General features: G+C 53.2%; 12 protein-coding genes, 1 long non-coding RNA gene and 4 other non-coding genes across 103 annotated transcripts in view; 9 read left to right on the top strand and 8 right to left on the bottom strand.

Annotated features, from left to right (window-relative positions):
- Nucleotides 1-682, bottom strand: part of PTGES2 (prostaglandin E synthase 2) — a 7055-nt gene extending 6373 nt beyond the window's left edge. Inside the window, exon 1 of one of the 2 annotated variants that reach the window (XM_063787158.1) lies at nucleotides 376-682. Coding sequence is in view for 1 of the 2 variants with exons in the window: in NM_001246527.1 (NP_001233456.1) it covers nucleotides 376-654 (279 nt within the window). In the remaining variant the exon portion in view is untranslated. The remainder of the gene's footprint in view (nucleotides 1-375) is intronic. The other variant, NM_001246527.1, reaches the window with a different exon arrangement.
- A 22225-nt stretch (nucleotides 683-22907) lies between these two features.
- LCN2 (lipocalin 2) lies at nucleotides 22908-26895 on the top strand. Its single transcript, XM_520287.7, has 7 exons — nucleotides 22908-23119; nucleotides 23675-23811; nucleotides 25073-25152; nucleotides 25341-25460; nucleotides 25618-25719; nucleotides 26535-26561; nucleotides 26746-26895. Exons 1-6 carry the CDS (start codon nucleotides 22982-22984, stop codon nucleotides 26552-26554), a joined length of 597 nt encoding a protein of 198 aa, XP_520287.1. The 5' UTR covers nucleotides 22908-22981; the 3' UTR covers nucleotides 26555-26561; nucleotides 26746-26895.
- A 6691-nt stretch (nucleotides 26896-33586) lies between these two features.
- BBLN (bublin coiled coil protein) lies at nucleotides 33587-37317 on the top strand. Its single transcript, XM_016946361.4, has 2 exons — nucleotides 33587-33867; nucleotides 36836-37317. Exons 1-2 carry the CDS (start codon nucleotides 33789-33791, stop codon nucleotides 37006-37008), a joined length of 252 nt encoding a protein of 83 aa, XP_016801850.1. The 5' UTR covers nucleotides 33587-33788; the 3' UTR covers nucleotides 37009-37317.
- Nucleotides 34590-77659, bottom strand: CIZ1 (CDKN1A interacting zinc finger protein 1). Of its 49 annotated transcripts, none has more exons than XM_054659142.1 (19): nucleotides 66273-66350; nucleotides 65246-65752; nucleotides 64078-64252; nucleotides 63719-63834; nucleotides 61243-61314; nucleotides 58898-59142; nucleotides 54093-54186; nucleotides 53787-53895; nucleotides 52449-52791; nucleotides 52085-52280; nucleotides 51745-51866; nucleotides 50942-51139; nucleotides 49721-49845; nucleotides 43407-43494; nucleotides 42793-42906; nucleotides 42439-42588; nucleotides 40488-40557; nucleotides 40152-40273; nucleotides 39458-39799 (listed from the first exon to the last, which is right to left on the bottom strand). In XM_054659142.1, exons 2-19 carry the CDS (start codon nucleotides 65328-65330, stop codon nucleotides 39590-39592), a joined length of 2634 nt encoding a protein of 877 aa, XP_054515117.1. In that variant the 5' UTR covers nucleotides 65331-65752; nucleotides 66273-66350; the 3' UTR covers nucleotides 39458-39589. The 49 variants fall into 49 exon arrangements, with proteins under 49 accessions (XP_016801849.4, XP_054515117.1, XP_054515119.1 ...); XM_054659144.1 differs by having other exon boundaries at nucleotides 65123-65752; nucleotides 66273-66338; XM_054659141.1 differs by having other exon boundaries at nucleotides 65246-65721; nucleotides 66010-66334.
- On the top strand, nucleotides 76814-128618 carry DNM1 (dynamin 1). 24 transcript variants are annotated; one of them, XM_003312286.6, is made up of 23 exons: nucleotides 76814-77067; nucleotides 91652-91725; nucleotides 92003-92152; nucleotides 92470-92673; nucleotides 93409-93507; nucleotides 93602-93762; nucleotides 95526-95668; nucleotides 95796-95931; nucleotides 96128-96195; nucleotides 99370-99508; nucleotides 107339-107425; nucleotides 112759-112829; nucleotides 113044-113095; nucleotides 113301-113312; nucleotides 115548-115661; nucleotides 119703-119812; nucleotides 120727-120838; nucleotides 121276-121287; nucleotides 121935-122105; nucleotides 123489-123730; nucleotides 124099-124314; nucleotides 126473-126509; nucleotides 128028-128618. In XM_003312286.6, exons 1-22 carry the CDS (start codon nucleotides 76907-76909, stop codon nucleotides 126492-126494), a joined length of 2556 nt encoding a protein of 851 aa, XP_003312334.1. In that variant the 5' UTR covers nucleotides 76814-76906; the 3' UTR covers nucleotides 126495-126509; nucleotides 128028-128618. The 24 variants fall into 24 exon arrangements, 19 of the variants coding, with proteins under 19 accessions (XP_003312334.1, XP_003312335.1, XP_003312333.1 ...); XM_003312287.5 differs by having other exon boundaries at nucleotides 127379-128618; XM_003312285.5 differs by lacking the exon at nucleotides 99370-99508 and adding an exon at nucleotides 97585-97723.
- Nucleotides 118031-118139, bottom strand: MIR199B (microRNA mir-199b). Its single transcript, NR_035705.1, has one exon. It is a non-coding gene; the product is annotated as a microRNA mir-199b (primary transcript).
- On the bottom strand, nucleotides 118248-118356 carry MIR3154 (microRNA mir-3154). The gene has a single exon (NR_106666.1). It is a non-coding gene; the product is annotated as a microRNA mir-3154 (primary transcript).
- A 584-nt stretch (nucleotides 128619-129202) lies between the features above and the next one.
- Nucleotides 129203-149522, bottom strand: GOLGA2 (golgin A2). 6 transcript variants are annotated; one of them, XM_009457376.2, is made up of 27 exons: nucleotides 149305-149522; nucleotides 147265-147387; nucleotides 146206-146286; nucleotides 141825-141929; nucleotides 141524-141567; nucleotides 141341-141404; nucleotides 140861-140920; nucleotides 140597-140677; nucleotides 139690-139728; nucleotides 139373-139423; nucleotides 139191-139284; nucleotides 138988-139094; nucleotides 136441-136499; nucleotides 135970-136111; nucleotides 135074-135163; nucleotides 134860-134967; nucleotides 134578-134665; nucleotides 133871-134208; nucleotides 133482-133595; nucleotides 132551-132796; nucleotides 132392-132467; nucleotides 131846-131955; nucleotides 131371-131589; nucleotides 131181-131283; nucleotides 130992-131098; nucleotides 130760-130916; nucleotides 129203-130672 (listed from the first exon to the last, which is right to left on the bottom strand). In XM_009457376.2, exons 1-27 carry the CDS (start codon nucleotides 149386-149388, stop codon nucleotides 130458-130460), a joined length of 3105 nt encoding a protein of 1034 aa, XP_009455651.1. In that variant the 5' UTR covers nucleotides 149389-149522; the 3' UTR covers nucleotides 129203-130457. The 6 variants fall into 6 exon arrangements, with proteins under 6 accessions (XP_009455651.1, XP_009455652.1, XP_001156160.2 ...); XM_009457377.2 differs by lacking the exon at nucleotides 140597-140677; XM_001156160.6 differs by lacking the exon at nucleotides 146206-146286.
- Nucleotides 148768-162390, top strand: SWI5 (SWI5 homologous recombination repair protein). 3 transcript variants are annotated; one of them, XM_016946368.3, is made up of 5 exons: nucleotides 148768-148908; nucleotides 150119-150167; nucleotides 157934-158055; nucleotides 159335-159429; nucleotides 162061-162390. In XM_016946368.3, exons 1-5 carry the CDS (start codon nucleotides 148820-148822, stop codon nucleotides 162123-162125), a joined length of 420 nt encoding a protein of 139 aa, XP_016801857.1. In that variant the 5' UTR covers nucleotides 148768-148819; the 3' UTR covers nucleotides 162126-162390. The 3 variants fall into 3 exon arrangements, with proteins under 3 accessions (XP_016801857.1, XP_016801856.1, XP_054515139.1); XM_016946367.3 differs by having other exon boundaries at nucleotides 149999-150167; XM_054659164.2 differs by lacking the exon at nucleotides 162061-162390 and adding an exon at nucleotides 161575-162046 and having other exon boundaries at nucleotides 148783-148908.
- A 15792-nt stretch (nucleotides 162391-178182) lies between these two features.
- TRUB2 (TruB pseudouridine synthase family member 2) lies at nucleotides 178183-194951 on the bottom strand. Its single transcript, XM_016946364.4, has 8 exons — nucleotides 194816-194951; nucleotides 194115-194246; nucleotides 189672-189746; nucleotides 188086-188147; nucleotides 186325-186406; nucleotides 184066-184138; nucleotides 183424-183560; nucleotides 178183-182412 (listed from the first exon to the last, which is right to left on the bottom strand). Exons 1-8 carry the CDS (start codon nucleotides 194922-194924, stop codon nucleotides 182087-182089), a joined length of 996 nt encoding a protein of 331 aa, XP_016801853.1. The 5' UTR covers nucleotides 194925-194951; the 3' UTR covers nucleotides 178183-182086.
- Nucleotides 186336-189446, top strand: LOC107972084 (uncharacterized). 2 transcript variants are annotated; one of them, XR_001714883.3, is made up of 3 exons: nucleotides 186336-186422; nucleotides 186615-186764; nucleotides 187943-189446. It is a non-coding gene; the product is annotated as an uncharacterized LOC107972084 (long non-coding RNA). The 2 variants fall into 2 exon arrangements; XR_001714882.3 differs by lacking the exon at nucleotides 186615-186764 and having other exon boundaries at nucleotides 186337-186422.
- Nucleotides 194952-195319: 368 nt separating the features above from the next.
- Nucleotides 195320-206619, top strand: COQ4 (coenzyme Q4). Of its 3 annotated transcripts, XM_520291.9 has the most exons (7): nucleotides 195320-195444; nucleotides 195532-195663; nucleotides 197668-197764; nucleotides 198306-198408; nucleotides 204698-204827; nucleotides 205396-205489; nucleotides 206021-206619. In XM_520291.9, the coding sequence occupies exons 1-7, from the start codon at nucleotides 195375-195377 to the stop codon at nucleotides 206190-206192; spliced, it is 798 nt and encodes a 265-aa protein (XP_520291.2). In that variant the 5' UTR covers nucleotides 195320-195374; the 3' UTR covers nucleotides 206193-206619. The 3 variants fall into 3 exon arrangements, 2 of the variants coding, with proteins under 2 accessions (XP_520291.2, XP_054515138.1); XR_010148567.1 differs by lacking the exons at nucleotides 197668-197764; nucleotides 204698-204827; XM_054659163.2 differs by lacking the exons at nucleotides 197668-197764; nucleotides 205396-205489; nucleotides 206021-206619 and having other exon boundaries at nucleotides 204698-204832.
- Nucleotides 206620-211993: 5374 nt separating this feature from the next.
- Nucleotides 211994-212084, bottom strand: TRNAR-UCU (transfer RNA arginine (anticodon UCU)). The gene is given in 2 exon segments: nucleotides 211994-212029; nucleotides 212048-212084. It is a non-coding gene; the product is annotated as a tRNA-Arg (tRNA).
- A 305-nt stretch (nucleotides 212085-212389) lies between these two features.
- SLC27A4 (solute carrier family 27 member 4) lies at nucleotides 212390-232814 on the top strand. Of its 4 annotated transcripts, none has more exons than XM_063787522.1 (14): nucleotides 212390-212535; nucleotides 212672-212756; nucleotides 215049-215215; nucleotides 217078-217472; nucleotides 220460-220618; nucleotides 222230-222299; nucleotides 222402-222493; nucleotides 224555-224664; nucleotides 224942-225151; nucleotides 225332-225458; nucleotides 226771-226908; nucleotides 227116-227280; nucleotides 227368-227514; nucleotides 231925-232814. In XM_063787522.1, the coding sequence occupies exons 3-14, from the start codon at nucleotides 215055-215057 to the stop codon at nucleotides 232080-232082; spliced, it is 1932 nt and encodes a 643-aa protein (XP_063643592.1). In that variant the 5' UTR covers nucleotides 212390-212535; nucleotides 212672-212756; nucleotides 215049-215054; the 3' UTR covers nucleotides 232083-232814. The 4 variants fall into 4 exon arrangements, with proteins under 4 accessions (XP_063643592.1, XP_063643594.1, XP_063643593.1 ...); XM_063787524.1 differs by having other exon boundaries at nucleotides 212434-212501; XM_063787523.1 differs by having other exon boundaries at nucleotides 212445-212542.
- Nucleotides 212786-214418, top strand: LOC134807627 (thymosin beta-4-like). The gene has a single exon (XM_063787525.1). The coding sequence runs from the start codon at nucleotides 214153-214155 to the stop codon at nucleotides 214285-214287; it is 135 nt and encodes a 44-aa protein (XP_063643595.1). The 5' UTR covers nucleotides 212786-214152; the 3' UTR covers nucleotides 214288-214418.
- An 8779-nt stretch (nucleotides 232815-241593) lies between the features above and the next one.
- On the top strand, nucleotides 241594-262235 carry URM1 (ubiquitin related modifier 1). Of its 2 annotated transcripts, XM_520407.6 has the most exons (5): nucleotides 241594-242906; nucleotides 249519-249589; nucleotides 259311-259392; nucleotides 260759-260807; nucleotides 261164-262235. In XM_520407.6, the coding sequence occupies exons 1-5, from the start codon at nucleotides 242872-242874 to the stop codon at nucleotides 261230-261232; spliced, it is 306 nt and encodes a 101-aa protein (XP_520407.2). In that variant the 5' UTR covers nucleotides 241594-242871; the 3' UTR covers nucleotides 261233-262235. The 2 variants fall into 2 exon arrangements, with proteins under 2 accessions (XP_520407.2, XP_009455657.1); XM_009457382.3 differs by lacking the exon at nucleotides 261164-262235 and having other exon boundaries at nucleotides 242802-242906; nucleotides 260759-261133.
- Nucleotides 262236-264118: 1883 nt separating this feature from the next.
- MIR219-2 (microRNA mir-219-2) lies at nucleotides 264119-264214 on the bottom strand. Its single transcript, NR_035718.1, has one exon. It is a non-coding gene; the product is annotated as a microRNA mir-219-2 (primary transcript).
- Nucleotides 264215-275022: the final 10808 nt, after the last annotated feature.

The raw sequence follows: 275022 nt of genomic DNA, 5'->3' as shown, positions 1-275022 counted from the left end.
GTCCCAGCTACTCGGGAGGCTGAGGCAGGAGGATCCCTTCAACCTGGGAGGCAGAGGCTGCAGTGAGCCGCGATCGCACTCCAGCCTGGGCGATAATGCGAGACCCTGTCGCGAAAACATAAACAAACCAAAAAAAAAAAAAAAAAAAAACCACGGTAGAAGAACGATTTTATGAGAACTCGAACAATTCCAGGTAGTAGGCATCAGGAGTGCCCCTATTTTACACAAGAGAATACAGAGGGTTCGGAGACTTCAGACCAAGTCACTCGCCCAAGGTCACAAGCGGGCAGAGGCAACTCCTGACCCTGCGGGTTCCCAGGAGTCCCGAGTTCGGCGCTGATCAGCATCCCCATCCCCGGCCGGGCCAGGCCTTACCTGCGCGGCTGAGCGCTCTGCGTGGAGGTCCTGGGCGCGCAGGTGCCACCGCGCCGTGTGGTACAGCCCCAGGGCTCCCCCCAGGGCCAGCGCCGCTGCTCCCAGCAGCCGCGGGCTCCCCTTACGAGCTGCAGCCACGGGGCTCGGGCCGCCCGCCGCCCCCGCGAAGCCAGCCCGGCTCTGCGTGGGTAGCAGCGGCTGGGGGCGGCCTCCCAGCCTCCAGGCCAAGGCGCACCCACCAGGCCACAGCGCCCGCACCACCCGCGCAGCCGGGTCCATGTTCGCTCCGCCGGCGCCGCGGGCGGGCGCGCGAAACGAAGACGCCGAGGCACGCGCGGCGTTTAAAGGGCCAGGACTCTGGCGCCCCGCGGGTTGGCCGGGGTGACGGCGACGTTAAGGGAACCCTCAGCGCTCTCGGGACTGGGTGTGTGCCCGGCGCCCAAGTTCGAAACGCCCGCCAGAGCCGCAGAGGCCCGCTCGGGAACGTTTGCAGACCGTTCCATGCTTCCGCCTCCAAAGGCTCCTGGGTAGTGACCCGGCCGACTGCAGGGGGGCGAACGTCTGCTCGCCCCACCTTGACCGCCTAAAGGGCGGCGTGGCCGTCTGTAACACGTACTTGCCCACCTCTCTTACGAGCGCCCATTCAAAACAACTCCAGCCCTTCCTAGCGTCAGTACAGGCGCCGCGACTTCCGGCCACTGAAAGCCCCGGAAACGACCCGACCCGGCACCAGGTGCGCGGCGGTGTTGAGGTTCTCTCTGCCCTCCCGCCTCGTTGTCCGCTTCCTACTGTGACCCGAACCATAAAATTTTCCCGAACCCGAAGGGGCCTTGGAAACCACGTGTCTCTGATTTCGCCCACGCGAAGCGGCCGGCCCGCCGACCCCGAGATTTCCAGGGAGAGGATGGCAAAGTGGGTTGCCAGGCTGCTCGGTCCTTCTGCTGGGCTCCCCCGCCCTAGCTGAAGCCCGGAGCCTCCACCGCATAGGCGTCTCCGCGGACAGCCCCGGGATGGCCCCGCCCGGCGCCCGAGAGCGGGCGGGACTCGTGGAGTGGGCGGGGCCCTGGGCGGGACTCGCAGAGTGGGCGGGGAGAGGGGCGGGGCGGGGGAGGAGCTCCGAGTCCCGGCTCTGCTGCTCCGCCGTGTCCCACTCTTCTCGCTCCGCTTTCGCCCCGCATCTTCCACCTTCCTTCCAGTCCTTGCGGCGACCGAACCCCCAGTGTCAGTCCCCAGCGGGGACCTGAGTATGCCGGTGAGGACGAGAGCGGAAGGCGAGGACGACGGCTTCGGGGAAGCGGGTGACCCGAGGAGACTGCTGGAGCGACCTTTGCGTTTCCGGGGGTGCCTTCCTGGGAAGGGGAATCGGGATGTTGGCTTCGAAGGGACCGAAGGGCCCACCTCGACCCGCCCCGAGTGGGTTTGGAGTTGTAGGTGCTGTCTCGGATGCAGGGCGAGCACCCGCGAGCGGGTAGCCAGTCCCGTGAGAGCTGCAGGTCCCCAGCCCCGTTTTACAGATAGGGAAACTGAGGCAGCTGCTGGGACACTCACCCATATGGGTTTTGCTCCACCCACTTCCTTCAGCCACTTTACAGACCAGGAGTTGAGGGACTGCTCGAGCTTAGAGTGTTTAGGGGTGGTTGAGGGTGACCCCCATGTTCTGTGCTCTACTCTATCCATATCCAGGCCTTCTCCCAGCGCCACTCTCACGCTCCTGCTTGCTAGACGGGACCCAGCTTCATCCTCCTCCTGTTTACATTAATTGCTCCTGATCTTCCACACTCTTGATTTTCCGGATTCTAACTCCATCAAAATGTAACTTGATGTGTTCAGGCCCCGGGGACACCTAGGCACTTGAGGGGGGCGGGTCCGTGTTTGGCCTGCTGGGCTTAGCAGGAGGGGCTGGCCCGGGGTGGGGAGCGCGATGCTCTGCTGGGTCAGCATCTCCAGCCACCTGGCTTTGCTGGTGTGGCCTCACAGCCTTGCCAAATGTGAGCAGCTTACAGAGCAACCAGTTGCACGTGCTGAAGCTGCCGAGGTGACACAGGGCGCTGTAGGGTCCAGCCCCACAGGGTCGGTAGGTCTCTCCCTGTGTGCGGCGACGAGAGAGTGTAGAAATAAAGACACAAGACAAAGAGACAAGAGAAAAGGCAGCTGGGCCCGGGGGACCACTACCACCAATGCGCGGAGACCGGTAGTGGCCCCGAATGTCTGGCTGCACTGTTATTTATTGGATACAAGGCAGAAGGGGCAGGGTAAAGAATGTGAGTCACCTCCAATGATAGGTAAGGTCACGTGGGTCACGTGTCCACTGGACAGGGGGCCCTTCCCTGCCTGGCAGCCAAGGCAGAGAGGGAGAGGAGACAAAGAGAAAGACAGCTTACGCCATTATTTCTGCATATCAGGGACTATTAGTATTTTCACTAATTGACTACTGCTATCTGGAAGGCAGAGCCAGGTGTACAGGACGGAACATGAAGGCAGACTAGGAGGTGACCACTGAAGCACAGCATCACAGGGAGACAGTTAGGCCTCCAGATAACTGCGGGCGAGCCTGACTGATGTCAGGCCCTCCACAAGAGGTGGAGGAGCAGAGTCTTCTCTAAACTCCCCCGGGGAAAGGGAGACCCCCCCCACCCTCCCTTTCCCGGTCTGCTAAGTAGTGGGTGTTGTTCCTTGACACCTTTTGCTACCGCTGGACCATGATCCGCCTGGTAACGGGCGTCTTCCCAGATGCTGGCGTCACCGCTAGACCAAGGAGCCCTCTGGTGGCCCTGTGTGGGCATAACAGAAGGCTCGCACTCTTGTCTTCTGGTCACACCTCACTATGTCCCCTCAGCTCCTATCTCTGTATGGCCTGGTTTTTCCTAGGCTATGATTATAGAGCGAGGATTATCATAATATTGGAATAAAAAGTAATTGCTACAAACTAATGATTAATGATAGTCATATATAATCATATCTAAGATCTATATCTGGTATAACTATTCTTGTTTTATATTTTATTATACTGGAAGAGCTCGTGTCCTCTGTCTCTTGCCTCGGTGCCTGGGTGGCTTGCCGCCCACACACAAAAAAGATAAATGTTTGAGGTGATGAAGATCTTAATTTCCTTGATTTGATCATTACATGTTTCATACAGGTATCAAAGTATCACATGTACCCCCAAAGTATGTACAACTATGATATATCATAAATAAATGAATAAATAAATAATAAAAGACAGAAGCCTGACCATGCTATGTTCAATCCACAGCCACGCCCCTCACTGTGCACCTGATCTCCCCATCTCACACCAGTTCCTGAGAGACAGGACAGAGAACAGGGGCAGGGCTGCCCTGCCCTAACCACTGGTCTTCAGTTAGTTATCCTGGCAATACTTCCCAGGTGCCCTGCCCTGGTGCCCCCCACACTTGAGATAGCCCCGTCCTATCCCCCCACCCTGCAGGTGGGTCTGTGCAGAGGTGAGGTCACTGCTCCAAACCTCAATGGAGGGCACTGGGGCAGGTGTGCGCCATCCGTCACTACATCCAAGGCCGTACACCATGCAAGCAGTCCTTCTCCCTTTTCCACGTGGAGGCTTGTGCATCTGGGGACAGATTTCAAAATTTAGGATACCCTAGTCCCCTCTTCAGGGCTTTGTCACCCACCTTTCATGTCCATAAAGCAGCAGAGCTTCTGTGGCCATGTCTCAGTACGTTTGATCCAGCATCAGCAAAGAAAGCCCAGTCTTTGGAAAGCCAGTGGTTGCAGTAGGCACATCCTCTCCAAGCCTATGCTCCCCAAGGTAGAGGTTAGCTATTTCTTGCCAAGTATGAATGCTGATTTCCAATGGCCATTAGGGAAGAGAACCCCCCACCCCAGGGAAGCAAAGCCACCCTCTTCCTCCTCCCCCTCACTCAGCTCCCATTACTGGCCTGCCTAAGGAGCACCTCTGGGCTCTCGTAAAAGAAGAAAAGCCACTGTGTCCTTGCAAGTCGCACTTTTGTCCCTTAGTTCCACGAAAAGCTGCTACATGCCTACAGTGTGCCAAGCACTGGGGCTCTCCCTGTGGCACCTCGTTACACGCTAGAAGGCAGGTGCTGTTCAGAAATTTCTGATGCTGTTGGTGTTCCTGCACTCAAGATGCTTCCCAAAGCCAGATTCCACTCACCGGCAGCCTCGCTGGGAGCACAGAGGTTTTCCTGATGCTCACACTCCACAGAGAAACAGGTGGAGACGTGTCCATCAGGGCGAGAAGGTGGCCATTGGGAATAGGAAGGACATTCCCCCTGAGCCATGGCACAAGGGGAGGCAGCCATGGGGAGAGGACAGAGCAGGGAGAGCAAGAAGGAACCTGGGAAGGAAGGTCTCTTGGGTCCCTGGAAGCTCCAGGCTGGGCCACAGGGATCAAGGGGCACTCACTGGCCAGAGCTGAGAAACATCTGCTCCCGTCTCTGGATGCCTGCCTGTCCACCACCAGCTGCTGGTGAGATGTTCTTGTTTGAGGGTGGATTTTATCTGCATAAGCTCCCCAGTGGTGAGGGTCCCAGGAAATGAGTGCTACACAGACATTCATAAGGCAAAAAGCCTATCCCCACCCCCACCCCACGTTATAGATGCTCAGAGGAGACTGGTGTGACCAAGTTACCAGGTCCCAGGTGGGGTGGGACTGGCCCTAACAACCCCGGCATTCCAATATCCTGTCCAGTGTGTGCTCCGAGGTTGGAAGACCCCAGAGCATGGTCTGCTATCTTCTCAGCAGCTGCAGAGGTCATTGGAATCGTAACATTTCTCCAGGATGGGAAAGGAGGAAGCAGCAGTCGCCTACATCTCCCGGAAACCCTGCCAGGGACCAGATGTCGCACAGGCTTCCCGGCACGCTTTGTGGAATCATCCAATCGGAAATCAGGCCTCCCCAGGATGCAAATCCTGGCTTCTGCCTTGGAGAATTATTAACTCTGGGTTTTTAAAGGCAGCCGCTTACATTCAGCTCTCAAAAGCATCAAAGGCATGAAGCACATAGGGTGCAGACTGCTATCATGCCAGGTCACATGATAGACGAGAAAGCAATCCCTGAGGTCAGAGTTGCTCCCACCAGGCCCACAAAAGAGGTTAATAAAGCATAAGGAAGCCTCTCAGAGAGGCCAGGTGGTGGAAGTTCTGCTGAACCTGGGGTGTCCGGGAAATGGATCGTTTGGGGTTGTTTATGGATTGATGTCGCTCTGGTGAGTGGGCAGTAAGTAAATCCACCTCATATGGCTTTTTGTCAACCTTGAAGCTCACTAGTATAAACAGACCAGGCCAGATGTCCAGGTCCCCGGGAATAGTCAGGGGCATGACCCTTCTGCCCCTGGGCTGGCTGCCCTATTTGCTTCCAGCACCTCTTGATAACCCACTTCCTTTCCCTAGACCAATAGTTCCCAAACTGGGGTGCCTAGACCAGCAGCATCAGCATCGCCTGGGAGCTTGTCAGAATCGTGCATTCCCAGGTCCTCCCTACAACCACTGAATGCAAGTCCCTGGGGCACCTATACCTGCGTCTAACAAGCTCCCCAGCCATCCTGGTGCATCTGAATGTTTGAGAACCACTGACCTCTAGGCTAACTCCTGACTGGGCTCCCTGCTCCCACGGGTTTCTTCCTCCAAGTAATGTTTTCTACACACGCAGAATTGCCATTTCAAATCCCCTACTGCCATGTCACACTCTCCCTTATGTCTGGAGACCCCTCCATTGCCTTTTGAATAAATTCTCACCATTTTCAAGGCTCTTCACTTTTTAAAAATTGTGGTAAAATACACATAACATGAAATTTACCATTTTATTTATTCTCAATATAGAGGTCAGTGGCATAAGCACACTCACGTTGTGGCACAACCATAACTACTTTCCATCTCCAGAACTCTTTTTATCTTGTAAAACTGAAACTCTGTCCCCTTTACACACTAACTCCCCATTTCCCTTTTCCCCAGCCCCTAGCAACCACCATCCTGAGCTCTGTTTCTGTGAATTTGACTACTGAAGAGATCTTATGTAAGTGGAATCACAAAAAGCTATTCGTCCTTTTGTGACTGGCGTATTTCACTTAACAGAATACCTTTAAGGTTCACCTACGTTGTAGCATCTCAGAATTTCCTTCCTTTCTAAAGCTGAATAATATTTCGTAAAATGTATATGCCACCTTCTGTTCATTCATTTATCAGTGGGCACTTGGGTAACTTTTTAAAATTGTGGTAAAATATACATAACACTAAATTCATCATCTTACCCATTCTCAATATAGAGTTCATTGGCCTCAGTACATTCACATTGTTGTGCAACCATAACTATCTTCCATCTCCAGAATTCTTTTTATGTTGTAAAACTGAAACTCTGTCCGCATTACACACTAACTCCCCATTTCCACCACCTAACTGGTGGAAATAGCCTTTTGGCTATTTATTGTAAAAAAAAAAAAAAAATGCTGCTGCGAACTTAGGTGTACAAATATCTCTTCTCAATGCCCTGCTTTCAATTCTCTCATGGAATTCTCATCCAGGAGTGAAACTGCTGGATCACATGCTAATTTTATTTTTAATTGTTGAGGAACTACCATACCGTTTTCCAAAAGGAGTGCCATAGAAACTATCCTTGCATTCCAGGAACAAATCCTACCTGGTCATGGTCTATGATCATTTTAATGTGCTGTTGAATTGTTTGCTAGTATTTTGTTGAGGATTTTCGCATCAATATTCATTAGGGACATCGGTCTGCAGTTTTCTTTTGTTGTAGTGTCTTTGTCTGGCATGGGTATCAGGGTAATTCTGGCCTCATAGAATGAGTTTTAAAGTGGTCCTTCCTCTTCAGTGTCTTGGAAAAGTTTGAGAAGGATTAGTATTATATTTTCTTTAAATATTTGGTAGAATTCACCAGTAAAACCATTAGGTCCTAGGCTTTTCTTTCTTGGGAGATTTTTGATTACTACTCCAATCTCCTTTTGATTACTGATTTAATCTTCTTATTGGTCTGTTCAAATTTTGTATTTCTTCGTAATTCAGTCTTGGTAGGTTGTATGTTTCTAGAAATTTATCCATTTCTTCTATATTATTCAATTCATTGGCATATCATTGTTTATAATGTTCACTTATCATACTTTGCATTTATATGGTATCAGTTGTAATGTCCCCTCTTTCATTTCTGATTTTATTTATTTGAGACTTCTAACATAGTTAGTCTAGCTAAAGGTGTTTCAATTTTGTTTATCTTTTCAAAAACCCAACTCTCAGTTTCTTTAATCTTTTGTATTATTTTCTAGTCTTTATTCCATTTATTTCTGCTCTGATCTTTGTTTTTGTCTTTCTTCTGCTAACCTTGGACCTAGTTTGTTCTTTTTCTAGTTCCTTTGGAGGTAAAGTCAAGTTGTTTATTTCTGACCTTTCTTTATTCTTAATGTAGACATTTATCAATATAAACTTTCCTCTTAGAAATGGTTTCACTGCATCCCATAAACTTTGATGTGTGATATTTCCATTTTTATTTGTTTCCAGATATTTTTTGAATTCCCTTTTGATTTCTTCTTTGACCCACTGATTATTCAGGAGCTTCTTGCTTCATTTCCACTTTTGTGAATTTTTCAGTTTCCTCCTTTGATTGATTTCTAGTTTCATAACATTGTGGCTGGAAAAGATCCTTGATGTGATATCAATCTTCTTGAATTTGTTAAGACTAGTTTTATGGCCTAACATATGATCTGTCCTGGAAAACATTCCCTGTGAGCCCTTGAGAAGAATGCCCCATCTGCTGCTGTTGGATGCTATGTTCTGTATATGACTGTTAGGTCCATTTAGTGGAAAGTATAGTTCAAGCCCAGTGTTTCCTCTTGATTTTCTGTCTGGACGATCAGTCCATTATTGAGAGTGGGGTACTGAAGTTCCCTACTGCTGTTGTACTCCTGTCAATTTTTCCCTTCAGGGTTGCTAACATTCACTTTATATATTTAGGTGCTCAATGGTGGGCATACATTTTTATATGCTGTATATCTGGGAATGTTTGAATTTCTCCCTCATTTTTGCATCTGTTGAAAGCCTTCAACTTTCTGCTTTATTTCTTCCCCTGATCCTTGTCCTGGTACCCCCTGCAGCTCTGACATATGGCAGCAGTCAGTACTGCCCCCAGGGTCTCCATCCTGATATCCCAAGCAGGCTGCCCTTCCCATCAACACTCCAAGATGCGTGGGGCAGAAACCAGTTCCACAGGCAGCCCGCAGACAAGCCAGAACCCTGTAAACATGTTTCGGTCTTTCCCTTGTGTCCCAAGGGAGGTACCAGGAGTAGGGTGGCCTCCTCCTGACTGTGCTGGGAAGGAGGTGGGGCAGAGGTGAGCCAAATGCCACAACATTTCCTGCTGCTTTGGGTGTGGTTTTGTCCTCATTGGGAGTTGGCGTGATTGCTGCAGATCCTTAACCAGTTCCTGGAGTTCCCACAAGGCGACCTGGAGCCATGCATTGCCCCTCGCCTGGTGCTTCCACAGAGGAGCAAGGGTCTACAGCATCCTAGGCCACTGTCCTGCTGACATCACTCCTGCACAGACTTTCCCTTTCACTAAATCACATCAATACCGCCTTTCCTCTGATGAGGCCTCCCAACCTCCATCTGGCCTCTAGGGCCCTGTGCACAGGTCTTTTTTATAACATGTGCCCTATTCCATTCCAGCAGAATTGCTCTCCTTCTCCAAGCATGAGAACCCCCGGGGACTTGCTGGAGCCAGAGTCCCAGGATCATCTCCATGTGAATCCAGGCAGAACATCTGGGCTAGAACCCAGAAATCCATGTCTCTAGCAAGTGCCCCTGGTGATTCTTAACAAGGAGACTGTGGAACAATAGAGTCTTATTGAGCAATGTCATCTCCCAAACTCAGTGAAATTCTACCAGATAAAAGGGTGATCGCCAACATCTTTGCCCACTTACTGCATGCAGACACTGCTCTGCACACTAGATGCATATTAGCTCAGTTAATCTTTCAGTAACCTGTGCAATCAGTCCTATTATCATCCCATTTTACAGATGAGAAAACTGAGGCATAAAATGCTTAAGCAATTTCCCCAGGTGACCTAGCTGGTAAGTAGAGGATTTCAGCTTGAGCCCAGGCCTTTATCTCCTTGCTCATAGTCTTCATAGCTCTGCTATCCGTGTTTAATTATTCAAGGCTGTCTCCTCAGAGACGTCATGATACTGTAGCATGCCAACAGGCCGCAGCCACTTGCACACCATAAAGGCCTCATCTCTGGCTATGCCCACAGCAAAAAAAAAAAAAAAAGTAAAAATTAAATAATGACTACTCCCACTAGGATATCCCTTCATGTAGACCAAGGGCCCTTTTTAAGCTCCTCACTCATCCTGCCCAGGCAGCATTTGGTACTGTTGACTACAGGCTTCTGGAAGAGCTCTTTTGCCTGTGTTCTGATGAGTTCTCCAGCTCCTCTCACTGAGCTGTTTTTGTGGGTGCTCTCCTCTGCCCTTCCATGAAGTGCTGGTGTGCATGGGGGCTTGTATCTAAACCCTCTTCTCCTGGACAACCTCACCATCCACATACCAGCAAGTCCCACCCCTGGGTGTTCTTCCCAGACCTGTCTTCTGCATCCCAGACCCAGACCACTGCTCGCTGCTTCTCTGTGGACAGGACTTTAACCTAACCAGCTCAGCATGTGCAACGCTAAGCCGAGGGCCCACCTCCCAGGTATGCCTTCTTTCCAGCTCCCTGCCCATTACCCAGGCAGCTGTCCAACCAGACATGTTTGGGTTCTTACGGCTCTGAGGTGTGGTCTTGGACACATCGATCCTCATAAATGTTCCATATGTATTGTAATCCACCAGGCTGAGCTCACTTTTCCACTAAATCGTGCCTAACTGACAGTGGCTGAACACAATCAGAGTTCATTTCGTCTTCACACAACATGACGAGGTGGCTGCTTCTCGTGACTGGGCAGTGACTCAACAAAGCACCAGTGGTCCCAGCCCTACCTCTTACAGCCCTTCCCTCTACCCTGCCCTGGATCTTCTGGGTCACTTCTCATCACGCTCCAAAGCTCTGCTCAGACCTTCCCTCATCCAGAGACTGCTGCATGGTCCCTGCATCAAAATGGTGAGCTGTGGGACGGGACCACAGGGCCCCTTATGCAGAGCTGGTAGGAAGTTGAAGGAGCGCCTGGCTACACACCCCTCTCAGGATGCTGGTGTGTGGTAGAGGCTCAGAAATGGGCCTCTCCTGTTTCTCTGCATCACCGGTACCACTGCTCCCCATTCACAGCCCTTTCCACACAGGGACAGCCCATGTGTTCCCTGCTCTCCCAAACACTGTGGGGCTGTGAGGACAGGGACTTTGTCTCCTGCCTATGTCTCCCTGCAGCCCAGCACAGAGCCGCTCTCATGGTGGACATCAATAAATATGCACCCAAGGATTAACTGTAGAGAAAGGGATGACAATAAGAGAAGCAGTTCTAGGTAAGTGGTTCCCGAGCTTTAGTGTGCATCACAATGCCCTGGGATGTTTGCTTAAATGCAGATTTCTGACGCTGTAGGTCCAGGTGGGGCCAGAGGCTACCACTGCTGGCCCTGCCACCCTTCCCTGGGAGCCCCTGTGTGATAGATGCTGAAATGGAGAGTATAAGACGTTGAGAAACCTTCCCCAAACCGCTGAGGCTGACCCTTCAGGTGCCAAAAGTCACTTTCTGCCAGTTCACCTCCAACTTCAGCCACAGCTGCTGTGGACACTCTGGACAGCTCAGAGCCTCCTGGTGCAACACGGCCCCGCCCAAGCTCAGTGCACCTGTCAGCATCCTGTCTCTAGGGAACTCTGATGCCAGGGAAGCCTTCCAGATCCTACAAGCACAGCCCAGAGGGCAGAGGGATAACAGCCAGTGGAGCAGCAGAAAAACCTCCATTCCCACCCCTCAGGAGAGCGAGACCACCAGGCATGGGGCATTGGAAAGAATCTTCCAGGGGCTGCTATGGTCCCTCCTTGATAATATGCCTCTCCTGCATAAAATGATAATATGCCTCCCCCCACTGCGATGGGGGTCCCAAGAGACGGGGGGGAAGAGGGGCTTGCTCTCAGTCCCCGCCTCTCGGGGGGTGACTCCCCCGCCTGCGATGGGGGTCCCAAGAGCCAGGGGGAGAAGAGGGGCTGGCTCTCAGTCCCCGCCTAGCGGGAGGTGACTGCCCCCCCTGCGATGGGGGTCTTAAGAGCCGGGGGGGAAGAGGGGCTGGCTCTCAGGCACCGCCTCGCGGGGGTTGCCTCCCCCAACTGCGATGGGCGTGCTAAGAGCAAGGAGGGGAAGAAGGGCTGGCTCTCAGTCTGTGACTCGCAGCGGATGCCTCCCCCCCTGAGATGAGGGTCCTAAGAGCCGAGGGGGAAGAGGGGCTGACTCTCAGTCCCCGCCTCGCTGGGGGTGCCTCCGCCCTCTCCGATGGGGGTCCGAAGAGTCGGGGGAAGAGGGGCTGGCTCTCATTCCCTGCTTCGCGAGGGGTGCCTCCCCCAACTGCCATGGGGGTTCTAAGTGCCAGCGGGGTAAGTGGGGCTGGCTCTCAGTCCCCGCCTCGCGGGGGGTGCCTCCCCGACTGCGATGGGGGTCCCTAGAGCCAGGGGGGGAAGAGGGGCTGGTTCTCAGTCCTCGCCTCGCTGGGTGTGCCTCCCCCCACCGGCGATGGGGGTCCTAAGAGCCAGGGGGGGAAGAGGGGCTGGTTGTCAGTCCCCGACTCGCGGGGGGTGATTCCCCCCCCCTGCGATGCGGGTCCTAAGAGCCAGGGTGAGAAGAGGGGCTGGCTCACAATCCCTGCCTCGCTGGGGGTGCCTCCCCCTCCTCCGATGGAGGTCCTAAGGGTTCAGGGGGGAAGAGGGTTGGCTGTCAGTCCCCGCCTCGCGGGGGGTGATTCCCCCCCTGCGATGGGCGTCCTAAAAGCCAGGGGGAGAAGAGGGGCTGGCTCACAGTCCCCGCCTCGCCGTGGGTGCCTTCCCCCCTGCGATGGGGGTCCTTAGTGCCAGGGGGGTAAGAGGGGCTGGCTGTCAGTTCCCGCCTAGCGGGGGGTGCCTCCCCACCCTGCGATGGGAGTCCTAAGAGCCGGGTGGGGTAGAGGGGCTGGCTCTCAGTCCACGCCTCGCGGGGGTTGCCTCCCACCAATGCGATGGGGGTCCTAAAAGCCAAGTGGGGAAGAGGGGCTGGCTCTCAGTACCTGCCTCGCGAGGTGCGCCTCCGGCCCCTGCGATGGGGGTCCTTAGAGTCAGGGGCAGAAGAGGGGCTGGCTCTCACTCCACGCCTCGGGGCTGGTGCCTCCCCCCACTGCGATGGGGGTCCTAAGAGCCAAGGGGGGAAGAGGGGCTGGCTCTCAGTCCCCGCCTCGCAGAGGGTTCCTCCCCCACTGCGATGGAGGTCCCAAGAGCTGGGGGGGGAAGAGGGGCTGGCTCTCAGTCCCGGCCTCGCGGGAGGTGCCTCCCCCACCCCCGCCCCCGGCGATGTGGGTCCGAAGAGCCAGGGGGTGAAGAGGGCTGGCTCTCAGTCCCCGTCTGGCGTGAGTGCCTCCCCCCCCTTGCGATGGGGGTCGTAAGATCCAGTGGGGGATGAGGGGCTGGCTCTCAGTCCCCGCCTCATGGGGGGTGCCTCCCCCCGCGCGATGGGGGTCCAAAGAGCCAGGGGGGGAAGAGGGGCTGGCTCTCAGTCCCCGCCTCGCGGGGGGTGCCTCAACCCCCGGCTATGGGGTTCCATAGAGCCAGCGGGGGAAGAGGGGCTGGCTCCCAGTCCCCAACTCTCGGGGGTTGCCTCCCCCCCCCCTGCGATGGGGGTCCTAAGAGCCAGGGGGGGAAGAGGGGCTGCCTCTCAATCCCTGCCTCCCGGGGGGTGCCTCCTCCCCGCGATGGGAGTCCTAAGAGCCAGGCAGTAAGAGGGGCTGGCTCTCAGTCCCTGCGTCGCGGTGGGTGCCTCCCCACCCTGCGATGGCGGTCCTAAGGGCCAGGGGGGGAAGAGGCCGAGAGGGTGATAATAATTCCAGCATCGCAGGCTGTTCACCCAGCATGTGAAATTGTCCTTGATATCCTGAAAGGGAGAGGATGCTCTTATTCCCCATAATAGACAGATATGACTCCCCATAATAGAGCACGATGTGTACACCCACCCTGTGATATTCTTCCTAATATTCAGAGGCCGAGAGGTTGGTATTACTCCCAATATCGCAGGAAGTATACACCCCCGTGTGAGATGGTCCTTAATAATATTCCAAGGTGGAGGGGGTGATATGACTACATATATGGCAGAGAGTGGAAACCCCCCAGGGATATTGTTCCCACGATGCTGGAGGGAAGAAGATGATATGACTTTCAATATGACAGAAGGTGGACACGCCCCCCACTCATATTGTTTCTAATTGCAACGTGGGAGAGGAGGATATGACACGCGATATCGCAGGGAGTAGAAACACCCCTGTGATACTGTTCTTAATATTCAGGGAGGAAGAGGATGATATTACTCCCAATACTCTGTGAAACAGTTCATAATCTCCAGAGGGGGAGATGATCTTACTCACAATATGGTAAACAGGCTGTGAGTCCACCGCGGATCCTAAGAGCCAGCGGGGGAAGAGGGGCTGGCTCTCAGTCACCACAGCCTGGGAGGCCTTTATGTTCAGGTTTTGCCCAAGAGTCAGCTTATTTACTTCTTGTACTAGCAGGGCAGTTCCGCCAAGGCCCTCAAACAGGGGGGCCATCCTTTAGAAACCCTGTCTAGTTGTTTAGAGACTTAGGCCACCGGCCTCAGCCAGGGCCCCACAGTTTGGGTTAAAAGTCCAGCTGCCATCTTTTCTCTCTCTGACGCATACAATGGAAAAGGCTTTGTCAGATCGGGTAGCCCCAGGGCTGGGGCTGCCAGAAGTCAGATGTTTTTTTTCTTCTTGAATCTCTTTTGTAAGTTATAGTTTTCTGGGAAATTTCCCATTTCCTTATTTATTGCATTCTTTCGTTATCTTTTTAATAGCTCTAGAACTCTATAGTTCTGCTCCCTTTTTATTTCTTTTTTTTTTCTTTTTTTTAATTTCTTTTTATTTTTTTATTTTTTTTGAGATGGAGTCTGGCCCTGTCGCCCAGGCTGGAGTGCAGTGTCGCGATCTCAGCTTACTGCAATTTCCGCCTCCCGGGTTCACGCCATTCTTCTGCCTCAGCCTCCCCAGTAGCTGGGACTACAGGCGCCCGCGACCACGCCCAGCTGATTTTTTGTATTTTTAGTAGAGACGGGGTTTCACCGTGTTAGCCAGGATGGTCTCGATCTCCTGACCTTGTGATCCACCCACCTCGGCCTCCCAAAGTGCTGGGATTACAGGAGTCAGCCATGGTGTCCGGCCTCCTTTTTTATTTCTACGGTTGTTTATTTGTGTCTTATATCTTTTTGTCATGAGAAATTTTTCCAAATTTCTATTCGATTAGTCTTTTCCAAGAGTCAACTTTTGGCTTCGATAGTCCCATAAAATAGGAAGATCTTTCTCTCTTCTTGATTTCTTCTCCTGATTGTTTTCTTTCTTTCCTTCTTTTTAAACATATTTTATTTTATGATTTTTGAGACAGGGTCTTGCTGTGTCACCCAGGCTGGAGTGCAGTGGCACGATCTTGGCTCACGGCAACCTCCGCCTCCCGAGTTCAAGTGATTCTCTTGCCTCAGCCTCCTGAGTAGCTAGGATTACAGGTGCGCACCATGACACCCAGCCAATTTTTGTATTTTTAGTAGAGATGGGGTTTCACCATGTTGGCCATGCTGGTCTTGGAACTTCTGACCTCAGGTGATCCGCCTGCCTCAGCCTACCAAAGTGTTGGGATTACAAGCATGAGCCACCATGCCCGGCCTCAGAGTCTGTTTCTTACTGGATCCTGTTGTCTGGTAGAAGGAGGTCTTCAAAGTTTCCAGACTCCTGTTCAGCCAGGATTGCTTTTGAATGGATCTTCCCCAAGGTTCGCTCGGGCCACAGGAAGACCAGACACCCCTGCCTACCCTTGGGGAGTGGTAGACCTTGGGCAGCCTCCTCTCCACTGACCAGCAAGAGCAGATCCAGCCCATCCCTCGCCTTTAGACTTTTCTTGGCAATAGTTGGACCCCAGTCCACAAGCTCCAAGGCTGGCAGTCAGCTCCTCCTCTACTGTGGTTCTCTGAAATGGCCCTCTTTGGGCAGGAGGCAGAGAAGCGGCTCTCTCCTAGTGCCTGCTCCTAGTGAGGATAATTAGTTAGAAGGAGAGAGACTCAGGTCAGGAAGGAAGGAACTTTGAGGCCTTTGCATAGGAGGCAAGGCCCTCTGGGTGGCTTGTAATGCTCACAGCACATTTAGTAGGGGGGGACACATTGGATGTGCACTTCGGTGCCTGTATGTACCCTGAGCTACACAGGAAGGGGATGAGGCAGGGTAGGGGGAGGCAGGAAGAGGAGGAGACAGGCTGGGCACAGTGGCTCATGCCTATAATCCCAGCACTTTGGGAGGTGGAGGAAGGAGGATCACTTGAGGTCAGGAGTTGGAGACCAGCCTGGCCAACATGGTACAATGCCCAGCTCTTCCAAAAACACAAAAATTAGCCGGGCGTGGTGGAATGCACCTGTAATCCCAGCTACTCAGGAAGGCTGAGGCACGAGAATTGCTTGAATCTGGGCGGAAGTTGCAGTGAGCTGAGATCACGCCATTGCACTCCAGCCTGGGCGACACAGCTAGACTCAGTCTCAAAAAAAAAAAAAAAAAAAGAAGAGAAGGAGACAGTGGGAGGGAGAAGGGCCAGGCTCCCACCCCCCAGCCCCAGCACCTGCCTGGGACACAGCTGAGCCCTGAAGCTCTTCAGCCCTGGGCTGGGGGCTCTCTGAGCAGCCCAGCTGCAGCTGTCTACACAGGCGGGGCTGCCCACGACCCGGGTCCCCTCCTGAGAAGAGTCCAAGTCCCTTTGTGAAGAGGTCTGTAGTGCAGGTGGCCCAGGACAAGAGGAATCTGGGGTGTGGGGAGAAGGGGTCTATGGGGTCAAGGAGACTATGCTGGCTGGAAAATGGCCCCCAAAATATATCCATGTAAATGAATAATGTAAATGTAACTTTATGTAGAAAAAGATTTCAAAGGCTGGGCGTGGTGGCTCATACCTGTAATCCCAGCACTTTGTTTGGGAGGCTGAGGTGGGCAGATCACTTGAGGCCAGGAGTTCGAGACCAGCCTGGCCAACATGGTGAAAGTGCATCTCTACTAAAAATACAAAAATTAGCCAAGCATGGTGGCACACACCTGTAGTCCCAGCTACTCGGGAGGCTGAGGTGGGAGAATCGCTTGAACCAGGAAGCGGAGATTGCAGTGAGGCAAGATCGCGCCATTGCAGCCTAGCTAACAGCGAGACTCCGTCTCAAAAACAAAACAAAAAAAAAAGTATTTGCAAATGATTAAGGATCTTATTCTTTATTATTTTTTTTAATTTCATAATGGTTAACATCCTAATGCCTGTTCTTTTCTTGGTGCACATTTGTTACAGTACCTAATGCCTGATTTTTAAGGTGAATGAATGACGTATGTATATTACTCAAAGGCAAATGACACATAAGCTATTTTTTGTTGTTGGTGGTAGTGGTGTGGCCCAGATGTTTTTCCTTTCCTGAAGGGCAAGAATGTTCTCATTACTTTTGGATGTTGTTTGTTTGTTTGTTTGTTTGAGATAGGGTCTCGCTCTGTCACTGAGGCTGGAGTGCAGTGGTGTGATAACAGCTCACTGCAACTTTGTGGTAATTTGCTGTAGTAATTTGATGATTTGGGAAATTCTCAACTTCTCTAGATTGCAGAAGATGCTAACAATAGGAAATTCACTGTTAAGAAAGCGAACTCTTGAGAGAAAGCCAGGGGTGTGGCCTGCGGATGTGGGGAAGAGGTGGCCAAGCCAGGGGCCCCGGAGGTATGGGAAGGAAGGGACCTGAATCAAGGGAACCCAGCAGTGTGGGAGGAGGTAGTTCAGGACAGGGGACCCAAGAGTGTCAGGAAGAGGTGGGACCCAGTGGTGTGGGGAGGTGGCCCAGGACAGGGGGACCTCGGATTGTAGGCAGAACCTGGAGAACCACGAGACGCTTCAGTTGGGGCAGACCCAGGCTGAGCTCCCAGGGAGGGGCGCTTGGGACTGCAGTGACCTGGGAGAGGCCAGTGCCCACCCAAGGCCTGAGGGAGTCTGGGCCCAGGGAGAGGCACCCAGACCTGTGCCCTGCAGCCTTGGGCCTGCCCGTCATGGCAACGCAGAGGGCTCCCCCTCCCGACAGGTGATTCTGAGAGTCACGGGACGGGGCAGGGAGTGGTCCTCCCTCCGGCCCAAGGTCTGGGCCACCAAACTTTGTACCCAGAAACTCACACTTCCCCCTCAGACCTCTGACCTGGGCCCTCTGAGAATCGGGCTGAGAAGGATAGTGGCCAGGTGAAGGCCAAGGTCTCTGGGTGTTCTCGGCATCTCCTGCTACTCTGCCGCTGGCACTGCCCTCCCTTCCCCTCACCCAACTCTGCACTGGTCCAAGTTGTCCCCTCCTTTTGAAGGTGGACACGCTTTCCCTTTGGAGCGAGATCTGGTCCTCGCTGCCTGTCACAGCCTTGTTCATGTCCCCCTCCCCCAAAGAGGGAGGCTCAGCCATGGAACCCCCCCACCTCAGCTGAAATAAACACGTGCTGCCAAGGAGGAGTGGGGGCCAGGTCTGCGATGTCCATCCACCACTGGGATGAAGTGGAGGGCGTAGAGGCTGCAGCCTGCTCCATCCTCAGCCCCCGCAGGGCACCAGAGGGGCTCCAGGCAGGAGGCTGTGTGTTGTGGTTCTGGAGCCAGGGATGTCTTCAGGGACATTTGGTCTCATTTGACCCTTCCGGAACCTATTACCCTGCCCCCTGGGCTGGGCACGCTCCTGGACTGTCTTGGGCTCTCGGGAGAACCAGCTTTCAGGAGAGCCAGACCGGTCCTCTCACCCAGCCACCTCTGATGGTGCCAGCGGAGGCCCAGCCAAGGACCTGGAGAGCAGGGAGCACGGGAGCATGTGGGGTAACGCAGGGGTGGCCGCAGTGGAGATGCCCCTTTCCTGGGGTGCTGGGGGCTGCAGTCCGGGCAGGAGGGGTGCAGAGCTGGGAGGAGCATTGGTCTTGAGCAGCACCAGGACCATGTGGGACAGAGGCCTATGACAGAGGGACTGCGGCCCAGCTCCATGGGAGCCTGGCATCCACCACTGCCTGCCGCTGCCTGTGTCCACCCTAGACCCTGCTCAGAGCCTTGACGTCCACTCCGCTGCCACCTATGATCATTGTGGGCCCTCTTGCCCGCATGGGAGTCCAGGCTCTGGAGTAAAAGGCAGAGCACCCATCTAAGCAGCATGCCTGGGCCAGGCACCAAGGGATGGAACCAGCAAGGGCCCTGGGCCTAGACCTCAAGCAGCAGGGCCCGCTTCCCCCTGTCTGGTGGACCCCAGGGGTTCACCAGAGGGAGGAATCCAGTGGGTGTACTTGGGGGAGGGTTGGGAGGGGATTTTCACAGGCGGGCAGGGTCCCTGTCAGGTAGAAGGGGCAGGAGGACCTCAAGGCCCCTTGGCGAGCCTTGGCATGAGAGAGGATGGGGGTTGGAAAACTGTTTCTGGAAACAGGAGACTCAGCCCAAGGCCCTGGCAGGGCAAGCTCCTCACACTAAATAGCCCCTCCCGTTCCTGGGTGTTTGAGAGTCGGGTGCCCAGCCTGGACCTGCCGTGACCAAGGAGGGCTGATCTGCAGGCACCAAGACTTCCTGCATCTGTGACTGGGCCTCCTGGGGGCATCTTGACTGTAGACTCCTTCCAGGTGTGGTACCTGGCTCCTAGAAGCCTAGCCAGTCACCTCCTGCCCAGCCTTCAAACACGTCAGAGGGTTAACCATTCATGGCCACGCTGAACACTACTCACAAGATCCGGAAACCAGAATGGGGAGTCAGACTGGATTCCTGAGATGTAAGGACCGCCAGGAAGCATCTTGCTGCCTTCATGCATGGATGAGACCTGGGCCTCTCCATGGGAGGACAGGCTGCTGCAGTCTCCAGGGAGCGCCCACTCTTGGGCATGGAGAGTGGGGACAGCTGCCTGCCAGAGACTGCGAAGGGAGGTCGGGAGCAGCCGGAGTACTTCTGGTCTCTGGCCACGGAAAACCCAGGCAGGGACCTGTCTTTAAGCTCCTGCTGTTGCTAAGCCGACCTGCACAGCAGGACTTGGGAGCCCAGCCCAGCTCCTCTCAGGAGGGGCTTGGCCCCAGTGCTTCTGTGTGGCTCGTTGAGGGCTCACTAGAGGGACCTGCAGCTCCTTGAGAGAAAGCAGGCCCAGTCCAGGGGCCACAGTGGAAACCATAGGAGGGGCCGAGGGGAGGCAGGTGGGTGCCTGTCATGCCATGCACAGTGCCACACGTGTCATGGAGATTGTCCCAAGAGCCCCGGGGTCCAGGGACTCCCCCAAGCGCTGAGCAGTGTGAACCCTTGTGTACCCTCATTGGCTAGGGCCCAATGAATGGGGCCCAGTGGGAAGGGGGTGGGTGAGGAATGGGGCCCCAGTGTCCTGTTGACCCTGGAGCCCTTGGAGTCGGTCAAGTCTGAATGGGAGGTCTACACCACGGTCCTTACCCAACCTTCCTAGTGCTGGGTCCTGAAGCTTGTGTGGTGGGTGTATGTAGAGCTGACCCCCTCCCTGCAGCCCTGCTAGACTCTGAAGAGAGCCAAGGCCAGTGGGTAGGAGACAGGCCTGGAGCTGGTGCAGAGAGAGGAATGAGCCCTGCATGGGTTTGATCAGAAACTCAGCCTTGTGTAGGGACACCCTGGGGCCCGGTGCTGTCCATGCATGACCTCACAGAAGCGCAGAGCTGCTCTCTCTACAGAGGAGCGCCTGATTTGTGTGGGAGCTAGGCAGAGATCTGCATGCATGCGGAGGAGCCAGGCATCAAGCCGGCCTGGGGGACCCCCAAGCGGGACCATCTCCCCTTCTGCACCTGGCTCTGGTGTCTTCCCACTGTGGACCCAGTGCCCTGCTCACCCACCACATTCATACCCTGGAGTCCTGGGTCCTCAGAGATCCATGACACTGCCCCACCCCCAACTTCAAATTCTCTGGGGCTCCACCCGCTGGTCTCAGCTACGTGAAGCAGTCACCATAGACTAGAGGGTACTTTTTAGATTTAGGTCACTATCACCCAGGCTGGAGTGCAGTGGCACAATCATAGCTCACTGCAGCCTCGGCTTCCTGGGCCCAAGTGATCCTCCCACCTCAGCCTCCCCGAGGATACGTGGTTTTTTTTTTCTTTTTTCAGACAGGGTCTCACTCTGTCTCCCAGGCTGGAGTGCAGTGGTGCGATCTGGGCTCACTGCAGCCTCTGCCTCCTGGGTTCAAGCCATTCTCCTGCCTCAGCCTCCTAAGTAGTTGGGATCATAGGCATGCATCACCCCACCTGGCTAATTTTTGTATTTTTAGTAGAGACGGGGTTTTGCCATATTGGCCAGGCTAGTCCCTGAGGATACATTTTTTTTTTTCCCCGAGATGCAGTCTCCCTCTGTCGCCCAGGCTGGAGTGCAATGGCGCAACCTTGGCTCACTGCAACCTCCGCCTCCCAGGTTCAAGCAATTCTTCTGCCTCAGCTTCCCGAGTAGTTGGGATTACAGGCATGTGCCACCATGCCCAACTAATCTTTGTATTTTTACTAGAGACAGGGTTTCACCATGTTGGTCAGGCTGGTCTTGAACACCTGACCTCAGGTTATCCACCCGCCTCAGTCTCCCAAAGTGCTGGAGTTACAGGCGAGAGCCACTGCGCCCAGCCAAGGATACTTTTTTTTTTTTTTTTTTAGACAGAATCTGGCTCTGTTCCAGGCTAAAGTGCAAAGGCGTGATCTCGGCTCACTGCAACCTCCGCCTCCCAGGTTCAAGCTGTTCTTCTGCCTCAGCCTCCCGAGTAGCTGGGATTACAGGCGCCTGCCACCATGCCCTGCTAATTTTTGTATTTTTAGTAGAGATGGGGTTTCACCGTGTTGGCCAGACTGGTCTCGAACTCCTGACCTCGTGATCCACCCGCCTCGGCCTCCCAAATGCTGGGATTACAGGTGTGAGCCACCGCACCCGGCCTGGCAGAGGATACTTTTTAAGGTCAAAGACAGTAGCAGAGGTGGAGTTCCTGGGAACAGGGTCATGAGGGGAAGAGGGGGTTCGGAGGGAGCGAGTAGCCACTGGCTACCTCTAGAGAGGGAAGGCTTTGGTGCAACATCGTTCCCCTGCAGTTTTATTCATCTTTGCTTCCTGCCCTTTCATCATCCAATCGGGCAGGCAGGACAGGGCCTGAGGGGGCAGGGATCCAGTGGGGGCCTCTCTAGACTAACCCCAGCTCAGGACTCCCAGAGCCCCTTCCCTGAGGCCCTGCTGCCCCCAAGCCCAGATTGGGGATCCCAAGCAGCACGTAGGCAGAGCCAGTGAGGTCCCCATTAGTCCCATTGAAAGCTCTGAAACCAGCGAACCCTCAGTCCAGCCTCAGGTCAGGCATCCAGGACGGCCTCAGCCCTCATGGGTGAGCCATCTCTGCGGACACTGCACGGGGCCTACGATCCATCACTGCCTCCCGAGGATGCCAGCCAGGCCCCCGTTGAGATAACTGCTTCCCTGCTGGACAAGGCTGGGACCAGCCATCTCAGTGACAGTTCCAGAACCCCTGGCCTGGGCTGCTGGGTTCAATGGAAAAAGGCTGTGACTAGAGTCAGGGGGATGGTCTCAGTGACCTCAAGGATAAGGCCAGATCCTTGCACTGTCAGTGACCCAAAGCAACAGGTGTCCAGAGCAGCAGTGTGGCGCCTTCACGCCCCCACACATCAGCCCAACTCACCCAGGACAGGGACTGTAGCCTCAGCACTCAACCCATGTGCCCTGCGTGGGGTCTCTTCCCACTGCACTCACAGGAGAGGAAGGGTCCCTCAGGGGTCCACTGGGGTCCCCTCCTGCAAATGGGGCAAGGAGAGGGGCAAGGAGCTGTCTCAAGGCCCCTGGAGCACATGCAGGTCCTGGACTGGGGCTCCTGGGAGGGCCATGATTCTGGGCTCCATGAGTTCAGAGCAGACGCCTTGTTTTTCCTTGTCCACTGTCAGCCACCCCACCCTTCCCTGGCCCTTAAAAGAACCAGGAAACAGCACATGATCTGTTGGAAGGAGGCATTCATTCTTTCCTTTCTGTGGGTGTGGGGAGGGGACCACAGGGCACATACCCCACCCTGGGATCCAGCTGAGCAGGGGGGTCAGAGATGACAGCTCTTCCGGCTCACAGGCCACCGGCCCACATACAGGGCAATCAGAAGAAAGAAACAGCACAAGGAAGGCACAGAGGGAGTCGTTGTCCCTGCCAGAGGTGCAGCACTCCGGGAATGTCCCTCACTCTCCCCGTCCCTCTGTCTTGCCCAATCCTGACCAGGTGCAGAAATCTTGCCAAGTGTTTCCGCAGGAGTTGCTGGCAATTGCCTCACATTCCTGGCCTTGGCAAAGAATGAACCAACCCACCCTAGATCCCATAAATAGGGCCACCCAGGTGAGCCTCTCACTTGCCACCTCCTCTTCCACCCCTGCCAGGCCCAGCAGCCACCACAGCGCCTGCTTCCTCGGCCCTGAAATCATGCCCCTAGGTCTCCTGTGGCTGGGCCTAGCCCTGTTGGGGGCTCTGCATGCCCAGGCCCAGGACTCCACCTCAGACCTGATCCCAGCCCCACCTCTGAGCAAGGTCCCTCTGCAGCAGAACTTCCAGGACAACCAGGTAAGGGGCCAAGAGGGGCACCTGCAGGCAGGGCCTGGGGAAGAGTGGGAACAGAGGGGAGGAGAGGTGAAGAGACTCAGGAATAGCGTTGGGCAGGACTCTAGGAGTCCAGGGTCCAGGTTTCAGCTCACTCTGTGCCACCAGGGTCCCCTGGTGGAAACCATGCCCCTTTCCCCCATCCCCACCCCATCTCAGCCTGAACAGACTCCCCCAGGTCCACATCCCCTCTCCCATAACCCCCATTGTCCAAGGAAGGTGGGAACACTTTTAGTCCCCCTGCACAGATGAGGAAACTGAGGCTCAGGAAGGCCCACCAGCCACATGCCTCCTCCTCCCTGCCAGACTCAGAACCGCCTCTTCCCCCAGGACTCCCTTCTAGACTGATGGCCTCCTGCTCCTGCCCCTTCACCAGTGCAGGCCCAGCCTGGGCCCTGCTGCCCAGCTAGAGGGGCTCATGGTTCCAAGCTGGGCGGCCCAGAGGTGCCACAGGGACAGAGCTGGAGGGGTGGCTCCTAGGGCCATTCCTGGGTTGTGCCTCTTATCAGTCCCTTGCAGTTCCAGGGAAAGTGGTATGTGGTAGGCCTGGCAGGGAATGCAATTCTCAGAGAAGACAAAGACCCGCAAAAGATGTATGCCACCATCTATGAGCTGAAAGAAGACAAGAGCTACAATGTCACCTCCGTCCTGTTTAGGTGAGGGCCGACATCTCCTGGGGGTGTGAGAGTCAGACTGACGTCACAGGCAAGGGATGGCCAAAGCTGAGGGATCCTGTCGTTCACCTCACTGTTCTGCCCGGAATTCATCTGTGTTCATCCTTCCTCTGTTCCTTAGAGCAACGTTTATAGCACATTTCCATGCAGACACACAGACAGTGGTGGGGATGGACATGCACAGTCGTTAGAAAACAAGACGGAGAGAGGAGGGGTGCCTGGGAGCGGGAGGAGGGGACACTGGATCCAGCCTGGAACCCCACCCAGTGCCTTCATGGAAGGCTTCCAGGGAGGTGGCCTTAAAAGAGCCAACCTGCTTCAAAAGGAAATGTGGGGTGTTCCCGGCAGGGGCTGGAGTCAGAGAGAGCCCCCACTTCAGGAAGGAGCAAGCCATCGCAGGGTCACCCTGAGCAGAGCTGCTGAGCAGCCTGGAGGGGCAGGTGGCCACGCTAGCACCTAGCACGGTCCTCAGGCCCCGCCCCAGCGGATCTGCTGCGGAGTGGCTTAGAGCAGGGCTCTTGGGCCGCAGGGTGGGGAGACTTGGTGGGGTGCAGCCTAGGGGGTCCGGAGACCAGCGAAAGTGAAGCGGGGCCATCACAGGTGTGAGAGAACAGGCGCAGGGTGAAGAGGCAGGGAGCCAGGGATCAGCCGCCCCCGGTGGGTTTCTGACTCTGGCAGCTGAGTGGATTGGGATTGGGGCATTTGTGGAGCAAGGAGCAGAATACAGACAGGTTGGGGAGCTCAGCCCTGGGGTGCCAGGGGATGGGAAGTGGGAGGACTCAAGGATGGGGTCAGGTTTGACCCGAGAGCTAGGGGAACGGCTGGCATGGAGCAGACTGGAAGTACCGAGATGGATCCCCGGGAGAGGGTATATAGGAAGGGAAGCAGCAAGCTGAGTGCAGGGGAGAAATGCAGGGTTTCTGTGTGTTGGGGCGGGGGGTGAAAGCCACCCAGGGAGGCAGCCAAAGGAAAGAAGGACATCGGGTGCTGGAGGGTCTGAGTGGGGTCCAGGGGCCCCAGGCAGGCCAGGAGGGACAGCCTGGTGTCAGCTCAGGGAGAAGGCCCAGGCCCATCTCGGCTGGGTGGGGTAGGGCCCCTCCAGGTAGTGGGGGATGAGCTGTCACGGGTTGGGCCGGACTGAGAGCAACAGAACCCTGCTGCTGCCCTGGCCCCACCTTGTCCAGCACAGGAGGCCCAAGCCTGGGTTGTCTCCCCTCTCACCCACCCATCTCTCCCTCCCAAGGAAAAAGAAGTGTGACTACTGGATCAGGACTTTTGTTCCAGGTCGCCAGCCCGGCGAGTTCACGCTGGGCAACATTAAGAGTGAGTCCTGAGTGAGGTGGGGCACTGAGTTGGGGCTCCGGGGAGCTGGGTAGGGGCACAGACCTTCCTGCCCCTCCACACAGATGTGTTGTATGGGGAGAAGCCCATGTTGATGGGCTGGAGAGGGAGGGGACAGCTCCCTCCTCCCATCCAGGGCAGGGCTGACCCCTCACCGTCCATGCCTGCAGGTTACCCTGGATTAACGAGTTACCTCGTCCGAGTGGTGAGCACCAACTACAACCAGCATGCTATGGTGTTCTTCAAGAAAGTTTCTCAAAACAGGGAGTACTTCAAGATCACCCTCTACGGTGGGTCCTCTCCCATCCCCTCAGGGACTGGCTCCTGATCACACTTAGCGGGAGGGGAGGCCGGTCCCCCATGAGGAAGGGATCTGAGGCCTCATCTACTCATTCAATGATATTTATGTGGTATCTGCCGGCCACTCACTGGCCATCTTGGTCACAGGGAGAACCAAGGAGCTGACTTCGGAACTACAGGAGAACTTCATCCGCTTCTCCAAATCTCTGGGCCTCCCTGAAAACCACATCGTCTTCCCTGTCCCAATCGGTAATGGCCAGTCTGGATGAGGGGACGGGGACATGGGGACTGTTCAGGCAGGATGGTTCCCTACCAGGGATCAGGGAGAGGAGGGACTCCGTCCTCAGCTTCAGTCACTGGAGCAGTGGATGGTCCAGGAGCTCCTTGGAAGCCACTCTGGGCCCAGGAAGACTGTGCCCCACCCCAGGGTCTATGGGACTCCCAGGGACCCAGGCCGCAAGTGCTGTTTCCTGGCAGTTTAGCCGGGGTCTGCCCAGACAAGGATTTCAGGCCCAGGCCTGAGTATCCATTTCTCAGTCTCACTGGCCTGACACCTCTGGCCACCCTCCCAGGCCCCCTTGTTCTGGGCCATCTCCCCCAACCCTCCCAGGCCTCGTCACCCTGGGTTTTGCTGTCCTGGCTGTCCTCTCTCCCCTGGGGACTTGCTCACCACTGACTTGGGAGCTGTCCTTGACTCCAGGGAGCCTGGCTTGGGCAGGAGACTCCAGCCAGGCCATTCAGAGAGCCACTGGCCTCCCCCAGGCTGAGAGACTGCCTGGACTGGTAAACAGGCAGGAGACCTGGGTGCCCGAGGAGCCTGGGAGCTGGGCCTCACTCAGGGCAGCCCCTCCCCAGGCCTTTCTCCCACATCCCCTGCCCTGCCATCCGTGCCTCTGTTGCCCCATCTCTGAAAGGAACCCCCATATCTTCTGCAGCTGGGCCAGGTGGGGCAGGGGCTGCCCAGGGGCAGTGCAGAGGACCTGGCAGTCAGGGATCACACACACACACTCATACACGCACACACACACACAGCTGCCTGTTCTGACGGACTTTCTCCCTAACAGACCAGTGTATCGACGGCTGAGTGCACAGTGAGTGTGGCTGGGCGGCTGCGAGGGGGCTTGTGGGAGGCCAGGGTGCAGTGGGCTGGGGGTCTTGGGCCTGCCTTTGCTCTTCCCCTTGCCCCCCAGCACTGCTGCTGTCTTTATTCTGCTGTCCCCATCTCGGGTGCCTCCCATTTCCCCACCCATCACCCTCATATCCACCTCTGTCCAGGGTGCCGCCAGCTGCCGCACCAGCCCGAACACCATTGAGGGAGCTGGGAGACCCTCCCCACAGTGCCACCCACGCAGCTGCTCCCCAGGCCACCCCGCTGATGGAGCCCCACCTTGTCTGCTAAATAAACATGTGCCCTCAGGCCTCTGAGTTTGACCCCTGGGCCTTCGAGGAAGGGGAGGGGCAGGAGGCTCCCACTGGCATCACTCTCAGGGTCTGCACCCCCAGGATGGAGCCTAGCGAACCCAGCCTGGGTGTTAGGGCTGCAGAGTGAAGACACAAGCCCCCGGTCATCACCAGCAGCTTTGTGGCTGACCGCCCTGAGTCCTTCCCACGTGGTGTAACACCGTCCTCCCTCCTGCTGTGACATGGCGCCCAGCCCTAGAGCAGCGGCAGTTCTCACATTCCCCTGCCTAGGAGGGTGCCCAGTCCATCACAGACACGGTGGGCCACACCCCATCAGAGTGCGACAGGGGCATGCACAGCTGGAGGCTGTTCCAGGCAGAGGGTCGGCTCGGCGGGGATGGTCCCCTGCCCCTCTGCCAGCCCACTGTGGGCCCCGTGGGTGAGGGGCCATGTCCATGCTAACCCCGTTTCAGAGCGTGCTGCCCCTTACCCCACACCTCCCCGCCTGATGACATCCAGGCCACCTTGGGGGTGCATTCTGAAGCCAGGGGCAGGGCCAGGGGGGAGTGAGGAGGGGCTGCGCCGCCAAGAATCCAATTCCCCAGGACTCAGAGGGCTCCAGGCCTGCACTTATCACTTGGCTGCCTGTGTCAGGCCTGACAAGCCCCTGGTCCCCCACTGGCCGCAGAGGCAACCTCTCCAGGTCCGCATCATGCACAGGCACTCCCTCCCCAGCCCCTTCTCCCCGTGCAAGGTCAGAGGCCAGAGTGGGTGGGGTTCTGAGGAAACCCCATGGACAGACACACCACCCCGTTCACCCTCGGCTGGGCTAAGGAGAGATGCTGGCACTGTGAACCAGCCCCAGCCTCGGACCCCAAGGAGCAGGACAGGCCTGAGACCCAGGCCCACCAAATGCTGCCAAAGCCTCGGAAGTCTGGTCCAGACTCCCGGAAGAGGCCAGCTTGGTGCAGCCCCGGCTTTGAGAAAGGGATAGGACTGTTCACAAGCCCAGAGAGGCTCTAGGCTGAGAAAGTCACCCAGGGACTGCTAGCTGGCCAAGGGGATGGAAAGTGCACCCAGCACGCCTGGCCCTTGGGCTCCAAGTGGGGCAGCAGATCCAGTTTCCTAGCTTGGCACAAGCAAGGCAGCTTCCTGTCACCCCCTGGGCCTGCTGAGCCTTTGAGGATCAAACCCTTAGGGCCTAGAAGGGCTTTGTGTTTCCTTCCAGGTCGCCATAGGTTTGAGTTTCCTATTGCCACTATTGAAAGAGGCAGGATGGCCAGCCGCAGTGGTTCACACCTGTAATCCCAGCACTTTGGGAAGCCGAGGCGGGCGGATCACCAGGTCAGGATATCGAGACCAGCCTGGCCAACATGGTGAAACCCTGTCTCTACTAAAAATACAAAAAAAATTGCTGAGCGTCGCAGCGTGCGCCTGTAGTCCCAGCTGCTCAGGAGGCTGAGGCAGGAGAATCACTTGAACCCTGGAGGCAGAGGTTGCAGTGAGCTGAGACTGCGCCACTGCACTCCAGCCTGGGCAACAGAGCGAGCGAGACTCCGTCTCAAAAAAATAAAAAATAAAAATAAAAAAAATAAGTGGCAGGAGGAGACAGACAAATATCTTGGCAGATAGGGGCAAGTCCCCAGTGAAACCCCACCTCCAAGCCAAAGACAGTTTAAAGCCTGAAAGCAACGCTACAACTCAAATCCACGGACCAGATTAAGACCCTGTCATCCATTTGGCACGCTTTCCTCTGATTGATCCCCACCCTTCTCCTATTTTTCATATACCTCCCCATCCCTAATTGTGCTTTTGTTTGTTTGTTTTTTTTATTTTGACATGGAGTCTTGCACTGTCAGCCGGGCTGGAGTGAAGTAGCACGATCTTGGCTCACTGCAACCTCCACTTCCCAGGTTCAAGAGATTCTCCTGCCTCAGCCGCCCAAGTAGCTGTAATTACAGGTGCCCATCACCATGCCTAGCTAATTTTTTTGTGTGTTTTTAGTAGAGACGGGGTTTCACCATGTTGGCCAGGCTGGTCTCGAACTCCTGACCTTGTGATCTGCCCGCCTTGGCCTCCCAAAGTGCCTAATTGGTTTTTTACACTGTCATGCCCACCTTTGAGTGGTGCCTTTGTTTTAGCCTTTGTTTTGCATACTCACAAGCCAATCAGCATGCACTCCCCATTCTGAGTCCAGAAAAGCCCTAGACCCAGCCACACTGAGGGAGAGACTGCCCAACTTGGGGTGCGGGACCACCCTCACATCCCCACTTTGCTGAGAGCTGTTCCATCACTCAACAAAATTATTCTCTGTCCTCCTCACCCTTTGATTGTCAGCGTATCCTCATTCTTCTTGGACTCCGGACAAGAGCTTGAGACCCACCAAGTGAGGGTACAAAGAAAGCTGTAACAGTGCTAGGGTTGAGCCAGCTCTGGAGCCACAGGCCAGAGCAGGTAACAGGGCTGACATCTTCCTGGACAGGGGTGTCACTGGCTGGGGGTCTCCGGCCGGCAGAATGACCAAGAAAAATCCTGTGTCACTATCATAAATCACCACAAACTGTGGGTTTAAAACAACACCTATATATTCTGGAGGTCAGAAGTTTGAAATCAGTTTCACTGGGCAGAAATGAGTGTCCACAGAGCTGTGCTTCCTCCAGAGGCTCTCAGGGAAGCTGCTCCCTGCCTTTCCCAGCTTCTCATGCTATCTTCCTTGCACCCCTTAGCCTGTGGCTCCTTCCTCCTTCAAAGGCAGTGGAGCATCAGCAAATCTCTTTCTCTGCTGAGGGCCTCACTCTCAGCCAAGGAGGGCAGGCTAGGCTGGGCACCGTGGCTCACATCTGTAATCTGAGCATGTGGGGAGGCTGAGGTGGGAAGATCACTTGAGTCCAGGAGTTTGAGACCAGCCTGGGCAAGATGGTGAAACTCTGTCTCTACAAAATTGAAAATATTAGCCAGGCGTGGTGGTAGTATGCATGTAATCTCAGCTAATCTGGAGGCTGAGGTGGGAGGATCACTTGAGCCCAGGAGTTTGAGACCAGCCTGGGCAAGATGGTGAAACCCTCTCTCTACAAAAATAAAAATATTAGCTGGGTGTGGTGGTGGTGCACCTGTAGTCTCAGCTAATCCAGAGGCTGAGGTGGGGAGTTTGAGGCTGCAGTGAACTATGATTGTGCCACTGCACTACAGCCTGGGCCACACAGTAAGACTCTGTCTCTAAAAAAAATTAAATAATTAATTAATTAAATTTTAAAAAGGAGGTGAGCCTGACCTGGATGAGAGGCCGTTCCCCAAAATTCTTTGGGTGCTGGTTCAATGTTCTTCTTGCTCTCGCTCAATCTAGTTCAGGGAGGAGAAGGCAGGGCTGACCATGTGCAAGTCGCTGGAGACCCTCACAGCAGGCTTCAGACTCCACCATGCCCCTGCCTTCCTCAGGTAGAACAGTGAGGGTGGCTTCTGGGACAAGAGAGGATTCCACCCCATTGTCATTGTCTGGGACACATGCTTGGGCCTGACCTGGCATTGAGGATGGCCTGCCCACAGGGACAGCCAGTGTGAGACCAGGTCCAGGCTGCTGCAGCCATGATGCCTCCATGCACTACAGCTACTGGAGTCTCAGTAGGTGAGCCCCTCTGCCTAGAACGTGGGCCTGATTCTCAGCTGGACCCCTGGGCAGGATCATAGCTCTGGGTCCAACCCAGGGGTGACACTTGCCGGCTGGGTGACTGTGGGCAAGCCGCCTTCTCCTAGCTGGAAGTAGAATGTGGGATGACAGCAGCTGGGCCGATTGTCATGAAGCCTTTCTTGATGAGCAGTCCATGAAGCACTCTGCCCACGGCCCTCCACCCTCCACTGCAGCACTCACAGGCGGGGGCAGCAAACCTTTCCTTTATTGGAGAATGTGACACACAGTCCTGGGTGGGTTTGAGGTGAGCTTGAACTAAGGGAAGCCTCACCCCTGTCCTGCCCCTGTCCCAGTTAAGGGGCTCTCCCTAAAATGAACTATTCCTACTTCTCTTTATTTTTTAAAAAATTAAATCTAGCCAGGAATGGTGGTTTACACTTGTAACCCCAGCACTCTGGGGGGCCAAGGCGGGTGGATCACCTGAGGTCAGGAGTTCAAGACGAGCCTGGCCAATATGGTGAAACTAAAAATACAAAAATTAGCCGGGCATGGTGGCATACACCTGTAATCCCAGCTACTCGGGAGGCTGAGGCAGGAGAATTGCTTGAACCCGGGAGGCAGAGGTTGCAGTGGGCCAAGGTCGCACCACTGCACTCCAGCCTGGGTGACAGAGTGAGACTCTGTCTCAAAAAAAAAAAAAAAAAAAAATTAAATTTGTATTTAATTTTTTTTCCTCTTTGGCTTCTCAAAGTTCAACTTAAAAAGGTAGCTCCAGGGGCCAGGCGCGGTGGCTTATGCCTATAATCCCAGTACTTTGGGAGGCCGAGGTGGGCGGATCACGAGGTCAAGAGATCCAGACCATTCTGACAAACATTGTGAAATCCCGTCTCTACTAAAAATACAAAAATTAGTTGGGCGTGGTGGCGTGTGCCTGTAGTCCCAGCTACTCAGGAGGCTGAGGCAGGAGAATCGCTTGAACCCAGGATGTGGAGGTTGCAGTGAGCCAAGATCGCGCCATTGCACTCCAGCCTGGCGACAGGGCAAGACTCCGTCTCAAAAAAAAAAAAAGAGGTAGGTCCAGGCCGGGCATGGTGGCTCACACCTGTAATCCCAGCATTTTGGGAAGCCAAGGCAGGTGGATCACCTGAAGTCAGGAGTTTGAGACCAGCCAGGGCAACATGGTGAAACCCCGTCTCTACTAAAAATAAAAAAAATTAGCTGGGTGTGGTGGCAGGCACATGTAATCCCAGCTACTCAGGAGGCCAAGGCACAAGAATTGCTTGAACCCGGGAAGGAGAGGTTGCAGTGAGCTGAGATCATGCCACTGCACTCCAGCCTGGGCAACAGAGCGAGACTCTGTCTCAAAACAAACAAACAAACAAACAAAGGTAGGTCTGCTCCAGGCCAAACTTTTTATTTATTTATTTTTTGAGACGGATTTTCGCTCTGTTGTCCAGGCTGGAGTGCAGTGGTGCAGTCTCAGCTCACTGCAACCTCTGCCTCGTGGGTTCAAGTGATTCTCCCGCCTCAGCCTCCTGAGTAGCTGGGATTACAGGCGCACGCCACCACGCCCGGCTTATTTTTGTATTTTTAGTAGAGACGGGTTTTCACCATGTTGGTCAGGCTGGTCTCAAACTCCTGACCTCGTGATCCGCCCGCCTCGGCCTCCCAAAGTGCTGCGATTACAGGCGTGAGCCACCAGGCCTGGCCTTTTTTTTTTTTTTTTTTTTGAGACAGGGTCTTGCTCTGTTGCTTAGGCTGGAGTGCAAGGGCACGATCTCTGCTCACTGCAACTTCTGCCTCCCAGTTCAAGTGATTCTCCTGCCTCAGCCTCCTGAGTAGCTGGGACTACAGGCGTGTACCACCACACCTGGCTAATTAAACATTTTATTTTTAATTAATTAATTTATTTATTATTATTATTTTTTAAAGACAGGGTCTCACTCTGTTGCCCAGGCTGTAGTGCAGTGGTGCAGTCATAGCTCACTATAGCCTCGAACTCCTGGGCCCAAGTGATCCTCCTGCCTTAGCCTCCCAAACAGCTGCAACTAAGGTGCATGCCACCAGGTCTGGCTAATTTTTTTTGTGCTTTCTGTAGAGACGGGGGTGGGGGGGGCTGAGTGGGCGGGGGTGGGAGTAGGGTGTCTCACTATGTTTCCCAGGCTGGTCTCCAACTCCTAGGCTCAAGCAATCCTCCCACCTCGGCCTCCCGTAGCGCTGGGATTACAGGTGGGAGCCACCCCGCCTAGCTAATGTTCCTGTTTCTCTTGTCCAGAGCTGGAGTCCAGCCTGATTCCCACCCACAGGTTGTAACCAATGAGCCCTAAGAGAAGCGCTGAAAACCAGGAAGGCCCAGATCCAGGGGTAGGGGTGTTGGGTCCTCTCCACTGGGGTGCAGGCAGAGAGGCAAAGAGGAAGGAGACCCTTCGTGACTCTCAGCGAGGCTGTGAAGAGGAATATCCGGAAGCCACAAGAGGTATATCTGGAAGCCACAAGAGGTGTGGAAACCCCGTTTCCAAGGCTGGGCCCAGTAGCTCGTGCCTGTAATCCCAGCATTTTGGGAGGCTGAGGCGGGTGGATGGCTCGAGCTCAGGAGTTCGAGAGCAGCCTGGGCAACATGGCGAAACCCCCCCCCCCCCCACCACCACCACCACCCGTCTCCAAAAAATACAATAGCCAGAGTGGTGCAGCCGCCTGTAGTCCCAGCTACTCTGGAGGCTCAGGTGGGAGGATCGCTTCAGGCTGGGAGGCAGAGATCACCCCACTGCATTCCAGCCTGGAAGACAGGGCCAGGCCCTATCTCAAAAAATAGCAAGGAAACCCCGTTTTCGATTTCGCCAACGCGGAGGGGCCGAAGCAGCAGATGGGCTTGGACGGTCTCCCGCCGCTCCTCCCGGACCTCCCTACTCCTGGGCTTTTCCAGGGGCAGCCCCGTGGTGGCCCCGCCCAGCGCCCGGGAGAGGGGCGAGGCCGGGGACGGAATGGGCGGAGTTCGACTGTGAGGGAGGTGGAGGCGGGAGTCCGGTGGTGGGGGTGGAGTCTGGAGGTAGGGCGGGGCCAGAACAGCGGCGGGGGCGGAGTTCCGGCTGGGGGCGGGGCGGGGCGGAGCGGGAGCTGCGGGATTCCGGCTTCAGGGGCGGGGCACCGGCCTCTGGGCGGAGATCTGCTGCCGCGTTCTACCCTTCCGGCCCGTGTTCTATCCGCCGCCTCCACCTTCCATCTGGCGCCGGCTTTCGGCGCGACGGTCGCCGCGTTCCATCGTCGCGCGGCCCTTCGGGCGCCCGAGCCCGCAATGTCGGGCCCCAACGGAGACCTGGGGATGCCGGTGGAGGCGGGAGCGGAAGGCGAGGAGGACGGCTTCGGGGAAGCAGGTGACCCGAGGGGGCTGCTGGAGCAACCTTGCATTTTCAGGGCTGCCCTCCCTGGAAGGGGAATCGAGATGGGGTCTCGGAAGGGAACAAAGAGCCCACCCATTCCGCCCCGAGTGGGTCCGGAGTTGTAGGTGCTGTCTCGGATGCAGGGCGAGCACCCGCGAGCTGGTCGCCAGCCCCGTGAGAGCTGCAGGTCACCAGTCCCGTTTTACAGATGGGGAAACTAAGGCAGCTTCGGGGACACTCGCCCTTGTGGGCCTTGCTCCACCACTTCCTTCAGTCCTGGGGGAGACCGAGGCACCTGAGGGAGGCAGGGTTGAGCTTAGCGGAGGGGCCGGGCCGGGACCTGGAGTGGGGGGCGCGGGGGCGTCGCTCTGCTGATTCAGCATCCCCAGCCACCCGGCTTTGCTGGTGTAGCCTCACAGCCTTGCCAAATGTCAGCAGCTTACAGAGCAGCCTTTTGCGTGCTTACGAGTGCAGGGGTGGGGTGTGAAGAGAACCATCGGCTCCCTTCTCACCTTCTTCAGCCTCAGTTTCCCCCTCTATAAAATAGGAATAACGATTAGTGTCTGCTGCACTGGGATGTGTCAGAATTAAATGCAAAAAAAAAAAAAAAAAAGGAAAATCCTTAGCAGGTTCTAGCATGCAAGAGTTCAGTAAATGGTTATCGTCATTACTCTCTTTGGTATAGTAAAGACTGGCATGTTAACATACACTGAGGATTTAGTAAATGTGGTGTAAGTATGGTGCATGCTCTTTGTTTTGTTTGGGGTAACAGCTTTATTGAGCTATACAACTTACCCATTTAAACTGTACAGTTCAGTAGGCTTTTGTGGATTCCCAGGGTTGTACATCCATCACAATAGTTTCAGGTAGCTCTGCATTGGGCAATGCTGTTGGGAGCATCAGGAAGAGCTTCCCAGGAGGTCACATTAAGTGGATGTTGGCAGACAGGACTTAGAACAGTGGGGAGGAGGGTGGTGTCCCAGGCAGAAGCAAAGGCTTGGAACTGGTAAGTACCCTTGACACAGATAAAGCCTGGCCTGGAGGGGTGTGGGGCACCTGCCTCCCCAGTTCCTCCTCCTAGCCTGTATCCCAGGACACAGAGTTCCAAATATTGATAATAATGACCATCCACTAAGTACTTGCTGTGGCCAGATCCTGTCTGAACTTTTTTTTTTTTTTGAGTCGGAGTCTTGCTCTGTTGCCCAGGCTGGAGTACAGTGGCGTGATCTTGGCTCACTGCAACCTCCGCCTTCCGGGTTCAAGCGATTCTCATGCCTCAGCCTCCCGAGTAGCTGGGACTACAGGCGCCTGCCACCACGCCTGGCTAATTTTTATACATTTTTAGTAGAGACAATGTTTCACCATGTCGGCTAGGCTGGTCTTGAACTCCTGACCTCAGGTGATCCACCCACCTTGGCTTCCCAAAGTACTGGGATTACAGGCGTGAGCCACCACACCGGCCACTGTCTGAACTCTTGATATGTTTGAATCCTCACAACCTTTTTTATTTTCCCTTTTTTCCAGAAAGGTACAACTTGCTGGGGTAAAGCAGAGCTGAAATTCAAACCCAAGTGCCCCTGACCCCCAAGTCCAATCCTGAGTTTCGGCTGTTACCAACCTGGAGGACCCTGGGCAGATTCCTTCCTTCTGAGGCCTCGGTTTCCCTAGCTATATACCATGAGGGGGTTGGACTTTAAGATGCAGCCGATTTCCCAGGACGCTGTCGTCTGTGAGGGTGGCTGGCTCTAGGCAACGGGTGCCCTTTCCCAGAACACAGGCACATATGCACCCATAACCCAGATACGCTCCTCCAGCTCCTCCACCGGCTGCTTCCCCCTTGGTCTCAAGCTGGCAGCTGAGTGTATGTGAGTCATGGGCTGGCTCAGAACTGGGTCCCGCAGTGGGCACAGGCCCAGACCTTGAGTCCTCAGGGACACTGTGTTGCTGAGCAGGGCAGCTCTGGAGTGGCCGTGGAGGGGAGGGAGTGATGGTTTCTAGTGGAGACCAGGGAAGGCTTCTTGGAGGAGGCATTTTGAGCTGGTCCTTGAAGGGCCGTTGTGGTTGAGGCATTCTAGGTTGCAGGGATAGTTGAGCAATGGCGGAGAGGCTGGAAAGTCAGAGGCTTCATTCATTCACTCACTCAGTCATTCAACAAATGCTTATCGCAAAACTGTGAGGGCACCAGGGAGCCAGCAGCGAACACAGGACCGTTCATCTTTCGTGGGGAAACAGAACAGCACTCAGATAAGCACAGCAGTCAATCCTGGAGAGAAGGTCGTGGAGGGCTGAGGAGGGCTAGGGGCTCAGCATAGAGGCCTGATCCAGTCTGGGGCATTGGGTGGGCTCCCGGTGGTGACATCCATACTGAGACTTGAAGGATGAGTGGGACTCATCCAGGAGGAGAGAAGGGAAGGAAGATGGGAGGACCCAGCACATTCCAGGCAGAGACAGCAGCATGTTCAAAGGGCCTGAGGTAGGTAAAGGCAGGTGTGAGAGAGGAAAGGAAGAGGCAGGGAGGCAGGGCTAGCTAGGAGGCAGGGGCTGGAGACTCCGCTGGGTGTTTTATCCTGAGGGAGCCACAGAAGGGCTGGCGAACAGGGCCCATCTGGGGACAGAGGCCTTGAATGCCCAACTCAGGAATGTGGGCTCTGGCCACTAAGCAGCTGCTGCAGGAAGTGCAGAGACTTGGCATCTGGCAGGACTTCCCATGTAGGACACTGGCTCGCCACCCTATGACCACCCTAACCCTAGAAAAAAGGATGCAGTACTAAAGTGTCATTCATTCAAAGCCACTCCTCTTTTGGTATCCACCCATTTTCCAGACGGTGACACTGAGGCTCAGGAAGCAGTAGGGACTTGCACAAAGCCCTTTGGGAAGCAGGCTGGGAAACAGTGGAGGGAGGGTGTCCATTAGCCCCAAGGAGACACAGGATCTGGGCTCTGTCTTTCGCCTTCCTCCCAGAATACGCTGCCATCAACTCCATGCTGGACCAGATCAACTCCTGTCTGGACCACCTGGAGGAGAAGAATGACCACCTCCACGCCCGCCTCCAGGAGCTGCTGGAGTCCAACCGGCAGACACGCCTGGAGTTCCAGCAGCAGCTCGGGGAGGCCCCCAGTGATGCCAGCCCCTAGGCTCCAAGAGCCCCCAACCGGGACCCAACCCTGCCTCCCTGGGCCAGGCTCTGGCCTGGGCACTCACCCCCTGGCTTAGACACCTTCTCAAGGGCTGGCCTTCAGGGACCCCTGGTGGGTCTGCCTGCCTGGGCCACCCTTCCTGCCTGGGCCTCCCCTTGGCCTACCTGGGCCAGCCCCCACCGCCTGGCATGCCCTCCTGGGGCCAAGAGTGGGCCTGCAACCCACCCACTTGCCTGCCCACCCAACTCCTGGGCGCTCCCCACTCTGCCCAGGCCTTGAGTGTCCACATTAAATGGGTCTCCCACACCGCTGTGCCTCTCTCCTCTGTATCCCAGGACGAGAACCCCAGCAGCTGCTGGAGGCGAACAGGACCGTCTAGGTGTTCAGGTGTTGATCCTATACTGGCGGCTCAGAGGCCAGGTGGTAGGGCTGGGGTTCTTGGTCACCTGTACTTCTGGACACAGAAGGTGCAGGTGAGGGCAGGGCTTCCTCCCTACCTGATACATTCCTGGCCAGCAGCTGCTTCCTAGCCCAGAAGCCCAGTTGAGACTGTTGGACATGCTGTGTGACCTTGTGTGATGCTCTCAGCCTCTCTGGGTACTAGGGCCTTTCACCAAGACAGCCAACATGCTAAGACATGCTATGCAGCCTCAGCATTGCCCTCCCACTCTTGGCCTGTCTCCCCAGTAATAGGGTTGGTCTGGTCGTTTATCTCTATGGGTCTTTCTAATGAGGAAATAGCAGAAGTAAAGGGCCAACTCAGCCCAGGCCCCATCCATCCATGATTCATCTTAGGGTCGCCTGACCAGGAGGGTGGGGTGCCTGCTAGTGAACCAAGAAGAGAACCAGAGGGCCTGAGCAGCAAGGACCCCACTCCTGGACTCCAAAGGGTGCAGCTGGAGAGACAGGCCAGCATGGGTCGGAGAGCTCAGGCCCGGGTCAAATCCCAGCCACTTACCAACTGCGTGGTCTTCAGCAAGTCACTTGACCTTGCTAGGCCTCCAGCCAAAGGAACTTCCCCAGCTCTGATACGTTATTAAGAGGGAAACTTGGCCACGCACAGTGGCTCACACCTATAATCCCAGCAGTTTGGAATGCCACAGTGGGCGGATTGCTCGAGCCCAGGAATTTGAGAACAGCCTGGGGAACATGGCAAAACACCATCTCTACCAAGAACATACGAAAAATTACCCAGGCGTGATGGCGCACGCCTGTGGTCCCAGCTACTCGGGAAGTTGAGGTGGGAGGATGGCTTAAGCCTGGGAGGCAGAGGTTGCAGTGAGCCAAGATTGGCACCACTGTACTCCAGTTTGAGCAACAGAGCCAGACCCCACCTCAAAAAAATAAAAATTAGCCATGTGCGGTGGCTCACGCCTGTAATCTCAGCACTTTGGGAGGCCAAGGCAGGCAGATCATTTAAGGTCAGGAGTTCAAGACCAGCCTCGCCAACATGGCGAAACCCTGTCTATACTAAAAATACAAAAAGTTGGGCGTGGTGGTGTGCACCTGTAATCCCAGCTCCTCAGGAGGCTGAGGTAGGAGAATCACTTGAACCTGGGAGGTGGAGGTTTCAGTGAGCTGAGATCGGGTCATTGCACTCCATCCTGAGAGACAGTGAGACTCCATCTCAAAAAATAAATAAAAATTAAAATTAAAAATTTTTTTTTGAGATGGAGTCACCTAGGCTGGAGTGCAATGGCACGATCTCGGCTCACTGCAACCTCTGCCTCCCAGGTTGAAGCGATTCTCCTGCCTCACTGTCTCAGCCTCCCGAGTAGCTGGGATTACAGGTGCGCGCCACCATGCCTGGCTAATTGTATTTTCAGTAGAGACGGGATTTCTCCATGTTAGCCAAGCTGATCTCAAACTCCTGACTTCAGGTGACCCGCCCACCTCAGCATCCCAAAGTACTGGGATTATAGGCATGAGCCACCCCGCCTGGCTCAAAAATTAAATTTTTTTTTTTTGAGATGGAGTCTCACTCTTTTGCTCAAGCTGGAGTGCACAGGCACGATCTCGGCTCACTGCAACCTCCACCTCCCGGGTTCAAGCAATTCTCCCTGCCTCAGCCTCCCGAGTAGCTGGGATTACAGGCGCCCGCCACAACACCCAGCTAATTTTTGTATTTTTTAGTGGAGACGGTTTTGCCATGTTGGCCAGGCTGGTTTTGAACTCCTGACCTCAGGTGATCCACCCGTCTCAGCCTCCCAAAGTGCTGGGATTACAGGTGTGAGCCACCGCGCCCCGCCTAAAAATTTTTTTAAAAGAGGGAAACCGAAGTTCAGACAGGTGAAGTGCCTCATGATCCAGAGTCCCTGGTTCCCAGGGAGCCTGTCTGGCCTTCTGGTTCTGCCACCACATGGCCCAGAGAGGCTGGGTGCTCGCTGAGAGTTGGCTGGGGTGCCCCCCTTCCCCTATCCACCCAGACAGAAGTACTGGTGGGAACTGCACAGCCAAACTACCTTGTTTTATTGGATTTTGAGTAAAAACATGAACCATGTCAAAGTTTCCAGGCAGACTCCTAAAAAGCATTAGCAGATCTGGACCCAGGCAGGCCAGGGACAGGGAGGTCCCTCTATCAGGTTTTGAGGCGGGTTGAGCGCCGAGGTAGTGGGGGCTGGGAGGGTCGAGCCGTCACCTTGCTGGGTGTTTTGTCCTGGGTGTTGGGCTGGGAGGGTGGGCGGCCGCTGGAGGTGAACAGGGCTGTCAAAGCGTTCCGGGCGTTGATTGCGCACCGGCGGCTCACAGGTCGGGTGGTGGGGCTGGGGTTCTTGGCCGCCTTGTATTTCTGGATACAGAAGGTGCAGGTAAGGTCAGGGTCTCCTCCCTACATGGTATGCTCCTGGCCAGCAGCTACTTCCCCAGCTCTGGCTGAGACAGTATTAGTGTGTTCTGTGACCCTGCGTGATGCACTCGGCCTCTCTGGGCCGTCTCTGGAGCTAACAGCCTGGCACTCAGCATCCCCTTGAACAATAAGAGCCCAACCCCACCCCAGCTCTAATTCTCTCCCTGTTGGTGCAGGGGTGGTGCCTGGGGGTTGAGGCCCTGCACAAGAGGGAGTGGCCACTAGCCACCCGGATCAGCTTGGATTAAGACTAAGTCTGTGGCCAGGGGAGGACAGGGCAGGATGTCCGGCTCACCTGCAGGTTCTCAAAGTGGCCCAGGGACTTGCAGTGGGAGAGCTGTGCCCCTGAGTTGCTGTGATAGAACTTGTGGCAGATGCGGCAGATATAGCCCATCACGGGCACCAGGAAGTCCACACCTGTAGGATGAGATGGCAGGGTCTGCACTCACATCCCTGTACCAGCGAGGTGTCCCTCCCTCTCTAGGGGCCCATGTGCTCCCCAACCCTCTAGGCAGGGGCAGAAGAGAAGGCTTCCCAGCCAGAATGCCATGGCTGGGATATGGGAGGGTCATGTGGAGGCTGGGCCCAAGGGCTGAAGCTCCTGCAGGTGGGCTGAGAGCTGGGGCCTTACCATATGCAGTATTGGGGCTGTAGGTCTCCGAGCCCTTCCACTCCTCTCTGGATATATCTCTGGACCTCACCTGAAAACATGCAAGTGTGGGCCTCGGATCTGGCTTCCCCTTGACACCTCCCAGACACAGGTCGGGGGCCTAGAGACCACCAATGCCCTCGGACACACAGAATCCCCCTGATTTCCAGGAGGTAGTGGGTGGCATTCTCTGAGCCTTTGCACATGGTGATCCTGCCTCCCAGAGTGCTCTTCCCAATCTATACTTTCTAGACTCTGTTCAACTAGCCCCCTCCTCCAGGAAGCCCTCCTGCTCCTACAGGCGCCATAATCCACGCCACGTGTGCCCAAGACATCATGTGTCATTTGACTGAATCCTCATAACAGCCCTCTATGGCTACACACATTTTGCTGAGAAGAAACTGAGGCCCAGGGACATTAACTCACTTGTCTAGGGTTGCACAGCTGGTTTGTGGAGGAGCTGGGCAGGGAACCCTGTAGGTCTAAGCCGTAGTTCACACTCTTAACCATGAGCCCCCTGCTAACTCCCTGAGGTCCTATCCAATACTGCAGTGACCTTGGTCCTAGGGGGTGGGTTTCAAGGGATCAAAGACTGCATTTCACCTGCTGGATGTGAGATGAGGTCATCTGACTCTGGCCATGTCAGCCCTAGCAGGCCTAGCAGTGCCCTCCACCACTCACCAGGCAAACAAATGTGGCTTCCAAGAAGGACAACCACCCCCGTTTGCTAAGCCCTTCCTAGGACCAAGCTGTGGGCCCTGGGCTTCCCTGATAGTCCAAGTTCAGGTTGTTACTTCTGAGCAGAGGCAACTGAGGCTCAGAGAGGCCAAGTGGCTTGCCTGAGATGATGTGACTACTGAGCAATGAAGCTGGGCCTCATACTACCCTGCCTAGGACTGCAGGCCCCCCCCCAACAACGCTTCCTCCCCAGCCCCTCAATACCCCACTTTGGCTGCCAGAGGCTATGAGCAGCCCCAGCTGGCCCCTCACCACCCTGGACTATAACTGGGTCAGCCTTTGAGGGCAAGGACCAGGCCTTGGCCCTCATGGGTCCCTGCGTCCAGCACCAGGGCCTGACCTAGAACACACTCTGGAAACGTGTTAAACTGCAAAGAATCTGGCTGGGCATGGTGGCTCACGCCTGTAATCCCAGCACTTTGGTAGGCCGAGGTGGGTGGATCACCTGAGGTCAGGAGTTCGAGACCAGCCTGGCCAACACGGTGAAACCCCGTCTCTACTAAAAATACAAAAATTAGCCGGGCGTGGTGGCGGGCACCTGTGATCCCAGCTACTTGGGAGGCTGAGGCATGAGAATCGCATGAACCCAGGAGGTGGAGGTTTCAGTGAGCCGAGATCGCACCATTGCACTCTAGCCTGGGCGACAGAGCGAGATTCCGTCTCGAAAAAAAAAAGAAAAAAAAAAAACTGCAACGAATCCAAGCTCCTCCAGCTCCTCATTCATGAGAGACAGGGTAGCTGCGGCATTGGAAACGTGGACTCTGAAGTTTTACTTCCTGCCATCCAATCTGATGAGATTCAGCCAGGATAGTGCTTGGTACACACGCCTGGAACACACTAAGTGCTCAAAAAGATGTCTGCTGCTGTCAGTCTCACCATTATCATCACCATCATCTGACTTTTCCTTTGCACACTACACAGTTTCCCACCTCCGTGCCTTTACTGATGCTGTTCCCTTTCCCTTCCTCCACACAGGTCCAAATTTCAGTCAGGCTTTGCATATTTTAACTGCCACCCTCTAGTCATCATGCATAATTACATAGTCATGCAGAAGGCAGTTGACAGTAATCAGTTGTGGCATGCATTAGTGCCCACAGATGCCAGCCCAGTGTCTGGCCTCCGGGAGGTGGGATGAGGTCTGTCCTGGGCTGGGAATCCAGCACCAAGCCCGCCTCCCACACCCTCCCCCCAGCACCTGCTTGCAGAGTTCCTCCTCAACCTCGATCTCTTCTTCATCCTCATCATCCTCTTCCTCTTCTTCATCACCCTCGAAGCAACCCACAGCGTCCACTGTAATGAAGTGGTCCTCATCTTGGCCAGCAATCTCTTTCTCAAGCGACTTCAGCTGCCCAGGAAGTAGGCAAGGGGCTCAGGTCAGCTCTGAACAGCCAGGGGGCCATGCCCTACCCACCCCACCCCTCCCCTGAGAGTCCCAATCCCTGCAGACCCGCTGTGAGTTTGGGCTGGCATAAACCTCAACTTGCTACACAGCCTTGGCCAAGGCTCTGTACCTCTCTGGGCCCATGTCCTCTGAGGGAGCTCAGGTTACCTCCTTGGCTTTGTCCTTATGCCCCTGGGACTTCACGTGCTCCACAAACTTGCGAGGGGTTTTGAAGTAGCGGTTGCAAACGGTGCAGAAGGGTCGCAAGGATTGTTTGGCAATCTGGAAAAAGGCAGGCCAACCAAGCAGTGTCCCCAGCTGCAAGCCCCCTGACTAGCACCCAGGCAGGGCCCGGCAAGAGCTCACCTCCCCCGGGCAGGCCCACCATATCTGTAACAAGCCGGGCTGTGCTCCACCCCTGCACTGGAACGTGGGCAAACACATCTCTTCGTGGTGTGGGTGGCTGAGAGATGGGATGGCAGATGGCAACACAGAGACAGGACAGACACAGAGAGAAGACGAGAGAGAGGGCAGCTGCCCAAATAACCCCTGTGAGCCCCGTGGCTGAATGGCAGGTGAGATGGGGCCTGGCCTACACTGGACAGATGGGGAACCTGAAGCCCGAAGAAGAAACAAGACTGACTCCTCCAGAAACTGCATTGTGGGTTATGGGTGTGCAGGGGCAAAGAGGAACGTTTACTTTCCAACTGGGGCTCTGTGTTGTCTGGACTCCACTTGCAGACGGCAGTGCGGGTGCCTCTGCAGCGTGCAGGCCCTCCTACCTTGTGGTCCTGTGTCCTGCGGTGTTGGATCAGGTCCCCCATGTAGTAGAGCTGGCAGGTGTTGCACCAGCGCCTTGGTGGAGGCTCCCTGAATGACAACAGTCAAAGCAAGTACAATGTGACGCCAGAAAGACAGCAGCTGTCTGAGAGCGCTCCATAAGTGTAATCCATTCCAATAGCAACTCCCACAGGATCTCTTAGGGAAGCTTAAGAAAATGGTTCTGAGGTTCATCTGGATGAGTACTTAAGCAGAAATAACTCAGGAAACTTTAGGGGGAAGGGGAATGAAGCATTGGGGATACCAACCTTTAAAATGAAAACCACAAGCTACAATAGATAAAACTGTGTAGTGTGATGTACATCCTGACAGTGTATCAGTGGGAAAGAATGGAAAGTCCTAAACAGGTTCAAATATCGGTAAGAATTCAGCTTCGCCAGCCTGGGCAACATGGGGAAACCCCATCTCTAGCAAAAATACAAAAAATTAGCCAGGCATGGTGGCTCATGCACCTGTGGTCCCAGGTACTCAGGAGGCTGGGGTGGGAGGATGGCTTGAGCCTGGGAGGCAGAAGTTGCAGTGAACCAAGATAGCGCCACTGCACTCCAACCTGGGTGACAGAGTGAGACCCCCCATCTCAAAAAAAAGAATTCCGCTTCTGATAAATTGGTATTGAAAAGCATAGATTATACAACAAGTTATGTCAGAACAATTTGTTGTCTACTTGGAGAAGAAACGCCTTCTGCTTCCACCTTCTACCTTACTTGAAAATGAATTCTAGCTGAACTACCAGAGATTCAGGCATAAAAATAAAAACCATATACTTTAAAAAGGGAGGCCGGGCATAGTGGCTCACACCTGTAATCCCAGTCCTCAAGGCAGAAGGACTGCTTGAGCCCAGGAGTTTGAGACCAACCTGAGTAACATAGCAAGACCCCATCTCTACAAAACATAAAAAACATTAGCTGGGTTTGGTGGCACATGCCTGTAGTCCTAGCTGCTCAGAAGCTGAGGTGGGAGGATTGCTTGAGCCCAGGAGGTCGAGGCTGCAGTGAACCATGACTGCCACTGCACTCCAGCTGGGGCAACACAAGACGCTGTCTCAAAAATAAATAATAAATAAATAAAAAGGGGGCCAGTCGCAGTGGCTCATGCCTATAATCCCAGCACTTTGGGAGGCTGAGGCAGGAGGATCGCTTGAGCCTAGAAGTCCAAGACCAGCCTAGGCAACATAGTGAGATCTTGTCTCTATATAAAATAAAATTAGTCAGGCATGGTGGTGTGCACCTATAGTCCTAGTTACTTGGAAAGTTGAGGTGGGAGAATTCCTTGAGCCCAGGAGGTTAAGGTTGCAGTGAGCCGAGATCACCATTGCCCTCCAGCCTGGGTGACAGAGAGAGACCCGGTCTCAAAAAATAAAATAAAATAGGGCCGGGCACGGTGGCTCACGCCTGTAATCCCAGCACTTTGGGAGGCCAAGGCAGGCACATCATAAGGTCAAGAGTTCAAGACCAGCCTGACCAACATGGTGAAACCCCTCTCACTAAGAATACAAAAAAAAAAAAAAATTAGCCGGGTGTGGTGGCACGCGCCTGTAATCCCAGCTACTCGGGAGGCTGAGGCAGGAGAATTGCTTGAACCCAGGAGGCGGAGGTTGCAGTGAGCCAAGATCGCGCCACTGCACTCTAGCCTGGGCAAAAGAGCAAGACTCCGTCTCAGAAAATAAATAAATAAATAAATAAAATAATATTTATTTTACAAGGGGAGAGCAACCATTTAATCTTGGGTTGGGAAAGATCATTGCAACATATAACATCAAAGCCAGAAATCATAAAGGAAAAAACTGATAGATCCGATTGCATAAAAATTTAAAACTTCTACATGTTGAAAGATATAAGAAAATTAAAAAGCAAACAAATGTCAATGACAAGGGCTGTGCTATCACTGGCCAGAGTGTATCCTTTATGTAGGCAGCTTCTTAAACCAAGGCTGGGCATACCGCTGGTTCACGCCTGTAATCCCAGCACTTTGGGAGGAGGGTTCCTTGAGCTCAGGAGTTCTGAGGCTGCATTGAGCTGTGATCACACCATTACGCTCCAGCCTGGGTGACAGAGTGAGACACTGTCTCAAAAAAAAAAAAAAAAGAAAAGAAAAAGAAAAAAGAAAAGCCAAATACATGTAAAACCCTGGCCGGGCATGGTGGCTCATGCCTGTAATCCCAGCACTTTGGGAGGCCAAGGCAGGCGGATCACTGAGGTCAGGAGTTCAAGACCAGTCTGGCCAACATGGTGAAACCCTGTCTCTACTAAAAATACAAAAAAATTATCCAGGCGTTGTGGCAGGCACCTGTAATCCCAGCTACTTAGGAGGCTGAGGCGGGAGAATTGCTTGAACTGGGAGACGGAGGTTGCAGTGAGCCAAGATTGCGCCACTGCACTCCAGCCTGGGCAACGGAGCGAGACTCCCTCTCAAAAAAAAACCAAAAAAAGTGTCTCACTCAGCGAAAATAAGGACTGTCTATAAAATATGCAAATACACAATTTTTCATAAATTTTAGGGGACACATGTCCACTGATAAAGCCCTGTAAGAGCTCTGCTGGGGAGGGCTGCTTAGAAACAGAAAGTGTTCGTGTTGTCATGTAGCATGATTCCGATTTTTATTTTTAAAGATTGTATAAATCCAGAAAGGATCACAAGAAGAACTAGGTCAAAATGTAAACAGTGTTTATCTCTGGGTAATGGGATTATGGGTGATTTTTATCTTCTCATGTGTCTGTGTCCTTGTATTTTCAAAACGTTATATAATGAGCGAATTATTTTTAAAATCAGAAAAAAAAATTTTTTTGTAGTCAAAAAAGGCACATCAGCCACACAGTGAGAGTACCAGGTTTTAGATTTTAGGATTTAGGGACATTTACTGTCCTCAGTAAAATCTTCTTAATACTGCTGCAAGCAACAAAATCAGACTTTAAAGCAGCTTGCTCCAGGCTGGAGTGCAGTGGCATGATCAAGGCTTACTGCAGCCTCCACCTCCTGGGCTCGAGCAATCCTCCCACCTCAGCCTCCTAAGTAGCCAGGACTACAAGTGCATGCCACCAGGCCTGGCTAATTTTTTTTTTTTTTTTTTGAGACGGAGTCTCGCTCTGTCGCCCAGGCTGGAGTGCAGTGGCGCGATCTTGGCTTACCGCAAGCTCCGCCTCCTGGGTTCAGGCCATTCTCCTGCCTCAGCCTCCCAAGTAGCTGGGACTACAGGTGCCTGCCACCACGCCCGGCTAATTTTTTGTATTTTTTAGTAGAGACGGGGTTTCACCGTGTTAGCCATGATGGTCTCGATCTCCTGACCTCATGATCCACCCGCCTCAGCCTCCCAAAGTGCTGGGATTACAGGCGTGAGCTACCGCGCCCGGCCGGCTAATTTTTTTATAGTTTACAGAGACACGGGTCTCATGACGGGCTGGTCTTGAACTCCTAAACTCAAGCAATCCCCCCACCTCAGCCTCCCAAAGTGCTGGGATTATAGGTGTGAGCCACCATGCCAGCCTGGCTCTATTTTTCAATGTGCATTTTGATCTCTGTGAGAGAAAAACACAACAAATGAAGAAAGGGGGTGGGGAGAGAACATGGTCATCAAACAGGCAGACACCTTGTGCCAGTGTCACGTCTGAGGCTGCCCAGAAACGGCCAACGCAGGCCGGGCATGGTGGCTTGCACCTGTAATCCCAGCACTTTGGGAGGCCAAGGCGGGCGGATCACAAGGTCAGGAGATCAAGACCATCCTGGCTAACACAGAGAAACCCTGTCTCTACTAAAAATACAAAAAATTAGCCGGGCCTAGTGGTAGGCGCCTGTAGTCCCAGCTACTCGGGAGGCGGAGGCAGGAGAATGGCGTGAACCCAGGAGGCGGAGCTTGCAGTGAGCCGAGATCGCGCCACTGCACTCCAGCCTGGGTGACAGAGCGAGACTCCATCTCAAAAAAACAAACAAACAAACAAACAAAAAAAACAAAGAAATAGCTAAGGTAGGCAAGGGCTTAGTTCACAGCACCTGCCCTGTGGGCTTTGAGGAGGGAGGAGAGGGGCACCCCCACCAGCTAGGGTATTGGGATCCAGCCTTCAGCCCCATTCCTGGGAACACCCCCCTGCCTTCCATGGGGAAATGTATTTCCATGTGGTTTGGGTAGAGCTGGCCTGCCTAGGCCTAGCCAGTCAGAACACCTCATCCCTGGCCAGGGGATTGCTTCAGAAACGTGCACGTGACCACAATCAGATTAACCAGCATTTCCCCTAGAAACTGTTCTGCTACCGCAGACACAGGTGACTGCCCTTCCTTGGAGGTCACTGTGCAGGGAGGCTGGGGCTATGGGTACCTGGTGCCCACTGTAGTGAGAGATGGAGCCTCTCTAAGAAATGGTATCCCCTGGGTCCAGCTGTATCTCTTATATTCCCACTAACCTAAGCCAGAAACATTGTTCCTTTTTGCTCAAGCTAATTTCTGTCTTATAGAAATTAGAATTTTTTTCACTTACAACTGTGAAGAACCCCCACTGATGCAGGAAGACAGTATTGATGTCTTTGTGTTGGGGACCAAGGTGAGGGGGTCGTAGGTAGGGACTGGAGGGACTTTTTAAATTTTTGTTGTTGTTTTTGAGACAGAATCTCTCTGTCACCCAGGCTGAAGTGCAGTGGCGCGATCTCGGCTCACTGCAACCTCCGCCCCCAGGTTCAAGCAATTCTCCTGCCTCAGCCTCCCGAGTAGCTGGGATCACAGGCATGCACCACCATGCCCAGCTAATTTTGTATTTTTAGTAGAGAGGGGGTTTCACCATGTTGGCCGGGCTGGTCTTGAACTCCTGACCTCAGGTGATCCGCCCATCTCAGCTTCCCAGAGTGCTAGGATTACAGGCCTGAGCCACTGCGCCTGACCATAATGTTCTTGATGGCTTCAGGGCCAAGTAGGATTCAAGAGAAGACTTCATGGAGAGATAACATTGGGAGAGGGTTTGATGAATCCCCGACACCTCAAGTTTGTTAACAGCTTGTGCTACGTATGTCCTTTTAGTTTTCTTCTGTGTCACAAGATCTATTTTTACACAAACAAGCTCATTCTACAGATGCAATTTTGAATCCTGTTTTACTTTGACATTGCATCACCTTTCCACATTATTATAAATTCTCCAGTTATTCTATTTATTCATTGTTCCACGAGCTGGACGGGCTTTTTCATCATCTAACCAGTCCCCTACTTTCGAGTATTTTAGATCATTTCCCGTTAGATTTTTTCATCATGATACTAATAGCAAATAATGTCTTGGTGAGTCATCATTCTCCTGTGTTTATGATTATTTCAACCAAGTAGAAAACCACTCAAGGATGCTCTTCTCAAAGTGAGAAACAGCTAACAGAGACACAGCCTGCCCTTGCAGAGAGAGAGCTCCCTGTCACACAAGGCAGGCAAGCGGAGGCCAACCAAGAGCCCTTCCTGTCCCCTCAGCCCCACCTGGAAGCTTCAAATTGTGACCTCTGTAAAATTAGGACAGAGCCCATGACCACTGACTCAAGGGACCGTCCAGCCTATGAAAGTGTTTGATTTGCTCTCCGTAGGGTTTGTTTTGTTTCAATTCTGAACTAGCTGTTAACATTTTGAAATTGGGAGATTTCACATACAAACCTGGATTTCTGGATTCTTCTTAAAACTAAGAGATCCGGAGATGAGAAGCAGCTGTCTCCTGAGACAGAGCCTGTGTCCCCGCTGTGGCCCTAGCTAACATGGTCCTGCTGCTGAGATGACACATCCCAGCCCTTGCACACCTCTATGACTGCCCACAGAGTCCTGAAAGCACCTCTGGCTGCCTGCCAGGCCCTCCCACCCCAGTATAGTTCCAGACCCCAGGAGGGCTGAAGTTTCTGATTAAACAGGCTCCCATGACAATGAAAGGGGGAGACACAGGGAAACCCTAACCTCCAACCACAAAAGAACCTGATCCTCAGCCTTGTCACCCCACAGCGGGGTTAGCACACATGCCACAGGGGGCAAGAGTCTGTGCCACAACCTGTCCTCTCCCACAGGGATGGTCATACTGTTCCTGTCTAGAGGGAACCTTAAGAGAATGTCATGAATTCCTGTACTATATCCGTCACCAAGCCATGTTACAGGCAGGGAAAACTGAGGTTCAAGGTCACACAGTTAACAGTGTGAGGAGGCCTGGCTGGGGGTGCAATGCTTAACCCAAAGGTAAACCCTGCAGATGGTAGATTCAGGCCCTGGCCGATGAGACCGCCTACCCCCCAACACAGAGCTTCCACGATCCCCCACTCACTCATCCTCTGTCTCCAGGACGTCCCGGGGCACGGGCAGCAGGGACAGGAGGCAGGCTTGGCTCATGTGCTGGATCTCCCCTAGCCGCTGCTGGTGCTGAGGCTCCGACATGTGGTCCTGGAACTCCTGCAGCAGGAGGGAAAGAGGGATGGGCCTGGGGCGTGAGCCCAGAACAGTGGGCAAGGCTGGGGCCTGGGGAGGCAGACCCCAGCCTCATCACTGTGCGCCCATTTCTCTCACCACACATTTCTCTCTTGTGTAGGCTAGAGCAGGCATGATAAACTGAGACACAGGGTACATGCCAGCCCGAGCTTCTGCCCCTCCCAGAGAATGTGTGAGTGCCTCAAAGACAAGGAGCGGCCTGGTTAGCATCCAGGTCTCCAAGGCTGTGCCAGGTGAGGCACAGAGTAACACAGCTCACAGCACAAGAGTAGTAATAATACAAGTACAATGCGATCATGATTACTGCTACACTCACTTTGGGCCAGGCCTACGCTCAGGACTCCAATGTCACATTGCTGAATTCCCCAGAACCACCCAGTGAGGTGGATTCTAAACGTTTCTTTTTTTTGTTTCGTTTTGAGAGAGTCTCGCTCTGTTACCCAGGCTGGAGCACAGTGGCATGATCTTGGCTCACTGCAACCTCTGCCTCCTGGGTTCAAGCAATTCTTCTGCCTCAGCCTCCTGAGTAGCTGGGATTACAGAAGCATGCCAACACATATTTTTAGTAGAGACGGGGTTTCACCATGTTGTTCAGGCTGGTCTCAAACTCCTGACCTTGTGATCCACCCACCTCAGCCTCCCAAAGTGCTGGGATTACAGGCGTGAGCCACTGTGCCCGACCCTAAACTTTCCTTTGTCTGATGCAAGAGGAAACAGGCACGGGGTGGAATTCGCTTTCCAAGGTCTCCCGGCTACTCAGAGCCGATATGAACCAGGTCTGACTGACTCTAAAAACCTGCTTGAGCCCAAGAGGTAGAGGCTGCAGTGAGCTGAGATCATGCCACTGCACTCCAACCTGGGAGGCAGAGTAAGACCCTGTCTCAAAACAAAAAACAAAACCACCAAAACCTGCCTTCTTGGCTGGTCAGGAAATGTTTCCCAAGCAAATGCATGGCTGCTTGGGGCAGGGCCCATTGCAGCCTGAGGCATCCTTGGGAGGGCAGGCTGGGCATTCCACGCAGGCCCCACCCCTCCCCACCCTTATCTCCTGTATCAGTACCTGCTGGCTGGAGCAGCTGGCCTTGCAGATGTAGCAGAAGAACTGGAGGGCCTGCTTAGAGGGAGTGCTGGTAGCCGCAGGGGTGGAGGAGACGGAGTCACTGGGGCGGGGGACAGGTGTCAGGGGTACAGTGCTAAAGGCCCGGCTGTCACTGCTCTGCAGAATGGTGACCTTCAGGGAGCCCCCGGCGCCCCATACCTGCATGGGGAGTAGGAACTGAACTTCCATCAACTGTGTACTTATAGTGGGCCAGCCCAGCATTCAACATCTGCCAACATTGTCTCATCAGATCTTCCTGATGATAGGGAAACCAAGGCTCTGAGCTGTTAGGTGACTACCCCAGCTTGCACAGCTAGAAAGCACTGCAGTCAGGATGCGAACCCAGGTCGGCCTAAAGTACCACTCATCCCACCCCTTGTATGACAGATGGGGAAACAGACTCAGGAGGGAAAGGGTTTGCCCACAGTTATGCAGAGCTGGGACCCAAATCCCACAGGGAGGCTTCCACTCTGTGCTCTCTCCATGAGAGCAACATTACCCATGCGAGGAGACTGGGGCTCTGGCTTGGGGATGGGCAGGCTGGAAGGGACGGATGTGAAGACAGCACAACAGCAAGAGGGTCCCATGCACACCACTGTCAAGCCCAGCCTGGTCTGTCCACTCATCCTAGGCAGAGGGCTGTCATCCCATTTCACGGTGGGGGAAACACAAGGAGGCCCTGAGGTGGCCTGGGGCAGAAAGAGGCCATCCCACCCTGCTGGGCTCTGTGGCCCTCACACTGCCACATCAGGGCCTCTACCCACCCCTGGCATCTCTCTCGCTCTGTTTTCACATTCTCCCACATCTAGGCCACAGGCCGACTCATTCTGAATCTCTTCCATGCTGACTTGGGTGCCCACAGGCTCCGGCAAGGTCTTTTCCATGCCTGAAATGACAGATGTGCTGTATTTCCCAGAGTCCCCAGGCCCAAGAGCTGCCTTCTCCGTCCGCAGCCAGAACCTTGAGGTCCCCAGCATGGATGGCCCTGGACCTGGGTTCCAGGCCTAGCCCTCAGTCCCAGGCAGCACCCAGTCAGGGGAGGAATGAAGGGTCTGGGCAGAGCTGTCCCATCACCAGACCAGCTGGGAGCCAGTGCTCACTTACCTCCACCAGCTTCTACTGCATCAGGTGGCATCTCCAGCCCGCAGACAGGAACCACAACTGGTGTTTGCTCTGGAGCCAACAACGACACCTGTGGCTGGGTGTGAGGCTGCTCATGGGTCTGCTCTGGTGGCTGTACTGACACCTGCGCTGGAGGATGCTCCTGTGGCTGGACGCTTGGCTGTGCCTGTGTGTGGACCTGTGGATATGTCTGTGTCTGGACCTGCTTCTGCAGCTGCAGCTGCAGCTGCCTTGGGGGCTGTGAATGTGCCTGGGGCTGCACCTGTGGCTGCACCTGCTTCAGCGGCTCTGCCTCCTGCTGCAGCTGCACCTGCCTTGGGCCCTGTGAATGTGCCTGTGGCTGTACCTGTGGCTGCACCTGCTTCTGTGGCTCTGCCTCCTGCTGCAGCTGTGGCTGCACCTGCTTCTGTTGCAGCACTAAGTGCTCTGGAGAGGTCTGTGTTTGCGCCTGCTTCTGCAGCTTTGGCTGCACCTGGGTGTCTGTGGGTGGTATCCGCGGCTGAGCCTGTGACTGCACCTGGGCCTGGACCTGCAGGACCCGTGGCTGGAATCGTGGCAGCACTTGGGCTTCCAGGGCCTCAGGCAGCAGGTCTGGTGTCTGTGTCTGTTTCGGTACTGTCATCCGGGCCTGCGGCTGGGCCTTCACCTGTAACTGCCCTGGAGGTTCCTTCTCTGTGGGCTCTTCTGAGCTAGGAAGGATCAAAAAAAAATCCCAGTCATGTCTTCAAAGAGGCCTCAGGGGCTCCCAAGTAAGGCCAAAACTAGGCCGAGCATGGTGGCTCGCATCTGTAAACCCAGCACTTTGGGAGGCTGAGGCAGGTGGATCATTTGAGGTCAGGAGTTCCAGATCAGCCTAACCAACATGGTGAAACCTGGGATTACAGGTGTGAGCCACCGCGCCCAGCCCAAGACTGTTTCTTTTTGTTTGTTTTTGGTTTTTTGTTGTTGTTTGTTTTTTTGAGATGGAGTTTCGCTCTTGTTGCCCAGGCTGGAGTGCAATGGCGCGATCTCGGCTTACCACAACCTCCGGCTCCCAGGTTCAAGCGATTCTCCTGCCTCAGCCTCCGGAGCAGCTGGGATTACAGACATGCGCCACCACGCCTAGCTAATTTTGTACTTTTGGTAGAGACGGGGTTTCTCCATGTTGGTCAGGCTGGTCTCAAACTCCCAACCTCAGGTGATCCGCCCGCCTCAGCCTCCCAAAGTGCTGGGATTACAGGTGTGAGCCACCACGTACAGCCCAAGACTTGGTTTCTAATGCTGGCTCTACCACTTACAGGCTGGGGATTTGGGCAAACTCCTTTGGCTGTCTAGGCCTCAGATTCACCTAAATAAACCGGGGAGGATCGTTCTCACCTCCCACAACTTGCTGACATGTATCCAATTGGCTTTGTAAATGGCCCGCCCACTACAGTCCCAGATGAACGTCTTCACCCCTCCCACGCAGCCATCCAGCTTGGCCCCCAGGTGGCTCAGTCTCAAGGAAGACACCAGAGTCTGGCTGGGAGCTTCCCCAGGTCAGGTGCGGAAATAAGTAAGGCCTTCCTCCAAGTCAGAGGCCAAGGCCCTTTCCTTGCTCCAGCTCCACTGAAGGGTGCACCCCCTCTGCCATTGCCACCCCTGCCTTTGCAGGAATGAGAGCACAGGGCACCCGGGCCCAGGTCAGGTTTTCAGCATCAGTTACCTCCTCAATCTCTTTGCTGGCAGCTCGGACGCCTCACAAGGCTCAGGCTCAGGTGCTGGAGTGCGTTTTTCCTTGGCGATGTCCTCTGGGCAGGGCGGTAAATCTTGGTCTGGAATGGAGGCATGAGCGAGGGAACTCATGTTGGGAAGAGCAAGCATCTCTGACCTCCAAGAGATGGGGCCTGGGCTCCCCGCCTTCCCACCAAGAACCCCTGCCTCCCACACCTGCCTCTATCACCTGCTGACCCGCCCACTGGCCCCACCCCATTCATGTCCCTCTGAAGGGCCAGCAGCCTCCCTCCCTCACCTTCTGGTGTGTCCATCCGGGGCTCTGCGGCTTCCTCAGACCCCTCTGGGGGGTCTGACTTGTCTTCCACAGGCATTGTCTGAGAAGAAGAATCCTGCTTCCTTTCAGAAACTATGTTGACATCCAATACCCACCCCTATCAATACCCCCTTGCCCAAGGGCAGCTGCCCCCCATCCTCCAGGGGATGACAGGGCCCTGAGGACCTCTGGTGGGCCTGGCCCCAGAGCTGCCGAGTGGATGATCTTAGTAAAAATGTCCCAACCATGGTGTCTAGGGGATTCTACCTAGTTGTCTGTTAAATAAACCCAGGTTTGGAGGACACAAAGCCTTCTCCTGGCCACAGTGCTACCTCCTGACCTGACTTCCCACCCAGTTTTACATGAAGTAGCCAGTGGGGTCCTTTTTTTTTTTGAGACAGAATTTCAGTCTTGTGGCCTAGGCTGGAGTGCAATAGCACAATCCCGGCTCACTGCAACCTCTGCCTCCTGGGTTCAAGCAATTCTCCTGCCTCAGCCTCCCAAATAGCTGGGATTACAGGCACACGCCACCACGCCTGGCTAATTTTTGTATTTTTAGTAGAGTTGGGGTTTCACTATGTTGGCCACGCTGGTCTCTGTGGGTGGCAAGCCACCCAGGCACCGAGGCAAGAGACAGAGGACACGAGCTGTTCCAGTATAATAAAATATAAAACAAGAATTGTTATACCAGATATAGATCTTAGATATGATTATATATGAATATCATTAATCATTAGTTGGTAGCAATTACTTTTTATTCCAATATTATGATAATCCTCACTCAATAATCATAGCCTAGGAAAAACCAGGCCATACAGAGATAGGAGCTGAGGGGACATAGTGAGGTGTGACCAGAAGACAAGAGCGTGAGCCTTCTGTTATGCCTGGGCAGGGCCACCAGAGGGCTCCTTGGTCTAGCGGTGACGCCAGCGTCTGGGAAGACGCCCGTCACCAAGCGGATCATGGTCCAGCGGTAGCAAAAGGTGTCAAGGAACAACACCCGCTACTTAGCAGACCAGGAAAGGGGGGGGGTCTCCCTTTCCCCGAGGGAGTTTAGATAAGACTCTGCTCCTCCACCTCTTGTGGAGGGCCTGACATCAGTCAGGCTCGCCCGCAGTTATCAGGAGGCCTAACCGTCTCCCTGTGATGCTGTGCTTCAGTGGTCACGCTCCTAGTCCACCTTCATGTTCCATCCTGTACACCTGGCTCTGCCTTCCAGATAGCAGTAGTCAATTAGTGAAAATACTAATAGTCCCTGATATGCAGAAATAATGGCGTAAGCTGTCTTTCTCTTTGTCTCCTCTCCCTCTCTGCCTTGGCTGCCAGGCAGGGAAGGGCCCCCTGTCCAGTGGACACGTGACCCACGTGACCTTACCTATCATTGGAGGTGACTCACATTCTTTACCCTGCCCCTTCTGCCTTGTATCCAATAAATAACAGCGCAGCCCAACATTCGGGGCCACTACCGGTCTCTGTGCATTGGTGGTAGTGGTCCCCCGGGCCCAGCTGCCTTTTCTCTTATCTCTGTCTTGTGTCTTTATTTCTACACTCTCTCGTCACCGCACACAGGGAGAGACCCACCGACCCTGTGGTGCTGGTCCCTACAGGTCTCAAACTCCTGACCTCATGATCTGTCCGCCTCAGCCTCCCAAAGTGCTGGGATTACAGGCGTGAGCCACCACACCTGGCCCAGTGGGGTCCTTCTAAAATGCAAAGCTGATCATGTCTCTTCTTCCAGGCTTAAAGCCCTCCCATGGCTTCCTGCAGCCCTGGTGCACGCCTTACGCCAAGCCTGAAAACACTCTGCACACCCACCCCTTCCCTGCACAAACTGGCCTCTGCACACTACCTGCCCCGGCCATGCCTCCACAACCAGCCCTCTCTGCTTATCTACCTTGGCCTTCTCTCTGGTCAAGCCCCAGGCCCGTCCCTGCCCCTAGGCCTTCACTTAGAGCCTCAGAAGCACTTCTTGCAGGAAGCCCTCCAGACTCCAGAATGGGTCCAGAACCTACTTCCTTTTCGTGGCATTTCTGTATTCTTTTTTTTTTTCTTCCATAGAGCCAGGGTCTCACTGTGTTTCCTAGGCTAGTCTCGAACTCCTGGGCTCAACTGATCCTCCTGCCTTGGCCTTCCATAGTGCTGGGATTACAGGCATGAGTCATTGCACCCGGCCTCCACAGTCTTAATTAATTGGTTGGAGCATTATTTGCATTAATATCTCTCACCACCCTCCCCATTCCTGTCCAAGACCTCAGGGAGGGCCAGGCCAGATGTATCATCTGCACCAGGGAGTCCCCTGCAGGGACTTCCAGATGTCTGCTAAATGAACACACAGCTCTCTCTGGCCAGTCCAAGGCACCCCAGGAGGCCACCAGAAGCCTGCAGCCTCCCTCCCTCCCTCCTGCTAAGCCCAAGGAATGAGCACTGAGCAGGGAATGGTAATCTGGACACATCCATTCTCTGCCCTTCAGAAACTACCTAGCTGTCACCCTGCACGAAACAGGCACCAGCCTGAGAGTCAGGAGGCCTGGGCTCTGGGTCCACCTAGACAGCTGTGGGGCGCAGGACCAACCCCACCCCAATCTCTGAGCCTGGGTTTTTCCATACGTAAAAAAATGAGGGCAGGGCAGGTTAGACAGTAGACCAGATCTGTGATGCCAGGCCCGTTGGAAGGCTGGAGGCGGGGCCCCTCGCTGAAGGAAAATGCCTTACCTCCAGAAGTGGCCCGCCCTGGAGTGGCCAGCAAAGGGGGCATTGCCCCTGCGCTGGAATACACCCAGAAGCAGGGTGTGAGCAAGAGCTGCGGAGACCTTCAGGGACAGGACAGTCTAGGGAGGGGGTGAGCCCTTTGCAGATCTCCTGCTTATGCCAGGAGAAAGGTAAACACCTCTCAAACACACAAGGAGCCAGGGGGCTGTGGGCTGGAACCTATAGCCGGCAACAGCGTATAGCTTAGGATTTTATAGCATTGTTCTACCCCAGTTATGTTTCCTATACTTTTGTTTGTTTGTTTGTTTGAAATGGAGTCTCACTCTGTCGCCCAGGCTGGAGTGCAATGGCACGATCTTGGCTCACTGCAGCCTCTGTCTTCCAGGTTCAAGTGATTCTCCTACTTCAGCCTTCCTGAGTAGCTGGAATTACAGGCACCCGCCACTAGGGCCCAGCTAATTTTTGTATTTTTAGTAGAGACGGGGTTTCACCATGTTGGCCAGGCTGGTCTTGGACTCCTGACCTCAAATGATCTGCCCTCCTCAGCCTCCCAAAGTGTTGGGATTACAGGCGTGAGCCACTGCACCCAGCAATTTCTTATACTTCTATGAATGGCAATTAACTTAGATAGTTTTTAGAATGTCAGGTTATGATATGATGTTTCCTTTCAAAATAAATGTAACAGAAAGGAAGCTCACTCATTCAAAGCCATGCTCTCCCACACAGTCACCCCACAGCCTCAGGAGAGCACCTGAAACTGGCGGGGCTGAATTGAGAGGTCAGTATCAGATACACACCAGATTGTGAAGATTTTGTAGTTTTTAAAAAAGGAATGTAAAATGCCTCATTTTTTATATTGATGACAGGTCGAAATGATAATAGTTTCATATGGGATTGGGTTAAATAAGTTAGTAATATTAATTTAGCCCATTTCTTTTTACTTTATAATGTGGTTACCAGAAAATTTTAAATTACATATATGGCTTGTATTTTATTTCTACTGGGCAGTGCTGATTTTTTTTTTTTTTTTTTTTTTTTTTTGAGACAGGGTCTCACTTTGTCACCCAGGCTGGAGTGCAGTAGTGTGATCATAATTCACTGCAGCCTCTAACTCCTGGCCTCAAGCAATCCTCCCACCTCAGCCTCCCAAGTCCCTGGGATTACAGGCATGCACTATCATGCCCTGATAATTTTATTTTTATTTATTTATTTTTTGAGACAGAGTTTTGCTCTTGTTCCCCAGGCTGGAGTGCAATGGTGCAATCTTGGCTCACTGCAACCTCTGCCTCCTGGGTTCAAGCGATTCTCCTGCCTCAGCCTCCTGAGTAGCCAGGATTACAACAGGCATGCACCACCATGCCCGGCTACTTTTTTGTATTTTTAGTAGAGAAGGGTTTTGCCATATTGGCCAGGCTGGTTTCGAACCTCTGACCTCAGGTGATCCACCCACCATGGCCTCCTAAAGTACTGGGATTACAGGTGTGAGCCCCCACGCTTGGCCACACCAATAATTTAAAAAGAAATATTAAGCTGGGCGCAGTGGCTCACGCCTGTAATCCCAGCACTTTGGGAGGCTGAGGCGGGCGGATCACCTGAGGTCAGGAGTTTGAGACCAGCCTGACCAACATGGAGAAACCCCAACTTTACTAAAAATACAAAATTAGCTGGGCGTGGTGGCGCATGCCTGTAATCCCAGCTACTCCGGAGGCTGAGGCAGGAGAATCGCTTGAACCTGGGAGACGGAGGTTGCAGTGAGCTGAGATCGCGCCATTGTACTTCAGCCTGGGCAATAAGAGCGAAACTTCATCTCAAAAAACAAACAAAAAAGAAACATTAAGTAAATGATAGTACTGGTAGTGTTTGGGCATGGCAAAAATCCCTTCGTTGATAAAAGGATATTTGAAGTTTGGGAAACGCTAAACAAGTCCATTCCCGCCCCCCTCATTTTACAGATGAGGAAACTGAGGCATAAAGGGAGTGTGACCTGTCCGAAGGCCCAGACTGAGCCAGAGCAGGTGGCACTGGGGCTGACACCCAGGGTCCCCTCCCGCCCACTCCCATCCCCACCTACCACTCACCTTTCGATTGGGGGTGGTAGAGGAGGAGGTCCGGGCCTGTTTCTGGGGGTTCCGTCCTGAAAGGTTGAACTGGGAAGGGTTCATGGGGACCCCAACAGGAGGAGGTCCCAGCAAGGACTGGCGAGTGGCCTGGGGAAAGAACTGTTGCAAATTTGGAGTGGCCAGTTGTGGGGGTGTGAGGCTGGGGGCTGTCAGGCTGGGGGCTGCGAGGCCTGGGGATGCCATGCCGTAGCCTCGGAGGTTACCTGCAGGCAAGAAGACAGGAGAAGAGGGGTCACAATGTGGTCGGGTGGCAGAAGGTAGGGTCAGGCATCAGTGCCCCAGAGCATCATGGGAACATCCCAGATAATTGAAAGGGACCTTCCCACCTAAGGGCAGCCAAAGGGAAGAGACAGAGCTGAGGCTCAGCCCCATCTTGGGCACTGGTGGTGAAGGAAGCTTTAGGGCTCTTTTCTGCCCCAGCTAGGGGTGGGGGTGTTGCCTTTAGCATTCCCCAAAACCCTGCTCACCCTCAGGCATGCTTTAGAGTCTGCCATAGAGTAGGTGAGAGACTTAGCACAGCCCATAGGGAGAACCAGCAGGAGGGCTGGTCCCTGGGATAACAAGACACCCACCCCCACCCCTACCAGCTACCCTTTATCAGCAGCAACTATGAGTCAGGCACTGTGCTAAGCCCATTCCTCACACTGCCTCAGTCCCTCGGCCCAGCAGGTTTCAGGGTGGGTGTTATCTCTACCGATGACAAAACGGAGACAGAGTGGAGGTGTAGCTTGCCCAGGGTCGCTATGAGGGACACTGCCATCCACCTACCGCCCCAGCCAGGATTCTGGGGTATTCCTCATTCCTCCCTCTCTTTGCCCTATTCCATGCAAGCCATCCCCAAATACTATCAACTCTGTCTCCTATGCCTCTTCCCAATCTGACTTTCCCGCTCCATCCCCACTCCCACTCCCTGCCTCCTCCCAAAACCACTTGATCCTTTGCCTGAATTCCAGCCACAGCTTTTGCACAAGATGGCAGCAAACAGCGATCTTTCGCAAACCATATTCTGAGTTCATCTCTCCCTTCTGCCCAAACACTTCCATAGCTCCCTGCTGTTGGGTAGCAAAGGCCATTCCTCACTGCATGGTCTGGCCCTTCCCACCTTTCCAGCCTCCTTTCTTGCCATTCTCCCCACATGTCCCCACTATATTCCAGTCACATGTCCCTGTGCCGTCCTTCAGACATCCTGCCTCAGGGCCTTTGAATATGCTGTTCCCTCTGCCTGGGCTGTTCTACCCACTGACTCCCAGTCACCCTTCAGACCTCCCTATAGGTATCTCTCCTCCAAGAAACCTTTGCAGACTGTGTCCCCAAAGGCCCCAGCTTCCAATTATTCTAGGACGAGCTACATACTTCATACTTTCCTTGTCTGCTTTTTTTTTTTTTTTTTTTGAGAGGGAGTCTTGCTCTGTTGCCCAGTCTGGAGTGCAGTGGTGCGATCTTGGCTCACTGCAACCTCTGCCTCCTGGGTTCAAGTGATTCTCCTGCCTCAGCCTCCCGACTAGCTGGGACTACAGACGCCCGCCACCACACCTGGCTAATTTTTGTATTTTTAATAGAGACAGGGTTTCACCATGTTGGCCAGGCTGGTCTCAAACTCCTGACCTCAGGGTGATCCGCCCACCTTGGCCTACCAAAGTGCTGGGATTACAGGCGTGAGCCACCACATCCAGCTCCTTATCTGCTTTCTGCTTCACATCATCTAACTCAGCTCTGCACCTCAGGGGAGGCCCAGAGCTTGGGAAGTATTTAAGGGATGAAAGGCAGTTGGAACTCTTGCCCCGGTGCTGGGATGGGAAGCACAGGGGTTAAAGGTTAAAGCATGGGTCAGCTGTGCTGTGAGCGCTGGGTTCAAATCCAGACTCTACAGTGCAAGCTCTGTGACCTTGAACAAATCACTTCCCCCTGCTTAGCCTGATTTCCTGATCTGTAAAAAGGGGATAATAATAGCACTTGCCTCACAATGTTTCATGAGTATTCAATGAGATATACAAATGTGCCTGGTACATAGTAAATGTTCAATTAACATTAACTTGAAACAAATACATATACACATATGTGCAGAGAGCCAACCAGCTCTTAAAAACAATAAGACAAAAGATGAAACAACCTAAAAGAAAAATGAACAAAGGACATGGACAAGTCACAAAAAGAAATAAAATGTTCAACAGACAAATATAAAATGTTCAATTGCACTAGCACTCTAAGAAATGTAAAACATTCATGACATAGCTTCTTTTTGCCAACCAACTTAATTATATGTATATATACATTTATATATATATATAAAAAGCATATAATACCCAGTGTTGCTGTGGGCATGGTGAGACCGGCAGTGTCATACGTGGCTGGTGGCATTGCAAACTGGTCCAGTCCTTTAGGAAAGCAATTCGGCAATACTTATCAAGAGCCATAAAACATCCATCCCCCCTGACTCAGTGAGAAAACAGTCTCAAACAACATATTCATCTCAGGGTTACTTAAAACAGCAAAAAAAAAAACCAAACCAAACAAAAAAAAAACCCAAAACAAAACAAAACAAAAAATAAAAAAAAGCAAAAGAAAGAAAAAAGCAAAAAAAAAAAAAAAAAAGGAAAGAGCCAAACAGCTAAGAAGGTTTAGATAAACAAAGGCATAGCCCTCTGGTGCAATATTAGACAGCTATTAAAAATAATCTTAACACAGATGATCAAATCCTATGGTAAACGATCATGCCATTCTATTCAGTGAAAAAGAAACAAGGTACAGCCTGGGACTTATATCAATCACAATCATCAGATACAAATCCCCAAGTCTGTGCCTAGAAAAAAAATGGGATGAAAGAGACAAAAATGCTGACTGGTGGTTTTCTTCAGGTGGTGAGTGAGTTAACAGATGACACTGTGGGTTTTCCTATCCCCATTTTTAACCTTTTTTTCCACTTTAAAGAGTGTGACTTTTATTCTTTTGTTTGTTTTTGAGAAAGGGTCTTGCTAAGTTGCCCAGGCTGATCTTGAACTCCTGGCCTCAAGCAAATCTCCTGTCTTGGCCTCCCAAAGAGTTGGGATTACAGGCATGAGCCACTGCACCTGGCCAAGAGTGTGAGTTATTTTCCTTTTTTTTTTCTTTTTTTGAGAAAAGGTCTCGCTCTGTCACCTAGGCTGGAATGCAGTGATACAATTTTGGCTCACCGCAACCCCCGCCTCCTGGGTTCAGCAATTCTCATGCCTCAGCCTCCTGAGTAGCTGGGATTACAGGCGCACGCCACCACGCCCAGCTAATTTTTTTTTTTTCTTTTTTTGAGACAGGGTCTCACTCTGTTGCTGGGCTGGAGTACAGTGGCGCGATCTCAGCTCACTGCAACCTCCACCTCCCAGGTTCAAGTGATTCTCCTGCCTCAGCCTCCTGGGTAGCTGGGACTACAGGTGCACACCATCACACCCAGCTAATTTTTGTATTTTTAGTAGAGACGGGGTTTCACTATGTTGGCCAGGATGGTCTCGATCTCCTGACCTCGTGATCCGCCGACCTCGGTCGGCCTCCCAAAGTGCTGGGATTACAGGTGTGAGCCACCACACCCAGCCTAATTTTTGTATTTTTAATAGAGACAGAGTTTCACCATGTTGCCCAAGCTGTTCTCGAACTCCTGGACTCATGTGATCCTCCTGCCTTGGCCTCCCAAAGTGCTGGGATTACAGGCGTGAGCCACAACCCATGGCTGAAGGCTGTAATGTTTTAAATGGGAAAGAAAAAAAGGAAGATGTATATGTATATGTGGCAGGTCCCTGTGTATGGTTCTCTCTCTCTACCTACCTGCTTATCATTTTTAAGTCAGTTCCCAGGACCACATCCATGTGGCCCTGACAGGTCCACAGAGTGACAACCATCTAATCAATACCGGCTTGTTATGTAATCTTGGGCACATGACCCCTCTCTGGGCCTCAGTTTCTTCATTTGTAAAATGGGATCATGGTTGTACCTCTCCTTAGGGGGATATCAATAGAATCAGGAGCAGCATCTTGGCTGGGCGCAGTGGCTCACGCCTGTAATCCCAGCACTTTGGGAGGCCAAGGCGGGTGGATCACCTGAGGTCAGGAGTTCAAGACCAGCCTGGCCAACATGGGGAAACCCCGTCTCTACTAAAAATACAAAAATTAGCTGGGCATGGTGGCGGGCACCTGTAATCCCAGCTACTCGGGAAGCTAAGGCAGGAGAATTGCTTGGACCCGGGAACCGGAGGTTGCAGTGAGCCAAGATCGCACCATTACACTCCACTCCAGCCTGGGCAACAGAGCAAAACTCTGTCTCAAAAAAAAAAAAAAAAAAAAAGGAGCAGCATCTTGGAAGGAAGAGCTGAGACTGCTCTCCATATTGGGAAATTGAGACAAGGCCACAGACTTAATGCACAGGGCTAGAGACAACCACTCAGACATCTGGACGGTCAAGAGGCCCAGGCATCGGCCCGGCTTAGCCACTGCTGATGCAGGGCAAATGATTTCCCTTCTTAGTTTCTTCACCTGTCAGATGGCATCTAATCTGAATGTGAGTGAAGTGTGCTGAGTATTGCCCAAAGAGCCAGCACCATGGCCAAGGACACACCTCTGCAATCAGACAGATCTGCATTCAAATTAGCAGCTTAGGGACTTTCACCTCCTGGAGCCTTAGTGTCCTCATGAGTGAACTAGGATGCCAAGAATAGCTCCCTCTCAGGGTGGCTGTGTGGAGTTGAGATTTAGAGCAATGGGCTGCTAGGGAGCTACCACTAAAAGAGACTGAGAAGAGGCCTGGGGCCATCCATACCTTGCAACTGCTGTAAAAGCAAAGCTCTCTGCAGCATGGAGCCGTTGAGGAGGGAGGCTGAGTTGGTGCCCTGGAGATTCAGAAGCGGCTGCTGTGGCTGCTGCGGGGGGAGCCCCCTGTGTGTTGGGAGGGGGTGTCAGAGGGTTATTTGGAAAGTCAGACCTTCCTTCTTCCCCAAGGCTTCTCACCTCCATTCTCTGCCCCACTCTGTGGTAGACAGAGGACCCTTTGGGGCTGGAATTGGTGATCTCCAGGACTCAAACGGGGATGGCACTGGGAAAAACGATGGGGATCGGGAGCTCCGAGACATGGGTCTGAGTAGCAAGGCTGAAGCCATCGCGCCCGAGGGGGGAACTCACCGGCTGACAGCCATGGGCAACGGGGCCTGTGGTGGGGATTGCTGGAGCAGCTGCTGGAGCTGCAGTAACTGCTGCTGCTGCAATTGCTGCTGCTGGAGCTGCTGCTGCTGTAACTGCTGGAGCTGCTGCTGCTGTTGCTGGAGCTGCTGCTGCTGCTGCTGGCTGAACATGGTGGCTAGGGGCAGAAAGCAGAGTGAGGCAAGGGGTCCCCACCATAGGTCAGGCCTGCTCCCCTCCCATCCACCGCCACTCCCCGCAGCCACAGCCCGCAGAGACTGCTGAGGAGCTTTCACAGCTGCATTCCCAGTCCTGCCAAGAGCCTGCCACACTCGCTTGGCCCATCCTTCCAAGTTACCTCCAGTCCTGCTAGGGGCAAGATTCAACCACCCTCCTGCCAATGCCCCCCAGACACTGCCAACAGCCCCTCCTTCAAGTCCCTCCATCTCTCCATTTCTGGCGGCTCCATCCTCCCACCCTCAGCCTCAGCCTCTCTCTGCACCCATCACTTCCTCACTCACACCCCCTTTTCAATACCGCAACCCTCTCTGGGCCCCCGGGTGTCAATAACATCGGCACCCGTCCAACCCGGTCACCGTGGTCCTGAGCTCCGTGGGACGGCTTCTCTCCACCACCGCCACCTCCTCGCGCCCCACTCCGCCCGCTCCCACCCCGCCAGCCGCCTCCTCCGCAGACACAGCCAGCTCGCAGGCGGAGCCCCACGACCCAGCCGCCCCCGGCCCCGCACCTCGCCTCCCCGCGCGCCCTCAACGCTCAAGTCGCCCCCACGGATGGGCCGGCCCCGCAGCCCCCACGCTCCGGCCGGGCGGCTCCGGCCCGCGGGCTCCCGGCCTCCCCGCTGCTACTCCGGGGCCTGTGGGCTCGTAAGGCCCAAATGCGGGCGGGGCCGGCCGGGGCAGCGCCCTCTGGGGGACGGGAGGTCCAGGCGCCTCCGGCCGCGCCACCCGAGCCCGCCCAGTGCACAAGTCACGCTGGGGGGCGGCTGCGGGGCGCTAGCAGGTGCGAGGGGGTCCTGGGCGGCTCATACCCTCTGTCCCGCGTCCTCCGCATCGCGAAGGGGAGGCTCGGAGACCAAGGTCCGTCTGCCGCCCGGAAGGGTCAGCCATCCCGCGGGGCATCGAGGGGGACTTCCTTCCTGTTCCCAACCCACCTCCCTGCGGCCGCCGCGGTCCTGCGATCCTGGGGCCCCGCGCGGGGCTGCGGTGGGAGGGGGCGCGCAGTTGGCGGATGTACATTCATTCGAGGGACCCAGGCCAGGCGAGAGGGCGGCCAAGGTCTTACAGTCCGTCAGGAGTTTGCCCACGGAGGGGTGGAGGGGGAGTCCCCCTCCAAGTCTTTTCTCAGTAGATTTGGCTAAGGAAGGAGTAGGTGAGGAGGGTCGAGGCCAATTATCAAAAAATAGCCCTAGGGGCCGGGCGCTTCCGCCTGTAATCTCAGTACTCTGGGAGGCCGAGGCTGGAGGATCGAGACCAGCCTGGGCAACATGGCGAAATCCCTCTCTACAAAAAATACAAACATTAGCCGGGGTGGTGGCGGGCGTCTGTAGTCCCAGCTACTCGGGAGGCTAAGGCAAGAGGATCACTTGAGCCCGGGAGGCACAGGCTGCAGTGAGCTGAGATCGTGCCACTGCACTCCAGCCTGAGCGACAGAGCAAGAGCTGTCAAAAAAAAAAAAAGTAAAAATTTTAAAAAGAAAAGGAGAGGAAAACAGAGCCCTGCTCCCTTATCCTGCACCTAAAATGGTCCTGCCCCCAAGGACCCCCTTAACAACCGCTGTATCCCCCATCCCCGCACCGTAACAATCCTTGGCTACTAAGTAGTATTTCTTTTATTTATTTTTTATTTATTTATATTTTTGAGACGGAGTCTCACTCTGTCGCCCAGGCTGAAGTGCAGTGGCACGATCTGGGCTCACCGCAACCTCCGCCTCCTGGGTTCAAGTGGTCCTCCCGCCTCAGCTTCCAGAATACCTGGGACTACAGGCGCGGGCCACCACGCCCGGCTAATTTTTGTATTTTTAATAGAGACGGGGCTTCACCATGTTGGTCAGGCTAGTCTCGAACTCCTGACCTCAAGTGATTCGCCTGCCTTGGCCTCCCAAAGTGCTGGGATTACAGGGGTGAGCCACCTCTCCTGGACTAAGTAGCAATTCAGGCTCCCTTTTCTGTGGCTCCCTGCCTTGTGCGTGTCACAGCCTGGGCGACTCCTCGCCCTGCCTTCCGCGCCGACGTTGGGCGGGCAGGGCGCGCGGGGGCGTTGGCGGCGCGCAGACCCGGGCAGGCGGAGCGCGTTGACGGAGGGCGCTCGGGCAGCAGAACTCGCGTGTCCATAAATCACCGCAGTCATGTGACGAGCGCCGCTCCAAAGCTCTGGACTGGCTCTGCAGCAGATGGGCGGCGGCTGAGGAGCCTAACTCGACCTGGACTAGTCGTGGAAGAGCTAGGACTTAGAGGCGCGAAAGTGACTCAGCGAGGCCGGAGCGCAGGGTGGCGTCCAGGGCCCCGGGGACGTCGGCGCCTATGGGTGAACAGGCAGCCTGGAGGGTGGGGACTTCGAATGCTGGGCTGAGAAGTAGGCTTTATCCTCTGAGGGTAGGGAGCACTGGAGAAGGGTGTGAACCTCATGAGTGACAGCATCAAATCTGCCAATTAGAAAACCCGCTCCCGTGAAAACCAAGACAGAAGCAGTGAGGAGAGAGGGGCGAGTCAAGACTACCCAGGCTCTACTGGGCACAGCGGCTCACCCCTGTAATCCCAGCACTTTGGGGGGGTCCAGGCAAGTGGATCACTTAAGGTCAGGAGTTCGACACCAGCCTGGCCAACATGGTAAAACTCCGTCTCTACTAAAAATACAAAAAAAATTAGCCGGATGTGGTGGCGGGCTCCTGTAATCTCAGCTACTCGGGAGGCTGAGGCAGAAGAATCGCTTGAACCCGGGAGGCAGAGGTTGCAGCCGAGATCACATCACTGCATTCCAGCCTGGGCGACAGAGTGAGACTCCATTTTAAAAAATAAAAATCAAAGACTGCCCAGGCTGCCAAGCAAGCATGTTAACACCTTGATCTGGGTGCTAGCGTTGGAGAAGTCCAGGATTGAATCGTGACTCCCCTGCCTTGTGGCTAGGTGACACTGGCTGGGGGAGAGGCCTCTTAGCTGGTTTCCTCCTTGGTGAAATGTGTGCCCCCTCCCGGGGTGGTAAGGATGACATTACATAATGCTTAGCACTGGCACCTGGCACAGAAGGAGCTTAGCAAATTGCCAAAGTGAAAAAACTAAAAATAATGCTTGTGCTGCTGAAGGTGGAAAGCCAGCACTAACTTCCTGTGTTGGTTCATCTTTCTGGGAAGCAATTTGCAAATTTTATATCAAGAATCTTGGGCCGATGCAGTGGCTCATGTCTGTAATCCCAGCACTTTGGGAGGCTGAAGCAGGCGGATCACCTGAGGTCAAGAGTTCAAGACCAGCCTGGCCAACATGGTGAAACCTCATCTCTACTAAAAACACAAAAATTAGCCAGGCATGGTGGCAGACGCCTGTCATCCCAGCTACTCGGGAGGATGAGGCAGGAGAATTGCTTGAACCTGGGAGCTGGAGGTTGCAGTGAGCCAAGATCGTACCATTGCACTCCAGCCTGGGTGACAAGAACAAAACTCCATCTCAAAAAAAAAAAAAAAAAAAAAGAATCTTGCACATGTTTTGCCCTTTGACCCAATAACACCATTTGTAGGAGTCTAGCCTAAGAAAATAATCAGAAATGAGACTTTTACAAGATAGCAGGTTCTTCATGGAAATATTTATATATTTTTTCTTTTTTCTTTTTTTTTTTTTAAAGACAGCCTCAGCTGGGCATGGTGGCTCACGCCTACAATCCCAGCACTTTGGGAGGCTGAGGTGGGTGGATCGCCTGAGGTCAGGAGTTCGAGACCAGCCTGGCCAACATAGTGAAACCCCGTCTCTACTAAAAATACAAAAAATTAGCTGGGCCTGGTGGTGGGCACCTGTAATCCCAGCTACTCAGGAGGCTGAGGCAGGAGAATCGCTTGAACCTGGTAGGCAGAGGTTGCAGTGAGCCAAGATCCCGTCGTTGCACTCCAGCCTGGGCAACAAGAGCAAAACTGTCTCAAAACAAAACAAAAAAAAATAGACAGGGTCTTGCTCTGTCTCCCAGTCTGGAGCGCAGTGGCACGATCATAGCTCACTGCAGCCTTTCCCTCCCTGGCTCAATGGAGCCTCCTACCTCAGCCTCCTGAGCAGCTGGGACTACAGGCCCATGCCACCACGCCCAGCAAATTTTTGTATTTTTTTTTTAAAGACAGGGGTCTCACTATGTTGCCCGGGCTGGTCTTGAACTCATAGGTTCAAGTGATTCTCCTACCATGGTCTCCTGAAGTGCTGAGATTACAGGTGTGAGCCACCACATTCAGCCAAAACATTATTTATAATAGCTGTCTGGAAAATAATCAACTTTAGGGGAATAGCTAAATAAGTCATGGTGTCACCCTTTAAGGAACAGTGCCCAGCCATCAGAAATTATGTTTTCAAAGGATAAACACCCACAATATGATGTGAAGTGAGCTCACTGGCTTATAAAATGCATGCACATTACCATCCCAGGTGTTTTTGTTTTGTTTTGTTTTGTTGAGACAGAATTTTGTTCTGTCATCCACGCTGGAGTGCAGTGGTGTGATCTCAGCTCACTGCAGTCTCTGCCTCCTGGGTTTAAGTGATTCTCGTGCCTCAGCATCCTGAGTAGCTGAGACTACAAGCATGCGCCACCACACCCGGCTAATTTTTGTATTTTCAGTAGAGATGGGGTTCCACCATGTTGACTAGGCTGGTCTCGAACTCCTGATCTCAAGTGATCTATCCACCTTGGCCTCCCAAAGTGCAAGGATTACAAGCGTGAGCCTCCATGCCAGGCCTTCCAGACCTATTCTGCTCCAGGACTTTATCTATCTATCCCTTCTCATGGACTCTATCTATCCCTTCTCATGATGATGCCACATACTTTGATTATTATAGCTTTAGAATATGTTTACCCCCTCATAGTGCAAGCCCCTGACATTGTTATTCTTTAAAAAATTTTTGCTAATTCCCAATTATATATTTTTTTCAGATACTTCATAGAATTTTGTCAAACCTTCCCCAGCCTCTGAAATCCCATCAGAATTTTTGTTTGTTTTTGAGGCAGAGTCTCGCTCTGTCGCCCAAGCTGGAGTGCAGTGGTGCACTCTTGGTTCACTGCACCCGCTGCCTCCTGGGTTTGAGTGATTCTTGTGTCTCAGCCTCCCAAGTAGCTGAGATTACAGGCATGCGCCACCACACCCAGCTAATTTTTTGTATTTTTAGTAGAGATGGGGTTTTACCATGTTGTCCAGGCTGGTCTCGAACTCCTGACTTCAGATGATCCACCCGCCTTGGCCTCCTAAAGTGCTGGGATTACAGGCATGAGCCACTAAACCTGGACCTCATTAGAATTTTGGTTGGTGTTGCACTAAATATGTTTAAATTAGAGAAAAACTGACGTCTTTACCCCCCGTTTTTCAGTTTAAGAAGGAGGTAAATGGGCCAGGTGTTGTGACTCACACCTATAATCCCAATAGTTTGAGAGGCCAAGGTGGGAGGATTCCTTGAGCCCAGAAATTCGAGACCAGGCTGGACAATATAGGGAGATCACCGTCTCTACAAATAACTAAAAATTAGCTGGGCATGGTGGTGTGTGCCTGTAGTCTCAGCTACTTGGGAGGTTGAGGTGAGAGGATCACTTGGGCCAGAGAGGTCAAGTCTACAGTGAGCCATGATCGTGCCACTGCACTTCAGCCTTGGCAACAGAGTGAGACCCTGTCTCAAAAAAAAAAAAAAAAAAAAGAAAGAAAGAAAGAGAAAAGAAAAGAATGAGGTGAATGTCTCTATTATTTATTTATTTATTTGAGACAGAGTCTCGCTCTGTCTTCAGGCTGGAGTGCAGTGGCACGATCTCTGCTCAATGCAACCTCCACCTCCCGGGTTCAAGCAATTCTCCTGCCTCAGCCTCCTGAGTGGCTGGGACTACAGGCACCCGCCACCACGCCCGGCTAATTTTTGTATTTTTAGTAGAGACAAGGTTTCACCATGTTGGCCAGAATGGTCTCAACCTCTTGACCTTGTGATACCCCCGCCTCAGCCTCTCAAAGTGCTGAGATTACAGGCATGAGCCACTGCACCTGGCCGCGAATGTCTCTATTTATTCAAGCCTTGCAATAAGTTAGTTTCACAGGCCTCTTCACCTAGTACTTGCACAGTTTCTATGGTAGCTATTATTGCTATTTTCCCAGTACTCTTTCTAACTGGCAATTGACTATAGCTTCTTTATCTTGTAACCTGCCACCTCCCCACCTTGCACTATTTCTGTCCTCAGCAATGTCGTGTGCCCTTGATGGTAGAAAGTACCTGCCAAGTTGTCCTCATGTCCTTGGGACCCAGCTCAGAACCCTGCACATCGCAGGTTTGTGTGGTGAAGGCTGATTAAATTAGTGAATGATGAATGAATGAATGGATTGCTTCAGGATGCAATTTCTTCCCTCTGTCCTCAGGTTAGTGTTCATCATAGCAGACCTTCGCGCCTTTGATATCTGTGTCCATCACCCTACAGAGGCAAGTTCCAGTGAGGCACCCAGCATAGGCCATAAGGTGGGCACCCCCAGCAGATGCCCCAGCTCAGAATCCCTGGGAATAGGCTGTATTCAACAACAGCTCCAAGTCAGACAAGAGGCAGAGAAATATATAAGACCATATGCTTATCATCTGGCCTCCCCAGTGGCTGTCGCTCACCTGTGCCTTTTCCTAAAAATAAATGGAGTGTGAAAGGCAGAGGACAGAGGCAGGGAATAGCCAAATGGGCACCTTGTTGCTGCCCCTACCTTCCAGGGGACCCAGGGTAGGTCCTGACTTAGGGCTCTAGTTTGGCCAACTGTGCCAGATGGGACAGACTTGTGGATAACAGATTCTCTCTCCTCCCTTACCGCATCCAGTCACACCCTCTGCTACCTTCGCAACACCGGAGAAGTTTCTTTGGACAGTGCAATGGTGATGATGGTTATAATGACACTATTTGTAGCTCTCATGATTCACAGTTCCAGGCACTGTTGGATGCTTTACCTAAATTATTATTACATCACTGAACCGTCACACAATCCTATGAGTTAGGGGTTATTATAATCCCCCTTTTACAGATGAAGAAACCGAAGCTTTGGGAGGTAAAATGATTTGCCCAAGGTCATCAGGTTAGAAAGTGACAGAAGTGGGATTTGAACACCAGGCGGTCTGGCTTCAGACCTAACCATGGCACAATCAGCACACATGGGCACCTGCCCTGTTCCAGGCTGATGGGGAGCCCTTCAACAGGAGATAAGGTGGTGCAGGCACAGACGCCTGGACTGCCAGAGCCCCAAAGCCCATAGGAAATATTGGTGCCCAGCCTGCAACCATGTAGAGAAGGCCCAGCCTGACCCAGCCTGACCCAGCTGTTTCCTCAGCGGCGACTCTGCCCCAGGCTGTGCCAGGTGCCCTTGTCCCATGTACCTGGTCCCCTTAGCCCCTCCCCTGTGACTTCCATTCCAGCAGGATGATCCCTGCGTCTTATTAACCTCTTCATCCTCCTCTGTCTTGCTGAGATCTGGCACATAGTAGCCACTGATCCATACCTGTGGAAAAAAATGAATGAATGAATGACTCCAAAGAGCCAGACCCTGTGCAGACTTAGTGACTAAATATAATGACTTGACCCCGGAGCTGTGTAATAAGGCCACTGCTCAATTCAACTGGCATTTATTGAGCACCTACTGTGTATGTATACAACACAAACACTGTCAAAAAGGGCTCGTGTTTTGGCCAGGCACGGTGGCTCATGCCTGTAATCCCAGCACTTTGGGAGGCCGAGGCGGGCAGATCACGAGGTCAGGAGATCGACACCATCCTGACCAGCATGATGAAACCCCGTCTCTACTAAAATACAAAAAATTAGTCAGGTGTGGTGGTGAGTGCCTGTCGTTCCAGCTACTTGGGAGGCTGAGGCAGGGGAATCGCTTGAACCCAGGAGGCGGAGGTTGCAGTGAGCTGAGATCGTGCCACTGCACTCCAGCCTGGCGACAGAGCAAGACTCCATCTCAAAAAAAAAAAAAAAGGGTTTTATTTTTTGTGCACTAAAAATATGTATTCACCACACAGCATCTCTGGGAGAAAACCATCGATTACCAGAGCTGGCATAGTGTAGGATGTAAATATGGAAGCTCTGAGTCACACTGACAACCGTCTACATCTTGACTCCATCATTTCTTGGCTATGTGACCTCAGACATGTTCTTTACTAACCTCTCTGTGCCTCAGTTTTCTCCTCTGTCAAAGGAGGCTAATAAAACTTCTTTCTCGGCTGGGCACGGTGGCTCACGCCTGTAATCCCAGCACTTTGGGAGGCCGAGGTGGGTGGATCACCTGAGGTCAGGAGTTCAAGACCAGCCTGGCCAACATGGTGAAACCCTGTCTGTACTAAAAATACAAAAATTAGCTGGGCATAATGGTGGGCACCTGTAATCCCAGCTACTCAGGAGGCTGAAGCAGGAGAATTGCTTGAGCCCAGGAGGCAGAGGTTGCAGTAAGCAGAGATCACGCCACTGCACTCCAGCTTGGAGCTGGAACAAGACTCTGTCTCAAAAAAAAAAAAAAAAAATTCTGCCCAGCACAGTTGGTGGTCAAAACTTTGGGAGCTCAGCCATGTATGGTGGCTCACACCTATAGTGCCAGCACTTTGGGAGGCCAAAACAGTAGGATCACTTGAAACCAGGAGTTCAAAACCAACCTGGGCAACAAAGCAAGATCCCGTCTGTACAAAAAAAAATTGTTTTAATTAACTGGGCATGGTGGTGTGCACTTGTAGTTTCAGCTATTTGGGTGGCTGAGGCAGGAAGCCTACTTGAGCCCAGGAGTTTGAGGCTACAGGGAGCTGCGATTGTGCTACTGCACTCCAGTCTGGGCAGCTGAGCAAGGTTTATCTTATCTCTAAAAACAAACAAAAAAACAAAAACAAAAAAGCTTTGGGAGCTCAAGAGAGAGTAAAGAAGCCATTTCTTTCTTTTTTTTTTTTTTTTTTTTTTTTTTGAGATGGAGTCTTGCTCTGTCACCCAGGCTGGAGTGCATGGTGTGATCTCGGCTCGATGCAACCACCACCCCTGCCTCCCAGGTTCAAGCAATTCTCCCACCTCAGCCTCTCGAGTACCTGGGATTACAGGTGCGGGCTACCATGCCCAGCTAATTTTTGTATATTTAGTAGAGATGGCGTTTCGCCATGTTGGACAGGCTGGTCTCGAACTCCTGGCCTCAAGTGATCCACCCGAATTGGCCTCCCAAAGTGCTGGGATTACAGGTGTGGGCCACTGCACCTGGCCCTGAGATTCTTCTTTTCAACCAACTCCATGTGATGCCAGGCTGCTGGCCTGGCATCAGTGGTACAGCAGTATAGGATACTTAGCATAATCCCATTTCTGTAAAAACAAAATGGAACAAAATGAATATGTGCATATATGAAAAACAAAGCCAGAGAATAATCCCTAAGCTATAGTGGTTATCTCTAGGTGGGAGGATGACCAGAGGTTTTCAAATACTTGTGTAAAGTCTGGTTTTACAATAAGTTTCAATATTGTAATTAGGGGGGGAAAGTAAAAATAATAAAAGCTGGCTGGGCATGGTGGCTCACAGCTATAATCCCAGCATTTTGGGAGGCTGAGGCGGACAGATCATGAGGTCAGGAGTTTGAGACCAGCCTGGCCAAGATGATGAAACCCCGTCTCTACTAAAAATACAAAAATTAGCTGGGCACAGTGGCGAGCACCTGTAATCCCAGCTACTCAGGAGGCTGAGGCAGGAGAATTCCTTGAACCAGGGAGGGAGAGGTTGCAGTGAGATGAGATCACACCACTGCACTCTAGCCTGAGCGACAGAGCAAGACTCTGTCTCAAAAAAAAAAAAAGAAAGAAAGAAATACAAAAAATTAGCTGGGCATGGTGGTGCATGCCTGTAGTCCCAGCTACTTTGGAGGCTGAGGCAGGAGAATCACCTGAACTTGGGAGGCGGAGGTTGCAGTGAGCTGAGATCGCGACACTGCACTCCAGCCTGGGAGACAGAGCGAGACTACGTCTCAAATAAATAAATAAATAAATAAATAGGCTGGGCACAGTGGCTCCTTCCCGTAATCCCAACACTTTGGGAGGCTGAGGCAGGAGGATCACAAGGTCAAGAGATCGAGACCATCCCGGCCGACATGGTGAAACCCTATCTCTACTAAAAATACAAAAATTGGCCGGGCGCAGTGGCTCACACCTGTAATCCCAGCACTTTGGGAGGCAGAGGCAGGCAGATCACAAGGTCAGGAGATGGAGACCATCCTGGCTAACACGGTGAAACCCTATCTCTACTAAAAATACAAAACATTAGCCGGGCGTGGTGGCACGAGCCTGTAGTCCCAGCTACTTGGGAGGCTGAGGCAGGAGAATTGCTTGAACCCAGGAGGTGGAGGTTGCAGTGAGCCAAGATCGCACCACTGCACTCTAGCCTGGGTAACAGAGCGAGATTCCGTCTCAAAAAACAAACAAACAAACAAAAAATACAAAAATTAGCTAGGAGTGGTGGCACGTGCCTGTAGTCCCAGCTACTCGGGAGGCTGAGGCAGGAGAATCGCTTGAACCCAGGAGGCAGAGGTTGCAGTGAGCTGAGATCATGCCACTGCACTCCAGCCTGGTGACAGAGTGAGACTCCGTCTCAAAAATAAATAAAATAAATAAGTAAATAAATAATATTAAAAGCCCAGCCATGATGCCCTCTAGGCAAACATCTATAAACTGCACCCCCTCCTGGTGCCAGTCATCCAGGCTTCCATCTCTGCCTTCTCTTGTCCTCAGAGCATAATAACAGGTTGGCATGGAACAGCTGCCAGGTTCCATGCAAGTTGTGTGGCACTGATGCTCCAGCTGTCTGGTGAGCTGTTATCATTGGCATCCTCACAGCTGCAGCTTAATAAGGGCCCCCTGAGCACTAGGCCTGGGCTGTGCCCTACACAGGCATTTGATCTATTATTATCCCCATTATCCAGATTAGTTAACTGAGGTTCAGAGACGTGGAGGGACCTGGGTCACGCAGCTTGTTTAAGGCCCAGATTAGACTCCTAATCCACTCTCTGGTGCTACCAGGGAGAGGGCCTGCTTGTTCCCCATGCCTGCCTCGAAGATTCCTCCCCACAAGGGTCACTCTCTGATCACCATCTTCACAATAGCAACACCACCCTACCCCGCCCCTGCTTTCTTGCTCTGCAGGGCACGCCATCTAACAGGGCCATCGTTATTGCCCTATTTGCATATTGTCTGTCTTTTTCCACTGAATTGTCAGCCACATGTGGGTAAGGACTTTGTCCGTTTTGCTCACTGCTTTATCTCTGGAGTCTAGCATAGTACCTGGCTCAACAAATACGCATTAAATGGATGAGTAAGTGAACAGTCTCCAATTCACAGACCACTTTGTCAGCAGTGCCCCCACACTGTTCACAGCGCAGGGAAATGACTCACCGACTCCCCATGAGCACAGTGTAGGCTAGCCTTCCCTTCCTAGCCTCCACCGTGAATACTAATTAGGTTTCTTAAATGCAGAGATGGACGGCTGGGCTCAGGGCCCCATGGTCTGTCTGTGTGAAAGGGTACGCAGGGTAGGATTGTAGGAGCCCTGGATTTGAATCCCACTGTTTTACGCTGTTTTACCACTATCCTGATGGGTTGGAGCAAAGACTTCCTCTCTCTAGGACAAGAGCTTCCAACTCTCCCAAGAAGGGCCCTCCAGGTGTCAGGGCCTCTGCACTTGCTGGTCATTCAGCCTGGCATGCTCTTCCCCTGATCTGCTTGCTGCTGGCTCCTTCTCATCCTTTTGGTCTCTTCTCAAATGTCACTTCTGCAGAGAACACCCCCGACTCCTGCCAAGCCAATGTGAACTTTCCACACCCACAAAGATACCTTTTTTCACCCTGTTTATTTCCTCTATCCCTCTTACTATGAATTATTTTCATTTTTACTATTTCATTTATCTGCTTACTTATTTACTGTCTGTCTCCCCAGCTTGATGCAAGATCTATGAGGGCAGAGGCCTTGGCTGTCTTATTCGTTGCTGAATCTTCAGTGCCTAGGACAGGGCCTGGCTTCTAGCAGGTACCTAGTAAATATTTGTTGAATTCATGTTCCAACTTTCTCCTTCTAGAAACAAGGAAACTGAGGACCAAAGGCAGAAAAGGACATGTTGGAGATCAGAGTCAGGATCTAGGGATAGAAGGCAGCGAGATGAAGGGGAACTCATCTCGGAGTTCTGACCTCTGAGGTCACAGCCTTTCCTGACCTCAGAGGAAGCCCATCTGCTCTCCAGGCCTGTTTCCTCATCGGTAAGATGGAGTGAAACATCCAGACCACTCTCCAAGAGGCCTGGTACTAGGAGTGAGACCCAACCCACTGACAAATATATTCCGCGCAGCATCCGCGCACCCCAGACACTGCTAAAGCACCCCAAAAGCCGCAGAAGGTGAAAAGTACGACACCCATGGTGCCCCGGACGGCGCCTGCGCACGGCGGCCGGCCCGCAGCGCCGCGGGCTCCCCCTAGCGGCGTCCGGGAGCGGTGCTCGCTCCGATCCCCGAGGGGCGGGGGCCCCGCGGCGCAGGCAGTCTGGGCGCGCGGCTGCAGCGGCGGAGCCGGAGTCGGAGCCGGGAGCGCTAGCGGCAGCCGGATCGCAGCCTGCGGGGCCCGCCGCAGCCATGGGCAACCGCGGCATGGAAGATCTCATCCCGCTGGTCAACCGGCTGCAAGACGCCTTCTCTGCCATCGGCCAGAACGCGGACCTCGACCTGCCGCAGATCGCTGTGGTGGGCGGCCAGAGCGCCGGCAAGAGCTCGGTGCTCGAGAATTTCGTAGGCAGGTAGGCGCGGCGCGCCCCCAGGCGCCGACCCCCGACCCCCGGGATCCCTGGAGTCCCCGCCCGGGGCACTGACCGCGCGGCGACCTCGCAGCCCCCGACGCTGCACCCGCGGCCGGCGCGCCCCCCACCCCCAGCCGGAGCGAGGAGGCCCTCCCCCCACCGCGAGAGCCCCTCGGGGCAGCAGTGCCCCCCGCTAGTCTGCAAACGTCGTCAAGCCTCCGGCTACCGAATCACGCCCCCTCCTCCGTCCCATCCTTTAGGGCAGACAACGCTCTGCCAGAAGCCCCGGGCAAAGAGCTGCCCCCCGCCCCCAACATGGGCATGGAGAGAGCCCGCATTACTCAGCGCCTCCGTTGGGCTCCGGGAGTCCCTTGGAGCGGGCAGCACCCGGGGGCAGCGTCCCCCACACCGGGCTCAATGGGGGACATGCCCCTACCCCCATGGGAATTCCTGGGCCGTGGCAGAGGTCAGCCCCCGCATCCCAGTCCCTAGAAGAGGACGTGGTCCCGCGGGCATCGAGGACCCGGCACGGCCTCCCGCCAGCACACACACACCTCTGCGGCTCCCGCCGCCATCCGTGCGCAGCGCGGCGGAGGGGGGAGGCGCGGGCTGCAGGATGAGGAAGGGAAGAGGGGAGGAGAAACCACTTCTTATCCTTTTCTGAGCAGCCGGCCCCTTGCTTCGCCACGGCCCCTGGGTGGGGGGCGCCTGTCAGTGTCGCCCTCCCCTTGGCCTGGCCAGAGGAATCGTGTTGGAGGGAGAGGCGTCAGAGGGCAGAGATGACTAAGACAGGGATGGCGGGAGGGGGGAGCCATTTGCAGAACCTAATCCCCCTCCCGCCTCTGATCCCACAAGGCGCTGAGAGGCCTAGGTGGCGGAGAGAGGAACAACCGCAAAGACAAAGGGTCCTGGGTTTAGCGGGGCAGGCAGGGTCGTGACCCGCAGGCTCTCCACAAACCCCCAAAGGGAGGCAGAAATAGTTTTTCTGGTGCTGAGGAGAGAGAAGAAAGATAGGAGCTCTCCAGGTACTGGAGGTGGGTTGGGGGGGCTGGGCAGACTGGGGGATGAAGTGAGAGAGTTTACACTGACCCCGTCTTTCATCTCCCCCCCATCTTCTTCAGAAACTCTTGCTTTCTTCCAATGACCTTCAGGGCCAAAAAAGTGACTGGCACATGGGAGAGGGAGGCAGGGGCCCTTGTCCGCAGAGGTACAGCAGTTCTGTCCAAGCCAGGTTCTGCTGCAAAACCTCAGGCAAGTCACTTGCCCTCTCCGAGCCTCAGTGTCCCCATCTCTAACATGGACAGTGGGACTGGGTGGTTGTTCCTGCCCCTCAAATGTCCTGGGAAACCCATGCCAGCCCTAGAGGTGAGAGGAAGAGGGCCTGACTGGAGCCATGTGTGTGTGGGATGTTGGAAGGCCACCGTGGGGGCGGCCGTGCCCATCTGGTCAGCAGAGGGGAAGGCATCTGTCTCTCCAATGGCTCCTGCAGAGCCCCCCCTTCTGATCACATGACCCCCGGAGCTGCAGGGACACAGGCAAGAGACACACCACGGGCCCCTTCCCCAAGGGCCAGCAGTCAGGGATATCCAGCAGTTTAGAATGGAGAAACCATATTCCTACCTCTCGTCCTTTGAATGTTGGCTGAACTCCTGCCCCATGCCAGGCTGCGTGCTTCAGGCTTGGGGTAGGGAGGGGACCAACTGGTGATTTCAGCCCCCATCTACTGAGCCCATCCCATGCACCCCCCTATGCTGAGTCCTTCATAGGCTCACAGGAGCTCCCAAGAGGCAGGTACCATGATGCCCATCCTACAGATGAGGAAACTGAGACCCTGGAGGTTAGATGCCTTGCCCAAGGTCACACATTCAGAAAGGGCAGCAGCTGTTAGACTCCAAAGCTCAATTCCTAATCTCGACGCTGCACATCCTCTGACAGCCGGGTCCTGCACCAGGCACAGGGACGTGTGGGTGGGTGGGCCTCCATTTCCCCATCTGCGGAATGGAAACGCTGACAGCCGCTGCCCTGCCTTCCTGAGAAGGTGACTGTGGGCTCCACCGAGTTCATGGGTGGAAAGGTGCTTTTGTAAACATGCGGGAGGGGGCGCTGATAGCCAATTAGGCTTGGGGACCTGCATGCCCAGCCCCTGCCTTCCTGGAGCCCATGACGCAGGGGCCATCCCTGACCACAGCAGATTTCATCGAGTACTTGCTTGTTGAGTGGTGGAGCAAGGTGCGGACCGTGCCCCAGGAGGCCTGGGCCCTCTGGCTGCCCTCTCCACCCCAATGCCCTTGGCCGTTGTCCCCACAGGAGGATGTACAGGGTGTCCAGATGCAGGCCCAGGGCAGGGGAGGGGGCTTAGATTGATGTGAAGGAGTAGGCAGAAAAGCATTCATGATCCTCTGAAAGCTAGTGAGAAGGCCAGGGAAACTGAGGCTCAGTGGGTTCCACTGTCTCAGCCTGCCAGCTCCCTCAAGGGCTCCTGACCTCTCCAACAGGGCTCAGTCCCCAGACTGGTGAGCATAGTAACAGCCATTCTGTCTCCTGGGGCTTCCCAGGAGCCAATCCCCGACAGAAAATGCTTCACAGGAAAATGCATCAGGGCTGCCCCAGGCCCACCCGGGCTTCTGGGTGCTCAGGAGAATCCTGCTGTCAACTCTGCAATGGAGGTAGCCTTGCAGCTGCCTGGGATGCTGCTAGAACTTGTCTGGGTCTATACTATTTCTTCACCCCCTTCCCTTTTACAGAAGGGAAAACTGAGGCCAATTCATTCAGTCATTTAGCAAACATTTGTGGAGGGTGCACGATGTCTCAGCACTGGGGATTCTATGGTGGAAAAGACCAAGACTCTGCACTGCAGAGGGAGAAACTCAGAAGACAACTGGAAAATGTGGTGAACGTCAGGGAGGGGAGTGGGGCTGCTCTCCCCAGGGAGGTCAGAGGTCTCCAGGAGGAGGTGGCATCTGAGATGAGAACCAAGGGATGAGAAGCTGTGTAACTTGCCAGGGGCGGGAGAGTTCCAGGCCAAGGGAAAGGTGCAAAGGCCCCGGGGTAGCAAAGAATTTGGTGCCTTTGAAGAACAGAAAGGAGACCCTGTAGCTGGTATTCGGCTAGCAAGGGGGAGACAGGACCTGAGAGATAGGCAGGGGCTAGATCTACAAAGCCCTTAGGCCATGAGGAGTGAGGAGTTTGGGTTTATTTTCTCTCTTGTGGGAAGCTTTTTAGTAGTGGAGTGATGAGCTAATTCTAGCAAGGGTGTGACTTGGGGAGCGGGTGAGGGAAAAGGCAGGAGACTGGTGGGGAGGCTGCTGCAGTGGGCAGGGGGTAGTGGGGGGCCTGGACAAGGGCTTCAGCTGCAACCAGAAGGAGAATGGTGGGTGGGTTTCAGGATATATTTTAGAGGAAGTCCTGCTGGAGGATGAATGTGGAGGGTGAGGAGAGAGGAATCAATGATGACTTCTGGGACTTTGACCTGAGCTCCTGGGTGGGTGTTGGTGCCATTAACAGAGTCGGGAAGAGTAAGGAGGAGCAGACTGGGGGGACGGGGGAAGACCAGGGTTTGGTTCTGAACATATTGAGCCTGAGATGCCTGTTAGACTTCTAAGCGGAAGATGTCAGCTGGCAGTTTGGTGATGCAAGTTGAGAGCTCAGGGGGAAGACGGGCTGGAAATAAAAATTTGGAAGTCGTTGGTGTAGAGATGGGATTTAAACCCGAGAGTAGATGAGCTCATCCTGGGGGTAAGTGTAGACGGGGGAGTGTTTGTGGACCCAGCACACACCAGCCTTTCATGAACAGATGCCTGGTGCCCTAGGCCAAAGGGGCCTCCTCGCTGTCCCTCCAGCTCCTCTTTGTCACCCCCGCCCCGCTACACCCCCCACCCCAGTGCTCCTCTAGGGCCAAGAGTGGGTTGTCCTAGGGCAGGCCAAGTCTGGTGGGAATGTGGCAGAGGGGCCGAGAGCATGGTGTGGAGTCAGACCTGCCGAGTATGAAGCTCAACTCTGCCACTTACAAGCAGAGAAACCCTGGGCATGTTCCCCAAACCCTGCCCAGCTGCTATTTCCTCATCTGTAAAATGGGGATAATAATAGCACATCCCTTGTGAGATTATGGTGAGTGTTGAAACAATCCCCAGGAAGCACTCGGGGCAGGGCCTGGCATGGAGGACGCACTGCTTCTATCCCTGCCTGGGCGTAGACAGGCAAGCCCTCTGGGATGGCGTGGGCTGGGAGGTGCACCAGGATGGGGGCACGGGTTGGGGATCTTCTCCATCCAGGGTAGGGTAGGGGTCCTGAGGAGCGACCCTCTGCCCAGAGCCGAAGGAGCAGCCTGGGAGGAAGGGTTTTAGGTTTCCCCGTAACTCTGCCTACCCCCCACCCCCAGGCTTTCTGTCTCCCCCAATGCCCTTGTCCCTTCCTCCCCATTCTTTTTTTTCTTTTTTTTTTCTTTTTTTGAGATGGAGTCTCGCTCTGTCACCCAGACTTGGAATGCAATGGCGCGATCTCAGCTCACTGCAACCTCCACCTCCCAAGTTCAAGTGATTCTCCTGCCCTAGCCTCCCAAGTAGCTGGGATTACAGGCATGTACCACCACGCCCGGCTAATTTTTGTATTTTTAATAGAGATGGAGTTTCATCATGTTGTCCAGGCTGGTCTCAACTCCTGACCTCCAGTGATCCACCCACCTCAGCCTCCTAAAGTGCTGGGATTACAGGTGTGAGCCGTAGCACTCAGCTCTCTCCTCTGCATTCTATCCCAGCATGGACGTGATGCTGGTCTCTGGACTCTGAGAGCCCTTCTCTTTGTCAAACCTAGCCTTTCCCAGGGGAGACAGCCCTCTCCCCACTATTAAGCTCTGTCTCTTCCTCTGAACACACCAGGATGCGTCATAGTGGTCTCATTTCTCAGATTTGGAGATGGAGGCCAAAGACTATTAGGGGATAAATGAGACATCCTAGGCAGAGTATCGATGACCTGGATGGGGCAGAGGGAACTAATATTTCCTTGGCACTTGCTGTGTGCCAGGCCCTGAGGATACAGCTGTGAGTCAGCCAGACCCATCCTGCTTGGGGAGGCTTGCGGCTGATCGGGGCAGACAGACATGAAATCCACAAAGAGCACGTTTGTCGTGTATTTTGAAGGAGGCTGCTCCTGCGTTGCAAGGAGCCTGACATTGAGGGGAGGGGGGCTTTCTGGGCCATCAGAAGGCCTCCTGAGGAGGTAGCATTTAAGATTGGACCTGAGCAAGACTAGGACGTGGTCAAGCCAAGGTGTGGACTTCCGCAGGTGCAGGGACTGTCCTGAGCAAAGAGTTAGGGGGAAAAGAGCCCAATGGGTTTGAGAACCCGGATGAAGGATGAAGTGCAGTGTGGCTGAGTGAGGAGCAGAGACCAGAGGTGAGACTAGGAGGGTTGGGGAGGCGGGGCTTGAGGGGCCTGTTAGGGGCCCTTTGACACCCCCCCCCCACCTGGAGAGCTGCCACACTCTGCTCCAGCCTCTGCATGCTCAGAGCACGCAGCTGCCACATGCTAAGCACACACTGCCTGTGGGCCACATGTGGAGCACACCCCTGGGGCTGGAAACATGGAAATGCACCCATCCACAGCCAGAGGACATCCTCTCCAAACCCACACCCCACCGTGGCCCAGAGGAGCTGAGAGTGAAAGGTGACCCTGGCAGACAGTATCTGATCTCGGCGCCAGGAGAATTGAGTTTCCCAGGCCCTGGCTGGGTCAGAGGGTCGGACCCAGGGAAGGGGGTGCAGGTGGGAGAGTGGAGAGGGTGGGCAGGGCAGGAGTGGAGGAAGCGGGTCATGGACACAGTGCTGTCAGGCGTGGAGAAACGGACGCCCACATGCCATATGTCTATGTATTCCAGTTATAAATCAAGCTGAGGAATTGCTAAATGCAATACATTCTGCCCTCCCACCATAACAAACGCACCTTCATCACAACCTGACCAGCTGGGTTTGAATTCAGAATTTCAGACTCCTTGGAGTTCCGTGGTGGATGTGGAGGCGTGGGGACAGGTGTCCCCTCTCCGCGGGCTGCCCCGTCATTTCCCTCTTTATCCCTCCAGGGTTCACTTGTGAACACCCCAGCCCTCATATCCCAGCTCCAGAAAGGACTCACCTTGGGCCTGGGCTGGTCCCCACTTGGGCCTGGGCAGTGGGCTTGGAACTGCTTGAGAGGGAATTCTGGGGCATCTGAGCGTAGCCTACGAGGGGAGCACAGGCTTCAGCTGGGCACCTCCCCTGGCCCCTGGGGAACTCTTTGCCCCATGGGGAGGGTGAAGCCAGAGGAGGTCCAGAGAGGGACCCCTAAGTGTAAGTCTCAGACTAAGGGGTCCATTCCCCAGGCCTAAGGGCAGTACTGATGTCTTCTATCATTCCAAGTTTTTGTTTTGTTTTGTTTTGTCTGTTTTGTTTTTTGTTTTGTTTTGTTTTGTAAGACAGGATCTCACTCTGTCACCCAGGCTGGAGTGCAGTGGGGCGATCTTGGCTCACTGCAGCCTTGACCTCCCGGGCTCAAGCCATCCATCCTCCCACCTCAGCCTTCCGAGAAGCTGGGATGACAGGCATGCATCGCCACACCCAGCTAAGTTTTTTATTTTATTTTTTGTGGAGATGGGGTCTCACCATGTTGCCCAGGGTGGCCTCAAACTCCTGGACTCAAGTGATCCTCCCACTTTGGCCTTCCAACCAGGTTTTTATTTTATTTGTATTTATTTGGCATTATTATTATTATTATTATTATTATTATTATTATTATTATTAGAAACAGGGTCTTGCTCGGTCACCCAGGTTGGAGTGCAGTGGCACAATCTCAGCTCACTGCAACCTCCGCCTCCCAGGTTCAAGCAATTCTCCTACCTCAGCCTCCCAAGTAGCTGAGACTAACAGGCACCCGCCATCATGCCTGGCTAATTTTTGTATTTTTAGTAGAGATGGGGTTTCACCATATTGGCCAGGCTGGTCTCGAATTCCTGACCTCAGGTGATCTGCCCGCCTTGGCCTTGCAAAGTGCTGGGAATGCAGGTGTGAGCCACCAGGTTTTTAGATGGCAAAAATGACACAGAGAGCGTAGGGAACCTGCCTAATGTCACACAGCAATTGAATCAGAGGCAGGCCAGGAACAGGCATGGGTCTCCTGCCTCCAGTCCACACTTTTCCATGTTTCTGTCTACCCTATTCCCCACCCCAGTCCCACCCATGTGTGCACACACCTACACACCTCAGTGTCTCCTCTTCTCCTCTTCCTGGGCGACTCTCTGGCACTCTTACCCATTCCCTGGAATGAAATCTGGCTAAGAAACAAGAATCATTTGGAGAAGTCAGCCCTGGCAACTTAGAATTACTATAAGCAACAGGAAAAAAAAGTAATATTGAGCTTGGAAGGTGTTCAAAATATTCTCCTGAATGGCATCTTCCCAGTGCCCTGGCCAGAGGCCCCAAGATCAACTGCCTGCCAGCTCCCCCATCCTCCCCATCTGAGTTGGTCCCCATGCCCTGTGGATTCTGCCCAGTTCACTCCTGTCTACCTCAAACTCCAGCCCCTTTGTCTTAGCAGCAGAGTAGTTTCCTCCCTTGCCCCCTAACCCATTCCCCGCCCAACAGCATGAAACTCTCTCCAGCCTCCCAATCTATCTTCCTAGCTTGAAGCCCTCTTTGGATTCCCTGCCCTCAAAACGGAACCCCACACCTGAGTTGGGCCCCTGAGGGCTGATTACCCAGTCCTGCTTCCTTTCAGCCGCTCCCTCCTGGTCTACCTGAATATATTACAGTTCGTGGGAAAAATAGGGCCGTGCCCTCTCTCTCACTCTCCTGGGGTGCTATTGCATATGCTGTTCTCTCACCTGGAAGCTTCTTTTTTTTTTTTTTTTTCTGTACAGACAGGGTCTTGTTATGTTACCCAGGCTGGTCTCAAACTTCTGGCCTCAAGCCAGGTCTCAAACTCCTGGCCTCAAGCTGGGGCTTGAACTCCTGGCCCCAAGCGATCCTCCCACCTCAGCCTCCCAAAGTATTGGGATTCCAGGATTCCAGGTGGCTGGCCCCTGGAAAGCTCTTCACCCTGCCGTTGTCTTCCTCTTTCACTGGGTCTTTCCTCCAAGTGTCACATCAGCCAACACCTCCTCTGGGATGCCTTCTCTGATGACCCTCTCCTGCCATGACCTGGCCCTCCCTGTGTGGGGTAGGGCTTTGTTTTCTCCCAGATGGGAAGCTGTAGAGGAAGAAAGAAGCCCGTTGCCTTGGGCTCAGAGCTCCTGGCAGAGGGCGGCTCCAACCATGGTTAATATTAACAACGTATCTAGTCATGACTGTGTTATTCTTTAATCACTCTGTCTCATGTGCCTCTCTTCTTAGGTCAGGGAAAGGAGGCCACTAGCCAGGGTGGGGAGAAAAATCTCAGCGGGTGAATGCACCCTCACCCCCAACCTGGGTCCCCATTTCAAAGGAATGCAATGCTGTAGCACATAAAGCACCCAGCACATGGCACGTGCTCAGGAACTGGGACCTGCCAATGGGCACCCCCTGTTAGGTCCTTCCACAGCCAGGATCTCAGGGCATTCCCTCAGCAGCCCTAGGAGGCAGCTGCTGGCCTGTGTCCTATTTCGCTGATGGGCAAACTGAGGTTCAGAACAAGGAAATAATTTAGTGGCTGAGCTGGGGTTCCTTCTCATCAAGATGCTGGTGATAAGAAATAAGGATCCATAGCTGGGCATGGTGGTGCACACATGTAGTCCCAGCTACTTCGGAGATTGAGGTGGGAGGACTGCTTGAGCTCAGGAATTTGAGGCTGCAATGAGCTATGATCGTACCACTGCACTCCAGCCTGGGCAACACGGCAAGACCCGGCTGGAAGGAAGGAAGGAAGGAAAGAAGGAGGGAAACAGAAAGAGGATCCAGATGTAGCTGCATAGTGAATAACTTTGGAAATGTCTATGATATGTTAGGTGAATAGAGAAGCTATCAAAGGGCTGATAACCCAGTGTGCATGTGAGCGCCTGAGAGGCATGTGATTTCACCTTTCCGAGTCTCAGTTTCTTCCCTGTAACATGGAGAAACTGATCACTCTGATTTCACACAGCCATGCAAGAATCGATCCAAAGGCTGTAGATTTTCTTAAACAGCTTTATTGAGGTATAATTTACATGCCATACCATTCACCCATTTTAAAGGCACAATTCAATGATCTTTGGTATATTCACAGAGTGGTGCAACCATCATCACTATCTAATTTTAGGATATTTCCGTCACCCTAAAAAGAAATCTTGTGCTGATGTAGATTTTCAAGTCCCTGGCAGAGTCCCTGGCTGACAGTCAGCAATTCCTCAGTGTTTAGCCATGATGATGATGATGAATGATAAAATGTTGACAGTGGCTCCCATCAGATGTTGGGATGACTATTGGTTTTTATTTTTTAAATATTTCACGTATTTTCTGGATCTTTTTGTTTGTTTGTTTGTTTGAGATAGAGTCTCACTCTGTCATCCAGGCTGGAGTACAGCGGCAGGATCTCGGCTCACTGCAACCTCCACCTCCCGGGTTCAAGCGATTCTCCTGCCTCAGTCTCCCGAGTAGCTGGGACTACAGCCACACGCCACCACACCCTGCTAATTTTTGTATCTTTAGTAGAGATGGGGTTTCACCATGTTGGCCAGGCTGGTCTCAAACTCCTGACCTCAGGCGATCCGCCCACCTCGGCCTCCCAAAGTGTTGGGATTACAGGAGTGAGCCACCGCACCTTGTCATTTTCTGAATCTTTTAAAATGGAGAACACATGATTTTAAAAATTAGAGGCAAAAGAGATCTATTTCCCTTTTGAAAATACAAAGTCATCAACCCTTGGATTGATGGAAGGGAGGGAGGGAAGGTGGGAAAGAAAGTAGGAAGGATGAGAAGATAAGAAATAAGGGAAGGTAATAGGCTCTGCTTAATAGGGAGAAAGATTGCTGTGGAGAGAGCACCTACCCGGACTCAGGAGCCCTACCTTGTCACCAACTTGCACCATGATCTTGGGCAAGACTCTTCCCTTTTGTGCCTCAGTTTCTACCCTACACAATGAAGCCGATGGTAGAGCTCATCTTCCATTCCCTTTTTTGGTCAGTGCGGGTGTCCTGAGAGTCTGCTACATGCCAGACCCAGGGCTGGGTGCTGGGATATTGTGACGAACAAGTCTAGCCTAGTCCCTGCTCCTGGGGCCATCAGAACATCAAGGAAAGCCAAGGCCAGAACTGCCCTGCAGTGTTCAGACCTCAGCTTGAAATTCATGAGCTGTGACGGGGCTGCCTAGGGTCCCCTGGGGCAGCAGGAACAGAGAGCGACTTGTTGCCTGGGGGTAGCCTCACCTCCTCCCAACTGTATTTCTTGGCCTACCCACTCCCTTGCAGGCACCCCAGCTCCCTGCTTCAGAGCACGCCCCTGCCCACCCCCCTTGCCTTCCACCTCCAGGGTCAAGATCTGGCTGGAAATATCCTGCCCTCACCCCCACGCTCACTGCCATCCTCCAGGAAACCCACCGTCCAACTCTCTCCCCGCTGCCTCTTCTGGTGGCGAGGCTGTGGGAGTCCAGCCTGTGGTCTCAGCATGCCCAGCAAGCTATCGTTATTTATAATCATAGTGGCCACGATTGGTTCAGCCATCAGTTGGTATAAGCCTCACAGCAACCCATTTTACTGATGTGGAAACTGAGGCTCAGAGAGGTATGGTCATTTGTGCACAGCCACACAGCTCCTACATGACAGCTCAGACATTCAATGTGGGGTCCATCTGACATCAGAGCCCAAAAAAGAGGAGGCATAGAAGAATGACCAGCACTGGGTGCACGCCCAGTTAAGCACGTTACTTCCTGGGGTCATTTGCATTCAGCAGGGCCTGGGAACCAGGATCCCAGAGCTCTGGTCCCAAGTCTCAGGTCCTAGAGTAGGGGTAGGGGTAGGGGTCACGTCAGCCCTTGGGTTCAGTTTCTCCAGACCCCTCTCACGGTGACAACTCCAGTTCAGACAGGGAGTGTGGCATTTGGGGTTCCTGAGAGGTGTTTGTTTCGTCCCCTCATGTTTCACGTTTGAAGGTGCCTCTGCAGATGGCCAGGCACAGCCTCCCTGGGAACCCACCATCTGCTCCAAATGAGTGGGGAGAACTGGCATGCCAGCAGCCGCCCCTCCCACGCTGGGCACAGCACGCGGCCTCCGAGGCTGGTGGGCCTGATACTTTTCTCTGGGCACCTGTTCTGTCCTCCCTTAGCCTAACCAGGAGCTGGAGGCTGGATCTAGTCTGGATCCCCACTGGGGAGAAGGAGGGCCACCTAGGGGACCCTTAAACAGAGGGCTAAAGTGGGACAGTGTGTCCAGGTGAAAGGGAAGAGCTAGGGAGCTGCTGAGTCATGCACATTCCTTCCGGTGTTGCCTGCACGCCTACTACGTGCGGGGCCTGTGCCAGGCAGGAACCCGGAAGTGAGTGAGGAGCTCATTGTCCGGACCTGGGGACCTGCTGGTCCTCCCCACTGTCAGTCCAGACGTGAGACTGGGAAGCAGACCTCTCGGGTCCTGGCACCAGGCACCAGGCCAAGGAAAGGCCAATGTAGGATTCGATGAAGGAGCCAGCCTGGCACTGGCTCCTCAGCATGGGGCAGATGGTCCTTAAACTTAACACGGAGTGTGGAAACCACCTGAGGATCCATTTAAAACCCAGATTCTGCCTCCCCGTGAAGCCCTCTTGAGATTCTAGCCCAGCATGCCTGAGGAGCATGTGTCTGGACAAACTACCCAAGGCATTCTGATGCAGGCCGCGTGAGGGCCTCACTTTGAGAACCTGGGCCATGACAGAGATGGGCCACCTCCCCATCTGGGCACCAGGAGATCTTGGCTCTGGGAGGGGTTGACCCCCAGACATGGCCCTGCCTCTAGTCTCTGCTTCCCAGAAGCTACTTGCCCTTTAAGTAGCCCTGGGGAGGCAGCAGGCAGCTGGCCCAGACCCTGACCACCCAGCATTCTTGCCAGCTGGGCCCTGGGCTCCCCACACCCGCTATGTGGCACCTTGGAGACCTCCACCCCTCAGGCTCACCAGGGCTGCGTGGGCCCGTCTGCTCAAGGAGAGGCCTCTCAGGGAAGAACTCCAGGGAAAGTCCATGTCTCTGTGTGGGGGACTCTTTGAGGGGAGTCCCATCCTTTCCAGCCCCTCCTGCAGTTTCCATGGCAACTACTGTTGCCATGGTGTTGCTGGTGAGGAGCTGGTGGAGAAGAGGGTGGACCCCCGGCCCCCACACCCACCCCAGCTTCTATGAGAACAGCTGTTCTATCTCCACAGCCCTGGGGAACTCCCAAAACTGGAAGTCACGCCCCCAAAGGAGTCTTTGAGTAAAGGATGGGAGCGATTGAGACCGGAAGTCCTCCCACCCCCCAGCAAACCCCCTCCCTCTGTGCCGCCTGGCACACCTCTGTTCTAGCGCATACCACGCTGCATTGCATTATCTGTTTACTTGTCTGTCTCTCCCACCACACTGTGAGTTCCTCAGGGTGGGAACTGTCTGACTCATCATCTCCCATCCCCAGGGCCCGGCACAGACTGAATTTAATTGAATTACATAAAAAGCCAAGTCTGGCTTCTTGGGTTTGAGACAGCACCATTGAATGAGGAAGTTTCCAGGCTGAGGGTCCAACAGACACTCAGCTTTGAATCCCCGCTCTGCTGTGTGACCTTGGGTGAGTCACTTCACCTCTCTGAGCCTCAGCTGCTTCCTCTGTAAAATGATAATCTCTATATCAGAGCACAGATTCGAGGACTTGGGGATTCAATCAGAATTTATTGAGTGCCCCTTGTGTGCTAAGCCCTGTCCTGGGCACTGGGATACAGTGGCAGACAGAAAGAGGCTGCCCTGCTCACTGTCTGGCAAGAATGAAAAGCATTTGCCTGGTGCGCAGAAATGATGAATATACACAGGGCTTACCATCCTTCTCCTTCTCCAGTATAATTCCTGACTCCTCCCCAGCAGCGTCCACTTCCCCAGAAGTGAGGCAGTGGAGAGGCTTCAAGAGGGGGCTTTGAACCTAGGAGCTCTGGGTCTAGTCTGTTGTACCTAAGACCCTTAGCTCCTGACCCTGGGGTGCAAGAAGACTTGTGAGTCTGGGTCAGGCTCTGGGCTGGGAGCAAGAGACCTGGGTTCCACCTCTGGCTCTGTAGAGCTTGAATGTATCTTTTTCCCTCCCTGGGCCTCTCCGTGAATAAGGCGCTAGCTGTGTCTCAATGGTCCCTCGGGCTTCGACCTGTTCCCCCCTTTCCTGGGCCCTGGAGATCCCATGACTGGCAATTCTGACATCCTGATTCCTGGAGAGGCCTTCACCCTTGTGCTTGTGCCAGCTGGAGGGTGGCGCAGAGGGAGGTGGATGAAAAGAGCTGACTGGACAGAGAACCGGCACCCACAAGAGTCAGCCAAAAGGACAGCTGAGGTTGACATTGGCACGAGCAGATGTCTAAGCTATAGACTGTCAGGTCTGGGGACGGGGGATGACTTTGGGACCTCTCAGTCCAGTCCTTCAAAGGCGGCTCAGTTCACGGGGGGCTGAAGGGCAGGGGAGTGTCACTGCAGAGTCAAATATATCCGAGACCAGGGTCTGCTCTGCCAGATACTGGCTGTGCAACCTGAATGTCTCTAAGGTGCAGCTCCCTCATCTGCAAAATGGGGGTAATAACAGCACCTGCCTCATGGGGCTACAGTATGGAGCCCCACTAAGCGCCTGGCATGCAGTAGGCACTAAGAAGCATGAGTTTTTTTGTTTTTTTGTGGGTTTTTTTGAGGTGGAGTTTTGCTCTTGTTGCCTAGGCTGGAGTGCAATGGCGCCATCTTGGCTCACCGTAACCTCCGCCTCCCGGGTTCAAACAATTCTCCTGCCTCAGCCTCCCAAATAGCTGAGATTACAGGTGCCTGACACCCCGCCAGCTAATTTTTTTGTATTTTTAGTAGAGACAGGGTTTCACAATGTTGGCCAGGCTGGTCTCAAACTCCTGACCTCAGGTGATCCGCCCGCCTCAGCCTCCCAAAGTGCTGGGATTACAGGCGTGAGCCACTGCACCCGGCCCATGAGTCCTTTTCCTTGCCGCCTCCTTCCCCACTCTTCTTCAACCCTAGCCATATGGAGCCTGGAGAAGGGGAAGTGAGATGCTGCCCTGCCCCACAGCGGAAGGGAGGGGAGAAGTTACAGCTCTGTTTCCTGGGATCCACTCTGTGGGCATTGGACACATAGGCATGTGGGAGACCCCATGCCTCAGTTTTCTGGGGCTGAATGGCCGTGGCTGAGTTGGGGCAGGGACTTCCTATTGGTTCAAAACCAACACAGGACGTATCTAGGAGTTGATCCAGTCTCTTGGCAGCTCAGATGCATAAATTCTGTGACCCAGGCGACTTGAGGAAAAGTATTTTCCACCTTTCTGGGCTGCCATTTGCTGCTCTTAGTTACCTGAAGCCCCTGGGCTAAGGAGCGGTGGAGCCAGCACTTTGGAGGGAACTTTGGCTTTCCCAGGGGCCGGACAGGTACCCCTGGGACAGAGGGCGCCCCCTCATATCTTGACCCTCCTTTGACCTCCAACTCATTGCAGGGACTTCCTGCCTCGAGGATCTGGCATTGTCACCCGACGTCCCCTGGTCTTGCAGCTGGTCAATGCAACCACAGGTACGTGCCCTCCTTCACCAGCAGCCAGGCCTGCCCACTCCAGCCTCTCCCCCGTCCCCAAGCTGAGGGCCAGCCTGGCCACGAATTTGCTTGCTGTGTGACTGTGGGCCTCGTTCCCCTTAGGGATAGCGGGGATCAAAATACATAATGGAGACGTGGGTGGTGGTTCTGCTTGGGTGTGTCTAGAGGGCTCTATTACCGGTGGGAGATGAAAACCCCCAGGTGGGGTTCCAGACCTTGATGCCTACTGCCCTTCCCCTGCCCGCTTCTGGAGCAGAATATGCCGAGTTCCTGCACTGCAAGGGAAAGAAATTCACCGACTTCGAGGAGGTGCGCCTTGAGATCGAGGCCGAGACCGACAGGGTCACCGGCACCAACAAGGGCATCTCGCCGGTGCCTATCAACCTCCGCGTCTACTCGCCGCACGGTGAGGACCCTGGCCCCGCCCTAACCTCTAAGAATCATTTTCTTGGCGACGCACCTCTGCGTGCCTCGCTCCTCCTGCAGACTCCGCCCCTAGAGCGACCCCGCTTCTGCATCATCCTATTCCAAGCTCCACCCAGCCGTGATTCCGCCCACTTCCGGCCACGCCTCCAACAGGCTGCCACTTTCGCCCTGAGATTTCCTAGTCCCACCCACCTGCCTCCCTGCTCCCAAGCAGCTTCTCTAACCCCGCCCTATTCTTTAACCTCGCCCGCGGCCACGCCCCTCGCCTTGAGCCCGCCCTCTCGCCGCCCTGTCCAGTGCTGAACCTGACCCTGGTGGACCTGCCCGGAATGACCAAGGTCCCGGTGGGGGACCAACCTCCCGACATCGAGTTCCAGATCCGAGACATGCTTATGCAGTTTGTCACCAAGGAGAACTGCCTCATCCTGGCCGTGTCCCCCGCCAACTCTGACCTGGCCAATTCTGACGCCCTCAAGGTCGCCAAGGAGGTGGACCCCCAGGGTAGGTTCCCACCCGGTGGCCAATGCACAAAACATCAGGCTTGCAGGCTGTCTATTCTTAGTGTAAAGGGGAGCCTCTGAACGGTCTAAGAATAGCGGTGGGATCAGATTTGTACCTTTAAAAATTACTTTGGGGGTCAGGCATGGTAGCTCATGCCTGTAATCCCAGCACTTTGGGAGGCCAAGCCGGGAGGATTGCTTGAGCCCAGGAGTTCGAGACAAGGCTGGGCAACCTAGTGAGACCCCATTTCTACAAAAAATTTAAAAATTAGCCGGGCACCGTGGTGCACGCTTGTGGTCCCAGCTACTCGTGAGGCTGAGGCCGGAGAATCACTTGAGCCCAGGAGGTTGAGGCTGCAGTGAGCCCTACTCGCACCACTGCAGTCCAGCATGGGCAAGAGTGAGACCCTGTCTCAAAAAAGAAAAAAAGGCCGGGTGCAGTGGCTCACGCCTGTAATCCCAGCACTTTGGGAGGCCAACTTGGGAGGATCGCTTGAAGCCAGGAGTTGGAAAGCAGCCTGGCAACAAAGCGAGATCCCATCTCTAACAAATAAAAAAACAAGAAGAATAAATAAAAATCATTTTGGCTACTCTGTGGAAAATGAATAAGGGGAAAAGAGAGGAGGCAGTGAGTGGGCAGGGGGCCAAGGAGAACAGGGGGATGGGAGTGGGAGTGCATGGATTTGTGTGTGAGAGCGGGTGCAGCTGTAGACGGCCCTCCTGCTGGTGCACCCAGGCCAGCGCACCATCGGGGTCATCACCAAGCTGGACCTGATGGACGAGGGCACAGATGCCCGTGACGTGCTGGAGAACAAGCTGCTCCCCCTGCGCAGAGGTAAGCAGGCCATGCCCCTCAACCACTCCCCAGCCCTTCCCCACCCTTCTCCTCCCCTTGAGGCTGGTTGCCCTGACCTTGATACTGTTCACAGGCTACATTGGGGTGGTGAACCGGAGCCAGAAGGACATTGATGGCAAGAAGGACATTACCGCCGCCTTGGCTGCTGAACGAAAGTTCTTCCTCTCCCATCCATCTTATCGCCACCTGGCTGACCGTATGGGCACGCCCTACCTGCAGAAGGTCCTCAATCAGGTAGGCAACCAAGCCAGGATGGGGCCTGGGGAAACAAGCATGAAAACAGGATAATTTAAGTGTGTTCTGAGAGTGAACAGCAGAGGTTAGCCTCTCCGTAGTGCAGATAGACAAACTAAGCCTCAGAAAAGCAAAGCAACTTGCCCACAGCCCCACAGCCAGGTAGCAGCAAAGCTTCACTGACCTTTCCCTGTCTGGGACCTGCCAGGGAAGCCCTGGAAGTCCCCAACACAGAGAAGGCCAAGACCTATGTGGAGGGTGTCATGGGGAAGAGCTTGGGTTTGGGGGCCAGGATTCAAGTATACTCGGCTGAAGACCTTGACAGGGAATCCCAGGAGCTTCCCCAGGACTTTTCTCCATCTGGAATGGGGCATCCAGAACTGAAGCGTGTGTGTGTGTGTGTGTGTGTGTGTGTGTGTGTGTGTGTCTGTCTGTCTGTCTGTCTGACTGTCTGTCTGTGTAGGCAAGACCTGGTTTCCAATCCCAGTTTTGTCACTCCCCCTCTGAGACACTCTCTCTGGCTCTCTGAGCCTCTATTTCTTTTTTATTTGTTTTCTTTCTTTCTTTCTTTTCTTTCTTTCTTTCCTTTCTTTCCTTTCTTCTTTCTTTCTTTCTCTTTCTTTCTTTCTTTCCCTTCCTTCCTTCCTTCCTTCCTTTCTTTCTTTCTCTCTTAGATGGAGTTTTGCTCTTGTCACCCAGGCTGGAGTGCAATGGTGCGATCTCAGCTCACTGCAACCTCTGCCTCCTGGATTCAAGGGATTCTCCTACCTCAGCCTCCCAGGTAGCTGGGATTACAGGCACACACCACCACGCCTGGCTAATTTTTGTATTTTTAGTAGAGACGGGGTTTCACCATGTTAGCCAGGCTGGTCTCGTACTCCTGACCTCAGGTGATCTGCCCGCCTTGGCCTCCCAAAGTGCTGGGATAACAGGCATGAGCCATAATCGTGCCTGGCCTCTGAGCCTCTATTTCTGCATCTGTAAAATGGAGACAATGGTGATCAGACCTGTTTCATAGGATTGTTGTAAATGTTTAGGGAGATACTGTGTGGGGGCACCTAGTGAGAATGAGTGCTAGAACTTGAGAATGACCTTAAAGGAGGCTTTAAACCCAGAGGGTCCAAGGGGCAGCCCTCTGGCCACCCCTGCCTCAGACGCACGTCTAAAAATATTAAATTGGGATGGTATGGTGGTTCATGCCTGTAATCCCACCACTTTGGGAGGCTGAGGCGGGTGGATCACTTGAGGCCAAAAGTTCGACACCAGCCTGGCCAACAAGGCGAAAACCTGTCTCTACTAAAAATACAAAAAATTAGCTGGGCATGGTGGTGCACGCCTGTAGTCCCAGTTACTCGGGAGGCTGAGGCAGGAGAATTGCTTGAACCTGGGAGGCAGAGATCGCAGGTTGCAGTGAGCTGAGATCACACCATTGCACTCCAGCCTGGGTGACGAGTGAAACTCCGTCTCAAAAAAAATAATAATAAATAAAAATAAAAATATTAAATTGGCCAAAAATCAGGAAATTCCAAATACAAATCCAGATTTCTGGCTTTATTGAAAATTATGCACTCATTAATTCAACTAATACATCTCTGCAAGCTCCTTCTATGAACCAGTTTTCTTGCTAGTGGCCTGGGCAGCAGTGGCAGGGCTGCCCTCCATAGCTCTCCACCTCACCACGTTCACACAGTCCCCTGGCATCCAAGTCCCTTCCTGGCCCTGTGACCATCTGTCCTCAACCCTTTCCTCACCCTTACCCCCAGCAACTGACGAACCACATCCGGGACACACTGCCGGGGCTGCGGAACAAGCTGCAGAGCCAGCTGCTGTCCATTGAGAAGGAGGTGGAGGAATACAAGAACTTCCGCCCTGATGACCCAGCTCGCAAGACCAAGGCCCTGCTGCAGTGAGGCTCCCCCAGCTCCTGCTCCTATCACTGAATCCCCGCCCCCAGCCTCTCAGCGTGGGGCTCTCCCAGGGTTCCCTTTGCTGGGCTGCTCCTGCCCCCTCAGGCCACACCACTCTCCCCCCAGGATGGTCCAGCAGTTCGCAGTAGACTTTGAGAAGCGCATTGAGGGCTCAGGAGATCAGATCGACACCTACGAACTGTCGGGGGGAGCCCGCATTAACCGAATCTTCCACGAGCGCTTCCCTTTCGAGCTGGTCAAGGTAGGTCAGGCAGCCCTGGGGACAGGATGGCTCAGGACTCCCCCCACCCTCACTCAGGACTCTCTCTGCGTGTGTTTTTGCTGACCCCAACCCCACAGGCCCTGATGCCCAGCCCTAGGTGTGGGGTGGGCCCTGTCTTGACCTCCCAGGTAGTAGGACAGGCCCTGACCAGGCTTTTCTCTGCTTTTCTACACAGATGGAGTTTGATGAGAAGGAACTCCGAAGGGAGATCAGCTATGCTATCAAGAATATCCATGGCATTAGGCACGTATTAGGGCCTGGGAGGGTGGCTGAACCCCAGAAGTAGGGGGTCTGGGACAGAGGCGCAGGGAGTGATGAAGTGGACCTCCCTCAGGAAGGACTGAAAGCTCTGTTCCCCAGTCCTCTCGACCCCAACTTTCTGGCTCCCTGCATGACAGGCTCCAGCTTGGGGAGGTGGACCCGGGCCACCCCGCCTACTGCAACTTGCTGGGCCAACTGGGCACAGCCCAGGGCGCAGGTGGCCGGGGAAACACCCTCTGGGGCTGGGCCCATCCCCAGGGTGAGATAGCTCCCCCAGTGCCACCCAGGTAACCGGACAAAGATGTCCAAACCACTACGAGGGCCTGGGGTGGAGCATCTAAGTATGAGGCTGTGTCCTTTTATGACGGCCGGGGACTTTGCAATCCTCCAGACCCTCCTGTATTCACAGTAGCCCAGAGTCAGTCCCATTCCACCCCACCGCCCTCCTTCTAGGCAACCCGTGGAGTAGGAAACAGGATTGGGAGGTGGAATCTGTTCCTTAAAAGCTTAGATCCCCTTCAGGGACCCGGATCTATGCTGTGTTCATCCAACAAATCCACTGGGCAGGAAAATTTAAAGCACCTACCCTATGCCAAGCAGTGAACAAGACCCAGTGTCCCCTGCTCTCATGCAGGTTCATTTCCAAGATTTGGCATGGAATTTACTTCCTGATAACTGCACTGGCCAATTCACAGAAAAAAGATCTCTTTCCTAGTCTTAAAACAAAACACTCTATTCCTGGAAAGGCTCTTATGGAGAACCACGTTTGGCAATTTTCAAGCCATTTCTGGCCATAGAATCTTCTATATGCACAGACCCTTACGAGGAAGCAGGACTTACATATCAGATACTCAACCACCTTGTCTTGCCCCAAAGAGCCTCATTAGGGCCGGGCGCGGTGGCTCACGCCTGTAATCCCAGCACTTTGGGAGGCCGAGGCAGGCGGATCATGAGGTCAGGAGATTGAGACCATCCTGGCTAACACGGTGAAACCCTGTCTCTACTAAAAATACGAAAAAATTAGCCGGGCGTGGTGGCAGGCGCCTGTAGTCCCAGCTACTTGGGAGGCTGAGGCAGGAGAATGGCGTGAACCCAGGAGGCGGAGGTTGCAGTGAGCCAAGATTGCGCCACTGCACTCCAGCCTGGGCGACAGAGCAAGACTCCGTCTCAAAAAAAATAACAACAACAACAAAAAACCCTTCATTAGAACCCCTCCCTCCCATTTTACAACTGGGGACACTGAGGCCCAGAGAGGGGTAGTGGAAGGGCCCCTCAGGCAGAGTTCATGGGCTTGGGGAGGAGCCTCGGCCTGGCCCTCCTGGCCGGCACTGGCCTGTGACACTCTGCCCTTCTCCCGCTCCGGGCGTTCAGAACGGGGCTGTTTACCCCAGACATGGCCTTTGAGACCATTGTGAAAAAGCAGGTGAAGAAGATCCGAGAACCGTGTCTCAAGTGTGTGGACATGGTTATCTCGGAGCTAATCAGCACCGTTAGACAGTGCACCAAGAAGGTAACCCGGAGGCCCGGGCCAGCCCCCACCGCCTCTGCCCCGCCCTGCACTGCTGCCAGGCGCTCCTTCCCCATGTCCCCCCCTGCCTCCTCGGTAGCATGTACAGACCTCAGCGGGGTGGGGAGGCAGGCCACCACTGAATAGGAGACAATGTGCCTCTGAGAGGGCCTCACCCACCCCTGGCCCCCAGGTCTGGGGACCCAGGGATTGGACATGGGTGAGACGGGGATGATGGCTGGCTGTTTACCCCAAGAGCCCACCAAGAGCTCCCCCAGCTCAGAGAATAGGGCTTGAGGGGACCCTGAGCCCCCTCCCTGTCCTCAGAGGTGTCATCTTTGGGAGCTCCAGGGAGGGGTCTGGGGAAACCTTAGCCTTGGAGACAGGTGAAATGCAGGGCCTTCTCGGGCACTGCTCGGTGGGCCTGGGTGGCCAGTGGGGGTGCAGAGGACCCAGGACTAGCAGGTGCCCTGGCTCCCCGCTGTCCTTCATCCTCCCCATACTCATCTCCCCCTCACTCAGGACCCTCACACAGGATGCTCACATAAGACCCTCACGCAGGGCCTCTCCCTCCCTTCCATCCACATCTGGCTTTCCAGGGATAGAGCCCTTCTCCCATCTGCCCCACCATCCAAGCCTCACAGAAGCACGCAGGGAGGCAGGACAGGGAGGACGGTGCCCATTTCACAGCACAAACACTGAAGCTCCAGGAGATCAAGTGGCTTGCCCAAGTCACAGTAGTCAGGAAGTGGCAGAGCTGTTACTTGAAGCCACGGCTCTGGACTCCAAGTCCAGTGCTCCTCGATTCCACCCTCCAGCCTCCCTTCCTTTCCTCTCCCCACTGCTGTCCCGGCCCCTCTCTATCACCACCTCTACTCTTTCTGTCTTTCCTCTTCTCTTTCTGTCTTTTGGTTCCACCAAACCCCTGTGGAGGAGAGGCAAGGAATGCCCCTTGAAGAGAAAGGGAGGGGCGGGACTAGAGCAGGGAGCTGGAGAGTGGAGGTCAGGCTGCTATACTGCAACCCTAGGAGGCAGCCTCTGCGCCACGGTTTATGGGAATGGACCCCCCTGGAGTTGTGCAGTGCATGGCCTGGGCAGCTGGATGCGGCAACCCTAGAGATAGGGAATGGTACTGAGGTTTGGAGTCAGGATGAAGCAAATTCTGGGACACTGGGAAACGTAGAATTGAACAGGATGGGTGGATGAGGTCCTGGCCTTGTCCTGGCCTGGGTCAGCTCCTTAGGAGAACCCAAGGCTGTGGACAAAGACGGCACTGGGAGAGAGCAGGCAGCCTCAGTGAGGCCGAGGAGCAGGGGAGCATCCCTGGGAAGAGGATCTGAACTCAATAGGGGTCTTGTACGGAGCAGGGGCTTGGTCCCTCGTACCTCTGGCCATACCTATGGAGCCCAGGGGATGCTTGGCAGCACCTGGGAGGTGCCAACCCCGGGTGGCAAGGGAGGGCCGGTCCCACGCTCACATTGTCTTCTGTTCTCTCTCTCTCTTTATCTGTGTCGATGTCTCTCTCTCTTCCCCCGTGCCCGTGCCATCCTCTCCACCCCTGGATTCCTGTCTCTGCTTGGCTTTCACCCACTTCTCCTCCCCACCCACGGCTGCTCCTCCTCCTGTCCCCACCTCCTCCCTGGGTGCAGGACGGGCCTCTTCACACCTGACCTCGCTTTTGAAGCCACAGTGAAAAAGCAGGTGCAGAAGCTCAAAGAGCCCAGTATCAAGTGTGTGGATATGGTAGTCAGTGAGCTCACAGCCACCATCAGAAAGTGTAGCGAAAAGGTATGACGGCCGCCTGGGCGGGGCTGGGCCTGGCCGTCCATTCCTTGTGGCCACAGCCTCCCGTGGGCAGAAGGATCTGCTGAGCCGGCCTCACGGCTACCCGCAGGGACCCAGCCCTAGTGTTTCCTGCCAGTTTCTAACCCTGGGTACTTGCACTCATGACCCCTCCAGGCCCCCATCCCAGAAGACTTGACTCCAACCCAAGCCTCCTTGGTGGCACCTATGCTAGTGATGAAGATGATGTTAAGGAGATGGCAGCTGTTTACTGAGCACCTACTATGTGCCAAGCACACGCTAAGTGCTTGCCCTTACTATCTGACTCAGTCCTCTCAACCACCCTAAGACGTGGGTAGTGTTGTTATTCCCATTTTGCAGATGGCAAAACAGAGTCTCAGAAAAGAGAAGCAGAGTGTGATTCAGTTTTAGGAAGGACAGAGGAAGGGGTCTGAGGTCAGGGCCTCCTGGGCAGGGGGAGCTGTCCTAGTTCCTCAAAACCAATTTGCCTGCAAGCATATTGGATTACTCACTTTACAGTAATCCGTGCGTGAGAGACAGGGGCGGTCTCTTTTGAGTTGTCTGTGACTTTTTAGATGCCTTTTTCCTATTTGTCTGCTTTTGGGCATTTTGAGGATTTTTAGCCAGGTTGTCTAAAGCAGTTCTTCCCAGGGGAGTGCGAGAGAATCAGTTGCCTGCAGGAGCTTCTCCAGCAGGCTAAATCAGAGGTGCCAGGGGTGAGCCTAGCCTCACCTATATCTGAAGGACTTCCCTATGCTGGTGGGTGGAGGCACATCCACCTTAGCATTGAGTTTCAAATAAGCATCAATCATCTCCATTCCTTTTTTTTTTTTTTTTTTGAGATGGAATCTTGCTCTGTCGCCCAGGCTGGAGTGCAGTGGCACCATCTTGGCTCACTGCAACCTCTGCCTCCTGGGTTCAAGTATTCTCCTGCCTCAGCCTCCCGGGTGGCTGGGATTACTAGCATGTACCACCACACCTGGCTAATTTTTGTATTTTTAGTAGAGATGGGGTTTTGCCACGTTGGCCAGGCTGGTCTTGAACCCCTGACTGGAGGTGATCCACCTGCCTCGGCCTCCCAAAGTGCTAGGATTACAAACATGAGCCACCGGGCATTCTTTTTTACTGAGCAGTGTGTTGTGTAATCCTTGTATGTTGCTACATAAAGATTGGTCTCATGCCTTTTTTTTTTTTTTTTTTGAGACAGTCTCACTCTGTTGCCTAGGCTGGAGTGCAGTGGCACGATCTCGGCTCACTGCAACCTCCACTTCCTGGGTTCAAGCGGTACTTCCACCTCAGCCTCCCAAGTGGCTGGGACTACAGGTGAGCACCACCATGCCTGGCTAATTTTTGTATTTTTAGTAGAGACGGGGTTTCACCATGTTAGCCAGGCTGGTCTTGAACTCCTGACCTCAGGTGATCTGCCCACCTTGGCCTCTCAAAGTGCTGGGATTACAGGTGTGAGCCACCACGCTCAGCCAGTCTCATGCTCTTTAACTATTGAGTTGTATTCCACTGTAGAAATGTGGCATGATTTATATGTTCAATGTCCTCTTGACGGACATTTAAGTTTCAATTTTTTTTTTTTGCCTTCACAAACGATGTTACAATGAACATCCTTATAGATGTATTTGTAGTATTTATCCCATTGTTTTTTCTTTCTTTTTTAGAGACAGGGTTTTGCTGTATCTCCCAGCATGGAGTGCAGTGGCACAATCATAGCTCACTGTAGGCTCCAACTGGGCTCAAGCGATCCTCCCGCCTCAGCCTCCCAAGTAGTGGGACTTCAAGCACTTACCACCACACCCCACCCAGCTAATATTTTTGTTTGTTTGTTTGTTTGTTTGTTTTTGGTTTTTTTTGAGACAGAGTTTCACGCTTGTTGCCCAGGCTGGAGTGCAGTGGTGCCATCTCGGCTCACTGCAACCTCCACCTCTCAGGTTCAAGCGATTCTCCTGCCTCAGCCTCCGGAGTAGCTGGGATTACAGGCTCCTCCCACCACACCCAGCTAATTTTTCATATTTTTAGTAGAGATGGGGTTTCATAATGTTGGCCAGGCTGGTCTTGAACTCCTGACCTCAAGAGATCCTCCCACCTCAGCCTCCCAAAGTGCTGGGATTACAGGCATGAGCCACCCCTCCTGGCCTAATAATTTTTTTGTTAAGACAGGATCTTACTATGTTGCCCAGGCTGCTCTTGAACTCCAGGCCTCAAGCAGTCCTCCTGCTTCAGCCTCCCAAAATGTTGGGATTATAGGCATGAGCCACCGTCTGGCAACAGTGGCTTCTTGATGGACATTTGGGTTGTTTCCAAATTTTACCATAATCACTGCTTTCCTTTTGGAATGAGAGTCAAAGTGTTTCATGGTTTTTAAATGTTTATATCTAGTAATCAATCTTCTAGGAATCTATCCTAAGGAAACAATTACAGAGAAAGAAAAGCAAAACTCTATCCACAGAGATATTCATTGTCAGGTTATTTAGAATATTGAAAAACTGGAAACTATCTGGCCAGGCACGGTGGCTCACGCCTGTAATCCCAGAACTTTGGAAGGCTGAGGTGGGTGGATCACAAGGTCAGGAGTTCAAGACCAGCCTGACCAATATGGTGAAACCCTGTCTCTACTAAAAATGCAAAAATTAGACGGGCATGGTGGCACGTGCCTGTAGTCCCAGCTACTCAGGAGGCTGAGGGAGGAGAATCGCTTGAACCTGGGAGGTGGAGGTTGCAGTGAACCAAGATCACACCACTGCACTCCAGCCTGGGCGACAGAGCCAGACTCCATCTCAAAAAAAAAAGAAAGAAAGAAAAAGAAAAAGAAAAACTGGAGACTATCTAAATATTCACCAATAGGAAAATGGTTAAGTAAACTGTGATAAATCTATTCAATAGAATATTATGCACCCATTAAAATGTTTATATAGGCTGGGCTCACACCTGTAATCCCAGAACTTTGGGAAGCTGAAGCGGGAGGATTGCTTGAGGCCAGAAGTTTAATACCAGCTTGGGCAACATAGCAAAACCCTGTCTCTACAAAATTTTTTTTTAATTAGCCAGGCGTGGCAGTGTGCACCTGCAGTCGTTGCTACTTGGGAGGCTGAGGCAGAAGGATGGCTTGAACCAAGGAGTTCAGTTGCACCACTGCACTCCTGGGTTATTTTAGAGACCCTGTCTCTAAAATAAATAAAAAAGAAGTTAGAGACCAGCCTGGGCAACATAGTAAGACCCTGTCTCTACAAAAAATAAAAAGATTAGCTGGGCATGATGGCACACGCCTGTAGTCCCAGCTACTTAGGTGGCTGACGTGGGAGGACTGCTTGAGCCTGGAAGGTCGAGGCTGCAGTGAGCTCTGATTGTGATCACACCACCATATTCCAGACTGGAAGACAGAGCAAAACCTTATCAGAAAAAAAAAAAGCTTGGCCAGGTGCAGCGGCTCATGCCTGTAATCCCAGTCCAGTACTTTGGGAGGCCGAGGCAGGTGGATCACCTGAGATCAGGAGTTTGAGACCAGTCTCGCCAAATAGTGAAACCCGTCTCTACTAAAAATAGAAAAATTAGCCGGGTGTGGTGGTGGGCACCTGTAATCTCAGCCACTCGGGAGGCTGAGGCAGGAGAATCACTTGAACCTGGAAGGCAGAGGTTGCAGTGAGCCAAGATCACGCCACTGCACTCCAGCCTGGGTGACAGAGCGAGACTCCATCTCAAAGGAAAAAAAAGGGAGGGTGGGTGGCCAGGCGTGGTGGCTCACACCTGTAATCCCAGCACTTTGGGAGGCTGAGGCGAGTGGATCACGAGGTCAGGAGTTCAAGACCAGCCTGGCCAACATGGTGAAACTCTGTCTCTACTAAAAACACAAAAATTAGCTGGGTGTGGTGGCGGGTGCTTGTAATCCCAGCTACTCGGGAGGCTGAAGCAGAGAATTGCTTGAACCCAGGAGGCGGAGGTTGCAGTTAGCCAAGATTGAGCCATTGCACTCCAGCCTGGGCGACAGATCGAGACTCCGTCTCAAAAAAAAAAAAGAAAATTAAAAATTAAAAAAAAAAGATGGGATTCACTTGTCCCTCCACAGCATATTGTTGGGAAAAAAAAAAAGCAGGTTTCAGAAAAGAATGTATGGTATTTTGGAGAAAAAATAATATATGTGAATGATAAAATCTCAAAGGCGTATTCACCATAGGAATCTTTTTATTTTCTCTTCACAAATTTTATTTATTTATTTATTTATTTATTTTTATTATTACTTTTTTTTTTTTTTTGAGATGGAGTTTCGCTCTTGTTGCCCAGGCTGGAGTGCAATGGCGCAATCTCGGCTCACTGCAACCTCCGCCATCCAGGTTCAAGCAATTCTGCCTCAGCCTCCCAAGTAACTGGGATTACAGGTGCCCGCCATCACACCCAGCTAATTTTTTGTATTTTTAGTAGAGACGAGGTTTTACCATGTTGGCCACGCTAGTCTCGAACTCCTGACCTCAGGTGATCCACCCGCCTTGGCCTCCCAAAGTGCTGGGATTACAAGCATGAGCCACCGTGCCCAGCCCACTTCATAAATTTTAGTCATGCTCTAATCTTTTACAGTGAGTCTGTGTGATTTCTTTTTCTTTTTTTTGAGACAAAGTCTTGCTCTGTTGCCCAGGCTGGAGTGCAGTGGCACAATCTCGGCTCACTGCAACCTCTGCCTCCTGGATTCAAACGATTCTTATGCCTCAGCCTCCTGAATAGCTGTGATTAAAGGCATGTGCCACCACGCCCAGCTAATTTTTGTATTTTTGGTAGAGATGGGATTTCACCATGTTAGCCAGGCTGGTCTCAAACTCCTGACCTCAAGTGATCTGCCTGCCTCGACCTCCCAAAGTGCTGGGATTACAGGCATGCGCCACCATGCCCTGCCATCTGTGTGATTTTTGTGAGCAGAAAAAACTGATCAACAAATATTTGGAAAGGAAAGCTTTGGTCTAAAAGGAGGAAACTGATACTTTTGCCTTTTTTTTTTTTTTTTTTTTTTTTTTTTTGGAGACAGAATTTTGCTCTTGTTGCCCAGGCTAGAGTGCAACGGCACGATCTCAGCTCACTGCAACCTCCACCTCCTGGGTTCAAGTGATTCTCCTGCCTCAGCCTCCGAGTAGCTGGGATTACAGGCACACGCCACCACGCCCGGCTACTTTTGTATTTTTAATAGAGACGGGGTTTCTCCATGTTCGTCAGGCTGGTCTCGAACTCCCAACCTCAGGTGATCTGCCCACCTCGGCCTCCCAATGTACGGGGATTACAGGTGCAAGCCACCGCAACCGGCCACTTTTGCCTTTTGATTGGTTTAGTGGATCATAATTATTTTTTTCCTTATAGGCAAAACTCACCTTTGCCTATCTTTGTATATATATATTTTTCCTCCCCTCGAGTTTTCTAAGGTTATCAAGTCACTCCTGCCAGAAGTTTAATGAGTGTTAATAAGTGAACTCTCATTACTGCCAGCCCTGCTGGGATTAGACTTGCCATCTCTGAGTGAAATCAAGAGTTTAATGTTGGGCATGGGGTGTGCTGCTCAGTTCTCTCAACAACTCTAGGAGGGAAGGTGTCATTACTACCCCATTTTCCACATGGAGAAATTGAGGCCCAGAGAGGTCTGGTCATTTTTCTAAGGAGAGTCAGCGGACAGCGGCTGGCTTTGAACCCAGGGCTGAATGGCTCCAGGGGCTGTGTCCCTGACTGCTAACCCGGTGGGCTCCAGGCTGATCTCCCCCTCAGCCAAGGGCTGAGAGGGGAAAGTTCCTTTTGAAAAGCTGGCGGAACATCCTGGAAATGTTCAGAGGCAGCCAGAATGGAAAAAGATGCTCAAAGGGAACAGAACTTCTCAAAGGGGTGGAGGCTGCCCTGCCATGGGTGACACGTGGAAAACTTGAGACATGTGACATCCAGGCGGTTAGTGGGAGAATTGGTCATGCTCTTTGGCAAATTGCTCCCTCCTCCTCCCTCCTTCTCCCTGCTCCTCCAAACTCTACCCTGGGAGGGAGCACTTGGGACCACCTCAGAGGAGGCCTGGTGGCTGTGACCCAGTCCCAAATGTCTGCCCAGACTTGGAGACTGCAAAGAGCGGGAGCCCTTCCTTGAGCCTCAGGAGCAGTGGGGTTCACAGGGCCCCTCTAGTCACCGTTTTTAAGCCCCTGGTCTCAGACTGCCCCTCCCCCAGGTCTCCTGAGCTTAGCCACATCATCCACGCCCTTGGCACAGCCACGGGATGATGGGTGTGATGCGGGCATCCCTCGTGTTGGCATCCTGGACCGATATCCAGGGCCCTGCTTTCTCCCCATCCTCCTGCCTCTCCCATGCCCCTCCTCAAAACTCCTTGGCCTCCATCCTGCCCTCAGAATCACCACCTGTGACTCAGGCACACCAATCCCTGGGCCTCTTCCTCCACTGGGAGACCCACCTGAAGGGCCTGACCCAGCCATGGGAAGAAGGACGAGGAGCGCTCCCAGCTTTGCCCCATCATGCTGCCTGGGCCCCAGGTGGCCACCGCGTGGAGAGGGTGGGCCCACAGGACTGGAGCCCCTGGGGGTGGGCTCCCACCATCAGAAATGCACTGAGTCTCCTCCCCGGAAGAGCTGATCATGGGCCAGAGGGCTGAGGACCCTGTGCCACTCACCCTGGCATCCATCCTTCATTCATTCCCTCATTCTCCAACACGCCCTCTTCCAGCACTGGCCATGGGCCTGGCCCTGCCCCAGCCCTGCTTCGGGGACAGTTGCCACCCAGTTGATTGGAGGAGGTGGAGTGGGAGAGGAGTGGAGAGAGGCCCCTAACTCAGCTCTCAAGCAGTCGGGGCAGGCTTTCTGGAGGAGCTGAAGTCCGGCAGAACCTTGTAGTCAAGTGAATCACCTGGGCTGTGCCCAGAGCCCGACTGAGCTGAGGGCACGATTCGCAGGCAGAGGGGGACGGGCTTGGAGCAACTTCCCCTTCAGCCTCCCTTCATAAGAACTGGGGGGAAAGAGGTGCTGCTGAGCTCCTACCCCAAAGGAGTGGGGTCGAGACAGTGTGGCTGGCCAGAGCCGGGCAGATGTGGCTGGGGATGGTGGTGCCGGGCAGGGGCATGCAAGGGAGACAGAGCTGAATGGATTCCACCAAGAGGGCCAGGGCCCAGCCAGGCCCCGCGGGGTACTGCTCATGCTGCTGGCCCCCGCCTTGCATGTCCCCCAGCCCTCGCATGCTTTTGCTTGTGTTTCCTGCATGTCGTCTGGTGTGACTGCTGGTTTTCCCCTGAACCCCCTCCCCAGCTCTGACAAGGAGCATTGCCTGTCCCAGCCTGACTCAGGAGGCCAACTGGCACCTTGGGCCCTGTCCTCCCCCGATTCCTCCTGGATAGGAGTCCAGAGGCTGTCCCCTGCCTGATTCCCCATCTAGCTGTCCCTCCACGCCTTTAGGAAGGCACGGGGTAGCCCTGAGTATGAGGGAACACCTTGGGAGCTAACGGTCCCCAGAGGCCTCAACCTAACCAGTCTGCGGGGCAGGCTCATTCCCATGGCCTTTCTCCCACGGGAACCACCCCTCTGCCCTGAAGTTGCCCAGGTAGGCCAGTGAAGAGGGCCCGGAACCAGGAAGACCCTTGAATCGCCATTTGGAACCCACACTTGGGGGAAAGGGGTGGCCGTGGCTTGGTGCCATCAGCGTCCTGGGACCCCAGGTCTCTCTTCCCCGCGTTGTGGGCATTCTGTGTGTGCCTCCCACCCTGCGCCGCGGATCCCTGGACTCGTGGGGTGTGGGTGCTCCCTGCCCGTGCCCTCTGTGTACGTGGCTTTCTGCCCTCCTGCCCTTCCCCAGCTCCAGCAGTACCCGCGGCTGCGGGAGGAGATGGAGCGCATCGTGACCACCCACATCCGGGAGCGCGAGGGCCGCACTAAGGAGCAGGTGAGCCCCGCAGCACCCGGCCTGGCCGCGCCTTCCTTCCACTCCTGGCCGCCTGCGCCTTCCACTCCTGGCCCTGGGGTTGCTTCCTTCTTGTTTTGTCTCTTCTGTCTCAGTCTTCCTCTGTCTCATACTGACTCTCTGCTTCTCTCTCTTTTTTATTGCAGTAAAATACACATAACGTACCACTTTAGCCATGTTTAAGCTCATAGTTCAGTGGCACTAAGTACATTTGCACTGTTGCACAGCAACATCCATCCACAGAACTGTTTTTTTGAGACAGAGTCTTGCTCTATCGTCCAGGCTGGAGTTCAGTGGTGTGATCTCTCAGCTCACTGCAACCTCCGCCTCTTGGGTTCAAGTGATTCTCTTGCCTCAGCCTCCCGAGTAGCTGGGAGGCTACTGGGAGGTGGCGTGAGCCACCATGCCCGGGTAATTTTTGTATTTTTAGTACAGACAGGGTTTCACCACGTTGGCCAGGCTGGTCTCAAACTCCTGACCTCAAGTGATCTGCCCACCTCAGCCTCCCAAAGTGCTGGGATTACAGGCGTGAGCCACCGCGCCCGGCCCACAGAACTCTTTTCATCTTGCAAAACGGAAACTCTCCCATTAAACACTAACATCCCATTCCCTGCTCCCCCAGCTCCCGGCAGCTGGCAGCCACCATTCAACTTTCTGTCTCTATGAATTTGTTGTTTGTTTGTTTGTTTGTTTGAAGACGGAGCCTCGCTGTTGCCCAGGCTGGAGTACAGTGGCATGAAATCGGTTCACTGCAACCTCCGCTTCCTGAGTTCAAGCGATTCTCCTGCCTCAGCTTCCCGAGTAGCTGGAATTACAGGCACGCACCACACACCCAGCTAATTTTTTATATTTTTGGTAGAGATGGGATTTCACCATGTTGAACAGGCTGTTCTCAAACTCCTGACCTCAAGTGATCCACCCGCCTCGGCCTCCCAAAGTACTGGGATTACAGGTGTGAGCCACCGTGCCTGGCCTGTCTCTATGAATTTGACTTTTCTAGGGACCTCACGTAAGTGGAGTCATACAGTATCTGTCACTTAGCATAATGTCTTCCAGGACCATCCGTATTGTAGCATGTGTCAAAAGCTGCTTCCTGGCTGGGCGTGGTGGCTCATGCCTGTAATCCAAGCACTTTGGGAGGCCGAGGTGGGCAGATCACGAGGTCAGGAGTTTAAGACCAGCCTGGCCAACATGGTGAAACCCCATCTCTACTAAAAATACAAAATTTAGCCGGACTTGGTGGTGGGCGCCTGTAATCCCAGCTATTCAGGAAGCTGAGGCAGGAGAACCACTTGAACCCGGGAGGCAGAGGTTGCAGTGAGCTGAGATCGTGCCATTGCACTCCAGCCTGGGCAACAGAGTGAGACTCCGTCTCAAAAAAAAAACAAGCTGCTTCCTTTTTAAGGCTTGAATAATATTCCATTGTATGGATGGACCACACTTTGTTTATTCATGTGGGTTTTTCCTACCTTTTGGCCATTGTGAATCACACTGCTTTGAAGATGAGTGTACAAATCCCTATCTGAGTCCCCACTTTCTACCCTTTTGAGTATATACCTAAAAGTGGAAATGCTGGGCCATAGGCTGGTTCTATGCTTATTTTTTTGGAGACAGAGTCCTGCTCTGTCGCCCCTGCTAGGCAGGAGTGCAGTAGCATGATCATGGTTCACTGAAGACTCGACCTCCCAGGCTCAAGCGATCCTCCGACTTTAGCCTCCCGAGTAGCTGGGGCTACAGGTACATGCCACTACGCCTGGCTAATTTTAAAATTTTTTGTAGAGACGGGGGTCTCACTATGGTGCCCAGGATGGTCTCAAACTTCTGGGCTCAAGCGATCTGCCTCAGCCTCCCAAAATGCTGAGATTACGAGCATAAGCCACCGTGCCCAGGCTGGTCAGGCTTTCTTCACTTTCTGGCAGTCTATCCTTGTGGTCCTCTCTTTGGGCCTCTCTTTGTCTATTTGCTGTTTCTCTGGGTCACATTATACCCCTCATAGCCACCCCCACCTTTTATGTCATCGTTCATCAAATATTCATTCATTTCTTCCTTCAATCACAAACATAGCCACTGAACGCTACCTCTGAGCTGCACGGAGCAGAGGTGAGCAGGGCCCATCGTGGCCCTCATGGAGCTCGGAGGCTAGTCCTCCTTCCTGATCCCTGTCTGCCATGCCCCTACATGTCTGTTGTAGCCCCCTCTGGCTCCCATTTCCCATTTCCTGTTTTCACACATCTCTCCATGATGCTGCCATCTCCATTCATTCATGTTTTTGTTGTTGATGTCATATTTTTAAATCCTTATTGATTGCTTTTTAATTACAAACATCATAAATACTCAATAAAACATTCACTCAGTATCGAAGTGGTTAAATTACAAGGAGATAGCCCTCCATTCACTCTTCCCCACCCCTAGTTCTTCCTGAAAAATAACCATTACTAACAGTTTGGGGCTTCACACAGTGGCTTATACCTGTAACCCCAGCACTTTGGGAGGCCTAGGTGGGGGAGGATTATATGAGCCCAGGAGTTTGAGACCAGCCAGGGCAACATGGCAAGACCCCGTCTCTACAAAAAATTTAAAAAACTAGCTAGGCGAGGCGGCATGCACCTGAATTCCTAGCTACATGGGAGGCTGAGGTGGGAGGGTCGCTTGAGCCCAGGAAGTGGAGGCTGCAGTGACCCATGATCATGCCACTGCATTCCAGCATGGGCAACACAGTGAGACTCTGCCTCAGTGATACCCCAAAAAGCAAAACAGTTTAGTGTGTCACCTTGCAGGCATTTTCTTATGCGTGTGCACTCACACACAAACACACACAATCCAGATTCCATCTTTATCCTAAACCACAAGCCTGCTGTGTGCCTTGCCTTTTTCCTCTGAAGATAATTGTAATATCTAACATCTGTTGAGTATCTCATCTCCTGTGTCTTCACCAGTTCTAAGAGGCAGAAACGCTACATTTGTGGACTTTGAGGCTAAGTGAGGACAGACCCCAAGCTCACAGGAAGCAGTGGGGCTTGGGTCTGAACCTGGCAGTCTTTGTCCCATCTGGAAAGTCATTCTCATAACTACTCAATTCCAAATATGTTCACATTTAATCGTTTGCAAGGGTCTTCCCAGGCCGGAACCTGGACATTATCCTTGTTCTTTTTTTTTTTTTTTTTTGAGACAGAGTCTCTCTCAGTTGCCCAGGCTGGAGTGCAGTGGCTCAATCTCGGCTCACTGCAATCTCTGCCTCCCAGGTTCAAGCCATTCTCCTGCCGCAACCTCCCAAGTAGCTGGGACCACAGGTGCATGCCACCATGCCCGGCTAATTTTTGTATTTTTGTAGAGACAGGGTTTCACCATGTTGGCCAGGCTGGTCTCGAACTTGTGAACTTGTGACCTCAAGCGATCTACCTGCCTCGGCCTCCCAAAGTGCTGGGATTATAGGCGTGAGCCACCCCGCCCGGCCTGTCCTTGTTCTTTTGAACAGCTGCAGGGTGCTTTCTTGTCTAGAGAGTATCATAATCTATTTCACCCTCAGATGGCCACTGGCTTGCTCCCAATTTTTCTCTATTACAAACTGTACTGCTTTGAATACTCTGGCTCATGTATCTTTGCTCACTTGATGAGTGTATCTGTGAGATACAATTCTGGAAGTGAATATGTGCATTGTTTGTTTGTTTGTTTTGAGACAGGGTCTCGCTGTGACGCCCAGGCTGGAGTGTAGTGGTGCCATTATGGCTCACTGCAACCTCTGCATCCCTGGGCTCAAGCGATCCTCCCACCTCAGCTTCCCAAGTAGCTGGGACCACAGGCGTACACCACCACACCTGGCTAATTTTTCTATTTTTTGTAGAGACAGGGTTTCTCCATGTTTCCCAGGTTGGTCTTGAATTCCTAGGTTCAAGCAATCCTCCTGCCTAGGCCTCCCAAAATGCTGGGATTACAGGCATGAGCCACCACACCCGGCCCTGTGCATTTTAATGTTGTTAAATATTACCAAATTGCCCTCAGAGAAGGTGATGCTGATTTACACTTCCATCAACAATATATGAGAGAGCTCATTTCCCAACACTTGTGTCATGCTGATCATTTAAAAAGCCTCTGTTTGTTTGTTTGTTTGTTTGTTTGTTTGTGACAGAGTTTCGCTCTTGTTGCCCAGGCTGGAGTGCAATGGCACAATCTCGGCTCACTGCAATCTCCGCCTCCTGAGTTCAAGTGATTCCCCTGCCTTAGCCTCCCAAGTAGCTGGGATTACAGGCATGTGCCACCATGCCCATCTAATTTTGTATTTTTAGTAGAGACGGGATTTCTCCATGTTGGTCAGGCTGGTCTCGAACTCCTGACCTCAGGTGATCCGCCCACTTCGGCCTCCCAAAGCACTGGGATTACAGGCATGAGCCACTGCGCCTGGCTAAAAGCCTCATTTTTAACCTATATTTCTTTATTAATGAGAGTAAGGATTTTTTACATATCCTTAGTGGATGTATGCATTTCTTCTATGAATTATTCATCATGTTCTTGACTATTTTGATTTGTGATTTTCTTTTTTTTTTTTTTTTTTCTTTTGAGGTGGAGTCTCACTCTGTCATCCAGGCTGGAGTGCAGTGGTGCCATCTCAGCTCACTGCAAGCTCCACCTCCTGGGCTCACACCATTCTCCTGCCTCAGCCTCCCAAGTAGCTGGGACTACAGGAGCCCGCCACCACGCCCGGCTAATTTTTTGTATTTTTAGTAGAGACGGGGTTTCACCGTGTTAGGCAGGATGGTCTCGATCTCCTGACCTTGTGATCCACCCACCTCAGCCTCCCAAAGTGCTGGGATTACAGGCGTGAGCCACCGCACCTGGCCAATTTGTGATTTTCTTTCTTTCTTTCATCCTCTCCTCTCCTCTCTTCTTTTCTCTCAGGGTTTTGCTCTGTCTTCTAGGCTGGAGTGCAGTGGTGCAATCTTGGCTCACTGCAGCCTCAACTTCCTGGGCTCAATCAATCCTCCCGCCTCAGCCCCCCAAGTAGCTGGGACTACAGGCACATGCCACCATGCCTAGCTAACATTTGTATTTTTTGGTAGAGACAGGTCTCCCTATGTTGCCCAGGCTGGTCTTGAACTCCTAGGCTCAAGCAATCCTCCCACTTCCACCTCCCAAAGTGCTGGGATTACAGGTGTGAGCCACCATGCTCAGCTTTTGTCTTTCACTGATGGTAGGGACTATATTTATTATGGATACTAACCTCCTATATGTGCTGCAAGTACTTTTCTCCCAGCTTGCCCTGCGTTTTAAAACTTTGTGGTGTCTTTTCCGCTTGCCCACCAACCTATGTATCCTTGAAGGTCATGCTTCTCATCGATATCGAGCTGGCTTACATGAACACCAACCATGAGGACTTCATAGGCTTTGCCAAGTGAGTGCTCCCCCAGGCAAAAAGTGAGTGCTCCCTGGGCAGAGAAGGTAACGTGTGTGTGTGTGTGTGTGTGTGCGTGTGCGTGTGTGTGTGTGTGTGTGTAGAGCCCAGGTCTGCTAGGTTAACCCTCTGGGTCCTGTGCCCACTAAGCAGTGGGCAGTAGAGCTGGGCCTCTTGAGAGAAGTTCTGAGACTCCTCCCCTCCCTCCCATTAGTGCTCAGCAGAGGAGCAACCAGATGAACAAGAAGAAGACTTCAGGGAACCAGGTGAGTGGGGCCCAGCACCCCAGCCCGAGGGATGGAGGGTGCCGGACGGACACCAGACTCTGAGAGCCCCCTCCCCTGAGGGGAAGGGTCCCACGGGGGCCAGGGACCTGTCAGCTGCCAGCCACAAGCCTCCCACTCTGCCTCAGTAACCCTCTCTCCTCTCTCCCCGATGCCTCTCGTGGTTGCTATGGTTACCTCTTTGCAGGATGAGATTCTGGTGAGTACCAGGACTGGGGCTCTCGGCTTGTGTAGTGAGGGGGTGGAGGGTCCATCGGCAGTGGGGATCTGCAACGGGTAGGAGGGCACCCTTTGGCTGAAGCTGCTTGTACACACCAGCCCCTGGCATTTCACACCTGCCCTCAGGCCAGAGGCAGGCCCAGCCGCATCCACCCGTCCATCTGTGTGCACGAGCCAAGCACCTACTTCAGGCAGAGCTAGACCGTGTGGGGCTGGGTGGGTGAGAAGGCTGGGCCTGGCACGGAGTAGGTGCTCCTTAAACATCTGTTGGATGGATGGATGCACGTGAGCAAGACACATTTTTAAGAAGCTGACAGCCATCGCCTCTGGACTTGAATGAAGAGACGAACGAGAAGTCAAGAGAAGTCAAGAAGTCACTGCTCACCTGGCGTCCTGCTCTCTGTCCTTAGATGTCTGCGGAAACATCCCTCGTCAGAAGCGCTTGCTCAGTTGTACACATGAGCCCGAGGGTCCTCAGCTTTTCTTTCCATAGGTTCCAGAGGCCGTAGTTTCTTTGTAAGACTCTAGGTGTTTATGTGATTATTGGCTTAATGTCTATTTCCTTCCCAGGCCCCATAAGGGGAGGGCTGAGTCTGTCCCGTTTATCATTAAATCCTCAGCTCAAGCCCCTAGCCTGGCACGCAGTAGGTGCTCAACAGAATGAAGGGAGGAATGAATGTAGTATCAGGACAATTCAATTCAGCCAACACTAGCTGGTGCCTACACGGTGCTGGCCCCTGGACAGGACGTGGAGACCTGGGCCTGCTGGTAGGGCCCAGCTAAGGCCCCTGAGAGCTCCATGCAGGGTGGGAGTTGGGAGAGCAGGAGGTCCCTGGTGCGGGGCTGCAGAGAGGGCTTAGGATGAGCAGAGAGGAGTTCAGGGCTGGGTGTGGCCAAGCGGGAGGACAAAGACTACAAGTTAGGGTGGGGAACAGGTGGCAAGATCTGCTGGTCACATCCTGGGACACAGTGGACTCAATTCCAAAGACAGTGACAAGACCCTGTGGGGATCCTCGCCTGATCAGGAAGGGGTGAGAGAGGCAGCTGGTGGTCTCCCCTCAGCTCACCTGCTGCTGGGCTGTGCAGCTTGGGTTCTCAGCGAGGTTCTCAGGGAACCAGAGAGGCATAAGGAGGGCTCCAGAAGCAAGCCTGGCCCCAGAGGGCTTTGCCGCCAGCCCCAGGCCTCCTTGGGTCTTCTCTGGATGCTCAGAGAAGAAGCTGGGGAGGTCAGCGTCCAGGAGGGAGCAGAAGCAGCTGCCTCATCCTCTCGGTCTGACCCATGGCCAGTACCTGGCCAGTGACCCTACCCCTGAAGTAGAATCCACAGGCCCTGGACTGTGGCCATGGCTCTGGACAGTCCTGGGGACAGCTGCTTCCTGCCATGAAAAGGGACCTTAGCTTGTTACTCTAGGCACTTTGTGGCTCAGCCCTTGCCCCTGGGGACCTGGAGCCAAAGACCCTTAGAACCATACTATCATAGCTTTTATTTATTCATACTACAAATATGTATTGATCACTTACTATCTGCCAGGCCCTCTGCAAGGTGCTGGGATGTACTAGTGACCAACAGTTCATGATTTAGCAGGGGAGGCTGCATCGACAGATAATCACACACACGCACGCAGAGAAGTTAATTAAAAATCGAAGCCCTTGTTACAGAAGTCGACTTCAGGGAGTGATCAAAGATCATTATGGGAATCCTGATTTATACTGGGGGCCAGGAAGGGGCTGCCTGAGAATGTGAATCCTGAGCTGATACTCAAAGGCTGAGTAGGAATTCGCCAGGCAAAAAGGAAAAAGTGCTTTCTAGGCAGAGGCGGCAGCAGCATGTGTAAAGTCAGAAACACATCTCAGAACAGATGAGACCTTAAGCTTCCAAGACTCGCAGTTGGCTTCCCCAATCGGCCCCATAAACTCTGCTTGCATACTTTTAGTGACAGGGAGCTCATCCCCTACCCAGGCCTCCAGTCCCTTAACTCGGCCAGGTCTGCCTGTCAAAGGCTCTTTATCCTGAGCTGATCTCTGCCTTCCTCTGTCTTCCACTCTGTTCACTTGTGGTTCAAACCAAGGCAGGTCTGGCCCCCACCCTCCCTGACTGCCAGGCCTCCGAGAGCTGGGAGAGGGGTGGGGTTTCGAATGCCTCTCTTTGCCTACCCCATCCCCCATGGGGAGGCTCAGGCCCTGTCCACTGACCTCCTGCCCCATCACCCTCCAGGTCATCCGCAAGGGCTGGCTGACTATCAATAATATTGGCATCATGAAAGGGGGCTCCAAGGAGTACTGGTTTGTGCTGACTGCTGAGAATCTGTCCTGGTACAAGGATGATGAGGTGAGTCAAGGGCCAGTGGTCATCAAGGGGCTGGGCTGGTGGACAGAGTCAGGCTCAGACCCTCCCATGGGCTTGGAGTGGGCTAGACCATGGAATAGGGTTTTAAAATGTCTCGTCAAAGATCCGTGGGCAGGCTGGGCGTGGTGGCTCACACCTATAATCCCAGCACTTTGGGAGGCCGAGGCAGGTGGATCACCTGCGGTCAGGAGTCCGAGACCAGCCCGGCCAAAATGGTGAAACCCCATCTCTACTAAAAATACAAAAATCAACCAGGTGTGTTGGCGGGCGCCTGTAATCCCAGCTACTAGGGAGGCTGAGACACAAGAATGCCTTGAACCCGGGAGGCGGAGGTTGCAGTGAGCCGAGATCGCACCATTGCACTCCAGCCTGGGCAACAGAGTGAGACTCCATCTCAAAAAAAAAGGATCCACGGGTGGAGTTGGGATGCAAGGGTCCAAGGCAGGTGACCCTGGGGGTTCAGGGGGAGGCACCCTCTCACCCAGGTTGGAAGGAGAAGGTAGCTTGGCAGGACTGAGGAGCCTGGGGCTAAGCGCCCTGGGGAGGGTGGGCAGGGGCCTTGGGTGCCCCTCCCTGACCCTGCGGCCCAGCAGCCTTCCTGTTTTCCCGCTGCAGGGCGTGCCGCCTCCTCCGTGGCCCCCACAGGCCCATGACACACACAAGTCCAGCTGCCAGACACCCAGTTAACCCCTGCACCCCAGTCCCCTAGACCCCTGCAGTCCAAGGGAAATGACCAGGGTGCCCTCAGGCTGAGGGGCAAGGAGTGTGGGGGCTCTGCCGAGGTGCCACAAAAAACCCCTCCCCGCCCACTAGGGTGCACAGAAGCCCCTGCCACCTCCTTCCCCCGTTGCTGGTCTCCTTTAAGAATGAGTCTATTTGGCTTTCACATCTGGATTCCAGAGGTGACCAGAGAGAATGGGGAGGGCTGGGGGTGGGCTTGTGGTAATGAACTCCAGCTGGCCAAGGAGTGGGGGAAGGGACCCTCTTCTTCCTGAGGGGGCTGTTGGAGGCTACAGCATCCTCAACGGGGGAGCGGGGCTCTGGGTGGGGCCTGTGATTTTGGCCTCCAAGCCCCCTCCCAGGTCCCTGTCTCCTCCAAGTTTGTCCTGGGCAGGGGCCCCAACTCTCCACCTTGGGAGGGGCCCTCTGTCGTCACTGGCGGGGGCGCCAAGCCATCTGGACCTCATTACCCCAACCCTGGCCTCCCCCACCATGGGGGCCCCTGGAAGGGATGGAGTGTGCAGTGGCATGGGGTGCGGGTGGGGGGTGGTTTCCTGCTGGTCTCTCTGCAGGCTCCCTAGATGCCCCCATGGGTTTGGGGTCTCCCATGTTGAGGTTCCTTACTCAGGGCCAGGGAGACCGTGTGACCTGGGGCTGAGGGCCTGAGACCGGGTGACACTGTGGGGGAGGGGCACGTGCCACTGAGGGGGTCCCCTGATCTCATGCCTGAGCCTGCAGGCCTTTCTGGAGCTTTTGTGTACATCTGAGTTAAGTCGTGTACGAAAACAGCTCTGAGAATCATATGTGGGGAGATGGGAGTGAGCTGTGGGCTGTGGGTGCTGGGAGGCGGGGTGTGTTTGTGTGTGTGTGTGTGTGTGGCTTGTGGGTCTGGTGTGTGGGTGTTTTTTAGGAGTGTGATTGGGGTATAAGCATCTAGGTGTGTTTGGAATATGTGGTCTGCATTTGCATCTGGGGGTGAAATCTGTGTGCCTGGGGAGTGACTCTGGGCACCTGCCTGTGCTTGGGGTGTAAAAGCAGGTGTGTGTGGGGAGGGGGCTCTAGGAGGGAGGGTGTGAGTATGGGGTGTTTGAGAATCTATGTATGTCTTTGGGATGTGAGGATGGGGGGAGTGTTCCAGTTGTGAGGGTGTGTATGGGTGTGTGTGCATGCACTTGTGTGTGTCCGTGTGGGACATGGGTGTGAGATTGAAAGTGTGGGGGTGCTCATGTGTGTGAGTTCTGGGGCTGTGAGTGTCAAGGTGCGTGTGTGTTGAATGTGAGTGGATTCTTGCACTAGGACCACTGGGGATGTGGAGGTGGTCCAGGCTGGTGGGAGAGTGGTCTGTACTTCTCTACTCAACCACCAGCCCTCAGGTTTTGGGGTGAGGGAGGCTCTTTGGGCAGACCGGCGGCTGCCCACATCCCCAGTCCCCATTGACCCCCCCATCCTCTCAGTCTTCCTCGGCCACCCTTCCCCCATCACCGCTACCCCCAACCAGTCCCACAGCAGGGTGGCACCCCCATCCATCTGTGCCTCCTCCCAGCCCGCCCTGTGCCCCAACCCCCTGGCTCCAGGCTCCGGTTCTGGGATGGCAGGCAGGGGTCGGTCCAGCTCTCCAGTGGCGGCGGTGCCGAGGGTCTAACCCAGCCCAGCCTAACCAATGTGCAGACTACTGTACAATTTGGGAGTCCTGAACAGATAGTCTAAACACTGGGTAGACGGAGTGGAGGTGTCCTCTGGTCCATCCAGGCAGCAGTGTCTGTCCATCCGGTGGGCGCTTCAGCCCCATCCCCTGGAGATCCGAGAACCCCCCAACCCCAGCCCGTGTCCCCCTAGCCCCAGACCAGCCAGCCCGTGGTCCCCTCTCTGCTCCCAACTCCCCTTCTGCCTCCTTTGACGTGGCAGGGGTGAGCGGGAGCTGGGGCTGAGAAGGAGGGGCCTGAGGAGGGGGCCGGCCGGCAGGAAGGGAGGGGTGGGGGGAGGAGGCCGCTCCTACCTAGTGTCCAACCCCGGAGCACAGGGCGGGTGGTGGCGGGGCCTCTCTCGAACGCTTCCAGATGTTCCCTGGCCGTGTGTGCAACTTCCTCCTCTCCTCCCCCAGCCGCCCTCTGGGGCTCCCGGCCACCCGCCTGGCATAAAGAGGGCTTTATGTGGCTGCATGGGCCAGGGGGGCGTTGGGGGCAGAAAGGGGTGGGCGGGATGACGCCAGGACGGGGGAGCAAGGTCCCCCTAAACCCAGCCCCCCACCTGAGATCCTAGGCAAGGCTCATGCCCAACCTCTTTGAGTCCCCGAGGCCCACACAGACGACCCCCGTGAACAAGTAGGGCATGGGTGACAAAAACCCCTCCCCTCTCCCAGAGCCCCATCCTGGGGTACCTCCTCCCCAGATCCCTGAACCCCTCCCCTGGGACACAGCAGCCTACATACACATGTGCCCACACCGAGCACACATATGGGCCTAGCACCCCACACGCCTGTGCACAGATACACATAACTCCTCCCAGACAGCTCTAGATAAATCAAACACACAGCCCATTGTACCACGGTGTGCAGGTAAGATGTGTACCCCAGTATAAGTCCACAGGCATGGCTCTGCAAACATGTAGGCTCGCACAATTGCCACACACATCCACAAAGTGTGCACACATCCACACTGAGATGCAGACACGCTGACACTGACACATGGTTCATGCTGGGCACCTCCCCAGATACACATGTGCACACACACACAATAGCTGATAGGATATGTACTTGGGCTTGCATGTGTTGGCACAAACACACAACTACACACATGTTGCACACACAGGCACACCATCTCCAGGCTGGTGCTGGCTGCCTTATTGCTAACACATGGGGAGCTCGGGGGAGTGGGCTGAGCCGGCCCTTTGAAGCCGCCGGGTCTGGTGGCCCCCCTTCCTGGTCTCTGCAGTCAGGAAATGAAGTCAGAGGCGGCCAGGCCGGGGGCGAGAGAGGCCTGAGTGTGCGGTCCCTGCCTGAGGCTGGCCTGGCTTGTATCCAGGACTTGCCTGGGGAGGGATTGTGGGAGCCACTCTCAGCCTCCCCACCCCTCACCAGCCCCCTGGCCTCCGGCATATATGCAGAGCTGGTGGGACTGGCTCTGTGGGGGTCGGCGGTGCCCAGGAGGCCTACGGTCCGTGGCCAGGCTTTTATCTAGCTGCACCTTCGCAGTGGGAGGGGGCTGATGCTTAGAAGCCCTGGGCCAGTCAGGCGGACTCTTAGAGAGTGAGGTGTGGCAGAGAACAGTGCCAACCTCACCCCATTGCTCCTACCTGCACCCACAGGAGAAAGAGAAGAAATACATGCTGTCTGTGGACAACCTCAAGCTGCGGGACGTGGAGAAGGGCTTTATGTCGAGCAAGCATATCTTTGCCCTCTTTAACACGGAGCAGAGGTGCCTGCCTGCCCCTGGCTGTGGCTGCTGCAGCCCCAAAACCACCCTCACTGAGTAGAAGCTGGGTACAGGGATCCAGGGAGGAGAGGAACCTCCCCTAGGCCCCACAGCAAGCCATCCACTGACAGATGCTTATTGAGTTCCTGCTTTGAGCTAGACATCATGTCAAGATCTCCCATCCCCTCCCCTTCCCTTCCCTCCTCCTTCCCTCCCTCTTTTCCTTCCTCCCTTCCTTCCTTCCATCCTCCCTCCTTTCCTCCCTCCCTCCCTCCCTCCCTTTTTTCTTCCCTCCTTCCTCCCTCCCTCCCTTCCTCCCTTCCTTCCATTCTCCCCTTCCCTCCCTCCCTCCGTCCCTTCCTCCCTTCCATAGTCACTGGTATAGTGCATGCTCTTCATGAGACACTCTGCCAGGCACTGGAGCCAAAGGGCCCTAGTCAGGCCTGGTCCTCTTCTCCTGCTGTCTTTCCTATAGGGTGGTGGCAGTACTAGTCCTCTTCCTTCCTGACCCAAGGCTGACTCTAGTGGGCCCTCTGCTACTCGGAGATGAGGGTTCAGTCCAGCTGCCATCAGAGGGGTCCTTAGAGAGCCACGGAGAAAGCTGGTGGGATCTGGGCCCCAAGCTAGAGACTTCACTGACTATGGTTGTCCTCTTGTCAAAGGTCCAGTCCCCTTCTAAGCATTTTACCACTCACTTCACTGAATCCTCAGTGACCCAAGGAGGCAGGAATTATTATTAACCCATCTTCCCAGTGAGGAAACTGAGGCTGAGAGAGAGGAAGGGACTTGCACAGGGTCACACAGCTGGGAAATGAGCTGGCCTCAGGCATGTTGACCCCAAAGTCTGGGCATGCCCTTAACCCCCAGGGAGGGTCAGACTTTGCCCATCTGCCCTCACTGCCTGCCCTGTCTTGCAGGAATGTCTACAAGGATTATCGGCAGCTGGAGCTGGCCTGTGAGACACAGGAGGAGGTGGACAGCTGGAAGGCCTCCTTCCTGAGGGCTGGCGTGTACCCTGAGCGTGTTGGGGTGAGTGGCAGGGCAAGGAGAGGAGGGGCAAGCATGATCCTAGGGCCCCTGGGGCACCATCCTCAGTGATGCCAAGTCATGCCATGTTTCCGAGCCCTTATTTGGCTCAGAAATAATAGGAATCCTCCCCCCTACCCACTCTGGGGGTGGGAACAGAGATAAGTCTCTTGGTCTTCCCATCCTTCTCCAGTGGCAGTTTTGTGTCTCTGTCTCTGTTGCAGATGGCATTTCCTGCATCCCCTTTCTATGATGGTAGTTTCTTGTGACTGCCTTCTCTTTTCTCCCCTATTTCACTGTGGCGATGTCTAGAGTAGCCTGAGAGTTGGGGTGCAGTATCCCAGGTTCACTCAATCTCTCCCCTTTTCCTCTCTGTGTTTCCTTCGGCTGTGCTCCCTGGTGGTGGCGGCGGTGGCAATGTTGGTGTGTGGGCCTCCCAGGACAAAGAGAAAGTGAGTGTGCCCTTCTCTTGCCTCCTGCCAGGCATCTGCAGCCTGGCACCAGCTCCAGCCAGGTTTTCAAGCAAGGGACCTGGAGATGTTCTTTTCTAATTTCTGGATTGGGGCCAGGCGCAGTGGCTCACACCTGTAAACCCAACACTTTGGGAGGCCGAGGTGGGCGGATCACAAGGTCAGGAGTTTGAGACCAGCCTGGCCAACACGGTGAAACCCCATCTCTACTAAAAATACAAAAATTAGCCAGGCATGGTGGTGCGCGCCTGTAATCCCAGCTACTCAGGAGGCTGAGGCAGGAGAATCGCTTGAACCCAGGAGGAGGTTGCAATGAGCCAATACAGCACCACTGCACTCCAGCCTGGGTGACAAAGCAAGACTTTCTTAAAATAATAATAATAATAATTTCTGGATTGGGAAATTGAGGCAAATTCTAGGCACTAGAGTCAGAACCAAGACAAGGCTGAATCAGGGGAGTCTAGGGCCCTGAGAGGCACAGGGATGCGGAGCCGGGTATGTATTCAGGCCAGTCGCTTCTCTCTGTGCCTCAATATTCTGGGTACCCTTGGAGGGGCTGAGATCCTGGGGATGCCTGGAGCCTGGCTGCATGGCCTGGCCACCTGAGGCCCTTGTGTTCTCCATGGCAGGCCAGCGAGACCGAGGAGAATGGCTCCGACAGCTTCATGCATTCCATGGACCCACAGCTGGAGCGGCAAGTGGAGACCATCCGGAATCTTGTGGACTCATACATGGCCATTGTCAACAAGACCGTGAGGGACCTCATGCCCAAGACCATCATGCACCTCATGATTAACAATGTGCGTGCTCCACTGCATGGGGGCAGGGAAATCCTGTGGCACTGGGGATGCAGGCGGCCATGTTGGCCTGGGGGAGATGCCAACCAGCCCTATGGGACCACGTCCAGGGAGGGAGGCACGGTCCAGACCAGAGCTGTCCAATAGAAATATAATGAGGGGCTGGGCGCGGTGGCACACACCTGTAATCCCAGCACTTTGGGAGGCCAAGGCAGGTGGATCACGTGAGGTCAGGAGTTTAAGACCAGCCTGGCCAACATGGTGAAACCCCATCTCTACTAAAAATAGAAAAATTAGCCAGGTGTGGTAGCGTGAGCCTGTAATTGCAGCTACTCGGGAGGCTGAGGCAGGAGAATCACTTGAATCCAGGAGGCGGAGGTTGCAGTGAACCGAGATCCTGCCACTGCACTCCAGCCTGGCCGACAGAGCGAGACTCCATCTCAAAAAAAAAAAAAAGAAGAAGAAATATAATGAGGGGCTGTGCACGGTGGCTCATGCCTGTAATCCCAGCACTTTGGGAGGACAAGGCAGGAGGATCACTTGAGCCCAGGAGTTCAAGACCAGCTTGGGCAACACAGTGAGACCTTGTCTCTACACAAAAATTTTAAAGAATAGCGGGGGTTGGCCGGGCGCGGTAGTTCATGCCTGTAATCCCAGCACTTTGGGAGGCCGAGGTGCGCAGATCACCTGAAGTTGGGAGTTTGAGACCAGCCTGACCAACATGGAGAAACCGCATCTCTATTAAAAATACAAAATTAGCCGGGCGTGGTGGCACATGCCTGTAATCCCAGCTACTCAGGAGGCTGAGGCAGGAGAATTGCTTGAACCCGGGAGGCGGAGGTTGCGGTGAGCTGAGATTGTGCCATTACACTCCAGCGTGGGTAACAAGAGTGAAACTCCGTCTCAAAAAAAAAAAAAAGAATAGCTGGGGTTGGTGGCAGCACGTGCCTGTAGTCCTAGCTACTGGAGAGGCTGACATTGGAAGATAACTTTGAGCCCAGGAGGTTGAGGCTACAGTGAGTGGTAATCTCCCTACTGTACTCCAGCCTGGTGAAAGAGCGAGACCCTATCTCCAGGAAAAAAACAAAAAAACAAAAAACAAAAAACAAAAACTGAGTAGACAAGAGTTCTGGTGGCATGATAGGTCCTAAGTCCCTCCCGGTTCTGTGACCTTGGTCAGATGACTTTTCCTGTGGACCTCAGTGTCCTCATCTGAGTGAGAAAAGCGCGGTGGGGAGGCGAATCTTCCAGTCTACGCAGTGTAGGAGCCGCGTCTGAAAAGCCACACCAGCTCACAGTCCCAGCAGGGCCCGGTGGGGCGGCCAGGGCAGCCAGGGCGGCACAGGCATCAGGTCCCCACCTCCTTCCCTCTTTGCCTACTCGCAGACCAAGGAGTTCATCTTCTCGGAGCTGCTGGCCAACCTGTACTCGTGTGGGGACCAGAACACGCTGATGGAGGAGTCGGCGGAGCAGGCACAGCGGCGCGACGAGATGCTGCGCATGTACCACGCACTGAAGGAGGCGCTCAGCATCATCGGCGACATCAACACGACCACCGTCAGCACGCCCATGCCCCCGCCCGTGGACGACTCCTGGCTGCAGGTGCAGAGCGTACCGGCCGGACGCAGGTACCAGGGCCGGCCCCCACGGCCCCAAAGCCCCCCAGCCCGGGGCCCGCGGGAGGAATGCCGGGACCGGGCAGTGGCGCGCCCGCGTCACCGGGGTGGCTCCCACCTGGAGCGAGGGGCGGAGCTTAGAGAGGGCGGGGCTTGTCGCGGGGCGGGGCTTGCCGTGGAGAGCTGGCTGCAAGGCTGGGTGGAGCTGGGGCGTTGGCGCCGCTGGGGGCGGGGCTTAAGCTCCGGCGACCGCCTTAGGGGTGCGGCAGGGAGGGGCTTGCGTGCATGGGCGTGGCCAGCACTGGGCTGGGGCGGGGCCTCTGGGTGGGCGGAGCTGCTCATCTCGCCTCTACTTGTTCCTCGCTCCCTGTCGCCCTCAGGTCGCCCACGTCCAGCCCCACGCCGCAGCGCCGAGCCCCCGCCGTGCCCCCAGCCCGGCCCGGGTCCCGGGGCCCTGCTCCTGGGCCTCCGCCTGCTGGGTCCGCCCTGGGGGGGGCGCCCCCCGTGCCCTCCAGGCCGGGGGCTTCCCCTGACCCTTTCGGCCCTCCCCCTCAGGTGCCCTCGCGCCCCAACCGCGCCCCGCCCGGGGTCCCCAGGTGAGTAGGGGCTGAATGCGACTGGAGAGGCTGCCGGACGGGCGTGGCCGGGAGGGAAATGGGGCTGGATTCCAGAGCATCGGACCTGGCCGCCAGAACCGGCCGTTTCTATCCCAGGCAATCGGACTCTGGGTGCCGGAGCCACGCCACGTGTGGCCGAGGGCTGGCGGAGCCTGCCCCCGAGGGAGCGCTGAGTCCCGGAGGTGGTCGTTTCTGGGGAGGGGGCTGTGGGGCTCGTCCCACCTGCCCCCTTCTTTCCAGCACTTGCATGGCGCTTCCCTCTATTTTCACTCTTGGCGGCCGCCCACACGTTGCATTCCTCCTCGTTTCTTCTTGCTGTCCTCCATCCTCCATTCCGTCCAATTCCTCTCCCAGCCCCTGGGGAGCCTACCTTAGGTCTGAGTCTGAACCCCGATCTGCTCTGAGTGTGTGGATTTCCTTCAGCTACCCTGATGTCCCCACTTCCCAGCCCTGACTCCTTTGAGCCATCCCAGGGGGTGTCCAGCCACTGGCCCACAGGAGCAGAGGCCAGGCTGTGACTGTGTGACTAGAAAGGTGTGTGATGTGTGTGTGGGCGTGCACACGAGTGTGAGAGTGTAAGCATGGCACCCAGGCCCGGGCTAGGACAGGAGCAGCTGGGGAAGCAGCCTGGGGCCGTGGGCAATCTGATGGCTTTTTTCCTCCCCCCCCCCACCCCCCCCCCGACTTCTGGCCCTACCCAGTCTAAACCAATGTGGTAGGGGTGGCGGCAGGGGCAGGGATGGGAGTGCTTGAAGCCTGCTTCATTCCCAAAGATTTCTAGGGAAAAGCTTTCTACTACATCCTTTGGCTTGACCTTCTTGACCCATGACTCTCTTTCAAGGAAGTTCACTCCAATTCCCAGTCTGCCCTGTTTCCACTGGCCACATTCTCTAAGGAAGAACACAGCAGAACAATAGCATCTGTTTTGTTTCTGCATGGCTGGAGGGTAGGGCTGTCGGTCTAGCACCCATAAACCAAAATGAGGCAGGGATTGGGGCTTGCCCTATGATGCTCTGATGACCAAAGCAGATGCGTAGAGGCAAGCAGCATGGTATTGGGCAAGAGGACTGGACTGGGAGTCCAGAGATGCTGCTTCACCCTGGGCCTTTAGACACTTCTCTTCCCCTCCCAGAGCCTCAGCATCCCTTCTATCAAATGATGACATTCTGCCTTTTTCCCAGGGTGGTTGTGGGGATCGAGGGAGACAGTGGCTATAGGGATGCTGTGTTAACTGCAGATGCAGCCATAGGAGCACTTTGCTAACCGCCAACGTGAGTTCAGATTCTTCAGGGTATTTGGCACCCAGGTCTATGGTGCGGTGTGAAATCTGTGATGTAAGGTTTGATGCCTGCCCCAACTCCAGTCTTGCTAACACACATGAAACATTTGGCGAATCATGACCCTACCTTGGGGAAAAGAGCAGTCTGGGAGAGCTTCTTCAAGGCAACCTGACTTCAGTGCAGTCTGAGGCATGGCTGAGATAGGCTTACGTGGCAAGGAATCAGGAGGGTATCTGGGCCAAGAGCTGCAGTGTGGGCAGAGGTGTAGTGTGGGCTGCAACGAGGACAGCCACTGGACAAAGCAGAGAACAGAGACAGAATGAGGAAGAGCTCTGTGGGCAGGGTGGGGCATAAGGTGGAGAACCTTCAAAGTCTGAAAAGTTTGACTTGTTGGGGCTCAATGCTGTGGGCAGTAGGGAACCACAGAAGGCTGTTAGGTGGAGAAATGACAGCTGGACATTAGTGAGCAAGCCCTATCTCCATGAGCAGCACGGGTGGTCCCCTAAGCACACCAGGCACGAGTGTGCAGGGAGCTGGTGCAAATGCCTCTGTGTGCGGGTGAGCTTCTGTGTTGTGACTCTGCCCACACGTGTGCTTCAGTGTGCTGAGTGGCTGCATGCCCCAGATCCATGCTGCACGCGCCGCCGGCCAGTGAGGGTGCTGGGCACTGGGAGGTGGTGGGGAAGGAGGCGTATGCGTGTTGTTTGTGGGCATGTGTGTTAGCGTGTGCATGTGGGCCATGGGGCCTCACAGCATGTGTGTGCACGCCCGGGCGTGTGCGTGTGTGTGTCCCCCACCCCCAGGCCTGCCCCACCCGTGCGTGTGAACTGCCATGTTGATTTCGTGCTGTCTTTCAGAATCACTATCAGTGACCCCTGAGGAGCGTCAGCCATGGTAGGTACATGCCTCACCGCCTGCTGCATGAACGGTGTGTCTGCCCCGCTGCACTAGCTCCACACGGGGCGCGCACCTGGGACCTCAGAGCCAGGCTCCCCGCCCCTCCCTTCTGCAGCTGCAGACTTGCTCTTTCCTCTTTCTGTCCTTGTGCCGCTGGCTCTCTCACCTCCCTTCCCTGCGAGCCTCGGGACTCAGTGCCACTGCCCAAGGCCTCCATGGCTGAGCCTGGAGGCTCTTGGAACAGGCTCCGCGCCCAAGCTGGCAGACATGGGTGCTCTCTGGAGCCGTCAGAGAGGGCAGAGAGCTCGTGGTTTATGGTGTAAAGGCTGGGAGCTTGGAGGGGTCATGTGTGGGGCTGGACTCTGAGGCGGCCAGAGGCCTAGGAACGTCATCCTGGGCACACCGTGCCTGGTGTGCAGTCTGAGTCATGCTCCCTGGGTAGGGCATCCAGCTCCCAGCCTGGGAGTGCTGAGAGCCAAATCCACCGTAGAGCAGGGGTGATAGTCAGGGTCCCACCTCCTCTATCTGCCGGCAATCCAGTGGTGACCTAGGGTAAAACTTGAGAGTCCCATACACACGGTCATCCCACGACATACCTCACAGGCCAGGCAGGGACACACAGCCCCCTTCCCTCCCTCCCAGGTACCGTCATAGCTGCTAGTGTGACTGAAGGCAGTGTCCCTGGCCCCAGCTGAAGCACCGTAGCCAGCCAGCGGGCTCACGCACCTTGGCCTGTTGCTCCTAGGGTCACTTGTGCCATTCAGCCAAGGGGACGACCGTGCCTGCTGGCCCAGCTGGGCTCCGCCCAGTGAGCCCACCCCCCATTCTCCTGCCACTGACTCTCGCTCTTCTGCTTTTCCCAGCAGGAAGGGCCCAGCCTCACCTACGCGACCTGCAGCCCCCCGACCAGCTGAGGCTCCCCTCTTAGACTTATAAGTCTATGGCCACTGGCATCTGGCTGCCTGCCCTCCCTGCCTCCCCCAGGGTCCCTTCAGAGGGTCCTGGGTTTTCTGAACACCCAGAGGGGCCTCCGGCGCTCCCTCCAGCCATCCCTTTTAGTTTCACCCTCCTGGTTCAAGCAGTGTTCTTTCTCTATCAGGCCTGGTGGCTGTTGCATGGGGCTCCCCAAGGCAAGGGGTGGCCCCAGGCCAGTGGGTTGGAAGACAGGGTGACCAGAGAAGAGGGAAGCCCGAGGGGGCCGAGCATCAGCCTGAACTGCGGGTGCCCTGCCTGGGTGCCATGTGAGAGGCCAGCGTGTGTGGGGTGGGGAGGGCCGCCACAGCCCCCAGGCGCTATCTGTGAAGCTACGGCTCCTCCCTCCATCTTCCTCCCCTTTCCCTTCCAGCCCCTTTTCCAGGAACCTTGCCACACCCACACCTGCACCCTCCCCTCCCCGGCCCTCCCACCACTGCTGCGGCGCGGCCGGCCCCGGCCGGCCGTGTGCTGCGCTTGCCTTACCAGCTCTCTCCTCGCTTTTCTCTCCCATTTTCTCTCTGCTTTCTCTCCAACTGCCAGCCGATCGGGTCAGGCAAGTCCATCCCGTCCTGAGAGCCCCAGGCCCCCCTTCGACCTCTAAACAGATCCCTCCTCTTCTCGGAGACCTCCCTTTCCAAGCCTGCCTGGACGGCTGTCCTGTGACTTGACAGTGGCTCCCCCAGCCCCAAAGCCAGCCCCCTTCATCTGTGACTTAATCTGTTGTAGTGGTGAGCTGATACATTCAGGCGTGACCGTTGGTGAAAACTTGTGCCCCTTCTGTGGTATGCCCTTGCCCTGTTCTATAAATATCTATAAATACTCATATATATACACACCTACACATGGCCAACCGCCTCGCCTCTAGCGCTGGGAATCAGTCACTGTGCTATCCTTGTGGAGTCTTGTGGCCCAACTACAAGAGAACGCTGTCCCCCGACATCCCACTCCAAAGTGTGCCACCTCCAGTGAGCCTCCTTGTCATGCCCGGCCTGTGGACAGCCAGCCCCCACCATCCCTCCCACCCCCTACCAAGCATGGGGGTGCTGTGCAGGCAGCCGTGTGGCCTGACAGTCTCTACCAGTCCTGCTGTCCCTCGGCTGAGAATAAAACCCATTTCTGGATGATGGGGAATGTCTCCTCTGCTGGTTGTGTTCTCTCTGGAGCTCAGGGGAGGGGAAGGGCTAAGCCATTACTAGGGTGCTGCTGGGGGTGGTGAAAAGACCACATCTTTTCCAAGGGACATTTTTCCTGGAAAGCCCCTGGAGCTTAGGGGGCTCTCATCCTGTGAAGCGGGCTCTGGCCACTAGGGGGCAGGGCCATTAACTCAGCCTGGAGGGCGCCGGCAGGGCGGCCGGCATTCTGGAGGGACAGACAGAACAGGCCACCAGGCTCAGGCAGGCGAGGGAGGCAGGGGGACAGAATGGAAGACACCTGGGCTGGATGGAAGTCAGTGCCCTTGGGTGCTGGCATCCTGTCTTCCTGGCCACCGCTCCATCAGGCTTCTGAGCCTGTTGGCCATCGGGGCCAAACTGTCCCCATAGGTACCATGGTAGTCCCCGTGTAATCCCCGAGATGTCACCAGGCAGCATACAGGTAACAGGCCTGGAAGGTCCCAACAGCCCAGCTGCACATGCTCAGACACTCTGGGGCTCCCTGTTCAGTGGCACAAACTCCAGGACCCAGTGAGAGAAACAGGAACACATCAGGCAGAGCAGTATGGCTAAATCCATTTATTCCGAAATAAAAAGCAAAATAAACAGGAGTCGCATCACCAGGGCGCCACGACCCCATCCCCGCCTCCTTCCTCTGTCCTATGCTATCAATAAATAAGTTTCCCAGCCCCAAATAATTATTAGAACCTCCTCCCCATGTGCCAGCTCCAACCTCTGCTAGGTATGATACAGGGGGCGGCCCTACCCCTGGAATATACAAAATGTTACACAGATACAATATGTACACTGGGGAAGCGGGGCCACCCCAGCAGCCCGTGCCCTCGCCTGGTCTACAGTTAGCCCCACTGTCCTGCCTCAGCTGCCTCTCTGTGTAAGAAGATGGGAGCCCCCCTGAGGGAAAAATTGCTTTGGTGAGAGTAAGGAGGCCATGAGGCCTCTTCCAAACAAGCCAATTATATGAGCCTCTGGCTATTAAATAACAATCATCATCATCCAGAAATTTAAGGAGTCAGCCCTGGCCAAGGTGGCTAAGGGTCTACACATTTGTCTCCCCCCATTAGACAGGGGTCTTATTTGCTACTGTAAGAGTAAAGGGGTGACTGGGAAGGGGTGGCAGGGACATGATGGGGGCGGAGCCTCCGGCCCCACTTCTCCAGGCTTTGCTGACAGTGGCCTGCTTTTTAAAATTTTTATCCTGACTTTCTTTAATCCCATAACTTTTTTCATAATTTTTTTTTTTTTGAGACAGAGTCTCACTCTGTCGCCCAGGCTGGAGTGCAATGGCGTGATCTCAGCCCACTGCAACCTCCACCTCCCAGGTTCAAGTGATTCTCCTGCCTCAGCCTCCCGAGTAGCTGGGATTACAGGCACGTGCCACCATGCCTGGCTAATTTTTGTATTTTTAGTAGAGACACAGTTTCACCATGTTGACCAGACTGGTCTAGAACTCCCAACCTCAGGTGATCCACCCACCTCAGCCTCCCAAAAGTGCTGGGATTACAGGCGTGAGCCACTGCACCTGGCCTTTTTTCATAACTTTTATACCATAAGTTACCCATAACCTTTTTTATCCCATAACTTTTTTTAATCCCATAACTTTTAATTTTTTTTTAATTTAGTGGCCAGCTTTTAGATGACAGTGATCTTCACCTCATCTGCACCTGTCTACCCCCGTTAGACAGGGGTCTATGCTTGCTACTGTAAGGGTAAAGGGGTGACTGAGAAGGGATGGTAGGGATATGGTGGGGGCAGGGTATCCAGCTCCACTTCTTCAGGCTTTGCTGACAGTAGCCGGCTTTTAGATGACAGTGATCTTCACCTCATCATTCTCGTCAGCCCGGTAAAAAAAAGGAATGCAGGGGTTGCTGCCCAAGCCTGGGCGCTCCCGGGGGTTCTGCATCTCACGAAGCAGCTGCATGATCTGCTGTGCAGTGGGGTTGTCACGGGGAGAACCCTCCCTGGCCTCTCCTTGGGCAGGCTCCACACTGCCGGCGAGGCTCACCTCGCAAAGATCTTTGGAGAGAGAGAGGCAGGGCTCTGAGTGCCACGCGAGCCCTCCCTTACTCCTGCCTGCCCACCCCTCCCGAGGGCTCTACTCACCACCCTGCTGGTTGGCAGCCCCAAGTTCCTGGGGGGCTGGGGCCCCTGAAGCGGGCTCATCAGCAGGGTCCTGGGCAGCTGCCAGGAATCTGCCATGCCACTCGTTGCGGTCGCCCACAAGCCGTAAGACCAGCTCCTGCAGCTCCAGCAGCTTCACCTGGAGGGAGGGGTGCTAAGCTGCCATGCCCATGCCCGTGCCCACCTCCACCCCCAGAGATGTTCCACACCCTACCTTCATCTCCTCCTTGTCTTGGGCCAGCCTGCTGATGTACTCCTCCTTCTCCCGGTGCCGCTCCTTCAGCACTGCTCTCTGGCTCTGGTACAGTGCAATGTACTCTCCTGCGGGAGGACAGGGCTCAGATGCTGGGTTCCCTCCGACCACTATGCAGCTCCTCCTGCCGTGCCCTGGCCTCCCACTCACCAATGGTGTCTGTCTCTCCAGAAAGCTGGATGCAGCGATGTTCCAGTTCCTCTACCCTCTCCTTCAGGTCTGCCTTCTCCTGCATGAGCTCCATAAAGCGGCTCTGGAACCAAAATAATGGAGTCATATATCGGCAGCGACCTGCCCCGCCCCCACCCTTCTTGACCCATGCCAGGAGGGACTCATTCACCTGCAGCTTCTCCATGGCCCCCTGCAGGGCCCGGTGGGTCTCCCCACACACAGAATCATCCCCGGTCCCTGGGGCTGGGGCTGCTGCCTCAGGCTCCTTCTGGGCCGAGGCCAGCAGGTGAGCCAGGCGCCGGCAGCGCACCCTTTGCTCCTTCAGCTGCCCACGTAGCCTTGCCTGCTCCTCCTCGGCACTGGCTACAGCTGAGTTGAAAAATGCCACCTGCAGGCAAGAGGGGTGCATTCTTGTAGGAGGATATATAGGATGAACAGGGCAGGGAGGTAGAGAGCAGCCCTTCCCTTGGGGCCTCAGAGGGTGCACTTGTTGGTCCCAAGTGAAATGGTGTCTCACCACTGGCTCCCAGGAAAGGGGTGAGGGTCCGAAGAAATCAGAAGGCCGGGAAACCAAGAGCAGAAGGGGGTCTGGGAGGGACCAGAGAGGGAGGCAGCAAAGGTTGGGGACGGGGAGTCAGCCTCACCATGGCTTCCCGGCTCTCCAGGTCCTCCGGGATGCTTGGCATGGGCTGAGGCACTGCCACCGCCTCCTCCTCCTCCTCATCCTCCTCCTCCTCCCGGTCCAGTCCATCTCCTATGGGGGTGGCCAGAGGGGTCATCAGACAACCCAACAAGGGTACAGTGGGCCCACCTCTGCCCCCACCCTCACTGTGTAACCCTGGGCCAGCCCCTCCCCAGAGGGAAATAAGCATCTGTTCTTTATTTTTATTTTATTCTTTTTTAAGAGCCAAGGGCTCGCTATGCTGCCTAGGTGCAGTCCCACTACCGATCAGCATGGGAGTTCTGACCTGCTTCATTTCTGACCTGGGCCAGTTCACCCATCCTTAGGTAAGCTGGTAGTGCCCTGCTCCCAGGAAGTCACCATATTGATGCCGAACTTAGTGTGGACACCCAGTTGGCATAATGACCAGCTGTTCTAAAGGTCTCTTCCAACTCCTCAATTCTACGCTGCTAACAGTCCCCCCTTCTTCCTGGGGCTCTCTCCTCTTCCTGTGAGCAGGTTCCCGTACCTTCCCCAGGGTGAGCCATGAGGCTCAACTGGGCCCGTAGCTGCTGATTCTGCTGGGTGACAGCTTCCAGGCGCTCCTAAGGGGCCAGGAAAGAGAGTGAGAAGGCATGGAGGTTGCCAGGTTGTCCCCTCGGGGCCCTGCCCTCACCAACTCCCTCACCTGGGTTTCCTGCAACTCTTGGCGGGCCATCTCGGCCACCGCTTTGCCCTGAGCTTCCTGCTGCTGCAGCTGGTCCACGAGCTGGGTCTGCAGCAGTAGCTGATTATGCAGCACCTCCTTCTCAGAGGTCAGCTGCTGATAGGTGGCCACCTGCTGCTGATAGGCGGCCACATACTGCTGCAGGTGTCCCAGGTACTGGTCTCGCTGCTGCTGCAGACTTTGAGCCTCTTGGCTCTTCAGCTCCACCTGTAGGAAGACCCTGGGCGTGAGGGCAGGTGGTGGCCTGCTTCCAGATTCAGGGCCCATAAATAGGGTAGCGAGGGCTCTGTCACCTGCCCAGACCTCTGGCCCCTTGCTCCAGGCCTAAGTGACTGCCTCCCTTGCCTAGAGCCTCATGCCTCCTTCCCCAGCCTCAAATTTCACATCCTTCTTCCCACCATTTAAACCGTAGGCCACAGACTGGTGGAAACGCAGAGGGAGCCAACCACCATCTGCTAAGTGTGCTACATGCCTAATGCTTTCCACGTATTATCTCATTGAATCCTCAGCACCTCTGCAAGGAAGATGCTAACTTCCTTTTTAAGTTAAAGAAACTGGGGCTTAGAGATGCAAAGTAGTTGAATGATGACCAGTGGAGCAAAGGCCAGAATCCAGTTTGAATCTAAGGAGCCTCTTATGCCGCTGTCTCTTCCTCTGTGATTGGGAGAAATCCATGCCTCTAGCTGGGACGATGATGTCCAGACCTGAGAGGAGCCCAAAGCTATCCACCTCTAAAAGTCAGAGGGCAGGGAGCAAGAAACAGTCACAGGGCTGCCCTGGAGGGTGCTGGGGTCACCTGTTCCCCAGGCTGGAGCTGCCTCTGGCCTCACACCACCCCCTCCCCAGAGGCTGGTGCCCGCCTCCCAGCCCTTCTTGGATGGGGCGGGGTTACCGTTTCCTTCAGCTCGCTCAGCTTCTCCTGCAGCTCGCCCAGCTTCTTTCCCAGCTCCCTCTTGACGTGCTGCTCCGACTGCAGTGCGCTGGTGATCTCCATGTTCTCATTAGTCTGGACAGAGAGAAGCAATCAGCGGCCACCCACTGCAGCTGGAGACCCCAGAACTTGCTGCCTTGGTGTCTGCCTCCCATGGCACCGGGAAGGGTGGGGGCAGGTTAGAAAAATCATCCCCTCTCCCCCACAGCCATCGGAGCAGGGCTCTGGCTCACAGATGCCTCCAGAAGTACCATTTCAAGTGAGGGCTACACTGCCCCACTTTACAGGTGGGAAAACAAAGGTCTGGAGGGCTAGGGAGGAGGGCGGGCTCTCCAGGTGGGGCAGCGCACCAGCTTTACGAATCCGCTCTGCAGCTCAGCCAGCTGCTCCTTGAGCTCCCGGTTCTGGGAGAGTGCGCGGCTGATGGTAGTGCGGTCGTTCTGCATGGTCTCCAGGATTTGCCTGCGCGCCTCCGCCTGCTCCCCCCAGAGCTCGGCCGCCCGCTCCAGCTCCAGCAGCCTCTCCTCCTGCTCCCGGTTCAGGCGACTCAGGCCCTCATTGTCTTGCACCTGGGCTTGAAGCTGTCCTGCCAGACCCTCCAGCTCCTTCCGCAGGTGCTCAGCCTCCGCTTGTAGCTGCTGCTCCACCTCGGAGGGCCCTGCTGGGGGCTCTGGGGGCGGGGGTTCAGCTGAGAAAGGACGCAGACAATAAGGGCCTCTGGATTCTCAAAAAAACCCTCCTCTTGGTCCATACCTCCTCTCAAGCTCCCCAAACTTGGCCTCCCTGCTGATGATTCCTCGCACCCGGATGTTAGCCAATCTTCCAAACCACTTTCCGATAGCGACAACTGTGGGTGGCTGACAACAGGCACTCCTTCGTCTTTGCTGATGGGGCACTGAGGCTCATGGAGATGACGAGACTTGCCATCTCCTGGCACAGACCTCTTTCCCTCTGCCTCAAAGCCATTCCATCCACCCAACTCCCTGGGGCATTCTAAACCACCCCCACAGCCCTCTGACACCATTCCTGCTCCCAGGTCACCCCAGCCCCAGCTTACCCATCTGGTTCCTCAGTTCAGCCAAGCTCGTCTCCAGCTCCTGTACCCGACTCATGCTACATTCCTTCTCCTCTCTCAATGTGTGCACCTGCCCAAAGCACAGCAGGAAAGGGCCCTGGAGAGGGGCTGGTGGCTGGACAGGCTACCATCTCCCTCTGCCCCCACCGCCACAAAGCCCAGACCCATGACCACCTCTGGCTGTGCTCCTCCCATTTCACAGATGCCCAGAAAGATCAAGTGACCTATCTAAGGTTGAGGGGGAGCTGAAGGGTCAGGTCTCACCTGCTCTGACATCTGCTGCATCCTCTGCCGCCACATGGCGCTCTCTCCTTTGAGATTCTCCGCATATTTATCTCTCTCCATTTGTAGTTGTCTAACCGACTCCATTACCTGCAAGAATGGCCACAGAAATTAGGAAGGATTGTCACTGGTTGTCACCTACTCCTGGCCATCTGGTGTCATCTTCCTTCTACATCCCTCCCCTGCAAAGCCTCACCTGCCCCAGGTGTGCTTCCAGCTGTGCCCGCTCCTCCATGGCCTGCTGTAACTGCTGGTTAGCATCAGGGGCTTCACACCGGCTTGAAAACTGGATGGTGAAGAGCGAGAAGTTTAGATCTGGGGAGCCCAGGCCGTTCCAAATAGTGCCCCTTAAAAGGGCTAGGGCTAGGCTCAATGTGCAACTCAGTCAATACAACTCTGCTGTCAAGTTTCTTTGCTTTAGAAATAAAAAATAATTTTAAAAAGATCTCAGGCCAGGCATGGTGGTTGATGCCTGTAATCTCAACACTTTGGGAGGCTGAGGTGGGTGGATTGCTTGAGCTCAGGAGTTCAGGACCAACCTCGGCAACATGGCAAAGCCCCGTATCTACAAATACAAAAATTAGCCAGGCATGGTGGTGTGCGCCTGTAGTCCCAACTACTTGAGAAGCTGAGGCAGGAGGATGGCTTGAGCCTGGGAGGTAGAGGTTGCAGTAAGTATCACTCCAGCCTGGGTGATAGAGCGAGACCCCGTCTAAAAAAAAAAAAAAAAAAAAAAAGATCTCTACTCTCTATTATTAGTGAAAGTGTTGGCTTGAACCTCAGAAGGAAATAAACAGACTCATGAGCTAGCCATATAAATGTAATCTCTAAAATAATGGTTTTCACCCATGATGCTTTAAAACAAAACAAAACAAAACAAAAATTGTCTTAAGCCCTAACCCTAAGATTCTGATTCCCCAGGTCCCCAATTTGTAGATTTTTAGCACTCTCTAGAGGATTTTATGCCAGGACCGGAACAAGGACCCAAATTTTCCAGCTCTTGGCTGGAGTCTCCCCATGCCCTGCATGATCCCTAGACCATGGCCCCAGCTGGATGGCGCTCCCACCACCCATGGGGCTGCAGCCTCTTGCCTGTTGAAGCAGGAGTTCCGTCATCTCTAACTTCTTTTGCAATTCTTCCAAGTTAAGCTGCATGCCAGCCTTCTCAGTCACTAGGACCCGAAGCTTCTCTTCCAATTCTGATTTCTCTTGCTTCAGGTCCTCATTGCTTTGGCTATGGCCAGAGGCAGTAGAGAAAGGAATGAACGAAGAACAGAAAGGACTGCTTTGGTGATCCACCCTCTACCCTTGCCCCACAACCACAGAACTGTGGCACTGGAAGGAACCCCAGGAATCAAAAGTCACATGTACAGGCCAGAGAAAAGACACGAGTTACCCAAGGCTACACCATGAGTCAGTGGCACAGCTGGCACTAGAGCTTTGCTGGGCACACATGCACACCTCTATGACTACCTCATCATGCTTACCTGTACCCCCCACCTCCCAGCACACCACCCATGCTGAGGGCCCCCAGACCTCCCATCCCACCATCCCCCATCCTACGTGTTCTTGTATAACTCCAGCCTGAGGGCGTCTCTCTCTTTGGTTAACTCCTTGTTGTACTGTAAATACAGAAAGGTTAAGTCAGGATATAGCAGGCAGAGGAGCAGCTGGCCAACCAGTAACAACAGCTACAGTAAGTACTCCACAGTAACACTTCCTCACTCTCAATCACACTTGACATGTTTTCAAGGCATTTCCAAGCCCATGGTCTCATTTTGTTGTTGCTGTTGTTGTTGCTGTTGTTGTTTTCCCTGTGTCACCCAGGCTGAAGTGCAGTGGCACGATCTCAGCTCACAACCTCTGCCTCTGGTCCAAGTGACTCTCCTGCCTCAGCCTCCTGAGTAGCTGGGACTACAGGCGTGCACCACCACGTCCGGCTAATTTGTTTTGTTTTGTTTTTTCTGAGATGGAGTCTCTGTTGCCCAGGCTGGAGTGCAGTGGCGCAATCTCGGCTCACTGCAAGCTCCGCCTCCCGGGTTCATGCCATTCTCCTGCTTCAGCCTCCTAAGTAGCTGGGACTACAGGCGCCCGCCACCACACCCGGCTAATTTTTCTGTATTTTTAGTAGAGACGAGGTTTCACTGTGTTAGCAAGGATGGTCTCGATCTCCTGACCTTGTGATCCGCCCGTCTCAGCCTCCCAAAGTGCTGGGATTACAGGCGTGAGCCACCATGCCTGGCCTAATTTTTTTATTTTTAATAGAGAGGGGATTTCACCATGTTGGCCAGGCTGGTCTTGACTCCTGACCTCAAGTGATCCGCCCGCCTCAACCTCCCAAAGTGTTGGGATTACGGCGCCCGGCTGGTCTCATTTGTTTTTAAAAAAACTTGGTAAGGGTGGCCGGGAGCGGTGGCTCACGCCTGTAATCCTGGCACTTTGGGAGGCCGAGGGGGACGGATTACGAGATCAGGGGATCGAGACCATCCTGGCTAACACAGTGAAACCCCGTCTCTACTAAAAAAAAAAAAAAAAAATACAAAAAATTAGCCAGGCGTGGTGGCAGGTGCCTGTAGTCCCAGCTACTCGGGAGGCTGAGGCAGGAGAATGGCATGAACCCGGGAGACAGAGCTTGCAGTGAGCCGAGATGGTGCCACTGCACTCCAGCCTGGGTGACAGAGTGAGACTCCGTCTCAAAAAAAAAAAAGGACTTGGTAAGGGTGGAAGGAACAAGGAGAGAGAGCGAATTTATGTATGTATGTATGTATGTATATATGTATTTATTTGAGATGGAGTCTCCCTCTGTCACCCAGGCTGGAGTGCAGTGGCGCCATCTTGGCTCACTGCAACCTCTGCCTCCCGGGTTCATGTGATTCTCCTGCCTCAGGCTCCTGAGTACCTAGGATTACAGGCATGCGCCATCATGCCTGGCGAATTTTTGTTATTATTTATTTATTTATTTATTTATTTTCAGACAGAGTCTCCCTCTGTCACCCAGGCTGGAGGGCAGTGGCACGATCTCAGCTCACCGCAACTTCCGCCCCCAGGTTCAACCAATTCTCCTGCCTCAGCCTCCCAAGTAGCTGCAATTACAGGGGCACGCCACCACACCTGGCTAATTTTTTGCATTTTTAGTAGACACAGGGTTTTGCTATGTTGGTCAGGCTGGTCTCGAACTCCTGACCTCAGTTGACCCACCTGCCTCGGCCTCCCAAAGTGCTGGGATTACAGGTGTAAGCCACCACACCTGGCCAAGATCGAATTTACGGCTGGCTAACAGAGGCCCAGAGAGATCAGATAATATTGCTATTGTTATTATCATTATTACTACCACTGTTTGAACCTTTATTGAATGCTTCACCAGGTACCATGCTAACAATCCCATTTAATCCTCATAACCACCACATGAGACAGTTACTATTATTACCTCTATTTTGTAGATGGACAACACAGAATATTAGAGGTTAAGTGCTTGCCTAAGATCACTTAGACAGAGCTCGGATTTGAACACCCAGGTATATCTGACTCTCTAAGCTCATTTGTTCCCCGAGGGTGGGGGCACAAATAGGAAGGGGGAAATTATCTTTTGTTCAATTTTTGAAAGGATGATATATTCAGATAGTCTAAAACTCCGAAAGTGCAGAAGGGAAATATCTTCCAGCCGTGCTGTTCCTCTCTCCTGAGTTTTTTATGAATCCATGCAGACACGTTTTATGTATATTGTCATAGTACATAGGTACACACACACACACACGTTCCCTCTCTCTACACAAATGGTAACATACTAAAGATACTCTTCTGTACCTTCACAGTACAAGTACCATATTCCCCCACCTAGGACTTGACCAAGGCCACAGCCAGGTAACGGCACAGCGGGCACTTGGCCTCCGAGCTCTGCGTCCAGTGTTCACTCCCCACAGTGCCCCCAAACTCACCCACAGCAGCTGACTCAGCCCCAGGATGCCTCTAGCAACCACACACAAAAGCAGTGACAAATGGCCCATGCTGCCTTCTAGGCAGGACAGTCAACCCTGCAGAAGGGACCTTTAGGCTAACTCCTCCATCTGGGAAGCCAGTATGCCAGGGGACGGGGCAGGCAGTTGGACTCACCCTGTCTGCCTTCTTCTGCTGCGTGGAGACAGCAGAGAGAGCCCGCTCCAACTCTCCCACACGCCGCCGGGAATACTGCAGGCGGCTGGCCAGATCTTCGGACTCTCCTGGAATGAGAGAGGTTGAGATGGGGCCCAAAGGACTCCCCCTAAAGGCCTGTCAAAGTGCCAGGTTGAAGGATGATGGGGTGCCCAGATTCCCACCTTCTTTCTGCCTGGCAGCATGCTGAGTGTGAGCCAGGGCTGTCTGTAACTCAGCTTTCTCTGATACGAGGATCCCTATGGTCTGAATGTGAACCTTTGGGAGGAAACCCAAGCAAGTGCTGAAAAAGAAGGAAAGAAACATTCTCCAGAGGACAGGACGGAACTTCACACCCTCCACTCACCTGTAACTGCTCCCTTAGGGCTCCCTGCTTTTGGTGGCATTCTTTCTTTTCCTATAGGAAGAGGAAGACAGAGCTCTTACGAGGGGGAGGCAGAGACGGCACAGCAAGGGACATGCCCCCAGAATGCCACCAATGTCCCAGGACAGGCCCACCCATGGGACCAGGTTATCAGGGACCCTGTGGGGATGGGGTGGAATCTGGGGGGGTGAGCCTTCTTCCCCAGGCTGGGAGTGGGTGAGACGAGACTGAGGCCTCTACATTTGAGTGCCCCCCAAACCCAGCAGTCATGTTGTGAGCAAACAAAGAAATCACGTTACTTCTTCCAACTGATCCGTAATTTCTTGGTTCTGTTGTTTCTGTGGGGAAGAGTCAAAGGAAGGTGACTGAGGGTGGCCCCCTCAACTCTATTCCCCAGACCAGGAACGGGTAGGCAGGGGCCAGGAATGGATTTTAAAGGCAAAGTTCTCAGACCCAACGGGAACACGAACTGGTAAACTCTCCTCAGGCTCTCAAGGAAAGGGGATTTGTGTCTTTGTTGGTTTTTGCCCACAGCCACAGAACTGAAAGCCTGAATCTCGATTCTCTTGAAAGGACAGTAACATAAACCTCTAGAGATGGAGTGTGAGAAAAGCCCACCCTCTGCCAGTTTGTGATTTAGAAAGGTGTAATCATTCAACAAACATTTGCTGAGCACACACAGGCCAGGTACGGTTCTTAATAGCAGGGATACCAGACAGAAAAAGACAGACAGGAGCCCTTGGCCCTGAGGTTTACGTTCTAATGGGCCTTTAAATCTTGGACTCTCAGAGCTAAGAGACCTTTGATACTCTCTAACTCTACCTCCTCAGGAAATGCAAGCCCAAGGAGGAGAGGTGGCTTGTCCCAAATCAAAGAGCAAATTAAGGACTGAGTCAGGGCAGAAATACAGGGCTCCTGACAACCAGTCAGGCTAGCGCTTCCCCAAGAGGCAACAACCCCAGGGCGTGTGTGGCAAGGACTCGAGCAGGGGTGTCTAGAGAAGAGAGAGTAGGCAAAGAGGGCAGCAACAGAAGAGCCATGCTGCATGCTCCGTGCTCTGGGGTCCCTCCAGCTGAGGCCTGGGCCCCCCAGCTCCCCATTCGCCCTTGGCACCAGGGGCCCCCTGCCCCTTTCTTCAGGGTCCCAAGGGGAAACTGGAGCCCAGGATTAGCAGCATGGAATCAGGGGACCCCACTGGACTCTTACCAATTTCTCTATCGTGATATTGAGTTGTTTGTTTGTTACATAGCTGGAGTCCAGGGCTACCGCTAGCTGTTGGTACCGGCTCTGAGGCGCATGCAGAGAGGAGGAGTTGGAGGAGGATTGGGGGGAGAGGTAGAGAGAGCAATCATTAGGGTTGGGGGGTGTGTGGGCTGTCTCAGCTGGCAGAGGGGCACCCAGCCCCCGCTGTGGGAGGAGGTTGGAGGGCTGGCCTGCAGGGTCACTGGGCCACGGCCCAGGGCCTCTTACCTCCAGATCCTTCAGGTTAGCAGACGATGCAGGGCCCTCCCCATTGACACATGTTGCAGACTATAAGAGACGAGAGTGCACATGGAGATGTTCTGTCCCCTCAGTGTCTAAGCCCTCTGACTTCGTTTCTTCCCCAGCAATTGGCAACATTTTCTTTTCTAACTTGGACCCTCTGTCCCATAACCCCTTTGTGCCAACTTCTCTCATGGTTCTTATTTCCCCACCGTCCTTCCCTCCCGAGCAGCTCTCATCCAGTGCTTCTGCAGCAGGATACAATGATGCAACCAGTCATGGGGTCCAACTCCTTCACGTGCACAACTTCAAGGGAGAAGGCTCAGGGAAAAGGCGACTTCCTTAACACTGCCCAGCATATTGGCTGGTCCCAGGATCTTCCCTCTCTCTTGTGAATCCCTGCCTCAGTTTCTTTCTATCATAGTTCCCTTCCCCCCACCCCGCTCTCGGCCTCAGTTCCTGAGGTACCTCACAAACAAGACCATTGAGCTGTTGGGAGAGTTGTCGCAGGCTCTCGGTTGATGAGAAAGTCCTAGGGATGGAGACACAGGGGTCAGGGGTGCAGGTGGCTCAATGGGAAAGAAGGTCATGGGCAGTGGCCTCCCTGACTCTCTCAGCCTAGAGACTGCTGCCCCAACAGGAGACACTCACTTGGTTTCATCCATGAGATTAGGGACATTGTCAGCATCATGATTCTGTTTGGGAAGAAACGTGTGAGATGGTCATTCAATTTCTGGTAAGCATCACCCAGGATGGGGTGAGTCAAGCTCCCAAACTCATTCCAACAATCTTCCATCTCCCCAGGCCTCAAGGAAAAGCCCAGTCTGAGCCTTCCCCCAGCCCGGTCCCCAGGAAGGGCCCTTGACCCTAGGGAACAAGCTGCCTGTGAAAGGAGAAGATAATGCATAATAGGTACAGGAGGGCAGTGGGCAGAGGGGGAGGAGGCACAAACCTGAGATGCCGCCATGCTAGTGAGACTGGCACCAGGGGAAGGGACACCGCCAGGTAACACGGTGTCATCAGATGGTTGTAGAGTAGCAGCATTGTCCTTGGGTGTCTGTCACAGAACAGAGCAGGGGGTTAGGGGGCCATGCGGGAGAGAAGGTGCCTCAGTGCTATGAACACAAGGGTGTGGAACAGGTAGGACAGGTGTTGCTGCAGTCAGAGTGACAGTCACACATGCTAGGAGCCACTCAGGGGTGTGGATTGGTTGCCCAGGCCTTGGGCTGCTAGGCAGCATTTCAGATGGCCAAAGCTCAAAGCAGGGGCTGCATGGCTCCTTCATGAACACGAGGACCTCGCTCTCCCTGGAGCTCAGCAAAAGACAGCAGCAGGCTCTGACCTGTGGCAGCCACAGCAGGCAGGAGGAAGGTGTGCCAAAGTCAGGGAGGAGAAAGGCACTGTTCTTCCAGAAGGCCAGTCTGTGCTGCAGAGTGACCCTCACTGGGCCCCTACTGGGCAGAGGATGGTGATGAGGAAGTAGTTGTCTGGGCAATGCACAATGTAGCTATCTGCCTGTCTCCTCCTTTCCTCCCTTCCCTTCTCCCCTGCAGTGGCACAATCATAGTTCACTGCAGCTTCCACCTCCTGGGCTCAAGCAATGCTCCCACCTCAGCCTCCCTAGTAGCTGAGATTATAGGTGCACACTACCATGCTCAGCTAATTTCTATAGAGACGTGGTCTCGCCATCTTGCCCAGGCTGGTCTCAAAGTCCTGGGCTCAAGTGATCCTCCCACCTTGGTCTCCCAAAATGTTGAGATTACAGGTGTGAGCCATTGCACTTGGCCTACTGGCCATGTTTCTGATTCAGGCCTTTTCAGGGGAAAAAAAAAAAAAGCTGCCCAACTAGAAGCCTCTCCCCAACTCTCTGGAGGTAAAAAGAGGATAAACCATGGCCAACACCCCCACCCCGACCTCTTACCTCCAAAAACATCTACCCAGCCAAGAAACTACCCAAGAAAACAAAGGTAAGACATCTTCCCTGTGGCTCTTGGCAACTTGGAAGTTGTAGGGCCTCTTTCCTGGGAATAGTACCTGAGGACAATCCTGGGATTCAGAACTTGGGGTCATGTGGAGCCTCTCCCTTGCCCCCAACTGGACCTCCCTGCTTGATCAGAGCCCCACCCAGCCTCTCTCCAGGCTCTGACCTTACTCTTGGCCCAAGCCTCTGGTTCTAGAGATCTTCTAATATCTGACAAGCCAGATGGGCAGACAATGGAAAAAGCTGGCTGACCAGCTAAGCTGGACAAGAGAAAAACACCAGGGAGCCAGGGCCTGGCCACGGAAGCTGGGTCTGGGAGAAGTGGCTACACCTCTCTCCAGGGAAAGGACTGCGCGCTCACTGGACCCTTCAGCCCTGGCTTCTGAAAACCCAAATCTGCTTCCCTCCTTAGAGCAAGTGCTGCAGAGGCTGGTGGAACTGAAGATGAGCCAAGCTGCCTTTGCATCTTTGCAACTTTACTGTGACCATGGAACCTGGTGTTGCCTTGACAATGCCTACAACTGAATCTAATAGGTCAGAGCAAGGGTTCAGTTGCTGGCCAGGCATTAGCCTTGAGGGAAGGCTGGCACTCCTAGCAATGGACCCTGCTAGGCTTTAGGGCCCTCCTGGCATCTTCGGTTCCCACTGATCTCTAGGATTAGACACAAGAATGCTCAGAGGAAGGGAATTTTTTTTTCTTTTTTTTTTTTTTTGTTTGAGATGGAGTCTCACTCTGTCGCCCAGGCTGGAGTGTAGTGGCGAGATCTCCACTCACTGCAACCTCCGCCTCCTGAGTTCGAGATTCTCCTGCTTCAGCCTCCCAAGCAGCTGGGATTATAGGTGCACGCTACCACGCCCAGCTAATTTTTGTATTTTTAGTAGAGATGGGGTTTCACCATGTTGGCCAGGCTGCTCTTGAACTCCTGACCTCAGGTGATCCACCCTCCTCAGTCTCCCAAAGTGCTGGGATTACAGGCATGAGCTACTGCACTTGGCTGAAAAAGCATTTTTCTGAGGACTTTCTGACACACATAGCATGATTATTTTGTGAGCAACCAAGTTATTTCATAATTTTAAGTCTTGTAGCCAAGATGGAGTTTTTTAAAAAGCCTACTCTCCTCAAAATGTCCCATCCCATTAAGATATTTTTTCTCTCTCCATTATTCCCTACTTCTGGAAATGTTATCAGCTCCGCTCAGGATACTACGATCACAGGCCTGCATTCCTGGAGTAGAAAACTTACATGGTAATAAAAATGAGAAATTAAAAAAAAACAAAACCTACATTGGAAACAGTTACGGATATAGAGAAGGTATAAAAACAGCAAGGGGCTGGGCATGGTGGCTCACACATGTAATCTCAGCACTTTGGGAGGCCAAGGCAGGTGAATCACTTGAGGCCAGGAGTTCGAAACCAGCCTGAGCAACATGGCAAGACCCCAACTCTATTAAAAATACAAAAAAAATGGCCGGGCGTGATGGTGCAACATCTGTAATCCCAGCTACTTGGGAGGCTGAGGCATGAAAATCACTTGAACCCGGAAGGGGGAGGTTGCAGTGAGCCAAGATCACACCACTGCACTCCAGGAGAAAGAGCAAGACTCTTTCTCAAAAACAAAAACAAAACAGCAAGAAGGAAATACGGGGATCTAGGCCTTTGTTTCCAGAATAGAGGGACCTGGGCTGGCACAGAATCTCAGAGCATTAGGAAACAGGCTGAAGACCCCCTAATCCACTGGACCATTGGCAGAGCAAAAGCCAAATGCTTTTGGCTGCAGGTCACCTCTAAGCCTGTGCTCCCCAGCCGTACCACTCAGCGTCTCCTCTGAGCTGGCAAGGTGAGTCACAGCACCTGGACAGACCTGATCAACTGGAGGGTAACAGGTATGAGACTGGACAACTCTCTAACAGCAGCCAAGGCTGCTCTGTCTCAGTCCCTCTCCCCATACCCATCTCCAACAGGATCAGGCTCTATTCGTGCCCTGCTCCTCTGGCTTGGCAGGAAGGAGTCCCCCAGGTGAGTTAGAGATGGAAGAAATGCCAAATCACAGCCAGAGGAGGTTGTCTCCCAGCCCTGTGTACCTCCATGCCCTGCCCCCCACCAGGCTCCCTGTGTTCCTGAAAGGTGCTCTGTGAGTTCACACTCTGGCCACGGCCTCACCGCTCCCCCTGCCTCCCCCACTCCCCATATGGATTAATGTTACCCACCTTTAATCTTCAAGCCAGCTTCAAATGCCACCTTCTCCAGCCTGGAGTCCATTTGGAACCAACCTCCCCCCGAGCTGAGCATTTGGAATGTTCCAAAATTCTCTCTTGCCTCCTTCAGAGGAGTCTGCCTCCCTCGGTGTGCAGCCTACCTTGTTCATCTATTTTCTCCACTGTTTATTTATCAAAGTGCCTTTGTTGTCAAGAGCCCAATGAATATGGCTAAATGTCCATTTGGAGAGATTAGGGGCAGAACGTCTTGGTCACTCATCTGTTTGGTTAACCTCACAACTTTTACAGTTAGTTCCTCTGAAAAAATAGCTTCAATCTTTCCAACTATAATGTGAACTCATTTTCTTTTAACCCTTTGTTCCCTACTCTTAAACCAAAGTGAATTAATTTAAAAAAAAAAAACAACACTAACTTCTAGGTGGTTTACTGATCTTTGCCTTTAGGGCAAAACCTAAAGGTCTGTTGGTTTTTTTGTGTTTTTTTTTTTTTTTTCATCTCTCCTAGTCTGAGAGTACCCACACTGGGCATTCAAAAGCCCAAATCCCAGAATCCCAGGCTGGGAGCAGTGGCTCACGCCTGTAATCCCAGCACTTTGGGAGGCCAAGGTGGGTGGACCACTTGAGGTCAGGAGTTCAAGACCAGCCTGGTCAACATGGTGAAACCCCATCTCTACTAAAAATACAAAAATGAGCCAGACATGGTGGCAGGCACCTGAAATCCCAGCTACTCAGGAGGCTGAGGCAGGAGAATCACTTGAACCCAGGAGGCAGAGGTTGCAGTGAGCCAAGATTGTGCCACTGCACTCCAGCCTGGGCAGTGAGACTCCGTCTCTGAAAAAAAAAAGAAGAAAAAAAAGCCCCAAATCCCACACACCTGCTCTGAAAGTTATTCCCAAATTACCTTTAAACTTTTAAACTTTAAGATATGTCTCACCTTCTCCAAGATGATAAAAGATTTGGGGGAAGAATAAAAACCCAATCAATCAAGCAGGTGAAGAAGCGGACATAAACAGGCGGAAGGTTAATGGCAGCAACATAAAATAAGCCAGAGGCAAAGTATCCCCCAAACCAGAGAAGCCTCAGGGGCATGCACAGCTGGAGAGAGCAAGCCAGAGAGGGGTCTCGGCACTGCCTCACCTTCCACTTGTCCAATGGGGGGAGCGCTACCCCATTGGAACGGTTAAGGTCGGACACCAGCACCTTCAGAATGTCCTGAATCTACAGGAGGCGAAAAGGGAAAAACAAGGGCAGGGGGAGAAAGGTAGAAGTGGCTTAGAGAGAGGCAAGAAAGTCAGGGAAGGAGGAAGATGTGGGTTCAGGGAAATGAAATAAGAAGAGTGGAGGAGATCAATACCATGGCCTGTGCCATCCTTCCAAATGGCCACCTGCTGCCTTGCCAGGGGCAGAAACAAATAGATGGAAAAGTCCCCTGAACGATGCAGTCACATAGAGTAGAGTCACCTGACCAATGCAGCTCTTAATATCCTGTTTGGACCCTTCTCCTTAGGCCCAGGATGTGGGCAATGAATCTAGTAGAACTACAAACCTCCACCTCCATTTTAAAAACCAGACTTCTGAGTAAGGGTTCACTTGAACAAAGGGGGCTCCAGCTAAAAAACAAGTTTGAAAGACACTGATCTTATCCAATGTCACCTCACAGAGGAGGAAACTGAGGCCCAGGGGAAGAAGTGGTTTTTCTGTGGTCACGCAGCAAGCTGGTGGCAAAGATGAACTCAAAAGTTAGATCTTCCCCTAATCCTAGCACCTGGGACTCTCCTCACCACACCCTGGGGCCCTTTCAGTGACTCCTAAAGGGATAGCCTGATGGCAAGTAGCTGTTCTCATTGGCCTGGCTTCCCTTTGAGACTGGAGATGAGGAAAATGAAGCAGCAACTACCATTTCCTGGGTGTCCTGGGTGTTTAGGACAGCAGGCCCTGTACTAGGGATTAACATAAAAACAACAATAACAAATCTCATTTAAACTTCACAAGTAAAACAATACTTTATAGTTGTGAAAAGAGAGGCCCAAAAAGCTCAAGCAATTTGCCCTAAATCACATCCCTAGCAGATGGACAGGTAGGATACAAACCCAGAACTCTTCATCAGTACCCGACAGTTCTTCCACAATCATAACAATTACCCTCTACTGCCCCTTGGGCCCCCTGTCCCCAGGAGCCTGGCCATCCAAGACTCACATCCTCAGGTGAGTGGCAACCACCAGAAGTGGCTGTCTCAGGGTTACTGCCATTTTTTATTTTCTTCTTCTTTTTCGCTCCTGTAGGAACACCAGGGCTATTCCTCTGCTGATATTCTCTCAACTGTGGAAAAGAAGAGCAATAATACTCATGAGATCTACAAGCCCCCACAGTTACATCCTACTTTACAATTTTTCCAAAATACTCTTATATACCATCTGATTTAATGCCACTAACAACTCCACAAGTTCTTGTCACAATCACTTAGTGACTGAGAGGGATTGATACCATGGCTTAAAAAAGGCAAGAATTGAACTTAAACTCAGTCTTCTGACTCCAAGCTCTGGGGTTTTGCCACAAATCAGCAGCTGCCAGGGGCCAAAACCAGAGGCAGAGGTACTTTTCTACCTCTCATCCCAGAAACGGGATGAGAACACTTAGGGGATTGGGTCCTAAGATCAAAAGCTGGTTTCACGCACTAATTACGGTTCCGAGGGGGACTGCGACATCACTACATTCCACTCCACCAAGGAGAATTCAAATATGAGGTGGAGAAGTCAAGCCTGGAGTCCCAGCTACCTGGGAGGCTAAGGCAGGAGGATTACTTAAGGCCAGGAGTTCAAGGTCAGCCTGGGCAACACAGTGACACCCCCTCTCTAAAAATAAATATGTATCTTAAAATGTGGGCCGGAACATTAAGTCGGCAGGAACTGTACACCGTGTGGTTTAGAGTCATACATCCTCACACGTTAATGTTAAGAAATGCACCAATGCCTCTCAAACTTTTACATCAATGTATCCTCATGGCAGAAGGCAGCCTTTCTGTTGAACCTGGGAATTTAACAGAAAGAGGACAACCCAAGCCTCATTTCAGAGAAAAGTCTGGTATATTCTTAGAAATTTATGTGACTGTCATCCCTAAGTACATTAATGTTTTTTCTCTCTCAAGAGAATAAAGGGAAACTGATGCTTCAGAAAGATGCCCCGTATTTATCCTGTGGCACTCCAAGTACCCCAGGTTGAGATGATATGAGGAAGATTCAAGCTGTCAAGTTCAGTTTCCCAAGACCTGTTCCACAGAAGATAAGCAGATCTCATTCCAGAGACCACTGAAGGGCACTCTGGTCCCAGAACCATGGAGAATTCGAATATGAGGTGGAGAAGTCAGAAAAAAATGTTAAAGTCTCTCTGGAGAGTAGAAGCCTGGGGGAAAACCAAACCAATCCCATTCTCACATTGCCACCCAGAGATACTGCCAATGTTTTGAGTTCACGGGTGAAGTGTAGGCTTTTCACACTGTCAATGTCTATGTTAAGGGTGTAAGGCAGCCTGAAACCTCTCCCTCCTAGGTCCCATAGTCCCCAATCCCCTTCCAGCTGGAAATTTATGCTGTGACCAGAGGAACCAGAAGCGGGATGAGAACACTTAGGGGACTGGGTCCTAAGATCAAAGACTGGTCTCGCGCAACTAATTACGGTTCCGAGGGGGATTGTGACGTCACTACATTCCACTCCTAGGGGGAACATCAGCGCGACGTCCAAGTCGCCGCTCCGCGATGGGGGAGGGGACCGCAGGGCCAGGACCCAGGTCCTTGGAGACGCGAGACCAAAGAACCCCGGGAGGTCCGGTTTGGGGCGGTAGGAGGTGAGGGTCGAGTCTAGAGCGGGGGGGCCCCGGGAATCACGGGCCCAAAGTCACTGGCGAGGGCAGGGGCTGAATTGCTGGGATCCTAGGTCCTTGGAGACGCCAGCCCAAAGAGCCCAGGGAGGTCGGACTTCGGGGGGCAGGAGGTGAGGGCCGAGTCTGGAGCGGGGAGCCCCGGGAGCACCAGCCCAAAGTCACCCGGGGGCGACTGGCGAGGGCGGGGGCTGGGCGGCTGAGGGGGCGGGGCTGACTGACAAGACTTTGGTGGGGGAGCCCGGACGCGCCGTGGGGAGCCCAGCCCGGTGTGCCTCAGGAGTGGCAGGGACTCTGGCCATGGTCCTGCCATCGGAGTGGGGCTGGGGCTGGGTCGGGGGGCCGCGACCCGGTGCACTTTACCTTTTTCTTCGCTGCGGCCAATTTGCTCTGTCGGGTTTCTTCCGACATCGCGGGGCGGGGAGGGAGGCGGGGTTGGGGCCACATCAGCGCGATCCCGGCAACCACTGCGGAAGTCAGTCAGCCACCGCGCAGCTGTGCTACGGAGCCAGAGGAGGCGTAACCAGGGCGATACTAGAGCGCAGAATGGGGGCGTGGCCTCAAAGATCAAAGCCCATTGGTCAATGAGAAATATGAAGCGGAAGGGGGCGTGGCTAGGCAGCGGCGTGGCCAGAGGGACCTGTGGCGTCACAACAAAAGCTGCGCACGCAACCGCTGTCCCCGCCCACCTCGGGAGAGGGGCGGGGCCGGCTTTCCTTGGGTGCGCGCGCAGCTTTCTGTGCGCCAGTTCACGCTCCGGGTCAGAGTTCCTTGCCCGGTGCACCTGAGAGGTCGCTCTCCGACTCCCGCGCTGGACCCTCTTGCGCCATTGAACCCCCTGATCCGGGGGCCTCGGACCCCAGGGCTCAGGAGGTGGGCGAGGAAGGGACTCCACAGTTTCTTTCCTGACTCCTCACAGCCCTGCCCCAGACTCTCCCTTCCCAGAAATCACCTCCAAAGACTCCCATCCAGTGCTCCAGACAACCCCCGTCTCAGAACGCCCCCTTCCTAGAGGGTCTCTACCCTGATCCTGAGAGCGTGTCTGCCCCCTTTCCAGATGGATCCAGTCCCTGGCGCTCCTACTTCCCAACTGCTCCTCCTCCCGCATCCCCACAGTACCCCGTCCTCACAGCGGGCTGTGGGTCCAATCAGACTTTCCCCTCGGATTCCTCTCTAGGACTGAACCAAGACTTACCCGAAGTTGCCGCGGGGCCTTCCGATCCCCTGTGAGTATTTCTTCCCCCACACCCCCTTTCCCATCCTCGACCTTCCCTCGTGCGCTCCCGGCCCCCCTCCCCATCCCAACAGCAGCCAATCCCCGCTTGGCCCTCTTCCATATCTTCTCCCAGTCGACTGAGAACCTCCAGGTCATTCCCGAATCCCTCCCCTTCCTTTCCTCATGCCCGCCAGTCTTCAAAGAAGTGTTATCCTGTCCTGTCCTAGGCTAACTCCTCTCCCTCCCCATCCTGTCTCCTGGCTCCTCAGATGCCTTTCACTCCAGTCCAGCACCAGCCATCTCTCCTCCTCGCTCTTTTCACCCCTCACCCAGCCCTGCCTTTAAACAAACCCATAGCTCCCCAGTCAGGAAAATGCTTGGCGTTCACCCTGGCCACTCCTTTCGTTGCTAATAGTCTCTCCTCTTCGCTGGCAAGCCACCCCCAAAACGCAGCCTCCTCCTCCTCTCATCCCCCAGATGGAGTTGCCACTACAACTACCACCACTCTTAAGGTAGATCGTGAGGGCCGGGTGCAGTGGCTCACACCTGTAATCCCAGCACTTTGGGAGGCCGAGGCGGGCAGATCAGTTGAGGTCAGGAGTTCAAGACCAGCCTGCCCAACATGGTGAAACCCTGTCTCTACTAAAAATACAAAAAAAATCAGCCGAGCGTGGTGGTGCAGGCCTGTAATCCCAACTACTCAGGAGGCTGAGGCAGGAGAATTGCTTGAACCCGGAAGGTGGAGGTTGCAGTAAGCCGAGATTGCACCACTGCACTCCAGCCTGGACAACAGAGCTAGACAAGTCTCAAAAACAAAAAAGAAGTTAGATCGAGAAAGACTTGGTATTTGTTCATTGATTTAGCAACTGCTGCAATGCAGGTGTATGCCAGATAGCCCCCTGCCCTCCAGGAGCCACAGGCAAAAAAATAATTCCAGGACAAGTATGCACATGGTTCTGAGATGGGGAGCCCAGGCTTGGGCTTGCAAAGAGGGCTCTCCAGAGATGGCAGGGTCAGAGGCAAGGCCTGAAGGGCAACTCACAGTGAGCTCAGATGACGATGACGGGGTGGCAGCCATAGTTTGCCAAAAGCACTGGGCTGATTGAGCTTCTCTCTGCAAGTGGGTTGGTATCCACTGTCTTTGACCATGCGGTAACTCACTACAGATCATGCCTTTCTCATTCATGCTAATTCATTCCTTCTTTTTTTTTTTTTTTTTTTTTTTTTTGAGACACAGTCTCACTCTGTCGCCTGGGCTGGAGTGCAATGGCGTGATCTGGGCTCACTGTAACCTCTGCCTCCCGGGCCCAACCCATCCTCTTGCCTCAGCGTCCCAAATAGCTGGAACCACAGTTGTGTGCCATGACGCCTGGCTAATTTTTTTGTATTTTCAGTAGAGACAAATTTTCGCCATGTTGCCCAGGCTGGTCTCAAACTCGTGAGCTCAAAGCAACCTGCCCGCCTCGGCCTCCCGAAGTGCTGGGATTACAGGCATGAGCCACCATGCCCAGCTTCCATTCCTTCCATTTTTAAAAACAACGCTCGACCAGGCACAGTGACTCACGCCTATAATCCCAGCACTTTGGGAGGCTAAGGTGAGTGGATCACCTGAGGTCAGGAGTTTGACCAGTCTGCCCAACATGGTGAAGCCCCGTCTCTACTAAAAATACAAAAATTAGCCGAGCATAGTGGTACATGCCTGTAATCCCAGCTACTTGGGAGACTGAGGCAGGAGAATCGCTTGAACCCAGGGGGTGGAGGTTGCAGTGAGCCGAGATCACCCTGCACTCCAGCCTGGGCAACAGAGCGAAACTCCATCTCAAAAAAAAAAAAAGGAGGCTCTATTGAGCACTGTCCCATCAGCTTACTTTACATGCATCATCTTTCCAGTTCCTTCCAGCAACCTTTGAGAAGACGCTTTACTGTCCCCATGTTGAGGTGAGGCCTGTGAGTTCCAGAGAGATGAATATAGCCAGGACGTGGCAGAGCTGGGGGCTTTAAACTGAGAAACTGAGTTGTTTTTTTGTTTTTTGTTTTTATTTTTATTTGAGACGGAATCTTGCTCTGTCGCCCAGGCTGGAATGCAATGACACGATCTTGGCTCACTGCAACCTCTGCCTCCCAGGTTCAAGTGATTCTCCTGCCTCAGCCTCCCTAGTAGCTGGGATTACAGGTGCCCGCCACCATGCCCGGCTAATTTTTATATTTTTAGTAGAGACAGGGTTTTGCCATGTTGGCCAGGCTGGTCTCAAACTCCTGACCTCAGTGATCCACCCGCCTCAGCCTCCCAAAGTGCTGGGATTACAGGCATGAGCCACCGCGCCTGGGCTTGAACTGAACTCTTAAGCGGTACCTTGGGCTTGCTCCTCTCTGGGCCTATTTGCAGGAGCACCCTCCTGACCTCTCCTGCCTCTTTTTCTGTGCCCGCTCGGCTGGCTCCTTTGCTTCCTGCCACTCCTGAGGTAAATGTGGGCATTTCTGTAGGATCCAGCCCTACGGGGCTTGGTGGGTGTTCTCCCCGTGTGCGGAGACGAGAGATTGTAAGAAATAAAGACACAAGACAAAGAGATAAAGAGAAAACCTCTGGGCCCAGGGGACCACTACCACCAAGACGTGGAGACCGGTAGTGGCCCAGAATGGCTGGGCGCGCTGATATTTACTGCATACAAAACAAGGGGGGCAGGGTAAGGAAGGTGAGTCGTCCAAGTGATTGATAAGATCAAGCAAGTCACGTGATCATGGGCCAGTGGGCCCTTCCCTTCTAGGTAGCCAAAGAAGAGAGGGAAGGCAGCATACGTCAGCATTTTCTTCTATGCACTTATCAGAAAGATCAAAGACTTTAAGACTTTCACTATTTCTTCTACCACTATCTACTATGAACTTCAAAGAGAAACCAGGAGTATGGGAGGAACATGAAAGTGGACAAGGAGTGTGACCATTGAAGCACAGCCCCACAGGGAGAGGTTTAGGCCTCCGGATGACTGCGGGCCGGCCTGGATAATATCCAGCCTCCCACAAGAAGCTGGTGGAGCAGAGTGTTTCCTGACTCCTCCAAGGAAAGGAGACTCCCTTTCACGGTCTGCTAAGTAACGGGTGCCTTCCCAGACACTGGCATTACCGCTTGACCAAGGAGCCCTCAAGCGGCCCTTATGCAGGTGTGACAGAGGGCTCACCTCTTGCCTTCTAGGTCACTTCTCACAATGTTCCTTCAGCACCTGACCCTATACTTGCCGGTTATTCTTAGGTTATATTAGTAGTGCAACAAGGAGTAATATTAAAAGCTAATGATTAATAGTGTTTATACTAATGATTGATAATTGTCCATGATCATCTCTATATCTAATTTGTGTTGTGACTATTCTTATTCTAACTATTTTCTTTATTATACTGAAACAGTTTGTGCCTTCAGTCTCTTGCCTCAGCACCTGGGTAATCCTTCGCCCACACATTTCCGGGTGGCTCTGCTCTTCCTCTTGCCATTCTCTTTCTACACACCTGCTCCAAGGTCTGACTCCCACTCCCTCAGCCCACCCCAGTGCCCACAACCCTCCTATCTCTCTCCAGCCCTGACCTTTCTTGGGACACCCAGAGCTGCCTGCAGAATCTTTGCCTTCCCACTTGCCAAGTCTGAAATCACACTCAGCCTCCTAACCAGGACCACAAACCAACTCCTCCAACTGCCCTTGCATCATCAAAGGAACCCCAAGCTCTTGAAGTGGGCTCTGCCTCTTCTCCTTTCTAATAGCACTACTCATGGTTGCATCTGTTCTTTTTTTAAAAAAAAAAAAACAAAACAAAACAGAGTCTCGCTCTGCCACCCAGGCTGGAGTGCTGGAGTGCAGTGGTGCGATCTCGGCTCACTGCAACCGCTGCCTCCAGGGTTCAAGCGATTCGCCTACCTCAGCCTCCCGACTAGCTGGGACTACAGGCGCCCGCCACCACGCGCCCAGCTAATTTTTTGTATTTTTAGTAGAGACGGGGTTTCACCATGTTACCCAGGATGGTCTTGATCTCCTGACCTCGTGATCCTCTCGCCTCCGCCTCCCAAAGTGCTGGGATTACAGGCGTGAGCCACCGTGCCCGGTCGCATTTGTTCTTTTTCACACCACTATCCCCTCACTCACCCATTCACACACGTGGAAACCACTTTCATTCCCCCGAACACATGTGCTGTCTCCTGCCTTAAGGCATTCAGATACACATTCACCCCTGGGTATCCATGGAGATTGCTGCCAGGATCCCCATGGAGTAATGACCAGAAAAAAAAAAGGCTACATGTTCAATACAGATTCAACCATGCTTTTTTTTTTTTTTTTTGAGACAGAGTCTCGCTCTGTCACCCAGGCTGGCGTGCAATGGTGTGATGTTGGCTCACCACAACCTCCACCTCCCAGGTTCAAGGGATTCTCCTGCCTCAGCCCCCCAAGTAGCTGGGACTATAGGTGCGCACCACCATGCCTGGCTAATTTTTGTATTTTCAGTAGAGACAGGGTTTCACTATGTTGGCCAGGCTGGTCTCGAACTACTGACCTCGTTATCTGCCTGCCTTGGCCTCCCAAAGTGCTGGGATTACAGGTGTGAGTCACTGCACCTGGCCAACCATGCTTTTTTTCATCAGATATTTTCATTGTGAAACCCACTGATACAGAGGGCCAACTCTTTTGTCCCCTCTGTCTGCAATACTTTCTTCCACCTTTCTGCCAAGCTAAAGCCTGCTCATCCTTTAAAATTTAGCTTCCTCAGAGAAGCCTTATCCCCACTTCTGGGTCAGTCCAGTTGCCCTGTTAGACTCTCCCATAGCACACTGTACTTCAACTTCAAAGCATTTTTCAGACTTATAATTCGTTTATTGGTTACTTCATTCATTGATAAATATTAATATTGAGTGTCTACTATGTGCCATGTACTGTTGTAGACACTACGCAATCAGCAGTAAACAAAAGTCCCTTCCCTCATGGAGCTTACACTTCAGTGATGTAAAGCAATGTAAGGCAATGAAAATAATGAAATGCATAACTTGTCGGGTGACGAAAAATGCTATAAAACATCAGGAGGCCAGGTGCAGTGGCTCATGTTTGCAATCCTAACACTGGGAGGCCAAGGTGTGAGGATTGCTCCAGCCCAGGGTTTGAGAACAAACTGGGTGACATAGCAAGACCCCATCTCTACAAAAAAATAAAATTTTTCAAAAAAATTCGCTGAGTGTGATGGCACATGCCTGTTGTGCTACTCAGGAGGCTAGAGTGGGAGGATTGCTTAAGCCCAGAAAGTTGAGGCTACAGTGAGGTGTGATTGTGCTACCGCACTCCAGCATGGATGACAGAGCGAGACAGACCCCATCTTAAAAGAAAAATTAAATTTAAAAAAGGCCGGGCGCGGTGGCTCACGCCTGTAATCCCAGCACTTTGGGAGGCTGAGGTGGGCGGATCACGATGTCAGGAGCTTGAGACCAGCCTGACCAACATGGTGAAACCTTGTCTCTACTAAAAATGGAAAAATTAGCCGAGTGTGGTGACATGCGCCTGTAATCCCAGCTACTCAGGAGGCTGAGGCAGGAAAATCGCTTGAATCCGGGAGGCGGAGGTTGCAGTGAGCTGAGATTGTGCCACAGCACTCCAGCCTGGGCGACAACACGAGAACTGTCTCAAAAAAAGAAAGAAAAATTAAATTTCAAAAAATATTAAAAATCAGGAAAAAGGGATAGTAAGTGATTGAGATGTTACTGTTGTAGACAGGGCTGTCAAAGAGGGCCTTTCTGATGGGGCGATATGTAAGTAGAGCTTTAACTGGAAGCATCTGGAGGAAGAACTTCATCGTTGGGCGCTTTCTCTTTGGGGCTAGGCTATGCCTTCTATGAGAGCAGTGGGCTGGGCTTGATGTCTCATTCATTGCTGCGCTCCCTGGACCCTTTGTCAGTTCCTGGCAGAGAGTGCTCACTCATTCCTCTGAGTGACTGGTTACAAGCCACTAACCTAAAACCAGGAAGACCGTCTTCCTCGGTCTCTTCTTGTATCATGTGTAGACAGCTCATCCAACATACATTTCCTGAAGATTGGCTGTGTACTAGGCACTGGCCTTCACAGCTTCTACAGGCAGAAAGGGCAAAGATGAAAGCCCCAAGGAAGGGTTTTATCCAATGAGATTATAAACCCAGTGACAGATGGGCACGGTGGCTCACGCCTGTAATCCCAGCACCTGGGGAGGCCGAGGCGGGCAGATCACTTGAGGTCAGGAGTTTGAGACCAGCCTGGTCAACATGGCAAAAACCCTGTCTCTACTAAAAATACAAAAATTAGGCCGGGAGCAGTGGCTCACGCCTGTAATCCCAGCACTTTGGGAGGCCGAGGTGGGTGGATCACCTGAGGTCAGGAGTTCGAGACCAGCCTGGCCAACATGGTGAAACCCTGTCTCTACTAAAAATACAAAAAAAAAAAAAAAAAAAAATTAGCCAGGCGTGGTGGTGGGCGCCTGTAATCCCAGCTACTCAGGAGGCTGAGGCAGGAGAATTGCTTGAACCTGGGAGGCAGAGGTTGCAGTGAGCCGAGATTGCGCCATTGCACTCCAGCCTGGACAACAAGAGTGAAACTCTGTTTTAAAAAAAAAATACAAAAATTAGCTGGGCATGGTGGTGTGCACCTGTAATCCCAGCTATTCAGGAAGCTGAGGCAGGAGAATTACTTGAACCCGGGAGGCGGAGGTTGCAGTGAGCCAGAATCATGCCACTGCGCTCCAGCCTGGGCGACAGAGTGAGACTCCGTCTCAAAAAACAACAACAACAACAACAACCAGTGACATTGTAAATGAGAAGAGAGCCCAAGACAGACCTGGAGCAGATTCTCTGGGGTCAGACTGGGGACAAGGGCAGGCCCATTAGTTAGGATTGGGTTTGACTAGGAGTGAAAGAAAACCCCAAATAACAGTGGTTTAAACAGTTCATTGGCACCCAGGCCTCCATCTGGTTCCACCACATCTTCAGTGTATGACTTGTACCTTATCATCCAAGATAGCTGCTCAGCTCCAGCACTGCATCCACATTCCAGCCAGCGGGAAGGGAGACGGCCAGAGAAAGGCATGCCCTCTTCCTGGGAGGACAATTCCCAGTCATTGGCTGGGAACAGTGGCTCATGCCTGTAATCCAAACATTGTTGGAGACTGAGGCTAGAGGATGGATCACCTAAGCCCAGGAGTTCGAGGTTGCAGTGACCTATAATCACGCCACTGCAATCCAGCCTGGGTGACAGAACAAGACCCTATTTAAAAAAAAAAAAATGTTGTGGGGTGGGGCTAGGCACAGTGGCTCACACCTGTAATCCCAGCACTTTGGGAGACCGTGGTGGACAGATCACGAGGTCAGGACTTCGAGACCAGCCTGGCCAATATGGTGAAACCCCATCTCTACTAAAAAATTAGCCGGGCATGGTGGCGCATGCCTGTAGTCCCAGCTACTCGGGAGGCTGAGACAGGAGAATCACTTGAACCTGGGAGGCGGAGGTTGCAGTGAGCCAAGATCAGGTTACTGCACTCCAGTCTGGGCAACAGAGCGAGACTCCGTCTCAAAAAAAAAAAAAAAAAAAATCCCAGATGATTAAGTTCTACTTGCTGGAACTTAGTCATAGGGCCACATCTAATTCCAAGGAAGGCTTGGAAATGCAGTCTTATTGAGGGGGTTAGGGTGCCTATTAGCAAGCAGAAGCAGGGAGTGACTACTGGGGGACATGTAGGCTGTGAATTGTGGATAACTGGTCAGTCTGGCTGATGACTTTTTCTGCCTCTCAGAGGCCATTGCCCAAGTCTGGCCAGGCTGATGGGACAAGCGAGGAGTCTCTGCACCTTGACATTCAGAAACTGAAGGAGAAGAGGGACATGCTGGACAAAGAGATCTCCCAGTTCGTATCTGAGTAAGTTTCATTGGGTTCCCCATCATGGTTAAGATAACTTTGGGCTAGGCATAGTGGTTCACGCCTGTAATCCCAGCACTTTGGGAGGCTGAGGTGGGTGGATCACTTGAGGTCAGGAGTTTGAGACCAGCCTGGCCAACATGGCAAAAACCTGTCTCTACTAAAAATACAAAAAATAGCTGGGCACAGTGGTACGCGCATGTAGTCCCAGCTACTTGGGAGGCTGAGGCAGAAGAATCGCTTAAACCTGGGAGATGGAGGTTGCAGTCAGCTGAGATCACGCCACTGCACTCCAGCCTGGGCGATGGAGTGAGAATCTGTCTTTAAAAAAAAAAAAAGATTTAACTCTCTAACTGCCCAGTAACTGAAAAACCCAGTCGCACTGGCCTAGCATAGAAATACGACTGTGCGCTACTCAGGAGGCTGAGGCAGGAGAATCGCTTGAACCTGGCAGGCAGAGGTTGCAGTGAGGCGAGATCGCGCCACTGCACTCCAGCCTGGCTACAGAGCGAGACTTGGTAAAGAAAGAGAAAGAGGGCGAGAGGGAGAGGGAGAGGGAGAGGAGAGGAAAGAAGAAGGAAGGAAAGAAAGGAAGGGAAAGAAGGAAAGGAGGGAAGGAAAGGGAAGGAAGGAAGGAAAGGAAGGAAGGAAGAAAGAAAGGAAGGACTATGCTTCTGGATTCAGGACATAGCAGCAGCCTCTCAGGTAGGGAGATGCTCAGGCTGTGGGAGGGCCTGAACTAGGACTGGAAAGCTATCTGGGATGGAAGCTGTTGCTCTCCCAGTCTCCGGAGCCATGTTCTCCACCTCTGCTTCCCTCTGCACAGACTCCATTCTCTCTCTGCAGGTGGAGTTTTCAGTGTGTAGGGAAAGCTGGCTCTTGAACGCCTCCTGGAGTTCCCCACACCTCTTGTTCCAGCCACATGGCAGAGACTGAGCTGCCTTTGAATGTGCATTTCACACTTGAGGGAATCCACCTGGCTGTTTGGATCATGCGCCCATCTGCGAGTCCCTCAGCTGTGGCCAGGGTCACATGGTACCACTGTGGCTGGCGACCCCACCCTAAGGAGACAGGGCACATTTGCCAGGAGTGAGGACCTGGGAAGATCCCTGCCCTGCTGTAAGCTTCATGAGGGCAGGGCCTATCTTGCTGTCACCATATCCCTAGTACCTATCACCGAGTAGGCCATTACAGATGCCTTATTACTGTCTGAGCCTGGGGCCATCATCTGCTTTCTTAACTGGGCTGTCTTTCCCCCTCTCTCCATCGCTCATCCCAGAGGCTACAGTGTGGATGAACTGGAGGACCACATTACCCAGCTTCACGAGTATAATGACATCAAGGATGTGGGGCAGATGCTGATGGGCAAACTAGGTGAGTAGTTGGGACTCCAGAGCCACAAGCAGGCATCATAAGGTGTCGTCTCGCCTAGGGGTGTTGGGTTTTGCTCCTGGGCCTCCTAACTTGCCAACTGTCACACCTTCAGCAGTTGGCCTGCTCCTAGGCTGCCCCAGCCCCTCTCCTGACCAGCCTCTGGTCTCCCTGGCCACCTAGGTTTGTTCCTCAAGTACAGAACCTGCTTTGGAGCTACAGCCAGGTTTGAGTGGGGCTTGCCCATCTGCCAGACTGAGAACTCAGGGTCTCCCCAGTCTTCTGGGACCTACTCAGAGTGATCAAGATACCGTCCATGCCTCAAGTGGCTAGCTTGCTAAAGAGGCTGCAAGTGCAAGGGTGACCCTTTGTGTCTTAAGGAAGTATTTTGTTTCCTCCCTGAACAAAATCTTGCTATCTAGAGGGCTTTAGCCGAGGCACCAACACCTGCGTGTCATGCTGGCTAGGACAGCCTACCTTGGAGGTGAGGAAATGTGCAGGCGGCCCCTACAAACCCTTCAGTTCCATCCCCTGGCTTGGAGTGCTGGGCACTCTGATGTTCAGCAGCCAGTGACTGCTGGGGTAGTGTTCAGAGCTGGGCTGTCTGCCCAGTTGCTGCGTGAGTTTTGGCACTTGTTGCAGAAATGCCTTCAGCATCCAGGATTCCACGGCAGGGAGGGCTTCTCTGTGTTTCATTGGACAATGGGCCCCAGAGGAGGAGAGGAAAAAACTGGAGGTGGGAACTATAGATGGATGAAAAGAGCGGGGTGATCAGGGCCCAAGAAGATGGGGGTGTGAGGGGAGTGTAGCCTAGTGGTTAAGAACACAAGCTCAGCCGGGCGCAGTGGCTCACACCTGTAATCCCAGCACCGTGGGAGGCCGAGGTAAGTGGATCACCTGAGGTTGGGATTTCGAGACCAGCCTGACCAACATGGAGAAACTGTCTCTACTAAAAATATAAAATTAGCCAGGCATGGTGGCACATGTGTAATCCCAGCTATTTGGGTGGCTGAGGCAGGAGACTCGCTTGAACCCGGGAGGCAGAGGTTGTGGTGAGCTGGGATCATGCCATTGCACTCCAGCCTGGGCAACAGGAGCGAAACTCCATCTCAAAAAAAAAAAAAAAAAGGCCGGGCTCGCTGGCTCGCACTTGTATCCCAGCAGAACTTTGGGAGGCCGAGGCGGGTGAATGACAAGGTCAGGAGTTCAAGACCAGCCTGGCCAACACAGTGAAACCCTGTCTCTACTGAAAATACAAAAATTAGCTAGGTGTGGTGGCACATGCCTGTAATCCCAGCTACTCAGGAGGCTGAGGCAGGAGAATCGCTTGAACCCAGGAAACCAGGAAGCGGAGGTTACGGTGAGCCGAGATCACACCACTATACTCCAGCCTGGGCGACAGAGCCAGACTCCATCTCAAAAAACAAAAAAAAGAAAGAAAAAGAACACAAGCTCTTAGTAGCGAGAATCAGCATGAGGCCTGTCACTTCCAGGTCATATGACCTGGAGCCAGTGGCCTATCCCTTTTTTTTTTTTTTTTTTTTTCGTTAGACTGGGTCTCACTGTGTCACCCAGGTTGGAGTGCAGTGGCGTGATCTCGGCTCCCTGCAACCTCCGCCTCCCAGGTTCAAGTGATTCTATTCAAGTGATTCTAGTGCCTCAGCCTCCTGAGTAGCTGGGACTGCAGGCATCCGCCACCACGCCCGGCTAATTTTTGTATTTTTAGTAAAGACAGGGTTTCACCATGTTGGCCAGGCTGGTCTTGAACTCCTGACCCCAAGTGATCCACCCACCTTGGCCTCCCAAAGTGCTGAGATTATAGGCTGAGCCACCGCACCTGGCATCCTTTTTGTTTATTCAGTGAACATTTACTGAGCAGCTGCTCTATGCCCAGCACTCTACAGAGTGCTGAGGACACTTGGGTGAACCAGACAATTTAAAGTCTCTTGCTCTCATGTGGTTTGTTTTCCTGTTAGGGGTGGAGGAATGCCCAGGAAGTCAGTGGACTCAGCAGTTAATTACAAAATGTGTTAGGTGCTATGAAGGTGACAAAGGGCAGAGATGGGGAGAATATTGAGGTATGAACAGGGGGGCGGTGGGGGTAAGATAGGTGTTCAGGGGAGGCCTCTGAGGAGAACCCTTCCTCAGGAGAAAGGACCAGTCTTTGTGGAGAACAGAGGAGGAATAGCATCATGGAGGCTGCAGAGGGGCAAACTCGAGCAGTGGGCCATACTGAGGAGTCTGGAATGTTCAGCAGGCACAGCATCCAATCAGCTTACATTTGAAGCAGATGAATCCAGCAGCTCTGTGTGGAGAATGGAATCGAGGAAGCTCTGTTTCATTCCTCTGCAAAATGGGGTGAGGGTCCAAGGAGTCCTTGTAGGTCCATTGTTGAATACAGTGGCTGGCACATGGCAGAGCTCCAGCGTGGCCAGGCGGGGCCCGTGGGGGACAGCCTGGAAGGAGTAGCAGGGAGCTTACCTCGGCCAGTTAGGCAAGGCACAAGTGTGGGGACTGGCTTGAAGCCAGAGGTGGTCCTGGGTGGGTCAGGGCAGTGACACTGGCTCGGGGCATTGGCTGTACTCCCTCCCACCTCTCCCCACTGCACATTCAGCCTGCCTTCCTTCCTTTCAGCTGTGATCCGAGGTGTCACCACTAAAGAGTTGTATCCAGAGTTTGGGCTGGACATGAATGACTGAGCAGGCTCATCGCCCCTTGTCCACAGCTCCCAGGGACAGAAGGGTGTGGACATGATAAAACTGAGAGCCCAACCAGCACACCTACAGAGTTTCCAACGAGAAAATGCCAGAAGCACTTTTCTAGAGAGCCCAAGCCCAATCAGGAGGAGGCTAGAGAAGAGGCGGGCAGGGAGGAAGGGGCGTTCCCAGGTTCCTGAAATGTCGCAGTGATACTTGTGTAGGGGTACATGTACTTTATTTGTCAATAAACGTAACTGTACACTGATTCCCTCTTCTCCAATAGCCCCCGATAGTACCTGGGATAAAGAGAGCGTGCCTTTGATTAGAACAGGCTTACATGAGCCAGGCATTGTGCTAAGTGCTTTATATCCGTTGTCTCTGATGCTTAAAATCATCCTGTGAGGAATTAGCATAATTATCCCCATCTTACAGATGAAGACGTTGAGGCTCAGAGAGGAGACAAAGTGACTTGCCCAAGGTCACACAGCTAGTAAGTGGCAGAAAAGGGATTTGAGCTCAGGTCAGACTCAAGCTCGTGCTTTGCAATACTGCCTTTCTGGGCTGGGAAGAAGCAGGCAACAGCTTAGAGTGGGCCAGGTGTGGTGGCTCATGCCTGTAATCCCAGCACTTTGGGAGGCTAAGGCAGGAGTTCACTTGAGGCCAGGAGTTCAAGACCAGCCTAGGCAATGAAGAGAGACCCCCCCCCACCCCCACCCCACTTTCTTTTTTTTTTTTTGAGATGGAGTCTCACTCTGTCACCCAAGCTGGAGTGCAGTGGCACGATCTCAGCTCACTGCAACCTCTGCCTCCCAGGTTCAAGCAATTCTCCTGCCTCAGCCTCCCGAGTAGCTGGGACTACAGGAGCGTGCCACCACGCCCGTGTTGGCCATGATGGTCTCAATCTCTTGACCTCGTGATCCACCTACCCCGGCCTCCCAAAGTGCTGGGATTACAGGCATGAGCCACCGTGCCCAGCCGAGAGACCCCCTTTTTGTTTAAAAATTATGTTCTGTGTTCCCAGAGGTAAATTTTTTTTTCTTGTTAAAAATAAATTTTGGCCGGGCGCGGTGGCTCACGCCTGTAATCCCAGCACTTTGGGAGGCTGAGGCAGGGGGATCACGAGGTCAGGCGATCGAGACCATCCTGGCTGACACTGTGAAACCCCGTCTCTACTAAAAATACAAAAAATTAGCCAGGTATGGTGGCGGGTGCCTGTAGTCCCAGCTACTCGGGAGGCCGAGGCAAGAGAATCGCTTGAACTCAGGGGGCGGAAGTTGCAGTGAGCTGAAATTGCACCACCACACTCCAGCCTGGGCGGCGGAGCGAGACTCCGTCTCAAAAAAATAAATAAATAAAATAAAATAAAATAAATTTTGCCAGGCACGGTGGCTCACACCTGTAATCCCAGCACTTTGGAAGGCTAAGGAGGGTGGATCACCTGAGGTCGGGAGTTCGAGACCAGCCTGACCAACATGGAGAAACCCCATCTCCACTAAAAATACAAAAAAAAGTGACCCGAGATCACACCACTGGACTCCAGCCTGGGCGACAAGAGTGAAACTCCATCTCAAAAAAATAAAAAGGTAGCCGGGCGCGGTGGCTCAAGCCTGTAATCCCAGCACTTTAGGAGGCCAAGGCGGGCAGATCATGAGGTCAGGAGATCGAGACCATCCTGGCTAACACAGTGGAACCCGTCTCTACTAAAAAAAATACGAAAAAATTAGCCGGGCGTGGTGGTGGGCGCCTGTAGTCCCAGCTACTCGGGAGGCTGAGGCAGGAGAATGGCATGAACCCAGGAGGCGGAGCTTGCAGTGAACCTAGATCACGCCACTGCACTCCAGCCTGGGCAACAGAGCAAGACTCCGTCTCAAAAAAATAAAATAAAATAAAATAAAAAATAAAAAAGTAGGCCAGTGCGGTGGCTCACGCCTGTAATCCCAGCACTTTGGGAGGCCAACGAGGTCAGAGACGAGGTCATGAGATCGAGACCATCCTGGCCAACATTGTGAAATCCCATCTCTACTAAAAATACAAAACTTAACTGGGCGTGGTGGCATGTGCCTGTAGTCCCAGCTACTCTGGAGGCTGAGGCAGGAGAAACACTTGAACCCAGGAGGCAGAGGTTGCAGTGAGTTGAGATCACGCCACTGCACTCCACCCTGGCGACAGAGTGAGACTCCCTCTCAAAAAATAAATAAATTTATGTATTAGGGTCTGGGTGCAGTGGCTCACGCCTGTAATCCCAGCACTTTGGGAGGCTGAGGCAGGTGGGTCATTTGAGGTCAGGAGTTCGAGACCAGCTTGGCCAACATGGTGAGACCCCATCTCAACTAAAAATACAAAAAATTAGCTGGGTGTAGTGGCACGCACCTGTAATCCCAGCTACTCAGGAGACTGTGGTAGGAGAATCGCTTGAACCTGGGAGGCTGAGCTTGCAGTGAGCCAAGATCATGCCACTGCACTCCAGCCTGGGCAACAAAGTAAGATTCCTTCTCAAAAAATAAAAATAGGCTGGGCTGTAATCCCAGCACTTTTGGGAGGCTGAGGCAGGAGGATCATGAGGTCAGGAGTTTGAGACCAGCCTAACCAACATAGTGAAACCTCGTCTGTACTCGAAATATAAAAAATTAGCTACGCATGGTGATGCACACCTGTAATCCCAGCTACTCAGGAGGCTGAGGCAGGAGAATCTCTTGAACCTGGGAGGCAGAGGTCGCAGTGAGCCGAGATCACGCCATTGCACTCCAGCCTGGTCAACAGAGCGAGACTCCATCTCAAAAATAAATAAATAATAAAAATAAAAATAAATAAATAAATTTTAGGCCAGGCGTGGTGGTTCATACCTGTAGTCCCAGCACTTTGGGCAGCTGAGGCAGGCAGCTCACTTGAGGTCAAGAGTTTGAGACCAGCCTGGCCAACCTGGTTAAACTTGGTTTCTAAAAACCAGCCATGGCCGGGCGTGATGGCTCACGCCTGTAATCCCAGCACTTTGGGAGGCCGAGGCGGGCGGATCACGAGGTCAGGAGATCGAGACCATCCTGGCTAACATGGTGAAACCCCGTCTCTACTAAAAATACAAAAAAATAAAAAATTTGCCTGGCGTGGTGGCGGGCACCTGTAATCCCAGCTATTCGGGAGGCTAAGGCAGGAGAATGGCGTGAACCCAGGAGGCGGAGCTTGCAGTGAGCCAAGATCGCGCCACTGCACTCCAGCCTGGGCAACAGAGCTAGACTCCATCTCAAAAAAAAAAAAGCCATGCAAGTCAGGCCTGGATTTGAGTCTCAGCTCTGCCCACTTATGAGCTGTGTGACTATGGGCAACTGACGTGGCCCCAATAAAGCAGAGATAATAGTAGTGCTGTATTCACCAAGGTAATTAGCATTAGCCGACTCAGCAAACCACCACAAAACCTCTGTGGCTGAACACAATAAAGGTATGTTTGTCTCAGAGTCTAATGAGGGTCTGGTAGCCCTCCTCTATTTTGAGCTATACCATCAGAACATGTGGCCACCAGAGTGACCACAGCAGGGGAAGAGAGAGATGAAGACACATCAGCTCCAAACCAACTCCCCCATATTTGGGAGACATAACTTCTACTCACAGCTCCTTGTCTATAACTAGTCACTTGGCCCAAACTAACCAAGAGGGAGGCTGGGAAATAAGAATGAGCACACAGATCTTTCACAGGGAGTCAGCCACGAGGACCCATCTCCAAAGGGTGCTTTGAGTATTTGGTGGGCAACTGCCCACAACCGGGCTCCTAGGGTTGTGCTAGACAGCGACTCATTAGCCCCACACCCTGCCATCAAGTGTCCCCTGCTTGTACTCTGGTCCTGGTCCAGACTTCAGACACTCTTCTGCATCTATCAGCTCTTCTAGATGAAACACACAGCCAGGTATGGTGGCTCACGCCTGTAATCCCAGCACTTTGGGAGGCCGAGGCAGGCAGATCACATGAGGCTAGGAATTCAAGATCAACCTGGCCAACATGGCAAAACCCCATCTCTACTAAAAATACAAAAAAAAAAAAAAAAAAAATGAGCCAGGCATGGGGGCACATGCCTGTAGTCCCAGCTACTCAGGAAGCTGAGGCAGAGAATCGCTTGAACCTGGGGGGTGGAGGTTGCAGTGAGCCGAGGTCACACCATTGCACTGCAGCCTGGGCAACACAGCGAGATTCTGTCTCAAAAAGAAACACACACACAAAAAGCACAAGCCTCAGTGACAGTGGCCCCAGGCAGCAGGCATTCTCATTTCTGGGATTTCCTTGTCATTTCTTTCTCATTTCTGGGATTTCCTTGTCATTTCTTACACTTCCTACTTTCTCCTCATGTCAACAGGTTTTCACAACCACCTTTGAGCTAAGTCCCATAATTGTTCCCATTTGGATGAGGAAACAGGTTCCGAGAGCGGAAACAACCTATCAAAGTCCCACAGTGAGTCAGGGGCAGCTGGAACCAGCACCCAGGTCTGTCTAACCCCATTCCACACACAAAGCCTCACAACAGACTCTTACCAAACCAGATGCCCCCTGGGAACAAGATTTTGTCAGATTCACATCAGACGACATCCTTTCCACCTGCATCTCACACACGCTCAGCATTTGCCTTGATGAACGTGGCTCTGCTCCTGTTCCCTTAGGTCTTGGGTGAGCGCTAGTGACCTCACTGGAGATAGATAGAACCAGGACTGTGAGGGGCTTCTGAGGCTCTCATGTATCTTAGGTCCCACCTAGCTTTTTTTAATTTAATTTTTTTTTTTTGAGATGGAGTTTTGCTCTTCTCCCCCAGGCTGGAGTGCAGTGGCGCAATCTCAGCTCACTGCAACCTCCACCTCCCGGGTTCAAGTGATTCTCCTGCCTCAGCCTCCCATGTAGCTGGGATTACAGACATGCGCCACCACGCCTGGCTAATTTTTGTATTTGTAGTAGAGACTGGGTTTCACCTTGTTGGTCAGGCTGGTCTCAAACTCCTGACCTCAGGTGATCCACCTGCCTCAGCCTCCCAAAGTGCTGGGATTACAGGCATGAGCCACCGCACCCTACCCAGTGCCGCCCAGCTTTTGCCTTGCCTGAGACAGTGAGTGCCTGAGTGCCTTACCTGCTCTCCTCCCTTAATGTTCTGGGCCACATGGGTTTGTCTTTTGTGTTTTTGTTTGTTTGTTTTTTAAGACAGGGTCTCACTCTCTTGCCACAGGCTGGAGTGCAGTGGCGCAACCCTGGCTCACCGCAACCTCCACCTCCTGGGTTCAAGCGATTCTCCTGCCTCAGCCTCTCAAGTATTTGGGATTACAGGCACCCGCCCCCATGCCTGGCTAATTTTTGTATTTTTAGTAGAAACAGGGTTTCACTATGTTGGCCAGGCTGGTCTCAAACTCCTGACCTCAAGTGATCCATCCATCTCAGTCTCCCAAAGTGCTGGGATTATAGGCATGAGCCACCACGCCTGGCTGGCCACCTGGTTTTATGGTGAAGGAGGAGAGGGAAGTGGCCAGGTTCTGAGTGGGTGGGAGCCCCTTGAGAGGTGAGCCCTTCCTTGAGGTTTTCTCACCTTACACCATGTTCTCTATGTGGAGAGCTGGCTGGTCTTGCCTCTTCCTACACAAAAAAACTGTCAGGGCCAGGTGCTGGGGAGCCCCAGTCTCTGGGTCCCTGCCACACAGTGCTCACCTGCCAGCGGGAGGTCAGAGACTCAAGCAGCCATGACAATACAGATAAAACGCTGCCACAGGGTTATGGAAGCATGTTGGAGCTGCATCCAACCATTATGGGACACTGGGAAACTTCCCAGGGGAAGAGACATCCATGTCTGTCCAGTAGGAGGCAGCCAGGTAAGAATGTGGGAGAGGGCTGCCCGCCTGTAATCCCAGCACTTTGGGAGGCTGAGGCGGGCGGATCACCTGAGGTCAGGAGTTCGAGACCAGCCTGGGCAACATGGCAAAACCCCGTCTCTACTAAAAATACAAAAATTAGCCGGGCATGGTGGCACACATCTGTAATCCCAGCTTCTCAGGAGGCTGAGGCAAGAGAATTACTTGAACCTGGGTGGCAGAGGTTGCAGTGAGCCAAGATGGCACCACTGCATTCCAGCCTAAGCAACAGAGTGAGCCTCTGTCTCAAAAAAAAAAAAAATGTGGGAGAGTATTCCAGAGGCAGAAAACTTAGTTGGCCCAGGACACAAAGGGATTTGGTCTCGTTGAAAGGTGATCAGGGATGGTGATTTGCAGGTTGTGTCCACTTGGATTCTTGGTGCATGATGAAAGTCTCCCCCAAACACAATCGTAACCCAGCTCTGCATTTTGGTTCAATCTTGAGGCACCCAGGGAGGACACTTGGAAGGAAAGCATCCACCTTGGTCTGTTTCTCTTGTGTGAGCTCAGCTCTCCCAGGTGTCATAGTGGGCACGGCCTCGAGGGGGCAGTGTCCACTCAGAGATGTGCCCAACTGCCCTGGGAAGCAAGCCCTGGGAGGGCCTTGTTGGAAAGGTTCCAGCCTGCCAGGCCAGATTCACGAAGGCTGAATCCTCAGAACACATAGAAGAGGGGGTTCTCTGGCAGCACCCCTCTCAGGAGTTTGAAGCAACCAGGGGCAGTAAGGAGCAAGCAGTTGCGAGATGTGGATTCCTCAGGGCGTGCCCCCATGTGCTGGAAAACAGGTGGCAGAGGTTACTCTGCCTGGTGTGTACACATACATGGTTTGTTTGATCATATCCGGTATAAACCGTACTCAAAAATATTTGTCATCCGGCACCTACGGAGTTCAAAATACTAACACAGTACAGCCTGCACTGTTGTCCCTGGGGACTGAAAGGGGTCATTTTTGGGTGGCCTGACAGAAATGTGTCACAGAGCAGTGTCGCCAAATAGTGCCCCACTCTAGTTTTGCTCAGAAGGGGCCACATCAGCTGGGCAGGGTGTGGTGGCTCATGCCTATAATCCTAGCACTTTGGGAGGCCAAAGCAGGACAATCAATTGAGCCCAGGAGTTTGAGACCACCTTGGCAACATAGTGAGACCTATCCTCCACAAAAAATTTTAAAAATAGCCAAGCATGGGCCGGGCGCGGTGGCTCACGCCTGTAATCCCAGTACTTTGGGAGGCCGAGGTGGGCGGATCATGAGGTCAGGAGATCGACACCATCCTGGCTAACACGGTGAAACCCCGTCTCTACTAAAAGTACAAAAAATTAGCCGGGCGTGGTGGCGGGGGCCTGTAGTCCCAGCTACTAGGCAGGCTGAGGCAGGAGAATGGCGTGAACCCGGGAGGCGGGGCTTGCAGTGAGCCGAATTGCACCACTGCACTCCAGCCTGTGCGATAGTGCAAGACTCCGTCTCAAAAAAAAGAAAAAAAAAAACAAAGCCAAGCATGGTGGTACCCAGCTACTCAGGAGGTTGAAGTGGGAGGATCGATCCAGCTCAGGAGGTCAAGGCTACCATGAACCATGATCACACATTGCACTCTAGCATGGGTGATAGAGTGAGGCCCTGTCTCGAAAAAAAGGAGGGGCCGCTTGGGGAGAGAGGGAAGGGAGGAAGCCCAGGCCAAGGGCCCAGTGCCTCTGTGGTTGGGGCTAAGGGATGTTGGGGCCCCCAACCCTGATTCTTCGGAGGAATTGGGAGGAAAGCTCCAAGTTCCACATCATGTGGATGGGCCTGAGAATGAGGTGAAAGGTAACAATCACACACCCAAACCAGTTATGAGCCAAAGGTTTCACCAGATAAGGGATTGATGGCCACAATCACCAGCACATATGCAATTCTGTGGGTCAGACAGGGAGCTGAGTCTCCATGCCCCGCAGTATCTCATTGACTGCCCCCAACAACAGAGAGTGGTTGAGAGTCCCCATTTCCAAATGGAGCAAACTGAGGCTCGGGGGATGCAGATAAGTAGCGAAGCTATCTGATTCCAGAACCTGGCTGAGTAGCCACAGTGTGCTGCCTGCCTCCCCAGTGGAGCCTCTTGAGTCTCTTATCTGAGGTCGGGCATTACTAAAACAGGAATCGGAACTTGAACCCAGCACTCTCCAAGCCCTTAAGCCTCAGGTCTTAACCACAGAGCCCTGCTATGTTTGTTGTATGTTGTATCTGCCCAGGGCCCTGACCTAGCGGCCAGGTCAGTGGCCAGAAATGATCAGCCTCTGCCTTGGACTTGGCCTGGGCCCCTCCTTCCTGGTTCCTGTAGGTAGCCTGCTCGGCTTCCTTCCCAGTGAGCCTCTCATTCCTAACATCAGCAATTCTGGACAGGAGTAAAGTCCCTCTTGACCTTTGACTCCTTCAGCTTCTCATGTTCATCCCACAATCCCAAAAGGTCTTGGCGGAATAATCATTATAGCAGCTAATGAGCACATTCTAACTTGGAGAACATTCTCTGTGCCAGACCCTGAGCCTAATGCTCTGCCTATCACATGTGTTCCTCATGGCCACCCTGAGAGGTAGGTAGAGTTGTCCCCATTCTCCAAATGAGGTAAATGAGGCTCAGAGAGGTTAAGTCACTTTCCCAAGGAAGCACAGAGAAGGAGCAGACTCAGAGTTTGAAGGGGTTTCAAACACTTGCTCTTTAAAGGCCAGGTACTAATTCCCAAACTTCTGAGTATCACAATTATCTGAGGGGGATGTTTTGTTTTGTTTTGTTTTGTTTTTGAGACAAGGTCTTGTCTTGTCTCCGTTACCCAGCTGGAGTGCAGTGGTGTGATCAGGGCTTACTACAGCCTCAACCTCTCAGACTCAAGCCATCTTGCCAGCTCAGCCTCCTGAGTAGCTGGGGCTACAGGCACATGCCACCATGTCCAACTCATTTTTGTATTTTTTGTAGAGATTGTGTCACCCTATGTTGCCCAAGCTGGTCTTGAACTCCTCGGTTCAACCAATCCACCCACCTCAGTTTCCCAAACTGCTGGGATTGAGAGGGATTTTTTAAATAAAGATTTGGGGCTGGGTGCCTATAATCCCAGCATTTTGGGAGGCTGAGGTGAGAGGATCACTGGAAGCCAGAAGTTTGACACCAGCTTGGGCAACATAGCAAAACCCCATCTCTACAAAAAATACAAAAATTAGCCAGGTGTGGTGCCATATCCCTGTGGTTCCAGCTACTTAGAAGACTGAGGCAGGAGGATCCAGGTCGAGGCTGCAGTGAGCCGAGATCATGCCACTGCACTCCAGCCTGGGTGACAGAAAGAGACCCTGTCTCTAATAAATAAATAAAGATGTGGGTGTCCAACCTCTAGGAATCCTGACTTTGCAGGCCCAAAAATATATTTTAATAAACTCCTTGGGTGTTGTTTTGTTTTGTTTTGTTTTGTTTTGTTTTCTGTTTGAGACAGAGTTTCACTCTTGTTGCCCAGGCTGGAGTGCAATGGCACAATCTCAGCTCACTGCAACCTCCGCCTCCTGGGTTCAAGCGATTCTCCTGTCTCAGCCTCCCAAGTAGCTGGGATTACAGGCATGTGCCCCCATGCCCAGCTAATTTTGTATTTTTAGTAGAGACAGGGTTTCACCATGTTGGTCAGGCTGCTCTCGAACTCCTGACCTCAAGCGATCCACCCGCCTCAGCCTCCCAAAGTGCTGGGATTATAAGCATAAGCCACCGCACCTGGCCCCTTGGGTGTTCTTGCTACATTGCTCTGTGCGCGTACCTTGATGGTTGATGAAATTGCTTCTTCTGACTACCAGTAATCACATCCTCTGAAATCCTGCCTCAAAACCAGCCCATCTTCAAACACATCTACACAGCCACCTGACCCTAAATGTTTGCTGTGGTCCGTGCTAGATCAAACCCAGGCATGATTTTTATCTGGATTCGCCCCAGAGCTGTCTCCCAGACCCTGCATTTGCTGGCTCCATTCATTCCCTGGAGTTTCCTCGCTCCTCCACCCTCCACAATTGCACCAGCAAACCTGCGCAGCTGGTTTGCCAGGGAGGAGCAAGACCTGTTTTCCCATCTTAGGGCTCTTCTCGCTTCTGATTTCATAGGTGGTCAGAAAGTACATGTAGGGTTTGAGGTGGGGACTGCTGGAAGAAGAGTGCGGGCAGGAGGTCATTTTGACTGCAGCCTGCTTTGCAGACCCCATAGCTGCTGGAAGGTCCTGGGACAGCACCCCCACCCCCACCACTAACCACACCCTGGCCGCCTACCTGCGATGCTTGTCTCCTAATCAGCCTCCACCACCCACAGCAGCATCCGGATACAGAGTCACCGAGATAGGAGCTCCTTTGGTGTGACTAATGTTAGTCCCTTCTGTTACCCAGCCTATCTCTGGTATAAGTTTCCAGGCTCCTGCTAAAGTGCTTGGAGGGGCTGGGCACGGTGGCTCACATCTGTAATCCCAACACTTTGGGAGGCCAAGGTGGGTGGATCACCTGAAGTCAGGAGTTCAAGACCAGCCTGGCCAACATGGTGAAACCCCGTCTCTACTAAAAATACAAAAATTAGCTGGGCATGGTGGTGTGGGCCTGTAATCCCAGCTATTCGGGAGGCTGAGGCAGGAGAACCACTTGAACCCTGAAGGGAGTGATTGCAGTGAACCGAAATCACTCCATTGCACTCCAGCCTGGGCAACAAGAGTGAAACTCCGTCTCAAAAAAAAAAAAAAAAAAAAAATTGGCCGGGCACGGTGGCTCACGGCTGTAATCCCAGCACCTCGGGAGGCAGAGGTGGGCTGATCACGAAGTCAGGAGATCAAGACCATCCTGGCTAACACGGTGAAACCCTGTCTCTACTAAAAATACAAAAAATTAGCCGGGTGTAGTGGCGGGCGCCTGTAGTCCCAGCTACTTAGGAGGCTGAGGCAGGAGAATGGTGTGAACCCGGGAGGCGGAGCTTGCAGTGAGCCGAATTGCGCCACTGCATTCCAGCCTGGGTGACACAGCAAGACTCCATCTCAAAAAAAAAAAAAAAAATTAAATTAAATAAAAAAAAAATAAAGTGCTCAGAGGATAGGGTTAGTCAGGGACTAACAGAATGTTTCAGAGGAAATCAAGATATTGATGATATGGTGGCAGGGATGGTTTTTTTATTTGTTTTTTAAACTATGGCCAAACAGAAAGCTCAGCAGGCCATGTCATGGAGATAGACCATGTAGACATAGGCCAGGCTGGTAGCTTCACCTTATCTGGCCTTAGTTTCTTCACCCATAAAATAGGTCATATCACGCCTGCTATAGTCACGTCTGAAGGGTTCATCTGTATGGAGACTGATTTAATGACTGTAAAGTTGTAGGTAAAATGTCAGCTCATTAGTACGACTGACACTTTGTGTGTCCCAAGCATATTCCTGGCCCTGGGGGAATGCAAGGTTGTTATAGCTTAAAGTAGGACTTCAACGAGCTGACATTCCAGGTGCCTGGGAGGGCTGCTGCAGTGGGGTCTGAGGAGGGCTGGGGATGAGTAGAGAGGGGGCACTTAAGAGAGGGAAGTGGGCTGGGGAGAGTAGAAGGGAAAGCTGACCTTGAAAGCTGCAGTTAGGTAGGCATTGGCATTCCTTCCACAGTATTTTTTCAGGCACTGCTCTAAACTCTGGGGATGCAAAAGTGAGCAAAGCAGACATCTCTGCCCTCCTAGAATTTACATTCTAGGGGGAAAGGAGACGTATAATAAACCAGCTAAAAAATAAATCTTTGTTCAGATGGTGATAAGGGCTAGAGAGAAAAATAAATCAGGAAAGACGGATGGGACCTGAAGCTCACCAAATTTGAGTCTCCCTGCCTCTCCCAAATGTATATTGAATGAATTCAAATTTAAGTCCAGGGCCTAGGAAGGGGAGCATTCAGGAACACTTTTTTTTTTTGAGATGAAGTCTTCTTCTGTGTCACCTAGGCTGGAGTGTAGTGACATGATCTCGGCTCACTGCAACCTCTGCCTCCCGGGTTCAAGCGATCCTCCTGCCTCAGCCTCCCAAGTAGCTGGAATTACAGGCGTGAGGCACTGCATGGCCTCTGGGGCAGTTTTAAATAAAGTGAGAAGGCGTCAGTGCAGTGGAGACTTAGAGGTGAGAGAGGGAGCCGTGGCTCCCTGGGGGAAGTCCCCTGGGGGAAGAGTGTTCCAGGCAGGGGAACAGCAAGCAGAAAAGGTCCTGGGGCAGGTGTGATCGGGAACAGCGAAGAAGCCAGCACGGGCCGGGCACAGTGGAGCGCACCTGTAATCCCAGCTACTCAGGAGGCCAAGGCGGGAGGATTGCTTGAGCCTAGGAGTTTGATATCAGCCTGGGCAACATATCAAAACCTCATCTCTATTAACAAATTAAAAGAAAAAAGAGGCTAGGCGTCGTGGCTCACGCCTGTAATCCCAGCACTTTGGGAGGCCTAGGCAAGTGGATCACCTGAGGTCGGGAGTTCGAGATCAGCCTGGCCAACATGGTGAAACCCCATCTCTACTAAAAATACAAAAATTAGCTGGGCATGGTGGTGGGACATCTGTAATCCCAGCTACTTGGGAGACTGAGGCACGAGAATGGCTTGAACCCCAGAGGCGGAGGTTGCAGTGAGCCGAGATCATGCTACTGCATGCCAGCCTGGGTGACAAAGCGAGACTCCGTCTCAAAAAAAAAAGAAAAAAGAAAGAAAAAAGAAGCTAGGGCTGGGTGCGGTGGCTCATGCCTGTAATCCCAGCGCTTTGGGAGGCCGAGGCGGGCAGATCACAAGGTCAGGAGTTCAAGACCAGCCTGGCCAACATGGTGAAAACCCATCTCTACTAAAAATACAAAAATTAGCTGGGCGTGGTGGTGGGAAGCCTGTCATCCCAGCTACTTGGGAGGCTGAGGCATAAGAATCGCCTGAACCCGGGAGGCAGAGGTTGCAGTGAGCTGAGATCACGCCACTGCCCTCCAGCCTGGGCGACAGAATGAGACTCCATCTCAAAAAAAAAAAAAAAGAAGCCAGTGTGGACTCAGCAAGGGCATCAATGGGGAGAGCAGAGGAGAAGTTAAGAGGGAATGGAGTGGGGGGTGTAGATCATGAGGGCTTCAGGCCGCTTAAGGACTTGAGCTTCTGTTTGTTTGTTTGTTTGTTTGTTTGTTTAGAGATGACAGGGTCTCACTCTGTTGCCTAGGCTGGAGTACAGTGGTGTGATCACTGCTCACTGTAGCATCAACATCCGGGGGTAAGCGTTCCTCACACTTTAGTCCCCCAAATAGCTAAGGACTGCAGGTGTGTGCCACCACACCTGGCTAATTTTTTATTTTTTGTAGACATGGTTCTTACTTTGTTGCCCAGGCTGGTGTCCAACTTCTGCCCTCAAGCAATCCTCCTGCCTCAACCTCCCAAAGGGATGGGATTAAAGGCACCCAGCCTTGGGTTTCTATTCTAAGTGAGATGGGAAGGGCACAAATGTGATAAGATCCAAATGCACTTTTTTTTTTTTTTTTTTTTTTTGAGATGGAGTTTCACTCTTGTTGCCCAGGCTGGAGTGCAATGGCGTGATCTCGGCTCACCACAACCCCCACCTCCTGAGTTCAGGTTATTCTCCTGCCTCAGCCTCCCGAGTAGCTGGGATTACAGGCGTGCGCCACCATGCCCAGCTAATTTTGTATTTTTAGTAGAGACGGGGTTTCTCCATGTTGGTCAGGCTGGTCTCAAACCCCCAACCTCAGATAATCCGCCTGCCTCGGCCTCCCAAAGTGCTGAGATAACAGGCATGAGCCACCGCGTATGGCCCAACTGCGCTTTTAGAAGAGGCTTCTGTCCACGGAGTGGAGGACCAAGAGCAGCAGGTGAATGGTGAGAAGTGGTCAGATTCTGGAAACACTCGTATTTTGAAGTTAGAGCCTGATGATTTAAATATGGGGTATTATAGCCAGGCGCGGTGGCTCACGCCTGTAATCCCAGCTACTCGGGAGGCTGAGGTGGGAGAATCACTTGAACCCAGGAGGTGGAGGTTCCAGTGAGCTGAGATCGTGCCATTGGGCGCCCAGCCTGGGCAGCAAAGCGAGACTCCGTCTCAAAAAATAAAATGGGGTATAAGCCAGATGCAGTGGCTAACACCTGTAATCTCAGCACTTTGGGAGGCCAAGGTGGATCACTTGAGGTCAGGAGTTCGAGACCAGCCTGGCCAACATGGTGAAACCCTGTCTCTATTAAAAATACAAAAATTAGCCAGGCATGGTGGTGTGTGCTTGTAGTCCCAGCTACTCGGGAGGCTGAGCCAGGAGAATGGCTTGAACTGGGAAGCAGAGGTTACGGTGAGCTGAGATCACACCACTGCACTTCAGCCTCGGCGACAGAGTGACATTCTGTCTCAAAAAAAAAAAAAAAAAATGCGGTGTGCACAGTGGTTTACACCTATAATCCCAGCACTTTGGGAGACAGAGGTGGGCAGTTCACAAGGTCAGGAGTTCGAGACCAGACTGGCCCAACATGGTGAAACCCCGTCTCTACTAAAAATTCAAAAATTAGCCTGGCATGGTAGCATGCACCTGTAATCCCAGCTACTTGGGAGGCTGACACAGGAGAATTGCTTGAACCCAGGAGGCAGAGGCTGCAGTGAGCCGAGATCGTGCCACTGCACTCCCACCTGGGCGACAGAGTGACATTCCGTCTCAAAAAATAAACAAACAAATAAATATGGGGTCTGAGGAAAGGGAACGTTGCTAGGGTTTTGACCTGAGCAACTAGAAAGGTGAAGCTGTGATGCGCTGGAGTGAGGAAGTCCCTGGGAAGAGCCGGTCTTGGGGGAAGATGACGAGTTAGGATTCAGAAGTGTTCAGTTTGAGATGCAAACACAGCTCCTAAGTGGAAATGCTTAACAGTATAATGGAGTTCATGGGAGAAGTCAGGCTAAAGGTGTAAAAATGGGCACCATCAGTATAATGCTATTAAAAACCATGGTGGCCAGGTACAGTGGCTCATGCCTGTAATCCCACTACTTTGGGAGGCCGAGGTGAGCAGTTCACTTGAGTCTAGGGTTTGAGACTAGCCTGGGCAACATGGCAAAACCCTGTCTCTACAAAAAATACAAAAATTACCCAGGCATGGTGGCTCGTACCTGTGGTCCCAGCTCCTCGGGAGGCTGAGGCATGAGAATCACTTCAACCCAGGAGGTGGAGGTTGCAGTGAGCTGAGATCACGCCACTACACAACAAAAGAGCAAGACTGGGCAACAGGGCGAGACTATCTCAAAACAACAATAAGAAAAACCATGGCAATATTGAGTTGATGTCACCAAGGGACTGGGTGTGGGCAGAGGAAGAACCAGGACCAGAGGAGAGCTCAGGAGAGGAGGAGCCCCACAAAGGAGACTGAGAAGGAACCAGGGAGGGAGACGGGGAGACCAGGAGGAGCCTCCTGAAGGCAATGTTTTTTGGGAGGAGGCAGTGACCAGCTGTGTGAGATGCTGCTGAGAAGGAGCTGCTGGATTTAACCAGGAGGAGGTCATTGTTGACCTTGACAAGTCATTTCAGGAGCGTTTTGGCGAAGGAGAGTCTGACTGGCCTGGATTCAGGGCAGTGTGGGAAGAGAGGAACTGGGGACAGTGACTACAGACAACCTTTCCAGGAGTTTTGCTCTAAAGGAGGCAAAGGAATGCAGTAATTGTAGAGTTATGAGGTCAAGAAAGAGCTTTTGTTTTGTTTTTATGGTTTTTATGTGGGTGTGATAAAATGTGCATAATGTAAAATTTATCATTTTAGCCTTTTTTTTTTTTTTTTAAGAGTTGAGGGTCTTAATTAGCCAGGTGTCACGGTGTGCATCTGTAGTCTCAGCTACTCAGGAGGCTGAGGTGGGAGAATCACTTGAGCCTGGGAGGCAGAGGTTGCAGTGAGCTAAGATTGCGCCACTACACTCCAGCCTAGGTGACAAAGTGAGACTCTGTCTCAAAAAAAAAAAAAAAAAAAGTACATACTTATATATAAAATGAATCAGCTCCCAAGCCTCTGCTTCACTGACCAGCCAGATCTCCTCCCTGTGCTCATCACTCCATTATTTTCTTGCCTGATCCCCCTACGTCATAATCTCTGTGAGACCTAGAGCCTCATCTGTCCTTGAGTACCAAGTCCCAGCACCCAGAGCAGTGGCTGGCCTACAGGAGCACGCGATTAACACACGTGGGTGGGATGAAAGAGAATAAGCAAGTGAGTGTCGTTTTAATCCCCATTTTATAGATAGGTGACAGCTTCAGAGGCCACATTACCCAGTCAGTAAACACAGTAAGCTGAGGTTCCACCCAGGCCCTTCGGCTGCGAAAGCCAAGATGAGTAGCCTGGGGGCCACGCCCCTCCCCCAGGTGCCCAGTTCATACAGGCAGGCAATTGGCAGACGTGGGGGCCTGTGGATTTGTCAGCAAGGTTGCTGGTGGGGTTTTTGTTTGTTTTGAGATAGGGTCTCACCCTGTCACCCAGGCTAGAGTACAGTCGTGTGATTTCAGCTCACTGCAACCTCCACCTCCTGGGTTCAAATGATTCTCCCACCTCAGCCCAGATCTGGAGTAGCTGTAGCTGGACTACAGACAAGCGCCACCATGCCCAGCTAATTTTTGTATTCTTGGTAGAGACAGGGTTTCACCATGTTGGCCAGGCTGGTCTCGAACTCCTGACCTCAAGTGATCCACCTGCTTTGGCTTCCCAAAGTGCAGGGATTACAGGCGTGAGCCACCACGCTCAGCCTGCTGGGTGGCTTTTTCTTTTTTTCTGACATAGGGTCTCACTCTGTTGCCCAGGCTGGAGTACAGATCTCCATTTACTGCCGCCTTGACTTGCTAGGTTCAAGTGATCCTCCCATCTCAGCCTCCCTAGTAGCTGGGACTACAGGCACACACCAACACCCTCGGCTTTTTGTTTGTTTGTTTGTTTTTTGTAGAGACAGGGTCTCCTTGTGTTGCCCAGGCTGGTCTCAAACTTCTGGGCTCAAGCAATCCTCCTGTGTGGGGATCGCAAAGTGCTGGGATTACAGGCATGAGCCGCCACGCCCAGCAGAATTTTAATTTAAAAGCTCAGCTTAAACACCTCATGATGCTTACACATTTGGTACATTTTTAACAATCGTTGATTGTTCAACTCCATCCTTCTCAGAGTTAAAGACACAGGATAAGGAAAACATCTCCTTATCCAAGTGATTTGGGGTGGTATTCCCAGCTGTCAGAGGCTGTGCATTGACCAAATATTTTGGCCATGACTCAGAGTTCCCCTATCCTGCTATCCTGAGATCATGAGAGGCCATCACAGAGTCCACTTTTATCATCTCTATGCCAATAAGGACTCTAAATGGGGTGGTGTGACAGCCCATGTGCCCTACGTTCAAGTTACCTAATTTTTCCAAAGAACTGAGTTTTGCTGATACCCTCCACTCCCACCCAGCTTTCCTCACCATTTCGTTGGATTCTGCTTGTCTAAATATTGCTGATTTTGTTCTGTTCTTTTTTTTTTTTTTTTTTTTTTGAGACAGAGTCTCATTCTGTCACCCAGGCTGGAGTGCAGTGGCGCAATCTCCACTCACTGCAAACTCCGCCTCCTGAGTTCCAGTTATTCTGCATCAGCCTCCCGGGTAGCCAGGACTACAGGCACGTGCAAGCACGCCCGGCTAATTTTGTATTTTTAGTAGAGACAGGGTTTCACTATGTTGGCCAGGCTGGTCTTGAACTCCTGATCTCAGGTGGGCCAGGTATGGTGGCTCACGCCTGTAATCCCAGCACTTTGGGAGGCTGAAGCGGGCAGATCACCTGAGGTCAGGACTTTGAGAACAGCATGTCCAACATGGTGAAACCCCATCTCTACTAAAAATACAAAAATTAGCTGGGCGTGGTGGTGAACGCCTATAATCCCAGCTACTTGGGTGGCTGAGGCAGGAGAATCACTTGACCCTGGGAGGCGGAGGTTGCAGTGAGCCAAGATTGTGCCATTGCACTCCAGCCTGGGTGACAGAGCAAGACTCTGTCTAAAAAAAAACAGGCCGGGCACAGTGGCTCATGCCTATATTCCCAGTACTTTGGAAGGCCGAGGTAGGCGGATCACCTCAGGTCAGGAGTTCGAGACCAGCCTGGCCAACATGGTGAAACCCTGTCTCTACTAAAAATGCAAAAATTAGCCAGGCTTGGTGGTGCACACCGGTAATCCCAGCAACTCCGGAGACTAAGGCAGGAAGAATCGCTTGACCCAGGAGGTCGAGGCTGCAATGAGTCGAAACCGCGCCACTGCACTCCAGCCTGGGCGACAGTGCGAGGCCCTGTCTCAAAAATAAAATAAAATAAATAAATAAATTAGCCAGATACTGTGTGCACGCCTGCAGTCCCAGCTATTCTGGGAGCTGAGGTGGGAAGATGGTTAAGCCTGAGAGGACAAAGCTGCAGTGAGTCATGTTTGCATCACTGCACTCCAGCCTGGGTGACAGAGCAAGACCCTGTCTAAAAAACAAAAACAGGCCGGGTGTGGTGGCTCATGCCTGTCATCCCAGCGCTTTGGGAGGCCGAGGTTGGCGTAATCCCAGCGCTTTGGGAGGCTGAGGTGGGCGGATCACCTGAGGTCAGGAGTTCCAGACCAGCCTGGCCAACATGGTGAAACCCTGTCTCTACTAAAAATACAAAAATTAGCCAGGCATGGTGGTACACACCTGTAATCCCAGCTACTTGAGAAGCTGAGGCAGGAGAATCGCCTGAACCTGGGAGGCAGAGGTTGCAGTGAGCTGAGATTGTGCCACTGCACTCCAACCTGGATGACGGAGTGAGACTCCGTCTCAGAAAAAAAAAAACCAAAACAGGCCGGGTGTGGTGGCTCACGGCTGTAATCCCAGTACTTTGGGAGTCCAAGCCAGGTGGATCACGAGGTCAGGAGATTGAGACCATCCTGGCTAACACGGTGCAACACCATCTCTACTAAAAATACAAAAAAATTAGCTGGGCGTGGTAGTGGGCACCTGTAGTCCCAGCTACTCGGGAGGCTGAGGCAGGAGAATGGCGTGAACCTGGGAAGCGGAGGTTGCAGTGAGCCTAGATCGCACCACTGCACTCCAGCCTGGGCCACAAAGCAAGTCTCAAAAACAAAAACAAAAAAACAATTAACATTTCAATCAGTCAATGGGTAGACTTTGAGTCACGCTGATTATCCACCACAATTGTGGGCGGAGCTCATTCAATAAACTGAAGACCTTTAAAAGACTGAGGTCCCGGCCAGGTGCAGTGGCTCACGCCTGTAATCCCAGCACTTTGGGAGGCTGAGCCAGGCCAACATGGTGAAACCTCATCTCGGATACAAAAAATTAGCCAGGTGTGGTGGCGGGCGCCTGTGACCCCAGCTACTTGGGAGGCTGAGGCAGGAGAATCACTTGAACCTGGGAGGGGAGGCTGCAGTGAGCAAAGATCGCGCCACTGCACTCCAGCCTGGGCAACAACAGAAAAACAACAAAAATCATCTCATTTTCATGTATGTCTTCCAGTATTAAGGAGGTTGAGTGTCATTTCTGGCTTACTAGCCATTTGGATTTCTTCTGATACACACTTCATCTCATTTGCCTAATTTTGTCGTTGTCTTATTGCTTTCTAAGGGCTCTCTGTATACTGTGGATATTAGTCCTTGGTTAATGACACTGCAAATACTTATAATTTTTTTAATTTTTAATTTTCGTGGGCACATAGTTTATTGGGAATTTTTTTTTTTTTTTTTTTTTTTTGAGATGGCAGGGGTCTCATATGTTCCCCAGACTAGAGTGCAGTGGCTATTCACAGGTGCCGTCTAGCACACTACAACCTTAAACTCCTGGGCTCAAGCAATTCTCCTGCCTCAGCCTTGGGAGTAGCTGGGATTACACGTGCCCGCCACCACGCCTGGTCTTCCAATACTTTCTATCAGTCTGTCATGTTTACTGTCTTTTCCTCCATACAGAAGTTTTTCCTTCTCAGTTGGGTCAAGTCCATTGATCTTTCTGTTACAGCTTGAGTTTTGTGTCACACGTAGAAAAGGTGCCCCTGCTCTCACTTTCTGCACAGCTATCAGGTCCAGCTCATAGCAGTTCTTCTATTTATCCATCCACTGCCCCAGGAGCTGCCTGGGCATTCACTGCCCCGCACCCCTCTGCAGCCCCAAGGTAGAGCTCAGGCCCTGGGAGTCCCAGGACCATCCCGGACTGGGGAGCTGCTTGGTGTCCAGCCCCGGGCTCAAGCTCTTCTCCAGCTCTGCAGCTACCTGAGGGGCAGCAGCCCGGATAGCATCCTGGATGTTGGTTAGGTCCCACTGGGTCCTCAGGAGGGCACTGTCTAGCGTGAAGAAGCCGTCGCGCGTGCGCCGCACTTGGGAGCAGACAGCAGTGGTCTTTAGCTCCAGGCCAATTTCATGAACCAACTTCCGCAGCTCTTTCTGCGTCTCATGCATGCACTGCACCTCTGCCAGGGACACACAATGACAGACATGGTGGTGAGAGCACAGCCTCTAGTGTGTGGTTGTGAACCCACACCCCTTGGATACCTCCTAGGTGTGTAACAATCTTAGCAAGACCCCTAAGCTCTCCAGGTTGTGCTATTCAGAGGACCTGCCCTGTGGGTGCCACCTGAAATGTGTTAAGACTTGCAGAACCTCAGGCCCCACCGGGACCTGCTAAGTCAGAATCTGCCCTTTTTTGGCAACAGAGTCTCATTCCATCACCCAGGCTGGAGTGCAGTGGTGTGATAACAGATCACTGCAGCCTTGACCTCCTAGGCTCACATGATCCACCTGCCTCAGCCTCCGGAGTAGCTGGGACGTTCTGAGCCATCGCAACTGGCTAATTTTTTACTTTTTGTAGAGACAGGGTCTCGCCATCTTGCCCAGGTTAGAACCTGCCTTTTACTAAGACTCGGTTTCCCTATCTGTAAAATGGGAGTTATGAGGAGTAAAAGAAATCATTTATAGAAAGATAAATGATTATCTTTAAAATGTTATTAAGATGTTATCTTAATAACAGAGTTCTGTGCTCAAGCAGAGGAGCAGGCATTAACATGACCAACAGAAAAAAGGGGCGGGCGCAGGCAGAGACAAAAGGAACACAGATAAGAGGGGCCTGAGCTGGGTGGGACTGGGGACGTAAGAGTTGTGTCTGATGGAGCCCTCACAGCTTCAAACATGGGCAGCTCTGGAAATGAGCCACTAAATATAACCTTTGCTTGGTAAGGTCTGGCTTCCAAGGGTGACTTGGCAAGAGATAGGAGAGCTTTTGTTCTGCGAGCTCTGTCATCAGCCAAGTCCAGGCCAGGGCTGGGAAGGAAGTCGGCGCCTGATGCCTTGGCCCGCAGAGATCAGGGCCGGCGTGTGCTGGCCTCAGCTGAGCCAGACAACAGTGACCTCTGCAAGAGCGTTCCTGAGTGACTCCCAAACCTAGGGGCCCCATCTCACTGCTCCAACTTCCTTGGCCAACCTACCTAAGAGGAATTCCGGAGGTGCAAAGTAGAGGCATCGGATGCCAGTTATCAGCATCGGGGACTTGTTCATGGGCCGGATCAGGCCTCTTACGGCCATCTCATAGGCCTCCTGGGTCTTCAGGTCGAGGTTGGAGTACCTGCAGATCAGGAAGGGGGCTGCAGCTGGGTGGCCCACCTACCCTTTCCCCCACATGAGGTGCCTCTCTGGAAGCTCCTCACTTGCTTTGTGTGCCCTGCCACCATGGCTCCTCCAGCCACCTTTCCTGCCCTCCTTCATCACCAGGTGCCTGGTAGAGTCAGGAAACCCAGGCAAGCTGGCTCCAGAGCCCAAGCTCTTAACTCCTTGGCTGCTCTTGCCCTTGGGCTCTGTGCTCCGATGATGTGGTCCCTGGTTTCCTTGCCATTAGATCATATACTCTCAGCAGGACAGCTTGGTTCTCTTGCTCTTCTTGGCCTCCCGTTGGCCAACCCAAGACCTGGCACACAGAACCATTTCTTAACGCCAAGAAAGAAACAGGTAGCTCCCGTCTGGTTCTGGGCTCTAAAAACAAGATCCATGGAATCTGCCCCAGGTTTGGGGGAGCCTACGGGAGCCAAGGGCACTTACTGCTCTCCCAGTACCTCCCTGAGGGCCCTACTCACATCACCAGGGCCTTCTGATGGGAGCCTTGGATAACGGCCAGAATGCGGTCCAGCTTCTCTCTGGTCACGTGGTCTGGAAAAGGCAGGGGGTTGTCAGTGTACAGGTACCTGCTGAGTATTGGTCACAGCAAACTCCTTCCCCCCAGGCCAGCCCCATCCCTGGAACATGGAGAGAGGATGTTTTGGAGGGATCCCCATGGCGGGGTGGTTGGGAGTCCTTTGAGATTCTCATGAAAGCACTGGACCTTCTTCTCAGAAAGATACACATGACTCAGCAGCAAGGGCACTCTATTTTTTTTTTTTTTTTGAGACGGAGTCTCGCTCTGTCACCCAGACTGGAGTGCAGTGGCGCAATCTTGGCTCACTGCAAGCTCCGCCTCCCGGGTTCACGCCATTCTCCTGCCTCAGCCTCTCGAGTAGCTGGGACTACAGGCGCCCACCACCACGCCCGGCTAATTTTTTAAATTTTTAGTAGCAAGGGGGTTTCACCATGTTAGCCAGGATGGTCTCGATCTCCTGACCTCGTGATCCGCCCGCCTCAGCCTCCCAAAGTGCTGAGATTACAGGTGTGAGCCACTGCACCCGGACTTTTTTTTTTTTTTTTTGAGACGGAGTCTTGTTCTGTTGCCCAGGCTGGAGTGCAAATGGCACAATCTCAGCTCACTACAAGCTCCGCCTCCTGGGGTCAAGCAATTCTCCTGCCTCAGCCTCCTGAAAAGCTAGGATTAAAGGTACACGCCAAGACACCCGGCTAGTTTTTGTATTTTTAGTAGAGACGGGGTTTCACCATGTTGGCCAGGCTGGTCTCGAACTCCTGACATCAGGCAATCCACCTGCCTTGGCCTCCCAAAGTGCTGGGATTACAGGCGTGAGCCACCGAACCTGGCCTTTTTTTTTTTTGAGATGGAATCTCGCTCTGTTGCCCAGGCTGGAGTGCAGTGGTGAGATCTCAGCAAACTGCAACCTTCATCTCCTAGGTTCAAACGATTCTCCTGCCTCAGCCTCCCGAGTACCTGGGATTATAGGCATGCACTACCATGCCCGGCTAATTTTTTGTATTATTATTATTATTTTTTTTTTTTTTTGAGACAGAGTCTCGCTTTGTTGCCAGGCTGGAGTGCAGTGGTGCAATCTCAGCTCACTGCAACCTCCGCCTCCCAGGTTCAAGCGATTCTCCTGCCTCAGCCTCCTGAGTAGCTGGGACTACAGGTGCCTGCCACCACGCCCGGCTAATTTTTGTATTTTTACTAGAGACGGGTTTTACCATATCAGCCAGGCTAGTCTCAAACTCCTGACCTTGTGATCCACCCACCTCGACCTCCCAAAGTGCTGGGATTACAGGCGTGAGCCACTGCGCCCGGCCTCTTTTTAAAATTTAGAACAGTAGCCAGGCGTGGTGACTCACGCCTGTAATCCCAGCACTTTGGGAGGCCGAGGTGGGCAGAATACCTGAGGTCAGGAGTTCCAGACCAGACTGGCCAACAGGGTGAAACCCAATTTCTACTAAAAATACAAAAAATTAGCTGGGTGTGGTGGTGTGCACGTGTAATCTCAGCTACTCCGAAGGCTGAGGCAGGAGAATTGCTTGAACCTGGGAGGTGGAGGTTGCAGTAAGCCGAGATCGTGCCACTGCACTCCAGCCTGGGCGACAGAGCGAGACATCGTTTCAAAAAAAAAAGAAAAGAAAAGAAAAGAAAAGGAAAGGCCGGGCGCGGTGGCTCATGCCTGTAATCCCAGCACTTTGGGAGGCCAAGGAGGGCGGATCATGAGGTCAGGAGATCCAGACCATCTTGGCTAACATGGTGAAACCCCGTCTCCCGTCTCTACTAAAAATACAAAAAAAAAAAAAAAGCTGGGCGTGGTGGCGGGCACCTGTAGTCCCAGCTACTCGGGAGGCTGAGGCAGGAGAATGGCGTGAACCCGGGAGGTGGTGCTTGCAGCGAGCTGAGATCGTGCCACTGCACTCCAGCCTGGGCGACAGAGCGAGACTCCGTCTCAAAAAAAAAGAAAAGAAAAGGAAAAGGTAAAAGACTGATGAGATGGAGAGAAACTAGAGTCTTTGGAAGTGACGTTACATTTGAGCTAGGCAAGCAGGGGAGTAGAGGATGCTCCTGGAGCACAGATCCCGTGGCCAAAGCCTCAGCCCAAGCCTAGTGTGTGCAGTGGAACTGAGAAGGGGCCAGCGTGGCCTAGGGCGGGGAGAGGACTCAGGGAAAGCAAACGCGGAGGGAGGCAGCGGCAGCCACTTCCGGTTCTCACCATAGGTTGTCTTCTCTACCAGCCTCCCGTCCTCACGGAAGTCATCTGTAGCTTTGCCCAGGAGGCCACGCACTGTGTAATCCTTCAAGGACAGGGAGGTAAAGATCCATCAGTGACCCCACTCTAAACCCTAGTAGCCCCTGCCCCAGAAGCTGGGGGTGGGGGGTCCTCAGGTCTCCCTCAGGAAGCTCATGTGCCCAGCCCCTGCCCAGCTGCTCCACAGCCCCATGAGGAAGGGCACCAGCTCTGTCATGTGGCCTTCAGCAGCTCTTGCTCTCTTTGTATTCAAGCTCTCCTGTCACCTGGGGACAGTAACAGGGCCAGTCTCACAGTACTGCTGCCTGGATTCAGCAGGACATGGTACCTGGCTCCCAGTCAGCAGGCTTCCTACAAGACTGCTGGCTGGTTTCCATGACAACCAGCACTGGCAGCCTCCAAAGGTACTGACCGCTGACAGCCACCCTGTGGCCACCCCAGGCCTCCATGTTTCTCCTCTCCAACCTAACTCGGCAATTTATCACCCCGAGCCCCTTCTAGCATGCCCTGTAGGCTTCTCTCCACGCCTCTAAATAGAATGAGATTCCATGGCCCAGATCAGGCCCTTGCTCATCCCTGCTTGTAAAAACTCCCCCTCCTCTGAATCTGTGCAGCTAACCCCCCATCTGCCACAGATAAGTAATGATTGGCTGGATACAGTGACTCACACGTATAATCCCAGCACTTTGGGAGACAGAAGCAGGTGGATCGCCGAGTAGCTGGGAGGACAGGCATGCGCCACCAGCCTGGCTAATTTTTTTGTATTTTTAGTAGAGACAGGTTTTCACCATGTTGTCCAGGCTGGTCTTGAACTCCTGGCCTCAAGTGACCCACCCACCTCAGCCTCCCAAAGTGGCAGGAGCCACTGAGCCCGGCCACAATTTTTAAAATTTTTATAATTTAAAAAAATTTTGTAAATAGAGATGGAGTCTTGCTATGTTGCCCAGACTGGTCTCAAATTCCTGGGCTCAAGCAATCCTCCTGCCTCAGCCTCCCAAAGTACTGGGATTACAGGTATGAGTCACCACACCTGGCCCTCATTCCCATTTTACAGATGAGGAAACTGAGGCACACAGATATTAATTAGGTAATCTACCCAAGGACACACAGCTGTCAGAGTGGTAGAAGCTGGGGTTCAAACTGAAGCCATTTGGCTCCAGAATTTGTGCCCTTAACCACTAAAAACATGGGCCCCATAACGTGGCACCTGCGTACATACTTTGTGGTATCAGACTCCATAGCCCCGACCCCACCTCTGGATGGTAAGCTCCCTGTGGGTAGGATGCTGACATCTACCGCTCAGTCTTGGGACAGAATAGGGAATGGCATCATGATCAAGCTCTGGTGTTGGAGAGACCTAGGTTCAAATCCCAGCTCTTAAAGCCCTAACAACTACATGACCTAGGTAAGTAACATCTCCTCTCTGAGCCTCAGTTCTCTCATCTGTGAAATGTGGCTAACAACAGATTCCACTTAACAGGGAGGCTGTGAGGCTTCCCTAAAGGAATCCACGTACAGTGCTCAGCACAGGGTAGTCGGCATACACTAACACTGGTAGTTATTATTGTTATTATTATTACAGCCCCTGCACAGCACACGATCATCAAAAAAATGCTTGCTTATGGCTTGGGTGTTCCCCCACGGAATCCTCTAAGCTTCAGAATCCTGCTGGTGACCCCCAGGAAAGGACCAAGGGAGAAGCAGGCTGTCCCCAGACCCTCGTACCTTGGTAAGATGAGCATTGTACATATCGGTGAGGAGCCTGCATCCATGTCCCACGCCGAGCACTGAAAAGCAGCCAGCGTCATTTCACACCTGGGACCCCCTTCCCATTCCCCTAAGTATCCCCACCCCTACCCCCACCATCAGAATACTCCCTTTTCTGATGCTGCCAAAGGCAACAAGAAGGCAAAAAGATCTTCTACAGGGGGCAGGTGCGCCCCTCTGGGTATATATCACATGCAGATTGCTGGGCCTTACCCATATGCACTGAATCTGACTCATGGTTGGAGGGGGCCTAGGATCCCTGCCAAGCTCCCCACAGGATTCTGACACCTGAGAGGAAGAGATCCCTGGCCTAGTCACACAAACCTGCACTCAAATCAGGGACAGCTCTGAGTATAATCTTTAGCCTCTTTGAGCGTCAAGTTCCCCATCAGTAAAATGGGGGTAAAAATACTGTCTGAAGGCCAGGCGCAGTGGCTCATGTCTGTAATCCCAGAACTTTGGGAGGCCGAGGCAGGTGGATCACCTGAGGTCAGGAGTTTGAGACCAGCTTGGCCAACATGGTGAAACCCCATCTCTACCAAAAAATACAAAATTAGCCAGGTGTGGTGCTACACTACACTCCAGCTTGGGCAACAAGAGTGAGACTCCGTCTCACAAAAAAAAAAAAAAAAAAAAATTAGCCAGGCGTGGTGGCAGGCACCTGTAATCCCACCTACTCGGGAGGCTAAGGCAGGGAGAATTGCTTGAACCCGGGAGGCGGAGGTTCCAGTGAGCCGAGATCGTGCCATTGCACTCCAGCCTGGGAGACAGAGCAAGACTCTGTCTCAGTAAAAAAAAAAAAAATACTGATTCCTGTGGGTGCTGTACAGTCGGCACAGAGGAAGGGCCCAATAAACGGTGGCCACTGTGGTCACTTCCTGCCTTTCTCCCGGTCTGTTTCTCCCTCTGGCTGAGGGACAGAATAACCCTGCATTCACTCGTGGGGAGACAGAACAGGGAGAGGGGGCATGAGATCATGTCTGCCTGCCTGTGCCTCAGGAAGCAAGACAAGGGGACTGTGACTGTCGCGGCTGGAGGATGTGGGCACCACCTGACCCTGGGGACACAGATGGCTCATGACTAGGGCTTTGTGTGTCCAGACCCAGCCACATGCAGGCCCTGGCCATTAGGTCCAGAGTCACGCGCCTGGCTGCCCCATGATGCAATGATGGTTTTCCTTCTCCGGACCAGGGGTATTCACTGGCCACAGGACCCAGAACAAGTCACCTAAATCCTACTTTCTTCTTCCATAAAATCATATAGTATCTACCTAATAAAGTTGTTGTGGTAAATAAATGTGCATAAAGGGCCTCGAACTATGTCATGTGTGGGAATCACTGAATAAAGGTGGGTGACTATGGTATTAACCTGTGATTACCTCCGTCCCACCGATCCACTCCCCAGCTGATCAGCCTTGGGGCAGGAATCAGGGCAGGAGAGGAGTGGTGGGACGTGGACGCCAGGTAAGAAGTGGGCTGGGCTCCTGGTAGCTTATCTTTTCTCAAGCCTTATCGCTGTACCCCCAGGCTTCTCACATCACCTACCAAGTACTCCAGAAGCCTGGGCATCCAACCGATGTCCCACGCCAACCTTGAGATGGGTGAATGCTGGTCCACATACTGGAAAGAAACAAACAAGGTCCATTTTCTCAACTAAATGCCACCCCAGGATGGCTTTGGGCTGCATGTTGACCTCGTTCTCAGAATGGGCCTCATGGAGCCCAAACTAGCATCAGGCCAGACTCTCAGGCTTCCCCGTCATGGAATCTGGGACCCTGAACTGTATCCTCAGTGCCCTGGGATCCAAAGGGCAGCCCAAGATGCCTCTTACTCTGCCTATCATCAGTCTCCCAGTGAGAGGCTCTAAGAAGACTGGCGTAACACTGAAGGTCAAGAGTGCGGGGTTCCCTGCCCAGCTCTACTGAAGAAGAGTCCCTGGAGGAAAATGGAGGCTGTGAGCTCCTTAAGGCAGAACCTGGGTGTGTCAACTCACTAGCTGCTCAGGAAAGAACTACTGAAAGAATAAATGCAGGAATGAGCCAGAAGTGTTTACGCTTCTACAGATTAAGAGGAATCTAGGGGAAGAGTCCAGGGTAGTTAAGGGCCTACTGAATCCAGGCCATGTTACTAAATGTCAACACTGAGCCTCAGTTTTCTCCCTTGTGAAATAAAATAGGACCCATCTCACAGGACTGTGGTGATATCAATGAGGATTGTACTTGGGGGAAGCTTAACACAATGCCTAGTACAGAGTGGCGACTCAATATATTATACTTCTTATTGTTACCATGTAATAGAGTCATTGAATATCACAAGTCCAAGGGGTTTTTGAGGTTTCTGGTCAAATCTCTAGATTCCCTGACACATGCCTTAATCACATCTAGTGATGGGGACACATTACCAGAACCAGTTCCATTGTTGGGCAACTTTATTCAGTAAAAAAAATCACTCTTTCGGCTGGGCGCGGTGGCTCACACCTCTAATCCCAGCACTTTGGGAGGCCAAGGTGGGCGGATCACCTGAGGTCAGGAGTTCAAGACCAGCCTGGCCAACATGGTGAAACCCCATCTCTACTAAAAATACAAAAATTAGCTGGGTGTGGTGGCACACACCTGTAATCCCAGCTACTTGGGAGGCTGAGGCAAGAGAATAGCCTGAACCTGGGAGATGGAGGTTGCAGTGAGCTGAGATCACACCACTGCACTCCAGACTCCAGCCTGGGCAACAGAGCAAGACTCTGTCAAATAAATAAATAAATAAAATTATTCTTTCCCAGAAACCCAAAACCCCTACCTTAGGACTTCTACCTAGGGTCTCATTTCTCACCTGGAGTCCCAGAATAGAAAAAGGGTCAGCAAACTACAGTCCACAAGTCAAATCCTGAAGACTGTTTTTTTTTTTTTTTTTTTGGTGTTTGCTTGTTTTGTTTTGTTTTGAGACGGAGTCTCACTTTGTCACCCAGGCTGGAGTGCAGTGGCGCCATCTCAACTCACTGCAACCTCCACCTCCCAGATTCAAGCGATTCTCATGCCTCAGCCTCCCGAGTAGCTAGGATTACAGGCACCTGCCTCCATACCTAGCTAATTTTTTGTATTTTTAGTAGAGACGGAGTTTCACCATGTTGGCCAGGCTGGTCTTGAACTCTTGACCTCAAGTGATCCGCCTGCCTCGGCCTCCCAAAGTGCTGGGATTACATGAATGAGCCACCGCATCTGGCTTGTTTTTTGTGGCCTATGAGTTAAGAATGGTTTTTGCATTTTTCAGTGGTTCAAAATAAATCAAGAGACCAGTTGCAAGGGCTCACGCTTATAATCCCAGCACTTTGAGACGCCGAGGCAGGCAGATCACTTGAGCCCAGGAGTTCAATACTAGCATGGGCAACGTGACAAAACCCCATCTCTACAAAAAATACAAAAATTAGCCAGGCATGGCCGGGCGTGGTGGCTCACACCTGTAATCCCAGCACTTTGGGAGGCCGAGGCGGGTGGATCACGAGGTCAGGAGATCGAGACTATCCTGCCTAACACGGTGAAACCCCGTCTCTACTAAAAATACAAAAAATTAGCTGGGCGTGGTGGCGGGCGCCTGTAGTCCCAGCTACTCGGGAGGCTGAGGCAGGAGAATGGCGTGAACCCAGGAGGAGAAGCTTGCAGTGAGCCGAGATCGCGCCACTGCACTCCAGCCTGGGCAACAGAGCATGACTCCGTCTCAAAAAAAAAAAAAAAAAAAATTAGCCAGGCATAGTGGCCTGTGCCTGTAGTCCCAGCTACTCGGGAGGCTTAGGTGGGAAGACTGCTTGAACTCAGGAGGCAGAGGTTTCAGTGAACCGAGATCTCACCACTGCCCTCCAGCCTGGGTGACAGAGTGAGACCCTGTCTCTAAATAAATAGAATACTACAGTTGTCCCTTGGTATCCAGGGGGATTGGTTCCAGGATCCCTTGCAGATACCAAAATTTGTAGATGTTCAAGTCCCTGATATAAAATGGCATAGTATTTGCATATAACCTAGGCATGTCGTCCCATATACCTTTTTTTTTTTTTCTGAGGCAGAGTCTCACTCTTTCACCTAGGCTGGAGTGCAGTGGCACGATCATGGCTCACCACAACCTCCGCCTCCCAGGTTCATGCGACTTCTCGTAACTCAGCCTCCTGAGTAGCTGGGATTACAGGTACGTGCTAACATGCCCAGCTAATTTTTACTAGAGACGGGGCTTTGCCATGTCTTGAACTCCTGACCTCAAGTGATCCGCCCACCTTGGCCTCCCAAAGTGCAGGGATTACAGGCGTGAGCCACCACACCTGGCCACTTTTTTTTTTTTTGAGACGGAGTCTCACTCTGTCGCCCAGGCTGGAGTGCAGTGGCGCGATCTCCGCTCACTGCAAGCTCCGCCTCCTGGGTTCACGCCATTCTCCTGCCTCAGCCTCTGGAGTAGCTGGGACTACAGGCGCCCACCACCACGCCCGGCTAATTTTTTTGTATTTTTAGTAGAGACAGGGTTTCACCGTATTAGCCAGGATGGTCTCAATTTCCTGACCTCGTGATCCGCCCACCTCGGCCTCTTTATTTTTTTTGGAGACAGAGTCTCACTCTGTCACCCAGGCTGGAGTGCACTGGCACAATCTTGGCTCACTGCAGCCTCTGAACTCCTGGGCTCAAGTGATTCTCCCACCTCAACCTCCCGAGTAGCTGGAACTATAGGCATGTGCCACCCCACCTGGCTAATTTTTTTTTTTTGAGACAGTTTCACTCTTACTGCCCAGGCTAGAGTGTAATGGCGCAACCTAAGCTCACTGCAACCTCTGACTCCCGGGTTCAAGCAATTCTCCTGCCTCAGCCTCCTGAGAACCTGGGATTATAGGCATGTGCCACCACACCTGTCTAATTTTGTATTTTTAGTAGAGACGGGGTTTCTCCATGTTGGCCAGGCTGGTCTCGAACTCCTGACCTCAGGTGATCTGCTCGCCTCAGCCTCCCAAAGTGCTGGGATTACAGGTGTGAGCCACTGCACCCGGCCTTTTGTATTCTCTTGTAGAAGTAGGGTTTCCCCATGTTGCCCAGGCTGATGTTAAAACTCCTAGGCTCAAGTAATCCACCGCCTCAGCTTCCCAAAGTGCTGGGATTACAAGCATGAGCCACCAGGCCTGGCCTTCCCATATATTTTAAATCATCTCTAGATTACCTTTTTTTTTTTGAGATGGAGTCTCGCTCTGTTGCCAGGCTGGCGTGCAGTGGCACAATCTCGGCTCACTGCAACCTCTGCCTCCCAGGTTCAAGTGATTCTCCTGCCTCAGCCTCCTGAGCAACTGGGACTACAGGCGCCTGCCACCACGCCCGGCTAATTTTTGTATTTTTAGTAGAGACGGGGTTTCACCATGTTGGCCAGGATGGTCTCGATCTCTTGACCTCATGATCCACCCTCTTCGGCCTCCCAAAATGCTGGGATTACAGGCGTGAGCCACCACGCCTAGCTAGATTACTTATAATGCCTAATATAATGCCTATGCATCACCTTGAGTGGATTCAACACAGTACTAGGTGCACAGCAAATTCAAGTTTTGCTTTTTGGAACTTTGTGTTTCTTTTTCTTCCCAAATACTGCCAATCTGAAGCTGGATCATGGGATGTGGAACTCATGGACTCAGAGGCAACTGTACTTAGTGACACATGAAAATTACCTGAAGTTCAAATATGAATATTCATAAAGTTCTACTGGAATACAGCTAGGCTCATTCCTTTAGATACTGTCTATAGCTGTTTGGCACTACATTGGCAGAGTTGAGCAGTTCCAACGGAAATCACATGGCCTGAAAACTAAAACATTCAGTATCTGGCCCTTTCCAAGGAAATCTGCCAATTCCTGGTCTAATACCTCACTCCTCTGTGGACCTTCAAGGGCCTGGCACACGAATCTGAGCACTGGGACACTGACTCTGCTCAGGGATTTCCTGGGAAGTGACACACAGGATCCTGCTTAAATCTGCCTTACCCAGTGGATGGTTGATGAAAGAGGGTACGCTGGTGGCTGTGAGGGTCAGCTCCTTCTCTTCGCTGCCTTCCATGGGGCCCAGCAAGAAGCGAACACGCTGTTTAGGAGCGGGAGGCTTCCTGGCATTGAGACCTGAACACACAGAGATAATATATACACACATACATACAAATATATGTACATATAAAATATTTTTTAAGAGACGGGGCCTCGTTCTGTCGCCCAGGCTGAAGTGCAATGGCGCCATCATAGCTCACTGTAACATCAAACTCTTGGGCTCAAGCGATCCTCCTGCCTCAGCCTCCAGAGTAGCTGGGATTACAGGCGTGCACCACGATGCTGGCCAGGAATATCTTGTTCTGTCCAAACACTTGGGGGATTAGACAACAGGGAAGTATGATGTAGAAGACAAAGCAGAAGCCCATGGTGCAGAGGGCAGAATAGCAGTAGTTAAGAAACAGGCGGATTCAAATAGACTCTACAACGTAGTAACCGTGTGACAAGGAACAATACTGAGTCAGTTTCCCCCTCGGAAAACAGAGGAAAGTGAGGAGTAAGAAAGCACAGAGAACAGGCGTTTGGGAAAGCGCTCTGCCCAGGTGAATAGGTCACGTGATTTTGTTTTGGGGTAAGGACCAGAAGCGGAGATGGACTTCCAAGAGAAGGAGAGCGGGAACGTGGGTCTGGTTCGAGGCACTCACCCTTCAGAAGTTGTAGCTCCACTGTATCCCGCAGGTGCTTCCATTTTAGCCCCGGGGGCTTATAGACCGCGAAAAGCCCATGCAGCCGCGACAAGCCAGCAGACCCCATACTTGAAGATCACAGCACCCGCTGGACCTGGACGGAAGTACCGCAAGGCCCCGCCCCCAAATGTGGTCCTTACCACGGGCGCCGCCATGTTCCACAGCCGGAAGAGGTTCGCATTTTATAGTCTTCGGGGAAAACCGGCTGTGGAGAAGGAAATAGGGCCCGGCGCTGAGTGAGCGTGGTTGCGTGTCCTTTGCAGACACTTTCTGGGGCGAGGTGACATGGCGAGAGTCTTGGATCAGTGGACGTAGACGGTAGACAGTTCGCGTGCGTTTCCTTCGCCTACTTGGCCTACATGCCTTCTGCCCGTGAAGCGATGTTTCCCCTCGAAAGGCCGTAGGCTACGCCGTCAGAATCGGTTTTTCAGTGAGTTTTGACCCCTCCGACGCTCCGTCGCCTGACAGAATCGCGGCGTTCTTTGTACCCGCCCATCCTCCGCGGACGCCCGCTGCCATGGCGACTTTGCTGCGCCCTGTCCTCCGTCGGCTCTGCGGGCTCCCGGGCCTACAGCGGCCTGCGGCAGGCAAGTGGCGCCGGGTTCTGGGCGCAGGCGGGAAGGAGCCTGAGGGCGCCCGGCTCCTCTGACCTCGGCCTTTTTCTTGCCCCGCAGAAATGCCCCTCCGGGCTAGGAGCGACGGCGCCGGCCCGCTATACTCGCACCACATCCCCACCTCCCCGCTGCAGAAAGCGCTGTTGGCCGCCGGCTCCGCGGCGATGGCGCTCTATAACCCCTACCGCCACGGTAAGGCCGCCCGCGCCTCGCCCCCTGCCCCCGTGGGGGCGGCTTGGAGCCGTTTCCTGTGGGTAACTGGAAGATAGCCTAGGTCGGGGTACCCAAACCTGGTTGCAGCTCGTAACCACTCGGAACGTTTATGAAAATGCAGATTCCTGGATCCCACCTAAACGCCCTGAATCTGAATCTGAATCTGCAGTGGAGGGAGAAATGGGCGTGAAACCGAAAGTCTGTCTTTAAACTACTTGGGAGAATCTGTCATGCAGCCATATTGAGAACATCTAGACTAAATAGATGATTCATAAGTACCGATCAGTTTATAATATCCTACTAGAAAGTCAACTCCGAGGTCGAGGACCATGTCTACCTCGTTCCACTGCATCTGCAGCCTTCTGGATAGTGCCTGGCACATAGTAAATGCTCAATAAATGTTTGCTGGATGTGTGACTAGAACATTCTAGGGTTCTACAGTGTTTTTCTTATGCCTCCTAGATTTTTGAGTTCTGGGAAGTACTGTTATTCCTACTAACAAAAACAGGCTAGGCACTATTATAGTGGCTCACGCCTATAATCCCTATCCGGGGGCCGAAGCGGGCAGATGGCTTGAGCTGAGGAGTTTGAAACCAGCCTGGGCAACACGGTGAATCCCCATCTCTACAAAAAAAAAAATACAAGAATTAATTGGGGCTGGTTGCATGCGGCTGTATTCCCAGGCTGAGGTGGAAGGACCATTTGAGCCGGGGAGTTTGAGACTGCAGTAAGCTGTGATTGCGCTATTGCACTCCAACCTGGGCAACAGAGCGAGACCCTGTCTTAAACAAAAAATACACTATATCTCCATGTCCCCAGTGGTTTTTTGTTTGTTTTGTTTTGAGACACAGTATTGCTCTGTGGCCCACGCTGGAGTGCAGTGGCGCAATCTCAGCTCTATGCAACTTCCACCTCCCAGATTCAAGCGATTCTCGTGCCTCAGCCTCCTGATTAGCTGGGATTACTGGCCTGTGCGGCCTGGCTAATTGTTGTATTTTTAGTAGAGACGGGATTTTGCTATGTTGCCCAGGCTGGTCTCAAACTCCTGACTTCAGGTGATCCTCCCACCTCGGCCTCCCAAAGTGTTGGGATTACAGGCATGAGCCACCACGCCCGGCCAAGACCAGCGAATTTTTTAATTTTTTTGTAGAGACGGCGTCTTGCCACATTGCCCAGGCTGCTCTGGAACTCTTGGCCTCAAGTGATCCTCCTGCCTCAGCCCCCCAGTGTTGAGATTACAGGTGTCAGCCGCTACACTTGGCCACTAAGTGTTATATATATATGATTTTCATAGTTTCTCACATTAACCAGCTAAGAAAGGTGTTGTCTGCACTTCACAAATTAAGACACTGAGGCTGAAAAATGTGAAGCAGGCCAGGCATGGTGGCTCACACCTGTAATCCCAGCAATTTGGGAATGCAAGGTGGGAGGATCACTTGGGGCCAAAGTTCAAGACCAGCCTGGGCAACATAGCAAGACCTCATCTCTACAGAAAATTTAAAAAACTAGCTGCATGCCTGTAGTCCTAGCAGTGAGCTATGATCACACCACTTCACTCCAGCCTGGGCAACAGAGCAAGACCCTGTCTCAAAAAAACAAAACAAAACAGAAATGTGAAGCAATTTGTACTAGGTCACCTAGATAGTGAACGCACCTGGACTGTAGCCCAGCATCTCTGATGCCTAAGCCTCTACCAATCAGTGGAGACATGATATTGTATTGTGAAAAGCGATTCATAAAATCTTTACAACATTGTGCTAACCAGAGCTGTCCCGCCGCAGTAGATTAAGAATAAGAACTATAGATATGTATACTGATCCCTTGTTGTGTGCTGGGTAATTTGCTAAGTGTTTAACCTGAATCCTTATAACAAAGAGCTAGACATCATCCCTAATTTATCCTGTAGGAAACAAAGGCTCAGACCAGGTCAGGTAACTTACCTAAGATGACATCCCCCATTTGTGCCCGTTTCTGTCCTTTCAGACATGGTCGCAGTTCTAGGGGAGACCACAGGACACCGCACCCTGAAGGTCCTCAGGGACCAGATGAGGAGGGATCCAGAGGGTGCCCAGATCCTGCAGTAGGTCCCAGCTCTGCCTGGGGGTCTGGGGGCATTCTCTAGGTATTCTGACCTCTCTAGAATCACATTGTGTTTGTTCTGTTCCGCTAGGGAGCTTTTGATACCCTGGCTACATATGGTTGCACAGGCTGGGCACTGCCCAATTCCAGGGGTGTCATTCACATACATGTGTATACACTGTGATGACTTCCGAGTTGTGCAGTGTGATAGCCTTGGCCCAGTTTCAGCCACAGGACTCTGTGCCTTCATTAAGTTCCCATAACATGTGCTGGCTTTACCCCTCCCTTGCAGTACCTTTTGCAAGTACTCTGGTCACATTCGAGGACTGTCTTCCTGCCGAGATTGTACCCCTGCCCATGTCCTTGGTTTGGGGTAGTATCCTAAGTCCCTGACACTAGCCTGGCCAGTTGTAGGTGCTCCATTAAGGCTTGTGGTGGCCACATTGCTCCTCTGTACATTCTCCCGCCCCTCAGCTCGCTGTAGTTGGATCGTTCACCTACCTTTGCCCACACCCTCCCAATGCCCAAGTCTTGCCTTTCAGGGAGCGTCCCCGGATTTCGACGTCCACCCTCGACCTGGGCAAGCTCCAGAGCCTGCCGGAAGGCTCCCTCGGTCGCGAGTATCTCCGTTTCCTGGATGTGAACGTGAGTTTTCAGCTCCTGTGTATCTGGCAGTCACCAGACAGGACAGAGGAATAGCACAGGCATGACACCCTGAGGAAAGAGGAGCCCTGAGCTGCCACCATCGGCAGGAGTGCTCTTCAGGCTCATGCCAAGGCTTTGTCATTTTCTATGGGATAGGCAAATGGGTGGGAACATGCCTGCAATTGATAATACTGGCCAGTGTTCATTAACCTCCCACTGCATGCCTGATGCCAGCCTCATCCGTGATCTTGCTGAATCCCCCCACAACTCTGTCAAGTATGTTCTATTATTATCCTCTTTTAGTAGATAAGGAAACAGAGGCTCAGAGCAGTGAAGCAAACTTGCTAATTCCACATAACTGGTATTAATGGAGATAGTAATCAACCCCAGATCGTGCTCTTCACTGCTGTACTGTGTCCCCTTATTCCAGGGACATTGCTTTCCCTACGGTATGGCAGGTGTGGCACTCTCCAGCCCCTCCAGCCCCAGGCAGGGAGGACAAGGAGAGGGGGGAAGGGGGTGTCCCGACTACTGGCAAACTCATTCACTAACTGAGGCTCTGCTATGTGCCATCCTTTTTTTTTTTTTTTGAGTCGCTCTGTCGCCCAGGCTAGAGTGCAGTGGCGCGATCTCTGCTCACTGCAAGCTCCGCCTCCCAGGTTCACGCCATTCTCCTGCCTCAGCCTCCCGAGTAGCTGGGACTAAAGGCGCCCGCCACGATGCCCGGCTAATTTTTTGTATTTTTTAGTAGAGACGGGGTTTCACCGTGCTAACCAGGATGGTCTCAATCTCCTGACCACATGATCCGCCCACATCAGCCTCCCAAAGTGCTGGGATTACAGGCGTGAGCCACCGTGCCCAGCCCAACCATTGGCCCATCCTTTTTGTTTTGTTTTGTTTTGAGACAGGGTCCCGCTCTGCCACCCAGGCTGGAGTGCAGTGGCGCCGTCTCGGCTCACTGCAACTCAGCTTCCTGGGTTCAAGCGATTCTCCTGCCTCAACCCCCCATGTAGCTGGGACTACAGGTGCACACCACAACGCCCAGCTAATTTTTGTACTTTTAGTAGAGAGGGGTTTTACCATATTAACCAGGCTGGTCTTGAACTCCTGACCTCAAGTGATCCACCTGCCTCAGCCTCCCAAAATGCTGGGACTACAGGTGTGAGCCACCGTGCCCAGCCCAACCATTGTTTTGTGTACTGGGGATATAATGGTGAACTAGACAGCCAAGTTCCCTGCCCTCATTTCTATTCTACTTTGAGAGGTAGACAATAAAATAGTTTTAAAAAATTTTCAGGGAGGGCACAGCGGCTCACATCTGTAATCCCAGCACTTTGGGAGGCTGGCGGGAGGATCACCTAAGGTCAGGAGTTTGAGACCAGTCTGACCAACATGGTGGAAACCTGTCTCTACTAAAAATACAAAAATTAGCTAGGTGTGATGGTGTGCGCCTGTAATCCCAGCTACTCGGGAGGCTGAGGCAGGAGAATTGATTGAACCCGGGAGGCACAGGTTGCAGTGAGCTGAGATCGCACCACTGCACTCCAGCCTGGGCGACAGAGTGAGACTCTGTCTCCAACAAAACAAAACAAAAAAATTCATATAAAAATACAGGTAAAATGTTTCAAGTAATTAGAATATTCTGGCACGGGTCCGTGCATGTTGGCTCATGCCTGTAATCCTAATACTTTGGGGGGCTGAAGTGGGCGGATCACTTGAGCCCAGGAGTTTGAGACCAGCCTGGACAACATGGTGAAACCCTGTCTCTGCAAAAAATGCAAAAATTAGCCAAGTGTGGTGGTGTATACCCATAGTCCCAGCTACCTGGGAGGGAGTTTGAGGTAGGAGGATCAGTTGAGCCCAGGAGGTCGAGGGCGGTGAGCCGTAATCACGCCACTACACTCCAGCTTGGACAACAGAGCAAGACTCTGTCTCAAAAATAAAAAAAAGTATACCAGCACTATTGTCAGCAGTTGGGATACAGTGGACAAAACCAGCAAAAAGCCTGCCTTTGTGGAACTTACATTCTAGCAGCTATGAAGAGAACAAGTTAGTGTGATAGAAGACAGCTTTGGTATTGGGAAGGGTACAGCCACTTCTGACTGGGTGGTCAGGGCCGGCTCCTCTGAGGAGACTTGGAAGGTAAGGAGGAGCCAACCCTGTGGAGAGCTGAGGAGGAGCATTCTGAGTAGAGGGAATGGCAAGGGCAAAGGCCCCTTGTGTTTAGGAAAAGGAAGGTTGACCAGTGTGGCCGCAGAGGAGGGAGTAGCAGGGAGACAGTGAGTGGGCTGGAAGGGGAGCCAGGGCTGCGCCCTGTAGGCCACCAGAAGGAGGAGTCTGTATTTTGTAATAGGAGCAGTAGGAAACTTGTGGAAGGTTTTGAGCAGGATAGTAAAGTGACCTGATGTGTAAAGGACCTTAGGATCCAGTTGGCCCATCTTCCCTGTCCCTGTCCCATCTTCCCTCCCTCCTGCAACACAGATACATCCCATCAAGGCACCCCTGCCAAATGGCGAGCCAGTCTGGCTGATGGAGGTGAGGGGTCTCCAAAGGTTGCCCTAGAACAGTTTCTCAAGCTGGGCATGTTAATGTTTAGGCTGGATCACTCTTTGTTGTGGGGGCGGTCCTGAGCCTGGTAGGATGTTTAGTGGCATCCCTGGCTTCTACCCACTGGATGCCAGGAGCACCCCCCCGTTAAGTTGTGACAACCACAGATGTCTCCAGAGATTACAGATGTTCCCTGGTGGGCAGTTGAGAACCACTGCTCTGAATGGTTATTGTCCCCGAGACGATGTTCTGTTCCTCACAGTCTCCTGCACAGCTACCTTGACGGGGCGATCACCTGCCCTATTTTAAACCATCTCTCTCAGATTTCACCAGGATGCAAGTCATTTCATCAGTGGGAAACTCACCAGGGTGACCTGCCTCAAGTGCTACACAGGGAGGGACAGTCTGAATTTCCCCCAGTCTTTAGCCCTGTTGCTGTGGATGGGAGGGGGTAGCAGGGACAGGACTGCTAGGACACCTTGCTCAGCCACAGCCCCACTTGTAACCGCGCTGGCAATTGTGACACTTGTAGAGCAAGGAAATCAGCAGCTCGTGGAATGTGAAGGAGCACCTTTGTCCCCAGAGAGATTTAGATAAAGGTTCAAGGTGAGGCTACCCTCCCCTCCCTGAGGCTGATTTTGGTGAGAGGTGTGGTCATCTTGTAGTATCAAGACTACAGGCATGGGCTTGAGAATTAGGAGGAGCCTGAGTGAGAATCCTGGCTCTCTTCCCAGCTTTACAAGCCTGGACGAATCCTTTGACCTCGCTGAGTCTCAGGTTCCTCATCAGAAGTAAGAGGACCTCCCATATATCTTCCAGGGCACTTATCGGCCTTGGTAATGGATATTAAGGCCACTGGCTTTGGAATCCAGCAGACTTTGTTTCAAATGCTGACTCAGCCACTTTACTAGCTGTGTGATCTTGGGCAAATTACTTTATCTCTCTGAGCCTTGTTTTCCTTATTTTTATTTATTTATTTATTTTTTTGAGTCTCGCTGTGTCACCCAGGCTGGAGGGCAGTGGCACAATCTTGGCTCACTGCAACCTCCACCTCCTGGCAATTCTCCTGCCTCAGCCTCCTGAGTAGCTGGGACTACAGGCGCACGCCACCACGCCTGGCTAATTTTTGTATTTTTAGTATAGGCGGGATTTCGTCATATTGGCCAGGCTGGTCTCAAACTCCTGACCTCAAGTGATCCGCTGGCCTTGGCCTCCCAAAGTGTTGGGATTACAGGCATGAGCCACCATGCCCGGCCCTTGTTTTCCTTATCTATATCTGCAGTAATAACAATATTTACCTCCAAGATTGCAAGGATGAAAGGATAATATATGTAAAAGACACCCTAGGTGCCGGCACCTGGTGGATACTCTATGATCACCTTCAGCTTCACACAGCAGGCTAAGGCCATTCTTTGGGAACAGGAAGACCAGGCTGTTCCCACTGTGTATGGGTGCTGCTGAGTACTCAGAGGCAGTGGGCAGTTAAGAGGAGAAGAGTTCTGGGATCAGAAAAGTGCCCAGGACTGGCCTTTTATTCATATGTTCAAGAGGTGTTCATTCATCCAGGCCCTGGATCAGGCTACCGGAGGTAAAAGAATAAGTGAAACAGAGCCAGTCCTGCCCTTGTGTAGCAGACAGGCTGTCTGGATACTGTCCATAAAAATAAAATGTGAGCGGCTGGGCACGGTGGCTCACAACTGTAATCCCAGCTCTCTGGGAGGCCCAGGCGGGTGGATCACAAAGTCAGGAGTTTGAGACCAGCCTGACCAACATGGTGAAACCCTGTCTCTACTAAAAAAAAAAAAAAAAAATTAGCCGGGCGTAGTGGCACGTGCCTGTAATCCTAGCTACTCAGGAAGCTGAGGCAGAAGAATTGCTTGAATCCGGGAGGAGGAGATTGCAGTAAGCCGAGATTGCACCACGGCACTCCAACCTGGGCGACAGAGCAAGACTCCATCTCAAAAAAAATAAAAATAAATAAATAAATAAAATGTGAGCACGTAGGTAATTTTTAATTGTCTGCCAGCTACTTTAATAGCAAAAAGAAATTAATTTTTTTGCTATTAAAATTAAGGTGGAATTTTTTTGTTTGTTTTTTTGAGATAGAGTCTCACTCTGTTGCCCAGGCTGGAGTGCAATGGTGCCATCTCAGCTCACTGCAACCTCTGCCTTATGGGATCAAGCAATTCTCTTGTCTCAGCCTCCCAAGTAGCTGGGATTACAGGCACCTGCCACCATGCCTGGCTAATTTTTGACCATATTGGTCAGGCTGGCCTTGAACTCCTCAGGTGATCCGCCCTCCTCAGCCTCCCAAAGTGCTGGGATTGTAACCATGAGTCATCGTGCCTGGCTAGAATTGATTTTAAATATGCATCTTGTTTAGCCCAATATATCCAAAGTATTATTTCAACAAGTAATCAATTTTCTTTTTTTTTTTTTTTTTTTGAGACGAAGTCTCACTCTGTCGCCCAGGCTGGAGTGCAGTGGCGCGATCTCGGCTCGCTGCAAGCTCCGCCTCCCGGGCTTATGCCATTCTCCTGCCTCAGCCTCCCGAGTAGCTGGGACTACAGGCGCCCACCGCCACGCCCGGAGAATTTTTTGTATTTTTAGTAGAGACGGAGTTTCACCGTGTTAGCCAGGATGGTCTTGATCTCCTGACCTCATGATCCACCTGCCTCAGCCTCCCAAAGTGCTGGGATTACAGGCGTGAGCCACCGCGCCCGGCCAGTATTTTTAAATCATTGAGAGTTTTACATTTTTTTCATACTAAGCATTTGAAGTCTCGTGTGTATTTTATATGATCAGCACATCTCGCTTGGACACCTTTCTTGGCCACATGTGGCAAGTGGCTGCCATACTGGACAGTGCAGGTCTAGGAGACATTAATACTCACATCCACTAAACATCAAGGTACAGTTATTTTGAGTGCCACTAAGAGGTGAATGATGTTTCCAGAGACCATAACATGAACCCACTTGGTCTGTAGGTTAGGGGTGGCCTCTCTGTGGTGGGGGGAAGGGATGGGGGACAGGGGACACTTAACCCAGGTCATGAAGGATAAGTAGGAGTTACCACAGTGAAGATGGAGGTAGTGGGAGAGAGCACCCCAAGCTGGGAGCAAGTTGTGCTAGGATCAGGGTCTTTGGGGCTTCATTATTTATTTTTAGAGACAATGTCTTGCTTGAGTGCAGTGGTATAGTCATAGCTCCCTGTAACCTCAAACTCCTGGGCTCAAGCATCCTCCTGTCCCAGCCTCCTGAGTAGCTGGGACTATAGGCACACACCACCACACCTGACTAATTTTTGTATTTTTTTTGTTCTGGGTTTTTTTTTTCTTTGAAACAGAGTCTCTGTCACCCAGGCAGGAGTGCAGTGGTGCAATCTCGGCTCACTGCAAACCTCCGCCTCCTGGGTTCAAGTGATTCTCCTGTCTCAGCCTCCCGAGTAGCTGGGACTACAGGTGTGCACCACCACACCCGGCTAATTTTTGTATTTTTTAGTAGAGACAGGGTTTCACCGTATTGGTCAGGCTGGTGTTGAACTCCTGATCTCAGGTGATCCGCCCACCTTAGCCTCCCAAAGTGCTGGGATTTACAGGCATGAGCCTCGGCCCCCGGCCAGTTGCCAGAGTTTTCTAGTAGGTATGAGTTAGGTGAGAGTTGTGACGGTGTCAGAGACAGACTGGCAAATCGGGCCCTGGGAACCATCAGGAAGGGTTCTAGGGGAGGCTCATGGTTGTCAGAGGGTCTCCCCAGACACCCGAGCACCCACCCGCTTCGTGGATGATGAGGAGCTAGCGTATGTGATTCAGCGGTACCGGGAGGTGCACGACATGCTTCACACCCTGCTGGGGATGCCCACCAACATCCTGGGTGAGTGCCCCCAACCCTGATGGCCTGTCTCCCTGGGGTGGCTTCAGGGCCAGGGCACGGCTTGCCTATCTCCACCACCCTCTGCATCACCTGGCTTGGTGCCTCAATTTCTGCTTTACCTGAACATCTTAGTAGCATCTTTGCCACATGTCCCCCTTCTCCCTCCCACTGCCCCTCAGGGCTCCTGCACTAATGGAGCAGCAGAGCCCATCTTCAAGGCTCCTGGTGTCTTTTTAGGCTTTAGCTGCCTCCCTGCTCTGAAACCTCAGTAGCTCCCTAAGGCCTGCAGGAACCATCCTGGAGTGTTTAGCCTGGCTTATGGGGTCATGGGGTCCTCTGCGCCCTGACCCCAGGCTTCCTTTCCATCCCCTACTCCCTTCTGTTCACTCTTGGGCTCTCTCCCGTACTCCAAGCCAAGTGCCCCAGGGCCCAGCACAGGCCAGGACTGGGCACAGCTGACCCCGTAGAGATTAGGGAGGAACAGTTGCCTCTCTTTACCCTGCTGTGAGCACCACTAGCCTTTCCTTCAGATAGCCTGTTCACCTCCCAACCCATCCCTCACCCACAGGGGAGATCGTGGTGAAATGGTTTGAGGCTGTCCAGACTGGCCTGCCCATGTGCATCCTGGGTGCATTCTTTGGACCGATCCGACTTGGCACTCAGTAAGTTTTCAAGTGGTAGCTGGGTCGGGGTTGAGGGTGGTATCAGGACAGAACTCAGAGGGACCAGGGCTCTTAGAAGTAGGAAGAGCACACGGGCCCCTGCGCAGCCCGTTCCAGTTCTCCAGGAAGTAAGGGTAGAAAGAATGGAGCAGAGATGTGAAACTGGCCTGGGGCAAGGGTCTTCAAGTGAGCAAATAAAGCCTGTACATTTCACAGGACTCTGGGGTCTCTTGGGCCAGGCCTAAGTGCATGGTCAGAATGACGAGCGTCAGTGGGAAGGCAGGTTGGTGTTAGATTCTGGAGTGAGGGAGCCATGATTTAAATCTGAGCTTCGACATGTTCAAGATGTGTGGCTTTGGGCTTGAGATTCCACCTTGCTGAGCTCTGTTGCCTCATCTAAAAAGCAGGGATAATAACTACCTCCTTCCGAGGCCTTTGTGAGGATGAACTGAGAAAATGCACAAGTGCTGAGCAGTCGAGTGCCTGGCCCCCAGGGACTTGATGTTTTCTTTTTCCTCTGCTGCCCCACAGGAGCCTGCAAGTGCTGGTCTCAGAGTTGATCCCATGGGCCATTCAGAACGGGCGCAGAGCCCCATGTGTCCTCAACCTGTACTATGAGCGGCGCTGGGAGCAGTCCCTGAGGGCTCTGCGGGAGGAGCTGGGCATTACAGCACCACCCATGCACGTCCAGGGCTTGGCCTGAGCTCCTGAGCCAGCGGGGCCTGGCCTACCTCCCCCATCCCCTGCTTCCCTTGGAGGCAGAGGGCTCCCTTGACTACCTTTGTTCCTCTTCTTTGAACACTGACCCTTGGACAACATTTATCATAATTTGTCATAACCACTGCTGAGTGGCCTTGAGGACGAACCCCGCAGGGAGCAAGCAGTACAGTGGCATTCCCAGGGGGACCAGCAGCTGCCCAAGGAGAACCATGCATGAACAGTATCAGTCGTCTGGGCTCATGCTGGGATGTCGCAGTGCTCCTGTTGCAACTCCTCCCAGCCAGCCAGGTTTGCTGGGGGCCAGGCTGGGTGTCCTCACAGGAGTGAGGGCTACACCCAATTCCAAAAGCCTGAGAAGAGAGAAGTGGAGGGGGAGGCGAGTGTGTGAATAAAGGCTCCCATCAGGTCAAGTGTCTGCTTGTCCTCCTTTCCCCCAGGGATGCCCCTGACTTTGGCACTCTTGCGCCTTCCACGCACCCTAGTGCTTGGAAGTAGAAGTTTCCCTCCCAGCCTGGGCTCTAGCTGCTTGTCCCCTCTCCTCTGGCCGAAGTTGGGTGGACATGGATTCAAATTCCCAGCTCCTCCCTGTTTTTTTGTTTGTTTGTTTTTTTGTTTTTTGTTTTTTGTTTTGAGATGGAGTCTCGCTCTGTCGCCAGGCTGGAGTGCAATGGCGAGATCTCGGCTCATTGCAACCTCCACCTCCCAGGTTCAAATGATTCTCCTGCTTCAGCCTCCCGAATAGCTGGGACTACAAGTGCGTGCCACCACACTCAGCTAATTTTTGTATTTTTAGAGACGGGGTTTCACCATGTTGGCCAGGATGGTCTCGATCTCTTGACCTCGTGGTCCACCCATCTCGGCCTCCCAAAGTGCTGGGATTATAGGCATAAGCCACCGCACCCAGCCAACTCCTCCCTGTTTTCCAGCAGAGGACTTAGGGCAAGTCCCTTCCCCTCTCTGAGTCCCCATTTCATCATCAGGAAAAGTGGAATCCTAAGGCACTCATCCCCTAGGACTATTGTGGGGGTTTCTGAGGGGACATTCAGAAGGCGGACTTCAGAAAAAGGGCCCAAGGAGCAGGAGGTGGGGTTTTTTATTGTTGTTGTTGTTTGAGACAAGCTCTTGCCCTGTCATGTAGGCTGGAGTGCATGGCATAATCTTGGCTCACTGCACCCTCAACTTCCTGGGCCCAAGCAGTCTTCATCTCAACCTCCCCAGTAGCTGAGGCCACAGGTACACACCACCATGCCCAACTAATTTTTTTTAAATTTATATTTATTTATTTTTGAGACAGGGTCTCACTCTTTTTGCCCAGGCTGGAGTGCAGTGGCACGATCTCGGCTCACTGCAACCTCTGCCCAAGTTCAAGCAAGTCTCCCATCTCAGCCTCCCCAGGAGCTGGGACTACAGGCGCATGCCATCATGCCCAGCTAATTTTTGTATTTTTTGGTAGAGATGAAGTTTCACCATGTTGGCCAGGCTGGTCTTGAACACCTGACCTCAGGCGATCCAGCCACCTCGGCCTCCCAAAGTGCTGGGATTACAGGCGTGAGCCACCAGGACTGGCCGCCCAACTAATTTTAATTTTTTGTAGAGATGAGGTCTCTATGTTGCACAGGCTGCTTGAACTCCTGGGCTCAAGTGATCCTCCCACCCTTGGCCTTCCAAATAATCCAGATGTGAACCACTGTTTCCAGCCAATCAGGAGCTGTTTTATTCTTACTGTGTTCATAAGCACAAAAAGCTGCAGTTCATTTTGGAGTGGCAAAAAGGCATTTTCCTTGGGTAAGAGCCAAGGAGCAAGGACCGGCTGGATGAAAGGTATTAGAAGAGTGGGTGGCCCTGGCTTGGGTTTAGAACCAGAAAAGCCCCAAGATGGAAGAGGCTTTAGCATTTTTCAGGCCAATTCCTCATTGCGTGAATAGATGATTGATGGCCCAGAGGCAGGCAGAGAATTGCCTGGAGTAACTAAAACACAGGCCACAGGCCCCCTGGTATGTTTACCAGTGCCTCAGTTTCCCTATCTATAATCAGTTTCTAACTGTACTATATGTCAGGCAGTACTAAGCACTTGAGATGCATTATCGCATTGACACCTCAAGGTCACCACCCAAGGAGGGAGATGGTATTTTGCTTGTGTTTTACTAACGAGGCAGTAGGAGTAGAGCTGGGGTTGGAACCACGGGTTGTCTGAAGACCTGCTCAGCACTGCCATACCAGGGCCCCAGCCTTCCCTGTGCGCACCACGTCTGCTTCAGGGATCCCAATAGCAGAGGAAGGGCAGGGGAGGCTGGAGGCCCACCTCAGAACCATGGACTTTTCAGGAGGGAAACCTTGTTCTGAGCTCCTTGAATCTGCGGGAAAAGGAGGCCATGCTAGTGAGTCCCCATACCTCACCAGTCTCTGCAGACCTGCCGGCTGTTTCTGCAGCTTCCCAGGGTCCCAGGCACCCCCACTGCAGCTCACTAAAGTCAACAGTGCCAGGGTGGCAGCGGAGGTCAGACAGATGGCCTTCACTGCCCAGCTGAGCAGCTCACCTGCTCTAGGCAGGCAGTGCCTGGACAACCCTGGGCCTTTATAGCACATGTGAGATGGACACAAAGCATCAGGCTTAGCTGGGAATGGAGTCTGGTCTCCTGAGCATAGGGTGGCATTTGTGTTACCAGCTCATGATTGGAGAAAAATCAAACTGGCTATAGGTAATCACTGGTGAGGCCCTACCAACTTCTGCCTAGAAACGCCTATTCTCCCATCTCAGTAAACCATGCTTGCCTTCATCCTGCTCCCTGAACACACCAGGCTTCTTCCTGCCTTTGGGAACAGCACCGTGTCCCCAGGTTGTTACATGGTGAGCTCCTTGTCATTCACATCTCTGCTCAAATGTCACAGCAGAGATGTCTTCCTGGGCTTCCTGCCATCTAAAGCAGTCCCTAGTCCCCCTCTCCCTCTCTCCATGCTATCATCTTCTGTTTATTATTATTTATTTTTTGAGATGGGGTCTCATTCTGTCACCCAGGCTGGAGTGCAGTGCCACTATGACGGCTCACTACAGCCTTGACCTCCTGGGCTCCAGGATCCTCCTGTTTTAGCTTCCCTAGTAGCTGGGCCTATGGATGCATGCCACCACGCCTAGCTAAGTTTTGTTTGTTTGTTTGTTTGTTTTGTTTTTTTGTTTTGAGATGGAGTCTCGCTCTGTCACCCAGGCTGGAGTGCAATGGCGTGATCTCAGCTTACTGCAACCTCCCTTTCCCAGGGTCAAGCAATTCTCCTGCCTCAGCCTCCCAAGTAGGTGGGATTACAGGGGTGCACCACCATGTCCAGCTAATTTTTATTTTTAGTAGAGACGGGGTTTCACCATGTTGACCAGGCTGGTCTCGAAATCCTGACCTCAGGTGATCTGCCCACTTTGGCATCCCAAAGTGCTAGGATTACATGCCTGACCCACCGTGCCCGGTCAAGTGGTTTTTTTTTTTTTTTTTTTTTTGGCGGCTGGGGGGATGGAGTCTCACTCTGTTGCCCAGGCTGGAGTGCAATGGCGTGATCTCGGCTCACTGCAACCTCCCACCTACTGGGTTCAGGCGATTCTCCTGCCTCAGCCTCCCGAGTAGCTGGGATTACAGGTGCCTGCCACCATGCCCGGCTGATTTTTTTTTTTAATTGTTAGTAGAGATGTGGTTTCACCATGTTGGTCAGGCTGGTCTCAAACTCCTGATCTTGTGATCCCCCCGCCTCAGCCTCCCAAAGTGCTGGGATTACAGGTGTGGGCCACCGGGCCCGGCTTTTTTTTTTTTTTTTCTTTTGTAGAGACAGGGTCTTGCTATGTTGGCTCAGCCGGTCTTGAACTCCTGGCCTCAAGCCATCTTCCTGCCTTGACCTCCCAAAGTGCTGGTATTCCAGATATGAGCCACCGCACCCTACCCTTATTTTCTTTAGAGCATTCACCACTCTGAAATTATTTTGTTGGTAGAGCTGGGGGGGGTGGCTCATGCCTGGAGTCCCAGCACTTTGGGAGGCCTGGGGGGGCAGATCACTTGAGCTCAAGAGTTCCAGACTAGCCTGAACAACATGATGAAACCTCGTCTCTACTAAAAATACAAAAAATTAGCCAGGTGTGGTGGCGCACACCTGTAGCCCTAGCTACCCAGGAGGCTGAGGTAGCAGGAGCACCTGAGCCCAGGAGGTGAAGGCTGCAGTCAGCTGTGATTGTCTGGGCGACAGTAGTGAGACCCCATCTCAAAAAAAAAAAATTAAAAAATTTTAATGACAATACTGTGATGAGCGTGACACCAGCACAGTGAGCACTGAGTGAGGGATGACCTATTCCATCTCACTTCCACCTGTCCTCTGTGCGGCCAGCTAGACTGTAAGCAACTGAAAGGCAGGCTGTCCTGTTCTGTGTTGTCTTGCTTCTCCCCTTCAGGCCTGACCCAATGTCCGGTGGTACTGCTTTGGTTTCTCCAGTGTGACAAGCCTGACTGAAGGAGAGCAGGTGGCTGGTCACCAGCACCCTCCCGCTAACTCTCACCTGCCCACTTGCATATGACCTCAGTAGTTGATGTGGAAGTACTCATGTTTATACTCACGAATCCTGGTGTGCATAAGGTCAGAGCCTCCAATTCACTCTCCCTTTCATTCATTCAAGAAATGTTGTGCCAGGCGCAGTGGCTCATGCCTGTAATCCCAATACTTTGGGAGGCTGAGGCGGATGGATCACGAGGTCAGGAGATCGAGACCATCCTGGCTAACACGGTGAAACCCTGTCTCTACTAAAAAAAATACAAAAAAATTAGCTGGGCCTGGTGGCGGGCGCCTGTAGTCCCAGCTACTCGGGAGGCTGAGGCAGGAGAATGGCGTGAACCTGGGAGGCGGAGCTTGCAGTGAGCCAAGATCGCGCCACTGCACTCCAGCCTGGACGACAGAGCAAGACTCCGTCTCGGAAAAAAAAAAAAAAAATACTCCCCACAAATCTCCATGCTGACCCTGTGAGGTATTATTAATTAGTATGTCCCATTTTTTATATATAAGAACAAAATGAATCTTGACCTTTCAGCTGAGAAGGCGAACTCAATGCTCATGCCCATACCACTGCACAATCTGCCTCCTGACGGTGATACCCATGAAGGATGTGGTGCTGGAATTTACTCAAGTCCCCAAAAGGAGGCACCCTATATTCCAGAAGAAATAGGTCCAAATCCTTATCAGACCAAAATTTCATCTTTATTTTTATTATTATTAGTTTTTTGAGACAGGCTCTCACTGCTCTGTTGCTCAGGCTGGAGTGCAGTGGCGCAATCTCGGCTTACTGCGACCTCCACCTCCCAGGTTCAAGCAATTCTCCTGCCTCAGCCTCCCAGGGATCTATTAATATTTAAGGACAAGTGGCAACTGTGGATGCCCAACATGGTTACTTAACAAGAAACCAATTTTTCAGAGGCCAAGAGTCCCAACAGGGCCGAGAATCTGGCCACTCGCCTATGGCTCTGGAGGTGGCATGACAAATATAGGTTAACTGATTTGTTGCAGGGACCAGAGATCATAGATGGTGAAGTTAACTAAGGGCCTCCAAATCCGTGTCCTTTGTGCCAACAGGTGTGCCAGGCTGCTCACAAGACACCATGGTATGAGAAAGGATTTCTCGTAGTCACCTAGACACCAGGTTTATGGCTGTGTCGCAGCAAAGTTGGGTGTGACTTATGATTTTCCTTCTGAACCTTATTTGTTAGATAGGTCCTGGAGTCCTTAAAACACGCAGGTGGAAGTCAGGGAGTAGGAGCCATCAAAATTCGACTCTGGTGGGACTCGAACCCACAACCTTTGAATGACCACACTAGGCTCAGCTAGAAGTCCAATGCGCTATCCATTGCGCCACAGAGCCGGCTGCGGAACTCGGCCGCCCCGCTCACCTCTGCCTGAAACCGCCCTCTTAGCGAGCTTTTAGGTGTTGTGCTGGGTGTTTGCTGAACTCGGCCGGGGCCCGAGAGCGTGCTCCGGGTTTTCGGCTGTGGTGTGGACTGGGGTGCTCTTCCTACATCCGGGCGCTGGGGACAGCAGGGGGCAAGGGCCGGGGTCGGCAGGGAGGAAGGGCCGGGGTGAAGCCCGCCTGTCTCCTCGCAGACTCGGGGGTCTCCTCGGCTGGGTGGGGCCGCGCGGCGTGGACTACAACTCCCAGCGTGCCGCGCGGCGGCGCCGCCAGAAGCCGTTGCGCGTGCAGGGCGGGCTGGGGCCGAGCGGCGTCAGGCGCGCTGGGGCTGCGCTGCGCCGCCGGCTCTGTGGCTTGCCGGCTGCGGGGAAGGTGCGGCAGGCGGTGCTGCGGCCCGGCACAGCAGGTTTGGGGTGCGGGAGGCGGGCGGGGTAGGAGCGCGGCGGGCGGGGCCGGGCGGCGGGCGGGGCTGGCGGGGCGGCCGGGCCATGCAGGGCGCAGAGCCGGCTAAACCCTGCTGAGACCCGGCTCCGTGCGTCCAGGGGCGGCTAATGCCCCTCGCGCTGTCTACGCTGCTGCAACCGGGCCGCATCTGGACGGGGCGCCGCGCGGCGGAGCCGACGCCGGGTGAGCATAGACCGGGCTGGTGGGTTCCCGGGTGGGGACATGTGCCGGGCCGAGTCGGGCGAGGTGGCGGTGCGGACCCCAGGTGGGGGGCGCGCCCTGCGGCGCTATTTCCCCGACAGACGCACTGTTACGTTGCTGTCTAGGGGCGAGGGCGGCACGCGTGACCCGGGACAGGGGCCCGAGGGAACTAGTCACCGTCTTCTGGCCTCTTCTTGCCCTAGCCTTCCAGGACACAGGTTCCTGCCCCTCTGCTGTGGCGGGCTATGGGAGGCCAGAGATCTGAGGACCCTGGACCCTGGCGTTGGGGTTGAGGACTCTGGTTCAGTTCCCCCGCCCCCGGCTTTTGCTTTTCGCGAGGGGGAGGGGGAGATGGTCTCCCAGGGCTTCTTGTGGTCCAGACCATTCCCTTTTCCTGGCTTGGAGGCTCTCAGGCCATTTCACATTTGTGACCTTCATCTACTCCCAAGAACAGGAAAACTCGGAGAAAAACAGTCCCATCAGATGTCCCCTTGATCGAGTCCTCAAAGCTCCAGGAATAGAACCCAAGAGTCCTAGCTCAACCCAGCCCCTGAAGCACAGTCAAGTCATTCGCCTTCCCCTAAGCCCTAGACCCCAAAGATTCATCCGAGTGGCTGTGTGTGTCCGTGTGTTGGGGGGTGGTGTCTTCAAGGTCCTCCTCGCCTCCCTCAATCAGCTTTGCCCCCTGGGCGGTCACCTCTCAAGCACTTCCAGGCTCTAACTCGTTTTCTGGGTCGCCCTCTATCGACCAACAGACGCACTGCGATACCTGAGTCTATGGGCAGGGACCAAGCAGGGCTCCTTTTCCAGGGAGCTGCCCCTTTGACTTGGCCTGGTCATCCACAGAACCTCCCTGGGTTCTGGGTGGGGAGTCGAGCCAGAGACTTTTTTTTTTTTCTTTTTTTGAGACGGAGTCTCGCTCTGTCTCCCAGACTGGAGTGCAGTGGCACAATCTCGGCTCAATGGAACCTCCGCCTCCCGGGTTCAAGCAATTCTTCTGCCTCAGCCTCCTGAGTAGCTGGGGTTACAGGTGTGTGCCACCATGCCTGGCTAATTTTTGTATTTTTAGTAGAGACAGGGTTTCACCGTCTTAGTCAGGGTGGTCTCGAACTCCTGACGTCATGATCCGCCTGCCTCGGCCTCCCAAAGTGCTGGGATTACAGGTGTGAGCCACCACTGCCGGCGAGCCAGAGCTCTTAAGTCAGTACCCACCCCCAGGCCATCTGGTTTAGGGACCCTGGATGTCAGAAGAGTGAACTGTCATGTTTTGGCTAGAAAAGCCTCTTAGAACACGTCTCAGGACAACTCGGTGGTGGCCACTGCGCAGACCAGACTTCGCTCGTTCTCGCACGCCTCGCTCCGCTTTTCCTCCGCAACCATGTCTGACAAACCCGATATGGCTGAGATTGAGAAATTCGGTAAGTCGAAACTGAAGAAGACAGAGACGCAAGAGAAAAATCCACTGCCTTCCAAAGAAACGATTGAACAGGAGAAGCAAGCAGGCGAATCGTAATGAGGCGTGCACCACCAATATACATTGTACATTCCACAAGTATTGCCTTCCTATTTTACTTCTTTTAGCTGTTTAACTTTGTAAGATGCAAAGAGGTTGGATCAAGTTTAAATGACTATGCTGCCCCTTTCACATCAAAGAACTACTGACAACGAAGGCCGCGCCTGCCTCTCCCATCTGTCTATCTGGCTGGCAGGGAAGGAAAGAACTTGCATGTTGGTGAAGGAAGAAGTGGGGTGGGACAACAGTGAAATCTAGAGTAAAACCAGGCTGGCCCAAGGTGTCCTGCAGGCTGTAATGCAGTTTAATCAGAGTGCCATTTTTTTTTTGTTCAAATGATTTTAATTATTGGAATGCACAGTTTTTTTAATATGCAAATAAAAAGTTTAAAAACTTAAAAAAAAAAAAAGAACACGTCTCACTACACCCATTGCACAGAGGGCAGATACTAAGGTCTAAAATGTGAAAAGGTCTTGCCCAAGGTCACTTGGAGAATGGTGGGCAGAGATGGGACTATGAGACGAGAACCAGCCTCCTGCTTCTCACTCTTGGAATTCCTCACCTCAAGTGCCAAGCCCCTAACCTGCCCCTTCCAGGCCAAGCCTGGAAAGGGACCCCTGTGGTCAGTCACCCAACTCAGTATGGCTAAGCCTTACCACAGGCTGTCCCCTTGGGATCACAGTGGCCTGGCTGTCTGGGCTGGGAGGTAGGAGACCTGGAGGGTTGGGTGTTTGGGTCCACTAACTGCCCTGTGTCTGCAGGCCACAATGCTGCTTGGAGCCTCTCTGGTGGGGGTGCTGCTGTTCTCCAAGCTGGTGCTGAAACTGCCCTGGACCCAGGTGGGATTCTCCCTGTTGTTCCTCTACTTGGGATCTGGCGGCTGGCGCTTCATCCGGGTCTTCTTCAAGACCATCAGGCGCGATATCTTGTGAGTACCTGGCCCAGCCTTTCCTGGGGTCTGCCACACTACAGTGAGCTTCTGGTCCCCCAAATCTCCCCAGGCCAGACCTCATGTTCTCTACCAGCACAGGGCAGCTGAGCTGAGTTCCAGAACAGTAGCCTCTGCTCCACACCCGTACCCTGGCAATAGTACCTGGTCCCTCCATCTCCAAGGTCAAAGTCTTCTCCCAGGGAATCTCCCTAACTTGAGGCTCCCAGGCCTTGGGCAGGCTTGGCCTGGGATGTACATTGAACACCAAGTGTGTTGAGACATCTGCAAGGGGTCCTGAGGACTCTGTAAGTTTATGAAAGGGTAAAGAGGAATTTTGGGGAAAGGCCCTGCCCTCAGGTTGGCAGGGGTGTGAGATGGCACAGGGGGCACTGAGTTCTAGAGCAGAGCCCCTACTCAGATGTCTGGGATACCCTGCTCCCCAAAGAAAGCCCGGTATGCTCCAAGGGACATCCTGTACCAGAAATATCTATTCCCGCTTGTTCTCTACTAGGCGCCAGGCTAGCTTTGGGGTCCAGAGAGGAATAAGGCAGACCCCATCTGCCAAGCTCAGATTGGTCAGGCAAAAGAAAGGGACACAGCACATCTGTAAACTGGCAGTGCCATGTGGGCAGAGACCCTGGCACAGCCTTGCTCACTACTGTGTCCCAGCACCCAGTTCAGTGACCCACACCCCACACAGGCAGCTCAGCATTTGTCAATCTTGGTTGATTGCAAAAGAAGGCACGGAGTGGCACACCAGGAAGGGTGGTAGCTGTGGGAGCATGGAGCAAGGAGAAACAGCTGCCAGCCAGGACCCTGGGAATCAGAGAAGGCCTCCTGGAGAAAAAGCGGCTGTACTTGAGAGGTGCCTTAGTGGTGGTGGAAGGAGATGAGTCCAACCAGAAGGCACAGCATCAGCAACAAAGGCATGGAGTCCAGGGCTGGGCGCGGTGGCTCACACCTGTGATCCTAGCACTTTGGGAGGCCGAAGTGGGTGGATCACTTGACCTCAGGAGTTTGAGACCAACCTGGGCAACATGGCAAAACCCCGTCCCTACCAAAATACAAAAAAGTTAGCCAGGCATGGTGGTGCACACCTGTGGTTCCAGCTACTTGGGAGGCTGAGGTGGGAGCATCATTTGAGGCTGGGAAGTGGAGGTTGCAATGAGCTGACATTGCATCACTGCACTCCAACCTGGGTGACAGAGTGTGATGCCATCTCAAAAAAAAAAAACAAAAAAACAAAGGTGGCAGGAATGGGATGTTGCCAAGTGATTCCACAAACTTATTGAACATCTACTCTGCCTGGCACAGGACCCAGGGGACAGAGTGTTGAATAAGACAGAAGCCGATCCCAGCTAGGCTCACAGGGAGGAAGACTGGACAGACCAGCAAACTCATTCATTATTTACTGTGGTCATGGGGGGTCGAGGGAGCAGCTGGACTGTAGGAGGCCCCAAACAAGGAGTTTGGACTTTTACAGGAAGCTCTGGAGACCTAGGAGGTTTCTGCTGGAGCAGCAGGCTGAGAGGGTAGGAGTTGAACTCTGGAGCCAGAGAGGCCTAGAGTTCAAATCTCAGCTCAGCCACCCTCCATCCATGAAGCTTTGAGCAGGCCACGGCACCACGAGAGCCTTGATTTCCTTCTGTGTAAGGGGAGGGGAATCATACGAACTCTCAGTGTTATTGAGAGGCATCAGTAAGGCGGTGCATGTTCCCAGCAGGAGCCGGGAGATAGAAGTGTTGTAGGAGGTCTGGCTCATGAAGCATAGGCTGGCGAGGCAGCAGCCTGGGGTAGGGTGTCAGGACCCCTCCCTCCCAACCATGGCAGGCACAGCGCCCTCTCTTGTTCGCACACAGTGGCGGCCTGGTCCTCCTGAAGGTGAAGGCAAAGGTGCGACAGTGCCTGCGGGAGCGGCGGACAGTGCCCATTTTGTTTGCCTCTACCGTTCGGCGCCACCCCGACAAGACGGCCCTGATCTTCGAGGGCACAGATACTCACTGGACCTTCCGCCAGCTGGATGAGTACTCGAGCAGTGTAGCCAACTTCCTGCAGGCCCGGGGCCTGGCCTCGGGCGATGTGGCTGCCATCTTCATGGAGAACCGCAATGAGTTCGTGGGCCTATGGCTGGGCATGGCCAAGCTCGGTGTGGAGGCGGCCCTCATCAACACCAACCTGCGGCGGGATGCTCTGCTCCACTGCCTCACCACCTCGCGCGCACGGGCCCTTGTCTTTGGCAGCGAAATGGCCTCAGGTGAGCCCCAAGGGGGCGGGGGACAAGCAGGAACCCCATGGGATCTTACACAGACCACAGCTCCCTTCCAGCCCTGCCAAGGCTGTGTGGGTCAGTGGTTAAGGGCACAGAGTGGAGTCAGACAGCTTAGGCAGTGCCACGAGTAAACGAGATCCTGGGGAAGGGACTGATTTCTCTGAGCCTCAGTTTCCTCATCCATCGTTCCTACCTCATACTGTTTTCAAAAAGGTACTTCAGGCTGGGCATAGTGGCTCACAACTGTAATCCCAGCACGTTGGGAGGCCAAGGCAGGAGGATCCCTTGAGTCCAGGAGTTTGAGACCAGCCTAGGCAACATAGTAAGACCCTGTCTCTACTAAGAAACTTTTTTTGAGACAGGGTCTTGCCCTGTCACCCAGGCTGGAGTGCAGTGGTGCAGTCACAGCTCACTGCAGCCTTGACCTCTCAGGCTCAAGCAGTCCCTCCACCTCAGCCTCCTGAATAGCTGGGACCACAGACATGCACCACCATGCCTGGCTAAATTTCACATTTTTTGTAGATACTCAGTTTTGCCATGTTGCCCAGGCTGGTCTCAGACTCTTGAGTTCAAGCGATCCACCCACCTCTGCCTCTCAAAGTGCTGGTATTATAGGCATGAACCACTACACTTGGCCTACTAAAAAAAGTTTTTTGTTTTTTTTTTGTTTTTTTTGTTGTTGTTGTTTTGAGACAGAGTCTTGCTCTGTCGCCCAGGCTGGAGTGCAGTGGCGTGATCTTGGCTCACTGCAACCTCCACCTCCCGGGTTCAAGCAATTCTCCTGCCTCAGCCTCCTGAGTAGCTGAGATTACAGGCACCCGCCACCACACCCAGCTAATTTTTTTGTATTTTTAGTAGAGACGAGGTTTCACCACGTTGGTCAGGCTGGTCTCCAACCGCTGACCTCGTGATCCACCCGCCTCGGCCTCCCAAAGTGCTGGGATTATAGGCATGAGCCACCGCACCCGGCCTAAAAAAAGTTTTTAAAAAATTAGCTAGGCATGGTGACATGGACCTGTAGTCCCAGCTACTCGGAGGCTGAGGCAGGAGGATCACTTAAGACTAAGAGGTTGAGGCTGCAGTGAGTGATGATTGTGCCACTTCACTCTAGCCTGGCAGACAGAGTGAGACCCCATCTCAAAAAAAAAAAAAAAAAAAGGCCGGGTGTGGTGGCTCATGCCTGTAAATCCCAGCACTTTGGGAGGCCGAGGTGGGCAGCTTTGAGATCAGGAGTTTGAGACCAGCCTGGCCAACATGGTGAAACCCCGTCTCTAATAAAAATGCAAAAAAAAACCTAGCCAAGCATGGTGGTGCGCACCTGTAGTCCCAGCTACTCGGGAGACTGAGGTAGGAGAATCGCTTGAACCCAGGAGACAGAGGTTGCAGTGAGCCGAGATCACGTCACTGTGTTCCAGCCTGGATGACAGAGAGAGGTTACGTGTCAAAAAAAAAGATACTTACCTGAAGCACTAGCAACATGGCTGATGCTAGGTGGCCCCTCAGTACAATGGTAATCATCCTTGTGACTAATTAGGCCGTATCTAGCTCATCTGTAAAATGGGAACAAAATTAATTCCTTACCTTCCTCACAGAGCCTGCATTTTATTTGCTGCCACATTGGGCACCTGCAAAGTACTGAGGTTGCTGCTTTCCAAGAGCAGCTCTAATCTCTATAAAGACCGAGTGAGGTAGGGATCTTGGTTTTATGGATGATGAGCCTGGAGTTCAGAGGGGTTTGTGAGGAGCTCACCCAAGATCACACAGTTAGTAAGTGGTAGAACTGGGGTTTGATCTTCAGCTTGATCACAGCACTCTGTTTTTTCTCCCCACACTGTTGTGGTTGTGGGATAATGAATAGGGAAGTCATTAGGATGCTGAAAGGGGGCCTGGCACGGTGGCTCACGCCTGTAATCCCAGCACTTTTGGAGGCCGAGGAGGGCAGGTCACCTGAGCTCGAGAGTTAAAGACTAGACTGGCCAACATGGTGAAACCCTGTTTTTACTAAAAATACAAAAATTAGCCAGGTGTGGTGGCGCACGCCTGTAATCTTGGCTACTCAGGAAGCTGAGGCACAAGAATCACTTGAACTGAGTGAGCCGAGATCATGCCACTGCACTCCAGCCTGGGCGGCAGAGTGAAACTCTGTCTTAAAAAAAAAAAAAGATGCTGAAAGGGGGCCAGGCACAGTGGCTCATGCCTGTAATCCCAGCACTTTGGGAGGCCAAGGCAGGAGAATCTCTTGAGCCCAGGAGTTCAAGACCTGCCTGGACAACATAGTGAGACCCTGTCTCTATTTAAAAAAGCAAAAAAAAAAAAAAAAAAAAGAAAGGAAAGAAAAAAATGGTGCTGAAAGGGGAGAGGGAAGAAGGCAGCCAGGGAAGAAGAGAGGGTTGGGCAAATGAAGAGGAAGCCAAGAAGGTGGGGCCAAGCCGACCAGCGCTGCTTCATGCCCGGGCGGGTGGTTATGTGATGTCCGTGCAGTGTGCAGGGGAGCCTGAAAGCAGGTTCCTGCTCTCGGAAGGGGATGGAGGGCCACTGGCCTCTGACCCGCACTCCTCCCTTCTATCTGGTGCCCCACAGAGTAAGTAGTGCGGGATAGTGGGGGGAGCCCAGACCTTGATGTGAGGTAGAGCTGGCATTGCACGCCAGGTCCAGCACATTCTAGCTGTGAGCAGGTCCTCTCATTCTCAGAGCCTCAATCTTCTCATCTGTAAGAGGGGCTGTCAATGGTCCCTCCTTCCCAGGGCTGTGAGACCAGGGAATGCAGGTAAAGCGGACCTACTCTGTGGTTAGCCCGTGGCTAATAGAACTATTGCCGGTGCCCCTGTCAACACTGAAGGCCCAGTTGCTTCACTGCCTCTCCTCCTGCCCAGCCAGTCTCCTCAGCAACATGGCCAGCCCTGCTGGGAGCAGAGGTCCCTGGGAACATGGGGTTTTCTGGCCTGCCTGCTGACTGCCCTGTCTCCCCACAGCCATCTGTGAGGTCCATGCCAGCCTGGACCCCTCGCTCAGCCTCTTCTGCTCTGGCTCCTGGGAGCCCGGTGCGGTGCCTCCAAGCACAGAACACCTGGACCCTCTGCTGAAAGATGCTCCCAAGCACCTGCCCAGTTGCCCTGACAAGGGCTTCACAGGTGGGCTCCGTCCCCTCCCCATAGACGGGCTCTCACACAGGCCCTGGACAGAGCAGTGGCCTCAGTGCCAGAAGGAGGCTTTTCTGGAAACTTGCCATGTGCCTGGAACATGTCACGTCACCTCCCTTTTTCCATCTGGAAAATGGTGACAGTAAACCTGGGCCACTCCAGGGTTACTGTGAAGGTGACATGAGCTGATGTGTGTCACAGTGCCAGATACAGGGCTGAGAACACAGGAGCTCACAAAGTCCAGTTTGATTTGTTGAACAAGCCTTCATTGATGCCTAATGGGCAGAATCCTGTGGACTCCGGGAACCTGCCTGGTCTGGGCTTTGGTTGGGGTTGGGTGGGAGGGTGGGTGAGGAGCAAGACCCTTTGTATATTCATCAAGTGCCTCTTCAGTCCAGGACACCTCAGGATCTCCAGCTGTGATCCTCTCCCAGCACTGTGCTGCCTCCCTGACCCCACCTCCAGGCAGCCTTCCTGAGCCTCTCACCCCTCTTCTTTTATACTGTAGCCTACCTGGTTCTTCTGCTCTTCTCATTCTCTTTCCTGTGAAGCCACATTGCCTGGTGGCTCAGAGCTTGGGCTGTCGAGTCAGATCCGAGTTTATATCCTGGTTCTACTGCTTCCTTTGTGTGAACCCTGACACCTGCCCTGCCCTTGGAACCTCAGTTCCCACAGCCATAAAACTGGGGACAGTAGCAGAACCTCCTCTATGGGGTATCTTTGAGGGTTGAAAAAAATACAGTGGGGCCAGTCCTGAAGCTAGGGTGTGGCAGGAGGGGCTCAGTAACTGGTCATTGTCATCAGCACTGTTTAACTTCTCTCTTGTATGTGAATCTGGTCTCTTGGGTGCATTTGTCAGCTGCTTGAGGGCAGGGACTCTGGCTGGGTTGTTCTGGTGCCCTCATAGTGCCTAGGGCTGGCAAACAGCAGGCAGGCAGAGAGCATGAGGTGTCTCGGCAGGCGTTCTAAAGACGTGGAGTCTGCCTGTGGAGTTCCTGACCTCCAGGGAACCTCAAGTCTGGTAGGGCCGATCCTCACATAGAAACTCTAACGTGGCAGTCCCTGTCAAGGGCTGCAGAGTGGGACAGATCAATGCTCAGCAGTGTGGAAGCTACCTCAACACCCCACTTCCTGCAGCTAATGCCTCCCTGTGCTCTATGACTTGGGGCAGGTGTCACCTTTATCGGGAAGCCCACCTGGCACCACCTCCCGTCCTGCAAGCTTGGGCCAAATGTGGCTACTGGGTTTCAACAGGTCCTGTGCCCTCCCTCGGCACTTGTTGCTTAGTATTGGAATTGCCTGTGTCCTCATCTGACTGTTCCTCTGAGCTGTGACTGCCAAGAGGGCCAGGCCCGTGCCCATCTTACTCACTGATGTCTCTCTCCACCAGGGCCTAGCACAGAGCAAGGGCCCAGGAAATATTTGTTGGAATGGATGCCGGTGTTAGAGCTGAATGGTATCTGAGGTTATCAGAACAGGCTTCCTAGCAAGGGTGTGATGGGAACAGGTGTTGAAGGGTGCACACCTGCAGGTGTCCATTTGTGTGACCCTGTGCCCAGCCCTGAGCTGCCCCCGACAGCCACTCGCGTCTGTTTTCTTTAGATAAACTGTTCTACATCTACACATCGGGCACCACAGGGCTGCCCAAGGCCGCCATCGTGGTGCACAGCAGGTAAGGGGCAGGTGCCCAGGGTGGGGTAGGCACAGGCAGGGCTGGGGAGCCTCCTTCTGCCTTTCTAGGGCCCGCTCAGCCCTTGGCCCTGTGCCTTCCCAGGTATTACCGCATGGCTGCCCTGGTGTACTATGGATTCCGCATGCGGCCCAACGACATCGTCTATGACTGCCTCCCCCTCTACCACTCAGCAGGTAACTCTAGGGCTGTCACACAGCCTCCAGCACCTGCCAGGTCTCTAGGAACCCCACCCCCATCAGGCAGTGTGCTGCAGTAGAAACACAGCTTTGGGCCAGGCGCGGTGACTCACACCTGTAATCCCAGCACTTTGGGAGGCCAAGGTGGGCGGATCACTTGAGGCCAGGAGTTCGAGACCAGCCTGGCCAACATGGCGAAACCCCATCTCTACTAAAAATACAAAAATTAGGCTGGGTGCGGTGGCTCACACCTGTAATCCCAGCACTTTGGGAGGCCAAGGCAGGCGGATCACTTGAGGCCAGGAGTTCGAGACCATCCTGGCTAACACGGTGAAACCCCATCTCTACTAAAAGTACAAAAAATTAGCCAGGTGTGGTGGCTCGTGCCTGTAGTCCCAGCTACTCGGGAGGGTGAGGCAGGAGAATGGCGTGAACCCGGGAGGTGGAGCTTGCAGTGAGCCAAGATCGTGCCACTGCACTCCAGCCTGGGCAACAGTACAAGACTCTGTCTCGAAAAAAAAAAAAAGAAAGAAATTATCTGGGTGTGGTGGCGTGTGCCTGTAGTCCCAGCTATCTGTGAGGCTGAGGCACGAGAATTGCTTGAACCTGGGAGGCAAAGGTTGCAGTGAGCTGAGATCACGCCACTGCATTCCAGCCTGGGCAACAGAGCGAGACACTGTCTCAAAAAAAAAAAAAAAAAATTAGCTGGGTCTGGTGGCGTGTGCCTGTAATCCCAGCTACCTGTGAGGCTGAGGCATGAGAATTGCTTGAACCTGGGAAGCAAAGGTTGCAGTGAGCTGAGATCACGCCACTGCACTCCAGCCTGGGCAACAGAGTGAGACACTGTCTCAAAAAAAATAAAAATAGGCTGGGCGCAGTGGCTCACGCCTGTAATCCCAACACTTTGGGAGGCGAGTGGATCACGAGGTCAGGAGTTCGAGACCAGCCCGGTTAACATGGTGAAACCCTGTCTCTACTAAAAGTACAAAAAATAGCTGGGCTTGGTGGCGGGTGCCTGTAATCCTAGCTACCCGGGAGGCTGAGGCAGGAGAATGGTTTGAACCCAGGAGGCAAAGGTTGCAGTGAGCCTAGATCGTGCCATTGCACACCAGCCTGGGTGACAGGGCAAGACTCCGTCTCAAAATAAATAAATTAATTAATTTAATTTAATTTAAAAATAAAAATAAACAGGATTAGCCAGGCGTGGTGTACATGCCTATGGTCTCAGCTACTGGGGAGGCTGAGACAGGAGAATCACTTGAGCCTGGGAGTTTAAGGCCAGCCTGGGCAACATGGTGAGACCTGTCTCTAAAAAAAATTTTGTTTTAGGCCAGGTGTGGTGGCTCATGCCTGTAATCCCAGCACTTTGGGAGGCCGAGGCGGGCGGATCACGAGGTCAGGAGATTGAGACCATCCTGGCTAACACGATGAAACCGCGTCTCTACTAAAAATACAAAAAAAAAAAAAAATTAGCCGGGCGGGTGGCGGGCGCCTGTAGTCCCAGCTACTCGGGAGGATGATGCAGGAGAATGGCATGAACCCGGAAGGCGGAGCTTGCAGTGAGCCGAGATGGCATCACTGTACTCCCGGCTGGGCGACAGAGCGAGACTCCGTCTCAAAAAAAAAAAAGTTGTTTTAAATTGAAAAAAGGATGAGCACACCAGCCTCACAGTGTGTGTGGCAGTGTCCCACGGGGCATCTGGGCCTGTCTCATTTCAGTTTGTTTCCACAGATATGCATGGCATTGCTGCTTGTTTGTAGGGGCTTAAGGGAAGACAGAGCTTGAATAAATATAGCTCCTGCCCTCCAGGTGCTTAGAGTCAGGTGTATATGTGAGTGTAGGAGAGAGGCAGGGAGCAAGAGTGCAGCACCAGGGAAGAGCCTGGTGATGGAAGCCGGGGAGGCTTCTTGGAGGAGGTCACCCAAGGCAGGCAGATGTGAGGTGCAGAAGCCTGCAGGGCAGCACAAGCCTGCCTGGCTGGATGGCAGTATCACTGATTTGGGGCCGGGGAGGGTCTTCATCTCGCTGACCCTCAGGGGCCGTCCCTCTGCCTCCAGGAAACATCGTGGGAATCGGCCAGTGCCTGCTGCATGGCATGACGGTGGTGATTCGGAAGAAGTTCTCAGCCTCCCGGTTCTGGGACGATTGTATCAAGTACAACTGCACGGTGAGCGAGAGCAGGAAGGGTGAGCTGTCCCTTTCCCCTAGTTACCCTCTTCCCAACTACACTCCGGGGCATCTGTCTTATAGCTGAGGTGGCCAGTCATTCCAAAGGGCTCATTTGTGGCAAAGTTCCCATTGTTCAGACGGGGAGGCTGAGACCCGGAGAGGGAAAGGATGGCATGGCCAGCCCCTGGGGAGAGTAGGGGCTTGAGGGATCAGGAGAATCCTAGTGTAGTGAGGGCAGCCTCTGGAGCCTCGAATCACACCAAGTTCACCCCCAGATTGTGCAGTACATTGGTGAACTGTGCCGCTACCTCCTGAACCAGCCACCGCGGGAGGCAGAAAACCAGCACCAGGTTCGCATGGCACTAGGCAATGGCCTCCGGCAGTCCATCTGGACCAACTTTTCCAGCCGCTTCCACATACCCCAGGTGGCTGAGTTCTACGGGGCCACGGAGTGCAACTGTAGCCTGGGCAACTTCGACAGCCAGGTGCGGCCAGGTTGGGGATGGGCGAGGCTGCTGCAGGGATGGCCCACGGAAGGCACTGGATGCAGAGGGGAGGGCAGAGTTCCAGCGTGAGAGTGTGGGTGCTGGAGTCCCACTTCCCCCTCATTGTCCAGTTTTGGGCCCATGGTGAGAGAGCCCAGGCCCAAGTCTTGGCCTTTGCAGGTGGGGGCCTGTGGTTTCAATAGCCGCATCCTGTCCTTCGTGTACCCCATCCGGTTGGTACGTGTCAACGAGGACACCATGGAGCTGATCCGGGGGCCCGACGGCGTCTGCATTCCCTGCCAGCCAGGTCTGCCACTTGGGGGTCAGAGAGGGAGGGGTTGGCCTGGGAAGGAAGGAGGCCAGGCGCGTGTGGATGGGGAGCCTTGTTCTGACCAGTGGCCGTCAGTTAGCTCTGCTCTTAGGGTTACAAGTTACTCATTTATTTGTGTATCCATCCATTCATTCATTCATTCGCCATTCTATCTGTACATCAGTCCATTCATTCATTCTTTTTTTTTTTTTATTTGAGATGGAGTCTCACTCTGTCGCCCAGGCTGGAGTGCAGCGGCGTGAGCTCGGCTCACTCTAACCTCTGCCTCCTGGGTTCAAGCAATTCTCTTTTCTCACCCTCCTGAGCAGCTGGAATTACAGGCAAACCCCACCATGCCCGGCTAGTTTTTCTATTTTCAATAGAGATGGGGTTTCACCATGTTGTCCAGGTTGGTCTCGAACTGCTGACTTCAAGTGATCCATCCACCTCGGCCTCCCAAACTGTTGGTATTACAGGTGTGAGCCACCATGCCCGGCCCTCATTCATTCATTTTCATATTGACTCCAAATGACCCTGAGTCCAAGCTGCTTGAGATTTATTCTGGCTCAGCTCCTTAGCTCTGTGTCATGGGCAAGTATTCAGCCTCACTGTGCCTAAGTCCCCTTATCTACAAACTGTGCCCATGGCAGCACCCGCACATGGGCCTGGCCTGAGGATTATGTTTCATAAAGAACATAAAACTCTGAGTGGGTCCCGGCATGGAGCAGAGGCTTGGGGCGCTGGCTTTGTTAGGCTCTCCCCAAGGAGCCTGACTTATGTTCATCCTCCCATCAGTTTCGAGAACAAACATCACTGGCTCAGTGTGTCCGACCTGCCAAGATGAGCTCCTGGGCTGGGGGAGGGTGGGGCATTTCTGTGGCAAGCAGCATGACTCAAATCAGATCAAGACACAGAGTACAGGCTGGGAGTGGTGGCTCACACCTGTAATCCCAGCACTTTGGGAGGCCGAGGCGGGTGGATCACCTGAGGTCAGGAGTTCGAGACCAGCCTGGCAAACAGGATGAAACCCATCTCTACTAAAAAATAAACAAAAAAAATTAGCTGGGCCTGTTGGCGTGCGCCTGTAATCTCAGCTACTCAGGAGGCTAAGGCAGGAGAATTGCTTGAACCCAGGAGGTAGAGGTTGCAGTAAGCCAAGATTGCACTGCTGCACTCCAGCCTGGGCAACAAGAGCAAAACTCCGTCTCAAAAAAAAAAAAAAAAAAAAAAAGACGCAGGGTACACCTGGTGACAGGACGGGTGGGAGAGGCTGCCTAGGGCAGATCTGACCCTGCCTTCCCCACCCCAGGTGAGCCGGGCCAGCTGGTGGGCCGCATCATCCAGAAAGACCCCCTGCGCCGCTTCGATGGCTACCTCAACCAGGGCGCCAACAACAAGAAGATTGCCAAGGACGTCTTCAAGAAGGGGGACCAGGCCTACCTTACTGGTGGGTCCCCAGCCCTTCACAGCCCCTTCCTGAGGGTTGGGGGAGGAGGGGACCTTCTCCCACCTCCAGAGGACACCTTCCCAGGGCTCCCCCAGTCCTGGCCCTTGTGGTCAAACAAATCCTTGGGCTCCAGCAAAGCCTCCCTGGCTTGAGCCCTGGTCTCAGAGCTGGCCAGGCCCAGCCCTGCCTCATCCGGCCCCTCCCTAGGTGATGTGCTGGTGATGGACGAGCTGGGCTACCTGTACTTCCGAGACCGCACTGGGGACACGTTCCGCTGGAAAGGTGAGAACGTGTCCACCACCGAGGTGGAAGGCACACTCAGCCGCCTGCTGGACATGGCTGACGTGGCCGTGTATGGTGTCGAGGTGCCAGGTATGTGCAGGCAGGCGCAAGATGTGGGTAGGGAGGCACCACCCAGGGGCACCACCAGCTACTCAGTGTCTACCCTGCCACCCCCAGGAACCGAGGGCCGGGCCGGAATGGCTGCTGTGGCCAGCCCCACTGGCAACTGTGACCTGGAGCGCTTTGCTCAGGTCTTGGAGAAGGAACTGCCCCTGTATGCGCGCCCCATCTTCCTGCGCCTCCTGCCTGAGCTGCACAAAACAGGTGTGTCCCTCCCCTGCTCCAGCTCTCGGATCCCAGGTCCCTTCCCGTTTCCTTCTGGAGAGACCCGGTTGGCTGTTATTTGACCTCTGCACACAGCCTGGCCGGGCAGTTGGTAAAGTGACCTGCCTGTGTAGAGGTGAGCAGACGGGGCTGGCAGAGAGGACACACATTGTTCCTTAGTAGAACACATATTAGGTGCCAGGCACAGCGCTAAGCCTCAGGATACGGGTGGTGAGCTCTGGACGTTTGCCTTCTTGGAGTTTTAGAGCAGGAGAGAGGCTGGCCTAGGACAAGGCATTCCAAAGGTAAAGAATCGACCACATAATCTGTCATGAGATTAGAGTTAAACAGATAAAAAGAAAAATGAACCACAGAGCAAGCTGATAGGAAAGCAAAAAGGTGGGACGCTTGGGATGACTAGAAGGCTCCTCTGAGGAGGGGATGGTTCAGCTGAGACCTGAATGAAAGGAAGGACGTTATGGCGGTGGGAGGCACTCTAGGCTGCAGGAATAGACACTGTAAAGCCCCCGAAGCAGGAAGGAGCTTGGGTGCTGGAGGAACGAAAGGGGGCCCCCAAGGCTGGAGCCAAGTGAGAGGGGCAGGCAGTGGCATGAAGTGGGAGAGAAGCCAGCAGGGGCCAGAAGCCCAGGGCCTTGCATGCCAGGGTAAGAGTCGGGACTGTCCCGGGGGCAGTAGGGAGCCACAGAAGCATCTCAGCAAGGCCGGGCGCAGTGGCTCATGCCTGTAATCCCGGCACTTTGGGAGGCCAAGGCGGGCAGATCACTTGAGGTCAGGAGTTCGAGACCAGCCTGGCCAACATGGTGAAATGCCATCTCCACTAAAAATACAAAAATAAAAATAAAAAAATTAGGCTGAGCATGGTGGCTCACACCTGTAATCTCAGCACTTTGGGAGGCCAAGGCAGATGGATTGCCTGAGCTCAGGAGTTTGAGACCATCCAGGGCAACATGATGAAACCCCGTCTCTACCAAAAATACAAAAAAATTAGCCAGGTGTGGTAGTGGGCGCCTGTAGTCCCAGCTACTTGGGAGGCTGCAGCAGGAGGATCGCTTGAGCCCCGCAGGTGGAGGTTGCAGTGAGCTGAGATCGCACCACTGCACTCCAGCTTGGGCTACAGAGTGAGACTCCATCTCAAAAAAAAAAAAAAAAAAATTAGCCAGGCATGGTGGTGGGCGCCTGTAATCCCAGCTACTTGGGAGGCTGAGGCATGAGAAGCACTTGAACCTGGGAGGTGGAGGTTGCAGTAAACTGAGACCGTGCCACTGCACTCCAGCCTGGGAGACAGAGTGAGACTCTGTCTCAAAAAAAAAAAAAAAATTAGCCGGGCGTGGTGGTACATACCTGTAATCCAGTGACTCGGGAGGCTGAGACAGGAGAATTGCTTGAACCCAGGAGACCCAGGAGCCACAGGTTGCAGTGAGCTGAGATCATGCCACTACACTCCAGCCTGGGCGACAGAGTGAGACTCTGTCTCAAAAAAAAAAAGCATCTCAGCAGGTGGGAACCTGGTCAGACTCATGCTCTACAAAGCTCTCTGGCTGCTGTGTACGGAGTGGGAGAGGATTGCAGGCAGCCCTGAGGGAGCTGGGAGACGAGGGAGGGGCTGTTGCAGTTGTCCAGGTGGGAGGCGGGCAGCGGGCCCGCAGTCGCCCACAAGGCAGCACCATCTTTCTATCTGTTGGCCCATTGGTGGCTCTCAAGAGTTCCCTGGTGGGCAGGAAATGCTGAGGCTCATGCCCATACCTGCCCCTGCTTTCCTCAGCCCTTGGTGCCTCTTCTGGGCCCTCCCTGGCTGCTCACCCTTTGGAGCACATTTCCCTGGCCACCTCCCACGTTGTCGTCATATCAGTCCTGCCTTGATGGTGGGCACTCCCTAGTCAATGTGGCTTCTGCCAGAGAGTGGGTACCTGGAGTGCCTAAAGCATCGGGGAGGGTTTAGGACTTCAGTGTGGTTCTGAAGGTTGGAGACACTGTGGCCAGGTTAATGGCCAAGACCGTGAGCTTCCGGAGGATTGAGCAGCACCATACTTCTGTCCAGGAAAGGCAGGGAGGCTCTCAGACCTTGTATTTCAGATGGGCTTTGCTGCAGAACAAACCACCCCCAAACTTACTTGCCCCAAAATGGCTCAAAACAACCAGTTTATCGATTCATAATTCTGTGGGTAAGCAATTTAGGGGTTAAGTGCAGCTGAGCAGTTCTTCTGTTGACCTTGCTTTGGGGTCACTGAAAGAGTTGTCATCACTTAGTAACTTAGCTGGGGCAAGAGGCAGTTAGATGGCCTCACCCACGTGTCTGGCTCTCGGCTGCTTACCTCTGCAGCACTGTCCAACAGAACTTTCTGCAGCGATGGAAATGTTCTAGGTTTCTGCTGTCCAACACAGTAGCCACTAGCCTGGCAGAGCTACTGAGCACTTGAAAGGTGGCTGCTGGCTGGACGCCGTGGCTCACGCCTGTAATCCCAACACTTTGGGATTAAATTTTGTTTAATTAACTTAAATTTGTTTATTTATTTATTTGAGATGGAGTCTTGCTCTATCGCCCAGGCCGGAGTGCAGTGGCGCAATCTCAGCTCACTGCAACCTTTGCCTCCTGGGTTCAAGTGATTCTCCTGTCTCAGCGTCCCCAGTAGCTGGGATTACAGGCACGTGCCACCACACCTGGCTAATTTTTGTATTTTTTTTATTAGACATGGGGTTTTGCCATGTTGGCCAGGCTGGTCTCGAACTCCTGACCTCAGGTGATCCGCCCACCCTGGCCTCCCAAAGTGCCGGGATTACAGGCGTGAGCCACCATGCCTGGCCTTGTTTAATAATTTAAGTGTAAATAGCCACATGAGGTAATATTGGACGGCGCCGGTCTGGGCCCTCACCGGGGATGGCTCATCTCTGCTCCACGTGGCCTCTCACCCTTTGGAAGGCTAGACTAGCCCCAGGGCACCCCCAAGCAGGTAGAGGTGGAAGATGCAAGGTCCCCCAAGGCCTAGACTCACCCAGAACTCCCACAACATTGCTTTTACCACCTTCTGTTGGTTAAAGCAAGTTGTAAAGCCAGTCCAGATTGAGGCCAATGGAGATTGAAAAAGTCGAGCTCTTGCCAGGAGAAGTGCCAAAGCCACATAGCAGAGGTGTGTGTGTACAGGGAGGGGAGGAATCTGCAGCCATTTTTGGTAGTCTGTCTCATCCAGGTTCCAGTCCCAGTTCTACCACCCTGAGCATCAGTCTTCTCATCTGTACAGGATTAATACCATTGATTGAAAGATGCGGCCAGGCGTGGCAGCTCATGTTTGTAATGCTAGCACTTTGGGAGGCTGAGGCAGGTAGCTCGCTTGAGCCCAGGAGTTCAAGATCTGGGTGGGCAACATGGCGAAACCCCATCTCTACAAGAAATACAAAACTTGGCCAGGCGCAGTGGCTCATGCCTGTAATCCCAGCACTTTGGGAGGTCGAGGAGGGTGGATCATCTGAGATCAGGAGTTCGAGACCAGCCTGACCAACATGGTGAAACCCCGTCTCTACTAAAAATACAAAAAATTAGCTGGGCGTGGTGGTGGGCGCCTGTAATCCCAGCTACTTGGGAGGCTGAGGCAGGAGAATCGCCTGAACCCGGGAGGCCGAGGTTGCAGTGAGCCAAGATCGTGCCACTGCATTCCAGCCCCGGTGACAGTGCAAGACTCTGTCTCCAATAAAGAAAGAAAGAAAGAATTACAAAACTTAGCCAGGCACAGTGGTGCACACCTATAGTCCTGGCTACTTGGGAGGCTGAGGTAGGAGGATCACTTGAGGTCGGCAGGTGGAGGTTGCAGTGAGTTGAGATGGCATCACTTCACTCCAGCCTGGGTGATAGAGTGAGACCCTGTCTCAATAAAAAAGAAAAAAATACCATGAATTTTTTATGTACGAGTAAGAAAATATGTGCTGCTAATTATACTAGTTCAGAGATGTTAAAATCTGCAAGCACGTCCGTGTTAGAATCCAGAGAATACGGTTGAGCACCTGCCTTATGGGGCTGATGTACAGATGAAATAAGCTCACACTGTTACCTGGTAGGTACTCAAAGGGAGACATCACAGTCAGAAGACCTCCGTTCTGGTCCCCACTCTGCTGTCACTCAGCATGTGACACTAGGCAAATAGCCTCTCTTCTCCAGGCCTGTTTTCCCATCTGCAAAGTAGGGGTGGGTGGGTAACTAGCAGCTGTCCCCATGCCCCAACTTTGCCACAGCTGCTGTATGAACATTCTTTGCAAACTGTAAAGGGCTGTGCCTCCTCCCCCACTTCCCTCCCCTGTTTGTCCTCCAGCCCTGCTCCCTGCCTTCCTCAGCACTGGTGGTTGGGAAGCTGGGAGCTCGGGCCCCTGCCCTGCACTGAGTCTTCTTCCCTGCTCTCCCAGGAACCTACAAGTTCCAGAAGACAGAGCTACGGAAGGAGGGCTTTGACCCGGCTATTGTGAAAGACCCGCTGTTCTATCTAGATGCCCAGAAGGGCCGCTACGTCCCGCTGGACCAAGAGGCCTACAGCCGCATCCAGGCAGGCGAGGAGAAGCTGTGATTCCCCCCATCCCTCTGAGGGCCGGCGGATGCTGGATCCGGAGCCCCAGGTTCCGCCCCAGAGGGGTCCTGGACAAGGCCAGACCAAAGCAAGCAGGGCCTGGCACCTCCATCCTGAGGTGCTGCCCCTCCATCCAAAACTGCCAAGTGACTCACTGCCTTCCCAACCCTTCCAGAGGCTTTCTGTGAAAGTCTCATGTCCAAGTTCCGTCTTCTGGGCTGGGCAGGCCCTCTGGTTCCCAGGCTGAGACTGACGGGTTTTCTCAGGATGATGTCTTGGGTGAGGGTAGGGAGAGGACAAGGGGTCACCGAGCCCTTCCCAGAGAGCAGGGAGCTTATAAATGGAACCAGAGCAGAAGTCCCCAGACTCAGGAAGTCAACAGAGTGGGCAGGGACAGTGGTAGCATCCATCTGGTGGCCAAAGAGAATCGTAGCCCCAGAGCTGCCCAAGTTCACTGGGCTCCACCCCCACCTCCAGGAGGGGAGGAGAGGACCTGACATCTGTAGGTGGCCCCTGATGCCCCATCTACAGCAGGAGGTCAGGACCACGCCCCTGGCCTCTGCCCACTCCCCCATCCTCCTCCCTGGGTGACTGCCTGATTATCCCTCAGGCAGGGCCTCTCAGTCCTTGTGGGTCTGTGTCACCTCCATCTCAGTCTTGGCCTGGCTATGAGGGGAGGAGGAATGGGGGAGGGGGCTCAGGGGCCAATAAACTCTGCCTTGAGTCCTCCTAGCCTGTGTGCAAACCACCCAAGCCCACCCTGACCCCAGAGCCCCACAGCCCCACTGTGGCCGCTTGATCCCCCATGCCAACCCCCTGGCCCATTGACCCACCTCATCTGTTCATTCACTTATCTAAGCTGAGGGTGTAGCAGGTAAGATGCCACAGCCCCTGCCTCCAATGTGCTGGTTCAGCCGGGGGCAGTGCCCATGTGAATCTGGCAAGGTGTTTAACAGTGTGGGCTTGAAAGTCCAAACCAGCTCTGTCACTCTAAGTGTGTGGCCTTGGGGAAATGACTCAGTTTCATCTGTGAAATGGGATTCATCAGTTAAGAGGATTCAGAAGCTAAAAGTGCTATCACGAGTAAGGGGCTTGAGGGGAAACTGTCACCTCGGGCAGGACCCTGATTCCGCCTGAGGTGCATTTTCCCAGTTGTTGAGGGGCGGGAAAGATTTGCAGGGGTGGGGGCTGCAGTGAGAGCCAAAGCAAGGCTGCCTGGCAGCCCGGACAGAGGCCAGGGAAGCTTCCTGGAACAGTCAACACAGCTGTCCCACCAGCAGTGCCGGTGGAGAGCCAGCTGTCTCCTAGGCCCCGATGGAGGAGTCACACCCACGCTGGAAACTCACTGCCCAATGGGAAGGGGTTCCAGCACAGCCCAGGGCGGTGGGCAGTGCAAGCCCCTGGGCCTTTATCTCCACTATGGGCTTTCTAAGGAAGGAACCAGAACTTGGAGGTTTTCAGTTACATGGCCAACATCTCACAGCAAGTAGAGAGGGCTGGAATGGAGCCCGTGCCCTTCCTGCCACACCACCCTGCCTCCTGGTGCAGAAGGCGGGGGAAGCCAGAAAGCCTCCATTCCACGCATGCCTGCAGGGCCGCCTTGGCCACGCCCCAGGCCAGCAGCTGACAGTGCAGGCAGAGGGTAGCCAGGCTGAAAGCTGGGGTGCCTCCTGGGGGAGTGCACTTGGAAAGACAGAGGAATCCAGTGCCTGTCTTGGGAGAATTTGGGATGCAGAGGCAGAACTGGAGTGGGGGCCTTGCGGAGCGGTGCTGAGTGGAGTCATGTGGCAGGTATAGCTGCCGTGCCTGAGTGTGATCAGCAGAGGGCGTGTGGAGCTTGGAGAATCCACTCCTGGCCCTTAGCCGAGGGAAGCATGGAGAGGCTGATTCCCACCTCAGCCGCGAGCAGGTTCCCAACTTAGAGGACCCTGTGACAGGCCTCCGAGGGCCTTTGGTCGGGTTTCCAAGGACCTGGATTTGGTTGGCAGTGCGGCTTTGTGTCTTTAACCCTCAGTAGTGAGTTCTCCACAGTGGGAAGAAGGAGCTCTCAGAGCGGGGCATTCCTTCCTCCAGGTTGAACACAGTCACACGAAGGCAATATGCAGTGGTGGTGAAGAGCTCTGGCTCTGGAGTCGGACAGGCCTGCATCCAAATCCCAGCTCTACCACTTGCCAGGCTAAGCCTCAGTTTCCTCTCCTGTAAATGAAGGTCAAGGAATCCCTATCTTGGGATAGTTGTGAAAATTCAATGAGATCATGCACGAAAATCTCAGCACTAGGCCTGGTGCTGGTGTCCACTCCATGCATGGTAGTTAAAAGAGAAAAAGGAGATATATTTAGATGTTAAAACCTCACTTAGACTAGGCTAAGTTTCCCACTTCTGTACTAGACCCCACTGCAGCCCCTCCATGATGGACAGGGACTGGTGGGCCTGTGACCCCTTCACCTCTCGGGTCTGCATCTGATCATACCTCAACCATGGCCATGTGAGTCATCTCCATGCATGCAGCGGGTGCTTAATACATGCTTGTGAGGTTAACTGACAAAAATAGCTACTGTTTCTCAGGCATTTCCTGACATTTATCTAGTGCCCCACAGTTTACAGAGCACCCTGTAAGTTCATCTATGGAGCAAATTATTATTATTTTTGAGACGGAGTTTCATTCTTGTTGCCCAGGCTGGAGTGCAGTGGCATGATCTTGGCTCACCGCAACCTCTGCCTCCCGGTTTGAAACGATTCTCCTGCCTCAGCCTCCCGAGTAGCTGGGATTACAGGCATGCATCACCACGCTTGGCTAATTTTGTATTTTTATTAGAGACGGGGTGTCTCCATGGTCAGGCTGGTCTCCAACTCCCGACCTCAGGTGATCCGCCCGCCTCGGCCTCCCAAAGTGCTGGGATTACAGGTGTGAGCCACCGCACCCGGCCCTATGGAGCAAATTCTAAAGGCCTACTCTGTGCAGGGAGGGCAAGGAACTGCCAGATGAGCAAGATAGAGACCTGGGTCCCAGATCTGCCCTCAGGGAGCCACCATCTCCAGAGAGGGGGATGGTGAGTAAAGAAGCAAAGGCTGTGTGCTTAGCTGCACCTAATCCAGCACCTAGGCTGGGCGTATCTTGGTCAGGGAGGGCTTTCAAGGAAGATTGTTCCAGATGGAGGAAGCAACCACATGTAAAGGGCTGGAAGTCCAGGGCAGGTTAAGAAAGGGCAGACAGGCCAGGCGCAGTGGCTCACGCCTATATCCCAGCACTTTGGGAGGCCCAGGGGGGCAGATCACTTGAGGTCAGGGGTTCGGGACCAGCCTGGCCAACATGATGAAACCCCATCTCTATATTAAAAACAAAAATTAGCCTGGCGTGGTGGTGGGCACCTGTAACCCCAGCTACTCGGGAGGCTGAGGCAGGAGAATCGCTTGAAACCTGGGAGGCAGAGGTTGCAGTGGGCTGAGCGCTCATGTCGCTGCACTCCAGCCTGGGCAACAGAGTGAGACTCTTGTCTCAAATAAATAAGGGCAGGCAGCGAGGCTGCAGGGTTGGGGAGAGGGGTTAGAGTTGTTAGAATCCTTTGTGGGCTCTTCTATTTTCACGCCTCCAGAGAGGAGCAAGCTCCGTTTGGAGGTCCGAGTATCAAGTCAAACCCACTTCCTTAGGCTGCCATTAATGTCCACAATGTACGGCGCACTTCTGTGTGTCAGGCCCTGTGCAAAGCGCTTTATGTGCATGATTTCATTAAATCCTTCTATTCAAAGCAGGTACTTTTTTTTTTTTTTTTTTTTTTTTTGAGATGGAGTTTTGCTCTTGTTACCCAGGCTGGAGTGCAGTGGCCCAATCTCGGCTCACTGCAATCTGCACCTCCCGGGTTCAAACCATTCTCCTGCCTCAGACTCCCAAGTAGCTGGGATTACAGGCACCTGCCACCACGCCATGTTGGTCAGTCTGGCCTCGAACTCCTGACCTCAAGTGATCCACCCGCCTCGGCCTCCCAAAGTGCTGGGATTACAGGCGTGAGCCACCGCACCCAGCCCAAAGCAGGTACATTTTTATCCCCATTTCACAGATGAGGAATCTGAGGCTCAGAGAGGCAAAGTCTCTCCCAAATACCACAGAGCTTGTGAATGGCAGAACTGGGAGGAAAGTCCCCTTCCCTGAACCTCAGTGTTCCCATCTGCAAACTGTTCCTCCAGGAGAGGCTGGAAGGGGCCAGCCTCGTGCGCTCCCGGAGGTCCAGCTGCCCTCGGGACAGGCAAGTGGCTGTCCAGGCCACTGCGTGGTGTATCACTTTCAGTTCCTGGGAAGAAGGTTAAATACCTCCGAGGGGTCCATTGAGGCTGCGGCAGCAAAGGAGGGGGTGACCGAGTGACTTTCAAAGGGGCCTGAAATGCGTAGCCGGCCCCTCCCCCCGAGGAGGGGGCCCTGCTTCCTCCCGGCCTAATGATATTCTGGGCTCAGCCCTCGTCTTTGGCGGCAGTTTAACCCGAGCCGGGGCGGATTTCTTTCTCACTGATCTCAGCTTGACACCCAATTAGCACAAGAATGGGAGGAGGAAGCCTGCGAGAGGCGCCTCCCAGCCTCCCGGGGCGCGCGAAGGGAGCAGGCGGGAAGACAAAGGACAGCAGGCAGGGGGGCACCCGCGCCCTCGCCTCCCCAACCGACCCTGCCATTGTCTCCCTGCGAGCTTCAGAGAGGACGGAGGCCTACGCCCGGGCTGGCCGGCCTGCTGGAGGGAACAGGGAATGGGGCCCAAGCCCCTGTTCTGTGTGGACCCAAAGGGAAAGCATTTGGGTGAGGCTAGTCCAAGGGGAGGCAGTGAGGTCAGTGCATAAGGGGCAGGGATCCCGAGGGCACAAAAGCCTGGGGCTGAGGCCTTACGGGGGCTCAGGCAAGCCACCCATTCGGAGTCTCGGTGCTCTCATCTGAAAAAGGGATCACAAAGAGTCCATGAGGAGTAAATTAGGGGGTGCATGTAATGCACCTGGCAGGTGCAAAGTGGGCGTGCAATAAATACTATTTGAAAGATTATGGGTGTTAAGCTAATATTGTTACTAACTAAAGGGTGGAGTGGGGTAGGCTTGGGTTAGAAGGAAGGACTTTATCAGTGATAGCTGGGCATCCACAGAGTGGGCTGGTTTACCCAAAGAGCTCACCAATCTCTGGGCTGTGCCAGGAGAAGCTGGAGGACCACCTGCCTGGGAGATTCCAGTAGGGAGGGAGTGTCTCTGGCCCCGTGCATAGACTCCCAACACCTCCTTTAGACTTGGGCTTCCATGTGACTTCCTGTGGGAAGCCTTCCCGGACCCCAGGACTAAGGTGGGGACCTCCTCTGGTTCCCACAGGCCCTGTGTTCTCCCTCCATAGCATGGATTGCTCTGTCTTCTGTGGTTCCCTCTATGTGGTCTCCTTGAACATCAGCCCCAGGAGGGCAAGGAGACCCACAGGTTTTGGGGTTTGTTTTGTTTTGAGTTGGAGCCTGGCTCTGTCACCCAGGCTGGAGTGCAGTGGCGAAATCTCGGCTCACTGCAACCTCCCCTTCCTGGGTTCAAGCGATTCTCCTGCCCCAGCCTCCCAAGTAGCTGGGATTACAGGTGTGCTCCACCACACCTGGCTAATTTTGTGTTTTTAGTAGAGATGGGGTTTCGCCATGTCCAGGCTGGTCTCAAACTCCTGACCTCAAGTAATCCACCCACCTCTGCCTCCCAAAGTGCTGGGATTACAGCGTGAGCCACCATACCTGGCCTACCGACAGGTTTTTTTTTTTTTTGGTGGTGGTGGTTTGTTTTGTTGTTGTTTTTTTGTTTTGTTTTGTTTTTGAGACAGAGCCTCGCTCTGTCACCCAGGCTGGAGTGCAGTGGCGCGATCTCGGCTCACTGCAAGCTCCGCCTCCTGGATTCACGCCATTCTCCTGCCTCAGCCTCCCGAGTAGCTGGGACTACAGGTGCCCACCATCACACTCGGCTAATTTTTTTTTGTATTTTTAGTAGAGACGGGGTTTCACCGTGTTAGCCAGGATGGTCTCGATCTCCTGACCTCGTGATCCGCCTGCCTCAGCCTCCCAAAGTGCTGGGATTACAGGCGTGTGCCACTGCACCCGGCCAACTGACAGGTTTTGTTCATCATTGTGTTCCCAGCAGCAACACTGGCCCTGGTGTGTAATAGGTTCTCAGTGAATGTTTGTCAGGTGGATGAAGCTCTTCAAATGCTCCCAAGTGCTCCATTCCAGCTCTGGGAGGCAGTTTCCAGGTCAGGGGACACTGAAGTGGGTTGGAATCAGAGGCTGTAAAGGGCTCTGTATGCCTTCTAGGTAGGCCCTTAGCTTGTTGGCAAAGGGAAGCCATTAAGTGACTTTGAGCAGGGGACTGATATCACTCATTCATTTACTCATTCAGCAAGCTCTTGGCAAACCCCTATAGAGTACAAAGTTCCGCACTACCTGCTATAATCAAAGATGAATCAGGAAAAGTTTCTGCCCAGAAGGAGCTTAGAGTACAGTAGAAGAATCTTAGAATATGTTTGCATAGAAGACCTTAGAAGATCATTTGGTCCCAAACCTCTTCACAGAATAGGGAAACTGAGTTCCACAGAGGGGTGGGTCACATGGCACGGTGAGGATGAGGCCTTTCTGTGTACCACGTGAGTCCTCCACTTTCCGAGGACCAGGGCAGTGTCTCATTTGTCCTTGTTTTATAGGAACAGGGCCTGGCACATTGAAGGGGCTCAAAGCTGTCTGTGGAGTTGATCTGTACAATGAAGCCAAGGCCAGAGGAGGTGGGAGGCAGGCAGGCCAGAGAGGAAGCAGGTGCAGGTGAGGTGATGAGCTGGAGGACTGGGGGGGCATGCCAGATTAGAAGGGAGACTCGGCTGGGCGCGGTGGCTCACGCCTGTAATCCCAGCACTTTGGGAGGCTGAGGCAGGCAGATCACGAGGTCAGGAGATTGAGACCATCCTGGCTAACATGGTGAAACCCCATCTCTACTAAAAACACAAAAAATTAGCCAGGCCTGGTGGCGGGCGCCTGTAATCCCAGCTACTCGGGAGGCTGAGGCAGGAGAATGTCGTGAACCCGGGAGACAGCTTGCAGTGAGCTGATATCGCACCACTGCCCTCCAGCCTGGGCGACAGAGTGAGACTCCATCTCAAAAAAAAAAAAAAAAAAAAGAAGGGAGACTCATCCAAATTTGGTGACTGTTTGGATACGAGAGAGGGAAAATTAGGGTAATTTGGGTGTTTACTTGGGTGTTTTGGTGAGTGGTAGTGGTATTCCTGAGATGGGGAACACAGAACCTGTTTTGTTTTGTTTGTTTTGAGACGGAGTCTAGCTCTCTTGTTGCGCCACTGCACTCCAGCCTCCTGGGTTCAAGCAGTTCTCCTGCTTCAGCCTTCCAAGTAGCTGGGATTACAGGTGTGCACCACCATGCCCAGCTAATTTTTCTATTTTTAGAAGAGATGGGTTTCACCATGTTGGCCAGGCTGGTCTCGAACTCCTGATCTCAAGTGATCCACCTGCCTCAGCCTCCCAAAGTGCTGGGATTACAGGTGTGAGCCACTGCGCCCGGCTGAGAGAACCTGTTTTAGGAAAGAGTCACTGTGCCAAGAACTTACTCACTCCTCACTACAACCTTATGGGGTTGGGATGTTATTATCCCCATTTTACAGATGAGGAAACTGAGGCGCAAAGCTGTTAAGGGACTTGCCCAAAGACACAGCTAGAAAGTAGTAGGACCTAAATATATTAATTTTTAATTTTAATTTTTATTTCAGACAGTCTCACTGTCACCCAGGGCTGGAGTGCAGTAGTGTAACCTCCGCCTCCCAGCTTGTGCCTCAGCCTCCCGAGTAGCTGGGACTACAGGTGTGTGCCACCATGCCTGGCTTTTGGTAGAGATGGGGTTTCATCATGTTGCCCAGGCTGGTTCTGAACTCCTGGCCTCAAGCAATCCATCCACCTTGGCCTCCCAAAGTGCTGGGATTACAGGCGTGAGCCACTGTGCCTGGCCAGGGCCTGCATATAAAGCTGGTAGTTGTACTCCTAGATCTTTACAAAAAAAATTTTTTTAAATTAAAAATTCTTTGGCCAAGCCAGGTGCAGTGGCTCACACCTGTAATCTCAGCACTTTGGGAGGCCAAGGCGGGCAGATCACCAGGTCAGGAGTTCGAGACCAGCCTAGCCAATATGGTGAAACCCCATCTCTACTAAAAGTACAAAAATTAGCCAGGATGATGGCGCAAGCCTGTAGTCCCAGATACTCGGGAAGCTGAGGCAGAAGACTCTCTTGAACCTGGCAGGCGGAGGTTGCAGTGAGCCGAGGTCATGCCACTGCACTCCAGCCTGGGTGACAGAGCAAGAATCTGTCTCAAAAACAAAACAATTTTTTTTTGGCCCAGTGTGGTGCCTCACACCTGTAATCCCAGCACTTTGGGAGGCCAAGACTGCTTGAGCCCAGGAGTTTGAGAGTAGCCTGGGCAACATGGTGAAAACATGTCTCTACAAAAAAATTTAAAAAATTAGCCGGGCATGGTGGACTAGAAGGAAGGAAGGACTTTATCAGTGCCTGTGGTCTCAGCTACTCTAGAGGCTGAGGCAGGAGGTTCCCTTGAGTCCGACAGCTCAAGATTACAGTGAGCTGTGATCATGCCATTGCACTCCGGAGTCTCACTCTGTCATGCAGGCTGAATGCAATAGCATGATCACGGCTCACTGCAGCCTTGACCTCCAGGCTCAGGTGATCCTCCCCTCACAGCCTCCTGAGTAGCTGGGACAGGCACACTCCACCATGCCTGGCTGATTTTTGAAGAAACATTTACAGACATAGGGACTTGCTGTGTTGCCCAGGCTGGTCTCAAACTCCCAGCCAGAAGCAGTCCTCTTGCCTTGGCCTCCCAAAGCATTGGGATTACAGGTGTGAGTCACCACACCCATTCCACCTGAACTCCTAGATCTTAACTATTACATCATTCTGCCCTTAACCACTAGGCTACACCCTCATCCTCTACCAATGCTGAGTTCAGTTTTGGAAGTGTTGGTGTTTAGATACCCATAGGCCGTCTACTTCATTCCATTTCTTTTTTTTAGCGTCTCACTCTGTTGCCCAGGCTGGAGCCCAGTGGCACGATCTCGGCTCACTGCAACCTCTGCTGCTTCCTGGGTTCAAGGGATTCTCCTGCCTCTGCCTCCAGAGTAGTTGGGATTACAGGAGACTGCCACCATGCCTGGCTAATTTTTGTATTTTTAGTAGAGACGGGGTTTCACCATGTTGGCTAGACTGGTCTTGAACTCCTGACCTCGTGATCCGCCCATCGTGGCCTCTCGAAGTGCTAGGATTACAGGCATAAGCCACCGTGCCTGGCCAACTTCATTCCATTTCTGCCCTGGGCTTTTTTTTTTTTTTTTTTTTTTTTGAGACAGAGTCTTGCTCTGTCACCAGGCTGGAGTGCAGTGGCTCGATGTCAGCTCACTGCAACCTCCACCTCCCGGGTTCCAGCGATTCTTCTGCCTCAGCCTCCCGAGTAGCTGGGACTACAGGCGCACGCCACCACATCCAGCTAATTTTTGTATTTTTTTAGTAAAGACAGGGTTTTGCCATGTTGGCCAGGATGGTCTTGATCTCTTGACCTCGTGATCCGCCTGCCTCGGCCTCCCAAAGTGCTGGGATGACAGGCGTGAGCCGCCGCGCCCGGCCTGCCCTGAGCTTTTGCAACAGGCTCCAGTGGTCTCCGTGTCTCTTTCCTTATTCCCCTCAAATCATTCTCCATATTGCAGCCAGAAATTATATTTTAAAACACAATTCTAAAATGTCACTGTCTCCCAAAACCCTTCAGTAGTCTCCCACTGCTCCTAGAGACTGAAATGTTTACCTGCTTACAAGGCAGGGGTTGGCCCTGCGCACCTTTGCAGCTCCCTCTCTAGACGGATGAAAGTCAGGCTCCCTAACTTCCACCTTCCTCTCCGTGTTCCAGCATGTTCTCACCCAGAGCCTCTGGGCCTTTTGTCCTCCTCACTGGAATGCTCCTAGAGGTTTCTCTCCCCTCACAGCCACCTAGTTTACTCAGGTTTTAGAGCCCAGCAAGTCCAGTCTACTCAGTTTTCTTTTTGAAGTTCCTATAACTTCAGTTCCTTTATTTAAGTTTGAGGTTGTACGTGTCTTAGTATGCTTATTTGATTACAGTTAGTCTCCCCGCTAGACAGTGAGTGCCCTAAAGGCAGGAACCTTGCCCATCCCCTTTACCACTAGCACCGATCAAAATGCCTGGCACAGGGAGGCGCAATGAACAGCTGTTGAACGAGTGACTTCCAAATCGACAGCAAAGGGGGCGGCTGGATAGCGAGTCGCCCGCTCAGGAGAGATTCTGGGTCGGAAATAAAGATCTGGGAGTCATTTATAATTCCAACCAGACGAGTAGATGGGCTGGCCCAAGCGGTGTGTAGACTGAAGAGATTCTAACTCATGCAAGATAAGCAGTTACGTGGCTCACGGTCACGTCGCAAAAATCCTGGGGGCTCTCCTCCGCCTGCTTGTGGTCCCGTACAAGGCGCTTCCCACCCTGGGTCTCTGAGCCCAGTCGGTGAAAGACGGAAGGAGACCGATTCACAGCCCCAACAGCGCCGGTGATAGTCCCTCTGCCACCCCTTTCCCTCCGCTGCCCTCCCCTCCCCTCCCCTCGATGACTTCTTCCAACAGCTGACGAAGCTGGATCCCTGGGCACCGCCTCTTCCGTCCGCGGCGCCCGGAGACGCCCGGAAATTTGCGGGCGCGCCGGAAGTTGAGGGGAGTTTCCTGCGAGCTCGGCTTCCTCAACATGGCAGCGCCCTTGTCAGTGGAGGTGGAGTTCGGGTGAGTCACAGAGCTGGGGCGCCGTGGGGATGGATTGAAGTCGTCGGGCCCAGAATTCCTTTCCTTCTGCCGTGGGGCCTGACACGGCCGAATCACTGGGTGTCCCAGTGCCCGCTGTGAGCTACGCTACCCGCCTAGGAGAGTCTTGAGAGGCCAGTCTCTCTTGGCAGTGAGGCCATCTGTCCGGAAATAGAGGCGCACATTGGGAGGGAAATGCTCTCTGTGTACCACTCGGTGCCCTGTGCTCCGCCGGAGTCGAAGGTCGTGACTGTTAGCAGGCAGCCTCTCTATCTTCTTTTCCATTCCTATCTCGGACCAATCCCATCTGTTTGGCATCTGAGCTCCTAGAACCTAGAAGGACCACCCCTCCACCCACTGATTTCATTCTTTGGGCAGCAGTTTCTTTTTACACTGTTATTAAGGTCTTGTTTCTCGTGGGATGTAGTGGCCAGGGCGGGACTTTTTTCTTTTTCTTTCCCAAGACTTGGGGATGGTAAACAGACCTGAGCCTCCTTCAGGACAGTCAGTAAACTTGCTGATTGCCTTCTGCAGAACTGGAGTCAGGTGGAGACACGGGGACAAATAAGAAATCACACTGAAGGGAACTAACAGGGACAGTATAGTATACACAAGACGAAAAATGCAGAAATTGGGACACACACCAATTACTGAAGAAACACAGAGCAGGGAGGAAGTCTACCCAAGGCACTATTTGTGCTTCCTACAAACAGGTTTGTCATATGGTTTCAAAGCTGAGAGAAACTGCAGAGCTTAGAGAGAAGGCAAAGAAACAGGCCTTGAAAGATGGGTGGTGTACTTTATAGTATCACGTGGAAAAGAGGGAATAGGTAGGGGGGTGTGTGTCTGTGTGTGGAATAGGTAGGTGTGTGTGTGTGCCTGTGTGTGTGTAGATAAGCCAAGGTCTATGTGACAGGAAAAGTCTGGGATGGGAATCTAAAACCTCTGCCCAGTGCCTTTCTTCTCATTGGATACCTCCCATTTCTTTCATGTTTTCCCTTAATTGGGTAGTTCATTCACCAGCCATTTATTGAGTGCCTACCATGTGCCGGGCAGCAAGCCAGACACTGAGGATACAAAGATAAATAGAAGTCTGTCCGTGCCCTACAGCGTTCAGCATTTCTGCCCCTTAGAAGGGGGGTAAGTCTCATGACTAAGTGCATTTTAATTGATATTGTCTGGCTGCTTGGATCCAATTAGAACTGTATTGGTCTGGACTCCTCACTGTTTTGCCTCACTGACCCTTGGCCCAGCTACACTCCCCAAAGCCTGGGATTCTAGGAGGATCCCTGCTTCCTTGACAGGCCTCAGCAGAGCTGGAAAGAGAGAAGCCACAGACTGCTGTGTTAAGATTTATCTGGGCCAGGCATGGAGGCTCATGCCTGTAATCCTAGCACTTTGGGAGGCTGAGGCAGGAGGACTGCTTGAGCCCAAGAATTCTAGACCAGCCTGGGCAACATGGGGAGACTTCATCTCTACCAAAAAAAAAATAAAAAAAAAAAGGTTTATCTGCAGACAACTTGCCTTTCATCCTCATGAGTCAGACATGGTCTTTGTTTATCAAGAATGTCTCTGCTAGGTACTGTGCTAGCTCAGTGGGGAAGTCATGTGAGGAAGATGGGGCCATTGCTCTCCAGAGCTTACAAACCAGTACAATTGCCCTTTTTCTGACCCAATCATCTCTAACTTCAGTCTCCCTTACCTCCAAGAGCAATAATGACCCCTGGCAAGGGAGGACAACATTCCTCCACCCACCCACCTTCTATCACCTCCTGTCACAGCACAGCGTTCCATGAAAATTGCAGCATTCTCAGGAATGCCCAACATGATGCTCAACCCAGGTTCCTTCTCTCTTTGTCCTTGTGTTGATGCACGTTTTTGCCCTGACCTTTCTTTCATTTCCTATGTATCTTAGCAGACATGATTCACCCTTATCCAGAACTGGAGCAAATTTGCAAAGGCTAACAAGCCCTTCATTTTCTCCCTTTTGTCCCTTAGTGGCCCCACTCCCACTCCAGTTCTGGAAGGGTCTCCCTCCTGAGCAGATGTAGTCCTCTTGGCCCCACCAGCTCCTCCAGAGACCCTCTGGAAGGCCTCTAACACCTTCCTTCTTGTCAGTGACCACATCTGCCACCCTTTGTCTTCCCCCTGAACTGTTCGCAGCAGAGCATTATCTCAGGTCACGCAGGATTCAAAGTATGTAATGTAGTTGTGTTTTGTGTCCCTGTGGTCCATGTTGTAAAGGCCCAGATATGGAGTTCTCTCCGTCCCACCCCTCTTCCTCCTTCCCAAGTTGGGGAGGTATTGGCAAAAGGAGGGAATGTCATTGAGGTCAGAGAAGAACTGGGAGAAATGGGCATTTCCTTTCCTTTAGCAGATATTTGTTGAGTGTCTACCATGTGCCAGGCCCTGTTTTAGGCAAAGCTTGCAGCCCAGCAGGTGGAGAGGAAGTAAATAAACAAAATATATATATACGTGTATATGTATGTGTATATACAGAAGATTAAAAGATGAAGATACATCAGAATAGGTGAAGGCGGTTTTGAGAATATCTATACCTGTCACTGGTATCTACAAACACATCCACCAAGAATTGGGGGGTTGAAGGAAGATGGAGATATGTCAGTTGAGTTTGAATAGCAGATCTTATAAGACATAAGAGAGTCTGGCCTTGGGTCTCTCCTGGGCTAGAACAGGCCCCTTGTCTGCCTCCCTAAATCACTCTTGAGGCTGGGCATGCACCTTCCCCCACTCCAGATGTGCTGACAGCAGAAATGCCAACCCCTCCCTTGAGGGCCAGTGAATTCAGCAGTGACAGGTCACTCTCTGAGCGAGACTGGTTCTCCCTTCATCCGCTTGTAAAGGGAAAAACAGCCTCGGCCTCTGAGCCTGGCACCACCAGGTTTGGCCAGTCTTGGTTGTTTGCCTAAGTCCCAGTGCCTTCAGTTCCCATCCCTCTTCTCTGACCCCCAACTCCTGAGCCCCTTGCCTGTCACCCTCCCCCACCCCAGCTGCTGCATGTGCCAACCCCCCACCCAGGAGAAAACGAGGCTCTTGGAAGGGGATAAATGGAGGCTCTGTGCAGGCTTGCAGCTGAAATGGCCCTGTGCGCGGCCACAGATGGGCCTCCTCTCCCCCTCCACATTTCTGCATCAACAAAGCGTGACCTTGTTTGGATGACAGTCGCCCCATGTTTTCCCCATGACAATGCTTGCCTTGCCTTTGCCTTTGCCTCCCAGCGGGCTGTCTCAGGACATCTCTGTTCCCTGAAATTGGGAAAGGGTGGTGGGGTGGAAGACATCTCATCCTTCAAAAGTCTGGTAAGGCCTTTTCAGTTAAGATCCACAAGAAGTCTGAGATGGGAATTGGGAGACCCAGAGGGAGAAGCAGCATGGGGCGCTGAAAGAGCCCTGGCGCTCATCTCAGAAGCCTCAGCTTCTGGACTTGGCTCCAATCATCTCTGCAGTCCCCGCCTTCCCTTGGCCAGGTGCTGGGACACAGAAATGAACCAAACTCTGCCCTCAAGAGGCTTTCTGACCTTTGGGAAGTCCTGTTTTTTTCTGACCAGTCTGCTGGTGCTAAGCAGGAATCAGTTAGACTGAAATTATAGTTCAGCCCCTGCCTGTCTAACCTTGGACAAGTTGGTTGCTTAACCTCTCTAGGCTTGAGTGTGCTTTTCTATCAAAGTGAGCGAATAATATCTACCTCCTCCCTTCTTCCCTGGGACTCCCTGAGGATGAAATGAGATGAGGAACATCTTATAAATGGTGAGGCGATGTGAACAGTTGTTCTTAGTTGATGCCAGGCCTCATGGACTCTCTCAGCCTCCAGCACTGTGATGTACCCACCAGGTCAGCAGCAGGTGGCATGGGCAGGAGCATTCAAACCATCATCTGGCCAGAGGAAACCCCTAGATGCACAGGGTCTCCAGAGTGCCTCACAGTGGCTCCCCAACATTTTTCCAGATGGAAAGACTGAAGCTTAAGATTGAGTCAAGGCCAGGCATGGTGGCCCACACCTATAATCCCAGCACTTTGGGAGGCCAAGGCAGAAGGATTACTTGAGCCCAGGAGTTCAAGACCAGCCTGGGCAATATAGTGAGACCTCACTATGTTATAAAATATTTTTAAATTATTATTAGTTTTGAGATAGGGTCTCACTGTGTCGCCCAGGCTGCAGTACAGTGGCATGACCTTGGCTAACTGCAGCCTCAACCTCCCAGGTTCAGGTGATCCTCCCACCTCAGCCTCCCAAGTAGCTGGGGCTACAGGCGCACACCACCATGCCCACCTAATTTTTGTACTTTTTGTAGACACAAGGTGTTGCCATGTTGCCCAGGCTGCTCTTGAACTCCTGGACTTAAGCAATCCTCCCTCGCCTCTCAGCCTCCCAAAGTGCTAGGGTTACAGGTGTGAGCCACTGTGTCTGGCCCCCAAAGTATTTTAATAACAAAGAAAAAAGAAGATTGAGTCACACATCTAAGGTCTCAACATAGGGAGAGGTGGAGCCTGGGCTTCACATCGGGGCCGGCAGCTCCAAAGGCTGTGTTCTGCACCTGTGTGGTAAGCTGCCTCTCTAGAAGGCAGAGGAGTAAAAACAAGAGTCGGCAAATTTGGGTACTTGATTTTTTTTTTTTCTTTTTAAATAATTAGAGACAGAGCCAGGCATAATGACTCACAACTCTAATCCCAGCACTTTGGGAGGATTGCTTGAGCCCAGGAGGTCAAGACCAGCCTGGATGACATAGGGAGACCCTGTCTCTACAAAAAATAAAAATAAAATTAGGCAGGTGTGGTGACACGTGCCTGTGGTCCCAGCTACCTGGGGGCTGATGTGGGAGGTTTGCTTGAACCCAGGAGGTTAAGGTTGTATCAAGCTGAGATCATGCTACTGCACTCCAGCCTGGGTGACAGAGTGAGACCTTGTCTCAAAAAATAAATAAATAGGCCAGGCACGGTGGCTCACGCCTGTAATCCCAACACTTTGGGAGGCTGAGGCAGGTGGATCACGAGGTCAGGAGTTCAAGACCAGCCTGGCCACAATGGTGAAACCCTGTCTCTATTTAAAAAAAAATACAAAAATTAGCCAGGTGTGGTAGCATGTGCCTGTAATCTCAGCTACTCTGGAAGCTGAGGCAGAGGATTGCCTAAACCCAGGAGGCGAAGGTTGCAGTGAGCCAAGATCGCACTACTGCACTCCAGCCTGGGCGACAGAGCAAGACTCTGTCTCAATAAATAAATTTTTTTAAAAAGTAAAATAAAATAATAAAATAAAAATAGGCCAGGCACAGTGGCTCATGCTTCTGATTTCAGCACTTTGGGAGGCCAAGGCAGGGAGATTACTTGAGCTCAAGAGTTCGAGACCAGCCTGAGCAACATGGCGAAATCCCATCTCTACAAAAAGTAAAAAATTAGCTGAGTGTGATGCCATGCACCTGTAGTCCTAGCTGCTTGGGGGTCTGATGTGGGAGGATTGCTTAAGCCTAGGAGGTCAAGCCTGCAGTGAGCTGTGATTGTGCCACTGAACTCCATGCTGGGTGACAAAGCAAGACCTTGTCTCAAAAATAAATTAATAATTTCCTGGGTGCCTAATAATAATAATAATTACATAGAGACAGGGTCTTGCTATGTCACCAAGGCTCTATTTCACTGAGGCTCATCTCAAACTCCTGGCCTCAAGCAGTCATCTCGCCTTGGCCTCCGGATTCCAGGTGTGAGCCACCACACCTAGCCGGTACTTGATTATTAGTAAAAATTATATCCTACTTTGCCACATTAGAAGTCATATTTAGGAATTGGTCACTGGGTCTGGGCAGAATGGCTTGTGCCTGTAATCCCAGTGCTTTGGGAGGCTGAAGTGGGAGGATTGCTTTAGGCCAGGAGTTTGAGATCAGCCTGGGTAACATAACAAGACTCCATCTCTACAAAAAATTTAAAGATTAACCTGATATGGGCCAGGCGCGGTGGCTCATGACTAATTCCAGCACTTTGAGAGGCCAAGGTGGGCGGATCACCTGAGGTCAAGAGTTTGAGACCAGCGTGGCCAACATGGTGAAACCCTCTGTCTAAAAATACAAAACTTAGCCAGATGTGGTGGCTCATGTCTGTAGTCCCAGCTACTCGGGAGGCTGAGGCACGAGAATCGCTTGAACCTGGGAGGCGGAGGTTGCTGTGAGCTGAGATCACACCACTGCACTGCAGCCTGGGCAACATAGTGAGACTAAACAGAGTAAAATAAAATTAAATGTAAACATAAATATTAATATAAAAAGTAGCCTGATATGGTGGCATGCACCTGTAGTCCTAGCTACTTGGGAGGTTGAACAGGAAGGTCTCTTGAACCCAGGAGTTCAAGGTTACAGCGAGCTATGATTGCACTGCTGCATTCCAGCATAGGCGACAGAGTAAGAACCTGTCTCTAAGAAAGAAAGGGGGAAAAAAAGAATTAGTCACTGCACCCAGGGTGTTTCTGCACCTTAGTCTCTGCTTCTCTTGGGCTTCATTACCAGACCTATCCTCAGTTTTCTGTTTCCGCTACCTCTTCCTATTTGCAGGAGCTCACCTGGCTGTCTTTTTCTCTGGTCCTCCTTTGCAGAGGTGGTGCGGAGCTCCTGTTTGACGGTATTAAGAAACATCGAGTCACTTTGCCTGGACAGGAGGAACCCTGTGAGTATTGGCTTTCTGAACCCCTCTCTTGGGGCCATTGAACAGGAGTTGGTCCATGGGGAACACTCAGCCCCGTTCAGGTCTGTGTTCTGCACCCGTGTGCTAAGCTGCCTCTCTAGCAGGCAGAGGAATAAAAACAAGAGTCTACACGGCCGGGCCGGGTGGCTCACGCCTGTAATCCCAGCACTTTGGGAGGCCAAGGTGGGCGGATCAAAAGGTCAGGAGTTCGAGACCAGCCTGGCCAACATGGTGAAATCCCGTCTCTATTAAAAATACAAAAATTAGCTGGGCACGGTGGCACGTGCATGTAATCCCAGCTACTCAGGAGGCTGAGGCAGGAGAATTGCTTGAACCAGAACCCGGGAGGCGGAGGTTGCAGTGAGCCGAGATCATGCCACTGTACTCTAGCCTGGGCGACAAAGCAAGACTCCATCTCAAAAAAAAAAAAAAAAATACTTGTTAATCTTTCTTGACTAAATACACACTGAGCACCTTCTGTGTAGCAGACCATGTGCTGATCACTGTGGAGACAGACATGAACAAAAGCCAGTCCCAGGCCAGGTGTGGAGGCTCACACCTGTGATCCCAGCACTTTGGGGGGCCGAGGCGGACGGATCACTTGAGACCAGGAGTTCTAGACCAACATGGCGAAATCTCATCTCTACTAGAAATACAAAAAATTAGTCATGCATAGCGGTGTGCGCTTGTAATCCCAGCTGCTCAGGAGGCTGGGGCAGGAGAATTGCTTAAACCTGGGAGGCAGAGGTTTCAGTGAGCCGAGATCGTGCCACTGCACTCCAGCCTGGGTGGCAGAGCAAGATTCTGTCACAAAAAAAAAAAAAAAAAAAAAAGAATGAACTTGCAGATCTTTGGCTGGGTAACTGTCAGGATAGCCTAGGGGCTGGGGACTGGATATGGCAGGTGTTCAGATCTTTTGTAACCTTAGCAGTGGATTCTAGCAAGGGCTCAGGGATGGGATTCCAGTCTCCACCTATGACTGAGATACTTCTGGGGAGAAGAGGGCATCAGTTATATTAAGAGACAGGAAATGAGGTTCCTGGAGGTGGGCGGTAGAAAATGGTCAAGTCAGGCCGGGCGTGGTGGCTCACACCTTTAATCCCAGCACTTTGGGAGGCCGAGGCGGGCAGATCACGAGGTCAGGAGTTCGAGACCATCCTGATCAACATGATGAAACCCCGTCTCTACTAACAGTACAAAAATTAGCTGGCGCAGTGGCAGGCATCTGTAATCCCAGCTACTTGAGAGGCTGAAGCAGGAGAATTGCTTGAACCTGAGAGGCAGAGGTTGCAGTGAACCAAGATCGCACCACTGCACTCCAGCCTGGGCAACAAGAGCAAGACTCCGTCTCGAAAAAAGAAAAAGAAATAAGAAAATAGGCCAGGTGTTGGCTGGGCACGGTGGCTCACACCTGTAATCCCAGCACTTTGGGAGGCCGAGGTGGGTGGATCACGAGGTCAGGAGTTCAACACTAGCCTGGCCAAGATGGTGAAACCCCGTCTCTACTAAAAATACAAAAAAATTAGCTGGGCGTGGTGGCATGCACCTGTAATCCCAGCTACTCTGGAGGCTGAGGCAGGAGAATTGCTTAAACCTAGAGGGGCGGAGGTTGCAGTGAGCCGAATCATGCCACTGCACTCCAGCCTGGGCAACAGAGCGAGACTCCATCTCAAAAAAAAAAGAAAAGAAAAGAAAAGAAAATAAGCCAGGCACAGTGGCTCATGCCTGTAATCCTAACACTTTGGGAGGCTGAGGTAGGAGGATTACCTGAGCCCAGAAGTTTGAGACCAGCCTGGGTAACATGGCAAAACCTGGTCTTTACAAAAAAATAAAAAATTAGCCAGGCATAGTGGCATGCACCTGTGTTCCTAGCTGTTTTAGAAGCTGATGCTGAAGGATTGCTTGAGCCCAGGAGATCGAGACTACAGTGAGCTATGATCACACCACTGTTCTTCAGCCTGGGTGCCAGAGTGAGACCCTGTCTCAAAAGAAAAAAAAAATACATAAGCAGAATATGTATGGGGAGAAAAAAAGAAAATGGTCAAGTGAGATTTGGTAGGATTCTTCTGGAACTGGACACACATCTGCCAGGAATCAATTATTATTGCTCAGATTCACTGGCTGCCGCACCTCTCTGTCCCTCCCTCAGGTTGGAGAGCAGTGGCACAGGGTGGGGTCTGTCTGCCACACGTGGAGGCTGGGGGGGGACACTTACTGAGGAGCAGGTCACTGCCCACATTGAGCTGGGAAGGGATATGTGGCTGGGGTTTCGTGTCAGGATTGTGTGTCCCTGGTCGAGGAAGACATGGGGTGCTAAACGTGACTGTTTCTTAGTTTGACAGATGGCCATGCAGCCTTGGGAGGGCACACGGTGCTCTCAGAAGAAGCTTCTCAAAGATTCAGTCTCAAAGACCTTGTCTGGAAGTTTATTAAAATATCACAAGTTATTATTTATTTCCTGTGGAGTTTGTCTGACATGAAAACCCACAAATTTTCTTTTTTTTTCTTTTCTTTTCTTTTTTTTTTGAGATGGAGTCTCGCTCTGTCTCCCAGGCTGAAGTGCTGTGGTGCAGTCTCAGCGCGCTGCAACCCCCACTTCCTGGGTTCAAGCAATTCTCCCACCTCAGCCTCCCAAGTAGCTGGGATTACAGGCAGGCACCACAACACTTGGCTAATTTTTGTATGGTTTTTTTTGTTTGTTTTGTTGTTGTTTTTTTGTTGTTGTTTTTGAGACGTAGTCTCGCTCTGTTGCCCAGGCTGGAATGCAGTGGCGCGATCTTGGCTGACTGCAAGCTCCGCCTCCCAGGTTCACGCCATTCTCCTGCCTCAGCCTCCCGAGTAGCTGGGACTGCGGGCGCCTGCCACCACGCGCGGCTAATTTTTTGTATTTTTAGAAGAGACGGGGTTTCACCATGTTAGCCAGGATGGTCTCGATCTCCTGACCTGGTGATCCGCCCGCCTCGGCCTCCCAAAGTGCTGGGATTACAGGCGTGAGCCACCGCGCCCAGCCCCAAAGTACTTTATTCTTTCATGTAGTTGGCAAATCTATTTCGAGTGCCCTCTTTGTGCCATCACTGTACTAAGTTACTGGATATTCATTAGTGAGCAAAATAGATGTGGTCCTTGCCCTAGTAGAGTTAGCAGTGTAATGAGAGTGGAGCCAGGGAATAAACAAGTAAACAAATGAATGTATAACTGCGTCATTACAACTTTTAGTAACTGGCATGAGGAGAACAAAAGGGTACTTGAATAGGACTAATAGGTGGTCAGCAGAGGTCTCTTTAAGGAGGTAACATACCAAGGCCAGGTGCAGTGGCTCACTCCTGTAAACCCAGCACTTTGGGAGGCCAAGGTAGGCGGATCACCTGAGGTCTGGAGTTAGAGACCAGCCAGGCCAACATGGTGAAACCCTGTCTCTACTAAAAATACAAAAATAGCTGGGCATGGTGGTGGGCACCTGTAATCCCAGGTTGAGGCAGGAGAATCGCTTGAACCCTGGAGGTGGAGGTTGTATAGTGAGCCGAGATCGTGCCACTGCACTCCAGCCTGTGCGCAGAGCGAGACTCCGTCTCAAAAACAAAAAACAAAACAAATAAAAGGTAGAAACCAAAATTTAGAGAAGTCAGGGGTCTCACCCCAAGTCATAGTTATTTAAATAGCAGGGTTGGGATTCAGAACTAGCTTTCAGGCCACTGAATTTCAGAGTCCTGGCGCTTTGCCACTAACCCATCACCGTCTATCCCGAGAGGCTCCCTGAATTACTCTAACATCTTACATTTTCCAGTTTTTACGCTTTCCTTCATTTATTTATTCATGAGTTCAACAACTACTTATTTCAACTTTCAGATGACCCCAAGAGATAAGAGACCCCTAAAAGAGAAAGAGAAGGAGGGAGGGACCTGAGGCCTGCCCAGAGTTACCCAAGTAGGGAGGCTGGGCTGGGACTCAGATTTTTTTATCCTTCATCTTCCAGCCACTGTTCAGGGAACAGGCAGGGGCCTATCCCCACTCTGGGAAGAAAGGAGGGGAGTGGGAGGGAAGGCACAATGGCCTACTTAGTCTTTGGCTCCTTTGCTGTGAGTCCCTACACCTGGTTCCTGTTGTGCCCAGAGGCATGGGTCACACAGCAGACCCATGGTAACCTAGGTTGGTGACCTAGGTCACCAACAGAGCTGGTTAGCAGCTGCCAGGCCTCACCCTGGCACATGTGAGCCCAGCTGGGGGTCAGGGGCCTGGTGCTGCTAGGAGAGTCTTACCCTTCCCCCAAGTCCATGCTCAGATATGTCATCTGGCAGACTTCCCAGCCTAGGGGCTGCCACTTGGCCAAGCGAGTCTTGGAGGTTCCAGCAGAAATAATAGCAGCCGTAAGATTTCAGAATGTGACAAGCCTCACAAATGAGGGAACTCGTGGCTCCTAGGCCAGGGGAGAGCTTCCAACCCAGCCAATTTGGGAGAAATGATGAGCAAGGCCTGAGGGAGTGAGACTGCGAGAGAGGAAGCCTGGCACGCGCAGTTGCACATCACTTATTCCTGCCAGCCTCTTTCTTCCCCATCTGTAAGATGGGAGGTTGGGCTCGCTTTGTATGTTATTGAGCTGGTTGTCTCTTTGACATCTATAAGAAAAGTTTCTTCAAGATCCAAGTATATACAATTTGGTGAAGCAGAGTGTGCTGACCCAGTAAGAAGTTGTGTGAGAGGAGGGATGTCTTAACAGCCATCTCGCTGAAACGGCCATGCAGGCACCCACCAGCTTAGGGTATTGCGGCTGCTGGGAGTTGGCCTCTGTGATTCAAGCATCCCTTTGACCCAAGGCCCCCTGCCCAGGCCCCAAGTGTAGACATGGCCGCCTCACCTTTCCCTGCCTGTCTTCCCCCGTCCTGCCATTGTGCCCCCTCCGCCTGCTCCACTTGTGTTAAAGGGTGGCTGGTGAGGGAGGGCAGGAGCTGCAGGAGCTCCTGGGCGCTTTAAACTGCTTAGCATGCATTTCACAGCCTCTCTGGGGCCAGCTGTTCCTTTCTCTGCTCTCAGGGCCTGTTTGCTGATCCCCTCTCCACCTCCCTCCTCCCCACACCCCTCCCAGTCCCTGTGCAAAATTGCTTTTGAAAAGATCCACTTTCTGCTTAATTAAACAATGAGGAGGTCCCCTCGCACATCTGTAAACCTCCTTCTGAGGCCAGTTTAGCCCACAAACTGCTCCATTCTTACCCCCATTCACTTGTAAATGGCCCCTCTGATGTTCCCTCCACCCCCTCTCCTCTGTTACTCCCCCCTTGCCAGCTCTTTCTTTTCCCTTTTCAACTGAGGCCTGGGGTGGGCTCCCCGAAGAGCCGTCTTGGAGCCTGGTGGACTTGGTGGGGACAGAGGCAGTTTAACCTGTGGAAGAGAAGACTTAGGGGATCCTTTCTTCCAAATCTGAAGGGCCATCCTGGGGAAGAGGGGGTGCATTTGTTGGCATGGTCCCCGTGGACCATTCAGGCCCAGTGGGTGGGAATGACAGGAAGACAGATTTCTGCTTGGGAGAAAAGAGCTCTTAACAATCAGAGCCGCTCCACAGAGGAGCTGACCTCCTGTCCCTGGAGGTGTTCAAAGAGAGGCTGGATGAGGGTCTGTTACGCCTGCGAGTCAATATCAGATACGACTTTGAGGTTGTTCCGTTTCAGTCCCACGAGGCTGAGGCTGACAACCTTTGGGGCCCTCCCACAGTGGGCAGTCAGTGTCCCCCAGAATAGGACAAGTCCACCGGGGCGAGGGATTCTGGTGGAGCTTGCGTTGGTGCTCTCCACAGTGGGTATCCTCCCTTTGGCAGCAGCCTTTAGAAGGTACTGGAGCCCAGAGGATGAGGAATCTGAAGTCACTGTGGGCTTACAGCTCAGAGCAGCCATCTGTTGAGCGTGTCCTGTGTGTGTGACACTGCCAGGCCTGCCTTGGGCATTGTGCCTTACGTAACCCTCAGCAGCTCTTGGTGTTTGGATTATTATCCCTGCTTGTCAGAGGATGACACTGAGACAGCAAGATGAAGTGACTTCCTAGCTAAGGCCATTGAGCACACAGCCGAGGTCCTCTGGCTGTAGACTCAGAACTCAACCACTCCAGCATAGAGCAGCAGCTCTCATTGCCTGCTCTGCCCCCGATGGGCAGGCCAGGTGCCAAGGCATCCTGCACTGGAAACCTTGTATTAAGTGCCCATCTCCCTCCTCTGGTGCTGTGTGCCCGGGGGCAGCCTGGCCGCCAGCACCTACAGACTCAGAGTGTCATTCCTACCACCTGGGTTGTACTGGGAGCATTGGCCAACCCCAACATCTTGTGGGTTCAAACATCTAACACAGAAGGAAGGTCAGTATCTAGGACCCCTCACTACTCTCGCAGTCCCCTCATTCCCTTTCCAGCTTCTGATGGGAAGATACGGGATGCCACAGAAAACCCCAGCCGGTCCCAGCACTATCTGATTAATGGTTGGCTCTACCTTGCCCTCTAAAGCTGAGGTGCCAGGCCACTGGGCAGAGCGTGCAGAAACCCAGAGAGCGCGAGGGGTATAGGTTCTTCCTCTGGATCCTGGAGTAATTACAGCATTGATATGCAGGGCACAGTGCTGAGAGCTTTGTATATATCGTCTTATTTGATCCCCCACAATGACCCTATGAGACAATGTTAACATCCCCATTTTACAAAAAAAGGAAGCCGAGGCTTCCTATTACCTAAGGTAATAGAACTAGGAAGTGATGGAGTCCAGCTCAAAACCAGGCCTGTCTGATTCCAGGGTCCATGCTCTTAGTCTCTTTCTTCCTCCCTCCTTCCCTCCCTACCTCCCCAGTTGTCCACTCAAGTAATGGTAATGGTAGTGCCATACATTTGAGCTGGATCGTGATTCAAGTGTTGAGTCAGAGACACATGGAGGCACAGGCCTGGGCAATGGGGCCTGGTTCCCAGGAAGCACATACCTGGGAGATACCGCTGAGGTTCACTGGGAGGGAGAGGCCCCTATGGGAGCAGGCCCGTTCTCAAGGCCTGGCCCCATCTCCTGCTGAGCTTCTTACCTTCTCTGTTCTGCTACCTTGAACCTGCCCATTCCATCCTGCCCCAGCCTTCCCATGTGTTATCCTTCTGTCCAGAATGCTCCCCACCCCACTCATCCTTCAGACCCGAGCTTCACTGTTTAACACCCTCAGTCAGGCCTCTCCTGATCCCAGATGAAGGAGATAGCATTTGTCACAACTAATTAAGTATGGTATGTCTCCCCTGCTGACCTCTAGCTCCCTGAGGGTAGGTAGCTCTGTTTCCCTCTTGCCCACTACCATCTCCCTAGCATCTTGCACATAGTAGCTGCTCAATAAATATTTTTCTCCTGCGTGATCACACGGGATCCCAGGAGGGAGACCGCCCCTAGTAGGAGAGGGAAGACAAGAGGACACAGAGTGGGAAGGTGAAAGTGAGAGTCTCCAGCCCCCATCTATCACAGAGCCATCCATCCCCAAGCCACCAGCCCCTGACTCTGCTTAACCCTTCCTCCTCCCCTGGGCGCCTTTGGAAGCCGACCATCTGGCTTGGAGGCTATTTGCATATTGTCTGTGCCTCAGCAAGCCTAGCAAGATGTCCCTGGGGGTGTGTTTCAGGCCAGGCCGAGTGGCCCTTGCATCCTGCGAAGGGAGCCATGAGTTCCCCCTCTCCCCACCCCCAAATCCAGGCATGGGGGAACAATACGGGTGGCGATGCGGTAGCCTCGCCATGGTAACAGGCTATCAAAAATGTGGGCAGGCCTGGGTGGGGGGCGGGCAGAAGAGGGAGGGAGTGACCTCAGCAAATAGGAGCATCATGATAAATGAGCCCGCACTGGGCAGCACACTCATCCTCCAGCTTGTCCCTCTGGGACTCCATGCTGGTGCCATCGTTTGGATGACCCCACCATGACCACTAGCCCTTCCCCCACCCCCAGGCCTATCCAGAGTGGAGCAGAAGCACCTTCCCTTTGGAGGGAGTCAGGGCTGTCCCCTAATTGAGTCCTGGTTCCATGCAGGCCAGGCACTGCCCAGACCTTCTCGCCGCCTCCACACACACAGGCACACCCCCGCCCGCCAGGGCTGGCTGATGGATGTGTCAGACCCCGGTGGCTCTATCGAGCAGCCACAAGATGTATGGGTTGGCGGCCCACCAGACAGTACCAAGATGGAGGCCAAGGGGATTCAGAGCCAAGGGGAAACCTCTGAAACCCAGACCTCAGGGAGGAACCCAGCCAGGAGTCCAAGTGAGCTGCAGCTAGTTGGAGGCAGCATTTTCCCCATCCCATGCCTGCTCCAGGGACCGTGAAGACTCTGATCTGCTTTGTTTAAAAGGAGACATTAAAATGGAAAGGCGGCAGTCTCAGTCCATGGACACTTTGCCCGTGGCCCTGTGCTTTGCTGGCGTACGATCCAGGCAAGTTGGCACCAAGCAAAGTGGACCATCCAGGCTGCAGGCCTGTCAGAGCGAGGGGGCACGCGTGCCAGCCAGCGTGCCTTAACTCCCTGCCCAAGGCTGGGGCCGTGTGTGCGTGCCACACTGTGGGCCCAGACAGGGCAGAGCAAAGTCTCCCTGAGTCCTAGCCACCTTTCCCTTGCGTACACTCTGGACTCCAGGCAGGAAAATCAAGGCCTCACCTGGGACTTCTCCAGCTTAGCCCTGAGCTTTGTCTCAGGCATTAGTCCAGGACAGCAGACCCCTCTGGACGCTGACTCGGGATGGGGGTGGTTAACCCCAACCTGTCTGCTGGCTTCCCAGAGGCGAGTTGCCTCCCTGGGACCTTTATCCTCAAGTCGTCTAAGAGAATGAGAAGGAACTCCTCAGCCTCAGGAGAATGGCCCTGTTTCGGGGGCGGACAGTTGAGGACCATAGGCTTCGAGGTGTTTATAGAGCCACATTTCTGTGTGCTGTGGCCCGATACTGCTGCCCCTAGGAAAGGACAGGTGACCCTGGAGACAGGTGGCTCTGAGCCTCCACATGACATACAAGGAGGCTGGTGGCTCCCCCAGAACCACAAGGAGGCAGATCTCAGCGTTAGCTGAGCTGGAGAGGCCCTGTCACCCGAACCTCTGGCCGCCGCTGGCGCGGAGGGCTCTGGAAGCACAGGGTGGTGGCAGGGGAGTGGAGCAGGGATTTGTCAGCATCCCTAGCTGGTGAATGATCCTTCTCTCCCTCTGCCAGAGGAAATTAACTGATGTTATCAGCTCAGCAATTGTTTTTTTTCCCCTCACAAAGGGAAATATATGCAGACCCCTCCAAGAGCAAAGCTGAATCCTCCCCATCTGCGACTGGCTGGAGAGATAAAGGTGGAGGGGGCTCTTCAGGGTCCTCTCAGAAGTCCAGCCATGGCAGTTGGAGACTGGCTTCCAGGACTTGTGGGTAGGGGCCTGTCTCCTAACCCTTTAGATACGACAGTCCTCCCGCCATCTGCCTTGAATCCCCCCACTATAGGTAAATCCCATTGCCTCTTCTCCGGGACTTCAGCAGTGCCAGGTGCAGCTTTCTCTGAAGATCCACCTGGCAAGTCACTGGCCTGTCCTAACCTGTTTCCTCACCTTTGGAATCTACAAGTTCATGGGCTATCACAGCCTGGTCTAAAAGAAGCCCTCTAAACCCCGTGTGTATTTCCTTGTGGGCCAGGCAAGGCTCTGGGGGGGGGGCAGGTGCCATTTGGGTTTGACAAGAGTTTGTTCTGTGCATTCCTTTCCAGGGGACATCCGGAACCTGCTCATCTGGATCAAGAAGAATTTGCTAAAAGAGCGGCCAGAGTTGTTCATCCAGGGAGACAGCGTGTGAGTCCCACTCCTCCCTTCCCGAAGCAGGTGGAGGGAGGGACGGATATTTGAGCCCCCACCCTCGGGTTCAGTCCTGGCCTTCTCTGAATCCGGTTCTCCCCTTCCTCCTCCCTGACTCTTCCAGCTCTGAGATCTATTTTCAGTTTTCTTGTTACTAAACCGAACTCTTGAGGATTTTTTAAATCCCAGATGAAAGGAGCCTGGTGAATTTCTCAGAAAACTTGGATTCTGCCCTCTGGTTGCCACAGACTTGCTGTGGGACCTTAGGCGACTTACTTCGCTTCTCTGGGCCTCAGTTACTCTCTACACAGAAAGTGCTGAGGAAAAAACGTAGCTAGTACAACTGAAGAGCTAAATATTCTGTTTTATTTCATTGTAATTTAAATAGCCACATGCAGCTAGTAGATTACCATACAGTGCAGCACGGGTCTAGAATTCCAAGGAGTCATTGACTCTCTACGTGCACACACCCATGCACATGCACACACACTCACTGGGGACACCCCATAGAAGCCCAGTGCAGTCTCCTTGGAAAGGACCAGGTTCCAGTTGCCACGAAGTTACTTCTAAAACAAGGCCAGTCCCCCACGTGAAAGGTGGCCGGTGCAGTTGTGAGGCTTGCTTATTTGCCTCGAAGCATAGGTCACTGTCAGGTCCTAAGGGATCAGGCCTAGGGGATCAGCCCTCCTTCAGGTCATGGTCCAGTGGTCCTGGAGGCCACCTCTAATGCCAGCAGTGCTCCTTGGGCCATTACCAGTGGGAGCCAGGCTAAGCTGCCTGACCAAATGTTGACCTACCCTGCCTTATGCCAGGCAGGACTGCACGTGAGCATTGCCATGTGGCATGGCAACTGATTCGGAAGAGGCAAAACAGCCTTCTCTCCAGGATGGGCATGCAGAGGCCTAAAAAAAAGCTGAAGTTCTTTTCCAGGGCTAACGAGAATAGGATTAGACCCCTGGAAAAGTCCTACTAATGGTTACCATGACAGTGTGGCAAGCACTCCACACATATCAGCTCATTTCGTTTTCATATAGGCCTTGTGGGTTAGACAGTATCACTTATCCCATTTTCAGATGAGGAACCTGATACTCAGAAACAAAATGACCTGCCCATGGTCTGGGTGGTGGTGCTGGCTGGCATTTGCACCCATTTTCCATCTGGCTACAAAGACCATGCATGACTGTCTGACCTGGTTTCCTTCACACTCAGACCAGCCTCCCCTTCCTGGGATATCTTTAGCCAGACCCCAGGAGGAAGGCTCCTCAGCACACTCTCCTGTAGCCCAAAGCTCTCAGCCTCTCTTCCTCTGTGCTACTGCCTCCTGCCTCTCACTCCTTGCTACTCACCACCATCTTTCCCACAGGCGGCCAGGAATTCTGGTGCTGATTAACGATGCCGACTGGGAGCTACTGGTCAGTACCTTGGGGGACATCCCTCCTCCAGCCCCTGCCCTTGCTGCTTCAGTGGGAAAGCATTGGGCCTCTCCTCAGGCACATATAGAGTGGCTGGGTAATCCTCCGCCCCACTCCAGCCCCACACTGAGGCTGCTGGAGTCTCCCACTCCAGGTGAGGAAGGGATGGGTAGCTGGGGACATGGGAGTACTCCTCCATCCTGAAGATTTGCAGGTTGAGGTATAGGATACCCATTTTTCTGGTAGAGTCTGTCTCTTCCAGAGCAGCCAGTCCTCAGCCCCTGTTCTCCCAACTCCTGGGGTGGACCTGGGAAGGTGGCCCTGAGGGTCTCCCGCTCCCCTCTCTCCCGCACCAGGGTGAGCTGGACTACCAGCTTCAGGACCAGGACAGCGTCCTCTTCATCTCCACTCTGCACGGCGGCTGAGGGCCCTTCTCCGGGCCTGGGCACCCTTAGAGGGGAGAACGAAGCAATCAGACATCCCCTTGGGCCCTGCTTCCAGGTCTCCCTGTCCCCCTTGCCTGCCTTCTTCCCTGCTCTGTCCCCTAAGCTCCCTCCAGGCAGGGAAAAGAGGCCAGGTGCTAAAAATGAGCCTTTCTCAAGCACGTCAGCAGCGGAAGGCAGACAGGCGCCAGAGCCCAGCACTCCCTTTTCCAGCAGCTGTGGTGGGGGAGGGTTCCCCTCCAGTTTGTCAAGAGTTGAAGGAGGCTCTGTGGCCAGGTGACCTGGCTGCCTTCCACTCCTTGTACCTCAGTCTAAACATGGAGTGGCTGCTGACAAGCCGCTCCAGCCCCAGAGCCAGCGTCTTCATGGGGAAGATGAATGGACCTGAGTAGCTGAAGGAAGGCCCCTCCCTACCCAAAGACTGGAGGCTTCTCAGCCTCAATTTCCCTGTCGGGACAGCTGAGGGCTCTGCCTGTCCCCCACTGCTATCAGTATGGAACCCCAGCTGGGGTCCCCTATTGAGTGCCGACTCCCCCCACCGCCAGCAGCTGCTCCTCCAGCCACACCCCTCCTTCTGCTCCCCCCACCCCTAGCCCTTGACCCTGGCTGGCCTGCCCCCCTCCACAGGCCACCAGATGGGCTCCTGAGACCCTCCCCAGGCTGCTTACAGCTCATTCTGCTGGGGGTAGAGATGAGGGGAGGGAGTAAGTTAAACCTTGGACTAGCAAGTAGAAGCCTGGGGGGATGCGTGTGCCTCAGTTTCCTCCTCCACAACTGAATATTTATAGTGGCTGAAAACTGGGGAGATACTTGATGGCGCGAATGTCCGTTTTCTCTCCCCACCTCCTGCAGGAAGCAGGACGGGGCAGGCAGCACCTGGTGGGCACAGTGCTTTGCCCCTCCTCCCCTTCCCTTCTGGAAGTCTTGGGGCCTCAGTGCTTGCAACAGCCGGCCTTGGGCAAATAAAAGACTAGGTTGTTTACTAGCCTTGCTTGGAGCTTCATCCTTGGAAACAGGTGGCACCTCATATCCCCCCAGCCGTGGTCTGTGATACAACCTCTCCATCCTCAGCCTAGGGCCTCAGAGCTACCCTTCACCCAAAAGAGGGGTGGGGATGAACACTCAGACAATCTGAGAGGGGGTAGTCTAATAGAGCCATCTGGAGAAGGGAGTGGCAGAGCCAGTCTGTGCTGACCAGTCTGTGTCCCGGGACGCATCCCCACCCGTCTGTCCAAGGCTTTGTCCTACCAGCTGCAGCCAGCAGCCTCAGAACCCAAAATGAGGGTAGCATAGATAAGACTGCTGAGCCCCCTTTCTGTGGTCTTTCCTTTCCATGACCTAGAGAAAAGAGCTTTGCTGGAGGGAGACCCCCAAAAAGAATTAGGGTGCTAACATCCCACCAAAAGCATCATCCCACCCAAAATGTTGCTTTTCATTCTATGTCAATAATTTAAGGTGGAATTTCTCTCACCCTGTGGAGATGAAAGTGGCAAAAGGTTGTCCCAGCAGTGTTGGGGGACGGGGTGTGCACATCATTCTTTTGGGGGTAGATGACCTGCTGGCTGGTGGGCTTTTCTCCAGGACTACTGCAGGTAGAGGCCCTCTGGGCTTGTGTGGAGTGGGAGCAGCCGTGTTGGGACTATGGGGAGGAGCTGGTCTGGGTGCAAATTAAGGCCAGTGTTGGGGTCTGAGTGCTGTCCAGAAAGGCTGTGTGACCAACCCTCACTAGTTCCTGAGGTCAGGGTCTCCATGTTAGGGAACAGAGCAAGAGACTTGGAACAGCTCCCTACAGCTGCACTTCTAGAAGGTCAGCCTGTCCAATTCTTGTAACCTGGAGGTCCCTCCCCATCTGCAGCCCCCTGAGCTGCAGGAGCGGCCCCATCAGTGCACCTGATTGGAACACACTAGATTTCAGGTCCTGGAAACTGGGCGCTAGGATCCGTTTCCCTGGCTGCAGAGAGTGGGAGGTGTGATGTGGAATATCCCTTCTCTCAGCACACTCCAATTAATACTGAAGAGTAGGGCAGGAGGAGGTGCTGGGAAAACCGGGTTTCTTGGCACATGGGGGTGCAAGCACTGTGGTTGAAATTGGCCATGTCCAAGGCGCACCAGACGATTTCAGGTCATTTTTAGCCCTAGACTGGAAAGGGGTCAGGGGACAGGTGACCTGGGCTCAGCCCCCAGCAGCTCCCAACTGCCCCTCTCCCAAGCAACTCCTGATCCCTGCTTTTGAGGAAATAAACAAATAAAACCCCGCTATCTCCGAAGATTTTTCTTTAATGAAAGGATTCGTTTTTCCAAATTCTATTTCCAAAGCCGAGGAGATTGCCGGGCTGGAGCGCATCGTTGGCGACGCTTGCCCGTCGGACCCTGGCAGCGGCTGGAGGAGGCTCAGCCCATCGGTCCGTCCGGAGGGGCTTGCGGGAGGGGTTGGTTTGTTTGGGATTTAGGGGTTGGTTGAGGATTTGTTTTGTTTAGGTAGGGAGTATTGGGGTGATAAGTTAGAACAACTGCGAAACGAGTTAGCGGGCGCATTCGGCCGGCCTCTTCTTTCACCCCCGACTTCATGCGGCTTGGGCTGAGGGCGGACCACATTCGGCCCCGCCGCTGCGTGCCGGCTTCGTTCCGGCCGAAATTTGAAAGGAGGAAAAACGACGCGATCGACTGGAGGACCCTGCCGGCCGGGACTGGTCACCCGCAGAGAAGGAAGAAGGACGAGGATGCGGATGGCGGCGCTGGTGGCAGGGACCGGCGTCTCTGTGCGCGCGGGCCGGGACCGCGATCCTCGCGCTGGGGCCAGCCAGCCGCCGCCCCGAGAGGTCTCGCCCGCGCTGAGCCCTGTCCCTGGGGCCCCCGCCCCTGTTGCGCCCGGAGCTCAGCCACAGATGTCCAGCCACAATTCTCGGTTGGCCGCAGACTCGTACAAGAATTGCGTTTGGACAATCAGTGGCGAAGCCCCTGAGTTCAGGGCCCTGGTCTCCTGCGGGGTTCCCCTTCGCTCCTAAAAAGCGCCAGTCCAGGACAGCTCGGAGCTGCGCGTCGGACCACCTAGCAGGCGCTCAGCAGCGGCTGCCCATCCGGCGGTAAGGTGGACTAGCAAGCACGCGGATCCTGACCCTGTGCGGGGATCCCCATCGCCCCTGGCGTGGCTCCTTCGATCGCGGCCCGGAGTCCGCAGAGTGGCCCGCGTTGGGTCTCAGCGCCGCCCCAGGTCGAGGGGGAATCTCCTCTGTCTGGCCTGGGGAACCCCGACTCCCCTCTCCCTGCCCCCAGCCTGGGATCTCCGGGAATCCGGAAGGCAGGAGCCCCAGGCCGGGTCGCGTTTCCGAGCCCGGGGTCCGGGCTGCTGGATTCGTGGGTCCCCCGCCCCCGCCCAGCCCCGCGCACGCACCGGCTCGGGCGCTCTCCGCTTTCCTGTGGCTGAGTCGCGGCCGGGGCGCCTGCGGTGGCGGTGGCGGCGGTGGCCCGGGCGGCGGGGAGTGCTGGAATGCGCCGCCGGGTCACCTGCAGCGCCCGTGGAGCCGGACTGGGAGCCGGCGGGCTGCCGAGGCGCAAGGCTGAACCCGAGCGGGCGCCTCTGGCGGCTCGGGGCCGGGGCGGGCTTTTAGTGGGCCGCTCCAACAATACGGGCCTGGCGCGGAGAAAGGGGCTCGGCTGCAATTGGTACTGGATTTGAATAACGCCACGGGGCCATCAATGGTCATTGTGTCGGCGGGTAATGAATCTCCGCTGTCTCTCGGGCTGGCCAGGCAGCTGCAACCTGCGCTCAGGCAGCTCTTAAAGACATAGCGTGCCCCTCCCCGGGGGCCGCCTCCCCCTCTGCACCGGTCGGACCCCTCGTCCTCCCACCCCCACTCGGCGCCCTCAACTCCCGATGCCCCGCCTGCTCCCTCGGCCTGACCCCTTTGCCCATCGCCCCCTCCCTTCTCCTGGGCCAGGCACCAGCATCCCGGCCCTGCTCTCCCGTGGACCTGACTCAGGCCCCGGCCTTGGCTGAGCTCTCCAAGAGCACCCAGGGCACCCCAGAGTCTTTTACGGCCCACCCCCTGTCTCCCAGCTGCATGGAAACCAAAGGCCTCTGGAGCCCCCTCCCTAGGCCCCTGCCCAGGGGCTTCCACTGGAGGGTGAGGGGGAACAGTCTGGAAGTCAGAGGGTCACCCCCTGAGAAGACCACGCTGAAGGATAAAGGAGAAGGGGGTACAGTCCCCACCCCTGGGCTGAGGATGCCATCCCTGGAGACCACACCCCACGCGGGAGCTGGAGCCTGCCCCCTCCCCCGACCAAGGACCAGAGCTTGATTCCCAGGCTCCAGCAGGCTCCTGGGTACCTCGGGGCTAGCAGCAAGGGTGGGGGGAGGGGAGCAGGTGGGTGTGAGAGGGGCGTGGAATCTGTGAATGCTTGTCTTGTCATTGTCTCTTCCATTGGACAGTCCACCCATCCAGGAGAGCAGGGGCTCTGTCCAAGGTCTAATGCACCCCCAGCCCCACCCCCAGCCTGGTCTGGCAGAGACGGTTCTCAGTCTACTGGGTAAATACATAGCCAGCTTCTCACCCCCAAAGCCCAGCCTGTCTTTCCCAATGAACCTCACACCCTAAAGTGGGAGTGTGTGGCCATTTTTCCCATACAGCCTGCCTTCCATTCACCCCAGGGTTCTCCAAGCACCCAGAATACCCCTGCCTCTGTCCTGGCACACCAAGCTGCCTTGCTCTGAAATGCTCTCCTGTCCTCACAATCTCTGGGTGGCCTTGCCACGTGCCCGGCTGAATTGTGAATATCGGTTTGTCTGAGTCTCCTCCCTAGGACAGGAAACGGGTCCTATGGATCTTTGTGCCTCCAGGGCCTAGTAGAGTGCCCTCCCCCCAACCAATCATTAAATATCTGTGGGTGGTTGTACGCATGCCCGGTGACTTTAAAATGAGCCACATAGACTTCTTGGAGTTTCTTATAAAAGTTGAAAGAATGTTGCTTGTGGGAGGTAATTCTTGCAGCCCGGGTTTTACAGGGAGGGAGTCCTGCTAACCAGATCCCAACTCCTGGGAATGCTCCATTTGGTAATAATAACAGCAAAGAGTGTATTGTGTGCCAAGCACTAAGCTCTTTGAAGGTAGTAGCTCACTGATTCCTCACAACAACCCTGGAAAGTAAGTGCTGTTATCAGCCCCATTTTACAGATGAAGAAACTGCAGAGCCCTCCTTCCTTAGGCTCCTCCCTGGAGCTTCCAGCTGGAGAGGGAGGGGGAGCATTCTGGAGGTCACAGGGTCACCCCCTGAGAAGACCATGCTGGAGGATAAGACAGAAGGCATGCAGCCCCAATCCCCAACCTCCAGAGACCGCACCCACTAGGGATCTAGAAACCCAGAGCTTTAGGACTTACTGCACACTCTAGTTTCCCAGCCTTTATTTAGTAGGTACAGAGGGGATGGACGTAAATGCACACTTAAAACGGCTAGACCCAGGAGACACTCTGTATCACCTTATATTAATACATTATAATCCAGTCCCAGCCCACCCCAGCCTGGCATGAACACAACCAAGATGGACTGGGCAACAATAGTCTCTGATTACCAGGTGCCATGGCTGGTGTCCATAATCCCAACACTTTGGGAGGCCGAGGCTGGAGGCCAAGGCAGGAAGATTGCTTGAAGCCTGAAGTTAAATACCAGCCTGTGACTGGTGAGGTGACTCATGCCTGTAATCTCAGCACTTTGGGAGGCCGAGGCGGGCAGATCACTTGAGCCCAGGAGTTCAAGACCAGCCTGGGCACATGGCAAAACCCCATCTCTACTAAAAACACAAAGATAAGCCAGGTGTGGTGGCAAGCGCCTGTAATCCCAGCTACTCAGAAGGCTGAGATATGAGAATCACTTAACCTGGCAGGTGGAGGTTGCAGTGAGCCTAGATCGTGCCACTGCACTCCAGCCTGGGCAACAGAGAGACTTGGTCTCAAAAAAAAAAAAAACAAAAAACAAAAAACCAGCCTGGGCAAAAAAGTGAGACCCCCATCTCTACAAAAATAAAAATAAACTATTTATTTATTTATTTTAAGAGGGAGTCTCGCTCTGTCACCCAGGCTGGAGTGCAGTGGCACAATCTCGGCTCACTGCAATCTCCACCAACTGCGTTCAAGCAATTCTCCTGCCTCAGCCTCCAGAGTAGCTGAGATTACAGGTGCCCGCCACCATGCCTGGCTAATTTTTGTATTTTAGTACAGATAGGTTTTCACCATGTTGGTCAGGCTGGTCTCAAACTCCTGACCTCAAGTGATCCACCCTCCTCAGCTTCCCAAAGTGCCAGGATTACAGGCCTGAGCCACCACACCTGGCCAAAATAAAGATTTTTAAATAAAAATTTAAAAAAGAGTTGGGGGCTGGCCGGGTGCAGTGGTTCACACCTGTAATCCCAGCACTTTGGGAGGCCAAGGTGGGCGGATCACAAGGTCAGGAGATCGAGACCATCCTGACTAACACAGTGAAACCCCGTCTCTACTAAAAATACAAAAAATTAGCCGGGCGTGGTGGTGGGCGCCTGTAGTCCCAGCTACTCCTCCGGAGGCCGAGGCAGGAGAATGGCATGAACCCGGGAGGCGAAGCTTGCAGTGAGCCGAGATCGTGCCACTGCACTCCAGCCTGGGCGACGGAGCGAGACTCCATCTCAAAAAAAAAAAAAAAAAGAGAGTTGGGGGCTCCCAAGCTAGGTCCTAGCTGCCTTCTAGGAGAAGGGCTTTTCTGTCCCCAGGGTACATTAGAGCCAATTTTTTTTTTTTTTTTTTTTGATGGAATCTCGCTCTGTCCCCCAGGCTGGAGTGCAGTGGCGTGATCTCGGCTCATTGCAAGCTCCCCCTCCCGGGTTCATGCCATTCTCCTGCCTCGGCCTCCCGAGTAGGTGGGACTACAGGCACCCACCACCACGCCCGGCTAATTTTTTGTATTTTTAGTAGAGGCGGGGTTTCACCGTGTTAGCCAGGATGGTTTCGATCTCCTGACCTCATGATCCGCCCGTCTCGGCCTCCCAAAGTGCTGGGATTACAGGTGTGAGCCACTGCACCCGGCCAGACAGCCAATTTTTTTTTTTTTTTTTTTTTTGAAACGGGTATCTCCCTATGTTGCCCAGGCTGGTTCTCGAAATCCTGGGCTCAAGGGATCCTTTCACCTCAGCCTCCCGAGTAGCTGAAATTTGACAGGAATGTTCCACCATGCCCAACTGAGGTATTTAAAGCCCATCAGTACTGGGCAGAGAAGTGAGTTGCCCTCACCCGCACCCTCAGGGAACTGAGGAGCCAAGAAGGCTGCTAACTGCAGCCACTGAACAGATATTGATGGAATGCCTACTGTGTGCTCGCCCAGGACTCGGCAGAGGACAGATGTCCCCAGAGGAGACGCACAGTGTGGGACGGAGGCAGATCCTGGGGGAGGAGGAGTGGGGAGTTAGGTGAAGGCGAGCACTGTCCCAGGTGGAGGGAACAGCGTGCTCTAAAGAAGTACTTGGCGAGCTCAGAGAAGGAAGGAAATTTGGTGTGGCTGGAGCGCAGTGAGGAAGGGGAAGTTCCACATAAAGCTGAGGTCGACCTTGCCAGGCTCTTAGGCTATTGGGAGGATTTGCGATTATATCCTAAACGCGGTGGGGATCCTGAAAGGTCTGACAAGTTCAGATTTACATTTTTAAAGGTTTGCTGGGACTGAAGTGTGGAGAATAGGGGGAGGGGGGATAGGGGGATAGGGCAAGTTTGATGACCAGAGACCAGTTAGGCTACTGCTGGTTCCCAGGTGAGGGCCGGCGGTGGCAGAGCAGGCTCTGGAGCCGTGTTCTTGACGGTCTATCTGAGTGATTCTCCGTGAGCAACGCTTAGTGGACCGATGTTTGCAAAGCACTGTGTGTGCACTGAAGGTAGGGGAAGGGAGAAAGGCAAATAGTGTCATTGCCCCCCGGAAGTAGCCAGTATCCAAGTGGACCAACAGACACAAATACCCAGCCAACTCTAATGAAAGCAGAGCCCCGGGAAAGCACGGTAGCTGAAGAATTAGCAAGGTTCTGGGGATTATAGAAGACAGAGATTCATTCCAACAGGGAAGCTGTGGGAAGACTTCAGGAAGAGCCAGCATTGCCTTGGGCTTCCAGGACAAGTGATTCCAGGAGGCTGAATCTTAGTGACAGCCTCTGTGCCTATCCATCGTGCCTGTCCTGCCTCTCTAGAAATGGGTGGGTGTTAGGATCCAAACACCCTCTGCATGTGCTTGCAGTTAAGTAATGTGTCATCATGAGCTTCCACCTTCACCACCATACAGCCCGGGTGTGCATGCACACACACACAGCACACACACACAACCAACTCTCAGGAAGATGGCAGAGTCAGCAGGATGCAGTGGCTCACACCTGTAATCCCAGCAGTTTGGGAGGCTGAGACGGGCGGATCACCTGAGGTCAGGAGTTTGAGACCAGCCTGGCCAACGTGGTAAAACCCCGTCTCTACTAAAAATACTAAAATTAGTCGAGCGTGGTGGCAGGTGCCTGTAATTCCAGCTACTCAGGAGGCTGAGGCAGAATTGTTTGAACCCAGGAGGCGGAGGTTGCAGTGAGCTGAGATCCCACCACTGCACTCCGGCCTGGGTGACAGAGTGAGACCTTGTCTCAACAAAAAAATTAAAAAAGAAGACCGGGCGCGGTGGCTCACGCCTGTAATCCCAGCACTTTGGGAGGCCGAGATGGGTGGATCACAAGGTCAGGAGATCGAGACCATCCTGGCTAACACGGTGAAACCTCATCTCTACTAAAAATACAAAAAAATTAGCCGGGCATGGTGGCAAGTGCCTGTAGTCCCAGCTACTCGGGAGGGTGAGACAGGAGAATGGCGTGAACCCGGGAGACGGAGCTTGCAGTGAGCCGAGGTCACGCCACTGCACTCCAGCCTGGGCAACAGAGCAAGACTCCGTCTCAAAAAAAAAAAAAATTAAAAAAGAAGATGGCAGAGTTGTCCACACTGCCAGTTAAGCAAGCCCTTCCTTCCCACCAGGACTGGCTTTTTTTTTTTTTTTTTTTGAGACGGAGTCTCGGTCTGTCATCCAGGCTGGAGTGCAGTGGCGTGATATCGGCTCACTGCAACCTCCACTTCCCGGGTTCAAGCGATTCTCCTGCATCAGCCTCCCAAGTAGCTGGGACTACAGGCACGTGCCACCACACTCAGCTAAATTTTGTATTTTTAGTAGAGGTGGGTTGAGACCAGGATGGTCTCAATCTCTTGACCTCATGATCCACCCGCCTCAGCCTCCCAAAGTGCTGGGATTACAGGCGTGAGCCATCGCACCCGGCTTTTTTTTTTTTTTTTTTTTTTTTTGAGGTGGAGTCTCACTCTGTCACGCAGTCTGGAGTGCAGTGGCACAATCTCCATTCACTGCAACCCCTGCCTCCCAGATTCAAGCAATTCTCATGCCTCAGCCTCTCAAGTAGCTGGGACTATAGGTGTGTGCCACCATGCCCAGCTAATTTTTGTATTTTTAGTAGAGATGGGGTTTCACTGTGTTGGCCTCAAACTCCTGACCTCAAGTGATCCGCCCACCTCAGCCTCCCAAAGTGCTGAGATTACAGGCATGAGCCATCGTACCTGGCCTGGCCTGGCCTGGAATTTTACCAAGGATTTTTTTTTTTTTTTTTTTTTTGGTTATGGAGTCCTGCTCTGTCACCCAGGCTGAAGTGCAGTGGCGCAATCTCGGCTCAGTGCAACCTCCACCTCCCAGGTTCAAGCAATTCTCCCTGCCTCAGCCTCCCACTTAGCTGGGACTACAGGTGCCCACCACCACGCCTGGCTAATTTTTGTATTTTTAGTAGAGTCAGGGTTTTGCCATGCTGGCCAGGCTGGTCTCAAACTCCTGACCTCAGGTGATCCTTGTCGGCCTCCCAAAGTACTGAGATTACAGGCGTGAGCCACCGCACCAGGCCTTTACCAAGGATTTGACCAAACATTGTGCTCAGCACAAAGGACATGCTCAGTAAACATCTGTTGAATGAAAGATGAATGAATGAATGAATTGATGAATGCTTTATTGAAGTAATAATTAAATGAATGGTAGATGGAGACGGATGCATGAAAAAGCAGACTTTGGGACAATGGAGTGAAAGATGAAATTAATAAGGAATTGACAGTGGGTGCATGGATGTTTGCAGCCAATCAGCTGAGGTTCTAGGTGTGGCACTTGAGATATTGCTGTGGGTGAGGCTCATTGAAGGGGGCTGGGAGGGGCTTCTGTCATGCAGCAGCCTCAGTTCTGCACTTTAAGGCAAGCCCAGGACCCAGAGCATGCAGACAGATGCCCAGGGAACAGCTGTGGCGACAGGCTCCACCTCTGTGCCGGATCTTTCCATCCCTAGATTCCTGTCCCCAAGTGTTTCTGTCAATCCGGGTTTCACTGTGACTTGGCCTGGCAGCCCGGGATAGAGGAAAGAACCCTATTGCTATTCAGTGTGCCTCCATAGGCCAGGCCCTTGCCCACTCTGGGCTTCAGTAGCCAGAACCATTTATACAAAGAGAATTCTCTAAGACTGGCCGGCACTCTTACATGGTGACTGGCCAGGTGTCCTACCTCTAGAAATGAACTGACAACCTGACTCACTCCAGTCTCAGAAGATGCCAGAGCCAGGCCACCTGTCCCCACTCAGAGGGGATCCTAAGAACCCCTCCACCCTGCCTAGCATTTTTCAGCTTACAGAAGATTTTCCTCTCTATGAAGTGAGTGAAGGCAGGGCAGGGAAGCCTTCCAGATTAAAACATGCACCTGCCCGGCACGTTTCAGCCCATCGTGCTGTGTTGATGTCTTCCTTGACTGGATCACTCCCTGAAAGTGTCATATTTACCAGCTGTCTTGTTTGTCACCTACTAGAACAGAAGCCGTATGAGGGATCATGTCCTGTTCATTAGTATATCCCCAGCACCTAGAACAATGCCTGCCCCTTGGAAGGTGCTAAGTTTTTTTTGTTTTGTTTTGTTTTGTTTTGTTTTAGATGAAGTTTCACTCTTGTCACCCAGGCTGGAGTGCAATGGCGCGATCTCGGCTCACTGCAGCCTCTGCCTCCCGGGTTCAAGCAGTTATCCTGCCTCAGCCTCCCAAGTAGCTGGGACTACAGTGGCCTGCCACCACGCCCGTCTAATTTTTGTATTTTTAGTAGTGACAGGGTTTCACCATGTTGGCCAGGCTGGTCTCAAACTCCTGACCTCAGGTGATCCGCCCACCTCAGCCTCCCACAGTGCTGGGATTACAGGCATGAGCCACCGCGCCCGGCTGGAAGGTGCTAAATTTTTGTTTTTCTTTTTTTTTCTTTTTTCCTTTTCTTTTTTTTGAGATGGAGTCTCACTCTGTCACCCAGGCTGGAGTGCAGTGGCGCGATCTCGGCTCACTGCAAGCTCCGCCTCCTGGGTTCACGCCATTCTCCTGCCTCAGCCTCCCGAGTAGCCGGGACAACAGGCGCCCACCACCACACCTGGCTAACTTTTTGTACTTTTAATAGAGATGGGGTTTCACCGTGTTAGCCAGGATGATCTCGATCTCCTGACCTCATGATCCACCCGCCTCGGCCTCCCAAAGTGCTGGGATTACAGGCGTGAGCCACCACGCCCGGCCGGAAGGTGCTAAGTTTTATTAAATACCTGGATCAAGGAATAAATAGATACATGGACCATTGTAATCTAGTTAGCAACAACTACCATATATTAAGCACTGAGCACTGGGCTAAGCGCTTGACATGCATCACTACAGCCCTTCAGAGAAATTCTATCACTCTCCGCATTTTACCCACTAGGAACCTGAGGCCAAGAGAGAGCAAGCAACTTCCCCCAGGTACAGAGCTCCTGAATGACAGGGATAGGTTTTATTGATTTCAATTAATCTTTTTTTTTTTTTTTTTGAGACAGAATTTCGCTCTTGTCGCCCAGGCTAGAGTGCAGTGGTGTGATCTCGGCTCACTGCAACCTCTGCCTCCTGGGTGCCTCATCCTCCCAAGTAGCTGGGATTACAGGCATGTGCCACCACGCCTAGCTAATTTTGTATTTTTAGTAGAGACGGGGTTTCACTGTGTTGGTCAGGCTAGTCTCGAACTCCTGACCTCAGGTGATCCACCCGCCTCAGCCTTTCAAAGTGCTAGGATTACAGGCATGAGCCACCGCACCCAGGCTCAATTAATTATTATTATTTTTAATAGAGATGGGGTCCCAGGCCGGGCACGGTGGCTTGTGCCTGTAATCCCATCACTTTGGGAGGCCGAGGCAGGTGGATTGCTTGAGCTTAGGAGTTCAAGACCAGTGTGGCCAACATGGTGAAACCCCGTTTCTACCAAAAAATAAAAAAAATAACTGGGTGTGTTGGTGGGCACCCGTAATCCCAGCTACTCTGGAGGCTGAGGTGGGAGAATTGCTTGAACCCAGGAAGTGGAGGTTGCAATGAGCGTAGATCTCGTCACTGCATTGCAGCCTGGGCATCAGAGTGAGACTCTGTCTAAAAAGAAAGAAAGAGAGATCCTTCCTGGCTAACACGATGAAACCCTGTCTCTACTAAAAATACAAAAACATTAGCCAGGCGTGGTGGAGGGCGCCTGTAGTCCCAGCTACTCTGGAGGCTGAGGCAGAAGAATGGCATGAACCTGGGAGGCGGAGCTTGTAGTGAGCCGAGATCGCGCCACTGGACTCCAGCCTGGGCGACAGAGCGAGACTCCGTCTCAAAAAAAATAATAAAAAAGAGAGATGAGGTCTTGCTATGTTGCCCAGACTGGTCCTAAACTCCTAGGCTCAAGTGATCTTCCCACCTCTGCTTCCCAAAGTGTTGGGATTATAGTTGTGAGCCACCACGCCCTGCCAAGAGCTAGAGTTTTGGTTATTTTTTTTTTTTTTTTTGAGATGGAGTTTCGCTCTTGTTGCCCAGGCTGGAGTGCAATGGCATGATCTCGGCTCACTGCAACCTCCACCTCCCAGGTTCAAGCTATTCTCCTGCCTCAACCTCCCAAGTAGCTGGGATTACAGCCATGTGACATCACGCCCAACTAATTTTGTATTTTTAGTAGAGACGAGGTTTCTCCATGTTGGTCAGACTGGTCTTGAACTCCTGATCTCAGGTGATCTGCCCACCTCAGCCTCCCAAAGTGCTGGGATTACAGGCATGAGCCACCACACCCGGCCCTAGGTTTGTTTTAGACCTAAGTCTGCGTATCTGCAAAGACCACATTCTTCAATACTTCACCACCTCACTCCTCTTACTCTATTGCCCCAGTACCCAGTGAAGTAGGAACCATTGGAAGTTAAACAGTTGGGACTCACGAGAGTTCAAGGCCATCCTGGACAACATAGTGGGAACCCATCTCTGCAAAAAAAAAAAAATTAGCTGGGCATGGTGATGGGTGCCTGTAGTCCCAGCTGCTTGGGAGGCTGAGGCAGAAGGATCACTTGAGTCTAGGAGGTTGAGGCTGCAGTGAGCCATGAGTGTGCCACTGCACTCCAGCCTGGGTGACAGAGAGAAACCATGTCTAAAAAATAATAATAATTGGGACTCAGACATACTGTATAATTCCATTTACATGAAATATCCAGAATAGGCAAATCTATTGAGACAGAAAGCAGATTAGTGGTTGCCTAGGGCTGGGGAGAAGGGCAGTTGGGGAGAAATGGGGAATGATAGCTAATGAGTATGGGCTTTCTTTCTTTCTTTCTTTCTTTCTTTTTTTTTTGAGATGGAGTCTCACTCTGTCACGCAGGCTGGAGTGCAGTGGTGCGATCTCAGCTCACTGCAACCTCCGCCTC

This window comes from Pan troglodytes, chromosome 11 (assembly GCF_028858775.2).
Source record: "Pan troglodytes isolate AG18354 chromosome 11, NHGRI_mPanTro3-v2.0_pri, whole genome shotgun sequence".
NCBI classification, from domain to species: Eukaryota; Metazoa; Chordata; class Mammalia; order Primates; family Hominidae; genus Pan; species Pan troglodytes.
The sequence above is the reverse complement of the archived record's forward strand: the minus strand, read 5'-3'. Positions and strand labels throughout refer to the sequence as shown.

Excerpts from the sequence above, each read along its gene's own strand:
- TRUB2 (XM_016946364.4), bottom strand. The coding sequence starts at position 194,924 with ATGGGGTCTGCTGGCTTGTCGCGGCTGCATGGGCTTTTCGCGGTCTAT. Across the intron at positions 194,247-194,815 it reads GGAGCTACAACTTCTGAAGG|GTCTCAATGCCAGGAAGCCT; the intron begins GTGAGTGCCTCG and ends CTGTGTGTTCAG. Across the intron at positions 183,561-184,065 it reads CATCAGAAGGCCCTGGTGAT|GTACTCCAACCTCGACCTGA; the intron begins GTGAGTAGGGCC and ends CCTGATCTGCAG.
- GOLGA2 (XM_009457376.2), bottom strand. The coding sequence starts at position 149,388 with ATGTGGCCCCAACCCCGCCTCCCTCCCCGCCCCGCGATGTCGGAAGAA. Across the intron at positions 140,678-140,860 it reads CTAACCTGAAGGATCTGGAG|AGCCGGTACCAACAGCTAGC; the intron begins GTAAGAGGCCCT and ends CATGCGCCTCAG. Across the intron at positions 131,956-132,391 it reads CATGGCTCACCCTGGGGAAG|GAGATGGACTGGACCGGGAG; the intron begins GTACGGGAACCT and ends CCACCCCCATAG.
- SWI5 (XM_016946367.3), top strand. The coding sequence starts at position 148,820 with ATGGGGGAGGGGACCGCAGGGCCAGGACCCAGGTCCTTGGAGACGCGA. Across the intron at positions 150,168-157,933 it reads GCGGGGCCTTCCGATCCCCT|AGGCCATTGCCCAAGTCTGG; the intron begins GTGAGTATTTCT and ends TCTGCCTCTCAG. Across the intron at positions 159,430-162,060 it reads GATGCTGATGGGCAAACTAG|CTGTGATCCGAGGTGTCACC; the intron begins GTGAGTAGTTGG and ends CCTTCCTTTCAG.
- LOC134807627 (XM_063787525.1), top strand. The coding sequence starts at position 214,153 with ATGTCTGACAAACCCGATATGGCTGAGATTGAGAAATTCGGTAAGTCG.
- LCN2 (XM_520287.7), top strand. The coding sequence starts at position 22,982 with ATGCCCCTAGGTCTCCTGTGGCTGGGCCTAGCCCTGTTGGGGGCTCTG. Across the intron at positions 25,153-25,340 it reads CACGCTGGGCAACATTAAGA|GTTACCCTGGATTAACGAGT; the intron begins GTGAGTCCTGAG and ends CCATGCCTGCAG. Across the intron at positions 25,461-25,617 it reads CTTCAAGATCACCCTCTACG|GGAGAACCAAGGAGCTGACT; the intron begins GTGGGTCCTCTC and ends TCTTGGTCACAG.
- URM1 (XM_009457382.3), top strand. The coding sequence starts at position 242,872 with ATGGCAGCGCCCTTGTCAGTGGAGGTGGAGTTCGG. Across the intron at positions 249,590-259,310 it reads GCCTGGACAGGAGGAACCCT|GGGACATCCGGAACCTGCTC; the intron begins GTGAGTATTGGC and ends ATTCCTTTCCAG. Across the intron at positions 259,393-260,758 it reads TTCATCCAGGGAGACAGCGT|GCGGCCAGGAATTCTGGTGC; the intron begins GTGAGTCCCACT and ends TCTTTCCCACAG.
- CIZ1 (XM_054659127.1), bottom strand. The coding sequence starts at position 65,330 with ATGTACATCCGCCAACTGCGCGCCCCCTCCCACCGCAGCCCCGCGCGG. Across the intron at positions 42,589-42,792 it reads ATAAGGACAAAGCCAAGGAG|CTGAAGTCGCTTGAGAAAGA; the intron begins GTAACCTGAGCT and ends CTTCCTGGGCAG. Across the intron at positions 39,800-40,151 it reads GCCACTTTGAGAACCTGCAG|AAATACAAGGCGGCCAAGAA; the intron begins GTGAGCCGGACA and ends TTCTGTATCCAG.
- DNM1 (XM_054659153.2), top strand. The coding sequence starts at position 76,907 with ATGGGCAACCGCGGCATGGAAGATCTCATCCCGCTGGTCAACCGGCTG. Across the intron at positions 95,932-96,127 it reads TCCCTTTCGAGCTGGTCAAG|ATGGAGTTTGATGAGAAGGA; the intron begins GTAGGTCAGGCA and ends TTTTCTACACAG. Across the intron at positions 96,196-99,369 it reads AAGAATATCCATGGCATTAG|GACGGGCCTCTTCACACCTG; the intron begins GCACGTATTAGG and ends CCCTGGGTGCAG.
- COQ4 (XM_520291.9), top strand. The coding sequence starts at position 195,375 with ATGGCGACTTTGCTGCGCCCTGTCCTCCGTCGGCTCTGCGGGCTCCCG. Across the intron at positions 195,445-195,531 it reads CCTACAGCGGCCTGCGGCAG|AAATGCCCCTCCGGGCTAGG; the intron begins GCAAGTGGCGCC and ends CTTGCCCCGCAG. Across the intron at positions 205,490-206,020 it reads CCGATCCGACTTGGCACTCA|GAGCCTGCAAGTGCTGGTCT; the intron begins GTAAGTTTTCAA and ends GCTGCCCCACAG.
- SLC27A4 (XM_063787522.1), top strand. The coding sequence starts at position 215,055 with ATGCTGCTTGGAGCCTCTCTGGTGGGGGTGCTGCTGTTCTCCAAGCTG. Across the intron at positions 215,216-217,077 it reads ACCATCAGGCGCGATATCTT|TGGCGGCCTGGTCCTCCTGA; the intron begins GTGAGTACCTGG and ends GTTCGCACACAG. Across the intron at positions 222,494-224,554 it reads CCCCCTCTACCACTCAGCAG|GAAACATCGTGGGAATCGGC; the intron begins GTAACTCTAGGG and ends CTCTGCCTCCAG.
- BBLN (XM_016946361.4), top strand. The coding sequence starts at position 33,789 with ATGTCGGGCCCCAACGGAGACCTGGGGATGCCGGTGGAGGCGGGAGCG. Across the intron at positions 33,868-36,835 it reads GGACGGCTTCGGGGAAGCAG|AATACGCTGCCATCAACTCC; the intron begins GTGACCCGAGGG and ends CCTTCCTCCCAG.